The 288,358-nt window shown below is 45.9% G+C and overlaps 2 protein-coding genes across 8 annotated transcripts in view; both read left to right on the forward strand.

Moving 5' to 3' along the window:
* The first annotated feature begins 18,069 nt into the window (after positions 1-18,069).
* SEZ6L (seizure related 6 homolog like) lies at positions 18,070-237,896 on the forward strand. Of its 5 annotated transcripts, none has more exons than XM_039462528.2 (17): positions 18,070-18,431; positions 147,012-147,752; positions 148,898-149,031; positions 151,658-151,850; positions 154,119-154,304; positions 160,441-160,606; positions 165,174-165,340; positions 166,251-166,445; positions 168,605-168,743; positions 194,154-194,350; positions 201,396-201,590; positions 203,191-203,382; positions 219,315-219,509; positions 226,840-226,872; positions 229,338-229,452; positions 232,045-232,147; positions 234,562-237,896. In XM_039462528.2, exons 1-17 carry the CDS (start codon positions 18,338-18,340, stop codon positions 234,589-234,591), a joined length of 3,075 nt encoding a protein of 1,024 aa, XP_039318462.1. In that variant the 5' UTR covers positions 18,070-18,337; the 3' UTR covers positions 234,592-237,896. The 5 variants fall into 5 exon arrangements, with proteins under 5 accessions (XP_039318462.1, XP_039318463.1, XP_074247213.1 ...); XM_039462529.2 differs by having other exon boundaries at positions 229,341-229,452; XM_074391112.1 differs by having other exon boundaries at positions 229,344-229,452.
* A 40,531-nt stretch (positions 237,897-278,427) lies between these two features.
* The window catches only part of ASPHD2 (aspartate beta-hydroxylase domain containing 2), a 13,785-nt gene continuing 3,854 nt past the window's right edge, over positions 278,428-288,358 (forward strand). Inside the window, exons 1-4 of one of the 3 annotated variants that reach the window (XM_074390772.1) lie at positions 278,578-278,637; positions 279,181-279,366; positions 279,524-279,792; positions 282,215-283,323. In XM_074390772.1, coding sequence (XP_074246873.1) covers positions 279,791-279,792; positions 282,215-283,323 — 1,111 coding nt within the window. In that variant the 5' untranslated portion in view covers positions 278,578-278,637; positions 279,181-279,366; positions 279,524-279,790. Of the gene's footprint in view, positions 278,638-279,180; positions 279,367-279,523; positions 279,793-282,214; positions 283,324-288,358 lie in introns of all 3 variants that reach the window. The other 2 variants (XM_039462322.2, XM_039462323.2) reach the window with 2 other exon arrangements.

Raw genomic sequence — 288,358 nt, forward strand, 5'->3', positions numbered from 1 at the left:
TGGCACCTGTTTCCTTTACAGCCTCGGACTGTGGGGAAATCTGTCTGATATCAGAGAATTTCAAATGAGGCGCTTCCGAAAGTAAGTGTTGAGGTCTTTTCAGACCCACTGTTGTAATCCTCACACCTAGAGTCCATATCTCCGACTTGATTGAGGGATTCAGTCTCATTTCCATAGATGTGTGTAGTTTTAAGGAATAGATAATACTCCATAAGACTATAAATAAGCATTACTTATCTTCACATCTTGAGCTTCATACCTTAGCAAAATGTGGGGGGAAAAGAAGGCTCTTTGACCACATTCAGGGATTTTGGCTTGGGAAATATGGTCATTAGGCCTCATTTGGTTTCCTACCCTACCTTCTCTTGGTGTGTCTTTTTATTCATTTCGGATTCCCGGGAGCATGATGCTATCTCTTCACTTTGTCTTTATTTAAGGAGAGGTAGTGTACTCCTAAATTTTAAGAAAATGTGGACTCAAAACTTAGTTCTTCCACTTACTGTGTGACCTTGAGAAGATTACTTAACCTCTCTGAATCTGTTTTCTCATTTGGAAAATGCGAGCAACCAGAGTACTACCCCTTGGAGCTGTTGAAAGCGTGCACAGCTCTTAATATTGAGCCCACCCTAAGTGGACAACAAATATTTGTTACTCTTAGTACACGAACCCGATTTCAGAAGAGGGACTGAAGGTCAGATTCATCTTCTCACTCAGTGTTATAATGGTCACTCTCAATAGATGACCACCAAGACAGAGGGCTGCGTTTTCATATAGTCTGGTTACAGAAAATAGATTCTAACTGAGATTTTTGGCGTGATAAAATTGGGCTGCAGTAGAGGAAGGGCTGAGAGAAGGGCATTCCTATCTGGGACCAAACTGTATCCTGATCACAATGAGGACTACATGAGAGGCTCCTTAAAATCGGCATTTTTTTTGCTAAAACAGATTTAAAATGTCGTGTTTTAATAAATAAAAAATTTTTAAAAACTTGCATCTTGGAGCCAGATTCAGTGGTGCACGCCTGTAATCCCAGCTTCTCAGGAGGCTGAGGTAGGAGGATCACTTGAGCCCGGGAGTTCGAGACCAGCCTGGACAATACAGCAATATCCCGTCTCAAAGAAATAAACAAAAATAAACAAAACCAGCATCTCTGAGGGCCAGCCTGGGAATCCACATTTAAACAAACCCTTCAGACAATTCTTATTTCCAAGAAAGTGTCAGAATCCCAGTCTAAGGCCTATATATCAGAATATAATTTTTTTTCACTATCCCTTGCAATGACAATTCTTATATTTCTCTGTCCTCAATTTCTTTTTCTTACGTTTGTGTATGTTGGGCAGGGAAGGGGAATTGACTAAAATAAAATCCTTAATTACCTGAAAATTTTTTTTATTTTCTAATTTTGTTCTTTTCAGGATTTGTATAGCTGCATTTTGAAGAGTTGGCAGTAATGTACATGTGGACTTGTATATTCTGCCTCAGTTAACATTATGCCATATGTACTATCTCATCCTGATACATTTTTTTCTCAAACCTTCTCTTCCTCACCTCTTGCTTCTGCATTCAGGTAACTACTCAGTGTGGAAAGACAGATGCGTGCCTGTGTCCATGTTCATATCATCCTACTCAGAAACAGAGAGACTGCATTTTTGAAAATTTGACATATTTTGGTTTCTCTTGCGGTTATGTATTTTATAAGCATTCTGATGTATTTTTCCTGAAAGCTAAACGAATGAATAAACAAAACTAAAAAAGACATGGTTGGCCTATGCCCGTGCTTAAAGCTTCACATGAGATCTCTATCGTGGAGAAGGTTGCTTTACATTAATGAGGATCATATTTACTCTTTTAGTCTTACCTGCAATTAATGGGTGAACTCAGGTCTCTTTAGTTCATTACCCCATTAGTGCCTGTCAATAGCAGAGAATGTGCCTAAAATGCTCAAGTAGCTGGCAGCTCTGGAAGTCTCATCTCTTCTAGTGGAGGGCAGCTCTGGCTTGTGCAGTGGAGAGCTTGGATCCTGGTCCTGTGGGTCACTGCAACTCGGGTCTCTCCCTGAGCCTTCATTTCCCCATCTGTAAGAGATAGTCATCAGGCTACAGCAGTGTTTCTTTCAAAGTGCTTTGTGGACCATCTGCTTCAAAATCACTCACACCCGAGTTAAAATGCAGAACCCTGGAGCTCACTCTAGACCCACTGAGTCACAGTCTGGGGTGGGGCCCAGGAGCCTTCCTGCCTAACAAGTCTCACATGTGTTTCTCATGGATTATTACAGGCCGAGTCTCACAGTTTTGGGGTTAAAGATTCTGCGTGGTTGAACTCCAAACTCCTTTTTGTTCTTTGTCAGGCAGAAAGCAGTTAACCCAGGCTAGTTAGCCTGGTTCTCATCTCCATGCTCAGGAGCTACCCTAGGCTCCAGGGAGGGGATGTTACTGACACCTGGCTACTTGCCTAGCTGCTGTGGCCTCCCACAGGTCATGAACAGGAGCCAGAGCAACCACAGCTGGCCTGCCCCATAATAGCTCAGACCTCAGGAGGACAGTCCAGCCTTGGCTGGGCATCCAATCTGCAGAGGGGACACTGGGATCTGTTCAGCCTTCTCTTTTAGTCCCTAGGGGGACCTGCCTTGCTTCCCAGAGCCTGAGATTAAGGCTGAAATCCTAGGCGTCCATCTATCAGGAATCCACTGCAAGTTTAATGAATGAATACAGAATAGTGAGTGGTATACTCTGGGGTGGATAAAATAAAGATTGTGGAGTGGGAGCTTATGTGCAAGGCAGATAGTGGTGGCCAATAAATACTTGCTGAGCAAATGTATGTCACTAAGTGAAATTCAAATACCTGGTGCATAGCAGGTATTATAAATGCAGCTATAGTAAGTCCATTTAATATTTGCCCTTGCTCATCCCCCACATGCTTTCAGCCCTTAACACTGCAATGTGCTGACCCCTAAGGGTTATGTTTACATCTCTTTGACTGAAGGGTTTCACAACTGCCTGCAAGCATGGCTGCCCAAGAATCCTGGGGAATTAGCTCATGAGCTCCAGCAGTCCTGGAACCAAAGATTGATTGAAGTTCGCGTATAAATACCCCAGCTCCCACACTCCTCAGAAGGGTAACTCTGAAACAAACACACTATCCTGTCCGCAGGAGTCCTCCAGTGGAGTGAAGTCCCAGATGCTCATGGAGGCCATTTGCTTGATAACATGCCCTGTCTTTGGCTCCATTCCTATTTCCCTCTTGCGTCTTCACACCCCTACTGATATTTCCCAGGATCATCTCCCAAGTCAACCCCTTGCACTCAGATCCTTGCCTTAGGATCAGCTGCTGAGGGATCCCATGCTAGGATGACTGTTGAATTAATGAAGGACAAAACATTTAATGAACAGAGGTGGAAGGCTAGAATACTACAGGCTTAAAAGATAGGAAGCCTTTGTGGGAGGTTGCTGAATAAGTAGGATTCAACAAATGCATAGAGTTCAAGGTAGATCCCTATAAATCTGGTACTTGAATTTCTGGTACAAAAAAAAAAAAAAAAAATGTGTTTGGAAAAAGTGAATGAATGAATGAATGGTCATTGAAAGAGTCAAAGGCTAGAAATTTATGTTTTGGTACATAGTGTTCAATAAATGCTTTTTGTATGGATAGGGGAGAAAAAAAGGAGGGATGAAGGGGGGAAAGAAGGAAGGAAGGGAGGGAGGGAGGGAAGGAGGGAGAGAGGGAGAGAGAAAGGGAGCGAGGGAGGAAAGGGAGGAGGAAGGTGTCTCAGAGGCTTAGGGCTCCAAGTAGCCAGGCACTGAGCATTTATGAAGAGGCCCATAAAACCCTCCATGGTCTGGTCCTTACTCAGGCCACAGGCTCCCCCTGCACCACTCAATCCCTTGTCATAACACTTCACATCGGCCTCCTTTCAGCTCCAAATCTTTACGAATGCTGTTTCCTTGGTCAGGAATGATCTCCTTTTAAAGTGTGCCTCTTTACACTTAACTAAGTCTCAGCCAAGAATTTGCTTCCTCTATGAAGCCCTTCCGGAGTTCTCCATCACGTCACATGTACATATAACTATAATACCTCCCGTATCACCTGGTATTTCTCACTTACGTAATTAGCTGCTTAATGGCTGACTCTTCCCGGTAGAATGAAAACTATTCTGTATTCCCAGGGCTCATGATGGCACCTGGCATGTAGTAAGTGCCCAATAAATATTTGATGAAGGCTCAAGTGCGTGATGCAACCGTAATGCCTGGTGTAGCTTTAACCTTAGATCAAGGGCTTTCCTGGGAAGAGTCAGGTTTCCAGGAACTTCCATCTATAGGCATGCTGTTCCTACTCCCACAGCACCCCAAATCAGCCAAACTCAAAATGCACCTAAAATCTGGGAAAAGCCTTCAACAAATCATCTTCAAATAAGTTACAGCTTCTGTCCCAGCCAGCACTGTCACAGGCAGCTTAATTATGGTCACTAGGACCCACATTAAAACATGATTATAACATAAAGTTGGAATTAGCTGTATAACACATCCAAATTTTTCGGTATGCTTATTGATTTTCTTCCCCTGTTAATCAGAGGGCTACAGTAAATTCAGATAGACCTGGCATAATTAAAAGTGGGCCTGTACATCCTAGTGAGAACTCTAATTAACATCTGTCTTTTGTTAAGGACAGCGAGGTGGGAATGTATATTTTTACGGGAAACACAATCAGAGCGTTCATGTTTCATTCCTGGATCTTAGGTGGGACAGGCCCTTAAATTCCTTTTTAAAGAGGAATTTAAGATTGGTTTGAAAAAAAGACACAAGTCATAAAGACATCTAAGAAATGCCAAAATAAGAAGTGGTTGGTTAAAAGAAAAATGATTAGTTGAATCCGGTGACTGGAGGCACGCGGATGAGACAATCAATTGAGTTGTTATCTTTTCAGTATGGTGGCGTGGCTTTGAAATCAGACAACTTTGAGTTCAAGTCTGAACTCTGGTATTTACGACCTAGGTGATATTGAAAAAGTGTTGCTTTGCCTGGCTGAGCCTTGGTTTCCTCATCTGTGAAGTGGGGATAATGACAGAACCTACTCCATAGGGTGATTGGAAGGGTTAATGAGATTACAGCTTTTTCAGCTTGTAGTAAAATATTGATAATTAAGAGTTGCTATCATCTTCGTCATCATCACCACCATCATCCACTCCACTATTTACATCGTCACTATTTTCATTTAATAAAGAGAAAGCTCTTTCAATGCTTATCATGGCTCTGATGAGCTTCACGGTGTAGTGAAAACATGACTTTGAATTCAGATAATCTTCCAATCTGTGCCACTCATAAGCTATGTGACCTCATACAAGTCATTATATTTCTCTAGATGTGTTTTCTCATTTGTAAAATGAGCACAGCTTTCAAGAGGGTGTTGGAGAGGGAATGAGGAACGTTTACTATGCCTGGCATGGAGCAAGTCATTTAACCAACGTTGACTCCCCATCTCCCATATCCAGTCCTGTATCCTCGACAGACTGCTTTGGAGGTGGTATATCTCAGGCAAGCATAGAATCTAAAATGGTCTCTGGGTTTCTTTTTTTTATTGCATTTTAGGTTTTGGGGTACATGTGAGGAACATGCAAGATTGTTGCATAGGTACTCACATGGCAGTGTGGTTTGCTGCCTTCCTTCCCCTCACCTGTATCTGTCATTTCTCCCCATGCTGTCTCTTCCCACCTCCCCACCCCCCATCCCTCCCCCATTTCCCCTCAATGGACCCCAGTGTGTGATGCTCCCCTCCCTGTGTCCATGTGTTCTCATTGTTCAACACCCGCCTATGAGCGAGAACATGCGATATTTGATTTTCCACTCTTGTGTCAGTTTGCTGAGAATGATGGTTTCCAGGTTCATCCATGTCCCTACAAAGGACACGAACTCATCGTTTTTGATGGCTGCGTGTCTCTGGGTTTCTAATCACCGGACCTCACAAGAGGCAACCTGTTGGTTTTTCAGTACTGCCCCCTTCAAGGCCGGTCTTCCATCATCATGGCTTTAGTTGCTGGGGCATGTTCTATGATCACAGAAGGGATCGTAGAGCTCATTCCACATTCCACCTGCTCCCCTGAATTTCTCAGCTTTCTTTGTGGTTAGAGTGAGGCCATGCGACTACTTCTACCCGATAGACCATGAACTCAAACATGGCATTTCCATTTGGAGAGAGGAAAACAGCAGTGGTCAGAAAGCCAGCATTAGAGATAGCAAAACTGCAGGATGGGGGTGACTTGGATCATCAGGTCACTGCAGGGAAGACAGTGGTCCTGGAAAGCAGCTGACATCCCACAGGACTTTGGTGAGTGAAAACTAAACCATTGTTGCATTAAGCAATTCAAGTTTTGAAGTTTGTTACTGCGGCATACCCTAACCTATACTGATTAAACCAAGGATTGATCTCTGCAATCAAGTCCATGTATCTGCTTGTGGTTCTTGCTCTGAATGCATTAGTGGGTAGGTGGATACTGCCCTTTTACAGGCTGATGGACTTAGGTCCAGACCAGATTTTGGTTGGCATAGATGGAACCTGGAACTCCTGAGTCCAGAGACCTGCCCTGACGCTCACGCCCTTTTACACAAGCTGAAGCTCTTCCTTACAGTTCAGATGTCCCACATGGCTGAGAAGAAGGAACGTGGACAGCCCAAATCATCAGGGGCCTCAACTGGCTCCTTTACAGTCACATAGCCCCCTGCACACATTGGGGTGCCCAGTGGAATTAATATGTGGAATACCATGGGCATCTACTGTTTCTCCGACCAGAGTCCACGCTCACCTTTATTTTGATACCAGCACCTTAATTTTGTCTTGAAAACTATTCATTGGATGTAAGCTTGGTGAGCTTTTCAATCAAAAGGCTCCATCATCATTTTCCCAAAAGGAGGCTCACGGCTCAGCCTCAGGAGTGATTCATGCCAAATGCAGTCACCGTCAAGAGCTGGGGAGGGTCTCTGCTTCCTAGATCCTCAGAACTGCTTTTGTGCTCTCCCAGGCCTATTTTTTTTTTAACTCTCTTTGGTCTATGAGATACTCCTATCCTTCTAGCAAAGCCCTCCCACCCTTTTCTGGTTGAGTGTAGTGAGCATCGGCCCCTTTCCACTGCAGAGCCCTAAGGAATGGATCGTCGTGAATGTCATCTCACATCAACAAAGCCCCTATCATGCGCTGGTGACTTACTGCACTCTATTGTCTTATTATTCTAAACTTGGAACGTATTGTGTGTCTGATGTAAACATAATCATAAACAAAGTAAATATGACTCAGTAGATAAGGAAGATGCAGTTTTATGTATTCACTCAACAAACACACCATGAGTGCAAACTATCAGCAAATCCACTTCTAGGTACCGAGAATAAAGCAACAACAACAACAAAAAAACAGATTTAAAAAAACCACCACCCTCATGTGACTGACATTCTAATTGGAAGAAGCAGACATAAACAGCACAGATAACTAACAATATGATACTCAGATGCCGAGACGTGCTTTGGGGAAATAAAGCAGGACAGGCGGACAGGGAGACCATGGGACGGGAACCGGGGGCAGAGGAAGATGGGTTGCAATTTTAAATTCATTGTTCTGGGAAGACCTTGCAGAGATTTGAGCAAAACCTGGCTAACAGAGCTGTGTGTTCTCTTGGTCGTCTTTCCAAATTCCATTTTCCAGGTGATTCGGTTTATGGGGTTGTTGTGGGAACAGGATCTGACACTTAATAAGTACGCAATAAACTTCAGCTGGAGAACGAGCTCAAAGGAGCCACCATTCAGACGCCGAGCCAGCGCTGGGTGTGTGGGGAGTGCCAGCATTCACCCTCCAATCCCAAGCTGTCACCCTGAGGCTGCTGCCTCCCGGAGGCCCCAGACCGAGTCCCTTCTCCCTGAGGCCCTGGGAACTGCTAAGGCTGAGGCATCAGAGGGTGTTGGCCTTCGGATCACCAGACCCCCACCCAGACTGTTCTAATTAGGGATCTCCAGCACAGATGGGGGCAGAGGGGAAGAGAGAGAGGGGGAAAGGGAAAAGCGGGGAAGGGAAGAGAAAGAGGAAAGGAAAAGAGGAGAGGGAGAGGAAGAGGGAGTGGGGAGAGAAGAGAGAGGAGAGGAAGGAGAAAGAAGGAGAGAGAGAAAAAAAGAGGGTGGAGAGAGAAGAGAGAGAAAGAGGGGAGAAAGGAGAGAGAAAGACAAAGAAAGGGAGCGAGAAGTGAGAAAGAGAAAGAAAAGAGAGAGAAAGAAGACAGAGGAAAGAGGGAAGGAGGTAAGAGAGAGTGAGGGAAGAGAAGGGGGTGGTGGGGAGAGCGGGCAAAGAGAGTGAGAGAGAAAGAAGAAAGAGATAAGAGAGAAAGAGAGAGACGGAGAAAGAAAGGGGGAGATGGAGGGAGAAGGAGAGGAAGTAGAGATGAGGGAGGGAAAGGGAACGGAAACGCAGTGCTCTAGGAGGGAGAGGAGCGTGTGACCCTGGCTGGAGGGCGCAGGTACGGCAGCGGGCCCTCTGCAGGGGTTTGGTGCGCTTTGATCCAGGTGGCTAGGGTACGGTTCCTCTAACATCTCCAGCTCCTCCCAGCTGCCCTATCCTGCCTACATCCGAGAAATGGTTCGGGGCATGGATTTGGGATATAGGGAAACCTGGGTTCAAACCCCATCTCTATCACTGCCTGGACACGGGCACTTGGGCAATCTTTGACTCTTTGACTCTCAACTGAACAGTATCAACTTCGCAGGTTAAAGTGGGGATCATGATATGGTTCACGAAAGGCACATTGACATGTGCCAGGCACACAGTGGGTGCTTAGTCAACATCTGATGCTGCTGTTAACACTCTAACCAGATTCAGGGATCAGCTCAGTCCCGGCTCTGGGTCCTTGGACTCTGGGGTGAACTCAGCCCCTGGGGAGACCCCTGGTCTCTGCAACCTTAATGCAAAGCCATGGTCAGGGTCCTGAACAGGAACTTTCTGCACAGTGGCTCTTAGTCCCGCTGTGCACTCGAATTACCTAGGGGACTTTTAAAAAGCATAGATGCCTGGGCCCACACCCGGAGAATCTCATGTAATTAACTCAGGGTGCAACCTGGCATCTGAACTTCTAAAAGCTGCATGGATGATTCCAAGATACAGTCAAAGTTGAGAAGCCCTGTCCAGGGCTTTGATTTAATCTTCCATGTTTATTCCTAAAGAAGGAGGTATACTCACACACCATTTCCGTAGGTAGCCTCACAGGCCACCGGATTATTATAATTTTTTTAAAATTTGGTGTCACAAGCATTTGTTAAGCATCTACTATGTTTCTGGGACATGGTTAGACCCTGAATAAGCACCATGCCTGCCCTCAAGCAGCTTGGAGTCTGGGTGGCCATACAGTGAATAAACACAATGCTTGAGAAGACCGCAGGAGCAGTGAGGAGAGAAACATCACATCACCCAAATGCAGGAACGTGTGGGAAAGAAGGGGGTGCAGGGTCACACCTGAAGCACCACATGGAAAAAATGAGTAGCAGTTCTCTCTGGTAGAGAGGTGAGGGGAAGGTAGGTAGCCCAGGTTACCCTGAACAGCATGAACAAATGTGGGATGGTGAAAAACCCCACATTTAACAAAATGAGGAGGGAAATTGCCCATAGGCAGGGCTATATAGCAGAGACAGGAAAGGGCAGGAGAGGAAGTCAGGCAGTAGAGATCTTACAGCCAGGCTCAGATCCATGGCATTCACATTATGGGGAACATGGGAGCCATGGAAGGCTGTAGGGGGAAGCCTTTATCCTGTGCTTCAGACTTCAGGGTGTGGCTGCTGTTAAGCGCTGGGGTGTGGGGCATCTGAAGAAGAAAACGTCTGTGCTTGGCAATTTCCTCCCAAGTAATTTTATTCCATTCCCTTCCATCATGCAAAAACCTGAAGTTATCCTGAGAACAAACGTCACTGCCATGGAAACAGTAAGAGAAACAAACAATGTGTGCACTGTATAAAATGGTACATAAAGGCTGTTTATTTTTCATACCATTATCTTAATAGGTGGGGATGTCAGTGATGAGCTGGAGGAAGAGCAGGCTTTCATGGTGCCGGTAATGTTGTCTTTTCTTAAAATGACTTGAAATGCTCAAGGACATTCAGACATTGGCACTTAGATCATGTCTTTGGCTTGGAGCTCCCGCTGGTTTAGAATCTCACTGCCAGGAAGCATCACCTGTTCCTGGACCTGACAGGCAGTGTGGCCAAGTGGTTAGAGACTCAAGCCAGAGGTGAGACAGCCCTGGGTTCCACTTCTACTTCTGTCACACTTCCTGACTGGTGACTGTCGGCAAATTTCATCACCCCTCCGAGCCTCTGTTGACTCATCTGCAAAGTGTTTCCACTTTGTCATTCATTTATTCCTTCATGGGAAAGTTAACAAGAGTTCACTGAAAACTTGCTATGTGCTTTGTTCTCAGAAAGGTCCTGATATTCACTAAGCTTCAAGTCTAGTGGGAGAACAGAGATAATATACCTGCAAACACATAAATAAGAGAGATAATAATTGTAGATAGTGATATAGGCTGAGTAAGATTTAAAAGCAAGGTTGTCCTCTCTGATGAGACGCCAGTCTAGCTGGCCACGGAAAGAGGAGAAAGAGCCAGCCGCTTAGGTATCAGAAGGAAAGGCCTTCCAGGCAGGGGCATGGCAAGAGGAAAGTCCTAGACAGATCTAAGATTAGAATCCTTGCAGCTGGCGCTTTATAAAAGGAGGTACAAGATAAGGCCAAATGGGAAGGAGAGACCAGATCAGAAGGGTCCTATAGGATAGGGTAGGAGTTTGGGTTATAATAAAACTTACCTTCCAGAGTGGTTATAAGGATTAAAGGAAATATCGAGTGGTAAATTCTAAGCAGTTGCTTTAAAGAAAAAAAAAAAAAAGTCAGCTTTTACTTTCAACAAGATACCTGCGGTAGAACTCATCATCTCTTGGGTATAGTTGCTGACATCATAGAATTATTGAATTTCAGAACTGAGAGATCATTTTTCTTAATTATTCTACTTTTTCATATGGGCAAATGAATTAAGGAACAGAGAGGGCAAAGGACTTACGGACATCACACAGGAGTTAGTGGTGGAAGCTCTGGGCTTTTTAATTTTCACCCGCTGGCCATTGTGCTCTTGAACTCAAGCCCATGCTGTGATGTCTATGGGGAAATCCTTGATTTTTGTTTCTGCTGAGTGGTACTTCCTTCCAGGGGACAGTGTGGAAAACCGCACTGGAAAACCACAGACCTGGTGCTGTGAGTGTGTGGCTTCTCCCTGTGGGCCTCAGAGGGTCCACAGACATTAGCCCTTCGTCCCTCCTCCTGACACAGAGGCTGCGTCTGTCCTCCTGTGTCCTCCCTGGCACAGAGGCCGGGCTTTGGCTGGGAGCAGAGAGAAAGGACAGGATATTGATCAGCAGGGACCTTACCCAGCCTGGCCTTTTCAATATTCCATACTAGGAGAGCAGGGAGATTTGAGAGGAAGTCGAAGGGCTGAAGAATGTTCCTGTAATTGAACAGAACAATGCTGCCTTGGTTAATTTCAAGTGAGGAGGCTCACACAAAAAAATGGGTTAGATTGACCAAGCCCCTGATGGGTTTGGAAGTTTTACTTATTCTGCACCCTTAATCCCAGCTGGGCTTTCTTCTGGTTCTAGACATCCATAAATGCACGTAATAAACCCTATAAGATGGGAGATTTTTCTAGCATTTGGGTTCTGTTTTTCACTTACAATTTCTATAATGCATGATCATTGCTCCTGTTTATTGAGCACCTACTACAGGCTAGGCAATCAGTTCAGCACTGATCATGCATCCCCCTCTTTTACTTCCATAATAACCCTAGGAAGTAGTTACTAATATTCTTCACCTTATACAGACAAGGAAACCAATGTTTAAAAGTTACTCACCTAGGAGAGAGCTCTGACTTAAACTCAGATATGTCTGACTCCAAATAAACCTGCTTATTCCAGAGGACACAGGGACTCATAGGGTCCCCAAACACAAAAGTTTTAGAATAACCCATAGATGCGTGCTGCTATGCTGATGCAGGCTGTTCTTTATGAAGTGAAGAATGTATGTGTTACAGTTTATAATGCCAACAGAATGTGTAAATATACACGGTATCTTTAACTGATTTTTCTTCTCACCGTTGAGTCCCAAGAACATAACCCTTAGGCAGGAAAATCTCCTAGCTGGGTTTGCAGGAACTTGGCTGTGGGGGCCTGATCCAACCCGATGTGTCTGTCCCTCTCTTTCAGCCTCCTGCACGTTCCTGACGGTGCACTGATTTTCCTTCCTGTCTGGCCACACAAGCCTCCGGAGAATGCCCATCCATCTTACAGGCTCACTTTGCATTCTGTAAACTTCCAGTTTGAAAATAAATGCATTGCCTCCCTGTCAGATCTCTACCGTGCATGGGCATTTCTCAAGAGCCAGGGCGGATGGTACAGACAGACCAAGCATTTCCAAGGAAACCAAAGGGGCATAATTGCTTCTTTCCAGGTAATGGGGATGCACTGGATGGGGTCGGCTGCATCACAGTGGGTCATCTTCTTGTTAGCGTCTGGCCAGAGTGATGTGAGTACCACGGGCTTCCTGAATGACGCTGCATAGGCTCATCTGCAAGTGACACAGACCGAACTGAAAACAGAGCATGGAGTGGCCGGGCACCGTGGCTCAAGCCTGTAATCCCAGCACTTTGGGAGGCCAAGGCGGGTGGATCACGAGGTCAAGAGATCGAGACCATCCTGGTCAACATGGTGAAACCCCGTCCCTACTAAAAATACAAAAAATTAGCTGGGCATGGTGGCACGTGTCTGTAATCCCAGCTACTCAGGAGGCTGAGGCAGGAGAATTGCCTGAACCCAGGAGGTGGAGGTTGCGGGGAGTCGAGATCGTGCCATTGCACTCCAGCCTGGGTAACAAGAGCGAAACTCTGCCTCAAAAAAAAAAAAAGAAAGAAAGAAAGAAAGAAAGAAAAGAAAACAGAGCATGGAGACACCTAGCTGGATGCTCTGCGTTCCCTTCAAAGACCCATGGTGGGTTTGTCTCCTGAGACATACTATTGCTGAGACTTTTTTTTCTTTTCATTTTCTTCCTATCTTTTCAGATGTCTTTTTTTTTTTTTTTGTATTTCATTTTTAATCTAAGACAAGATATTTTTCTCTTTTTTTTCCTCTCAGCGATTAAAATCTTTCCATCAACGAGATATTCCTAAGGGAGATACATGATGCAAGATTTGGCAGGTTGGGGGTATGAGTAAGTGTGCATTGCTGGAGAGAATAGTCACTGAGTAGAGACCGTCTGATGACCTCAAAATCAAGCCCCTGATTAATCATGATCTGACTAGACAAATAAATGGGATCACAGACACATGATGACAATGACTTCCGTTAATTGCAACGACCCTGTTTTAGCCTCAGGACCTCGCACTGTGTTCTCCACCAGGAATGTACTGCGGTCTGCGCTTGGTGTCCCTCTCATCATTCCTTTCTCTGCTTAAATGTCTCCTATTCTAGAAGCCCATCCCTGATTGTTCAGAAAGAACTTACCTCTTTTATTCTCAATTCACCTTGTTTTATCTGCCTCATAGAGTTAGAGCTGTCTGAAATTCCTATTTGTGAATGACTCTATGGTCTATTTCTCATCTGTACATAATGAGCTGCAGAGAGCAAGAACTTTGTCTCGTTCAATGCTGTGTCATCAGTGCCCAGAACGGTGCCTGACATATGCACTATCCTCAGTGTTTTATGATGATGTGTCAATGATTCTTAAATGACAGCCTTTCATTGAAATGGTTTCTGGGAGGTTAATTTAGTTGTTCAAAATCACACCACTGTTAGTTAGCAGGAGCTAAGCCATTCAAATGGAGGCTTGTTGGGATTCAAAGCCCAGGCTTTAAACAACTCTGCTAAACTGCCTCCCCTGGCATACAGCATTAATCTTGGAAGTGGTTTGGGCCTTTGTGTTGCCAGACTTCACTAGAATGTGAGCCCTAGAGAGCCAGAGACGGAGTCTGTTGCATCCACAGCACCCAGCACTGTTTGCCACGTGATAGCCATTCAATGAACAGTAAATGCTCAAGCAGTATTTGTAGATAGATGGACAGATGGGTGAGTGGGTGGGTGGTTGAATGGATGGATGGGTGGATGAATGAATGAATAGAAGGAAGGGAGAAAAGAAGATAGAAAGGGAGGACAGAAGGAAGGGTAGGTAGAGGGATAGATGAATTGTTGGGTGGATGCATGGATTCATGAATATATGGATGAGTAGGTGGGTGTATGGATAGGTGGGTAGATGAATAGGGAAACAGAATCCCAGAGAGACTGGTGACTCACTTAATATCACACAGCAAGTCAGCAGAGGGAGGAGAAATCCAAACTCAGGGACCCTATCCTGGTGCTCACTCTCTCACAACACCAAATATTTGAGAATGAAATTGAGTGTTTTCCTTACAGTCTAGGTAGGTATGATAATGGCGATAATTGCTCCAACTGTGTAGCAAAAACTGGGCTAAATGCTTTAGTCCATCAGTTCATGGGATCTTCGCTGAACCCTAGGAAGTAAGTGCTGTAATAGCCCCTCATCCTCAAGGATATTATTATCCATTTATGTCAATCACTCCATGTGATAAGTGTTATTTTTATCCGTACTTCTCAGAAGAGGAAAATAAAGCTCAGAGAGGTTAAGTAACTTACCCTTGTCATCCTGGAAGGAAGAGGTGAGGCTAGGCTATAACCCTTTGCCACCACTGTACTAATTTTAACTACATAAGAGCTGATGCTCTGTTTATGGCATGGCAAAATACAAGGCGAAAAGAATTGTAGGCACACATCATCTAATCAGCAGAGAAGCTAAAATTATCTCCCCAGGCGGCATTTGGGTAGCAGGAAGCTCACCCTGACACCAGAATCTAGGCAGGAAGGGCCCTATTAGAAAAACCACAAGCCTGGGCAAAAGGTAAACCGAGTGTATGTTATCAAGCAAGTTACTTTGCCTCCCTGGACCTCAGTTTCTTCATCTGTAAAATGGCTATCAAAATGTGATGGATGAATATTTTTATCTGCAAGCTGTTCTAGTCCCTCTCAGAATTTTATTCCTATTATGCTATTCCTTCTTCCAAAAATAGTCTTCATATTTCTCCCAAATAATCACTTTGCATTCCCAACATCACAATCTCAGACAATCGGGTCTGTGTCCCATTTTCTTAAAATTTTCCTCTGTGCCTTGTTTTAGCCAGCAAACGGAATGAGTAAATCTCTGCCCATATGTTCAATGGGTTAATGGTTTACAGTGCCATTTCTTCCTCATAAGACACCTGCATGCAAGAAATGATCTAGGAGTTCAGTGTACTTACCAAAGGTAGTAACCCCATGGATGGACTTTTAGTGATTGCGACCCTTCCGGTTGTGAGGAGGGGTGAAGCTTCAGAAGGTAGCCACCAAATCGTAGCACAGAAGCAGCCACCAAATTTTTGGGAGGTAGCCTGTGAAAGTGAAATGGGTTCTGGCTCTGTACTCTGGCCTGGCCTTGAATCTGTCAAATCCCACTGCTTCCTGACTGAGTGACCTTGGCTGGCTTGGAATCTTCCACAAAAAAATCAGATACTTATCTGTCAGATGGTGAAAACCACACCTCATTATCAGGATGATTATGAAATTGATGAGAGACTGTGCCCGGTGGGACAGCACCTAGCAAGCAGTAGATTATTTAATAGTTTACTTTTCAGTTGGGTTTTTTTTTTCTTGTAAATGTGTTTAAATTCCTTATAGATGCTGGATATTAGGCCTTTGCAGATGCATAGTTTGCAAACATTTTCTTCCATTCTATAGGTTGTCTGACATGACTGGGTATATACCCAAAGGAATATAAATCGTTCTATTATAAAGACACATGCAGATGTATGTTAATTGCAGCACTATTCACAAGAGCAAAGACCATCCTAGTGCTGACTCTCTCACAACACCAAATATTTAAGAATGAAATTGAGTGTTTTCCTTACAGTAGAGGTAGGTATGATAATGGTGATAATTGCTCCAACTGTGCAGCAAAAACTGGGCTAAATGCTTTAGCCCATCAGTTCATGGGATCCTCTCTATAACCCTAGGAAATAAGTGCTCTTGAATTAGCACGTATATATGGTACACATACACCATGGAGCACTGTGCAGCCATCAAAAACAATGAGATCGTGTTCTTTGCAAAAACATGAACGGAGCTGGAGACCATAATCCTTAGCACACTAACACAGGAACAAAAAAACAAATATCACAAGTTCTCACTTATAGGTGGGAGCTGAATGATGAAAGCGTACAGACACATAGAGGGGAACAACACACACTGGGGTTTACCAGAGGGTGGAAAGTGGGAGGAGGGAGAGGATCAGAAAAAACTATTGCGTACTAGGCTTAAGACCTGGGTGATGAAATCGTCTGTACCACAAACTCTCATGACACAAGTTTGCATAAATAACAAACCTGCACATGTACCCCCAAACCTCAAAGTTAAGAATAGCTAAGCTATCTCTTTGTTTTTCTCTCTTTCACTTTTCCCTCTTCCTCCATCTTCCTTGCTTCTTTACATTTCCATTGAACAAGTCTTAAGAGTACTCACTGCACGCTGGCCCTATACTATGCAGAGCCGGAGTGTATAGCAGCGGACAGACAGGCAAGGTCCCTCCATGGAGAACTGGCAGCCTCTACAGCGAAGCGTGGAGTGCTTCACCTTCTCCAAAGGAGAAATCGGCCCTCCTGCACCCCTGCCTCAGCCACCTTCTTTATAAAAACCCGTTGGGTTTACTGCAAGAGTGGAAGTCTCTTGCAACCCAGGATAGGATTTTACAGGGGGCTCTCTGTCCCCCAAAGGCTGGGGCAGGTCTGGGCCTGCAGTGAGTGGCCTGTAAAAGAGCATTGTTTGAGTGAGTACGTGGTGAAGCTCTGGGTGTGGAGAGTCTTCTGAAACCCTGGGCCAGAGTGCTCCCTCTTCCCTCCTCCATCCAGTATTCACCTCCCCCACCCATTCTTTCTAGGGACTCCTGGCTCCACCACGCTGCTAAAGACATATTCCTCCCCCTGTTGCTGCCTGCAACCTTCTCTCCATCTGCTCCCTCCGCCTGTTCAGGCTGCAGTGTGTAGATAGTATGGCAAGGTGGGGTGGGGGGAGGAGGACAGCTTCTAAATTGGGGTGAGAGGCCTGTAAAGCCTGACCAGCCTGCCAAGACTAGGCAGGGAGAAAAGACAGTCAGTCTCCAGGACTGCGCACAAGCTTGTCCCCACCTAGTTCTCTGCCAATGTCTGTCCCCAAGTATCTGCTTGTCTCCCTCATCGCTTGTCCCTCACCACCTCTATTTGTGGAGAAAAGACACGTTGCTTGAGAATCAGCAGCAGAGGTGGGCCTTGTAGTCCTGCTCAGATGAGGAAGCGGGCACAGGAAGGGGCAAGGGGCTGACCTGAGAGGAAGCCTGCTAGCACCACTGCCCTGCCGGTAGTGGGACTGTGGGAGCCGGGGCTCCGATTAGAAAGTGGAGATGGATCTGAATTTCGAGTTTGTGATTGGGCTTCAAAGGGGTCCAGACCCCCTGGTGTTAGGTGCACAGTTTTGTGGCTGCGTGTAGTGCTCTGGAGAGATTCACAGCTCTCACCAGATCCGTAGAGTAAGAGACTTTCTGGGTTATGGGGACTCACTTTGGAAGCCGCGGGGCCCTGGCGGGGAAGCAGGCTGGCTGGATCCCAGAGGGCCCTGGAGAGAACTGGAACTGGGATGTATCCGGAAGGCTGGGCAGGCGATGGAAAGCTCCGGGCTGCTCGCAAGCTCGGTTTCCAGGCCTCCGTCTCTCCGTCTGGAAAATGGTCCGGGTGCTCTCCAGCTTGGCCTGGCCAGGCTGGGCTGCGGGGAGCGTCCGCAGAGAGAGGAAACGCTCGGCTCCCAGGACGCGAGGGGGCTTGGCGTTAAACTTTGCAGGGCAGACGGGCCGGCGGCCAGAGGAGGCGGCTGGCACCCCCGGCGCCGCCGCGGCCCCTCCAGCTCGCTGCCCGCTCGCCCGCCCCCTCCCTCCCCGCACTCGCTCGGCACAGACGCGGCCCCAGCCCCCTCCCTCCTCCCGCTCGCTCCACGCTCGTTCGCTCGCTCGCCGGCTCCTCCTCACTCGCCCGCCCGCGCCCGGCGCAGCTCGGCCAGAGCGAACGCGGGGCTGAGCGCGCGTCTGCCCGGGGGGCTCCGGAAGCTGCCCCGGCCCGCGGCCCCCTCCCTGGCTCCCGCCTCCCTGCCTCCTTCCCCGGCTCCCGCGCCGTCCGCCCGCCCGCCCCGCAGCCCGCGGCTCCGCGCCCCCCGCAGCCACGATGCCCGCGGCCCGGCCGCCCGCCGCGGGACTCGGCGGGATCTCGCTGCTCCTCGCTCTGCTCCTGGGAAGCCCGGCGGCAGCGCTGGAGCGAGGTAAGCGCCCCGAGGGGCGGAGCGGGCAGGGGGCGAAGTTGCCGGGAGAGCGGGGCGGCGGGGGGTCGGGGCTGAGCGGGGCGACGGAGGCACCACCCGCTGGGATGGGAAGCGGCGGTGGCTGCCCGAATTCGGGGCCAGGAACCGCGCGTCCCCTTGGCCCGGGCTGACGGGAGTGTGGAGGCGGGGATGTGCTGAAGGACTCGGGCGCTTCCCTGCTTCGGCTGCGGGCTCCCTTTCGGTCTTCCCCGGCTGCGGGGCTGACTCTCCTTTGCAGCCAGAGGATCCCCTTGGAGTGGGGTCGCCTCCAGACCCCAAATTCCCGGAGCTTCTCTGCAACCGCACCCAGGGCTGGGTGCCAGATAATTCTCTTCCTCTTGGGGAGAGGACAGGAAGGGGGGTGAGCAGCTGACCCACCCTGCAACTGAGGACTAAATTCAAACAGTGCATTTGCCGCTCCCCTCCCCCGGCACCTCCGAAACCCTTGACTCCGGTTCGGGCTGCCCCGAAGGGCTGAGTCCCTGGATCGATCTTAGCCAAGCGTCAGGATACCGGACTTGGGTGTGGCTTTTGCCAGAGGCCAGTGGGGGGTGGCGGGGGGGGGGGCGCTGAGGGCTCTGAGAACTTGGCAAGGGAGGGAGAAGAGATGTTAATTAGCAGCTGGGAACGTGAAGGGACTCCCCTCTACCCTCTCCCTGACAGCCTAGCATCTCTGATCACTGTTAGGAATGGGGGTGAAGGGGTGTTAATTTCACCTACCACGTGTTTGCTGAATGGGAAGAGGGGTCCAAGTTTAGCCGAGAATGGCAGCTCCTCCTTCTGAGATCTGGACCCATACCCTCTCTCCACTCCGGTAAGGTACCTTAGGAAAAGTTGTGGCATGGGGAGAGAGGGCCAGATAGAGAGAGGGGTGCAACGCCTAACTCACCCAAAACTAACCCTCAGAGCTTAGGGGGCTTGCTCGGGCACCTGGGAGACCCGAAGGTGAATGGGAGCGTTAGCTGACCACTGGACCCGGCCTTCCTGCGTGGTCTAACTGCGGTTCCCAGAAACGCGCTCCACGCGTGTAAAAAAAAAAAAAAAAAAAAAAAAAAAAAAAAAAAAACAGGCAACTGCAGGGTCTTCCCAGGCTGAAGACGAAGAGCAGGCACTGTGCTCAGCTGGGGCTCCGCCTCTGTCATTGGCACCGTCTTGACCCGAGTTGGGAGACAGGCGGTGTCCTTTCCTGGGAATTTCTGGACCCCCAGAGCAAACACCTGCTTTCAGCACCAAAGGCCCTGGACAGCTCTTAGTTCCGTGGGCCCTGGCTCTGGGTCCCTTTCCCTTCAACCCTTCCCGGTGGCCTGGAGTGCCCCCCTCAGCATAAATCAGGCATTTTATCCCTCATCTCCCCGTCTTTTTAAATGTCGAGCCCGGAGTGCAGAGCAAAGGAAATTATTCGTCATCTTTTGTTTAGCAAAGCATATCATTGAAGAATCCCCCCCCCCCCACCCCGACACACACTTTTGTTATGAGGCAGTAATAGCCACAATTTACACCAGGACTGGACAATTTCTCAGGGAAAGGTAGGGAAAGAGATTTGGTTTAAACAAATCGTTTCCACCACAGCATGGCCTTTCTTAATTAGCTGTCTCTTTCTAACAATGGCTTGGTGGCCTTGAACTGAATCCAGCTCTCCCTCCCCCACCCCCCTTTTGAATCTATGTTGTGACTAGCACACATACAAAAAGAACCCAAGGCTACCCAGCAGCGTACTGGATTTTCTAAAGCAGTTCTACCTCGGAGGAGTCCACTCTCCACCCTGCAGGAAAAAAAGAAAAATGTCTTATAGGCACGTATCGAATTGTCATCCAAGACAAGGATTTCCTGTTCTGTTTCCCTCGCTGGCTTCAAACACACTGTAAGGGCAGAGGGAGACATGTGTGTGTTTTAATTTTTAAGATATTTCATACTATTTTTCCAACTGCTCAACACTATGGCTAGCCAGAATTTTTTTTAATTAACTTCAGGTCACCACCAAATTAAAGTCAAGTGATGTGCTACTTCAGAAAGTTCATTAATAACTGTGGTTGTGACTCTGAGTCATAAGGAGGGAGTGAAATTGGCCAATGAGCGTTGCCAACTCTGGTGGTGCACTTGGAGACAATTGACCTTCCACAGTAAAATCTATTTTTAATATAGACCCCAACATCCACTAACATCACATGGAGAACAGTTCACCTAACTCAGTGTTGCAAACTAGTTCTTCTATTTGCCGTGGAGGGAGGGGATTTGTAAATACTCGAAAGAGACTTGTTGCTACATTCTTATGCAGGTCACGTGGTTCTCTGGGCCATTCCGCCGTAAGGCATGAATAAGTATAAAGTATAACTTGTTTTTGAAGAGGCTCCTTATTGTCTAAGATACGCACATGGGGAATAATTGTAACTACGTGCTAAGACTGCAGAGCCTGAGTATAATTTCTTTTCTTTTTCTCTTGAATTAATAAGGCAAATTCAGTATTGCTCGATAAGACTGAAATTTGCTGCTTCCCCAGTCTCTAACTGTGTGTTGTTGTTAGATTCACTTAAAGACTATTTTCATTATGGATTGGCATTATTTTCCATAGAGCTTTGCCCGTTCCTGCCAGGGGCCACCTTATCTAAGCTTGAGGGATTCTTCTCGTGTTCATATGGCTCAGTTGGGTATTACGAAAATAATGTTACATTCCTTTCCTTCCCCTTCCAAGGCAAAAGGATATTTTCTGATCAGAGTGACTTGTTTTCTTATTTTTGCTTACAAATCCATTCCTCTAAGCTGTTCAAATGGGCTCAATTTCCTGGCCTCCTCTTCTGTCCAGACAATTTCTGCAATACACCCACTGTGTATACCTCCACTAGGGGCGCTCCAAGCTATAGTTAGCGTCTAAGGGCAGAAGAGAGTGGAATTCTGACCTGTGGAACCACCAGGTGTGTGTAACGCCAAAGGTCAGCAGAATGGAGCTCCTCTCAGCCTGGAGACCTTGCCACCACCATCTCTCCTCTCCCTCTTTCTGCTTACTGCAATCGATTCCTGTTTCTCCAAGGAAAAGTATTGGTCACTCTTGATGCATGCAGTGAAAAAGAGAAAGAAAAGGTGAAAGGAAGCCAGGAGAGTGCTCCATGGAAAGTATTGCTCCAGCTGCCGTTTTGTTATATTTTGTAGTTTCCTTCATGAAGCCAAATTGCAAAACATCCAGTGGCGAGGCTGTTCCGGGGAGTGTGACTGAGCTGGGCCCTGGAATTTGATTTATAAAGTTCAGGAGAAAAGTGTAGCTCTATAATTAGAGTGACCTGGGTCCACAGGCCAGCTCCGCTGTTTACTAATGCATGGCCGTCAGCAGAACTGTCTTCTCTGAACTTCCACTTCGCCATCTGAGGAATGGGGGCAGGGGAAGGAGGACTGATGATACCAGCCTGGAAGGGTGGTTGCAGGGATTACATAATGCATGTAAAAGCAGGTGGCACAGAGTAGGTGCCAAAGGACAAACTGCTCCTATTAGTAGACACCAAGAAAACAAATCTCTGTGATTGGTGTAAATATTGGGATAATTCAGGCTAAAGTAGAAAGGGGTGGAAGGGGAATAGTGAGTAGCCCCAGTTACCTGTATTCTCACCTTTGGCAGATGAGAATTTGACACTCTCTGGTGCAGACACCCTTCCCTTCCAAACTGTCATGCTGTTTCTTTTTGAATCTCAATATTACCATCAGGAATCAGAGTTCAGTGGTGCTAGAGATCCAGCAGATGTAGGATAGCAGGTTAATGGTTGGAAAGAAGACATAAGAAGCAAGTCTTCCAGGAGAACACATTTTCCCTTTCATTCATTCATTGGGATTTACTGAGCACTTTCTAAGTGTCTTAGTTCAGCCTCTGTAACACAAATGCCTTAGATAGGGTGGCTTACACAACAGAAATTTATTTCTCACATTTCTGGAGGCTGGAAAGTCCAAGTTCAGGGTGCCAGCATACTCACTATCCGGTCAGTGTCCATCATCTCTCTTTCTGCTTTGCAGCCAGCCACTTTCCACCTGAATTGTCACATGGCCAAGAGGGACAGAGAGCCCTGGTCTCCTCATCTTAGAAGGGATCTATTCCTTTTCGTGGGGGACCCATCTTTATGACTTCATTTTAACCTAATTACTTCCCAAAGGCTCTGCCTCCAAATGTCATTACATTGGGGATAAGGCCTTCAACATATTGATTTAGGGGGGACATAGACATTCGATCTATACCCTATGCATGTGGTAGACCTTGTATTGGGTACTGGAGTACTATAATATGATAAAGCTCCTGCCCCAGTAATGGCAGCCTAGCAAAGATATCTGCAGACAAACTACTATCGTTCATGCCATGGGGTAAGTGCTTTGGTGGGGGGATATCAGAGATCTGTGGGACCTCACATGGATGTGTTTTAATTCTCACCAGGGGTGGTCAGTGAAGGCTTCCTGGAGCAGGTAGCATTTGAACTGGCCCTGAAGGGGATGTGACAGGTACCAGCAGCCAGAGGAGAAATTTTTACAGTAGGGTATGGAGAATCCTGAAGGCTTCACTCTCAGAACACATCACACCCCCGCGGAATTGGAGAGAGGAAACAGAGGAGCGAGTGGGAGGAGAAAGTAGGCAGGTGCACATGCTCACGCTCAAAAAAAAGATGATCTGTCGGACCTGCTTGTCCTCCCTGCTCTCCCCTGAACTTCCCGGGCTGGGTAGATGCGAGCTGGAACAAAGGACTGTGAGCCGCGGTGTTCGCTATTGTCCACTAGAGGTTGTGATGACACCAAAGGAATCTTCTCAGAAGGCAGCGAGGCCCAGCTGCAGAATATAGACAGCATCACACAGTCCTGGGTAAACACTGCTTTAGTGGATTTGCATGTTTGCATAATCCTCTGGTTACCAAAGTTCCTTAGAAGCAGCCCTTTGTTGGCTGTGACAATAGGGAGCAGGGAGGGAATAGGACTGCTTTGAAGAGAGGGCAGAAGGATGGTGAGTAGGGAGGAGGTCAGTGGACACACGAGGTATAATTTACTAGAACACGCCAGGGACTGAGTCTAAGCAATGCAAACAGCATTTATTGAGTGTTGATGTTGTTCCAAGCCTTATCACGAGTGGTTTATGTAGATGTGTGCAGAGAATCCGCATAAAAGGCCCGTGAGAGAGACGCAGTTGTTATCTCCATCGTATGGACTGAGGAAACTGAGGCACTGAGAGGTTAAGCAATGTGCCTGGCATCACGAAGCGAAGAAAGGGATTGAAGTCCAGCCTCAACCCCAGACTGGTGTCATAATCATAACATCAAGACCCACTACTGCCTTTTAGATCCTGCGTTCCCCCCAAGACCACGTGGAGATTCTGCTGGTTCATAGGAAGGTTTGATGTGTGCTTGCCAGATGCACACGGGATGTGTAGTCAATACCTGTCACAGTCCCTGGCACACACAGCAAGCGTTTAAGTAAAGCTGGTCAAACTGAAGTGAGTCATAAGGTAAAACAGGTTACAATTTTATGTATGGGCGATTAATTCACAATCAGTATAGTTAGTGAGCATTTACTGTATCTCAGGCACTTACATTGGTTATTTTAACTAATTATAGCAATATCATTTCATTTTATAGAAACCAAGGCCTAGAGAAGCTGAGCTAAGGTTTCAATCCAGGTCGCCTGACTGCTTAAACATGGTGCCTTCCAAACTAGGTCCTTCTGTATTTCTAAATGAAATGTGTGAGAAAGACCCTTTCACCATTAATGTGAAGTCAGTCTGGATGTGTGAGTGCACTAAACTCCAAAGACTGTCAGGACAGAGACCAAAACCAACCCTCAGCCATTACCAACAAAGATGAACCTAGGGATTATTCTTCCCAGTCAAGGAAAGGAGAAGACCTCATAAAAAAGAGTGAGCTAGACCGCTCACTCCCTTTTCACTGATTCATTGGTTGGCAATTGTTCGCAATTTCTCAAGTTTCCAGGTCACCCAACCATTAATAAATAACTCACGTTGTATAAAATTGGTTTCTGTAAGCCCCTAAATTCAGAACCTAAGCTAAATCATTTCCTGTCTATGAGCCTCAACTTTTCCTTCCATAAAATGGATCACAATAGTCACTACCACATTCATAAAGCTGTCCTAACAGGGCTAAGACAGGACAAGAGAGGTAAGATGCTTTGCACATACCAATAAATCAAGCCTTGGGGAAGTAAGTGCTGGCATGGAAGGCTGAAGATCTCAAACCCCTCCCTGTGCTTCTTCCTGGGCTTGTTGTAGCCAGTGTCACAGCAAATGTAACACTGCTATTTGCCATTTATTGTGGACCTACTCCGTGCCAGGGGGCTATCTTTGTGTTTATCCTGTATTCGCTTACTTGATCCTCATCTGATCCTATCAGGTGATATGATGAACTAGATTTTACAGATAAGGCAACTGAGTCAGAAAGGTACAAGCACTTGCTCAGGGTCTCATGGGCAATGAGCGGCAGAGTCAGGACTCAACCCCCGAACTTTTTGATTCCAAAGCCCAGGCTTGTTCTAGATATGAGGGCATGAAGATACAGGTATCACATGGCACAGAGCAAAGTGGAAATGGAGAGCTGATGCAAGCTTGGAAATCAGGGTGATTTGACAGGACTCCAGGAGGGGAGATTTCTCGTCCAGTGGCAAATGCCAGGTGTCCCAAGTCAGCTTGCCGAGATGGAAGACAGTTTCTCCCAGCCTCTTTCATACCCACTTTGATGGCTTCTGCGTGAGCCCTATTTTCATCTTACTCATGCTATTCCTGCAGACTGGACTGTCATCCTAGAGAATGACAACCATCCTAGCTGGCTGTATAGAGAGGACTAGATTAAATTCCCAACTGGCTGATTTTAACAATATGATCTCGAGCTATTTGCTTTAGTTCTCCAGACCTGTTTTGACCTGATATATAAAATGAGTTGGTGATATTTACATTGCAAGATGGTTAAGGCTTGTCAGTGTATGTGGATATGTGATAGGCCTAGCTCATTGCAAGCACTCAATAAATATTTGACATTATTGCTATACTGTTAACCTGGTGAACTTCCATTCATCCTTCAGAACCCAGTCTTTAATTCTCCTTTTCTTTGAAGTCTTCTCTTGCTTCTCTCCTCTCTATGCCAGTCGTGAATGATTCTCTTGGCTCCTTATCACATTTTATCTCTCTACTATGGATAATTCACACACTGATAATGGACGAGTTGCCAATTTACATCACTCCCTCCCCCAAATAATGAACTCTGAGAAAACCTCAACTAAATCTTGCTCTTTCATATGTCCTTTAGTCTGTATCTAATCCAGTATAAGTTCTCAACCCATTATGTTAAATTACTTTTCATCTTAATCTTAATTATGGGGAGATGAAGTTAGAGTCCGGATGCCTGAATTTAATTCCTGACTCTCCTATCTTGTGTCGTCTTAGGCAGCCTGTATAAGCCTTGATTTTTTTTATCTGAAAAATGGGAATAATAATAGTGTCCAACCTCATAGGGTTGCTGTGGAGGAAAATCAATGAGATAATAGATGTGAAATCACTAAGTAACTCTACGAAAAAGGAGGAAGAGAAAGAAAAATTAAAAGATGAAGGAGAGAAATACACCTTGTAAAAAGAAAAAAAAAAAACCTTTCTGCAAACACAAAAACCACAAGATAGGCCATTCATCGGGTACTCACTAAGCAATCTTTCTTTCCAAAGGAAATATTGGATGCAATTATTCACCCTGTGCCTAATCTCATTTCAAAGCAGAAACCTCCTGGACACCCTACTGCTTATTGTTGAATCTGCCTTCTCTTAGGTCTCTGGCAGCTGCATAAACAGCAAATGCCCAGCTGAAAACTGGGACAGTATAGCAAAGTGAATAAAAACCCAGGATCTAGAGTCGGAGCAATATGAATTTAAGTCTGTTGCTTCTTAATAGACGGGTATCCTTAGGCAAGTCACTTTGTCACCTTGGGCTGGCATTGGGCCTTGAATAGGAGTGAGGGTCTATGCTCTGCCTATCTCTCAGGGATAATATGATGTGGGAGAGAGGGTGGTATAGTTAGAATAAGCCTCCTTGGTGTCTGTAATATTAATCAAATTCTAGCAATTATTTAGAAATCTTATCTGCCTCAGTCTTGTCCCTGATATTTTCATTTTTATTGAAGAAAGAGACCCAGAGACAAGAAAGGAGTTACTCAAAGTCCCAACTATAAGTGGCAGAGCCAGGACTTGAACCCCTCACTCCTTTCGTCTGACTCCCATTCTAAAGTGACTTCCATTTACTTTTAAGGAAAATGGAATCCCTACCCCCCTCAAGCATATGTCCTGAGACTCAAGGAGTGTGGCAATGGAAGCTGTGAGAGTATCTGTTTTCGGTAAACCACTAGCATCTATTACCCACATGGGACATTACGTTGTGTGGCCATGGAAGACTGACTGTGGTCTTTTGGTTGATGTGGAAATCAAGCCATAGCTCCTTCCCCTGCTGACTTGGCACCTGAATCTTCAAGGCACCAGCAGATAAGCTTGCATCTGGGAATAGTGCCATCCAAACAGATGGCTTGGGTCAAGCAAGCAAGAGTTAAATAACGAGGCTCAAGGAGACCCAGGGCCCAGGCCAGGTACCTCTCCTAGGCTTCCTGACTCTCACCACGGGTCGTGGATGGTGGCTGATTGAGAAACCCACTGGGGACCAGTGGTGTGGAGAGCAGGGAAGGATTGAGTGAGGCATAACTAATGTAGCTGGTGCCAGCCTCAAGCAAGTCATAGACACCGGGGATGTTTTGGGGCTGGAGATTAGAACAAGGTAAGTGGATACAGTATAGTTCCTGAGGTCTGGACCTCAGGACAAGTCTTAGTGGGTGTAAGCCTCTGGGTGTCAGATTCCTCGTCTGGTCTCACCTATGCCCAGTTTAGCTTAGCATCATAAATTGGTGAGTTCACATTGCTAAAATGGAATGGGCTTTCTTGAAAGCCGTACACTATAATAAAAAACACAGACCAACATGATAAAACCCCGTCTCTACTAAAAATACAAAAAATTAGCTGGGCATGGTGGCAAGCACCTCTAATCCCAGATACTTGAGCGGCTGAGGCAGGAGAATCGCTTGAACCTGGGAAATGGAGGTTGCAGTGAGCCGAGATCGCGCCACTGCACTCCAGCCCGGGTGACAGTATGAGACTCCATCTCCAGGAAAAACAGACTCTGGAGTCCAAGAGATATGGGTTCCAACCTAATGGTGTGATCTTGAACAAGTCACTTAACTCTGAGAAGATGGGAGTGGGTGGTAGTGATGAGGATGAGGAGAATGATGAGTTACTGTTGTTATTGATGGACTGAGCTGATTTTCAGTTCAGTGATGGGTTTCAAGAGATGAAACAGTATATTCTAATGTGATTTTTGTGGTATAGTGCTATGATTGGAGTATTTGTGTCCCCTTCCCTGACACCAGTATATATCTTGAAATCCTAACCCCTCTGATGATGGTATTAGCAGATAGGGCTTTGGGGAAGTGATTAGGTCATAAAAGTAGAGGTCCCATGAATGGAATAAGTGCTGTTATAAAAGAGGCCTGAGGCCAGGTGTGGAGGCTTGTGCCTGTAACCCTGGCACTTTGAGAGGCTGAGTCAGGAGGAGCACTTGAGACCAGGAGCTCTAGACCAGCTTGGGCAACATAGCAAGACCCTACCTCTACAAAAAATTCTAAAAATCAGCCAGGCATGGTGGCATATGCCTATAGTCCCAGCTTCTCAGGAGGCTGAGATGGGGTGATCCACTGTAGCCCAGGAGTTCAAGACTGCAATGAGCTATGACTGCACCATTGCATGCCAGCCTGGGTGACAGAAAGACCCTGTATCTTTAAAAAAAAAAAAAAAACAAAAAAACAGGAAAGATACACCTCACCCCTTCCATCATGAGAAGTGGAGATGTGGAATCAAGAAGCTGTGATATATAAGAAACTGGCCCTCACCAGACCCTGAATCTGCCACTACATTGATCTTGGACTTCCCAGTCTCCGGAACTGTGACGAATAATGTCCTGTGTTTATAAACCACCCAGTTGATGGTATTTTGCTATAGAAGCCAAGAAGGGACTAAGGCATTTAGAACAAAGACTCATTCAAGAGAGCTGAAGAATAAGGTTTGCTCTAAGGATACTGCAAATGTTGAGCCAAGAACATTCCAGGACTCTCTCCACTTCTCTCTTGCATACATCTGCTTCTCCCCATGCAGCTGTTGGTTCTGGCTTCCTCTCTGGTGCCTAACTCCTTCTGCTCACTCACCACAGATCTCTTTCCTCACCTCCACTTACCCAATCACTATTATGGCTTCTCCAGCGTAAGCACTACATCAACACCACTTAATATGATAGCCATGAACTACATGTAGATATTTAAATTTAAATTAATTAAAATTACATTGAATCAAAAATCGAGTTCCTCCATCCCACTAGCCGTGTTTCAAGTACTCAGTAGCTATGTGTGGCTCATGGCCACCATATTGGACAGCACAGAGCGAGCACAAATGGTTTTTGCCCAGTCCTTTGCACTGGGCAACTGGACAATAGGTTGGTTCTTTATACTTAATCCAGTTATCTGTGACTGGTATGGGAAGCATGCCATGGGACACCAAACCATACCTTGGGGTAGAGCAATCACCATTGATGACATCTTACACACTTTCACTGCTGGCCTTGATAGTTGCCTCTCAACTCTTCTTCTTTCTCGGATGTGGTTCTGTGACCGTTTTGCTGGTAAGACACATATTTGTCAAGCTGTGGCCCCTCTGATAATCACATCCAAGAAAACTGGGAAGAATCCTATTGTCGTTGTAACGATCTGTTGACGTGTCTCTCTCTGTACTGTACAATGAGATTTTCGGGGTTAGGCGTTGACTCTTATTATCACTCTATTCATAGCTATTCTGTTGAATAAGTGAGTGAATGAATGAATCAATGAATGAATGACATGCAGTCTTCAGCTACGACCCAAAGTGTTTGGACGTAGAACGCAAACGCCTTTGCAAAAAATGAGCAGTCTTCGCGTTATTTGGGTAAGCTTGACTTAGGAAAAATTAATTCAGGGTAGGAGCTGGGAAGGAGAGAGAGCAGGAAGAAGGAACATCATAAACTGGTGTATTTAGGCATTTAAAGGTGATGCAACCTTTGAAAATCAGGTTGGAGTGGAAAATGAAGAGAAGCCTCAAGGTGGGGTTCCAGAAGCTCTCCTCTTTTCCCATGAGAGATTCATCTGGAATGATGACAGTCCATTTAAGAGCAGTAACAGAGGTCAATAGGAGCACAGAATGTGTTTTTCAATCATGAGTCTCCATGTACGGTTTTGGTAACCACTTTTCTACAAAGTTTAAATATTATGGAAACAGGGAAAGGAGGTGTTTAGGACAATGTACTCTGGGTGAGGATTCTGAATGGGGGGCTCAGCACAGGTCCTAATCTCAGGATTAGGACTGAGACAGGACTGACTCCGGATCCCAACTCTGCCCATTCTGTGTTGTGTCATGCTGGAGGAAGTCATTGAATCTCCTCGAGCCTCAGTTTCCACCTGCAAAATGAGACTAGAATTCTTCTCTTGCTTCTCTCTGCAGGATGGACAGAGAGAATGTAATGCATGTGGCTACCATCCTGCACAACTCCAGAGGGAGCTATTTATGCTGCAGTGTATGTGAATGGCACCCCCTGAAATTAAGCAGTGCACAACCTATGCTGCCATGTGTGGCCGCCCGGAATATGGAAGTGCACCACCGAACTATAAATCCATTTGCAGAGGAAGAAGGACAGAGCTCCCAAGACTTCTCATTCCCTAAGGACTTCTGATCAGGCTTCCACCTTCTATGCTCCCTTTAAAAGCAGGTTTAACAGAGTGGAAAGCTAATTTGGGGCCAATCACCTTGGAAATTAATGTAAAATATGTGGAATCAAGCCTAGTTTTCCAGGGCTTCAGGAAAGGAAATTTGCCTAATTTATGGCATAAATAAAAAATGATATGCTAGGTTAATTTGCATACATTAACTTCAGTTGGGGTTCAACGCGAAGCTTTTTTTCCTGCTATTCGTAGTTGTTGTTTTTCAAGAAACAACTTGTTAATCCAAATGCATCAGCTTGCGTGAGTTACTTAACCTCTCCAGGCCTCGAATTCCTCAACCGTCAAATGAAAATGGTAAATGGATTTACATCCCGGGTTTGTGGTGAGGACTTATGAGCTGACCCCATAAAACTTGTAGAATAGTGGCCAGAATGTAGCAGAAGCTCAATAATTATAGTACAATAGGTAATATATTATAACATGTATCATCGTCATTAAGTAAGCAATGTATCTAGTCTACTTGATATTACAAGAAATTCTAAAAGACACATATCATTGTGTACTCACATGAAGCTATTTTGAGCTGCAGACCTAGAATTGTGCTAGAACACAGCAAGAGCTCAGTCATGAGATGCATGGCTGCCTTACAATGAATGGATTGTAATCATAATTAATCACTGCCCCACAGGTGCATGTGTTTGAAAGCCTTTCTCCCCGCTAGACTGAGGTCCCTCCAAGTCAGGGACTGTTTTATCTCCCTGCCAATCCCCACTTCTCAACACTACATCTCCCAGATAGTGGAAACTGAGTAAGTGCAGACACGTTGAATGAATAAATGCTGAAGTGTCATTGTTCTTAATTCGTGTGCAAGAAATGCTTCTTATTAGTATGCATATGAATGAATGGCTGTCTTCCTCGCAGACTAGAAACTCCTCACGTCTAGGTCATCAACATTTGGCTCAGTGCATGGCATATCAGGTAGTCAGCACGTGCTTATTGGGTGTATGATGGTGGCCAAGACCTCAGAATTTAAGGTCCAAGCCTGAGTCGGCATCCCAGCTTTATCATCTACTGGCAGCATAACTTTGGGCAAGATATTTTTGCTTTACGGAAATAACACGTGCAAGGAAAATAACCGTACCTTTTTCATTGAGTTGACGTGAGGCAGAAATAAGGAATTTTCAATGAAGAGCTTAGCACAGTGCCTAATTTGACACACAAATTAGGTACTCAATTTAGATACTACTGCGAATAAATGAATGCGTGACCCTTCCCAAGTGTCTTGATACAGGAAAGTGGCCTTGTTCTGTGTATAATAACCAGCTAGAACAGAATTCACAGTTTTATGATCCCCACAGAGAAAACATTCCGTGAGAATTCAAAGAGGAGCATTGACTTTACGACAACCACATCTATGCACTCCTTCGCAATTTAAGGGATGTTATTATCTCATTTAATAAAATGGAGGTTTCAAGCAGAAGGCAGGGGGCCAAGTGAGTAAATCCATCATCCTCTGGCTGCTATTTATAATCAAGGTTTATCTCAAATCAGCCGCAGAACCCTGGAGGAGGTATTACATGGGTGTGGCCCATCTGACATGAGCCTTTCTGCCTGTGAATGAATGACATCAGGAGCAACTTCTTAGCAAGGGGCTTCCAGAGAGCAGCACCTGTGTCTCTACCAGATTCCTTCCCTGCTTCTAAAGAAAGCAGACCCCTGGGAAGGCTGAGAGGGAAGCAAACTCCTATAATACACTAGAATCCCACCCCTGGGAAGGCTGAGAGGGAAGCAAACTCCTATAATGCACTAGAATCCCTGTTAATGGCTTCATTTACAGAATCTTGCTTAATTATTACCAGAACCTTCAAAGGTGCCTGACAGCCATTTGATTATACATAAGGACGCTAAGGTCAGCTGGCTAAACAGTGCTGGAGTTATGATTCATTCATTCTTTCATCCAAGACCTACTTTCTCTTTATTTTAGACATTCTACTCTGTACCAAGCACTTGATAGGTACCAGGGATACAGAGAGACACGAAACATAACCTCGCCCTCAAGAACTTCTCTAACCATTTTTCAAACTCAGGTATGACTCACAGGTGCGAGTTCTTATCTTCTGTTCTCTCCTCACTTCTACATTGCCCTGATGACTTCCAGGCAGGAGGCAACTTTCTCCAAGGGACCAGGGTTAGGAGCCAGGAATTCCTGGGACCACTGCCTATAGCCCTAGTTGCTATCTAAACAAAGCAAGCTTGTTTGGTCTTCCCTAACTTCAACAAGAAAAAAAAAATCTAGTTGGATGTTCCTTTAATGGGTGAAATAAATGTGTCACTTTAAGAGAACCTCCAATCAGCATCCCAGACTTTACAGAGGCAGAGGAGAACGCCAACAGGGCCTGCTGAGAGCGACGTTACTGACTTCAATTATCGCAACAATATGTTAGCAGTTACTTCTTTTGTGAATGTGGGAAAATATATCCTAAGCAGAACTGCAGAGAATTATATAGATGCAGCTGAGTGTTTGTATAGATATAAATAATATGCATACTATTTCCATGAAGCATAAACTTGGACAATCAGTTAATGAGGTTTGGCCAAAACCAAATTAATTCCTCTGGGTCCTGGGGTAGTTTTATTCTAAGTAATAATAAAAATAAATAGTCATCTCTTATGCTTGGCACGTGGCAGAGGATACCCATTATTGCATTTGACTGTCAAAAACAACTCTGAGGACCTAGAACTATGGAAAATCAGTTCTATTTTTCAGCAAACTGAGGGTCAGAGAGACTGCACCACAGAACAGGGCCTTGGTTTTTATTTATCCTGACATTGACATTTTTGAAGAGCACAGACCCGTTATTTTATGGGATGATCCTCAATGAAAGCATATAGACTTTTGGTTCTTACAGAATGTCAGCATGCAGTCCGTATTGGACTGTAACTTGTATTTCTCCTTCTTGAGCCTCTTTGCCAAGAATGAAACAAGGCTTAGAATTTCCCCAAGTCAGGCTGTCTTCACTGATTCCCTCTACCCCAGTGTCTAGTACCAAGCAAGGGTGCCCCTGTACCCCATTCTGGGATCCCTAACTAGAACCCTGCCTCCCTCCCCGCCCCACTTCTCCTGCCACAATGCTTCCACAGCACCAGGCTGGAACTCTTTCTGTAGTAACAAGCGTGCTCTATTCTTACTACTTGTTTATGTATCTCTCTTTCCCACTTGGCCATGGGAAATTCAGAATCTGATTCACTGATTCAACCCCAAGAAGCAAATATTTAGTGAATGTCTACTTTGTAGGCTCTGCTGTAGGTCCTGGAACAGAACCTGACAGTACCAGCCCTCAAGAAATGTACGTTTCCTGTGATCTTTCATTCATTTACTGGCCCAAAACATTCATTCATTTATTCAGTAAATATCCATTAATATTTTGTGTGCGGGGCTGCATACCCCAAAGCGTGCAGATCATTCAGTGTTTGCATAATAGGGTAGAAATGATGGCTAGGCTTATTAATCTCTGATAGAGGCCAGGCACTGTGGCTCATGCCTGTAATCCCAGCACTTTGGGAGGCCAAGGCAAGTGGATCACCTGAAGTCAGGAGTTTGAGACCAGCCTGGACAACTTGGTGAAACTTCATCTCTACTAAAAATACAAAAATTAGCCAGTTGTGGAGACACACACCTGTAGTCCCAGCTACTTGGGAGGCTGAGGCAGGAGAATTGCTGGAACCTGGGAAATAGAGGCTGCAGTGAGCCAATATTGTGCCACTACACTCCAGACTGGGCAACAGAGCAAGATTCCATTCCCCCCCCCCAAAAAAAAAAGGAAAGGAAAGAAAATCTGTGATAGTAAACAATATTAAATACTTCCAATGAACTTCAGACATTCTAATGGACACTATGTATGCAAAGGGGTTAAAGAGAGCTGGGGGATTCTGAGTACATCTAGAACCTCAAAGAGACTGCCCTTGGGGGCACTAGCCACAGCCAGACATCTTGATCTGACATACAATTTCTTGGCATAAATTAGCAGAAAGACCACCCCGTAAGAGTCAGAGACTGAGTTCTGGAGATGATATGGTTGCCAAAAACATGCTGTGTGACCTTGGGCCCATTTCTGTCCCTCTCTGGTCCTTAGTTTCTCCATCTCTAAATTTAGTGGCCTGGGCTGAATCATAGTTTCCAAAATGGATTGTGAGTTAAAATCACATGAAGAGCATTTAAAGGCCCAGAAACCCAGCTACACCCCTGCCTACTGAGTCGGGCCCATGATTGAGCTGCACATGCTGCCTCCTAGATTTTTCTGAGGCCATCAGTAAACTTCACCTGGATGATTTGACCCCCAAGCCATGACCTTTTATGATTCCTCTGTTCGTGATAATTATGCCCACCATTTATATGCCAGGCATATGCTAAACCCTTTACTCACACGATCTCATTTAAACCACCTATGAGACCAGTGGGGTGGGGCCTGATATTTCCATTTTCCAGCAGGAGCCACCGAGGCTTGGAGAGATGAGGCAGTTCTCTCAAGGTCACACAGCGGGTAAGACCCTGAATGCATATCCACGTCTATGTGACTTTAAAAGAATTTGCAACCTCTCTGTAGTATGAATAGGGGTGGGAATCTACTCTTAGCCCACCATATTCCCTCCCCAGAGGTAACCCTGTTCTCCTGGCTCCTCTCTTCCCTGAAAATCTAGTTAACTCTTTTAATGAGCCAAATAAATGTGCCCTGTGAAGTGTGTGATCGATCACACCCCGGCTGCCCATGAACCAAGTACCGGTTTGCCACGCCCCAGGGACAGCCTCCCTGACATGAATTATCACTACCATCAGCCCTCCTTTGCGTTCTTGCAGTTGTAGGGGAGTGGCTGAGGCAGTGACCTGTGGGCACTCAGGACCCAACTCTGGGTTTGGCCAAAGATAAGTCCCTAGAGTTTGGGGCATTTGAAGAACTGACAAGAAGCCAGTGTGGCCAGAATACCCTGAACAGAGAAAGAAGTAGGCAAAATGAAGTTAAGAGAAGGGGTTAAAGAAAAACAATTATTCGGTGGTTATCCTTGTAAAGCATAATAAGGCAAATTTTATTCAGGGCCTACACACTGATGGGGACCACTGCAATGGGATTTTGCAGTGAAGGCGATTGGGCTAACTCCAAATACGAATGGGGAAGTTGGAACTGATAGCCAAGGTGCAGAGTAGGGGCGGGGAGACTAATGGTTGGAAAACTACTGAAAGGAAACATCAGGGTTGAGGGATATTCTCCTAAATCCACCTAACGGGATTCCTGCTGAAGGCATGCCAGCATGATCAGACATCACCTGGAGATGGTGGAGGATAAGGCAACTGATCAGATATGGAAGGTGATCAGATATCCAGAGTGTGAGCTTCTTGCTAAAGTGACTTAGCAGGGTTCTTTGCTAAAATTGGGTTTCACAAGGAAGTGTACAAATTGGCCTAGAAGAAGGTCCAGGACCCTGATTAAAGTTTGGTCAAGCAGAGAATCATTGTTAGCGGCCAGGCCCAGATCCTATAGGGCAGTTAGAACTTGCTGAGAGGTGTTGGGAGTTTACTGTCAGCTGTGCTTAGGAGCAGGGGAGGGGATGTTTGGGTTTGATAATGTCGTTGTCTATGAAGGGAAAATGAGAGCATTAAAGACAAAAGAAGAATCATTTAGGAGGTCCTGCAGATGGGATTGGAAGGAGTTTGTTCTACCGCACACCTCCCAGCTTAAGATACAGTCACCTCTTCTAGCCTCCCTGGCAACGTCAGGGACAATTTGTGTATTAGTTCGTTTTCATGCTGCTGTGTAGAACTGCCCCCGAGTGGTTAGATTATAAATGAAAGAGGTTTAATTGACTCATAGTTCTGCATGGCTGGGAAGGCCTCAGACAACCTACAATCATGGCAAAAGGGGAAGCAAACACGCCCTTCACATGGTGGCAGGAGAGAAGGGGTGCCAAGGGAAGGGGGAAAAGCCCCTTCTCAAATCTCGCCAGAACTCACTCACCATCACGAGAACAGCATGGGGGAACCGCCCCACGATCTCATCGCCTCCTGCGAGATGTGTCTCCCAACGTGGGAGGATTCTAATTCAGCTTCCAATTCAAGATGAGATTTGGGTGGGGACACAGAGCTAGACCGTCTAGATTGGAATGCCATGCCACCAAGCCCACCGCTCCCGGTGCAATTTCTCTTCCATTGCATTGGAAGGGAGGCTAATGCTCTTCACCTGCTAAAACGTCCACAGGATTCCCAGCCTTTGACCCTTTGGCTGTGTCTGAAACCTCCAAGTCATCTGCAGACCTGCCCTCTGAAACCTGGCTGGGTGCTTTGAAAGGTTTTCTTTGTTGCTGCCCCATAGTGTCTAGAATACAGAAAAAACAGCCGAGAGGAGAGGAAAAGAATACAAATTGGAGCAAATTATGATTAAATCCATCCCTCCCCACCTCTCCCAAACTCTGATCAGACTGTACAAAAAGAATATTTTATATATATATATATATATATATATATATATATATATATATATTATCACCGGCTCTCGGTTTAATGTAGGTCCAACATTGCTGGGTAAATTAAACGACATTTATAATACAGCTGAACTATAAAAATGTGCTTGGGGCAGAAATTAGACATACCAAGCCTTTTCCAGCAAAAGACGTTTTTACAAATGCATGAGAACCTGAACCAATTTGGAAGCCCTGTCATTTTGATTTAAAGCAGGGGCAGTGAGGCTGATCCCTAAAGAGGAGAAACAATTATCCAGGTGAGAGATTTTAAAATTCTGGTCCTCATCACTGACCTGCCTTGGACCCAAAACGCATCGTGTAGAGAAGAGGATTGACTCATAACTGAGAGCTGGGACCCTTCTTCACCTTCATAACCAACAAATATGATTTCTACATGTACCCTCTTCCAGGGAGCCTTCCCTGCCTCTCTAAGCTGAGCTAGGGGCATCACATTGGAGTACTCATATCCACTTTGTTTTAGTTAACTATTGTTGTATAACAAACCATCCCTGAAATTCCGTGGCTTAAAATAACAAATATGTATTTACTATCTCAGATGGTTCTTGTGGCTCGACTGATTTCAGCTTGGAGATTCTTCTGCTCGGCGTGGTGTTGAACAGAGCCAAATCATCTCCGAGCCTCCAAGGGGCTCACCCACATGTGTGGTAGCTTGAGTTGCTTGTCATGTGAGCATCTAAATTTGCCCTCATGTGACCTGGGCTTCTCCCAGCACAGCAGCTGGATTCCAAGAGGGAGTGTCCTAAGAGCAAAAGTGAAAGCTGAAGCTTTCTAAACATGACTTGGCAGCCACCTTTAACCTACCTCTCCGTTGTACTAAGTCATGATATAGCATCCCATGTGCTCAGCGGGTACTATGCTAGGCATTCACCACTCTGTACTCCATGGTTGGCTTATGTCTGTGTCTCCTTGCACAAGTGAACCCTTGTCTGATTCATTTCCACAACAAAGGAGGTACAGTTAGTTCAGGTTCAACAGAAAAGTCATGGCTCTAAGTGTTCACGCTCAGTGTGTTCACTCTTAACCCAGGAGATTATTGTGAGAGAATGCACGAATCTAAAAGCCAATATCAGTATTCTTTGATAGTACCAGCAGTAAAAATAATAGCAGTAATCATAATGATGATTAATAGTAGTGGGAAGTATTAACAATAGTATAATTTCTACTGCTTTAGCACTAATAAATGTAATTCTGCCTTACACTTAAGAGGCATTTGACCACTTATAAAATACCTTTTTTTTCCATTACCTTTCTTTGCTATTCAACAATTTTGTGAAATGGCTCAGGAGGATTTTTGTTATAAGTCATAGTTTATAAATGAGGAAACTGAGTCCAGGAAGGGATAAAAACTTGTCAACGTCAATTAAAGTGATATTATTTGTCAGAGATCTACTATTTGCACTTTACACCGATGTCTTAATTTCCTCCTTGGAGGAATGCTGTGAGGTAGATACCATTATTGCCACCATTTCACAGATGAGGAAACCAAAGCTCAGAGAGGTGAAGTCCTTGACACCTTGCCTTCTGCAGGAAAAAGCATGGAAAGTGTGCAGAAAAACGATCCTGGGATATGGCAAGACAGAGGCCTGTCAGTTTGTCAGTGAGTTATCATCACTGTAAAACATTATCCTATAAATATGTAGGATGTTTGAGCAATAGGTCTGTGCCAGGTCTTTCTAAGAGGCAAACATGTAAGCAACAACCTCTTGTTTAATGAAAATAAAGAAAATCTGCCATCCAGAAATACCCTTTTATCCAGCAATCCCATTACTGTGTATATATCCAAATGAATATAATAAATAGTCCTGTTATAAAGGTACATGCATGTGTATGTTCAATGCAGCACTATTCACAATAGCAAAGACATGGAATCAACCCAAATGTTCATCTGCGATAGACTGGACAAAGAAAATGTGGTACATATACATCGTGGAATACTATGCAGCCATAAAAATGAATGCAGTCGTGTCCTTTTCAGTGACATGGATGGAGCTGGAAGGCATTATCCTCAGCAAACTAATACAGGAACAGAAAACCAAATACTGCATGCTCTCACTTATAAGTGCGGGTTGAATTATGAGAACGCATGGACACCTGGTGGGTAACAACACACACTGGGGCCTGTTGGAGGGTTGGGGGTGGGAAGAGGGAAAGCATCAGGAAGAACAGTTAATAAATGCTGGGCTTAATATCTGGGTGACAGGATGATACATGCAGCAAACCACCATGACACACATTTAACTATGTAACAAACCTGCACATCTTGCACGTGTATCCCTGAACTTAAAATTAAAGTTGGAAACAAAAAAAATTCTGCCATCAACTAAGTCCTTTTCCTTCTGTGAGCCTCAGTTTCTTAATCTTCAAAATGAGCAAGTTGTACCATATGGTCTCACAGGACACTTCCCGTCCTTGTGTTTAAGTGACTGTGACTACATTTAAATGTCTTTAATAACAGCTTGGAAGTCAGAAGTCAGGGCACATCCACTAACTCACTGAGTGACCCTGAGCAAGTCACTCCATCCATCCATCATCCATCCATCTGTCCATCTGTCCATCCATTCATCTGTCCATATCCCCTGTCCATCCATTCATCAATGCATCCAGTTATCTGTCCATTAATCTACCCACCTCTTCATCCATCTGTACATACACCTGTCTGTTCATCCAATCACCTTTCCACTCATACTGCTATTAATGAATCTATCCATCCATCCATCCATCCATCCATCCATCCATCCACCTGTTCATCACATCCTGTCCATTCATTCATCAGTGCATCCTTTTATCTGTCCATCCATCCACCCACATGTTCATCCATCCTTATATACATCTGTCCACCCATCCATCCTTCCATCTCTCCATCAACCTGTCCATTCATCAACCCATCCTATGCAAAGCCATTTTAAGACCTTGGTTGGATCTAAGCAGTATTAGTTTGGAGTCCCACACTCACATGATAGCATATAAATTTAAAGCATTCTTATTGTAACATTTAAAAAGAAATATTAAAGTTATATTTTTGAAATTATATTGTTAACGATAACTCTCTCAATTTACATATATATGTCTACATATCTGTAATTTCTTGAAAATCATCAAGCATACTTAGGAATTCTTGTGAAATGAGACTCTAACTCATCAACTCTTTTTAAATATAATGAAACTTTTATGAAGAGTAAATTTGAAAAACACTGAGGTTGATGTAATGGTATGTTGTGGAGGCATTTAATTTAAGCCTTTATTAATTTTGCTCTTGCAGCTTTCTTTTACTATTTTGGAGCCAATATATTGTTTTCAGTTCTCAGGCATTTTCATGGGCTCTTAAAAAGCTTATGGGCCTCAGAGCCTAATGGGTAAAATGGGCCCGTGTCCAAAGTCTTTTAAGATCCCTCCTGCATCTTCCAGATCCTAACTGGATGAAGAGAGAGAGATTATGCGAAAGAGCTATCTGGTCCACCCAAGATAATAAAATAGATGTGTAAAGGAAACATCCATGAAGCATAAACATCACACTAAGGAGAAACCGTTTCACGTTTGCCCTCCACCCCTTTTGGCATTCCTGCCCTAAATAGAAACAATAATTCTGGACAGATGAGGAGAGAACATAAAGATTATTTCAAGGGCTCACCATAAATTGTAATGAGTACCTACTCTAGCAGGGAGTATTTTGATTACTTTTTGAAATGTGAAATCGCAGACTTATCTCCTGTGATCATGTCGGGAACATTTTTTTCCTGTATAAAAGAGGTTTCAAGAAGTGCTGAAAGGTTTAAGGTAATGAAGGCAAATTGCTCTTAAAACAGCAGGGAATTGTGAGGAGTTTGTGTGTCTTTGAACGTGGGAAAATAAAGGAATTCCCCAGGGAGAAAAACTCCCAGTTTGTCACTGGAAAAGAATTCATGTGAGACAAATATGGCTTAATGTCTGAAGCATGTATATGAATTGGAGCCATTGGTGAATATCCTAGTCTGTCTTCCTTATTTAATGATGAAGCTTGTTCAACACAGGGAGGGGAGGTTAACACCCAAGATCACAAAGCAAGTTTGTGCCTAGACCAATGGCTGACCCTGGCCTAACGGGTTCTGCTATCACATGGTGTACCTCGTCCTAACATAGTGGAAAATACATGAATGAGAAAGGTATTCTTTTTTACAGTTTAATTTTTTTTCTTCCTTAGACACTTTTGAACATTTGGGAGATGTGTTGAGAAAGGTAATTATCCCTTCCTCATCCCACTGCACCAAGGAATCCTCTGCTAACAGCCTGTGCAAATCTTTTCTTTCTTTTGTTACAATTTTGAAAAGCAATTTTCTCTTTATGTTTCTGTATGCTTCTTGAGCCTCCATGATATTCGGACTTTCCGTGGCATTCAATTCTGTTCAATTGTCTGTTGCTATTTGGGCCAGATTCTTCCAGGAGTAATTACCATACTGGAGTTCGTGGTGACATGTAGGCAGTATACTCATGTTGGGTATCTTCTGGCTGTCAGGAACTGTGCTAGTTAATGAAGGAAAGAAGCTAACAAGGATGGAATCACTGCCTGCAAGAGACTCAGAGGTTGGTGGGAGGTTGGGTGTATAAACAATTTTGACAAAAAGCAATGTGTCCTGTGATAGGGATAAGCCACAGAAGTCCAGGGATGCACCTGACCCAGACTTGAAGTCAAGGGAGGCTTCCTGGAGGAGATGATTCCTCCTGGATCCCAAAGGGTGAGTAAAACTTAGCAATGTAAAGATGGGAGAGAGAAAGGGACTGCATGCTCAGGAAAGAGCAAGCTCCAAGTTTGTAGGCAAGAACTTTGAGGCCAAAAGCAACCTTACGTGCCACCATACTCCCGTAAGTCCTATGTCACAGATGGGAAAACCAAGGTCTTTTTGAAGTCCTTGGTGCTATTACACAAGATAGCTCATTCTGTTGTTCTTTTTGGCCTTTACAAAAGCAAATGGTATTTGCAGTGGGATGCAAATGGAAGACAGTGGTATCATCTAGCATGATTATCCTGCAGATCTTCATTACAGGGCATCCTGAGGTTAAGGAGATGTGGATTAAATGTGGGCATGGAGTTCTAGCCTTACCCCTGAGTTCAGAAAGCCTGGCGCTATAGTCACTGGTTGGCAACATTGGATTGCACATCAACCGTTTGTGATTCACGGTAGCTTTAATCATGGCTAAGCTGATGACGTTTTGGAATCAGCAATGGATCAACCATTGGACGTGATATGCACTAGGATCTTAGAAAAGAGTCAAAAGATCATGGGGAGGAGGTGTTCCTGGTAGTGCAGGAAATAGAACCCAATTGTCAAGAGCTTGCACTCTGGACTTCCACCTACCTAGATTTGGATCCCAGCTCCTTCACTTAGAAACTGTGCTGTCTCCTCAACTGTCAAACAGGAGCAGGAATAGCTCCCACCCAGAGGGACTTTGTGTAGATACAACTGCATGTAAAGATCTCACTTCAGTGTTCAGCACATCCTAAGTGCCCAGCAAAGGATGCAGTTTGAATTTTCTTATTCTAATCCTAACCAAGTTTCCTCAGCCTCCAGAACTGGTTGGGGTCAGCTACATCCACTGACATATTCCTTTTAATAACAGTTTGTGCTGGACAGGACATAAAGAAATAGAAAGATGCTCCGTGCTACAAAGTCTCCCAGGCACAATTGGGAATGACTCAGTGTTGGGAGTTATTTTGGTTCACTCTTTGTCTGTTCTGCTCTGGTTGTTCAGATAACTGGACTTTGCCTGACTTTGCAAGACCAGCCAGACCAAGTTCACCTGAAGTGCCACCTCAAACTCTCAAGCTATCTTTGATACACTGCCAGTGAGGGGGTGTATCACACAATAAAACAAAGAGGGAGTGATAAAAGTGTTGTAAAATTCTTCAGGATATTAGGAATTACATAGTGACTTAAAAGCCCAGCTTGGAAAGCCGACGGAAGCTTAGTTCTAATTTCAGCCTCGCCACCACCTAGCTATGTGACCTTGATCTTATTCGGTGCCTCGTTCTTAATCTGGGTAGAGTCATTTCTAAAATGGGGGTACTCATGCCTATCTCATTGGGTTACCATGAAGATTAAAGGAGATCATAATATGTAAAGTGTTTGTGCTGTGTTTGGAACGTAGTACACACTCAATATATTCTAGCTATTTATTATGTCATATTTATTTACTTATTTAGCAAAAAGAAGTATGTAAAAATTAACACTGTATGCCAAGCCCTGGGGTGGAAGCCAATGATACAGTGACAAAATAGGCATGGTCTCCATGCTCAGTCTATCAGAGAAGAGAGACAATAAACAAGTTAAAACACTCACCATAATCGGAATTATTTATTTTCTTTTCTTGTTATTTATTTTTCACATATATATGTATATATATGTGTGTACGTGTGTGTGTGTGTGTGTGTGTGTGTGTAATTACAAATAGGGATAAATGCTGTGAAAGCATCAATAAGGGTGCTGAGATCAGGTGGTCATGGAAGGCTTCCATGAGGCATTGACCTTTAAATTAAGATCTGAATAGGAGGTTATCAGGCCAAGAACAAACGAAACACAGCATGTGCAAAGGGACAGAGGAAGGAATGAGTGATATGGTTTTGATCTGTGTCCCTGCCCAAATCTCATGTCAAATTGTAATCCCCAATGCTGGAGACTGAGTTGGTGGGAGGAGATTTGATCATGGGGGTGGTCCTTCACGAATAGTTTAGCACCATCTTCTTGGTGCTGTTCTCATGAGAGTGAGTTCTCATGAGATCCGGCTGTTTAAAAGTGTGTGGCACCTCCTCTTTCTCTTCTTGCTCTCGCTCCGGCCATGTAAGATGTGCCTGCTGCCCCTTCACCTTCCACCAGGATTGTAAGTTTCCTGAAGCCTCCCAAGAAGCAAAATGTTATGTTTCCTATATAGCCTGCAGAACCATGAGCCAGTTAAGCCTCTTTTCTTTATAAATTACCATTACAATGATCTTGCTCTGTCTGAGTGAGAACTAAGGTCAGTGTGGCTGGAGCATGGAAAATGAGGGCAAGCCTGGTCAGACATGGGGTGGAAGACAAAGTCAGGCTCCAGAACACGCACAGCCTTGCAGCAAGTATTTGGAGGCAACTTAAGAACAGTAGGAAGGGCCAGGCGTAGTGGCTGTAATCCCAGTGTTTTGGGAGGCTGAGGCAGGTGGATCAGGGGGCCGTGGGGTCAGGAGTTCAAGCTCTGCCTGGCCAACGTGGTTAAACCCCATCTCTACTGAAAAATACAAAAATCAGCCAAGTGTGGTGGTGGGTGCCTGTAATCCCAGCTACTCGGGAGGCTGAGGTGGGAGAATTGCTTGAACCCGGGAGGCAGAGGTTGCAGTGAGCCAGGATCATGCCACTGCAATCCAGCCTGGGCCTCCATCTCAAAAAAAAAAGAAAAAAAAAAAAGAAAACCAGTAAGAAGGAAGCCACTGACAGGTGTTAAGCAGAGGATTGTGTGATGGGGTCTGAGTTTTGGAAACTTAGTTATACTGCTGGGTGGAGAATGAATAGTAGGGAAAGACCAGGCAGAAAGTTGAACCCATCTCAGTGAGGCAGAATGGTGGCTTGGACTTGAGTGAACCCTATGTGGATAGGGAGAAGCAACAGGTTTAAGGTTTATTTTGAAGTTAAGGCCCGTAGACTTGCTGATAGATAAAATGTGGGGAAAGGGGAGAAAACAGACTCAAGGACGACTCTCCGGTTGCTGCTTGAGTGACTGGCTGGATCAGATGGTACCTTTTGCTGCAGTAGGAAACACTTCAGAGAGTAAACAAGATCAGCTCTAAGGCTCTCGCGACAGTAACATGGAATGGAAAATCCCTGTTGCCAACAACACAGTTCATACAGCATGTGGAGGCATCTTGTTTGCTGATACATTTTAGAGAGCTGCATGTGGATAGCTTTAGATATAGATACACCCGCTTCCACACAGACACTATTTCTATTACATCATCTTATTTTGTTTCCTTTGAAGCACTCACCACAATCAGAATTACTTATTTTCTTTTCTTGTTACTTGTTTCTTGTCATTCTATCTCCCCCACTGGAATGTAAGGTCCATGAGCGTGGGACACTGACTATCATGTTCCCTATTGATTTCCAGCACCTAAGCCTGGTACTGCACATAGTAGGCACCCCATAAATGCTCATTGAAAACATAATTTTTTTCACACGGCTACATGTACATTTACCTTCTGTTGCATGATGGGTGCTCGGTTTCACGTAACTAAAATGGCCAAATGAGTTTTCGCAGGCCGGGGAAAGCCTGCGGCTGGCCTTACTGGGTGAGTAAGTAACATTGTGCATACAATGTCATCCTCCCCAGGAGGAGAGAACTGCAATGCTGCTGAGGAGACAGACAGGAGGGGTCCTAGTGTAGCGACAAATGAAAGGCATGAGCTTTCTGTTATGGAAATGGAGTGGCTGGTGGCCTTCCAGGAAGACTCAACAATGTCGATTGACTGTAGGAAGAGTTAATAACTACTCCCAGCCCAGTCAACTGGGCTCAGTTGCTAAGCAACTGCCTCCCCGGGGTTATATAATATGTAAGAGAAACACTTTTTTTTTTTTGTTTTTTAATCCTAAATGGAATACGGGCCTCCTTCCTAGGTGACAGAGGCTTTTCACCTTGATCTTTCCAATCTCCAGTAGACTCGTGTGACTTAGACATGAGACGGTGGCCTTTGGGTTGCTTTCAAGCTGCCGTGACCAAAGAGAATGCCGCCATGCAATAAAGGGTGGATTTAGAGAAAGGGGTAAATGGGCAATCTGTGGAGTTTCCTTTACTTGCATGGAATTCCTAGGCAACTCTGGCATGGTCCAGTCTCTCTCTGTGCATTCTCCAGAGGGCTTTGCCGGCACCAGATCTCCCTGAAGATTTAACCAAACTTACAGATGGATTGGGGCAAAAGAAGCAGCTACCGGTCTACCTGGGGTTTTCTTAATTCATGTAACTATCCACCTCCTTGCTCTTTGAGACTACAAATGTGTACGAATCAGATACAACTGAGTTCAAATCTTGGCTTCCATTGGGCAAGTTATTTAACCGTGTTGAGCCTCAGATTTTGCATCTGTGAAATAGAGGTGATCAGAATGATGACAGTGACCATGAGGATGACAATAAGCTAGTCTTAAGGACTCTGCAAGATGCTGGCCAAGATCTAATGGAGAATACATGTAAAAGTATTTCAGAAAGTCCATGAAGCTATACACATGTTGATTGTCACTGAGATTATGCACAGACTGCAAACTTAGATTTGGGGACTCGTCTGAAAATCTGTGGTGTGGACGGTCATTGCAAGAGTACACATGTACGGAGAGACAATGGGGACGAAATAAAACAAGCAAATGTCTTGGTCAGTGGATGCTGTTGTAACAAAATACCACAGACTGGGTGATTCACAAATCATAGAAGTCTGCTTCTGGCAGTTCTAGATGCTGGCACTGGCAGGTTTGTTGTCTGGTGAGGGCTGTTCTCGGTTCCAAGATGGGACCTGCGGTTGCATCTTCCAGAGAGGATGGGCGCTGTGGCCTCCCGTAGCCGTAGGCAGAATGGCCAGCAGGGCCACTCTAGTTCCCTGGAGCCCTTTTATGAAGGCTCTGATTGCATTCGTGGGGGAAGAATCCTTGTGACATAGTCATATCCTGAAGGCCTCACCCCTTAATATGATAATATTGAGGTTTCCGTTTCAACATGGATTTTGGAGAGGACACAATTGACAAGTCCTAGATGGCCAGGACCACGAGGTAAGGGCAACTCATCATGAAGGAGCTACTGGTCTACCTAGGGTTTCATTGACTCATACACTCATCCATCTCCTTGCTCTTTGAGACTACAAACGTGTATGGAATAAATGACTAATTCAGCAATCACGGAGTAGAGAGGTTCAGGGTGGATAACAAGCTTGGACATGAGATACAACTTAGTTCAAATCTTGGCTTCCGTGGGGCAAATTATTGAATCGCTCTGAACCTCAGTTTGACATCTGTGAAATTCAAGTGGGAATTTGGTGGGAACAGAGCTCTGATGAAAGGACTCAGAAGGAAACCACTCTGAGCCTCAGTTTTGAAATCTGTATTTTCATGATAAGGTATGTTTTTGCATAATACACAGATCAGGAATTGATTTACAGAATGCCTTCTCACTAGAGTTTTTAAATTTAGTCAATTTTCAACTACTCAATTCAATTTTAAACTACTCCACTTTTGAAGATTATATTTGTTATTTCAACTACTCAAAAAACTGGGAAAGTTTTCAGTATACATATGCCCAGACCTTGCTCCAGACCAGTAGAGTCAGAATCTCTGCTAGGGGATTCTGAAACTTTTTTTTTGTACTTCCCAGGTAATTCCACTGAATATGTATAAAGAACTTTACTGCATGCCAGATGCCATGCTAAGGACATTTTATACATTATCTAAATTAATCTTCCCATGAATTCTGTGAGATGAATGTACCCACCTCCATTTATAAGTGAAGAAAACAGAGGCACAGAGAAGCTAAGTAACTTGCCAAAGCCACACAGCTAGCGATAGAACTAGGACTCAGTTCTAACTCCAAAATCCTACCCTTCTTGTCAAAATCCTACTGTTTCTCAGGTGCATTGAAAATGTGATTTCAGTAACAATAATTCCACTTCCTTACACATTTCCAGAATCGTATTATTATTATTACTTTGAGATGAGGCCTTGTTCTGCGGCTCAGGATGTAGGAGAGTGGTGTGATCACAGATCTCTGCAGCCTCAGCCTTCAGGGCTCAAGTGATCCTCCCAACTCAGCCTCCCAAGTAGCTGGGACTGCAGGCAAATGCCACCATACCGGACTAGTTTTTTGTTTATTTTGTTTTGTGAAGGCGGGATCTCCCTATGTTGCCCAGGTTGGTCCTAAACAAAGTGTTGAGATTACAGGCATGAGCCACTGTGCCCAGCAGAGAATCTTATTACTGAGCAAAGCAAGAATCACCTTTGCAGGGTGTATTTGTTAGTACATTGCAGCAACCACTGCAATAGAAAGACGAAAATATAAACATGGCTTAACCAAGACAGAAAGCTGTTTCTCCATCATGAGCTTCCAAGGCAGCTCTGGAATCACCAGAGGTCCGGGTTCCTCCCAACTCATTGCTCTGCCATCCTCACCATACAGCTTTTTTCACATCACCAAAGATAGTTGTTCTAGCTGCTGCCATCACATCTGCCTTCCAGCCAATGAGAAAGGGTAAAGAGAAAGTGATGGGCACATCTTTCTGAGAGTATGCACTTGGAATCACTTTCACTAGCTTCCCTTTGGCCAGAACACAGACACATGGCCACATCCAACCACAAGGGAGGCAGAGACTTGCAGTATATTTCAGGTGGCCACGTCTCCAACTAATATGAAGATTTCGTTATTCAAGGAAAGAGGAGGTGGGAAAGTCTACTGGGAGCAGTCTGAGCTTCACACATCCTGAAGGAATTGTTCCCAGTAACTTGGAGAGACAACGAGATAAGCAGAGTCACTGGGAACTTCATGACACATCTAGCTTACTGAGATCAAATCAGAGATTATCAGCTCTGGACAGGTCCCTAAAATAATCTTCTGCCCATTTAGAAGATGAGGAAATTGAGGCCTAGAGAATGGAAAAGGATGGTCCAAATCACTTGAAAAATTAGCAATGGAGAAAATTAGCCCATTACCCATCACCAATTAACCTTTTGCACCAATTATTGAGTTAAAGCCTGTGATGCAAAAATGGAGAAGAAGCACACCAGCTCTCAACCCTACGCCTGTTGCTTAGTAGGGACTGAACACAGCTCCCAACTTCCAGCTACAGTTTACCTTCTGGGCTCATCTTTAGTCTGTTCTTTTCAGAACAGAAAGCCTGGGAGGGAAGGGTTTTTCTGAGAACTGATTTAACTTGTGTCTATTCATCCGAGAGAAAACTCACAGTTTGATGACGTTGGGAGCTACTTTATACAAAATGACAACTTAAAGGAGAGGCAAAAGCAATCTCTTTAATTACATGGGTTCAATTTGTCTACCTGGTGCTTTTGGGGAGAGATTAACTTAATTGATTCTCTCATATGTGAAGTTCCATTACCTCTGGATGTTTCCAAAGCATATTTATGCCGCAAAACTTAAGCAAAGAGAAGTACATCCAGGACTAGAGGCGAGGATTCATTTCAGACTGTCAGTGCAGCTTTTTAGCAGTTTGGTGAATTCCCTTCTGCTAAGTTATACTCTCAGCAAATGGGTAGAGTCTTCTTTCGGCATGCCAAGATTGGAAGCTATAGCTTCAGCCTCCCTAGCCTTGAGACTGAACTACACATAGGAAGAGGAGGAGAGGAGCTGACAGCTCTAGAGCACCTCCCATGGCCAGTGAGTCTCCTATGTCGCCTATTCACCACCTTTCACCTGTGTTTACGAGTCAGGTATGAGGCTGAGCATTTCACATGGGTTGACCCCTTTAAATCTCACAACAGCCCTATCAACTTGGTACATTTATTTTACAGGTGAGACACTGAGACTGTGTCGTTAAGCTGCTTTGCAAAGATCACACCCATGGGAAGTGGTGGGGATGGGACTAGAATGTAGCACTGTTTCCCAAGCCTTCCTGAATTCCACTCCTTCCTTCTCCCTGCCTCAAATCACTTCCCCCTCCTAATCTATGTGGTTCCTTTTAACTTTCCTTCTTTCTTCCAGTATTGAACTTTGGAAGTATGTGTATGATGGTGTGTGCATGTGTTTGCGTGCATGTATGCATTTGCATGTATGTGTGTATGTGTGTTGTATGCATATGGTTCATCCTTTCAGTAAATTTTTTTTTTTTGAGATGGATTCTTGCTCTGTCACCCAGGCTGGAGTACAATGGTGTGATCTCAGTTCACTGCAACCTCCGCTTCCTGGGTTCAAGCAATTTTCTTGCCTCAGCCTCTCAAGTAGCTGGAACCACAGGCACCCACCACCATGCCTGGCTAATTTTTGTATTTTCAGTAGAGATGGAGTTTCACCATGTTGGTCAGGCTTGTCTCGAACTCCTGACTTTGTGGTCCACCCACCTCGGTGTTACAAAGTGCTGGGATTACAGGCGTGAACCTGGCCCTTTCGGTAATTTTTTTGAACACTGAATATGCACCAGGCTTGGTGGTTGGGGCTAGAGACATGGCTTCTGCCTTCAAGGGGCTCACAGGCTGACAGCAAGACCTTTCTTCAATCCCACCTCAAGTCAGTGGGCAGGGCTTCTGAAGTCCCCACCAGCCATCCTTCCCAGTGTCACCTTCCTGGACTGAGATCTCCTATTTCTGAACTACTGGAGCCCCTATTTGAGAAGGGGTGGAAGGAGCTGAGATCTCACTATTTCTAAACTACTGGAGCACCTATTTGAGAAAGGGTGGAAGGAGATGAGGAAAGCAGTGTGGTGCAGTGGGCATAGCCCAGCCTTTGATCGCAGTTAATGGGACTTTGAAGTCTAGCTTGGCCACTGCTCCCTGCATGCCATCAGCCCTCTCAGCCTCCAGCCAATTGCTGGATTTGTCATTTTCAAGGACGTCTCTCATCACGCCTATCCCCTGATTATAGACTCTTTGCTTCTGTCCAGTTCCAGCTTTCAGCTTGGGGTTTTGGGTAACACAACCAACCTCACTCTTACCATCACTCTCTCCTTGAACCACATGGGTGACTCACTATCTCCCAAACACGCTCCCCACCTCTCAGCCTTCGTTCAAACTGACCTTCCACCTGACTTACCTCCTCTAGTCAAAACCACTCCCAGAATCCCAGCCCAATCCAGACTCCTCCGGTTCCCCCAACCTGGCTGGTTCAAAACCTTATGGGTCCTTGAACTCTTTTTCCTATCTCATCTAGGTTTTGCTCCTCGGTGGACTTATCTTTTCTACCAGCTGAACTGTAAGCTCTCCCAGAGAGAGCATGTTTTATGCAGCTCAGAGCCCGAGCCTCTGGCAGAGCCTGGCATGCAGGAGACACTCAATAAAAGTTAGCATAATTGATTAAAATGTCTCTGGAGGCTGGCACAGTGGCTCACACCCGTAACCCCAGCACTTTGGGAGGCTGAGGCTGGTGGATCACTTGAGGTCAGGAGTCCAAGATCAGCCTGGCCAACATGGTGAAACCCTTCCTGTACCAAAAATTCAAAAAGAAATTTTAAAAGCTGGGTATGGTGGCTCATGCCTATAATCCCAGCTACTCTGGAGGCTGAGGCAGGAGAATTGCTTGAACCTGGGAGGCAGAGGTTGCAGTGAGCCAAGATTGTGCCACTGCACTCCAGCCTAGGAGGGAGAGCGAGACTCCATCTCAAAAATATAAAATAAAATAATGTCTCTGAAGGTGGTGGAAGGGTGGTATATTAAAAAGCATAGGCTTTAGCAATGACTACTTATATTTAAAGCCCATACTACCACTGTTTGTGACAATTGCCTTAATTTCCCTGAGCCTCAGTTTTCTCATCTTTAAAATGAGAAAAGTAATATCCGCCTTTCAGGGTAGTTGACATTGGTTAAATAAGCTAATACCTCCAAAAACGTTTTCGCAGCCCTGGCCCAGAGTAGAAGACCAATACACGGTAACTGATATTATTATTAATTATTATTATTAATTTGCTAAAAGGAAGACAACAGCTGAGTCAAATTTTTTATTTTGTCTCATACCTATGTCTGTCTCCACATGCATTCCTTTAAACAAATGGTTAAATCTCTGAATCATGTAAAAGCAGAATCTATTGCCAGATGATCCCATAGGAAAATGAAAAGGTCACCTCCCCATCCTCCTGAGCCACAGGAAGGTACAGCTGAAGCAGCACAAAGGTTCTCATGGGTCTCCATAAATTCATGATGGCACATTCTCTAATAGACAGTGAAGGAGGCATGGACTGCCTATGCAATGCTCCTAACCCTTGAGATTGATGGATGAGAGGTTACCCAGCTTCCTCCCTAAAACTCTCCCTTAGGGACACTTTCAAGCACAGAATCCTAAGCTAGAGGGACTGGAAGGTGACAGGGGTTAACTCTGATATTCTTTTTTCAGTAAACAATTCATCAATTTTATGTCTTACTTTTTTTCAGATGAGGTTAGTGGCAGAGGAGAGGGAGAATTTAATGATGGTGTGGGTGGAAGGGCAAATCTGCTATTCAATCACAACCACACGAAAATAGAGCAGACCTTTAGAAGAACGATCAGCCCCTGGGTGATTTAGAGTATTCTTCACTAACTGTAGTATCGAGCTTGCGTGGGACAAATCATTAGTCATCATTAACTAAAGTTCAAAAGAAATAATCTAATACCTTAACTTGAAGCTGCAATAATTTTTCCTGATTGTAATACTCAAAGAGCACTGTTTAGTTTTCAGATTTGTAACAAAGTTTCCATATATTGCAGACCACTTTTGTTTTTCTGCTTAAACCACTGAGGACTGACGATCACTGCAGCCCCCACTGGTGGAGCAATTTCTAGAGTTGCCTTGGTTAGAAGCAGCTCCACTACAAATCTGTGCCTGCAACCTAGAACTTCTGCCTTTGTGTTTCATTCATTAATCATCAAGGCATCAGTGTCTAGAACATCTCTCTAGGTCCTAGAACACTGTGGGATACATAAGTATGGTGACCACAGCATAAAATAAGGATGTAATGATCACAGGAACACTTACCAAGCAGGTACTATATGTCAGGCATCATCTTCTCATTTAAATCTTACAACAACTCTAGAATATGGACACTTTGTTACTCCATGCTACAGTTAAAAAGAACCTGAGGTTCAAAGAGGTATGGGACATGACCAGGGTCCCACAGCTAACCAGACTTGGAACCCTGGTATGTTTCACTCAGGAGCTCAAGACTTGAACCATCGCATGGACCTCCAAGTGAGGTACAGAGAGGGTTATTTTGATCAATGTAGACCCCTTACAAGTTTAAAAAGAATAGGAGCAGAGAGAGGGAGAGGATAAGGCAATGTTTCAACTTTTATTTCTGATCCTTTGCCCTGCATTGTCTGAGACAAGAGGGTTGTTACTGCCACGGCTTTGAATGGGGGAGAAAGCTTCCAAGGTGCTGCCTGGAGTGTTTCAAATCTCCAGGCACTCTAATTCTAGAGCCCATACTACAATTCTAGTACCTACTCCTCTGTGACCTCAGGAAAGTTCTCTTCCATCCCTACATCTCATCACTTCCCCATGTGTACCATGAAAATCTGATTAGATACTGCCATTCAATACATATTTATTGAGTATCTGCAGTGTGCCAGGTACTAGAGTCATAGCAAAGTACAATACAGACATGGTCTCTCTTGGAACTCTTAATCCACATCAGAAGTCAGACATGACACAGATGATCATACACATAATTACTAACTACTATTGTGATGGGTGCTTGAAAAGAACAGTATAGAAGGCTCTAAAATAATAGGCACACCACATATATAGCACTTACTATGTGCTAGTCATGGTTCTAGGCAATTTACGTGCATTAGCTCAATATATAATCACAATGAGTTATGAAACAGATATTACTAATATCACCCCATTTTACAGATGAGGAAATTGAGGCTAGAAAGGATCAAGGGGCTTTCCCAACATCACACAGTTGCTAAGTGGCATAACCTAAATCCAGGCAGTCTGATGCCAGAGGCTTTGTTCTTAACCACCAAGATCTATGTGAGAGTAATCCATGTCTAATCTAGTCTGGAGGTTTGGTAAGGCTTCCTTAAGGAAGAATCTTTTTTTGCTGAGAGCAGAAAGAGGTGAAGCAGTTTCCTAGGTGGAGAGCAGGTCAAAGAGTGTTCTGCCAAAGGGAACACTATATGGGAAGGCTCCAGGCAGGTTGGTGCTCATCACATTTGCCAAAGACAGGAGCAGATATGCTCTAATGAACTGGATCCATTTTCTGAACCTTCTGACAGCTTTTTCAAGAAACTTCACAGCAATCTGTGCTGTGGTTCTGTTCACTGCCCCTGCCCAGCTCTATTTCTCTTTCTGATAAAAGACCTCACTTCAAACCAATGTGACATGTGCCAGCCAGCAGCCCACTTGGTTTGTCATGTGAATAGAACCATGTCAGGTAACCAAGAGACAACTGAACCACCAAATCTGGTTCCCTGTTGTCCTGGTTTTCCCCTTCATTATTCCTTTCCAACGCTATAACTGGCAAATAAATCTCAATGTCAAATTTAAAGAGAAGAGGAACTCCATTTTTTTTTTTTTTGGCGGATTTCACTGCCTCCTCTTCGTTCAAGAATAGGGATGTCTGTTTTTGGTGCAGTCCATCAACTTAAACACTACCAATTACCAATGCTTTCCTGGCATTCAAGGCTCTTTCGAGGTCTGATGACTTTTTGCTCTCCAAGATATCTTCGGTGACTTCCATGTGTCAGGATGGTCTTCTCATTGCCAGTGAGTCGACACCAGTTGTTATTAGTGCTGAATTCCTCACCTAAAGTAAGTTCCCCACTCCTCTTCCCCTCCTTTGTGATTCAGCTCACAACTGACCTGCTTCCTGAGGTTTGCCTTAATTGCTTATCTCACAAAGCCTTGCTTCAATTCAGTTTTGCAAGGCTTTCTAACTACACCGTGCCTGTAACTCTTTTATCCTTAAACTGCAGTTTCTCTAAGTGGGAGTCCTGGACCACCTACATCAGAATCACCCAGGGCAGCTGTTAAAAATGTGGTTTCTGATTCTCCATCCTAGACTCCCTGCACCAGAATCTCAGTGATGGGGGATGGTGAAAGGGAGCGCCGGAACTGGCATTTTAGCAATTCCTCCAAACTGATCACACACTGCTCTAACTAAATTGCTTTATTCTTGAATTAACTGTAATTCTCCTGAGAGTCCCTTCAAGAATCAATTTAGCAGAATCTCTTCCTCCTCAAGAGAATGAATCTTTTTTTTTTCTTTTCAAGCATTTCCCAGTGACTAGCTAGTAGTCTACGTAGTGATTTGAGACATCACCTCTGCCCAGACCAGCATTCCCACTCCATGGGAACCATCCTGTCAGAACTTCCAGCCTCTCCAGGTGTCCAGTGTATGCTCTGGAATTCATCTTTCACCCTCCTGTTGCAGCAATATTCCCCCAAAAGAGTCTACAATGTGTCACTCTCAGCATCCCAGATCTTGGTGGCCTCTCCTATGGAATAAACGTGCAAACCTTTCACTCTATAAACATAACCCTTCACAACTCTGCCATAACGTAAATTTGCAGGCTTATTCCCCACCACTCTAGCCAATGCTTCACTACATGTCTTTTCAAATACAATTATTAGCACTGTCTGGACTAATCTCTTCATTCCACTCCCTTAGAAAATTACTGTTTGCCTTTGAGGGCCCAACCCCAATTGTCCCTTTCCTGAGAAAATATCCAAAACCACCTCCTTTACCGCCAGTTCCTACCCCAGAGCAGTGATAGCATCTCACCCCTCTGTGATCCGAGAGTTCTGCATAGTATATAATTTTTAAAACATTTAATTAAGTGCTTACTATATGCCACCAGCCACTTTGTTATGTCTTTTGCATGTATTATCTTATGTGCCTTTCAAAACTCCCATGCAATAGATACCACCCCCATTTTTGAAAATGAGGAAACTGAAACTCAGAAAAGGAAAACGCCCCGTCCAAGGTTACACAGCTAATAAGATGGAGTCAGTATTCAAAACCACAGCCCTCTGACGAACAATAAACGGCTGCCAATAACATGAGCGAACTCAAAATCCCAAAAAGCACAAACGCCCTTGTCGGTGCCGAAACAGCGAGATGGTCAAGCCATCCATATTGTATTGTCTCCAGGGTATCAACTGAGATCATCAAAGTATCCTAGGAAATAAAAAAACAGTACCCATTTGAGTTACTGTCACATAATCTAGAGAAACTTGTTTTAAACTAAATTATCAGAGAAAGTCAAATGAACTCAGAGAAAGTGAGCTCTCTCTTTCTGGACAGAAAATTCGAAATGGCTTTAGAGCATTGGACTCGAAGCCGATCTTCTAGGCTGATGAAGCCACGGTGATTTATTTTGAAAACTCCAGGGACAGTTTATTTCTAATGGAGATCTCTGGAATAAACCAATGTTTTGTGAACCTTGACAACCTTTATTTTCTTCTTATTGCATCTAAAATTTTGTTTAAAGCAAAAAGCATAAATTCAATAGTAGCTTTACTAGGGGTTGGCATATGGGGTCACTCTTGCCAAAGGTAGACATCGGGACACGTATTTTCTCTTATGGTGCTCTTTTTCTGTTTTTCGTTTGTTTGTTTCATTTTGTTTCCAAGTCTCTTGCACCCACTATAATTGTCGGGAGACAACTGGGGAGGAGAGGGGACCACAGTATTCCATTCATCTTGCTTTGATGCCCCAAGGCTTGGTAACCACCCTAGTTAGAGGCAGGATGTTATAAAATGATTATAAGCTTTGCAGTGAGACCTCATGTGCAGGTGGTATCAATTGTTGCTTCATCACCTGAAGCAAGACATTTAACTTCTCTGACCCTCAGTTTCTTCATCAATGAAATTGTATATTTATCTTACAAAGTTGTTACCAGGATCAGATGGAATACTTCACCTAAAGTACCTGGCACATCACTGAAGTCCTTAACTGGCTGGCTATCATCATCATAAGATTTAAGGTGTTTATTGATAGGAGTGGATTTAAAGCTTCCATCTTAGTATTTTTTTCTGTTTGTTATTCTGTAAGCTTACTCTCTATCCTATATTCCATATGTGTGAAGTTCAGAGATCAGATAAGGACGTGGGTGGTTAATGAATGGAATTGAGGTCTCCTTCTTTCCAACTATCTTCTTTTTTTTTTTTTTTTTTTTTTTGGAGACAGTCTTGCTATGTTGCATAGACTATAGAGTGCAGTGCCATGATCTCGACTCACTGTGACCCCTGCCTCCCGGGTTCCAGGGAATCTCCTGCCTCAGCCTCCCCAGTAGCAGGGATTACAGGTGCTTGCCTCCACACTCGGCCAATTTTTTGTATTTTAGTAGAGACGAGGGTTCACGGTGTTGCCCAGGCTGGTCTTGAACTCCTGAGCTCAGGCACTCCACACATCTCAGCCTCCCAAAGTGCTGGGGATTACAGGCGTGAGCCATCGCACCTGGCCTCTATCTCTTTTCAGGGATTTCCACCTATTTTCAGAACGTATGGCTGTCCCAAACTCTATGCTCTGTTTCTTCAGGCCAGATAGAACATGAGCTTTTCTTGGAGTTTAGCATCCCCAGACAGTACTGACTTCAGCCTGTTCTAATGTTAAATGCTACAGAAAAAGTAAGTCATCCCATGCCATTGATTTCTTCCAGGTTTTGCCTCTGACAAAGTCTGGATATTCTTGTTCACTTTCCACTGCCTTCAGAGTTTATAGTTGTTATTTGTGGGAGGGTCAGGTTCATCTATCATTGTATTTTTACATTTTTCAAAGACACTTATTCAATGATCTCTGAAGAAAGTCTTAGAATCTGATTTTGGTTTTACAGGATTTTAAAAAGTATACTGTACACCAAGCACAGTAGCTGTGTGTATGTGTGTGTGCACATGTGTTCCTGTGTGCACATACATGTTTGTGCATGTGTGTGTGTGTGTGTGTCTCATTTACAACCCACAATCTTTGGGGTGGGATTTTTTTTGTCTCTATTCAAATACGAATAAAGCCACCTGAACCGGAAATGTTGTTGAACTGAGTTCCAGCCTGATCTAGGACCAAAGTTTCTGAAAGAAAGCCTGTGAATTTTTTGCTATATTCATTTGGTCAGAGAAGGCCAAGTTAACATCCCACTTGTGCAGAAATGGTGACTGAAAGTGTTGTGGTGTTACATGCTGGGAAGATGGGAGTTAAGCTGTTTACCTCCTCAACTGACCAAATTATTGCTTCTGTTTGAATTGCTTTATTGGTGAGCCATTCCGCAGGATAACCCATATGGAGAAGTCACATCTTATATACATGGTAGAGACTCTAAAGTCAGCTCCTAAGGCAAAAAAATCACGTGTCAGGGAGCCATACCAAAGAACCACACACCTCCTCTCTATCAATCCAACAGAGCCAGATTTTAATACAATCTTATACCAGATTATCATTTCTTCATTTGGTGAAATTGCTGCTGTATTAGTAGGGTAAGTCATGCCAGCTGCTGTATCAAAGGAACCCCAAACCTCAGCAATGTTGAGCAATAATCATTTACCCCTTGCTCATAAAATGTCAATTTGCAGACATTCCAAGTCAATGAGCCACATTATTCATGATCATTGAGACTCACAGATTTCTTCTATCATGAAGCTCCACCATCCTGGGGCCTTAGAGTTCTTCAGTGCTCATCTGGAAGGCAAGGGAAGAAAGAATGTGGAGGTTCACATGGGAGCTTTTAATAGACAGGGCCTGGAAGTAGCACAGCCACACTGTCCTCATTCCACAGACAGAACTCAGTCAGTCCCTGCCTAGAAGGGAGGCTGGGGCATGCAGTCTAGTTTTGTGCCCAGGACGAAAAGGAAATGGCTTTTAGTGGAAACTCAGAAGCCTCTGCCATGCTTGTCTTATGTTGTAATCCAAAGCCACTTAGTGAAGCAAGATGCTCACACCTTGAAAGTTATGAAAAGACAGGCTAACTGGGCAAGTAGCAGGTACTCATGGCTTATTGCATGCTGGCTCCTGGTATATACTCACTTTGTAGACTGTTAAGTCAAATCGTTCAAACAAACATTCTTTCTCATGAGCTGGTATAGATGAATTTATACAACTTGGATATGCATCTGATGTGATTCAACTAGGTGCTTTTTACCCATTCTGCCTATCGCATAAAGAATGCTCGGTAAATGTTCAATGAATAAAGAAGTGGATGGGTGAAAACAAGAGGGAAGGAAGGAAGGAAGAGGGAAGGGAGAGAGGAAGATAGATATTTGGATGGATGGATGCATGGATGGATGGATGGATGGCACAGAGGAAGAAAGAAGGAAGGTAGGAAGGAAAAAGATGGATGTATGGATGGATAGATGGATGACATTTTGCCCATTCTGCCTGGTACATAAAGAATGCTCAGTTAATGTTTAATGAGTGCAGAAATGAATGGGTGAAAAACAGAAGTAAGGAAGAGGGAAGGGAGAGAGGAAGATAGATATATGGATGGAAGGATGGCAGAGAGGAAGGAGAAAAGCAAAGAGGAAAGAGGAAGGCAAGGAAAGAGGGAGGGAGGAGGAAGGAAGGGAGGAAGATGGATAGATGGCAGAAGGAAAGGAAAGAAGAAAGAGGGAGAAAGAAAGAAGGGAGGAAGGAAGAAGGAAGGGAGGAAGGAAGAAGATGGATATACAGATGGATAGATGGATGACAGGAAGGAAGGAAAAAAGCAAGAGAAAGGAGGAAGGGGAGGAAGGAAGGAGAGAGGAGAGAAGGAAGGAAGCAAGGGAGGAAGTGGGGAAGAAGGAAGAAGGAACAAAGATGAATAGATGGAAGGGTGGATGGAAGAAAGGAAAGAAGAGAGAGGAAGGAAGGAAGGTGGGAAGGAAGGAAGGATATATGAATGTCTGGATGGCAGGAAGGAAGGGAAGGGAAGGGAGGGAGGGAAGAACGAAGGGAAATAGATGGATAGATGGCAAGAAGAAAGGGAGAAAGGTGGGAAGGAAGGAAGGGCAGAAGGAAGGAAGGGTCAATGAGAAAAATATGTATTATGAAGCTGCAAATAGCGCGCACCTACGTTAGCAAAAAATATCATTTATTTGTGAACCAAGGTGAGGAACTGGGAGGGTGACACTCAGTCCACCCACCTGGGAAGCCTCTCAGTAGAGATGAACCGTGGCCTCAGGCCGGCGCCCATACCACATCTTCACATTGGTTCTGCTCTGCAACCACCAGGCGGACTTCCACTGGGGGGAAAAGACAAAGCAACAATAAAAGCAGAAGAAAACTTTTCAGGGAGCTCATCAAAAGCCTTAATCAATTCTGTTTCCTTCTCTGCCCCCAGAGAGGAGGGGAGGTTCACATTCACAATGAGCTCATTTTCCTGAGTGGGTTCTAATAAAGGGCAGAACATTAGGTTTTTCTCTTTAAGGGAACAGAACGCTCCTTTTAGAATGCATTGGGATATTTTGGAACACAAATAACAACAGTGGAAGGCACTCGTGTGGTGATAATTTAATGTAATCCCGATGTCAGCGACACGCCACGGTGGCCTAATCAGCTTCCCTGGGGGCGGTTTCTTTTGTGTTTTGCCTGGGAGAGTGGGTGCACGGACATTCATACGCCGGCCTGGCAGCCCCGTGCACATTTCCTCTTCTCTCATCTCCATTCTCAGAGTGGTTTTCTGATTATAATCCAAAGGACTCCTGGGGAGACAAAAGAAATTGGAGGTTTTTTCCAAACTCCTAATCAGAAGAGAGTCCGCAAGCCAAAACTAGCCCACATGCGTTTTCGGGTTTGGCCTGGAAATATTTTGTAACACTTCAAAGGATGATGTTCCAACATTTAAAATAGAAGACTTTGCATGGAAATTCCAATGTCAGGCATCCCTAGAAAAATCAGAAGAGTCGACAACATGTACGACCCGCCCTCCGACACTCCAACAGCTGGCTGGGGCAGAGGAGCAGCAGCCGGCCTCTTAGTCTGGCCCACTTTGTTCTCTTGCATACTATGGACCCACCAGCTCCACTTGGCTCATGTGCATTTTCTGCCAGCCCTCGTGGGCATCTGACCCTGCTTGAAGCTTTGGAAGCCTCAAGCCCTGGTCTTCTCCACGGACTTGCCTAGGTCTCCCTATTTCTTGGAGAAGAGAGCTCTGGGAGCCAACCAGGTCTGTACCATTGTGATGGAAATTTCCACCCAATGAAAGGAAGAACTAGTTCAAGATTTCCCTTCTTCCTTCCAAAGATTTTGCTACAGTACGCTCTCATTCCTGCCGTTTCGTTGATGCAGTTTGTTGGACTGACGCTAGGATGTTAATGGCATGGGCCAAACTCTTTGCCATTTCACTGAAGACCAGTGTCATCCAGAAGCAAGGCTATGGGAAAGAAGAAATCCAATCACCCCCCTCCAGGTCCCAGGCCCAAAACATAAAGACTAAAGGAAGGTAGACCCAGCTCTGCCCACCTTCCCACACTGCTGCTCCATTTTATAGGCACTGGAGCTGCAACCATAGCTCTATAGAGCATTAGGCTCAAAGGATACCTTACAAATAATTCAGTCCACAGGTTTTTTCCATCCGGAGCCAATAGAAATCAAGAAAGCGATGGTTAGGCCAGACAGCTTTAGAGCCGCCATCCCATTCAAGCATCATTGGATATTTATTAATAGCCTATTTTGTGGCCAGGTGTGCTGGCTCACACCTGTGATCCCAGCTACTCAGGAGGTGGGAGGATCACTTGAGGCCAGGAGTTTGAGACCAGCCTGGGCAACACAGAGAGACCTCATCTCAAAAAATAAATAAAAATAAATAAAAATAAAATTTAAAAAATTACAGAGACTGGCCGGGCGTGGTGGCTCAAGCCTGTAATCCCAGCACTTTGGGAGGCTGAGGCAGGTGGATCACGAGGTCAAGAGATCGAGACCATCCTGGTCAACATGGTGAAACCCCGTCTCTACTAAAAATACAAAAAATTAGCTGGGCATGGTGGTGTGTGTCTGTAATCCCAGCTACTCAGGAGACTGAGGCAGGAGAATCGCCTGAACCCAGGAGGCGGAGGTTGCGGTGAGCCGAGATCACGCCATTGCACTCCAGCCTGGGTAACAAGAGCGAAACTCTGCCTAAAAAAAAAAAAAAAAAAAAAAATTACAGAGACTGTTTGTGACAGGCAGAGTGGTAAGCAAAGGTAGACGAAATTCATGCCCACCCAAAATAAATCAACTATAAATGAGGAGAGAGGTATGGGGCTTTGTATTTGCATAACAAGGATTTCAGCCTAGGCTGGATGGCTCAGAGAGACTTCCCAGTGAAATAATAAAATGCGAAGGACAAGCGGAAGCTAACTAGGTGAAGGGGAGCAAGGGCGGGCTATTTCAAAGAGGACAGCAGATTCCAGGGGCCTAAGATGAGAGGGGACATGCAGAGTTTAAGGAATTAGAAGCAGGTCAGTGGGCGGAGATGAGACATGGGGAAGTTTCAGACCATACGTGGCCTTGCAGATCATGGCACGGGGCCTGGTGTTCGCCCTAAGCAGAATGTAAAGGTTTTATAGTCCCATGGAGTTTCAGCCAGGAAATTCCATTTTTATCTTCTTTCTTTGTTGAGATTCATGATACAATCTCACTGGATAAAAGATTCTATAGCTAAAACAAATTGGAAAACCCATTGCTTGAAGCAAGACTTAAGACAAAGGGCTTTTTTTTTTTTTTTTTTTTTTTTTCAGACAAGGTCTCACTCTTTCACCCAGGATAGAGTACAGTGGCACCATCATGGCTCACTGCTGCCTCAGCTTCCCAGGCTCATCTCCCACCTCAGCCTCCTGAGTAGCTGGGACCACAGGCATGCGCCACCATGCCCGCCTAACTTTCGTATTTTTTGTAGAGATGGGGTTTCACCATGTTGCCCAGGCTGGTCTCAAACTCCTGGGCTCCAAGGATCCTCCCACCTTGGCCTCATAACCTGCTGGGATTACAGGTGTGAGCCACCACACCTGGCCAAGATAAGGGTCTCGAAAGCAGACCCTTCCCCTTGAGACAGAAAGATGGCACAGTGGGGAGAAAGAGGGAGAAGCTGGAGAAGAGAGGAAAGGCCAAATGTGGTCCCAGAAGAGTAAGATCGCATCAGAGTGGGATTAGAGTGAGAGGACTGACCTCAGCCTTGGGGTCAGAACTCCCATGCTTGGGACAAGAATTGGCAAAAATAAAGTAGAATTCACATGGCATAGGCTGAAAGTCCAGGTGAAGACAGAAACCCTGTTATCAGAACCAATGCTAGATATTGGAGCATTCAGGAGGGCTGGGTCCTAAATCCTGGTAGATGGGCGGGCTTAGGCTCCCTAAATTCCTCCCACTAATAATGGTCATTATGAATTGTGTGGTTGGCTGAGACAGGGTTTAACTTAGCCCTATAACCTTCGCCCTGACCCCCCAGTTTTTTTCTTTTACTTTTATTTTTTATTTTTTTTAAAGACGGAGTTTCATCATGTTAGTCAGGCTGGTCTTGAACTCCCGACCTCAGGTGATCCACTTGCCTTGGCCTCCAAAGTGCTTGGATTATAGGTGTGAGCCACCACGCCTGGCCCCGTTTTTTTTTTTTTTTTTTTTTTTTTTCTTTTAAAGCAAAACAGCTGCTTCATCATGGAAATAGAGTCTTTGACTTAACATTGGACTATTACAATTCCAGATGAGATCATTAGAGACCTAATACAAGGAAGCAAGGAAGTGAATTCAGCTTCTGGCTCCAGGCACCGGCTGGGTAGTCCTGGACGTGAGCCGTCACCATCCTGGGCATTCGCTTTCCATCCTGCAGAGCAGAAATACTGATGCATTCACTCTAGCTTCAACTTTGCCTCTACTATGGAAGCCGTCCGAACACATACAATCTTTATCTGTTTAGAGGATTGAAATCAACTCAAAGCCACGGACACTGTCACCCCAAAATGCAGTTCGTTCACAGACCACACACCGCCAAGCCTATCCCTGAATGCTAAGTTAACAACCCCTGTGTTATTTTTGGTTTATTTATTTTCTTCCTTGAGGACAGAGATTAAACCTTCCCTTCTCTTCCTAACAACCAGCACACAGCTGCACTAGGCAAAATTCTTAAATTAGGATGTGGATTTTGAGAGGCCGAGGCAGGAAGATGGCTTGAGACCAGGAGTTTGAGACAAGCCTAGACAAGACCCTGTCTTTACAGAAAACACAAAAAGTTAGCCGGGTGTGGTACCGTGCACCTGTATTTGGGAAACTGATGTGGGAGGATTGCTTGAACTTAGGAAGTCTAGGCTGCTGTGAACTGTGATCGTGCCACTGCTGTCCAGTTTGCGCAATAAAATGAGACCCCATCTCCGAAAAAAAGACAGGCCTTGGGCAAGCATGGATTGGGCCCACGAGAAAATCCCAACGTTGTGCAAGGCCCAGAGGCAGGACAGGGACTTCCCAATAATGGCCTCTGTCCACACCTTGCTTCTTACCCAGTTGCATTCATAGTATTTCTAGAATTCAAAGAGGTCTGCCAACTGCAAGAGAAACTAATGACTTTGGAGATCAGTGACCTTCTAGAGCATCTTGGGAAGGAAAAAGCTATAAAGTCTGGTGGTTAAGAAAAAAGGCTTTGGGTGAAACTTTGTTTTAAACCTAGCTGTGTGTCCTTAGGCAACTCACTTCACCTCTCTGAGCCCGGTTTCTTCATCCGAGAAATGGAAGCAGGGATAGTGCCTCCCTCACAGAGCTGTCCTGAGGATTAAAGAATTGGATCCGCGTGAAGTATTTCCTGCAGGGCCCGGCGCACAGAAAAGAACCAACAAACGTCAGCTATTCTTAGCCACTTACGTCCTGGAGCCGTTTCCCCAGATAGAACATTTGCAGGAACATGGATTAAAGGTTATGGATTCCCTGATGGGGAAGAAGAGGGGGGAAGAACTTTAAAGTCCTGAAGGAGCCAGAACTATACAAAGCAGGAATATCATGTGGAGTATTATATATAAGAAATGCTGGTCGGATCTCCTGCGGAATTTCAGGAAGGAAGCAGCTCGCCCAGAGAAAAGGTGTGAACAGACAGACAGCAACACCTTGTTTTTTTCAGAAGCTTCAACAAAAGGATTTTGGAGCCAGTTGGCCCAGATTTGGAGGGGAGAAAGAATTGAGTGGGTAGCCTGCAGTCACAAAGAGACGGAAAGGAGAGGGGGAAACACAGAACTATGATTTGGGGACTAGACAGAGTTTGGAGGATTGTTTTTGGGTGGGTGGCAGGCATGGCATTGATCAAACTTATAACACTGATGAATAGAAGCATATAAATGACTACATAAAAGAATACATTTGGAGTGCTGGCATATGACCAAAAAATGCTCAATGTGCTTTCATTGGGCAGGCACTAAATAAATGTTTATGGAACTAAAGAAATAGAAAGTGGTACCTACTTTTGAAGGGAGGAGAACAGAATCGTTCCAAAAAAAATATTTCTCATCCCCGAACTTTTACTCACATGGGTGGTACTTGGTAAGACGCGAAGACTGAATTACATGTATTGGTAATTTTGTAATTTACTTAAATTTATTTTTTAATCATGAAGTTAAATCAGATCATTGCAGAGTTTATGTTTGGCCTAAGAGGTGCTTCTTCGTCATCCTCTTCTTCTGTTTTTTTGAGATAGAGTCTCACTCTGTCTCCAGGCTGGAGTGCAGTGGCAGTGGCATGATCTCGGCTCACTGCAACCTCTGCCTCCCAGGTTCAAGCGATTCTTCTGCGCCTCAGCCTCCCAAGTAGCTGGGTCTACAGGTACATGCCACCACCCCCAGTTAATTTTTCTTTTTCTTTTTCTTTTTTTCTTTTTTTTAGTAGATACAGGGTTTTGCCATGTTGTCCAGGATGGTCTCGATCTCTTGACCTCGTGATCCACCCACCTCAGTCTCCCAAAGTGCTAGGATTACAGGCGTGAGCCACCATGCCCAGCTCATGTACTTCTTTTTAAAAAAATTTTAGATTCACTAGGTACATGTGCTTGTTACACAGGTGTTAGATGCACAATGGTGTTATCACCCAAGTATTAAACATCTTACCCAGTAGGTAATTTTTCAACCCTCACCCCACTGCCCCCTCAGATAGACTTCTGCGTGTTTTTGGTGAGGTCCTGGTATTCCTTTTCTTTGCTTGGAACACTTGCATGATAGATGACTCTCGCCACCTTGAAATGGCAAACCAAAATGGGAAAGTCAATTCCTTTTGTTTCCGAAAGAAAACTGATCCCTCATGGAGGCTCAGGAAGAGACGAAAGGAAAAAAGAAAAGGCTCGATCCATATCAATCTGTAAGAACATTGGAGAGACAAGCTGTGTGAGGTCAAGAGAAGGAGAGCAGAAAGGGAAACCCATAAAGAAGTAAATGAATGAATGAAAAGAATTCGTCAGGCCTCCATATCATAGGCTGAAGGTTGTGCCCCCAGCCTGAGGTGGTTTGGGATCAAGTGCTGAATCCCGGTGACTTGTCAGGGACCCTTTCAGATGTGTTTGCCTCTGGGAAGACGGGCCATCAGCCTCGGGTGAGCAGGAATCTGCAGAAACGTTTAGGCCATCTTGACTGAGGAGCTGAGCCTTATCTACAGAGCAGTGTGAACAGCGTGATGTGATGAGCCCGCTTTGCAAGGCACTGAACCATCCCAACTTCTCGCTGACAGAAGCAGTGCAGAGGTCTCGGACGCTCCTTATCGCATGACGAGAGCACTTGGTGAAGCCACGGAAATTGGATTCGAGTGATTCCCATCTTCCTCTCTCCCTGCCCCCAAAGTAGAGCATTCTGACCATCCAGCAAGCTTAAAGGGACAGCCCCTGTCAGAAGTAAAGCCCAGAGAGGAAGAAACAGGAAACCAGGGAGAGCTGGGGCCTTGTACAGTCCCACACGGTCAGTTGGTGGAGGAGCTGGAAATGGAATCTAGCTCTTTCTGCTACCTCAGTCTTTCCTGTCTCAGAACTTTTCCTGAGAAATCACTTAATTCCTAAGGGGACAGCTGACCTGTCTCCAAGGTGGTGGATGTTTAGTTTACTGTCTTAAGAAATGATCCAGCAGGGGCCAGGCGCAGTGCCTCACCCCTATAATCTCAACACTTTGGGAGGTCAAGGCAGGTGGATCACTTGAGGTCAGAAGTTCGAGACAAGCCTGTCCAACATGGTGAAACCCCATCTCTACTAAAAGTACAAGAATTAGCCTGGCATGGTGATGTGCACCTGTAATCCCAGCTACTCAGGAGGCGAGGCAGGAGAATTGCTTGAACCTGGGAGGTCAAGGCGGCAGTGAGCTGAGATTGCACCATTGCACTATAGCCTGGGTGACAGAGTGAGACTCCATCTCAACCTGACTTCAAACTATACTACAAGACTACTGTAATCAAAACAGCATGGTACTGGTACCAAAACAGAGATATAGATCAATGGAACAGAACAGAGGCCTCAGAAAGAATGCCACACAACTACAACCGTCTGATCTTTGACAAACCTGACAAAAACAAGCAATGGGGAAAGGATTCCCTATTTAATAAGTGGTGTTGGGAAAACTGGCTAGCCATATGCAGAAAGCTGAAACTGGACCCCTTCCTTACACCGTCTATAAAAATTAACTCCAGATGGATTAAAGATTTAAACAGGAAGCTTAACACCATAAAAACTCTAGAAGAAAACTTAGGCAAAACCATTCAGGACATAAGCATTGGCAAGGACTTCATGACTCAAACACAGAAAGCAATGGTAACAAAAGCCAAAATAGACAAGTGAGATCTAATTAAACTTAAGAACTTCTGCACAGAAAACGAAACTATCAATAGAGTGAACCAGCAACCAACAGAATGGGAAAAAGTTTTTGCAATCTACCCATCAGACAAAGGGCTAATATCTGGAATCTATGGAGAACCTAAACAAACTTACAAGAAAAAAACAAAACAAACAAACCCATCAAAAAGTGGGCAAAGGATATGAACAGAGGATTTTCAAAAGAAGACATTTATGCAGCTAACAAAGATATGAAAAAAAACCTCATCATCACTGGTCATTAGAGAAATGCAAATCAAAACCACATTGAGATACCACCTCACGCCAGTTAGAGTGGTGATCATTAAAAAAATCAGGAGACAACAGATGCTGGAAAGGATGTGGAGAAATAGGAATGTTTTTACACTGTTGGTCGGAGTGTAAAGTAATTCAGCCATTGCAGAAGACAGTGTGGCAATTCCTCAAGGATCTAAAATAGAAATACCATTTGACCCAGCAATACCATTACTGGATATATAGCCAAAGGATTATAAATCATTCTATTATAAAGACACATGCACACGTATGTTTATTGCAGCACTGTTCACAATAGCAAAGACTTGGATCCAACCCAAATGCCCATCAATGATAGACCGGGTAAAGAAAATGTGGCACATATACAACATGGAATACTATGAAGCCATAAAAAAGGATGAGTCCATGTCCTTTGCAGGGACATGGATGAAACTGGAAACCATCATTCTCAGCAAACTGATACAAGAACAAAAAACCAAACACTGCATGTTCTCAACTCATGGGTGTTGAACAATGAGAACACATGAACACAAGGAGGGGAACATCACACACCAGGACCTGGTGGGTGGGGGGCTAGGGGAAGAATAGCAGGGTGTGAGGGGATTGGGGAAGAATAGTATTAGGAGAAATACCTAATGTAGATGACGGGGCAATGGATGCAGCAAACCACCATGTTGGCATGTGTCTACCTATGTAACAAACCCACACGATCTGCACAGGTATCCCAGAACTTAAAGTGTGATTTTACAAAAATGAAAAGAAAAGAAAAGAAGTGGTCCAGCAGATAAAGACAATGTCCCTATGTGAATAAAACAAATTTGTACATCATCATCATCATCATCATCACAGCCACAATTTTTCAGACACCATGATATTAATTTGTATTAAATCTATACAACCACCCCCCAAGTCATTCTCATTATTGTCCCAGTTTGCATAGGAAAAACCTAAGGCTTTGAGAGGGAAAGCCACTTTCTCAAGGCTACATAACTAGGAGGGAAGTGGTAGGATTCAGCCTGGACTGATGTCTGGTGTCCATCCCAGAGCTCTTAACCACTGGGCTCTCCTACCTCCCCAGAGGGTTAAATTGGAATAACTGGGATTTGAACCCATGACTCTTGACTCTTTAGTCCTATGCTCTTTTGACTAATGATAATAACAGTAGCTCATTAATTATCATCTCATTTATTCCACACAATAGCTTTAAGCACTGGTGTGGCAACTCTCATTCCTCCAGGATTACGCCACTAGCAGGTAGCAGAGCTGGGACTCGGGAATACCTCATTCTTCCCTTCCCACCACCGTAGTGACATTTCAAAACCCAGCATTGGTCATAACCCTCTGAATCTTAAAACCAAACCCAGACTCTTCTTTGGAACTTACAAGACATGCACAATGAGGTCCTGGCTATCTTCTCCTGAATCAGTGACATCGTCCCTTTTTTCTTTCAGCCATACTGATCTTCTTGTGGCTCCGCCCACCACAGGGCTTTTGCACCTGCTCTTTCCTCTGCCTGAACACATTTGTAAACCCCTTCCTGACTTTCCACCTAATTACCTTCTACTTCTCTTTCAGACCTCAGTGTAAGCGTCACTTGCAAAGATAGCTCTCTCTCTTCCTCTGGGGGATCCACCTATTTGTGGTTCCACATCACTGTGATTATTTATTAAGTACTTTTAAGTCCCTGCACATCCAATTTCTATTTGTGTGGGCTATGAGCAAGTCCCCAGCCCGGGGCCTCACTCTTCTGATCTATAAAATGGATAAAGAGGCCCCACGGTTCTTCCAAGATCAGCTTATATGGCCCCAAGTGGGCCTCACAGATACATCATGGTCTTCCGTGGGAATCCTCCTCCTCAGGGGATTCCCCCTCGGGTCCTCGTGTCAGCATTTTCTAAAATTCCCTTGCCACCTGCTGCGATGGAACGCGGAGTGCCTGGCTTTCTCTCATGAGCGGTGAATCGAATTCTGAACGTAGAAGACACTTCTGAGGCTGGCGTCGACAAGAAATGAACACAGACACGCGCTCCCCCTGCACACAGTTCCTGGAGACCCTTCTTTGTCCTGTCAATCTCCTGGGTGCTGGAGAGTGGAGGTAAATTAGACACAGTTCCTGCCTTTGATGAGCACACAGTTGGGTAGGCAAACAGATGCAGGAATATGAACAGCCATTAGATGGAAAAAGAGAAATAACAATGTCTCCCATTTACTGAGGGCATGCTTTGTGTCAGGCTAGCGCTGAGCACTTTATAAACATCCATTCATTATTTCTTTGCAACCCTAATCAAAGCCCTCTGAACTGCCAGTTTTTTGTTTGTTTGTTTTACTTTTAAGTTTTGGGGTACATGTGCAGAACATGCCGTTTTGTTACATGGGTATAATACATATACCGTGGTGGTTTGCTGTACCTATCAACGCTTGGTTTAGGTTTTATGCCTCACATTCATTAGGTATATGTCCTAATGCTCTCCCTCTCCTTGCTCCCCACTCCCCTGATAGGCCCTGGTGTGTGATGTTTCCCTCCCTGAGTCCATGTGTGTCTCATTTGAACTGCTAGTTTCATATACATATTACTGAGACTGAAAGAGGTGAAGTCGGCTGGGCGTGCTGGCCCATGCCTGTAATCTTAGCATTTCGGGAGACCGAGGTGGATCACTTGAGGTCAGGAGTTCCAAACCAGCCTGGCCAACATGCTGAAATCCTGTGTCTACTAAAAATACAAAAATCAGCTGGGCACAGTGGTGCCTACCTGTAATCCCAGCTACTTGGGAGGCTGAGGCAGGAGAATCACTTGAACCCAGGAAATGGAGGTTGCAGTGAGCCGAGATTGTGCCACTGCACTCCAGCATGCCGACAGAACGAGACTCCATCTCAAAAAAAAAAAAGAAAAGAAAAGAAAAGAAAGAGGTGAAGTAAGCACCTGGCCCCCCTGAAAAGTCGTGGGCTTTGTTCTATTTCTTTGCCTTTAGTCATTCCGCAGCCATAGCTAGAAAGTCCTGGGTTCGAGAGCTGCTTCTGCCCCTCATTGGCACATCATTTCTTTCAGCCTCAGTTCCCTCCCCTAGCAAAGTAGAAATAGCATCACCCTTTACTCACAGGGTGGTTGTAATGTTTACATAAAACAAATCTTGTAAATATTCACAGTTCTTCTTCATAGATGTTCAAGAAATCCCAGTGGTTTTTGCTCCTGGCAAACATCAATAGAAAAGCAGGTAGGATGAAAACATCCCCACAATGGAAACATGGATAAGATCGGCTAAGTCTGAACCCTCTTGGCTTTTTGGTTTGTTTTGTTTTTACAAAATCTGTTTTATATATAGGCAGTTTTAAAAATTAAGAAATTAGAAAGTTTCACTGAGCCCATTGCAGTACTTGCTTCTTTATTTTCCATATGGACCTCTTGCCTCAGACTTCGAGAACCTATTTGATGGGAATCCATCTCCTGAGCCCAGCAAATCTACACAAGCTGGGAAATTAGCCAGTTTCTAAAGGCATTTTAAAACATCTGAGGCCATGAGAAAAAAGAAAAAAGAAAACAATTAAGAGAAGTCCAAGGAGGATTATTAAGGTTCTGGCTTTGTGAATAGGACAGGCGTAACCTCGGCAACAAAGAGAATCATGCAACCCCTGGTGACAGTGATGGACGTAAAAAGAACAGTGTCGCGGAGAGGGGAACAGCACACGCCAGGGCCTGTCGAGGGAGAGGGGGAGGGAGAGCATCAGGATAAATAGTTAATGTCTGCGGGACCTAATACCTAGGCCAGGAGCTGACGGGAGCAGTAACCACACGTTTACATATTTAACAAGCCTGCACATCCTGCACATGGATCGTGGAACTTAAATACAGTAAAATTTTTAAAAAAGAACAGTGTCTGTCCAACAGCACACCAGGCGGGTGAAGACGCTTCTGGGGTGGGGATGCCAGTGAGCGCTGATGGTGGAAATAAGCCTCACAGAAGTGGAAAGACACAGATTCCGGGGTCTGATAGCTCCAGTTAGGACCTTAGGTCCACCACCTTCTCACTGTGAGACCCCAGCCAAGTGGCTCCTCCTTTCTGGGCCACAGATGCCATATCTGCAAAATGGACATCATCAGACATTGATCATTTGACAAATATTTGCCATGTACCAAGGGTCTGGGCTGCTATTCTGGGCCCTGGGGCCACATCAATGAACAAGACTGGCAACCCCCTGCCAGTGAAACTGACATGTGCACAGAATTGTAGGTCAGCAACACTAGGAACAATGAATCTGCCAGTGACCCTCTCCTCCTCAATTCCCCCCACATCCCTTTGAGGCAAGTAGAGCAGCTGCTGTGTCCCCATTGTGCAGATGAGAAGGCCGAGGCCTAGTCACATACTTAGCATTGGATTGCAGGGATCCTGGTTCTCCAATTAGTTGCCTGTCTGTCAGTTGCCTTGGGTGAAGCAGGTCTCATTGCCAAGTGAGAGGATGATGAAATAGGTACGACACAGGCTTCCCTCTCTGGCTGGAACTCACCCCTATGATGTCACCATATGTAGCGCCGACAGAACCTGTCACGGCCACTGTCATACGGCCCTGCAGTCCCTCTGCCTGTCCCTCCCCCATTAGATTATGAGCTCATCCCTGGCAGGGGCCACTGGGTATCCCCACAGCTTAGCATGGGGTCTAGCACCCAGTGAGCACTCAGGTATCACATGATGAATAAAAAAAATGCATGAATGAGAGAAAGAGAAAGGAAGGAAAGGGGAAAGGTGCTTACATCACAAATAAATACTGTATGAATGGATAGATGGATGGATGAGCAGATGATGGGCGCTTGGCTGGACGGAAGGAAAAAGGAAGGAAAGTGGGAGGGGAGGAGGGAAAGGTGCATGGATAAAAGAAGAAAAGAAAGAAAGAAAAGAAAAAGAGGAAGAGGAAAAGAATGGGGATGGAAAGAAGAAGTAGGTAAATTTCCTTTGGAAGAGTAAATGCCTGTTGAACAAATGAAGTATTAAATACAACTCAGATCCCTTCTTTTACCCGCTTACCTTACCCCCTGCCCTTGTTCATCTGACCCTCCCTTCATCCTTCAAGGTACAGTTCAATCTTACCCCTGTGGTCTGGCCCACAGAGACCAGTCTGGCCCACAGAGACCAGTCTGGCCCACAGAGACCAGTGTCTTTTATTCTAGTCTTGTAGTGTCCCTCCGATCTAATTACCAAATAACATCTTGGTTGCACACTCTGACTTGCCCTAATTGAAACCAACCGTAGCACTTGTTAGCACTGGGTAGGGGTTACCATCACAGGAGTGTGGGCTGGCAAAAGTTTGGCTCTGTCACTTTCTAGCAAACGGAGAAAGTCATTCCAACTCCCAGAGCCTCCATGGTCCCAGGTGTGAAATAGGCACACTGCCTGACGGAAGTATTAGGAAGACTTAGACCTTAAGAAAGTTTATGAGGAGCTTCACGTGAAGCCCGGAGCATAGCAAACACTCACCCGTGTCAATGCCTATCATTACTGCTGTTGTCTAATCTGGGACTGTCTCATCTACTCAACAATATTTTAAGGTTCTAAGAGAAAACACCATCACTCCTACCCGGTATGTGTGTGCCTGCACACACGTGCCTATGCGTGCGTGCGCGCGCACACACACACACACACACACACACTCCTTAGCACAGGACTGAATAACTAGAATGCTTACCAGTTGATTTCTGCTTGGACCGAAGTCAAGAAAGCTTCATTTCTAAAGATTTATCGTAGGTGAGAATCAATTCGGCAATGGTTTAATCCAGGCCAATCTTTTAGAAATGGCCCTGTTGCAGGAAACCAGAGACAAATGAAAAAGCAATTTGTGTGCATGTTTGCAACAAGCCTGTGGGGGTCTCTGATGCTGTTTCCCTGTTGACATATCAATAGGAGAGAAGACGGTTTCTCAAGGCATGGACCCAGTTCTCCCTGAACATGATCGCCTGGGGTGGCAGTGGGTGGCTGGTTAAAAAATGACAATTTCTGGGATCCAGTCCAGACTTACTAAATCAGAAACTCTAGAGTCATAGCCGGGGAATCTGCATTTTAGCCCACTCCTAAAGGATTCCTTTAGCCTGGGAATCTGCATGCTTAGGGAACCACTGCCATGCCCAGCCTCACAGGAGCCTAGAGTGCAGCACTTGGAGGTCCTTTGAGGGTTTCTAATCCAAATTCCTCACTTTACAGATGGAGCAAGTGAGGCACAGAGAGGTTAAGTGGCTTGTGCAAGGTCACACAGCGAGGCAGTGACAGGGCTGAGAGGCAAACCAAAGGCCTCACTGGCCAGCTGTCTTCACTCCATTGCATCACCCATCTCTTCCCTTGGAAGGAGTTATGCTGGCTCTGCAAGGGGAAGAGGTGACTAGCATTACTGAGCCTTTCTTGTGTTCTAGGCACTTGACACAGGACCTCGTAGCCATCCTAAAGTCTAGGTATTACCATGTCTATCATTCTGGAGAGAAACAGCTGAAGATTGGTGAGAAAGCATCATGCTTGCTGAACAACAAAATCCGCTGGTGTATAAGACAAATCCCAATATCATAGGGAAACACCGTTGGGGTGACCCCCACATACATGTGAAGTGATTTGAAAATGGGTTGCATAAACTTTTTTTTCTTTTAGGTAAACAGAGTATAATATATACTAGAAGCCAGTAAGAAATATCTGGCCCATGACTTCTTCTTGTTAGAATTTGATCCGTAGTCGTGATTCTCAACTGGGGCCATTTTTCCCACCAGGAGATGTCTGGTGATGTCTGGAGAGATTTCCGGTGTCACACCTGGGTGTTTGCTACTGGAATCAAACCTGAAGAGTCCAGAGAGGCTGGTCAACATACCACAGGGCATGGGACAGCCTCCCACAAAAAATTATTATCTGGTCCCAAATGTGAACAGCGCCTCGGTTGAGAATTCATGATCTACACGACGTGAGCTTTTGACTTTTGTTGTCACCTCCTCCACCAAAGGAGTTGCGGAAGCTCACCCCAGACGTATCACAGGGCTGTTAGATGATTTGAGCCGAGAAAGAGAGAAATAGGTTATATGTGAAACAAGTCTCCTGTCAGAGATAATGCAACTACCAAGAGGTAAAATTGGACCGAAAACCCAAGTATGTCTCATTCCAGAGCTCATGACATTTCAAGTTGTTGTTCTTGCCTCATGGATGAATCCTCCATATGCTGAGATTTTACAATATAAGCCACTAAACTTTCTTGCATTGAACACAATCTATTTTTAATTATATTGTAGAGTAAATTGGATTTCACAAGTTTAATTTCGAGCACAAATTGTGACTCCTCAGCCTCCCCTTCAGTGGTAAGAGATACTGCTTAGGAGCTAAGAATGTGGATTTATGATCCACTTGAGTTTGAATCTTGGCCCTGCTGGTTCTTAACTGTGTGACCTTAAAAACACACACAAAAAAAACTCTTCATTTCTCTGGAACTCAGTTTCCTTCTTCATAATGTGGAGATAACAATAGAACCCATGTAAAAGGATTATTGTGCATTTTAAATCAAATAATGCATATAAAACACTTAGTGTGGTGCCTGGTACATGAAATACCCTCAATAAATATCAACAATAATAATTATTATCATCATGGTTGTTGTCATTATAATTGTGATTATAATTAAGGCCCCAGGATAGGGAGAAGATGGTAAATTGAGACTTTGGAGAATATTAGGAGTTTGTGAAACAAAGCTCATACAGTCCGGATCTGATAATTCATCCCTTACTAAATTTGACCCACCATTTCTGCTTTTAATGAAAATGTATTCAATATTAGAATTAATTACTATTAAATTGGCCTCATTATTAAGCATCAAGGGATCAATGGCGGATTTAATTGGGTTATTATCATTGAGTAAAATGTTTCAAAGAGAAAAAAAAAGCTGAATTAATACACACTCCTGGAGCCAACTGAAAAATCCCCCAATAACACTGGCTGTTGCTGACAATTCTAGGGGTCTGTAGATCATGAAAGAGCTTTGAAGGCAGAGACCAAGCTAGAAGAAGAAATGATGAGGAATTCAACTTATGCAGGCTCTCTCAGAGGTTCTATAACCAAAGGGGAATTAGGGAGATTTGAGGAAACCTATTACTTCAACAAGGGATCATTCTATGGGGCAGAAGGAGACCTGAACTAGGAGTCAGCCTGGCAGGCCCTGGCTCAGCTCCTGTTGCCTATTATTGGATGCAGGGCAGAGTGGGAGAAAAATATGAGCTATCAGAGGAGTGGATAGGCACAGATCATCTAGTGTCTTTGAGCTCACAGCAAGGAATATGGGCTTATTCTATGAGTAATGGGAAGCCCAAATTGGGATTACAGCAGGGAGTGGCTTCAAAGCATTGTTTAAAACTCACTCTGGCCACTAGACTGCAGAAAGACAAAAGTGGGAAACTGGTAGGAAGTTACTGCAATTGTCCGGATAAGTGTCTACAGAGGTTTGACGTAGGATTAGGGTGGTGGCAATGGTGACGGAGAAGAGCGTACAGATACAGGATATGTTTTAGAAGTCAAGCTGGCAGGAAGCGATGATAGGTTGGCTGTGGAGAGTAAAGGAGAAGGTAGGTAATCAAGGATGCCTCCTTGATTAGAGCTTAAGTAGTTAGGTAGATGATGAGATCTGCATCAGTCAACTATTGCCACGATAATGCTGCATAACAAACTATGCCCAACTCAGAGACTTAGAACTGCAACCACATGACTCTGCAGTCATCTGCAGTTCAGCTGGGCTCAAATCAGAAAATCTGTTTTAAATGCACCAGAAGCTATTATTACAGAAAGCCTCTACAATGAACATCTTTTACTTTTGGACCTCAAACAAACAAACAAATAAGCTACTCTAAACAAATGAAAAAAAAAAAATCCATGTTTGAAGAATCTGTGGTGGTCTGATTCTAAAGTGACTTGAAAAGACTTGTCCCAGCTGTTCTACGACACAGGGCATCAGCAGAGAGGAGAACACTCCGATTTCTCCCAGGCTCAAGTAATTTCAGTTTTCTGATTAGCTTGGTGCAGCTCGCAGAAACTCTGTTGGGCAGATAGCTTGTCATACTAAACACAGGACGAGCTCATCACTGGTCAGGAAGCCAACTCAGTCAGAGAGATTGGCTGCCTCCCTCTAATCAATGCCATCCACATAACACTAAGAATCACAACCGCTGCCAAGCCAGCTCTTGCTCCTCCGTTGCTGGTTTTGAGCAGCGGGGATCACTCAGTCTATCAGAAGCTATTAGGCTCTGGTTGGCTGATTTTGAGAAGGAGGTGGGGGGAATGTTTTCAAGGACAAGCTGAACACATAGAAGGCAAAACACAGCGGCCCTGGCCCAGCATCCATGACGGAGGAATTAGATGACTCAAAGAAGGAAGGCAACCTACAGGATGATGTTTTTAGCCATGTTGGGATAATGCATTGTGATCCCCATTGAGAAAGAGGGATTAGGGATGGGCTTGAGGAAAATTGTTGCCATCTCAAATGGCAATTTGCAATCTGGACTGGAAGGAAGTAAATGGGGCTCCACGAGAAACCTGAAGCAGCTGCATTTAGGAGCAAACTGGGCTGACTGACTGACTGTGGCTGCCTGGAAGGCGAAGGACCTTGCAGAGAAAGAATGGCTTGTGGTTCCACCCAGCAGCAAACCTTCCCGTGGCTTTCACTCCTCGATTTAAGATTCCCCCATGCCCTGGATCTGGTTCTGTCTCTGCACTATTTGCTGGCTTAGTGAATGATGTCACCCTATGTGTGGTTGGGCAAAACAAAATCTTGGAAGTCATCCATTACTCCTTGCTCTGTCACTTCCCTTGTGCATGGATCTCCAAGTCCTGTTAATTTTGCCTCCTAAATATTTCTCAAAGTAGCTCGATTTTCTCCATCCCTGCCGCCACCACCCTGGTCTACGCCACCACCAGCTCTCACCTGGCCAACTGCAACCATCCCTCCCCGGGTCTTTGGCTTCCAGCTTGCCTTGCTTCCCGTCCATCCTTCACACTTGCTTGCCACAGAGATCTTTTCAAAACACACATCTGCCAGCTCCACCTTCCTGTTACAAAGCCCTTCTGTGGCTCCCCATTGCTTTCAGAATGAAGACCAAAATGATTAACATGACCCACCAATCCCAGAATGGTCTGGTTCCCTGCCCACCTCTCACCACTGCACAAGCTGTTCCCTGGGCTTGCAACATACTTCCCTCCAACTTTCACCAAGTTCACTTAGTGGCTTCTCAAATTCCAGCTCAAGCATCAGTTCTGGAGAGCGTCTCTCTGCTGCTCCCAAACACCCTCACATTTGAAATCAGAACCTTAAGCATCCTCAGAGAATCAAATTCTTTTCCTTCAGTGTCCTTATCTCAGCTAGTAAATGTACCTCTGTGTGTGTGTGTGTGTGTGTGTGTGTGTGTGTGTGTGTGTGTGTGTGATTATTCAGTTGAAATCAGTCTCATGGTGAACTCCATGCAGAAACTATGGATAAGTTTACCGAACACCCAACCCCTCCTGTCGTCTCTAGCCTTTCTCTACAATGGCTGAATTCCCAGCCTTCCTTGCACCCAGGAATGGCCATGTGACACCGTCTGGCCAATGAGATGTAAGCAGAAGGTGCTGACTGAGACTTGCGGGGAAAGTTTTGAAAAGAACAGACTCAACTTGGATGTCCTTTTGGCTTTTGCCTCTTCCCTTTGTTCCTCTCTGAAATAGAGAGACAAAGACCCCGTCCACCATGAAGAATGAAAGCACACAATAAAGGTGGGGGAGCAGGAAGAAGAGCTGGGGTCCTTGTTGTCACTGTTGGTGGTCCGGTCAGCTTTGGTCTACGTATCCCTGACCTCTTACAACCACTGGGTCAGGGTTTCCTGTTGCTGGCAGCTCAGTTCAATTTAAACTGATACAAGCTCCATGAGCATGTGCACTGTGTCTATTTTTGTTCCCCACGCATCCCCAGTGCAGTGTCTGGCACATGGTCTCTGCTCAGTGAACATCTGCTGAATGAGTGGCTGGAGAGAGCATCATCTTTGGAGTCCTGCAGATTCGGGCTCAGAATCTTGCTCTGCAGCTGAAGGCTGTGTGGCCGCTTCACCTCTCTGAGCCCCAATTTCCTTAAGTGTAAAAACTAGACAATAACATCCTCAAGGGATTATTCTGAGGGCCTAATGAGCTGATGTGTAGAAAGTGACAGACCTTGACTAGAAGCTCAGCTAACAGTGTTTGTTGGGTTTTATTTTTAGAATTGAGGTCTTGCTCTGTTGGCCAGGTTGGAGGGCAGTGGTGCGACCACAGATCTCTGTAGACTTGAACTCCTGGATTCAAGAGATCTCCCCACCTCAGGCTCCAGAGTAGCTGGGGCTACAGGCATGCGCCATCACGCCCAGCTAATTTTTAGTTTGTTTTTTTGTAGAGACTTGAACTCCTACCTTCAAGTGATCCTCTCACCTTGGCCTCCCAAAGCACTGGGATTAGAGGCAGAAGCCACCACGCCCAGCCTTTGTTCATAGTACGATTATGAGTGATTGGATCTGTCACCTCCAAATGTCACTTTGGGTGCTGACTGTGTCTGTGATAAACACTTGGGGTGCCAGGGAAGTCTGTAGAGTGGCCTCTGCCCTGCAGGACTGGGCAGCTCACTGAATAACAAAAGATTTGCACACGTGCATGGCGAACTTGCAGTACCTGTCTGTAAATATGTGCTAACGGCCACAGAAGGGACACAGACCCCATGGGCGTGGAGGAAGGTGCAAAATAATGTCCACTGATAAAATTGTCCCCGGAAACAGTGCAGGACAGGGAGCCTGCTTCCCCTTCATTCATTTAGTTAACAAACACTTATCAATCACCTTCCATGAAGCAGCTAAGTGCTAGGATAACGAAGGCACCTGCTAACAGAGGTGCAGAAATGATGAAATGAATATGCTTGCCTGCCTGAACAATGGATTAAACGAGCTAGTGCATGAACAAATGAACTTCTGAAGAAAAACAAACGAGCCAGAAAATGAAAAGAGGAGTTTTCAGGAAATAACCATGCTCTACCTGATGGGTAGGGGTGGCGGGGCGGGGGGTGGAGACAGCAAACCACCGTGACATGTATGTACCTATGCAACAATCCTGCAGGATGCAGGATGTGCACATGTACCCCGGAGCCCAAAGTGCAATTTTAAAAAAATAAATACATAACCATGTTCTAAAAAATGAGAGTCTGGGTGGACGAAGGACCAGGCTGCAGGCTTGTGACCCTAATCGGGGTGGGGACATGTGGTCGGGCGAGGTTAATGAAAGTGAGGAGTGAAGTTAGGAAGGGAAGATTAGTCTACAATACACACCCTACCCCCTGCCCCAATGTCCTGCACATGACACTATGCCATCTGTCATTCCACACGTTTTTACTGAAAGCCATGTGTACACCAGCATGGTGCTAGGCAATGGGAACCCAATGGAGAAGAGGAGAAAACCATTCAGCCCTGTGCACCTCCTCGCCCTTCCCAACCTTCCCTCCTTCCCAGTTCTGCTTCCTCCTCTCAGCCCCCTTGAGGATAGCAGAGATGATGGTGGATCTAATCTAATCTGAGTGACAGTGGCCACTGACTGGGGGCTTGCTTAGAACAAAGTGCTCTCCCAACATTTCCTTTAATGATCGCAGTAACACCATGGGTTAGGGAACCATTGCCATGAAGCAACTGAGGTTTTCCACGAGTTCCCACAGCTATTCAGTGGCTGCACCAGAATAGGAACCTGAGTCTGGCCTCTTTGTTACTGTGCTCGGCTGTGCTCGAGGTTTTACTCTGAGCTAGCGAGGCTCAAAGTTTAAGATGCATTGAAGGATGCTTTGGAGGGACTGCCTGTAACCACCACGTTGATTGTAGTAACGGTTTCATGGATGTATGTACGTCAGATTGTATTAAACTGTACTCCTTTTTTGTTTGTTTGTTTGTTTGTTTCTGAGACGAAGTCTTTCTCTGTCACCCAGGCTGGAGCGCAGTGGAGCGATTTCGGCTCACTGCAAACTCTGCCTCCCAGGTTCAAGCGATTCTTCTGCCTCAGCCTCTTGAGTGGCTGGAATTAGAGGCACGCACCACCATACCCGGGTAATTTTTGTATTTCTGGTAGAGTCAGGGTTTCACCATGTTGGCCAGGTTTGTCTGGAACTCCTGACCTCAGATGATCCACCTGCCTTGGCCTCCCAAAGTGCTGGGATTACAAGTGGGAGCCTCCGTGCCCTGCTTCCAAAGACATTTTAATCAGCTATGTTAACATTTATTGAATGTCTCCTACATGTCAGGCTCTGCCCCCAGCCTGAAACTGTACTCTTCAAATGTGTAATTTATTCTAGGTCAATAATATCTCCATACAGCTGTTTTTTTAAAAAAATAATAATAATCAAAATAATTAATATGCATAACAATCTCTCAGGCTGCATATTAAAAGACTCTCAGACTCCACCCACTGCCAATAGGGATTTTGATTCAGCAGCCCTGGGGTGAGGCCCAGCAATCTGACTTAAGAAACATCCTCTGGAGGATTCTGACTCTGCTGCCCCATTTGTGCATAGCCTGAGGTCCTTAACACAGCTGCACCTCAGCATCCCTTGGGGAATGTTTACAACACACCAAGCCCTAGGATTCCCTCCAGATCTGTTCAGACGGGATCTCTGGGAATGGGACCTGGAACCACCACGTGTTTTTCTGAAAATTCCCCTAGCTGGTTCAAATGTGTAGCCAGGACTGGAAACCCCCGCTGAGCTAAGAAGCATTTCATGACGCCAGGCTAGGGCTGTCCAAAGCCAGGTGCAGGTGGTAACAAATGCCCCCCTGCTCCGCCAGGAAAGGCAAGTCAGGTCCTGCAGATATTCCAGAAGAAATGGAAGGCCCAAATGCTCTTGCTAAAATAAGCCTTCTCTTTCTCGGCCCTGAAATTGTTCTTAATACATGCAGCATCATGTTCTTCAATAATCTCCTGGGCACAGCATCTGAGAAGCCAAGCACAGCGCCCGCAGCTGTGAAGACTTCTGCTGTGTAGGAGCTGAGGCTAAGCCGTGGTCCTGGCATCAGCATCCCCAGGAACAGGCCTCCCTCCAGCTCAGCTTACAGGCTGCAGAACTAAGGATGACTGAGACAAGCAGAATCTGCTGCTTCATGAAACCCAGAGGCAGAGCTAGCAGGGCCATGAGAACCATCTCACCAAGCCCCTCACTTTACAATTGAGGAAACTGAGGGAGAAAAGAAGGTAACCATTTGAGGATTGCTCTTTAACTATAAAGGTAAAAAAAAAAAAAAAAAGAAAGAAAAGAGTTTCTCCTCCATGCAGCCTGCCCTGATTGCACTGTTTCTCTCATGCTTTGGACCCTCGGTCAGGTCTTTCAGTCATTCAACAAATACTTCCTGAGCACTAACTCTGCACCAGGCCCAGAGCTGCATGCCGGGATAACAGCCAGGAGCGAGACGGACCAGGTTCCTGCCTTTGTCATTCTTCTGTTCTAATGGGATCAATCAGGTGATAAACAGTCAGCACACAGCTGGACAGGCAGAAAATGCTGCTGGAACAAGGAGTGAGAAAATCCTTCAGGGAAATGGACTGGAGACTGCCTGCCGTCACCACTGGCCAGAGTGGCCAGATGAGGCTTCAGTGAGGAGGGGATATATAAGCAGAAGCCTCAGTAAATGGAGGGAGGGAGCCCTGGGAAGAGCCAGGGAGAATGTTCTGGGGAGAACTGGGGAGAATGCATTCCAAGCTGTGAGTGCAAAGCTCCTAAGATTTTTGATGTGTCTAGGGGACCAAAAGGAAGCCAGTGCAGCTGAAGTAGAGTGAGCCCTGGAGAGGCTGATCGTTGATGAAGCCAGCACAGTGACCTAGGGACAAGTCTGCCCAAGGCCTTCCAGGCCAGGGTGGGAGTTAGTTTTCATGAAAGACGAGCGAGCCCCAAATTGGAGCTTAGCCCAGGAGGGTTCTTGGGTTTGCCAGGAAAGAATTCAAGGGGGAGCCAGTGGTGCTAAGCAGCAACTTTTATTGAAGCAGGGATGCCCAGCTACCCTGTAACCGTGTGCCCGGAGCAGCAGCTCAGAGGCAGTTAAGCACTCATATGTATACCCTCTTTTAATTACAGGCCAATGAAGCGTGGTTTATGCAGAAATTTCTAGGGCGAGGGTGGTAACTTCAGAGTTGTCTGGTCATTGCTATGGAAAGGGGCAGTAACTTCTGGGTGTCGCCGTGGCAGTGGGAACCTGCCGTGGAACTCTGGTGAGCATGTCTTATGGGGAGATCCTTCCACCCTGGGCCCGGATTAGTTAGTCCTCAATTTGCTTCAGTGTCTGAGCCCTGCCTCCAGAATCTAGTCCTGCCTCCTACCTCAGTTTGATTCTCAATATGCCGGGAAGGCTCTGTGGAGTTTTCTGTTTGTAAGGGACGCCTCTTACCTGTACTGTAAGGAGACCGGCCGTCATTGTCCAGTGGGATTTTGCAGTAGGGGATGTGGTTTCCACTACGTTGAATAAAGGCCCTAGAAGTAGACTTGTTGCCCACATTGGTTCTGTTCTTCCTTTGGGGCTGTCTTCAAGCTAACAGGTCTGTGCCGAGGCCCAAGGGAAAGGTCATTCGTCACCTGCCCCGCCTTGGTGTCTGGCGCTTCACAACTTGGCAGAGACAGAAAGCATTCTGAGCTCCCTTGCCTGGCCCCCGTGATGCAGGGCCCCCAGCCCTCTGTGGCTAAGGAAGTAACCACTGGTCAAAATCAATTCCAACGCAAGCTTGGCCCTTAGCTGTCACCTGATTAGAGACCAACTGCAACTGTCACGGCTGTGGTCCCTGGAAAGCCAGTTCGTCATCCTGTGACATGAGGGACATGCACATGGAGGGGAAGCCTACCTGCTTGGGGTCCCCAGACGGCGCTCCATGGAGCACTGCAACAGACCTGGGTTTGAATCCAAGCTCCGACTTTCTCCATCACGCTGAGCAGTGACTTCGCTTCTCTAAGCCTCAGTTTCCTTGGGTGTGAAATGGGGCTCACGGGGTAAACAAGGAAAAAAATGTAAAGGCTTAACACAGTTCCCGGCACCTAGAGAGCACCCATCCCATCAGAATTCTCACTCTCCTTCTGGTTCCAGAGCAGCTACAGGACCAGGAAAAGTCCTTACCCAAAGGGAGCCTCAGTTTCCCCATCTATGAAGGAAGTAACAATATTAGCCGAACTCTGAGGACCCTCTTTCCCTGAAAGTCATTAAGTCTCTCTCTCTCTCTTTCTCTCTGTCTCTGTCTCTGTCTCTCTCTCTCTCTCTCTCTCTCTCTCTCTCACACACACACACACACACACACGCACACACACACACACACGCACACAGACACACACACAGGCTAAGGGCCGGAACTCTGGAAACAGACAGACATGAGTTCAAATGTCAACCTTTCCTGCCCTGACTATGTGACTTTGTACAAAATACAGTCATGGCCCACATAGTGACATTTCAGCCAAGACCGAGCACATATACAATGGCGGTCCCATCACGTTAGGATACTGTATTTTCGCTGCACCTTTTTCATGCTTCAATACACAAATACTTACCATTGCATGACAGTTGCCTGCAGTATGCAGTGCAGTCACATGCTGTTCAGGTTTGCAGCCCGGAGCCACAGGCTGCACCGCCCAGCCTAGGCGTGTAGTAGGCTGTCCCAGCTAGGTTGTGCAAGTGTACGCTATGGTGGTCATACAACCACACAACCACCTGATTACACATTTCTTAGAACATATCCCTGTCATGAAGTGACACATGACTGTATTTAACCTCTCGAGCCTCAGTCTCCTTATCTGTAAAACAGGGCCATGTCGGAAGGTGGTCTGGGGACCATGTCGGAAGGTGGTCTGGGGCTTCAGAAGGGCCCGGCAGGTAAGCACATAGCCCAGGGGGTTTAGAAACACTGTGCAAATGTCGGCTATTAGACTGTCCTCCCCTGACACGCACACCCGAGTGTACTCAGCGGCGCTCCGCCATGGGTTAATCTAAGATCGAGGCAGAGACACAAATTTTCCATTCAAAACCCGAAGACCATTTTTGTTCAGTAATAGATTTAAACGAGGTTTTCTCTCACAGCAATCGTCCCTAATCTCCGATTGTTCCCTTTTTGGAGATGCAGTGTCTTTTGGCATTGCTTAGAGAATACAAATTAGATATTGTCTGAAACCTTCCCCTGTCTCCATCCGAGCCACTTCCTCGAACTGCCTTCATCCTGTCACGCATGGCGTGATTCTCCCCGGCACATCTTTGCAGGGGGAAGGTGGTTGTTTGTCCAGGATTGGGGGCTGAAGACCCTGAAGGAGCCTCCTCCAAGTCCTCGGTCCTTTAGTCATTCAACAAATAACTTATTGAGACTAACTCTGCACCAGGCACAGAGCTGAGCGCGGGGATGACAGCCGTGAGCAGGACGGACAAGATTCCTGCTTTTGTGATCCTTTTATTCTAGTGCAAGAAATCAGATAATAAACATTCAGCTCACAGCTGGATAAACAGAAAAGGTTTACCTTCGTGCGACTGGAAGCCGCGGCATGGGCTCCAAGTCCTCACTGTCCACCTTCCCACCCAGGGAGGAAATAATAGGGAACGAGGAAGCCTATGCTGTGTTCACAGCACCCCGTGCCTCCTCGCGCCACCATGAGAAAGGGAAGTCTGTTACGCTCATTTTACAGATGAGGACGCTGAGGCTTGGAGATGTGGAACACGTTGGACCAACGTCCCATACCTTTGCTCCAGTCCCTGATTCTCCAAGCTTAGGGAAAATGTGCCAGATCAGAACTTCCATTCCCTCATTCCACAGGTATTTATTGAGCACTTACTACATGCAAGCCTCTGGTCTGAACATGGAACACAGATGACAAACAAACCCACAAATAAGCAAGGTAATTTGTTATTGTGATCCCTGCTATGCAGAAAGTGTCATAATGAGTGTTGCGGAATGGGGGAAGGGGGGGTAAATGTGGTTCCTTAGAAAGGTAGTCCCCTGCAGAAGGTGACATTTGAGCTGGGACCTGGGTGATGAGGAGGAGCCAGCCAGGTGGAGACCTGGGATAAGATGGTTCCAGGCAGGAGCAAGCACCAGACGGAGGACCAGGCTCACGCAGCCTGGCTGGGCATTGGGAAGAAAGACAGGAATGCAGGAAGTGAGGCTGGGAAGCCAGGAGGAGTCAGTTCACATGGGGTTCTGATGTCAATGTAGGAGTTTGATCTTTTTCTTAGTGCAATTGGAAGCCGTGGCATGGGGGATGTGAATCGGCCGCTTGACACTCTAGGGGACCCTCTGACCACCTTGTGGAGACAGAAGTGTCAGCATCCAAGGGGAGGGGGAGGGAAGTCATTCCTGAAACATCAGGTTGGCTCCTTGCTGCAGCTGGGGAAGTTCCCAGGAAAGACAGATTGGCCCGAATTGGAACCCAGGTTTGTGTGATCCCAAAGCCCACGCTTGCTTGGCTCCAGCTAGGCTGGACCTTGGAGGAAGGAAATAATGGGGCCAGCAGAGAGAGGGGAACTTAAGCCAAAGAAATGTTCCATCTGAAAGCCGGTGCATTCCCTCCCTAGCAGCTGCGAGTAAAAAATAGAGTGGGTCGGAATTAGCAGACCTTTTTTTTTCCCTCTCTAATTTATAGCTCGTTGGTTGACGTTGCTCCTTGAGAGAACGTCTTGCTCTCTGGCTTGGCAGCAAAGTCAATGACAAAGTACTGACAGCCCAGAACAGCCTTGCTCCACTGTGTGAGGTCACGAATAAGGCTGGGGGCTCATCTCTATGCCTGGGCATCTCAGCAGAAGGTGGGGAAACCCAACTGCTGGCTTGATGGCCATCATAGGCCTATTTCTGATGTTCATTTCCCCCAACAATTAGTAAACCTGTATACTGTGCTCTGGGCACCAGAGAAATAAAGGCAAATAGAGCACAGCACTTGTCCTCAGTCTGGAAGGGAGACAGCCACGTATACAAATAATTACAGGAAAATGCAAGGAAAGCTGCAGTAACAGAGAGAAGGGACAGATTGGGTCTGGGTTCGGGCATCAGGGAAGGCTACCTGGAAGAGGTGATTTTTTTTTTTTTTTTGAGACAGAGTCTCACTCTGTTGCCCCGGCTGGAGTACAGTGGTGCGATCTTGGCTCACTGCAACCTCGACCTCCCGAGTTCAAGCAATTCTCCTGCCTCAGCCTCCCGAGTAGCTGGGATTACAGGCGTGTGTCACCATGCCCGGCCAATTTTTTGTACTTTTAGTAGAGACAGGATTTCACCGTGTTGGTCAGGCTGGTCTCAATCTCCTGACCTCAAGATCCGTGCACCTCAGGCTCCCAAAGCGCTGGGATTACAGGTGCGAGCCACTGTGCCCAGCCCCAAGAGGTGCTATTTAAGCTAAGTCTTGCAGGATGAGTAGGAGTCCAACAGGGTCAAGATACCCCCAATGCCTGATACTAGGGGGAATCCAATAAACGTCAGTGTCTTATTCTGTTTCCTGGTGCTCTCTCGGATATTGCTCTTGGGTGTCTCACCATATTGCATGTTCGCTGGAGGCGAGAAACATGCCTTTCCTTTCTCTTCCATCCCCTTCAGTAGTGAACGTAGGACCTCGTCATAGAGCTGAGTCTCTCAAAGTTTTGGCACTGTTGCCATTTGGGGTTGGATATTCCGTGGTTTGGGACAGGAGGGTGGAGAAGGGAAGCCCATCCAGTGCATGGTATGGGATTTAATAGCACCTCTGGCCTCCTCTCATTGGATGCCAGTAGCACCTCCTTCTCCACATCCCCAAACAAACACGTCCCCCTGCGGCCAAAATCACTCTTGGCTGAGAACCACCGTTATAGAACATCCATGAATGTATTCATTTACTTGATTTTTATTCACGAACCCCACAGACGTGTACTGAATATTTAGCATGGGCCGGACACATTGCTAGGCACTGGGAACGCAGTGATGTGTGAGATGCAGCCACTGCCAATGCCCTTTGAGAGTGGCCTGGCTGGAGGGGCAAAACCAAGGCTGTGGTGGGAAGCACCGTGGCTGCGGGAGCATGTGGGGTGAGGGCAGTGGAGAGATGAACGTATACCAGGAAGGCTCCCCGGATGAGGTGATAAATCGAAAATAGCCAGGTGAAAGAGAGGGAAGCCATTCTAGGCCAAGGCAGAAAGAAAAGACATTCTAAGCCAAGAAAATGACAGGCAAAAGGCTTAGGGGCTTGAATTAACCAACCCTTTTGGGGAAATATAGCAGCCCATACCTGGAGCACGGATCTCCAAGGAGGTGAGAAGGATAGGATGGAGAAGAGTATGCTTCATCCAGAGGGCCGTGGGGTAGCCACTGGAGAATTCCAAGCAAAGAAAGAGGGAATATGATCAGATCAAGTAAGAAAAACTCTGGCTAAAAAGTGGCAGAGAGGTTTTGTGAAGCTGCGTGAGTCCCTGGGCTTTTGGCCTTGGAAGATGCTTTCGTTACATCAGAGGCACCTCCTGGCCTTGGCCTGGTCTCGGCTCTGCCCTCCAGGTTGGAGATCACCCACCTGTCTCCGGCAACTCAAAATCTGCCTGTCAGGCTGCTGCCCCCACAAAAGCCTCCTTCCCTCCCGCCAGTTTCCCAGCCGCAGCAGTCTCTCCAGGTGGAGGCAGGAAAGTGTTTTATCGCCCCGTGCCATTAAACTTGCCACGGAGCCCCAAGTGCCTTTGGAGTTTGAGGGCAGATGGGGGTGCCACATGGGGCTCCGCTCTGGAGAGTCGGCATGGCCAGCCCATTCATTCTCCCAGAGCTGAACGGAAGAGGACCGACCCTCTAATTGCTTGAGAACTTCGGTGTTATTGAAACTCCCTCATGCCTGAATGATGTATGACTCTCACAGTGTGGCTCGGCCATTCCCAGTGGCTCTCCAAAACAGACACTGTCTTATTTTTTATTCCATTTATGTATGCATTTGGTTGATCTCTCTGGGAAGGAAAGGTTTTTAAATATTGGGTATGGGAACGGGAGATAGTCAAACTTTCCGAACCTGTGGACTTGATCGATTGAGGTTGTGACATTTATTTCCAAAGCACCCTTTAAAAAGTTGGTTGTAGACGAAACAACCAGCTTGAATAGTCCTTGAAAGGAGTGATGGGCAAGAGGTGGGGGGTGCTGAGAGAGAAACTAGAGGTTTTGAAAACTCTAATGGAGATTCTACTTAGCAAAACTAAGGCTGAATGCGCTAGCAATAATGATCAGGTTTTTCTAGCTTAGAATCTTTCAGTAATACCTGCAGGCATCCTGACCCTGGCCTCTGGGCCTCAGCTTGGTGTGGCCACCCTCAGCCTCTCCTCTGTCCTCTGGCCACGCAGAAGCCCCCATACACCACAGCCTCATTCACGTCCAGAACCCTCTACCAGAACCTATCTCCGCTCCCCGTTTCACTCTCTGCCTCACCCAGGACCCTTCTCAGTCTCCCCACTCCCAGAAGCTGCCACTGACCATCCGGGCTGGGCTAGCTGCCAGGGGGTCTCTAGGTGGTGGGATGTTGAGTCACAGAGGGATGGGTTCAAATCCAGACTCAGCTGCTCAACTCGAGGTGTGACTTCCCCACTTCCCCTCCCCGAGCCTCAGTTTCCCTGTGTGTCAAACAAGGACAACCGAGTTTCTACCTCATATGGTTGTCGTGAGAACTATTACTGTAAAGGTTCATAGCACTGACTCGTGCTGAGTAAGCTCTGATGATAACCGCAGCTTCATTCCTTCCATTGACGCCTGTTTCCCACAGTGAGCAGGGACCAGGTCTTCTGTCTGTTCTCAGATTCTGGTGCAACATCTCACAAATAGGAAAACTCCCAATAAAATGTCTTCAGGGGTCAGGCGCGGTGGCTCACTCCTGTAATCCCAGCACTTTGGGAGGCCGAGGCGCGCAGATCATGAGGACAAGAGTTCAAGACCATCCTGGCCAACGTGGTAAAACCCTGTCTCTAATAGAAATACAAAAATTAGCTAGACATGGCGGTGTGTGCCTGTAATCCCAGCTACTCAGGAGGCCGAGGCAGGAGAATCACTTGAAAGTGGGAGGCAGAAGTTGGAGTGAGCTGAGATTGCACCACTGCACTCCAGCCTGGCCACAGAACAAGTCTCTGTTTCAATCAATCAATCAATCAATCAATTAATAAAATGTTTGCATGAAGGGATCCAAAGACGTCACAGTGGGAGTCGGAGCCCCTTATACAGTAGATAAACCTGGCAAGTTATTTCACCTCTCTGTTCCTCAGTTTCTTCATCTGTAAGATGGGTATACTAATGGTACCTACCTGCAGGGTTGCTCGGAGGATGAAGTGAGTTCATCCAGGCAAAGTGCTTGAAACAAAGTAACCATTACACGAGTGTTGCTCTTATTATTTAAGTACTAAAGCCAAGGAACTAAGTGACTTATTACTTCACCAATAGGATGTGGAAGACAAAACACATTTTATTGTGTACAATGCATGGTGGGTGGATGGATATTAATGATGAAATGTTTAGGGCTGCTGAGGCAGCCCCATCTGCCACCCACCCCATCCCCTCTGCTCCCAGGCCTCCAAGCCTGTGAGGGTGGGGAATCATAATTTGGACTTTTTTTTTGATCAGCACAGAACGAGTGGTCTATTTCACATGCCGGCTGCTGACGTGTACACCTAGTTACAGCTGACTGCCTTGGATGATTGGTTGAGAGGGCTGAGTCTCCGTTTGTCCCCAATCAATCTGGAAACTGAAAAGCAGCCAAAATATTCATTTTCCACCACGAGGCCTGCATCCCAGGATGATTGTGGATAGAGGAGCTGTGGAACCCAAGTTCCCGGGGGGAGGGGGAAGAGTAAATATCTTCCCGATATCTCAGGGCAGTGGATGAGCAGAGGTTGGGACTTGAGCAAATCATGTCCCCATTATTAATTAAAGGGGCAGGGCTTTGGCCAAAGCAGGCAGAAGGGGAAAGGGCCAGGGAGTAGCTCTGGGCCCCATGCAGCTGATGTCAAGCTTGTGTCCTGGAAGGGTTTAGCAGGGCTAAACCTAGTGGGACACACTCTGAAGGGCCGTGCAGGCAGGCGTTCCGGCTGGTGTTTTGTAGGGACCCACTGTGAGCAGCCACGGGGCAAAGCACTCAGAAGGAGACACAGAAGGACGTGCAAGAACTAAAAATAGGCATTCCATCTGGAAGAAGACAAAAGTTGAGGGACTGTGTTTATAAAGATGGCCTTGTGACAAGATGGCATTCATTCAACCACTCCTTCATCCACTTCAGAACTGTTTATTAGCACCTTCGATGAGCCAGGCACAGTTCTGATCCCCTGCGGATGTCAAATAGGAGTGAAATGCAGGCACTGCTTCCTAGGAGGCAGCCACGTAAGTGGTCAGATAAAGAACCTACATAAATAACAACAGCAACAACAATAATAGCAAAAATAGTAACACCCGCTGTTTACTGGGCGCCACCAATGAGCCAGGCTTCCCGTAAGATATTTCATTTTCTCCGTTGCTCAATGAGACGATAGGCCCTATTTTTACCCTGAGTTTGCAGATTGTAAGGCTGAGCCATGGAAAGGGTGACTTGCTTGACTGAGGTTCACGCAGTTAGGAAGGAACCATGATTCAAACCAGTTCCTTCCAACTCAAACCCCTGCTGGTGACCACCAGGCTCCTCTGCCTCTCACAATAACTGGAACACCATGTTGTGACTGCTGGGTTGAAGCTACAGAACCTCTAGAAATGGGATTGGGCCTCTGTGTAGTGGCTCAAGCCTGTAATCTCAATGCTTTGGGAGACCAAGGCAAGAGACCAGCCTGGGCAATATAGCAAGACCCCATCTCTAAAAAAAAAAAAAAAAACTTTAAAAATCACTGGGCATGGTGTCATGGTAGTCCCAGCTACTTGGGAGGCTGAGGCGGGAGGATTGCATGAATCCAGGGATCCGATGATGCAGTCAGTCATGATTGGGTCCCTGCTCTCCAGCCTGGGTGACAGAGTGAAATCCTGTCTCAAAAAAAAAAAAAAAGATTTGGGGAGCGTCCAGACAGCTGAGGGGACAGATGGCTTTAGGTCCTCTATCCCTAGCACATGCCTTAGCGTTTCCTCATAGTAGGTGATCAAGAAGCAGTCAGCTAACCAGCAGGTTCATTCGAAGCCTTCTCAAGCACCATCAGACAGGTTCTGCACCCTCTTGTTTAATGCTATTCACAAAGCATCATTTTATCCATTGAGACCATGAACAGAGATTGCGGGAATCTTCATTTTGTACAGAAGGAACTGAAGCTAGCGAGAAGAACCCACACCTGAATCCAAGCCTCCAGTGCTCTGAAACCAAAGTCCTTTCCGTCAGCCTTGGAGCCCCTGGGAGGACTGATTCAAGACGAGATCCCAGACCCCTGACTCCAACCCCAAATCCTTCTAACTCCACCTGCTGCCTCTTCCTCAGATCCGAGGGGCAATCTATCTCCCTCTGGTTTCTTATCCGCGTGGAACGGCTGTGGTTTTCTGACTCGCAGAACCACTGAGGTTGTAAAACATTCTCTTTTCACTTTCCATGCTGGCCAAATGCATCCTGACCCTGCTGGCGTGACCTTCTGCTGCTGCGTGCAGACCCAAGCACAAAGCAATCCATTGCGCATTCATTCTCTCCCATCCCCAGGCCCCTCCCCCCTCACCCCCTCCACCGCACACAGCCCGCTCTGTCCTCACCTTCATCTTACCCTTGACTTAACTCAGAGAATTCAACTTCCCTCAACAAGGCTGGGGCAGGGGCTTCTTAAGCTGCAAATAACGACTACATTGTGGAGTGCTTTTTACTCTTTCTTTTGTTATCCACTGGAGTTTCTTGGGAGTTACTCTCCTCCACCCCCTCTCCAATGCAAGGAAGGAGCTTTTGTATAGCCTTCCAACACGCGCGCGCGCGCACACAGACACACACACACGCACACACGCACAAACACACACAACCATTGCATCTTTCCTTACCTTGGCTTGGGCACATAGAGGATGCACGAGAAATACATCTGGTAGACCCCACACCTTTGCTCAAACCATTCCCTCTGTCTCATATACCCTCTCTCCTCTTGTGTTTGACTTTTTTTTTTTTTTTCAGTGACTGAAACCAAACAACTTCTCCTCCTTGATGGAAGGAGAGTCCCATTCATCAGATGCCTCCCACATTCAGGCACCCACTTCCCAAAAGAGGACTTGAGACTCCGGCTTAGGTGTGATGCTGAATCAGCCCCCCTATTCCTTGTCAGCTGTGCGAATGCGGACTGTCACTCCACCTCCCTGAGCCTCTGTCAAATGGGCCTGATAATAGTACCTGCCTTACACTTGGTTGTTGGGAGGACTGAGTTGGTAGCTAATGGCATCTGGTCCCATCCAGGCCTGACAGACAGTGGACATGTAATTGCTTGAGGCAATGTAATAATAATTAAATAATAATAAATTAAATAATAAATGATACGCTATCATTATTGAGCGACTACTGGGTTGTGGGAACCGGACTCAGCCTTCCACATGCATCATTCATTCAGCCTTAGTGGAACACCTACTGTGCAGGTACTGTTCTAGGCATTTCAGAGTCATCAGCGGAAGAGGAAGGCCATAAATCCTTGCCCTCATGGAGCTTACGTTCTAATAAGGAGAGAGAGAGAGAGGGTGAGAAACGAACAAACAAAAATATGTGAGTTACACAGTCAAGGATAAAGCAGGCAACAGGGCAGTCTAGAAAGGCCTAGGAAGATAGTAACATTTGACCTCCATGTTCACCAACCCCTAGCACAAAGCATTTGCCAGAGGCAGACCGAGGAGGGTAACACACAGTAGCTATCCACGCACCCAAGTGAGGGAGAGGGACCTGTAGACCCTTTAGAAAAGAGCATCCAGGCAGGGGAACAGCCCTGTTCATTCATCATTTCATCTTCATGAGATGTGTTGTGTGTCATCCCCATTCAAAAGGTGATGAAGCTCAGACTCAAGAGAGGTTAAAGGCACATGAGAGGGCCACAGAGCTGGCAAGGGACAGCCCTGGATGGTGGCAAGTCCAAGCTAAATATAAGACCTTGTCATGACCCAGGGCTTGGTGTGCCTCATGGTGAAGATTATAAGAAGGATCGTCCTCTTCCTCTGTGGGCTACCCCGGCTGGTTTCAAGAGCTCCCCTCAGCTCTGCCTCCAGGAATCTAGCACTGAGTGTGTCTCATGTGGCCTTGCCTCATGCCCTCCAAAGGACCCAGCACTGGACAGAGGTGAAAGAAAGGGAAGTGTCACCTTCTCCTTCAGGGCTTGGCTCTTCCGTCTTGGAAAGTGAGTCTCAGAACATCTGTTAGACCGAGCCCCAGCATATTAAACAGCCACTGAAAATGTATTGTTGCCTCGTTCAATACATAGCAATTACATGGCGTGTTTTGCTCATTAGTGGGAAATTGACATAGAGGCAATCCTGCTTTTTAAATTACCACTAATCTCGCTGCACCTGTTTGGGAAGAAGGCAGGAGAAGAAAGGAAAGAAGTTGATAATAACCATTTCATTATATTTTAAAAACAAACACGTCTAAAATTCCCTTAAATATAGCGTTTGGGCTTTCAGACTCCCGTCTTATTTTAAGAGGATACTCTTTGTCTCATGCCACAGGCTGGAGTAACTCTCTATTAATGTTACAGGCTTAATGGCACGCGAGTCTGGGCACCAAGGAGGTGCGGAGGACAAGCTAGGCTCCCTCAAGGTTTATTAAAAGTGAGATGTTGTGATTCACTACGGTGAAGGGATTTGGTGCATATGGAGAAGAGTCGTCATACCTCAGAGGCTCATGGAAAACTAATGACTTCCTTGGTGGGTGGGCAGGTGTGAGGGGGTGGATGCAGACGACTCTACAGGTGTCCCTAGAGCTCAAAGAGAGGGTATCACTTGACCAAATCAAACAGCTCTCAGTGAAGCTGGCATTCAGAGCTTGCTGCCCAGGAAGGTTGTTGGAATCATGGTGCCTCAGTTTCCCATTTCTGTCTCAGTCCACGGGGTTGCATGCCATGCCCAGCACAGAGGCTGACTGCACACAGTCACTCAATAAATGCTTCCTAACCCTACCCCGGGGATGCTTCCTGAGACACTCCTTCACTGATACCCTGCAGGCCATGGGGCCAGTCTCATTCTGTATAAGGCAGACTGCGCTGGGCTCAGGCCCCTCCCTGGCTGGGTGATCTTGGACAAATCTCTGTCCCTCTCTGAGTCTCGGCTTCCTTATTTGTAAAATTGGGACGATGATGGTAAGTCCAGCTCGAGCTCTTTGATTGGTGGCTTGTTGGTGAGGGTCGTGTGTGATCATAAGAATTAAAAAGCTTGAGAAACTGGAAAAATGGTTTAAGAACCACGGCTATTGATAGCTGTGGAAATGGAGAGAAAAAAGAAAAATGACAACAATATAAAAAAGAACAATGATTATTATTCTAGAGTTGGTTGCTCCTTGGACGAGGAGATGCTGCGGCCTCGGATTAACATCAAACTTATCAGAACTTAACACAGTACTGGGCACAGAGTTGTTCTTGATGACTTTCAAAATGAATTCTTTTATTTATCTAAAAAAATGTTGATAGAGTGTCTTCTCTTGCCAGGCAGTGGTCTAGATGGCAAGGATTCAGCAGGAAACATGCTCCCTGTCCTCCTGGAGATGATTAGTGTCCTAGGGCCGCCATGACAAAATGTCACAAACCAAGCAGCTGAAAACAACCGGCTGGGTGCAATGGCTCATGCCTGTAGTCTCAGCACTTTGGGAGGCTGAGGAGGGTGGATGACAAGGTCAGGAGTTCAAGACCAGGCTGGCCAGGATGGTGAAACCCCGTCTCTACTAAAAATACAAAAATCAGCTGGGCGTGGTGGCCGGTGCCTGTAATCCCAGCTACTCAGAAGGCGGAGGCAGAGAATTGCTTGAACCCAGGAGGCGGAGGTTGCGGTGAGCCGAGATCGCGCCACTGCACTCCAGCCTGGGCAACAGAGTGAGACTTTGTCTTAAAAAACAAACAAACAAAAAACAGATATGAATCCTGTCACGCTTCTAGAGGCCAGAAGTCTGAAACCAAACCCACAGCAAGGTTGTTTTCTTCTGGAGGTTCTGAGGGGGAATCTGCTCCCTGTCTTTGCTTCTGCTCTTCTCTGCTTAGAGATGCATCACTCTGCCTCTGTCTCACGTGACCTTCTCCTCTTTGTCTCTATGGCTAAATTTCCCTCCGCTTATAAGGACACCAGCCATTGGATCAAGGCCCAGTCATCCTGAATGATCTCATCTTAACTTGATTATATCTGCAATGACTCAATTTCCGAAAAGGTTACATTCACAGGTACCGGGGGTTCGGATTTGAACATTGTCTTTGAGAGAGACAATCTGACCCACCACAAGGATATCAAGGATAAACAAATATACACTGAATTTATCAGAGGGTGCCATGAAGAAAGCGAAGCAGGATTCAGGAGGATTTCAGATAATGAATAAGCAGGAAACGCCTCTTCGAGGAGACAGCATTGAGCAGAGAGAGCTGAGTAAATAAAGACACGAGCCATGCAGATAACTGGGGGCACAGCACTTGGACAGAGCATGTGCAAAGGCCCTGAGGCAGGGCTGCACTGGGGATGTGTGGGAAACAGCAAAAAGTCCAGGGTGCTGGATCAGAGTAGGTGAGGGAAGGGCAGAGACAGAGCAGAACAATAATCTTAGAGACTGAGGATCGCTTATAGAGAGGGGAAGCCACTGGAGGGTTTCCAGCCATGGAAGGACCTTGTTGTGATTTACGTTTTATAAGGATCAGTCTAGCTGATGTGTGGGGACACAGGGAGGGGAGCATCACACACTGGGGTCTGTGGGGGAGAAATAGGGGAGGGACAGTGGGGAGTGGGGAGTCGGGGAGGGATAGCATGGGGAGAAATGCCAGATATAGGTGAGGGGGAGGAAGGCAGCAAACCACACTGCCACGTGTGTGCCTGTGCAACAATCTTGCATGTTCTTCCCATGTGCCCCAAACCTAAAATGCAATTAAAAAAGAGGCCGAGGATGACAGTAGGGCCACTAAAAGAAGAGAAGGAGGAAAGAGAACTGAAGTTCATCACAAAACTTGGTCTGGTCATTTGATTTAACCCATTAAGCCCCAGAGAAGAAAACTGAGCAGGGAGGCCTGGCATGGTGGCTCACACCAGTAACGCCGGCATCTTGGGTAGCTGATGGATCACTTGAGCTCGGGAGTTTGAGACCAGCCTGGGCAACATTGTGAAACTCTGTGTCTACTAAAACTGCAAAAATTAGCTGGGCGTTTTGTCACATACCTATAGTCCTAGCTGCATAGGGGGCTGACAGAGGAGGATCACTTGAACCTGGAAGGTTGAGGCTGCAGTAAGCTGAGATCACATCACTGCATGCCAGCCTGGCTAATGAAACGAAACCCTATCTCAAAAAAAAAGAAAGAAAGAAAAAAGAAAAGAACAAGCAGGGTGACCCATCACCCAAGTTGCATGTACACTGAAGAGAATGAGCTCAGTTGAGAAGCCCTGAAATCATGGAAAATCACAATGCCCTTTGATGTGAACAACTTCAAAACTTGCTTGCTTCCATTTGTTTCCTGAGCACACTTTGGTGTTCATTCCTGGCCACTGGAGAGAGGGAACACACAGGAATGGGGAATGCAGCGTTTCTACATTCAAAGGGCTTCCCAAGGAGAGAGAAAGGTGCTCTGTGCACACGTAGCTCAGCCACAGGCAGCTCTAGAACAGAGAGCCACTTGTTCTAAATAGTGTATCTAGGAAGCCTTCCTGGAGGAAGTGGCATCTGCATTGAGCTTTCTAAGGATAGGGAGAATTTGGCAGAAAGGTAGAATTTGGGGTGTGCACCTGCTTGGTCTTGGAGGAGGCATCTTGAGGAAGGGATGTCAAACTCCAATTTGTCTCACAGGAAACTGAAGCAAAGCCTATGTTGAGGGTAGAAGTTGGCATTTTTTATTCCTTTCTTCTTTTTCATTTTTCTCCCCTTCCCAAGTGCCTACTCTGCACCAGGAGTTATGCTAGGCTCTGGGAAACAACAGTGAACAACGCTGTTGGGATCACAGACTGATGGGATTTTAGTGCAGCTGAGTTGGAGGGAAGAGAGAGAGAGAAGGAGGGAGGGAGGGAGAGAGAGAGAGAGAGAGAGAGAGAGAGAGAGAGAGAGAGAGAGAGACTTAAATAGCAGAACAAAGGGTTATGCTTGCTCCCTCAGCAATGGGGAGCCATGGAGGGCCTTGAGCAGGGAAATGACATGATTTAAACTGGACAAGTAATAATTATTTGGGCAGCATGCAAAGATGGATTTGAAGGGGACCAGAGACAAGGAGAACAGCTCGCATCAAAAGATAACCGTTAAGTGCACCTGCCTTTGTTGGGGCTCTCTGGTTTCCCCTGCCCCTTTGTGGTGGGGACGTGGAGGACGGAGCATCAGGAGAGGGAGTACAGGCTGCAGGTCTGAGAAGGGATGAAGGGTTTCCATGGCAACCTTTTGCTTGCCTGTAGCCAAGGTAGCTATGCAAATTCCCGAGGCACCATTCCTGTGGACCTTAAAGCCAGCATTCCCGACTGCTGAGATCCTGACTTTAGAAAGATTGAGATGCAGTAAAATTGGTCAACAGAGACTAGAGACAAAGATGTTGGGATGGAACAGGGGTGCAGGCTCCCAGGCAGCCCTTGAACTCCCTTTTACCCGTTCTGCAGACTGCTTCTCCCTCCTCCAGGGAGGGACTCCTCTCCCAAGCTCATCCTTCCCCACTTGGTGTGCATTTTATACCAGCAGGACTTGGGCCATCTGGAAAATGGGTTGACCTGACAGTGGTGCCTCCTTTCAGCTTCTGTGATGACTTGCAATACTGTTTGCCAAGCTCCCTGCACAACAGCTAGGTGAGGGTAGGCAGGTCAGAACGCTAGCAGTCATTCTTATTTGGCATTATGATTAAAGAATGCTGTCTCTTGGAACACCGGGTCCTCCTCTGAGACTGGCCACTGATTGGTGTGTGACCTTGAGAGAGTCACTTCCCTTCTCTTTAATCTTCCTGTCCTTACGTGTCAGGTGGGGATGCTGCTGGCTCCACAGTCTCTTTATTCCCATTTTGTTGTTGTTTGCTGCTGCTGCTGCTGTCACCATTCTTATTAGGATTGTCATTATCATAGTTATTATTATAACACCTATACTGCTCATCCCTGCTACAAATGGCAAAGAGGATGCCTGTAAATACTCCACGTAGTTAGAATGGGAAACTATATACCAAAGCAAACAAGGCAAAAATGTGTTTCTGAGAAATCGTTACATGAAGAGTTCATGAAAATGAAGAACTATATTCTACACATATCAAGACAGGATTGCTTGTGGGTGTTGAAACTTATTAGGCTAGTAGTCCTTAGACATGCACTTGTCTTAGTCTTAAAAATTGACCAAATCTCTCTCCCTAAGTTCTCACACTAGGTATGGGTTCCATGTCCATTTCCATTCTAGGTGAGCCTAAATTCAATTGAGAATCCTGAGTTCAGACCCTTGTAAGACACAGCCTCTTCCCTTGTAGAAAAGCACCTTCCTTTGTCTAATGCAGATTTAGTCCACATTGTATCACTAACCCTAACCCAACCTGAGTATTTAGCATGTAATACACATTCGTATTTGTTGGAAGGAAGAAAAGAAAGAAAGAAATAGAAGGAAGATAATGGGGAATACTGCTTTCTAGTCCTGAGACCTTCTAGTCATTGATCTAGAGAAGAAGGTAGAAGCAGACCCTCTCATATTTGTCTCAGTGGAAAAGCCAATTTTTTCCCCTTTAACTCTAGACTTTCTCTTCTTTTTTGCTCATCAATGCCCAAAGGGAAAAAAAAAAATTCCAAGTATGAAAGTATCAAAGTTTCAAACGTGCCAGTGTTCCTTCTCACAACAGAGTCAATTAATCCCACAACATTTCTCCTGGGTGTTTGCCGTTAATTGAATTAAATGAGATAATATTTGTTGAGTATGTAGCACTGCGCCTGGAAATGTTTATTGCCTGGAATTGAATCTGTAATGGGTAGAGACTATTAGTGTTGTTGTTGCTGCTCTTAATTAGAGTTATTAATAACTCCCTTCATTAGCACAGTACTTTGGAACTTCCAACCCATCTTCTAATGCATTTCCTCACGGCACCATCTGAGTCTCAATTTTTCCATCAGATAAATGGGGGTGACAATTTGAACTATGTGAAATTCCCGAGAGGCCATTTTCACAGTGCTGTGTGCAAACGTGCTTTGCAGACTCTAGAAGGTTTTGCAGATATCAAGGGTGTGCTGTTTTATGGTTGTCTGAATTGAGAGGTAGAGACAGACTCTGTTATATGAACAGAAAGACAACAGACTCTCATCCCATGATGTGAAATGTCTGCCTAGCTGTGTTCTTTTTGCCCACGCTGGGCACACTCAGCATCCAAGTAAACAAAGGGCATTTGCAGGGCAGATCGGTCCCAATGATGTTATTAGGAAAATCACTAAAAAGGCGTGGACTTGGGCTTTACAGAATCTGGGTTCGACACTGAACTCTCCTACTTCTTCCGGCAAGTCATTCCTCCTCTGTTCTACGTTGAATAGTGTCTCCACCCTCCCCAAATTCATCTCTACCAAAAAGCTCAGGATGTGACCTCATTTTGAAATAAGGTCTCTGCAGATGCAGTTAGTTAGATGGGGTCATCTTGGATTGGGGTGGGTCTTAAGTCCAATGACTGGCGTCTTCCTAAGAAGGTCATGTGAAGAGGCAGAGAGACACACTCAGAGAAGAATGCCATGTGACAATGTGAGCAGACAGAGTGATGTAAGTGCAAGCCAAGGAACAATAAGGATTGCCAGGGGCCACCAGTATTGAAAGACACAAGGAAGGATTCTCCCCTGGAGCCCTCAGAAAAGGCATAGCCCTTCTGACACCATGACCTTGGACTTCTGGCCTCCAGAACTGTGGGAGAATACATTTCTGTTATTCTAAACCACCTAGGTGGTGGTAATTTGTTGTGTTAGCTCTCAGAAACTAATATACCCTCTCCAGGCTTTGGGTTTTTTTTTTTTTTTTTTTTTTTTTACAATGGTGATGATACAGTAGAAATCTCACATCTCACTAGAAAGATTCTGTGAGATGATTCATGCAAATCTTGTAGAACCGTGCCAGGCATTTAAATGGTCTCCAGATGATCACACTGACTGACATCATCGTTAGGGCCCACACTGACCTGGGCTCTCCCATTGATGTCCTTGCCTACCCTCAGTCTCCAGAGAGTGTCCTGGTAGTCACCTGACTGTAACTGAGAGAGTTACGTCTGTGTCTCCAGCACAGACAGACAGCTTGGACAAAAAGCATTCAGAATACATTTGGAGGATTGCAGGGCAGGGACAAGGAAAACTTCCAGTAGCTGAACAAGGCTCTGATGACTGCCCAGCAGTATGTCAGGTGTGGAAACCTGTGTGCCAGGTACTTCATAGAAGTCACACCACATATTCAGAGTGCCTCCAGTGTGGACCTCATTGTACTACCCCCCTAGACCACAATGTCTTCATCTATAAAAAGTGAATGGTGCCATTCCTACCTCATAGTGTTTTAATGAGATTAAGGAAGCATAATGACTTGCACCTAAGTGTTTAATAAGAAGGAACTACTACTGGTATCTTTTTTTGTTTAGAGAGAGACAGGGTCTCACTCTTGTGCTTCAGCTTGAGTGCAGAGGCACAATCATAGCTCATTGTAACGTCGAACTCCTGGGCTCAAGGGATCCTCCCACTTCAGCCTCCCACGTACCTGGAACCACCATGCTCAACTAGTTTTTGTATTTTGATTATTGTAACGATCTCTTTTCCACAGTTGAGGAAATGAGGTGCAGAGATCTCTTTTTCACAGTTGAGGAAATGAGGTGCAGAGAGGTAAAATAACTGTCACAAGGTTGCCCAGTCATGAATCATTTGATCCAGGATTTGGACGTATAATTCTGACTCTGACCTCATGCACGAAGATCCTGTCGTGTCAACATGCCTTCTGTTTCCAGCAAGGAGATGGGATGGTTGAGTTGTGAATGGCATTTTCAACTCTCAAAGGTTAGGTTGACCTTGCATAACAGACCAACTCCATTTTCCTTGGAAAGGAATCTGGTTTTAAGGCAAGAAATTTCATGGGGTGGATTCTACTGCAAAGCTGGTACAGACAACCCAGTGGTGGCAGCTGGTATGCAAGACTGCCTTCCTAGGGGACCCTGCCCATGTCCCATGCATTTCTTTTTTTCTCCTGATGAGAAGTGTTGTTCAATATTTTGTCATTGTAAAGATAAAGTCATGAGATTCAAAAAGAGCTATCTTCTGGCTGCACTATAACTTTCTCTTTTATAAGTATTTTTTAATTGACATAGAATAAGCTTACATATTTCTTGGGTACAGTGTGATATTTCAATATGTGTACACAAATGATCAAATCAGGATAATCAGCATATCCATCACCTCAAACATTTATTATTACTTTGTCTTGAGAACATTCAAAGCTCACTTTTCCAGCTATTTGAATATATGCAATCAATTGTTGATCATAGTCACCTGCTAGTGCTATCAAACATTAGAACTTATTCCTCTAATTTAGCTGTAAGTTTGTATCAATTAACCAACCTCTCCATCTCCTCTCTCCCTAGCCTTCTCAGACTCTGGTAACCACTACTGTACTCTCTACTTCCATAAGGTCAACCTTTTTAGCTTCAACAGTTGAATGAGAACATGTGGTATTTCTCTTTCTGTGCCTGACTTACTTCACTTAATGCAATGACCTCCAAGCTTATCCTTGTTACCTCCAAGACAGGTTTATTTATTTATGGGTGAAGTGTGTGTGTGTGTGTGTGTGTGTGTGTGGTGTGTGTGTGTGTGTGTCCATTTCTTGGATTTTGTTTATCCATTCATGCACTGATAGATATTTAGGTTGATTCCTTCTTTTGGCTATTGTGAATAGAGCTGCAATAAGCATTGGAGGGCAGATATCTCTTCAACATACTGATGTGCTTTCCTTTGGATATATATCCAGAGGTGGGATTGCTGGACCATATGGTGGTAGTCCTACTTTTAGTTTTCTGAGGGACCTTGATACTGTTTTCCATAATGGCTATACTAATTTATGTTCCCACCAACCATGTATAAGGGTTCTTTCCATACATCCTCACCAGCATGTTATTTTTTAGTTTTTTTTTTTTTTTTTTTGGTAATAACCACTCTGAGATGAGATAATATCTCATTGTAATTTTGATTTGTATTTCCCTGACGTAGAAGGGACTTTGAACATTTTTTCATACACCCATTGACCATTTACATGTCTACTTTTGGGAGATGTTTATTCAGCTCATTGTCACGTTTTTAATCAGATTATTTGTTTTGCCACTGTTAAATTTCTTGTATATTTTGTATATTAATCCCTTCTTGAATGAATAGTTTGCAAATATTTTCTCCCATTCTGCAGGTCGTCTCTTCACTCTGTTGATTGTTTCATTTATGTATAGAAGCTTTTTAATTTGATATAATTCCCTTCATCTATTTTCACTTCTGTTGCCTGTGTTTTGAGGTCTTACCCAAAAAAATCTTTGCCCAGACCAATGACCCGAGGTGTTTCCCCTATGCTTTCATCTAGTAGATTCATAGTTTCAGGTATTACATTTAAGTTTTTATCCATTTTGAGTTGATTTTTGGGTATGGTAAGAGGTAGGGGTCTACTTTCATTCTTCTGCATGTGGATATCCAGTTTTCCCAGCACCATTAATAAGAGATTTTCCATTCCCCCAGTGAATGTTGTTGTTGCCTTTATCAAAAGTCAGTTGGCTGTAAATACATGGATTCATTTCTGGGTTTACTATTCTGTTCCATAGGTCTATGTATCTGTTTTTATGCCAGTATCATGCTGTTTTATGTACTATAGCTTTGTAGTATATTTTGAAGCCAGGTAGTATGATACCTCTAGCTTTGTTTTTTGTGCTCAGGATTGCTTTAGCTATTTGGGATCTTTTGTGCTTTCATAGGAATTTTTAAAAAAATTTTTTTATCTCTGTGAAGAATGTCATTGGTATTTTATAAGGATTGGGTTGAATCTGTAGATCACTTTGGTAATATAATCATTTTCACAATATTCTTTTAATTCATGAATATGGGATGTCTTTTCATTTTTTGTGTCCTCTTCGATTTCTTTTATTGGTGTTTCATAGTCTTCCTTACAGATTTATTTCACCTCTTTGGCTAAACTTATTCCTTTTATATATATATAGGTAGCTATTGTAAATGGGATTTTCTTGATTGCTTTTCTCAGCTAGTTTGTTGTTGATGTATAGAAATGCTACTGATTTTTGTATGTTGATTTCATATCCTGCAACTTTACTGAATTTGTTGATCAGTTCTGAGTTTTTTGGTGGAGTCTTTAGGTTTTTCTAAATAAAAGATCATGTAATCTGCAAATAGAGACAATTTGACTTCCTCCTTTACATTTTTGATGTTCTTTCTTTTGCCCAGTTGCTCTGACTAGGGTTTCCAGCACTGTGTTTCACAGGATGGTGAGAGTAGGCAGCCTTGTCTTGTTCCAGTTCTTAGAGGAAAAGTTTTTTGCTTTTATCCATTCGTTATGATGTAAGCTGTGGATCTTCCGTATATGGGCTTTATTGTGTTGAGGTATGTTCCTTTTACACCTAATTTGTTGAAAGTTTTAATCATGAAGGGATGCTGAATTTTATCTAATGCTTTTTCTGCAACTCTTGAAATAATCACATGGTTTTTGTCTTTGATTCTTTTGGTGAAGTGTATCACATTTATTGATTTGCAGATATTAAACCATCAGTGTGCACTGCATGCCCCAGAAGCTATTTTAGGGCCTGTAAAGACTGAAGGGGAGCTGGGGAAAGTCCAGCATCTTGGGTTTGTGTCTTTGGGATGGTAGGAGGAGGCTTGGAGTCAGTTTTGCATTCAAATCCCATTTTGGTTAGCTTAGGGCTGCTAGGAGCATCCTTGCTAAGGCAGCAAAATGCCTGCACAGACTCAGCACCCCCTGAAAAGGGGATGCCATTATGGAAACTGCTCAGTGGTGTTCGTGAAATGGAGGTGTCACACTCTGGGGCCAGGTACACTCGCAGCCCCTGAGCCAGGGTGAACAACTGTCTCCCAACACACGTTCAGGTCTTGCCTGATAGAGCAAAGGAGTGGGCCTGTGTGTGGCCACTTACCCCTTGGCAGTAAGTGGGGGTGTCCTGCCCACTCCCCCCTCCTCCCCATGCATCTCCCTGGATGCCTCCAGAGTCCTGAGATCACTCCCACCCCACCCCATTTAAACTCATTGGGGCAAAATAACTTCAAGGGTGCTTTGTGAACAGCAGCAGCAGCAGTAGCAGCAGCAGCAGCACCTGGGAGCTAGTTAGAAACGCAGATTCTTGGATTCCATCCCAGACCTACCCAGTCAGAATCTACATTTTAACAAGATCCCCGGGTGTCTTATGTGCACATTCAAATTTAAGAAGCTGGACCGTAGAATGAAAAAAGGAAATGGTTGGGCTAAGAAAAGGGTAACCTAACCCTAGAAAGGAAGTAATTCAGTTTTTCAGTGATTTATGCTTATTTTTAGTTATCTATCTGAAGTTCACAGTCTACCCAAGATCCTTAAAAAACCTCTTTGCGGAATCATTCCTTATCCTCAAATATTTGATGGCATACAGATGAGGTTTTCAAAATTTACTAAGAAACCTGTGTGTGTGTGTGTGTCTGTGTGTGTGTATATATATACACACACACACATATATAACTATTTCAGCTTTTATTTTAGATTCATTGGGTACATGGACAGGTTTGTTACATGGGTATATTACGTGATGCTGAGGTTTGGATTATGACTGATCTCATCACCCAAGTACTGAGCATATTACCCAATCTTTAGTTTTTCAGTCTTGCTCCCCTACCTCACTGCTCCTTCTACTAGTCCCCAGTATCTATTGTGGCCATCTTAACGTACATGTGTGTTCAATGTTGAGCTTCCACTTAGAAGTGAGAACATGCAGTATTTGGCTTAAGTTAAGTCACTTAGGATAATGGCACCCAGCTGCATCCATGTTGCTGCTAGGGACACTATTTTCTTCTTTGTTTATGGCTGCATAGTATTTCACAGTGTATATGTACCACAGTTTAATTTATCCAGTCCATCACTGATGGGTACCTAGGTTGGTTCCATGTCTTTGCTATGGTGAATAACACTGTAATAAACATGCAAGTGCATGTGTCATTTAAGTAGAATGATTTATTTTCTTTTGGATATAGGCCAGTAACAGGATTTCTAGGTCAAAGGGTAGTTCTGCTTTAAGCTCAACAGAGACTAATATGAATAATGATAGCAAACTGTCTTTGGGCACTACCTCTGGGCCAGGCATTGGGCTAAGACTTGAGAGCGAATTATTCCATTTAATCCTCACAGCTCCCTAGAGGGGTAGGTATTATTATTCTCCTCCATTTTATAGATTTGGAATCCGACATGATGTGGCAGGCCCAGAGTCACAGTGTAAGTAAATTACACATCTGGCTTTGAACCAGGTCGTTCTGCGCCTAGACCCCTCTTTGACCACCAGGATACCCTTTCTTACGCAGCAGAAGGGCATCGCCAGCATAGCCTTCGGCTTCAGCTCTCTTCCCTGCCTCTCACATCCTTTATTGCCGTTGGTGCTGATGCTGATGATGATGATGTGGGGTCGGTTTTTTTTGTTGTTGTTACTGACCCTAGACCCCTATTTAGGCTGTCCTTTTTACTCCACATTTGCAATGTCCTTTTGCAACTTTTTCACCTATTTACATCGAAAGTCTAGAAGAAAAGATAACAGGGCTCTTGATTTATTTACTTATTTATTTATTTTTTGAGAAGGAGTCTCATGCTGTTGCCAGGCTGGAGTGCAGTGGCTCAATCTCAGCTCTCTGCAACCTCCACCTCCAGGTTCAAGCAATTCTTCTGCCTCAGCCTCCCGAGTAGTTGGGACCACAGCCATGTGCCACCACACCCAGCTGATTTTTGTATTTTTAGCATAGACAGTGTTTTACCATGTTGGCCAGGATGGTCTTGATCTCTTGTCCTCTTGATCCGCCCGCCTTGGCCTCCCAAAGTCGGGGGATAACAGGCGTGAGCCATCTCGCCTGGCCTTGGTTTCATTTTTCAAACCCACAGTGACGAGTTCATTGCTTGTACATAACAGACACCCAGAAAATGTTTGTTGAAGTTAGTTTATTTATTTAGTTCAATTATTATTTGGTTCTTTATGATTGGTGCATTATTATTTAGTTGAACTATTTAGTTAAATTTAGTTTACTGTATACATTCTCAATGAGGACAATATTGCCCCCAAAGGGATGAAAATTGGTTCTTAGGTTCCTATGTATTTATAAAACACCAATCCACAGTGGTATATAAATAAGTTTACAGTATATCTGCAGTATTAAATTTTCATGGAAAAATCATCTTAAAAGGCTCCTGGGACATGTAATAATGAGGAAAAAAGATTTTATAAACATGAGTTTATAATATAATTCATTCAAAGTTTGAATCTTAAAAATCTGGACCACAAAACACAAATAGACGGAGTGTATAATTAAATAACTCACCAAGGATGAAACACAAGTGGAAAACTCACGGGAAATGCTCATCCTTCATAGAGGTCAAGTAAATGCACCTGAAAGTACCCTGGAGGGACCATATTATACCACTAAATTAGCTTAGAAGGTTTAAACCAGTAACACTTGGTTCTGGCAAGGTTAGAACATTGGTAAGCTCAGGTGCTTTGTAATTTGAAAGACCCCTTAGGAAAGCAATATGACAATTCTGTTCAGCTAGAGCAGTAAAATGTTTCATGCCCTTTGACCAAAGGATTTCATTTCAGGGAATTTCTGCTTCAAGATAGATTCCACTGTAGCGAAAGTTGTATACACAAAGTTGCTCATTAACTATAGCTAGCACTGAAAAAAAAAAGGTGGAGAGGAGAAGTGAGGAGAAAGGGAAGCAGGAAGGAAGAGAAGGAGGGAGGAAAGGAGAAATGTCAAATAAAATGAACAAATGTAGGCCAGATGCAGTGGCCCATGCCTGCAATCCCAGTACTTTAGGAGGCCATGGAGGGAGGACTACTTGAGCCCAGGAATTTGAGGCTGCAGTAAGCTATGATTGTGACATTGCACTCCAGACTGGGTTAAAAAGTGAGACCCTGTCTTTAAAAATAAATAAATGACTCATGTAAAACACCCAACAGAGTGCTGAGCGTTTAGTGGGTGCTCTAGAGACAGCAATGTTGCCATTCATTCTTCCTTTCTACTAGCAGGAAAACCAGAGGAATTGAGCGTCTGCCCTGCTGGAGGGCTTCAGAAGGAGGGTGAGTGTCAGGGGTCCTAATGAGAAGGGTCTAGATTACAACCCCAGCAAGCTAAGATAGTGGACAGCTACCGAGAGAGTGGATAGGGAGATAGCCTACGCAGCTCTTTCTGTTAAGGAGGGGGTGTCTCCAGGCATGAATCTGGGGGCTGTTTCCTGTCCTCAGAATTCTATCACTTGGTCCTTGCTCGTTGCTGATGAGGAAGCCACTGTTTTCAGTTTCCAGGGTTAACTTGCCTTGGATAAAGGAGCCTCGAATGGGACCAACCTGGGATACATTGTGCAGACCAGTCTGAAGAATAATTTAGAATTCCCTCTTGTTAAAACCGCTTTACTGAGAAATAAACCACATACAAAAATAACAACAAAAAAAAAACCACTTTACTGAGGGATAAATGTGCATACCAAAATGTGTAGACATTTGTTACATGCAATTTGATGAATTTGGAGACAAGTACACACCCGTGAAAACATCAGTGCAAGCCTCCACCTCCCATTTTTCTCTGACCCAAGGCTATGAAGGCATCTTAAAACTTATCCCTCTAAGGCCCAGGCACCTGCATTTACAAACTTGCCCTTTGCTTCCCTTGGGAGCTGGAAGGAGGCCTAGGATAAACCACACACACACAGCGTTCCAATCTGGGTGGCCTTGATAGAGAAGGAGAATCCCCTCTGCTGTATAAACATTAGAGTCCAGGTGTCCCCAAACTACAGCCCGCGGGCCACAAGCGGCCCCCTGAGGCCATTTATCCGGCCCCCCGCCGCACTTCAGAAAGGGGCACCTCTTTCATTGGTGGTCAGTGAGAGGAGCACAGTATGTGGCGGCCCTCCAGCGGTCTGAGGGACAGTGAACTGGCCCCCTGTGTAAAAAGTTTGGGGACGCCTGTGTTAGACAATTTGAGATTTCAAAGTGGTGTCTCCAAACAAAAAAGATGGCTAACAGAAGCCTCCCTTGCCCACAAAGAGAAGGACTTTCTGTGGGATTTGTGAGCCTGAATCAAAATGCCAGCACTTGAGGCTACCCTGAGAAATCCTTCATGACTCCTGAGTATAATTTTTGCCGAGACAGTGGGAATTAGGCCTGTTCCCATCTCTATTAGGGAATCTCAGAACTCGTCTCAGCTCACAGTTGCTGGGGAAAGAGTCTTGGGGCTGTCACCTTCATGTCTACCTTCTTCAGCATAGCAAAAGCATCCCCAGAGGCAGCAGGAGAGGGTAACATGCAGCAGGTGTCTATTTGACCTTGCAGTGTTGAGCACCTGCTCAGGGAAGGCTTGATGCTCATCACTGGGAAACCAATAAAAGTGAAATAAATAGGGCCCCTGCCTTCGTGGAGCAAGCAGCCATTGCCCCATTTGAAATCATTGTAAACTTACATCTGTGAGATCTTTAGTGTTGGAAGAGTACATGAGTGGGGTGTAGGCTGGCCTGGGAGATCAAGGGAGTGATGGTTAAGCAGAAGTTCAAAGGAAGATTGTAAACGGAAAGCAGGAAGAGGAAGAGAGTTCTATGTGCAAAGACCTGTTGTCTTATTCATCCTTCTCTGCCCTCTCTGCTCACAAAAGGAGAAATAAATGAGCAAAGATAAAAAATGGGAAGGAGCATGAGCAAATAGTGGGAGAAGTAAGGAAACGCATAAGAGAACGGTGAAGAATGAAAGGCGGATAAGCTAGAGGCATATTCAGGGATGCCAGGGACATGTGCATAAAAAAATAAAAAACAAAGGGATATGGGGACAAGGAGATAAGCTAACAAATGAACAAAGGAAGAAGATAAGAGGCCACTGGAGTGAGGAGGAAACCAGCACATGAATGAAAAGCAGGATTCCTCCATTCCAGTATTTCCCCATGTGTCAAAATGGTCAAAGGGCTCTTTGTGAATGCACACAGAATGTCGAAAACATAGTAGAGACTCATGGCTTGGTGTGTGCCATAGTACAGAAGTTCTCATCCTTGTCTGAAACACTGGAATCACCTGGACAGCTTTAAAGGGCAGGATGCCACAGTGCCAACACAAAGGGCCTGATGCAGTGGGCTGGGGTGTTGCCCAGGCGTAAGGGTTGTTAAAAATTCTCCAGGTGACTCTTACAGACCCCCAGGGGCTGGGAACCACTGCCATAAGGCACTGGTTTCATGGCCTCATTCTGGGACCAGCAGCATCAGCATCACCTGCAACCTTGTTAAAAATACAAAATCTCAGACCCTTCCCCAGACCCACTGAGTCAGAAACTCTGGGGGCAGGGCCTGGCATCTGTGCTTTAACAAGCCCTCCCTGGGGTTCTGATGCTCACTCAAGTCTGACATCTACTGCCATGGAGGGAGTTTGTCTTCTGCTGAGATTCCTTCAAGAAGAAACCCACTCCTGTTGCAGCAGAGAAAGTTCAGGTTAGATTCAAAGCAGGACCAAGTGTAGATTCCTGAGCATGATCATCAGAGCCACCATGGTCTGGGCCAGTGGTTTTCAACAGCGGTGGGGAACAATTTTGCTCTCCAAGGGACACATGGAAAGGTCTGGAGATGTTTTTGATGGTCACAACTGAGGTGGGATGGGGTGACTGCTGACATCTAGAGGGTTGAAATTGGAGATGCTATTAAACACCCTGCAGTGCACATGACAGTCTCCTATCATAAAGAATTATCCAGCCCAAATTTCAATAGTGTTGAAGTTAACAAACCTTAATCTAAGTAAATGCATGTAGACAAGCTATAGTCTTCAAAGAGAAACACTCAATACAAAATACTTTTATCTCAATCTCACTCCTATTCGTTCACAGATGATGGATCTGGGGGGAAAAAACTACAAAATCCCATTTAACTTCTCATTTTACAGGAGAGGAAACAAGCCATAGAAAGGAAATTGTTTTCTAGTGTCTCACAACACTCCTAATTCTTATTAATTTGCTCTATAAATATTTGTTGAAAACTTGCTAAGTGCGAGGTACTGTGTTGATAAGAAGAATGCAATGGCAGATCAGATGGATGATTCCTGCCATCAGGGAGCTCCCAGTCATCAGAGGCATCAGTAAAATTATAAGGACTTCTTAATCTAAGGTGGCAAGAGAAGGCATTTCTGAGGAGGTGGCATTTATGCTGAGGTCTGAGGACTAAGGAGGGACAGCCATACAGAGAGAGAACAGGTGGTGCAGAGGCTTTCCTCTCTCCATTACTCCAGCCTGCAAGGACAACCTGGCTTTTCCCTGCAGCCAGGTGTCTGCTGCTCACTGATCTGGAGGGAGTTGCCGGAGCTTGGAGGAGAACAGGCATTTAACTCCAGACAGCATTCAGAGTCTTATAGAAACCCCAGGGATTTTATCACATCTAAGACCCTGATAGCATCTGTATTAGGAATGAGAATCCGACCAGACTGCTTATGAAAGATTAGCTTTAATTCTTTCAGAAGGATAAATGGCTTATACCAACTCTGGCCCGCTTTATCTGCATGCTCCTGCCAGCCAGCCGCCCTTTCCCTCTATCAAGATGCCCACGAGAGGACTTCTAGAATGAGTCTGTCATTTCCAATTCATTCTAACTAAACAGTCTTTTGTGAGCATCCACCCTGCCCAGATCTGGGTGGAGAGCTATGGAGGCACAGTCTCCACCTTTGAAATACACAAAGACACATAGGAGAGTAAGTTTCTTAAATATCCATTCATTCAACAGGTGCTCTCTGAGGTTAAACCCCACATCAGCCACTGCAGCAGGCACTGAGGATGAAGAAAGGAAAGACACACCACTCCTACTCACATAGCAGGTGTCAGACATGTGAATGGTTACAGGACAGTGTAAGAAGTGAGTTGGGAGTCACCACCCCAGCCTCAGAATCCAAAGAGGCTTCCTGGAGGAGGCAATGCCTGAATTGAGAGTTGAAGACGAGCTAGCAATTAACCAGATGCAAAAAAGGGGGCAAAAGCCCCAGCATGAACCAAGGTCAGAGAACACAGAACATTTGATGATAACTAAAATGGTACCATTTGAGACCTCTCATGAATCATCCCATCAATCTACTGTATTTTTTCTGTGACTAAACGAGGAAATTTCGGTACAAGGATATTACATACAGCTAGTAAATTGCAGTATTTATTGCAGTCTGACTGTTGGACCTGTATTTCTAATCACTATGCCGTATACCATATCTATCTTAAAAAATGATACATAATTCTCTGTAACTGAATTATAAAGGATCTGGGGTAAGAAGAGGAATGAAGGAGTTGAGGCTACAAATGCAGGCCTGGGTAGACTTGAAGGGCCTTATACACAATGTTTGAAAAGGTCAGACCTTATTCTGAGGGAGAAAATCTGAAAGATTTTCAGCTGAGAATAATATGATGCTGTTTGAATTTTAGAAAAATCACCATGAAAGGAGGATCTTTTGGAGAGAGAGCTTAGAGTCAGGGCAACTAGTGAAGAGACTGCTGTAATCATCTAAGGAAGAGATGATATTAGCTTGGGCCAATGGACATGGCCCAGCAGAGGCAAAGGAAATAATAAAGTTAAAGAATGAACAAAACTTTGTGATTGACTGGATATAGAGAGGGCAGAAATGGGAGATTTTCAGATTTCTGGCTTGAGCTAGGACTACCACAATAGCTGAAATGAGAAGAAAAATATTTTTTCATCCCAAATGAGAGAAACCAAAGAGCTTTGGGGTATGGTTGGGTGAGAAGGTGAGGATAAAATGGTCAGCACCAAGAGAGGTAGGATAAAACTTACTGACATCTCTCTCTATCCTTGACAATTTTGGAAAGAATTGAGGCAAAAATAGCCCATATACCTATAGTAATGATTTCAAAATAGAGTTTAGCCTTGAAGAGCAATCTGAGGAGGAGAGAAAGGTGAGGAACCCGTGTAATTGCAGCTGGAAGGCTACTCTGCTTCAACTAGCTTTCCTTTTCAACTCAGCCTATCAAGAAAAAGAAAAAGCACAGATTCAACAAGATACGTTGTTGTGCAAAAACTGAGTACAAATACTGAAACAGCAGGAAAGAGCACTGTAGAATAAAGGGGTCAGGAGGGCAGAAAGGAGACTCAACTTATAGAGATACCCTGAGGCTTCTTAACACAGATGTCGGAGCCTTTAAGGGCATGATCTGCTGAGGTCGCCATCCACCACATGAATAGCTAAAGTATTTAAAGGAGGCGCCTGCGCAGGATGGTGTCCGCTGTGCTGAAATGCCATTGTGTTCTAGGCTGCTTGCAGGACCACCTTCTAACTCTGGAATGCCAATCATGTCTCTCACATCTCCCAGAGCTCACAGTTTCTTCTGATTTATTGGTGAAAAGCTTGTGATTTATGTGCTGTTAAAAAAAAAAATAAGCCACGATCTAGGTGTGACTGTGTAGAGATCTAATTTTATGAGCATTTGATTATGTTTCCAATAATTACAAAATGATTTTCCCTCTGGGAACTTGAGTGGGGAAATCATTACAACTCCCGCCTCCCATATCCTGATTTGGCATGCTTAAGGTTATTATTAATCTAATAGAGGAATAAATTATACACAATTCAAAGATAAACATCAGTTTGAGGCATGCATTTGATGAGTATATCCAACAAACATTTATCTTAAAACATTATTTTATTTGCATAGGTTTTGGGGGAATAGGTGGTGTTTGATTACATGAGTAAGTTTTTCGGTGGCTATTTGTGAGATTTTAGTGCACCTATCACTTGAGCAGTGTACCCTGAGCACAATTTGTACTCTTTCATCCCTCATCCCCTCCTACTGTTTCCCAAGTCCCCAGAGTCCATTGTATCATTTTTATGCCTTTGCATCCTCATAGCTTAGCTCCCACCTATGAGTAAGAACATGTGATGTTTGGTTTGCCATTCCTGAGTTATTGAGCTTAGAATAATAGTCTTCAGTTCCATCCAGGTTGCTGCAAGTGCCATTAATTTGTTGCTTTTTATGGCTGAGTAGTATTCCATCATATATACATATGACAATTTTGGAAAGATTGAGGCAGTTCTTTTGGAAAGAATTGATATTTTATATATATTAATTAATATAATATATTGATATATATTAATATACATTATATATTATATATTAATATAATATATTGATATCTATTTATATATCAATATATTATATAAGTTATTATTATATATTATTTATTATTAATAATATTAATATTATATATATATACATTTCTTTATCTACTTGTTAATTGATGGGCATTTGAGTTGGTTCCATAGTTTTGCAACAGCAAATTGTGCTGCTATAAACATGCATGTGCAAGTATCTTTTTCGTATAAGGACTTCTTTTTCTCTGGGTAGATACCCAGTAGTGGGATTGCTGAAACAAATGGTAGGTCTACTTTTAGTTCTGTAAGGAATCTCCACACTGTCTTCCTTAGTGGTTGTACTAGTTTACCTTCCCACCAGTAGTGTAGAAGTGTTCCCTGATCACCGCATCCATGCCAACATCTACTTTTTTTTTTTTTTATGGTCATTCTTGCAACAGTAAGATGGTATTGCATTGTGGTTTTGATTTTCATTTCCCTGATCATTAGTGATGTTGAGCATTTTTTCCTATGTTTATCGGCCATTTGTATATCTTCTTTTGAGAATTATCTATTCATGTGCTTAGCCCACTTTTTGATGGGATTGTTTGTTTTTTTTTCTTGCTAATTTATTTGAGTTCATTGTAGATTCTGGCTATTAGTCCTTTGTTGGATGTATAGATTGCAAAGATTTTCTCACAGTCTGTGGGTTGTCTGTTTACTCTCCTGACTGCTCCTTTTGCTGAGCAGAAGCTCTTCAGTGTAATTAAATCTCCCTATTTATCGTTACTTTTGTCACGTTTGCTTTTGGGCTCCTGGTCATCAAGTCTTTGCCTAAGCCAACGTCTAGGAGGGTTATCTGATGTATTTTCTAAGATTTTTTATAGTTTCAGGTCTTAGATTTAAGTCCTTGATCAATCTTGAGTTGAGTTTTGTATAAAGTAAGAGACAAGGATTCAGTTTCATTCTCCTACATATGGCTTGCCAATTATCCCAACACCATTTGTTGTATGGGGTGTCCTCTCCCCACTTTATGTTTTTGTTGGCTTCAACAAACATTTACTGACCACTTCTATACTGCATGGATTCAGGAAACAAAGGTTAATAGATGAGTCATAGCCCCTGACCTTGTAAAATTTACAATCTAATGAGGAAGACAGACTCTGAACAAGGAGTTATAGAAGAAATGTTTGTTATACAGAGGAGACAAATAGCGTGTACCTCCTAAGCATAAGGTACAGGTGCTGTAAGAAGACAAAGCTGGCCAAGACAAGGTGTCTCCTTTGAAAGAATAGAGTTGGGAGGGAAGATATACATGAACAAAATAAGGATAAAATACTAAAAAGTGTGGTTCAGACAAACTGGATATGAGTATTTCAGGGAAGTCAGATTGTACTGAGATGATTGGAGGTAGCTTTAAGGAGGAGGTGAGATTGGTCAAGGAGGAGCAACAGAGGAGACCAGTGGATTTCAGCTGAGTGATCATCCAGAAGTGAGGAAGAGTTAGCTTACGTGTTTGGGAATCAGAGGGAAATAAGATTGCAGGGGTTTGTTTGACCCAGCCCTAGAGGGTCTTCAGAGCTTAGTCAAACCGTTTGGGTTTTCTCTTGTTTCCAGGGTAGCAACTGAGTTTTATTAGATAAAAGAATTCTGGAAATAATCTGGTAATAATATATATATATATAATTATGGAAATAATATATATGTATATTTAATATATTGATATATAAACAAATATATAAATATATATTTATATTGATATGTAAAAGATATATATGCATCTTTTATATATTGATATATTTTCTATCCATCTATCTATCTATCTATCTATCTTTTAAAAAGAAATACATGACCCTTCTAGTGAGAAGAAGAACATGTATGGTAGGTGTGAGACTTGGCTGCAGCACCTCTCCTCAATCTGCAGAAATATTTGAGGGGAAAAAAGGGAAAGTTATGAATGCAGATGTGTTTAGGAACCAGGATGTAACACATGAACTCATTCATTCATTCTTTGATTCGAGTATTTAGTACACAGCCTTTTCTATGTGCCCGTATTGCAGCTGCTGGTGCTAGTTTTGTAAACGCAGGTACATTCCCACGATCAAGCTTCTTTTCTAATGTGAAGGACAGATGTAAGTGTTACCACCGCAGGAAGCTCAGGGAGCTCGTGATGGGTAATAGAACTAGTCTAGAAAGCCAGGGAGGTGATGTTTAAGCAGAGAACCTGAAATCCAGGCAAGAAAGACTAGCCAGAGGGGACAAGGAGGACCAGCATGTGCATAAGTTGATGGGGAGCTTCTGAAAGCCCAGGATGTGAAGCTCAAATTCTTTATCAAGAGAAATCTTAGTCCCTAAAGGGAGACCAATATGAGTTCACTAGACTTTCAAAGCAAATGACAAGGGTGAGGAAATGGTTTGAGCACAGGACTGAGAACTTTGATTTCTTTTCAATTCACAAAATTACTAAGCTCATATTTTTGAGCAGCTACATCCGCTTTCCCTTCTTTCCATGGTATTGCCCTGCTATATGGACTACTATTCAGTCTCAGAATTAATGCCGTCTCCATACAGAAGCCCCCATGGGGACTTAGCCCTGGTTCCCCTAAACTCCCAGGGAAAGGACTCTTGGTATCACTCAACACTTTCATGCTTCCCATGGTCTACTGGGTACCACACGCCACATTAGCTGTTCCCCTGGACTCATTTCCAGACCACCCAGGAGAGGGGTGCTATTACCTGCAGAGTCCTCAGTCCTGCATTTCAAACCCAATTTCACTGCTTCCTGTGTAATCTGGGGCAAGTATATATACTTCTCTGAGCCTTCTTGTTCTCATCTGTAAAACAAGCCTGGCAGAAGTAGCCCCTACCTGTCAGGGTGCATGTGAAGGCTAATGGAGTTACGCAGGTGCGCTTAGCACTGTGCCTGAGACATCAAGACTCAGATAAGTCAAATAAGGCATCTGAGGTGACTTTGCGTGTCGGTGGCAGATGCTGGATTTGAACGAAAAGTTCTGTGACTCCAAAACCCACATTCTTTCCATCCTACCATAATGCCTTTGTTGACTTCCTTTTATCTTCTCAAATCGTGCATTTAAGGGACACAGACTATATGCTCAGCTCTGCACAAATGTTGCCCCACTTAACCTTTCCAGCAATCATCTGAGATAGACAGTTTCCCCTTTCTGCAGTGACCTGTAGGGCAAATCGGATCTTCCGCAAACTGGTTCTTACTCAGCATTTACAGTTCAGCGATGTCTCCACTCTCCACCTGGTTGTTCAGGCAGGAGCCTGGGCATCCTCCTCAACCCTCTCCTTCTCTCAGCCATCTCCCCTCTCTATCCAACTCAATCCCAAGACCTCTTAACTCTAAACAGATCTATGCTAAATCTTGTTCACCTTTCACAGTTAAGCCATGCCTCATCATCTGTCACCTCGACTGATCTTTTTGCTTCCACCCTTAATCCCTCTCCAAGCTCCAGCCAGAAAGTAGAGTGAGTGATCTTTGCCATTCCAGTGATGTCCCCTCTACCTTCATGTGTGAAACTCCCCATTGCTTTTGAGAGAGCCTCTAAACCCTACAACATGGGCAAGTAAGATTATCTTTGGCCTTCTCTCAGATTAAGAATTCCAGTCACAAAGCTTGATGTTAGCAACACAAAGAATAAACTCAGGGTCATTCCAATTCTGGATTCTTGGCAGACTCTGAGGCTGCATTTGTTAGAGCAAGCACTTCACGGGAGGATGTGAATATTTGGTAACTATGAGGGTTCTGAGGTTGACGACAGAGCACAGTCTTTGTCAGGGCTCTCTCTGGGAGGAGGCACAGGGAGCAGGAAAAGCTTGTGAGGCTTGGACTCAGGCCCCTGGGCTTGTGTCCTGATCTTGTCACTTTGCAGCTGTGTGACCTTGGGCAAATCACTTAACCTATCTGAGCTTCAGTTCTATTTACTATGCAGATACAAATGAGGAAGATGGATGAAACAAGCTGTATGACTTCCAGGATTTAATGCCAAAATGGGACATTAGATACAACTCATGAAATTACCAAGATTTGACCTTTTTAAAGTTTACCTCTTAAAATAGATGACCATATCATGTTTATACTTCTCTAACGGGACAGATATTTGCCAGCAGTTGGCAAACTTTTTCTCTAAAGGGTCAAATAGTAAATATTTTAGGCTTTGATGGTTATTTAGTCTCTGGGACATCTATTCAACTCTGCATGAAAGCATCCATAGACAGTACATTTAAAAAAAAAGCATGACCATGTTCCAATGAAACTTGATTTATAAAAACAGGCAGAAAACCAAATGTGGCCAATGGGCTATAGTTGGCCAACTCTTGCCTTAATCCCATGGATTTTCTCTTGTCACAAGGAAAGGGAAATGATCGGGATGTGAAGTTCGGAGTTTTCATGGAGTTTCTGCAAGTGCTTAGCAGAGTGCCTGGCAAGCAGCAAACAGGAGTTCATTTTCTCCCTTCCTTGTGTCTTCTTCTGGGAAAAGCAACTTCGAGACAATACAAGGGGGATCTTCTGCAGGCTATGATGCATTCATATTGCACTAGATGTGCTTTAGGGATCGAGGAAGTTTACAGGCAGGACCACCTATCACTGATCTCCCCTCGTCTTAGCCCTCACTCTTAATGGCATTATGAACAATACAGCAGGATCCTATATTCCCGACTCTCTGGAAGCTCCTCCCTATAGCTGAGCATCGTGAAAACTTACCCTGGGGGGAGCTAAGGACGGCATAGCTGGGGCACGTTTCCTCACACCGCCCTGTGCACCTCTCCTGCTGACCTGAATTACCTTAGCCTGTGCTCTGTCGTCTTCTGGTAACCCGGAAAAGTCCTCTGAGCCTGACAGGAATTCAGATCGGCCTTGTGTGAACAGAATCTCCCGCACCCAAGTTCTGAGCTGAGAAGGAAATGAATGCTTCCATCAAATTAGGCCAAGTAATACCCGTCTACTCTAGGGGGAAATTATTTAAATAGCATCAAAATCAATTTCCATGCCATTAAATATTCTGGTCTGTGTTTTAATTGAGACGATTACATATTCCCCAAAAAGAGAAGAGCTATTTGAAGAATCGTGTCTTTTCTCTCTCCCTCTCACTGGAAATGATAAGGAACGCACCTCAGAGAGCTGCAGACTGCCTGTTAGCTTGCCTTCATTCCTATCCATCTTCTCTAGAGCTAACCTGGTTTATTATTTTTCTTTAAGAAATTAAAAAAAAAAAATGGAGCTCTGAGAGGCACCCAGGGCACTGGGAACTCTGAGTTCTTCAAATAGAATAAACCAGGTCACTCTCTCTTCTCCTCCTTAAAGGCTCAGATTTGTGGTTGGAGGCAAGAGGCAGACACTGCCTTTGATGTCCCAGTAAGCTGGTAGGTATGTTTGGTTAAGGGAGCCAGGGAGATGCGGGTCATTCCCAACCTCTGCTGCTCCCAGACCTTCTTCCTATTCAGTAAATATTTCAGGTGCATCTTCCATGGCCCAGCAACTCACTCTGGCTCCCTGGAGGAGCTCCCAGTCTGGTGGGGAGATGTTCCTGAAAACAGGTCATGATAATGCAACGTACCAGGCTCTCCATCTGACCACTGCCTCACTGCCGCTATGGACATAAGCTGTGTGCAGACTACCAAGCTAGTGAAGGCCACCAAGGTGCAAGGCAGGACCAGCTCACAAGGACAGTGCACACAGGTGTGTGTGGAATTTATGATGAGTCAGAGCAAGAGGCTCAGAGGCGGCCGTGGGGCACTCAATTGCTGGGTCCTTGACGGCCGAGCTGAATGCTTGGCTCACAGAGATGATCTGCGACTATTAAATGAAGCATTTGTGTTGTGTGTTAAAGACATTAAAATAAAAAGCAGCATATTAGGAGCAAGAATAGAAACTAAGGCCCTGGTAAGTGTCCCCATAGCTCTCATGCTGGTTGCAGCTCATTATCTTTGCCATGCATTATTCGAGTGTGACTTGCTTTCTAGACTTAGGGCAGAGACCAGGTCAGTGCTGTTTCCACTGTGTTCCCAGTGCCTATAAAGTGGCATGCAAAGTAGAGGCTTGATCAAAATTAAATGCATAAGTCAATCAATGAATGAATGATTGCAAGGTGAAAGCAATGAGTGGCTGAATGCAAAGCGTTGCTGGAGGAGGAAGAAGCCCCTATCTCTATCAAAGGGATGTGAAGAAGGCTTTGCAAAGAAATAACGTTGGAGCTGAGATGAGTAAAGGCTTATCCTCACCAGATGGTCAATGAGAGGGAAAGTATTTTGAGCAGAGGAAATCCTGTGTACGGAGTCATAACAATATAATCAAACCAAGAGCTAACATTTAGTATTTACTTTTAGGCTCTTTACACTCATCTGCTCATTTAATTCTCATGACTACCATATAAGGTGGTGCTCTCACATCCATTTCACTTCCATTTCACAGATGAGGAGACTGATGGTCACGATTGTTAACTCTCTAAGCTCGCACTGCTGGGAAATGGCAGAAATGTGCCTCAGTGGCTCTACTAATCCTGTGATACCAGGCTTGGATGTAACCACTAGGTGATCCTGCCTGCCTTTCCAAAACATGAGTTTTCAAAACAGGGGGAAGTATCAAGGGGCTTGATATGGCTGTAAAATGAGTGCTGGAAAGTGGAACATGAGGCTGGTGATATAATCAAGGATCTTTCTGTGGAGAGCCTTGAATGCTAGGCTCAAGATTTTATAGTTCCACTTATAGGTCAACATTTCCCAAACTGGGATTCTGCAAAACACTATTTTACAAGATCTAAATAAGTGAGCTCTGGATAAAGAGGGCGTGAGAGGGAAATTCATTAAGCAAATTATTTGGCAACATAGCTTCAACCAAGCTGAACCCGTTTTATTTTTGCTGCAGGACTTGTCAGAACCTCTATCATAAAAGTGGGCGTTTTAACTGTCCAAGAGACAGAAAAAGTACTTCCAGCTTAACTTCTGAGGCGTATTTCTCAATAACCCACAGAGTAGTGAATTTGGGAATTGCTGGCATAGATGATGTAGATTTATAGAGGGAATTTAAGGACTTAAGGTCAGATGAGAGGGCTCACTGGGACTGCAGGGAAAGTGACTGAAAAGAATGAGGCAGGAGTTAGAGGGTTTGCTGAATTCAAGACCCTCCCAGTCAGGATATGCCGAGGACCATCAGGAAGAGGAAGTCTGGCTGCATCTGGCCCGTTGGCACCAAAGAGAGGCTTCTACTCACAGTGGGTCCAGTGGGGGAAGAAACTGAATTCATACACATGGCACTATCCAAACAAAGCCGTGTTGCCTCTCTGTAGAACAATGAGCTGGCTTTTCAGGGCAATTTAATGACTGTGGCAAATCGCCCAGGCCATCAATTAAATTCGAATCCAATTTCCTTCTAATGCATTCTCTGTCTTGGGAGTTCCTTTTTAACGTGGAACAAATCTGGCTGATGAGGTGGGAAGATGGATTGGCCAACATGCACAATGACTTCGTCTTCCACAAGGGCCAGCCTCCCAGATCACTCCACTCCTTCCGAAGGAGGTCACCAGGTATGAACAGAAAATTAGAATTAGATCGCAGGACATTTTTAAAGCGATAAGAGACATCTTGTTTAGCCTAGCCCCTCCACCCCTGCTTTACCTGAGGGGAGACTGGCTCAGCAGGGAGAGGCCACATAACCAAGGTCATGCAACCGTTAAATTAGCTTCCTAAACGGGTCTCCCAGTTTGACCCTTTCTCCAGCCCAGTACGCTCCCCTTCAGTAGGGAGGGGGATCTAGCACCTTAATCTGATCATATGACCCCTTAAGCCAAAAACTCCCCAGAGCCATCCCAGTGAATTCAGAATAAAACCCGATGGGATGCAACAGAGGGCACATGGACCAGGGTCTCTCCATCCTGGCAGAACTGACATTCGGGCTGTTTGATTCTCTGCTGTGGGAAAGGTGTCTGTCCTGTGCATTGTGGGACATTTAGCAGCACCCTTGGCCTCTGCCCACTATACACCAGTAGCACCCACTGCCCTAGTTGTGACAATTAAATTTTTCTCCCGACATTGCCAAATGTCCTCTGGGGAGCAGAATTATCCTCGGTTGAGATTCAGTGGCCTATGGAAAATTTCAGAAAGCAAGATGTGTCTGAAGAAGGGTTAGAGAATAAATACTGTCTGGTTTATTTACCCGATGTGAGGGCTTTTGCCCAGCCCTTTACTCTCTAAGGCTCTCTCTGAGTGTCAGGGTTTTTTTTAATCTGTAAGATGGGAAAGCTAATTTCTCTCCTGCAAGGTTTTTGCTCTAGGAGCGAACGGGACAATGGATGTGACTGTGCACTTTACATGAAACAGTGCTTAAAATGTCACATGATTAACTAGGATGCTGTTCAATGCTGTGCTCGCATAACGGCATGGCTGGGGGGCGTTATGGGATGTAATTTTCTCCATGCCCAGAACTCCTGAAGGCAATGGTTCTTAAATGTTAATAGGCTTGTGACTCACCTGGAGTTTTTGGTAAAAGTGCAAACACCTTGCTCCCACCTACATCCGTGGGTATAGCCTAGAAATCTGCCGCTTAAAAATCAGCCCCGGAGATTCAGCTGTGAGTGGTCTCTTACTTGTGTAGGGGAAGGCTCCCTCAGAGGTTGAACTAACAATACCCACTGCTCTCTGGCAGGGGGTCAGGCACTTAAAGGGACGCATAAACCCAGAGCAGGAGGAGGAGAAACTGTTGCTAACACCGCCCCAGGTCCACATTGGAACACTAGCCTCGTTGCTTGCTGATCTGAGCATTTATTGCACTTTCTGTGTCCCTTTGCAAATTTGACATTAATCCCAATCTTCGACGCACCAGCTCCCGCCCTTGCCTTTATTTTTCATTTGCTCTTTATGCAGCGTGACGGCCTCCCAAACACATTTCGCTGCTCACATCACCCAGTCTCTGATCAAAAATTGTGGTAAAACATCGTCTTGTCATGAGGCTAATAAAGCATGGTATCCTGCCTGTCACAGAAGCTGTTTGTTATCCACCAGGGTCTGGCATTAATCTCCCTTCCACTCAGCTACAAGGAATAGAGTCTACCGTGAGAAGATCAATATTGTATTATCTCAGCCACCAGGGTTGTTCCAGCCACGGCCAATGAGTTTTCATCCTCATGTTACAAGCTGAGTGCACAAAAGAAAAGGACCAGAAAAAGAGGGAAGAGAAGCCGGCCCAGAAGGGACAAGAAGGACACTGTCAGGCAAAAGAACCCAGGAGAAAGAGTCAGAGGGGGAAGGACAGGAAAAGTGGTGAAGGCCACTTGCCCCGGCCTTGGACAGGCCCGGGGACACTGCTAAGCCTGCCTTTAGAAGGCTTCACGATGACAGTTTCATTTTTCTGAGCCTCAGTTTTCCTATCTATAAAATGGACCTCCCAAAAGGAAAATCTGGCACAGACGGATTGAATAAGACGATGCATGGTAGACTATTTTGCCCAGTTCATGGCACATAGGGAGGCCTCAGAGATTATCACAGAGATGTTATTCTTGTGGTTCTTCTTCTCATCTTTATTACTTCCTGGGTAACACTGGACACGCCACCTTTCCTCCCCGGGCCTCGATTTCCCCAACTCTAAAATAAGAATTCCTTTGCTTCAATAAAACTAAAACAAAACACCAAACAGGAGGCTTCACTTGAAATAGAATTATCAGGGATTTTGGAAACAGAGATGTTAGCACTGACAATTGTGAGGGGTGTGTGTGTGTGTGTGTGTGTGTGTGTGTGTGTGGTGTGTGCGTGTGTGTGTGTAGCACTCCTGGAGGAGGAAACAGCATAAGCAAAGATATCGTGGCCAAAAAGCAAGAGACAAATTTATGGAATAGATGCCTTCAGTGGTCTGCAAGGAGAGGACGTGGATTCAGATCCTTTAGTAATTTACATTTTGGATTGTTGCAGACTTTATCTTTATACCCCTTCTTTATCTCTTCCTCATCGAGACGGGGTCAGGTGGAATAGCGGAGGAGGCATTGCCTCAGGCTTAAAGCCTGGTTGCCTAAGGCTGGCCATCCTGGAAAAGCCCATCCTGGTGTCTGCTAGGACACTCATCCTTCCTCCTCCTCCCTGGACAACCTGCTCCCTGGCCTTGAGCTTCCAACCCCCATGTTCGGGCAGCCACCTTGAAACTTCATAAAAGATGAGCCCGGCCCCCTGCATTCATTTCATGCTTAGTTAAAGAGGAAGCTGTGAGAAACAATCCCCATTCGAGGGCGTAATGAGATGTCCACTAATGATCCAGATACCAAAATAAGGATGAGGCGTGGCCAGTCAACCCTCAGAAGATGGCAATTGGTATTAGAGTAATAATGCCTGATCGGCCTCTTTGGGTGCACATGTGTCTGGGTTTTTATTCAAACCATTCTTTTGGTGTTTAGCATATCCCTTCATTCCCAAGTCCTTGAAGGATAGGAACCATCGAAGAGCAATAAAATAGTAATTGTTAGTAGTATTTATGTAAACAACATTAGATTTCTGTTGCTCTGTGAGTTACTGCTTCGTAGGAAAGCAGCTGTCTAGATTCTTCATCAAAATCAGAACATTTGCACTAAATCTTTGTTAGTATCTATTAAATACTAAAGTGCCATATCCCGCGACCAGCATGCTGTCAGGAATATTCCTAACTGAAATGAATATACACATACACCAAAAATATGGAATGGAATTGATATTGTTTGGTTATGCGTTCCCTCCAAATCTCATGTTGAAATGTGATGCCCGTGTTGGAGGTGGGGCCTGGTGGGAGGTGTTGGATCATGGGAGCGGATACCCGCCCCCCACTACAATCACAGATGGCTTAGCATCTTTACCTTGGTGGTGAATGAGTTCTCACTCGGTCAGTTCCTGCCAGATCTGGTTGTTTACGGGAGTCTGGGACGTCCCCATTCTCTCTCTCATTTCTGTTCTTGCTGTGTGACGTCCTTGCTCCTGCTTCATCCTCTGCCATGAGTGAAAGCTCCTGACGACTCCCCAGAAGCCCAGCAGATACTGGCACTGTGCTTTTTGTACAGTCTGTGGATCTGTGAGCTATTTAAACCTCTTTTATTTCTTTTTTCTTTTCTTTTTTTTTGAGACAGAGTTTCGCTCTTGTTACCCAGGCTGGAGTGCAATGGCACAATCTCGGCTCACCGCAACCTCCGCCTCCCGGGTTCAGGCAATTCTCCTGCCTCAGCCTCCTGAGTAGCTGGGATTACAGGCACGCGCCACCATGGCCAGCTAATTTTTTGTATTTTTAGTAGAGACGGGGTTTCACCATGTTGACCAGGATGGTCTCGATCTCTTGACCTCTTGATCCACCCGCCTCAGCCTCCCAAAGTGCTGGGATTACAGGCATGAAACCTCTTTTATTTCTAAACTACCTAGCCTCAGCACTTCATGGCAGGGCAAGAGCAGACTAACAGAGGCGTGTCCACAGTTGTACTACTCATGGAAGTAACCATGAAGCAACTCAAAGGCCCATCAGCTGTGAAATGGATACACTGTGATGTAGACAGATGAATAAATTGTGGTGTTGGCATAAAATGGAATACCATACAGCGATAAACAAGGAATGAACTACATGTAGCAACACAGACAAATCTGGCAAATATAATATCGACTGAAAGAAACCAGATACAAAACAGAACACATTGCACAATTAGCCAGTGAATTCATAAGTACTCAGAACTTGCCCTCAGCAATAGAAGTCAAAATAGAGGTAACCCCCAAAGATCGCAAACCAAAAAATTCAGAATGTGCTGGCAATGTTTTGCATATTGATCTGGTTGCTATTTATCCAGGTCTCACTGAAGGAATTTCATCAAGCTGTCTTCTTACAACTGGGGAGACTTTTTTATGTGTGACTTACAATCAGTAAAAGTTTATGAAAAACATGAAAAGGTATTCTTAGGTCCATTTGATTCTAAATAGAATCGACGTGACATCCTCCGCTTTGGATGCTGGACCCCAAACACGTGGTTTGTGTTTAGGCCACAGAAAAACTGAATCTTTTCCCAGTGTTCTCATCACTGGGCCATGTTGCATCTGGTCATCTTATGCCCAGTGGAAAACCCAGACTGTGCAGGCAGGGGTGAAGGATAAACTTTGGGGTGGCCCTTGCCCCTGGTTCCACAGCCTCAGACAGTTGTGGGTGCCTTAGAGAGGAAAATGCAAGGACTCTGGAGTATTTTATATTTCCTTCTGTATCCCTGAGCAAAGCACATGGCAGCCACTGGGTTTATAGTGAGTGTTTGTTGAATGACTACATGAGGGTATGGATGAATGAATCAATCAACTCATGAATGAACTAATTTTATTGTGAAAATTAAATATTGTATTTAGAAGGCTCTTAACATCACCTACGACAACATAGAGGTAGTAGTTAATGGGGCTTATATCAAACAGGCCCGAGTTTGAATCCCAGACTCATCAGCCTCTCCCAGTGTGTTTGTGGCTGTGTGTACTTCTGTCTCTGAGCCTCAATTTCCCCATCTGCAAAATGTAGAAAGCAATAGTCCCCACATGACAGAGTAGTTCTGAGGATTAAATGAGACAACGCATGTAAACACTTAGCACATTATACGGTTTTAAAAGTGGTAGCCACATTTGTGATCATGAAAGAGCTGCTATCATAATGTGAATGAAGTTGGAGCTATCGCTCATAGGAAAGGGAAACTGGTGTGTTTCCTTCTCCATCTCGCTGCCTCTCCCTCCCTCTCTTTCTCTGTGTCACAAGCCCCACGTGCGCTTAGCCAATCTTGGCAGGGTTGCTGCTGAGTGAATAAAAGGGCATCTTTTCCCCACCCCAGGAAAATGGCCTAGCGCCACAGCACACAGGCACCGTGCCTGTGAAGGGGGCCAGGTGGGTTTCAGGGCACTGAGGCCCTCTGTGTAGCCCCTGCCGGGTGGGGAGCTGACAATGGCCACTCTGAGGACCATCAGATCTGCCTCCTCCTGTGCTTCCCCAAGCCCCACACCCAGCACCTGCCCACTGGACAGGCCTGCAAGTGAAGGGAGGCTCTGTGCACCGCCTCGGCCTCAGGCCCACACACATCTGAGGCATTGTTCTTTTTGGCTGTGAGAGCTCGTTAGGCTCTGGGTAGAGGTTGGCTGGACTCCAGGAGGCAGACATCAAGGCCCACGACTCAAAGAATGGAGGAGCCTGGGGCTTGGCATTAGATGATGCCAGCCCACTGTCCCTCATGCACTGGGGCTCCAGTGCCCCGTGGCTTGACTCTAGAGGCAGAGGGTAGAGATGATGTGCTGTGTATCTCTGTGTCCCCCCTGCACAAAGCAGTGCTCAATACAGGATTACAGAATGACTGGGAGCTGGGCTGCCGTGGGGTGAGACGGTGCAGGATAGGATAGATTGGAGTGGGTAGAGTGGGATGGAATAGAATGGAATAGAATACTTTGGATGTTTTCTTCTTTTGTTTGAGACTCAAGTTCTTCCTGAAGTTGACCAAGAAGTCAGCAGGTGTAGACCTGGCATGGACACAGTCACCTAAGAGAGCAGGGGGATAAGCAGAAACTATTTCTCCCTCCAAGTCCTGCAATTCTCAGCCATCGCCCCAAAATAGAAATTGTACCTTAAAGTCGCCTATCCATAAAACATGAAATCCAGAAGGGCTATTAGTGATCATTCTGTCCAGTGCTTTTCAGATTGTGTTCGAATCCCAGCATGACCACCTACAACCTTATGTTGCTTTGAGCAAGTGATTAAACTGATCTAAGCCTCTGTTTCCTCATTTTTAATATGTGAGTAATAACATTATTTACCTCCCAGGGATGTTGAGAGGAACCAATGAAATGATCCCTAAGTTTAAGAGCATGAATATAGGACCTCGAATATAGAATCATGGCTATAGGTCTTTGGATATAAGCACTTATTACCATTGACCTTCATCATCACCATCATGATCATCAAAGATGATAAGAGTAAGGGGAAAACTTAGAGAGTTGCTCTCAGATTCCTGTCCCCACTCCTGATTAAACCCACAGGCTCCTATTTTTACTTATTATTTGGGTTCAGTGGTCCCCTGGACTACCTCAGCTTCAATAATTCACTGGAAGGACTCAGAACTCATAAAAGCCATCATACCCAGGACCATCATGTTTATTACAGGGAAAGGACACAGACTACAATCAACAAAGGGAAGAAGTGCAGGAGGCAGAGTCCAAGAAACCAGGCACGGCTTCTAGCTTTCCTCTCCGTGTGGGGTCCTGTGGGCAGCCACGATGTTGTGGGAACCCCCACAGAGCACTGAAAACTAGGGAAATTCACCTGACCCACGGCACCCAGGGTTTTATCTGGGGTTGGTCTCACAGGCATGACTGACCACTCATGTGGCTAGTCTTAGTCTCCAGCCTCTCCAGAGGTCAAGCTGATGCCAAGACCGAGGCCCCGACCGTCAACCACAATGTTAGCATGAAGTATCTTGCTAACATCGGCATTGCCCAAGGCCCCCGGGTACACAAAGACTCTAATCAGGCAGGATATTCCAAGGACTAAGGGGTTACCTCTCTGGAGCCAAGCTCAGGGACCAAACTTTCTTCAGACTGTGCAGGGTGTACACAACCCAGACCTGCTGAGTTAATCCTTTGCTGCACAACAGTATACAGACGGTCCCTGATTTATGATGGTTTGACATATATATATATTTATTTATTTATTATTATTATTTTTATTTTTTTAATTGCATTTTAGGTTTTGGGGTACATGTGAAGAACATGCAAGATTGTTGCATAGGTACACACATGGCAGTGTGATTTGCTGCCTTCCTCCCCTTCACCTATATCTGTCATTTCTCCCCATGCTATCTCTTCCCACATCCCCAGCCCCTCATCCCTCCCCCATTTCCTCTCAACAGACCCCAGAGTGTAGTGCTCCCCTCCCCGTGTCCATGTGTTCTCATTGTTCAATATCCACCTATGAGGGAGAACATGCAGTGTTTGATTTTCTGCTCTTGTGTCAGTTTGCTGAGAATGATAGTTTCCAGGTTCATCCATGTCCCTACAAAGGACACGAACTCATCGTTTTTGATGGCTGCATAATATTCCATGGTGTATATGTACCACATTTTCCCTGTCCAGTCTATCATCGATGGGCATTTGGGTTGGTTCCAGATCTTTGCTATTGTAAACAGTGCTGCAATGAACATTCTTGTGCATGGGTCCTTATAGTAGAACAATTTATAATCCTTTGGATATATACCCAGTAATGGGATTGCTGGATCAAATGGGATTTCTATTTCTAGGTCATTGAGGAATCGCCACACTGTCTTCCACAATGGTTGAACTAATTTACACTCCCACCAACAGTGTAAAAGTGTTCCTATTTCACCACATCCTTGCAGTCTACCCATCTGACAAGGGGCTGATATCCAGAATGTACAAAGAACTAAAACAGATCTACAAGAAAAAAACAAACAAGCCCATTCAAAAGTGGGCAAAGGATATGAACAGACACTTTACAAAAGAAGACATACAGGAGGCCAACAAACATGAAAAAACGCTCATCAGCACCGGTCATTAGAGAAATGCAAATCAAAACTACATTGAGATACCATCTCATGCCAGTTCGAATGGTGATCATTAAAAAATCTGGAGACTTAAATTTTTTTTGAATTTATGATGGTGCAAAAGAGATACGTATTCAGTACCTCTAACTTTGAATTTTGGGTCAAAATTGTTTATAGTAACTGCATTATAAAATAGGCTTTATGCTAGATGATTGTGTCTAACTCTGGACCTAGGTAAGTGTTCTGAGCATGTTTAAGGTCGGCTAGGCTAAGCTATGATGTTCAGTAGGTGAGGGGTATTAAATGCATTTTCAACTTAGGGTATTTTTCATTTACGGTGGGTTAATCAGGATGTAATCCCATCCTAAGTCAAAGAGCACCCATACTGTCATTCCTCTTAGAGTTGTGTTTGAAAGAAAGATTCCATTATACGGAGGGTAAGTTGAGGCCCAGAAATGACAATGGACTTGCCAAAGGCCACAGATTGAGTTAATGAGACTTTCTGACTGTCCTAACCCAGAGCTTTTTCTGTCATACTACAGGCCTCAGTTTGCCCATCTGTAAAATGCGGGTGCTAGGCCAGCACCCCCACCTCCTAGGTGCCTTTTGGTGCTGCTGCCTTTACAGCAGTTATTCTACCATCTTTTTTGGCAGTCTAGTTGTCTTTGGAGCATCTGGCTGTCAGCTTCTTGACAGTATTTTCCTTCATCCCCAGGACTGAAAGGTCACTGGGTACCTTTTAGCCAGAGCAGATCCCCTGCGGGTTTGTTTGTAGTACGTGGTGCTCACCCTGGACACAGCCAGGTCAGGATTCGGAGGCTGGCTGGAGTAGAGACACGGAGCAAATACAGCCCCTTCCCTCGCCTCACCAGGGCATAGGTGTGTGGGTCAGCCAGCCCTGCTGCAAATCCTGGCCTTGCCACTTACCAGCTGTGGTGAGCGGGGCTCTCTCAGAGCCGCAGGTTTCTTACCATTGAAAATAAGTTGACAGTAACAAAGCCACTGTTGTCCCTTTTATGTCTAAAGAGAGTACAGTTCCCGTCTCTTAAATGAGACCAATTAAGCCTTGCATTTGTAAAACTGCTTTCAACGTCTAAAACCCAACCCTTGCCTTACCCCAGTGTTTCTTTAAGGTTAACCACTGAAAGATGATTGTCCAAAGTTTACAAAGCAGGACACTTGAGGTTTTGAGAGATGGAATTTGCTCAAGGTCACATGGCAACTTGAGAGCAAAACCAGTGCTGGAACCCAAGTCTCCTAATTTCCCAGATCTTCTCTTTTTTCGTTGCTTGTTTGTTTCTGAGAAGGAGTTTCTCTCTTACGCCCAGGCTGGAGTGAAGTGGCACCATCTCTGCTCACTGCAGCCCCTACCTCTGGGTTCAAGTAATTCTCCTACCTCAGCCTCCAGAGTAGCTGGGATGAGAGGTGCCCACCACCACGCCTGGCTAATTTTTGTATTTTTAGTAGAGATGGGTGTTTGTCATGTTGGCCAAGCTGGTCTCGAACTCCTGATCTCAGGCGATCCACCCACCTTGGCCTCCCAAATTGCTGGGATTACAGGTGTGAGCCACTGTGCCTGGCCATTTTCCCAGATATATATATATATTTTTTTACCTCTGAGCACATCCTTATAAGTATCCGGGAAGGCCATGCTGCTCTTTATTCTTGTCTGGAAATCGGAGCAAACAGGTAGAGAGAAATTGTTAACTTACTCATGATGGCTTTTAAGCTCACTTTGCAAACTGTCTGGATTCATTCCCAAGTATTATATTTCTCTACATAGGTAATTGAAGTATAGTATATAGGTAATTGAATCCAGATAGATTTCCCACCCTGAGCTCCCTCTCTGTGCTGTCTGGTGTGTCTGTCTCCCTCCCTCGATGACTCACCGATTTTTCTGTGTGTACACACATAAATCACACTGCATTCCTCTCCCCCTCACTGGCTACCTGCAAGAAATCACAAAGCTGTACCATGAGACCCAAAAGGAGTCGGGGTGGGTGGGGTACGAGGGGAGGTGGGGGTAGAGGAGGCAAGAAAGAGGAATGTTTTTAAATGCTAATCAGTTGGCATTGAGGTCAACCACAGTTAATCAGATGGCTAAAGGGCAAGATCGTGCTCCTGTGCCAGCCTCTCTGGGCTGGTTCACAGGGAAGATGGATGCCGGGCCCAGCCAACGCTCTAATGAGATGTAACTGGACGTAAAAGAATGTTCAAGGCTTTCTGAACCCAACATGAATTACAAAGGAAGCCCATTTGTAGGGGAGAAGCCAGCTCACAGAAGACAATTATCCGATAATTACTCTTGTAGCTGAAACACTGAGTCTTTTTTTTTTTTTAAATGTAGCCTCTCTGTTACCCAGGCTGGAGTACAGTGGCATGATCACGTCTCACTGCAGCCTCTAACTCCCGGGCTCAAGCAATCCTCCCACCTTGGTCTCCCAAAGTACTAGGATCATGGGGCTGAACCACTGCACCCAGGCTGAAAGAATTTTTTCTGACCTGCACAAGCCTTCCCACCTAACACCTGCTGCAAGCCCCCCAAAGCCCCCCAGGTTTCTGCAGCAGACTCAGGAGGTATCCAGGGTGTGAGTTCACGTGTGCAGTTTGGTGTGCCATTCGGGGTGGCAAAAGTCTCCGCTCCATCTGTGTGACCGTGGCATATTCCAGGAAGTGAAGAGAACAGAAGGAAATGAATCAGTTAGGCTTCTGTTTGACCTCCTAATGCTGAAGCAAACCATACGAGTTATGCGGATGAGCTGCCTTCATGTGCTCTGCTTGTAAGTCAAATCAGGTTTATCTGGGATCAAGTTTACTAAGGATTAACCTTTGTGATAACCAATAGCATAAACCATGTACATATCTACACTTCATCACTTAAAGAGGTTGACTGTGTCATACACGCCAAGTCTTATTCTCAGCACTGCAGACACATTCATGATTCATTCCGTAGATACTGACTGAGGGCCTACTATGTGTCAGGACCATGGCCACAGAACGGGGTCTGGGGAGACAGTGATGAATAGGAGAGACATGATCTCTGTCCTCCAGAAACTTCCTCCCCGTAGGGAAGACAGGTAGGAAGCCAGGTAATTATGAGTGTGATTAATGCCTTGGCTTACTTCTTTGGTGGTGTTAAAAAGTGAGAGAAGGAGAGTAAAACCAAGTAAAGATAACAGCAAATGAAAATGCTGGCTGTCTTACAAGAGAGGGAACAAGAGATTGATCGATTGAACTCAGGCGAACTGAAATAATTTAGTTGCCATGAGGCCGGCAGTGAGAAATGAGGATGGGAAAATTTGCTGGGACAGATCACCGGGAACCCTCCAGGGAAAGGTAAGGAGTTTGAGGCTTACAGGCAGGCCCACCGGCCAGGGAAGGGGGTGGTTTAGAACGATCTCTCTGGCTGCCGTGGAGGCCAGCAAGGAGTTCATGGAGTGAAGTCCAAGCAGGAAGCAGGGCTTTTCCTAACAATTGCTCTGGGAATAATAGCATATCTAAAAATGTTTAAAATGTGATTCTAGATTCAGGGTGTCCATGTGCAGTGCCTTACATGAACACGTTGCATAACGATGAGGTCTGGGCTTCTAGCGTACCCGTTACCAAACTAGTGAACCTGGTGCCTGATGGGTAAGTTTTCAACCCTCAGCCCTCTTCCACCCTCCCTGCCTTTGGAGTCTCCAGTGTCTACTATCTCCATCTTTATGGCCACGAGTGACCATTGTTTAGCTTCCGATTCTAGGTGAGGACATGCGGTATTTGGTTTTCTGTTCGCAGTTAGTTCACTTAGGATATGCCTCCAGTTCCATTCATGTTGCTGCAAGGGACATGATTTCATTCCTAAAAATGTCTTTTTAAGAGACAGCTTGCTTTCCTGCTTTCTCTTGTGGTGGGACCCAGGTTCTTTGGTGTAATGTGACAATGAAATGGGTTTCATTCGCTAAAAAGAATGAGTGTTTGAAAAAAGAAAGAGAGAAAGAAAAACAGAAAGGGAGGGAGGGAGGAAGAGAAAGAGAAAGAAAGGGAAGGAAGGAAATAAGGAAGGAAGGAAGAAAGAGGGAGAGGGAGAGAGAAAGAAGGAAAGAAAGAAAGAGAGAGAAAGAAAGAGAGACAGAGAGGAAGGAAGGAAGAAGGGAAGGGAGGGAGGGAGAAATAAAGATAAAGAAAAGGAAGGAAGGAAGAAAGAGAAAAAAGGAAGTGGAAGGGAAGGAAGGGGGAGAGAGAAAGAAGGAAAGAAAGAAAAAGAAAGAAAAAGAGAGACAGAGAGGAAGGAAGGGAGGGAAGAAGGAAGGAAGGAGGGAGGGAGGGAAGGAAGGAAGGAGGGAGGGAAGGAGGGAGGGAGGGGCAGAAGGGGGGAGGGAGGGAAAGAAGGAAGGAGGGAGGGAGGGAGGGAGGGAAGGAAGGAAGGAAGGAAGGAAAAAAATGAAAAGTGGAGCTCATGCAACATCCCACCCAACCGTGTTGAATGACTCCCCAGTGCCTCGACTTCCCATGGACAGTCACCTATTTCCCTGGGCGTTTCCCATGCTCCGTCTGTGACTGCACAACACCACTGCAAGTAATTGCCTTAGGCGACTTTTTTCAGAGTGTTGAGCAGAACCTAAGGAATGGCCATTAGATGGTCTCCTGGTTTAGACAGACCCAGTATTGAGATTTTCTTAGTCTCTCCTCCCACGGAGGGTGAACTGCCTGTGGGAGAATGTGTTGGGGCTTTGCTTCCAGCCTCACTTTCCCATCCAGCCACTGACTCTGAGAGGAAGAGGAAGGCTGGGGGTCTCGGGGTTTCCCTGTGCCATGACATTGGAGGTGTTGAATCAAGGAGAGTCCATGCATGATCCCAGCCTCCTTCTCTTCTTTCTTGCCTCTCATCTCTCTCACTTTAGCCAGTAAATGCATCTCCGGGTTGAGGAAGAATCTGGAGTAGAGATCTGTCCATGTTCGTCCTGAGGACAACACTGGCGAACAGACCAGGCGCAGTGGCTCACGCCTGTAATCCCAGCACTGTGGGAGGCCAAGACGGGTGGATCACTTGAGGTCAGGAGTTTGAGATCGGCCTGACCAACAGGGTGAAACCTGTTTCTACTAAAAATACAAAGTTAGCTGGGCATAGTGGTGGGCGTCTGTAATCTCAGCTACTTGAGAAGCTGAGGCACGAGAATCACTTCAACGTGGGAGGCGGAGGTTGTAGTGAGCTGGGATTGTACCATTGCACTCCAGCCTGGGCAACAAGAGCAAAATTTTGTCTCAAAAAAAAAAAAAAAAAAAAAAAAAAAAAGAGAAAGAAAGAAAGAAAAGGAAAGGAAATTGGGTGAAAAGAAAGGAAGTTAGAACAACTGATCTTTGAGAATGCTGAGGACCAGGCTGTGGCAGTTTCCGTCAGGCGGGGCCCAGGCACTTGCTCCTGTGTAAGTAGTGTCTACGCCCTGCTCCCTGCCACCCATGCACAGCTGCGTTCAGAACTGTAGAATTTCTGGAAATGTCATCAGCTCCTCAGCATTTGCTAAGTGCCCCCCAAACACCCCTCCTCCACCTTCTCCTTCAGTATTCACGGGATGTTAAGCACTGCGATGGATGACGTGTCTCCGGTTCTGACCTCCTTCCTTCCTCCCTCCTCATCCCACCATTCCTCCTCTTCTCTCTCTCTTGCCTTTCTTCTCTGATGAATTCAACAAATATTCATTGCATTTCATACACTATGGAAGACACTGTCGTAGGTGCTAGGCGATTTAACAGGAATCCAAATGAATGAAGTATATACACATTTTCTTTTCACTCAGTCCTCCCTTAACTTCGCTTTCATGGAAGATACGGGGCAGAGCACATGTTGGCATGCCGGACAACAGCATAGAGGGCTTGGGAGGTTCCCAGACAGCTCCTAGATATCCCAACCATTCTGCACCCAGGACACACGTGGTCTTGAGAGGTGAAACTGCGTGAGTGTGGACCATCTCACGGCCACTGACACCGAGTGAGGAAACAAGTCAGTAGGATTAATTCAGATTGCAATCAGGTCTCTGAAGGGAATGAGATAGAAAATCTAAGGGTGATCTTGGAGTTGAGCTGAGACTGGAAGGATCGGATGGAGCCAGCCCAGCAAAGATGTCCAGGAAGCTAGGCCCAGGCAATGGGAGCAGCGTGTACACACCCAAAGGTGCAGCATGAATCTAGAAGGTTTAAGGAGCAAGAAAATAATGAGTGTGGCCATACTGCCAAGAGAAAGGAAAAAGCGGTAAGGGACGATGTTGGAGAGAGATGTCCAAGGCCAGACACAAAAGGCTCCCAACTCATTGCCAGGAATTTCTATCTTACTCTCAGTATGATGGAAGTCACTGGTGGGTTCTAAGCAAAGAGGTCCTATGATCTGATGTATGTCTTAAAAGAACTACTCCGCAGCACTTTGGGAGGCTGAGGTGGGCAAATCAGGAGGTCGGAAGTTCGAGACCAGCCTGATCAACATGGTGAAACCCCATCTCTACTAAAAATACAAAAATTAGCTGGATGTGGTGGCGGGTGCCTATAGTCCCAGCTACTCAGGAGACTGAGGCAGGAGAATTGCTTGAACCCAGAAGGTGGAGTCTGCAGTGAGCTGAGATCATGCCATCGCACTCCAGCCTGGGCGACAGAGTGAGACATGGTCTCAAAAAAAAGAAAGAAAGGAAAAGAAAGAAAGAAACAGAGAGAGAGAGAGATAAGGAAGGAAGGAAGGAAGGAAGGAAGGAAGGAAGGAAGGAAGGAAGGAAGTACTCATTCACCCCTGATTTTTTTTTCCAACTTAAAACACAAAGTCCTAACATTTGATCATGTCCAAGGGCTCATCTGGTATAAATCTGGACTGAGGATCAGTTGTGGAGACCTGGTGGGAAATCTGTAGTACCTGGTATCCTGTCTACATATGAAGAGTCCCATCTGCCCTGGCACAGGTGGAAGACCATCAGAGGCCATGTGACAGAACCGCAAAATCGGGGCTCCCAGGAAGAACATGCTAGGTGAAGGCCAGGTCACTTGTGCTTCATCCAATAATAAACAAGACAATGAGACCTGTTTAGGAGGTTCTCCTGAGACTCTGGGCTGTTGGTCAGCTTGGAGGGGAGTGGGGGAAGGCTTGTAACTCACCACCCTGATCCTCACCCCTGATTTTAACCAACTGAAAATAGGCATGAAGAACCGGACAAAATCAGCTTCGTTGCTAGTGACTCAAAGGTGCAGATCACTGCCGGACAGCTCAACTGCGTCCTTTTCAAATGACTTGATTTGGGTACCCAGGCAAAAGTAGAGAAGCCTGGGAGCAGAAAAAGAGAGAGACAGAGAGAGAGTGAGAGAGAGAACCATACTTCTTCCAACCTTTCAATCCAGTGACTCGGCCCTGGAAATAGTAACTGGATTTGATGGATACCAGTGACTTCTTAACACCTCCAATCAGATAATCCCTCCTTTCTCTGGCCAAGGGAGGGGAGGATGGAGAGATAGAGCCCAAGTGTCTTTTGTTGGGGACTCCCTGCAGGGAAGGGGGTGGGAGCCAATTTCCCTGCTCTCCACGGAGCTGTGGAGCTGGAGACCAGTTAGGAAACCTGAGAAGGTGGGGGTTTGTTCTCTGCCCTCCTATGAAATTGAAGTGACAAAAGGGAGTTCGTTATTTCTTCTTTAATCATTGCTATAAAAATAGCATGTGTGTGGCAAAACAATCGAACTGTACAAAATGATACGCAATAAAAAATGATTCTCTCTTTGAGCCCAAACCTCAGTTCTACTCTGCTGAGGCAAAGCCCATTACCTGGTTGAAATGTACACGCGTGAGAGCTGGGATGCCCACCAGCCTCGCTCGATCGTTCTCGCTTCACACAGAATGGTGTTGACACACCGCTATGCCATTCTTTTTATTATTTTTCAATTTGTTACACAGTTTTTGAATAAGTAATCGTCTCCCTCTAAATACATGCATACATTTCTACACATACATATACATACATATGCATGTAAGGAAAGGTCTATAGTGAAAATTCTTCTTTCCACCTTATTCCTCATCATTCTATTTCCAATCTCCCACCTCCCCTATAACCAGCGTAGTACGTTTCTTGTGTATTCTTTCAAAGCTTCTTTCTGCACAGGTAAGCGAATGCAAATATACGTAGGCTTATTGTCTCTCCGTTTTGTCACGAAAGGTAGCACACTCTGCACACCATTCTGCATTTTGGTTCTGTGTTCTTTTTAGAAAGAAGAAGGCTTCTTTGTCGCAGGTGGGACTAAACAGCCAATTTGTCTATATAGTCTGAAAACATTCGTAAAACTGCACCTTACACCTCCTCCTCTCCCCACGCCACCCTTGTGAACAAAGAACTGTCATCACCGATTAATTCTGAGCCTTTCACCTTCCCTGCAACTATGACATAGGGTTGAACCCAAGGGAAGCCTGGTGTTCAGAGAACTCATTTTTCAAAATTTGTCTATTTTTAATTGACAAATAAAATGGTATGTATTTATCACAAACAGCATGATGTTTTGAAATATGCAGACACTGTGGAGTGGCTAAGTCAAGCTAATTTACACATGACCTGCTTCACACGCTGATGAGTTTTGGTGGTAAGAACACTTACAATCTATTCCCCTTAGCAATTTTTAAGGGTACGATATTTGCCATTCACTGTAATCATCGTGTCATGCCATAGATCCCTTGAACTTATCCTGCCTGTGCTTCGGCTTAAATTATTGTCCCTTCTAAGACTCCTGTTGAAATTTAATCCCCAGTGTGTCAGTACTGAGAGGTGAGGCCTTTAAGAGGCTATTGGATCATGAGGGCTCTCCCCTCACGAATGGATTAACCACTCCTGAATTATTGGATTAATGGATTAATGGGTTATCATGGGAGTACAATTGCGGCTTTATAAGAAGCAGGAGAGAGAGAGAAGAGCATGTTAGCATGCTTCGCCCTGCAGCCGCGTGATGTTCTGTGCCACTTTGAGACTCTGTAGAGAGTCTCCACAAGGAAGAAGGCCCTCACCAGATGGCAAGCCATGGACTTCTCAGCCTCCAGAACTGTAAGAAATACTTTTCTCTTCTTTACAAATTACCCAGTTGCGGTGTTTTGTGATAAGCAGTAAACTAAGAAATCCTAACTGAAACTGCGTATCCTCTGACCAACATCTCCCTTACCCCTACCTGCCTCTGCCCACAGCCCTGGTAAGCACCATTCTACCCTCCACTTCCATCAGTTCAATTTTTTAGATTTCACTGCATCTTACTTTTTAGCCTGACAGAATCCTTGGCCATCTCTCTTCGGTCCATAGGTAGCTTTATCATTCTCTTCTCTCAGCTGCATGGCATTCTACCTGGATGTTCTGTAATTGATTTAACCTTATTGATGTATACTTGATTTATCCTCTAGTCTTTCGCTACTACAATTAGGGCTGTATTGTTGAACCTGTCTGCATATCATTTTGCACATGAACAAACAGCTCTCTGTAGGATAAATTCCCAGAAGCAGACTCATGAGTCAAAGGGAAGACATACAATTTTGAAAGCTCTTGCCATTTATACTCTGTGTTAATCACCAGTGACTTCATCTCATTCCTTTAAACCTTGCAGATATTTTAATGTGTTTCTACAATCATGAAACTAGTCCCCTATAGATGCAGATGTATGTTGTTTCCAGATTTTTGCTACTATAAACAGTGCTTTGTATTGTGAATACTTTGCAACACCCTGATACAACTACCTTTGGGACATGACCAGGTAGCCCGTTCACCTAAAAATTAATGCCTCTTTTGTTCTCAAGCCATTGAACCCACACTCTCTTCCTAGCCCTCATTTACCATAGATCTGCAGTATGAACTGTTACATAAACTCGGGTTGATGTGGAGCACGTTTGCAAAGCCCCCTAGAATAGGCTCCCTGGATGCTCTTAAGAAAAAAGTGTGGTGAGGCAGGTGAAAGGTTGGGACCAACTGTCAGCACAGCTCCAGGTAGAAATCAGCCTCCGGAGAAAGCTAGAGACTACCTCAAAAATCATCAAGGGGGCTTTTTAGAAGCGTACCGTGCCAGTATCCAGCTGCCCCAGATTCCAATTTAGACCGTCTTGTTAAAATCATCAGAAATGAAATGCTGACTTCACTGCTGAAGAGCGGCAGCACTCTTGAGCAGAGTTGGCGGGGGCGTAAATAAGTTCAGATTATTCTGGAAGGTGATTTTTTTTTCTACATCAGTCAAAATTTTAAATGTGTAAATCTTTTGGCTGAGCAATGCAACTTCTAGGACGCTCTCCTTAAGGAATTACGTGAATGTGTTCACCAAAAACACATATTAACGGCAGTACTGATTGAAGGAAGGGAGGGGAATGGCAATAATTTGAATATTAATCGATAGGAGACTGGTTTGATGACATATATGTTTATATTTTAATGTAATTATTTAAAAAGAGTGACGTGACTATGTAAATTGTAGCACGAAAGCCCATGGGTTCTAAGTACGAAGTTGGTGGTAGAATACTAATGTAATAGAATACCACAGCAACAAAAAGTGAATCCATCACAGCTACACTTATCAACACGGATGAATTCCACAAAGCATTGAACAACAGCAACAAAAACAGGGGGGAAAAGCAGTTTTCAGAAGAATTCCTATGGTATGACAGCATTTATATACTATTTTTCAATGTACCACACCCAATAAATGCATATGATAAATAATAGCTGTAAAATAAGAACAAGTGTACATAATAAATAAGAATGCTAAATGACACATTCAGGACAGTAGTTCATTCTGGAGGGTGGAGAAGGAGATGGAGAATATCGTGGGGGACGAAAGGCAGCAGGTTCGACTGTATCAGGAGTATTCGATTCCTTAAGATGAAGGCGCACATATGTGGGTTTTTGCTGCGTTAGCCTTAAACTCTTTTTGATTGACTGAAATATTCCAAAATGTGTTACTCAGTAAGTGACATACAATATAAGCCATATAATAACTTTGTAAATGTTCAGACAGATAGAAAATGACATCTCTGTTCATGACGGCTGGCAGGCTGCTGTGTGAGCTCTGCATTTTACTGGGATGATTTCCTTTTACTCTCTGATAACTCCAGAAGTCAAGGCTGGGGAAACCCCACCTTACAGATGAGAAAGGTGAGCCCCAGAAGAGGGGAGTGACTGTCCATGGTCTTACTGAGAGTAACAAGGAGCTGAATCCAGAACACAAAGAGTTCTGACTCCCAGTCGCACAGTCCTAGGTAATATTTTGCCTCTTGTAAAAGTAAAAATATGGAACCGTTTTTCCTAGCTACTCCAGAGACTGAGGTAGGAGAATCGCTTGAACCCAGGAGATGGAGGTTGCAATGAGCTGAGATTGTGCCACTGCACTCCAGCCTGGATAACAGAGCAACACTCCATCTCAAAAAAAAAAAAGAAAAGAAAGAAAAGAACCCTAATAACAGTTTCAACAAGATGACAATCAACATTGATACCCTGTAGAAGGCAGGATTGGTGAACAGAGCAGGGGGAGGGCAGTGCTTGTACTTTTGATTTCTTACCTCTCAGGTATTCTTGAATTTTTTGAATAAACAGTTTCACAGGAAATAATTATTTGAAGATGTGGGAAAGAAGAAAAATGCACAGGAAACAATGTCAGAAGGTGTCTAACTGTACCCCAGTTTTCTCTCTATGATCTTGAACAAGTCACTTTTTTTTTCACCTGTAAAATGGGAAAAACAAAATGTCAACTTTACAGTATTGTTTGGAGGTCAGAATGAGATTGTAAGAGGGAGTGAACTCTGTGGAGTATAAATCACCATTTGCATATTAGTATTGTTAGCATGGACATACAGGCAGAGAGTTGCAGCTGACTGATAGGGAAGACCCCTGCTGTCCCCAAGGCCACCACCCTCTCGCTTTTGTTCCAGAAGGTCTTCTTAAAGTCCAAATGGGATCAACACTATGACTCTATCTCAGGTGGACCTCTGGGTGCCAGTAGCTATTGCCTGGCCCAGTGACAAGCATGTAATAAGTGTTGAATGAATGAATGAATGATAAATGGCTGAATGAAGTGGTGATCAAATGTGCCTGAGACAGGGAAACTCAGCCCTCACCAAATCCAACTTCTTTATCTATAAAGTAGAGATTAAATGAAGCCCTTCTCCAGCTCTAAAATTCAATGATACAAGCAACACAAAGCTGATCATTTCCAGGAATTGGGAAGGAAGACTTTCTCCGTCCTGAGGGCAGTATCAGGTCACCCTTGTGTCTTGTTCACTGTGGCTAACCCAGTGGGCTTTAACCAGAGGCAATCGTGCCACGCAGGAAACATCTGGCACTGTTTGGAATCATTTTTGGTTGTCACAACTTGAGGGGGGATGAGGGCAGGGTACGCAGGCTGGGGGAGGTTGGCTTCTGGCATCGAGTGGGTAGAAGCTGGGGATGCTGCTCAGCCTTCTACAGTGCACGGAGCAGCCCCTTGTCACCCAGCAAAAACCATCCAGGCTACATGTAGAAGGCATAAAAGTAACTGGGAAATAGAGGCGGGACAGTGGGGGGTGGGGAGTTGGGGAGAGATAGCATGGGGAGAAATTTCAGATGTAGGTGATGGGGAGGAAGGCAGCAAATCACACTGCCATGTGTGTACCTATGCAACAATCTTGCATGTCCTTCACATGTACCCCAAAACCTAAAATACAATTTGAAAAAAAGTAACTGGGAATAGAGTTAATAATATGCCCTCATCTATCCAGACGTTCCCGGCTTTGTTTTGAGTTTTGTTTGACGTGCTCTGCTGTGGTTTTTCAAGCCTCGAACAGCCTCGTCTTTCACTTCTACTGATGCGCTGTGTTGACTCTGGATAACCACTTCCCCTCTTGGAACCTCGCACTCCTTTGCTGGGCAGTTTGTAACCATGATCTCCAGGAGATCTTTTGATCTTTAAGATGTGATATCTATTTTCGGTTTTGTGCTCGTTGGGGCCAAAAAAACTACCAAGGCATGTTGGGCGAGACTTTATTGTGGAGTCTGAGGTATAATAAATCACCATTGGCTTGGATATTAATGAGGATTCGAAGAGTGGCTAACATTTTTGCAGTACCTTTTACCAAAAATACATCCGTTGACTCACCTGCCAGTCCGGCCTCTTAAACAGAATCACTGTAAATCGGGCCATGAAGGGATAATTATTATCATCTCTACTAGGAAAGTGCATTCCGAAGGGGCTCAGTGACTCAGTCAGTGAAGTGCTTCTGTGATTACAAATATGTGTGTGTGTGTGTGTGTGTGTGTGTGTGTGTGTGTGTGCGCATTCCTAGACCTCTCAACAGCCAGGGGCTAGAGACAGCATCCTGAAGTCAGCTCGTTCTGCAAATATTCATTTCATTTAAGAAAGCCTTAAGTACTTATTATTCGTATTTTGGAAAATGCCAAAAAAATAGGAAGGAGAAAATACATCACTAAAAACAGTCCCACCACCCAGAGGCCACCGGGGCCTCAGTCTTAGTGCTGTTCTTAAGTCAAAACACGGTTCTCTGCATTGCAATTTGTCTTACTTGGCTGCTTCTAGTCATTTTCATACATACCACAGAATTTTGTATCTTGCTCTTTTTACTGAACGTTATAGCAGCAGCACCTCCCAGGTCTCATTTCCTCACTCACATCACCTTGAGCCTGCATGATGAAATGTTAATGCTGCAACTTGGAATTCCATGCCCCTCCCAGTATTCTGCTGTGGCTGGGCATTTAAGATGCAAATCTTCAGCTTCAGAGCTTGTGCTTTTTTTTTTTTTTTTTTTTTTTCTCTCTCTCTTTGAGGTGGAGTTTTTGCTCTGTTGCCCAAGCTGGAGTGCAGTGGCACGATCTCGGCTCACTGCCACCTCCGCCTCCTGGGTTCAAGCGATTCTCCTGCCTCAGCCTTCCAAGTACCTGAGATTACAGGCATCCACCATCACGCCTAGCTAATTTTTGTATTTTTAGTAGAGACGGGGTTTCACCATGTTGGCCAGGCTGGTCTCCAACTCCTGACCTCAGATGATCCCCCTCTCCTTGGCCTCCCAAAGTGCTGGGATTACAGATGTGAGCCACCGTGCCCCGCCCAGCTTGTGCCTTTTCGTTTTTCACTTTAATGGGATGTTCCCAGTCGAATCTCCCATCTTCCCATCAAAGTGAGAAAAATGGGAGAGAAAGAGAGAGACGCTGCCTCCCCAACTCAGATGGCAGAACAAATGTTCAGTTGCCTTCTGCGTGGCACAGCTCTGTCCCTGCAGGGAAGAGCAACATCACCGTGCGTTTAAGGAAAGCTCCATCTCTTCTGTTTGATCTCTGTCGTTGATTATCGGTGTGTGTCTGTTTCCCTAACTCCTTGAGGGCAGGGGCCATATCTTAGAGCGTTCACTCACTTGCACTGAGTGTCAACGGTAGGAGAAAGTAAACACCCAACACTTCAATTGATTGACCGCATTTAAGCAGAGCACTGAATGTACATGACAAAGGAATAATCAGATAAATGTGACGGTCATGATTTAAAATTGTAAATATTCTGAAAAAAAAAAAGTGTTAATGTAACTCAGCGGTCACTGGGCACGAAGAAAAGCAGGGGTATTGGAGCAAGTTATAAAGTTGCTCAGTAAGGAGTTTCGTCCCCATGATGTAATTCTTCTCTCTCTTGCCATCATCATGAGGATATTCTGATTGCTCCAGTGGGACTGGGTTTTGCATGGCAGTCATCTGGCCAACAACCTGGCTAAGAAGGTGTGCATCATCTGTGTTGGCCCCAGCCTTAAGTTTGGAGCCAGCTAACAAGATCCCAGCTTGGGTATGATTAAGGAGGAGGGGACGGTAGGTCCTGAGAGATGAATTTATCTGGTGGATACAAAACTCTTGACGGTCAGGTTTTCGGTGGGAAAGAGCTGACTCTGAACCCAGCTGCGTTTCCTTCCCAAAGTGCTTTATAGCTGCTGTGGTTAGCACCCTTGTACCCTCGGGGACCCAGAGAGTAAGAACAGCAGCTGAGAAGAGGAAGCCAATTAAGGAAGCTGTTTTCTTGCACTTTTTTTTCTGTTCCTTTGACTGTTTTGGGGTCTCAGAGGACTGGGATTGCTAGGGGAGATCACAAGCCTTGGAAAGAACCAAAGAGTCAATACCTGCTGCACAAATCCAAACTTTGTTTCTGCTACCTGCATCCTCAGGCGCTTGGAAGACAAAACAGGCTGCTGAACTTCAGGAAGGTACAAGAACTTGCCCAGCAACTCACTCAGCTCGAAACTGTGGCAGGCAGGATTTGAACCCAGTCTAACTCTGTAGCCTCACTACTCCCCACCCTGGACTAGGAAATCTGCCTGGTGCCTGAATGACCTTGAACTGCCCTCACACCGTACACTCATGCCGCTCCCAGGCACCCACTCCTGCCCCAGCATCACCCGCGGCCTGGAAGGAAGACTGGCTGGTAATCAATGTTACACAACAGGAACATTTGTTGACGCCAGTTGCAAACTGTTGCAGTCTATATAGATGAAGCCACTGCCGCCAACTCCATGAAAGTAAATGAGCCTCTCCAACAACTGCTGAAATAAATTTAAATGACAGCGCTGGAGGGCCTGGAGACTGTCACTGAGCGAGTGTCTCTCTGCAGAAAATCGACAAGGACAGCTATCCGTCTGAGAGCCTTTGTCTCTGTGCTGTAATTCCTCTCTATCCAGACAGCATCTCGGGGATGTCCTGATGGCTCTAGTTTCCTGCTGAGGGGCTGTGATTGCAATGACAAGAGTAAAAACCATGACGGCAGCTGGCGTTTTGCTAAGCACTCACTATGGGTGAGACACTGTCCTAAGTGCTTTGAGTCCATCAACTCACCGAATGACGGCAACCCCAGGAAGGAGGAAATCATAGCCCCATTTGACAGTGGAGGGGACTGAGGCTCGGAGAGTGAAATCATTAACCAGCAATGTGCAGAACTGGGTCTTTAAAAAGCAAACAAAGCTGGTTTCCAGCATCATTCTGCCAGACGGCTGCCTGGGCTGACCCTTCTTTCAAACGACGAAACGGTTTTACCTTAAAGACAAAAACAAATCGCAAGGATGGGGACCGAGGTGGGAGGATCACTTGATCCCAGGAGTTTACAACCAGCCATAGTGAGATCCCTGTCTCAAGAAAAAACAAAATGAATTACAAGAAGTTAGCAAGCTATACAAGGCTCTCCAGGGCCAGGCCCCTGCCCCACTCCCTCACCAGCTTTATCCCCTGTACCCTCCACTTGTGCTCCAAACCTCTTGCAATTCCTCTTTTGTGCCCACCTCTGCCCAGCCTCCAAACCTCTGTGGGTCTCCACACAGGCCTCTGTTCTGAATCTGCCTTGTGATTCTGAATCCTAAAACATTTCTGTGTTTCCCACAAACTCACCCATATTCTTTCAGTTTAAAATGTACTGCCAACCCCCAACCCTGCTTTTACACTGTTGGTGGGAATGTAAGCTAATTCAACCCTTGTGGAAGACGGTGTGGAGATTCCTCAAAGATCTAGAACCAGAAAGACCATTTGACTCAGAAATCCCATTACTGGGTATATAGCCAAAGGAAGATACATGTATGTGCATGCTCATTGCTGCACTAGTCACAATAGCAAAGACATGGAATCCACCCAATGCCATTGATGATAGACTGTATTAAGAACATGTGGTACACGTATGCCATGGAATACTATGCAGCCATAAAAAGGAAGAAGATCATGTCCTTTGCAGGGACATGGATGGAGCTGGAAGCCATCATCCTCAGCAAACTAAGGCAAGAACAGAAAACCAAACACCACGTGTTCTCACTTATAAGTGGGAGCTGAACAATTAGAACACATGGACACAAGGAGGGGAATAGCACACACTGGGGCCTGTTAGGGGTGGGGTGGGGGGAAGGAGAGCATTAGGAAAAATGGCTAATACATGCTGGGCTTAATACCTAGGTGATGGGTTGATAGGTGCAGCAAACCACCATGGCACATATTTACCTATGGAACAAACGGGCACACCCTGCACATGAGCCCCAGAACTTAAAATTAAAACTTAAATTAAAAAAAAAATAAAGAGTCTACCCCCGATAAGCCCTGCCAGAGCACACAGCTGGGAAAAGAGAGTGTGGCCTGGGGTCCATCCCCACTCATCCTCTTAGCTGGACGTTTTTGTACAGGGAACAATCTGTCCGACTGTACATGGCAGACCTGTCCTGCAGACAGGGCTAGGGGCCCGTCCTCTCTGTCCTTTCAGCACAAAAGCTTTTCTCTTTCCATGCATTCATCGTAGCAAATATGACTGTGTCTACTTTCCCATCTCCCTTCCCAGGACATGTACAGCCAGACAGTGAGCTCCCTGGGCTGTTTGCTCCTATACTGCTAATGCTTGGCTCAGTTCTGGCATGATCAAGCCCAGGAAAAGGAAGGAAGGAAGGAAGGAAGGAAGGAAGGAAGGAGGGGAGGGTGGGAGGAAGGGAGGGAAGGAGGGAAATGAAGAAGGAAAGAAGAAGAAATGGAAGGGGAAAGAGAAAGAAAAGAAAGAAAGAAAGAAAGAAAGAAAGAAAGAAAGAGGAGGGAGGGAAGGAAGGAAAGGGAAAGAAGGCAGGAGAGAGAAAAAGGGAGAAAAGAAAGAAAGAAGAGAAAGAGGGAGAGAGAGGAGGAGAAAAAAGAAAGGGAGGGAGGGAGAAAGGAGGAGCTGATTTAAAGGCACCACCCTTAGGTGGGCCACCCTCAGTCTGACAGCAGGTGAAGGTCCTAAATCTCCCCAAACTAACTGTCTTTTTTCCTCTTCCAAGACGCTCTTCCCGAGGGAGACGCTGGCCCTTTGGGTCCTTACCTCCTGCCCTCAGGAGCCCTGGAGGGAGGCAGTCCAGGCAAAGAGCACCCCGAAGAGAGAGTGGTGACGGCGCCTCCCAGTTCCTCGCAGTCAGAGGAAGTGCTGAGCGAGCTGGAGATGGACGGGACCACACCCTCTGCACATCCCGACACCCCAGCCCTGTCACCACTGCTTCCAGAGGACGCCCGCCCCAAGCACACCTTGCCCCCCAAGAAGAAACTGCCTTCATTCAAGCAGGTGAACTCCGCCAGGAAGCAGCTGAGGCCCAAGGGCGCCTCCGCAGCCGCTGTCCAGAGGGCGGGATCCCAGCCAGCATCCCAGGGTCTGGGTCTCCTCTCTTCCTCCACGGAGAAGCCTGGCCCACCAGGGGACCCAGACCCCATCGTGGCCTCCGAGGAGGCATCAGAGGTGCCCCTCTGGCTGGACCGAAAGGAGAGTGCGATCCCCACAACGCCTGCACCCCTTCAAATCTCCCCCTTCACTTCGCAGCCCTATGTGGCCCACACACTCCCCCAGAGGTCAGAACCCGGGGATCCTGGGCCTGACATGGCCCAGCAGGTCACCCAAGAGGACGCCAGCCCCATGACCCTGATGGACAAAGGTGAGAACGAGCTGACTGGGTCAGCCTCAGAGGAGAGCCAGGAGACCACTACCTCCACCATCATCACCACCACCGTCATCACCACCGAGCAGGCACCAGGTATGCAGCCCCCAACTCCTGAAGCCTCCTGAAATGGCCACGAGGCGCTCACTTTGCGCAGGGCTTGGGGGTAGAGGAGTCCCCGGAAGCCCAGGCCCCACCATCAGTTACCGTCTGTTGAGAACCATGAGCTTGGCCCTGTGGCTCAGAATTAATAGCCTCACTTCATTCGTTTGTTGTTGTTTCAGAGGGTTGTTTTAGCAACAGAGTCTTGATTTGTCGTCCAGGCTGGAGTGCCGTGTCTTGATCATAGCTCACTGCAGCCTCAAACTCCAGGGCTCAAGTGATCCTCTTGCCTCAGCCTCTTGAGTAGCTGGGACTACAAGCAGGCACCATGATGTCCAGCCATTTTTGTTTGTTTTAGAGAGGGGGTCTTGCTTGTTGTCCAGGATGGGGGACTCCAGGGCTCAAGCAATCCTCCCACCTCAGCCTCCCAAAGTACTGGGATTACAGGCCTGAGCCAGGACACTCAGCCAACATCCCCAATTTAAAGACGAGGCAACTGAAATCCTGAAACCCAAGCAACCTGCCCAAGGTCACGCAGCTAATGAGCAAGATTCAAAACCTTTTTATCTTAGAATGGAATTCTTCATTTAACCTGCTTTGAAGCCAGTAGGCGTTTCAAAGTACATTTACTTTTAGCATTACATGTGTTCTCTAGACTCTAGAATGCTCTTCTGTGTTCCAGTCTTTCTTCTTCTATCTTCTCTACCATCTTTAAATGTGAGAGAGGGACCCCCCCCACCGCCACTTGTCAAGCATGCATGGATTTTGTGAAAATGCAACGTGGCCACCCTTTAAGGCATGTGAGCTCTGGGTCCAAACCCTGCTTGCTGTTTGAGCTCAGCCCCTCTCTGAGCTTGTGGTTACTTAGCTCTAAAATGAGGATGAATTATCAGCCCCTGTGAGAACGGATGGGGTCACCCCTGTTGACTGGCCGGCAGGATAAAGTAAGTGATCATTCCATGTCAATTACTGTTATTTTTATTATCATGTTGATTCCGGAGCTGAAGAATTAACAGTAGGAGGACAGATGGGAAGAACAAAACGCAGGTTCCGCTAGAGCCCTCATTCCTCCCCACAGCCCGTGGTTGAGCTTCTGTCTGGGTTGTATTCGGTGTCCTCATTGACGTCCTTCCCTCCAGCTCTCTGCAGTGTGAGCTTCTCCAATCCTGAGGGGTACATTGACTCCAGCGACTACCCGCCTCTGCCCCTCAACAACTTTCTGGAGTGCACATACAACGTGACAGTCTACACCGGCTACGGGGTGGAGCTCCAGGTAACCCCAGGAGGGTACCTCGCAGAGGCTGCCTCTTCTAGAGGATGGTCTGAGTCAGGCTTACTCTTATGCTAACCAGTTAAGTTCTGTCTTTGCTCAGTCAGGGCAACTTTAGCTGGGTTTTGGCGAATGAGTAGGAGTTTTTAACTCAAGGCCCCACTAACATAGCTTGGAAGGGACAGAGGGTACATGTTGACAAATTACGAGACATTTCCCAGAATGAAATCCCTTGATCATCTCTCTCTCTCTCTCTCTCTCTCTCTCTCTCTCTCACACACACACACACACACACACACACACGCATGCACATGAGCAGCACACATGGAAGCCCCACCTGGCTCATTTGATTCTTTCCTTTCTTTCTTTCTTTCTTCTTCTTTTTTTTTTTTTTTTTTTTTTTTTTTTTTTTGAGACGGAGTTTCGCTCTTGTTACCAGGCTGGATTGCAATGGCGCGATCTCGGCTCACCGCAACCTCCGCCTCCCGGGTTCAGGCAATTCTCCTGCCTCAGCCTCCTGAGTAGCTGGGATTACAGGCACGCGCCACCATGCCCAGCTAATTTTTTGTATTTTTAGGAGAGACGGGGTTTCACCATGTTGACCAGGATGGTCTCGATCTCTTGACCTTGTGAGCCACCCGCCTCGGCCTCCCAAAGTGCTGGGATTACAGGCTTGAGCCACCGCGCCCGGCCTCTTTCTTTCTCTCTTTCTTTCTTTCTTTCTCTCTCTCTTTCCCTCCTTCCTTCCTTCCTTTCTTCTTTCTTTCTCTCCTTCATTTTCTGGTGATGAGAACATTTGATTCTTAAACTTTGGCCCATATCATAAGAAAGAAAAAGCAGGGTGGCATAATGCTCAGACATCTGGGTTTTAAGTCCTAGCCCTTCCAGTTAAAACTGTGTGACTTTGAGCAAGGAACTTCACCTCTCTGAGCCTCAGTTTCCCCATCAATAAATAGGAATAATGTTAGTGCTTTATATATTTTGGGGGAGCAGTAAATGTGACAATGCAGAGAGCATTTGACCAGCAGAGAGAGAGAAAGAGGTCATTTGGTCAGAGCCAGCAGAAATCAAAGGTAGGCAGTGCATGCTACCACTTATCCTCAGCATGTTAATCACCCTGAATATGTTTCTTTTTCTCATGGGAACTAAAAAGCCATTAAAAGTTTCTGAGCTGGATCAGGTATATGACCTTACCTTAGGAAGGTTTTTCTTTTTTACTTGTATAAGAGAAACAAAAGATAAGTCCCTTCGTAGTAGAACCTGTAGTCTTTGCATTCACCAGGGCTTTGCACAGTGTGTGGCACATTGTGGGAGCTTAATAATTGCTCATAGAATTAAAACAAACTGGAGAAAAATAGTGGTCTAGATGATTCTAGTGCTTAATGAACCCTTTCCTCCACGTCATGAGAACTCACTGTGTGTCCAGTACCGTGTGGAGCCTTTTACCAGGCACAGTAGATTTCATTCATTGAGCACCTACTATGCACCAGACAAAGCTGTTGACACAGGAGAATATATTGATGTAAAAAACTGGTGCAATGCCTGCCTTAAAACACAAATACATAGGATGCCATTTACTAGGGACTCTAATCGGTGTTTATGGAGGATGTTGTAGAATCACAGCAAAGGGACAAGCAAACTCCTTGGCAATCAGGGAAGATCTCACAGAAGAGGGCAATTTTCGTGGGGCTTTGGTGGATGAGTAGGAGTTCATCAAAGAGAAAGGAGGATAAGATATATGGCCTGAAGGAAGAAGGGCTTGCGGGTAAGGCTTGCCCTGTTTAGAGGAGAGGCAGAGAAACTTAAAGTCCAAGCCCTATTTATAAAAGCGTAAGTCTTCAAATTGGGCATTGAGACCTGTCTAAAGTCTCCCCTACACACACATGCACGCATACACACACCGTTTGTTCAGTATCCCTCCACACAACTAAAGTATCTCTCTTCTTTCTTCTCAAATCCCACAGAGTGTAAATGGCAGAGCAAATGCCTGAATCTTTGAGGTAGGGGTTGGTTGCCCTGCAGTGGTAGCACCATTGGGAGCATAAGAGAGTGGGCCAGACAGTGCCCTAGAAATGAGGCCCCCACCCCTCACTTACCAATTTATGCAGAAAATGGAAGAATACATTCCATCCTTTGTAAAATATTCACTGAGCAGTTAATATGTGCTCCAGGTACTATTCTAGGCACTGGAAATATTGAACAGCATCTAGAAATCCCTACCCTGGGTGGAATGCCTCTCCCGGCTCCCTGGAGACTGGACCCCAAGCACAAGCTGATCCAACTGGCACCTCCATTCACCAGCTCCAGGATAATTTGTCCCAGCCGCTAGTTTTCCAGGCCTCTGTCCAAGGCCCCTCTTTCAGGACACAGCAATGCGGGCCTTACATTGCAAGTTCCTTGCAAAGCCTCTGCCTTGCAGTTTGATTTCACTCTATCCCCTTGGCTTTTGGGGACATCAGAGGGACCTTGATATTCCCAGTGCTTCTGCGGGTTGGGCATGGGGCCCAGGGGTCCCAGTGACCAGGGGCTGGCAGTGCCTGGGCCCCTTTTCATGGACATTTTTGCAACCTTAGAGGGCTCTGTCTCAAACACAACTCAGTTCCTCTCTGTCCGTCTCTGCTTGTCCCAGGTGAAGAGTGTGAACCTGTCTGAGGGGGAACTGCTCTCCATCCGCGGGGTGGACGGCCCCACCCTCACCGTCCTGGCCAACCAGACACTCCTAGTGGAGGGGCAGGTAATCCGAAGCCCCACCAACACCATCTCCGTCTACTTCCGGACCTTCCAGGACGACGGCCTTGGGACCTTCCAGCTGCACTACCAGGGTAGGGTCGGGCCAAGGCTGATGAAACGTAGGCATGTGCCTCAGTTTCCCTCTGGAGACAAGGATTTTTAAACTTTTTGTGCCGGGGACCTCTCTGACAGTTTGGGAAAACCTACAAACCCCTTCTCAGAATAATGTTTCTAAAAGCATAAAATATATACAGTTTTAAAGAAGACAGTATTACTGAATTGCAGTTATCAAAATGCTGTTATAATCTAGGATACCTTAATCAATATGCTTTTTATTAATTCATTAAACAATATCTCCTAGTAGTTCTTATCATTGCTGACACTTCAAAGTACTAAGGAGCGTAAGAAATGTGTTAAGATGTCCCTTATGAGATGAAGAATAGCTGTGATTTCTCTTAATGTCAAAGTCACAGTTCCTGCTACTATGTTGCAGTTTGTTGCCAGGAACCAGCACAGTTCAGGTAGAGGCAATGAAAACAAGCAAGCCACCTCCCCTCACTCAAGTTCACAGCCCCTGAATTCCATACGTGGATGCCCTGTGCATCCACAGATTCCTGATAAAGAGCCTTAACAGGGGTCTCTCTTTTCTTCTTCCTCTACGGTTTTTCCTTCTTTCCTTCTTGTCTGTTCCTTCCTCTCTTCTCTCACTTTCTTTCTCCTTCCTTCTCCTTCCTCCCTCTTTTCTTGCTTGCTTGAATTCTTCATTTCTTCCTCTCTTTCTTTTCCTTTCCACCCTCCATTTCCCCTCCCTTCTCTCTCTCTCTCTCTCTCTCTCTCTCTCTCTCTCTCTCTCTCTCTCTCTCCTTTCCTAGTCCCTCTTTTCCTCCCCTCTCCCTCCATCCCACTTCCTCCCGGGCAGCTTCCACGATCTCAGGTCTTCTTTGCCTTACCCAGAGACTTTCCCTTGGATTCTTGCCAACTGCTGAAACATCTGGGTGGAAAGTGCATTCGTGAACCACGCCACCAGATACTGAGAGCCATCATACTTTAGATCAGATTGTCCAGACATTTGAAAACAACAACAACAATTCATTTTCAACTTTTCTCTCACCTGTTTCTAAAACAGGTGGATGGCTGTGTAGCGGAGTATACACTTCATCACGACTTTTCTATACGGATACTACCCCTTGCTATTGCTGTGAACTTAAAAGCAGCAACAGAAGAAAAGAATTGGAACTGTGAAGTTGATTGTATTCCTCCTAATCAGTAGTGAGGTCAGACTATGGTCTAGAGTGAAGAAGTTGGGATGAACCTGACATTCTCTTATGTAAACTGAGGGATTCAATATGGCCCCACGCATCCTTTTACTGCCCCCATCTACTGACTGTGAAGGAGGCTTTTTCTCTGCATTATCTCATTGAATCCCCACCACCACCTGTAAGTTGTAGGCACTAAGTCCTTGTCTCAAGGTGACATCAGTTCTAATTGATAGAGTAAGAACGTAAACTCACATTGGATTTCCCTCCACAGCTCACGCTCTTGTCTCCTGGGTCAGTAGTTCTTAAGCTTTCATATTCTTGGGCTTTTCCCAAAGAGCTGATTCAAGCCTCTGCATTTTTTCTGGGGTGGGGGTGGGGAGGGGATGGAATCTCACTCTGTCGCCCAGGCTGGAGTGCAGTGGCGAGATCTTGACTCACTGCAAGTGTGCCTATAGTCCCAGCTACTCGGGAGGCTGAGGCAGAAGAATTGCTTGAAACACCTCCCAGTTTCAAGTGATTCTTCTGCCTCAGCCTCCCGAGTAGCTGGGACTATAGGCACACGCCACCACACCTGGCTGATTTTTTTGTATTTTTAGTAGAGACAAGATTTTGCCATGTTGGCCAGGCTGGTCTCAAACTCCTGACTTCAGGTGATCCGCCCACCTCAGCCTCCTAAAGGGCTGGGATTACAGGCATGAGCCACCGCGCCCAGCTGCATCTGCATTTTTAATAAGCACCCGGTATGCACATGCAGGTGGAACTAAACTTTCTGGGTGGTCTTGCTCCTCCTAGTCCCAGAGAGAAGGCTATTCTGTGTCCATGTCAAAACAGGCTCAAAGGAGGTATGGGAACTCATTTTTCACCCCAAACCTGCTGTCTCTGGTTAGGCAGGGTGGCGATTTTTAAGCCCCAAGAAAGTGCTAACCTGGCAGCTTCAGCACGATATGATCAAAAAGAGTCGGAAAAATACCATCCTTGGGAGCTCTGAAATCCCCAGGGGCCTCATCTCTCCCCAGCACAAATTGGCTCTCAGGATGTGGGTCAGGTTCCTGATCTCCCGCTCCGAGTGATGACTGAGCCTGCCTCTGTATTTCTTCCCAGCCTTCATGCTGAGCTGCAACTTTCCCCGCCGGCCTGACTCTGGGGATGTCACGGTGATGGACCTGCACTCCGGTGGGGTGGCCCACTTCCACTGCCACCTGGGCTATGAGCTCCAGGGCGCTAAGATGCTGACATGCATCAATGCCTCCAAGCCGCACTGGAGCAGCCAGGAGCCCATCTGCTCAGGTACGCTCCAGCTTCAGCGGGACCAAACCCAGTGGTTCAACTAAGAGGGGAAAGATCAACCCGGAAGATGTCATGGGTGACCTCAGGGAATGGCTTTGAACCCAGGGGAAGAGACTGCTAAATATAGATGACTATTGCCATTTTTTTTTTATTGGAGCAAAATACACGCAAACATGAAATTTGCCGTTGGAGACATTTTAGTATGTTCACACTATTGTGCAACCATCACCACTGCCTAGCTCTGAAATAAACACCCCAAATGGAAACCCTATCCCTGAAAGGAGTCATTCGCCACCCATTCTCCCCACGCTCCTTGGCAACCATCAGTCTGCGTTCTGACTCTATGGATTTTTCCATTGTGGATATTTTATATAAATGGAGGCATATACTATGTGACTTTTATGTCTGACTTCTTTCACTGAGCACTTAGCACAGTGTCAAGGTTCATGCATGTTGTGGCACGTATCAGTACTTCATTTCCTTTTATGGCTGAATAGTATTCCACTGTATGGATGTGCCACATTTTGCTGATCTATTTATTCATTAGTAGACATTTGAGTTCTTCCTACTTTTCAGCTATTGGGAACAGTGCTGCTGCGGACATTTGTATGCAAGTCTTTTGTGTGGGTATGGCTTTCATTTCTCTTAGATATATACTCCAGAGTGGAATTGCTGGGTCATATGGTAATTGTATGTATGACTTTTCTTGGAACCATCAAACTATTTTTCACAGCAGCTGCACCATTTTGCTTTCCCACCAGCAATGTGAGGGCACCAGTTTCCCCACATCCTTGCCAGCTCTTGCTCTTCTCCAGGTTGTTGCTTCCATGACATCCATCCTTGTGGGTATGAAGGTACCTTGTGGTTTTCATTTCCATTTCCCTGATAACGAGTGATGTCAAGCACCTCTTCATGTGTGTGTTGGCCATTTGTAGATCTTCTTGGAGAAATGTCTAGTCGAGGCCTTTGCCCATTTTTTAATTGGGTTGTTGGTCTTTTTGTTGTTGAGTTGCAAGCATTCATTATATATTCTGATCACTAGACCCTTGTCAGATTAAGTGGTTTGCAAATATTTTCTTCCATTTCATGGGCTGTCGTTTGACTTCTCGACAGTGCTATTTGATGCAGAAAGCTTTCCCATTTGGCAAAATTAAATCTTTTTTTTTTCCCTTTATTTCTTGTGCTTTGAGCGTAACTACTACTGTTGCTCAAGCCCAGCCCATATGGCTTACGCGCCATGCCAGGGACTGCAATTAATCCTCACAGCAATCCCATATAATGGGAGCCATTATCCCCACTTTACAGATGAGGCTCATGGAGGCGAAGCTGCTTACTCAAAGTCACCCATAGTAATTGTTGCAGGTAGCCCACTGACACAGTCTGATGCCCTCTAAATAAACAGAAGTAGGCCTCCTAAGCCAGCAGATAGACTCTGAGACTTCACAGACAGAAGGAATTGTAAGCACATGTTGGGCGTTGTTTATCATCCAGAACATTTCCTATCTATGTACTCATTCAATAAACACCCATGAAGCACCCACTGTGGGGTAGGCATTTTTCCTGTTGCTATAGCATTGCAGGGCCCCTGACCCAGTTCCGGCTCTCACAGAATTTCCAGTCAAGTTGAGGATGTAGGGTGCAAATGAGTACACAAGGTTGCAAACATGTTGGTAGCAGGTTCTGTTAAGGACCAGGAAAGAAACGCACAGGGTGATGATGCAGAATGAGGACAGAGAAGACATCGATCACCGTCGTGAGAGGCGTTGCAGTGGAGAAGCAGATGCAGGAGGAAGATGTGAGAGAGGACCTCACCTGGGGAGGATGACAGGCAGTGATGAGTGAAGGGTCAGGGAAGGATTACCTCATGACACTGCAAGATTTGGAAGTTGAGTAAGAAATAGACTGAGGGTGGAAAGTTGGGGGGAAGAAACATTCCAGGCAGATGCACGAGCATATGCTAAAGTTCAGAGGTGGGAAGGAACTCAATGAATTTGAGAAAGTAAATAAATAAGATCAATCTGGCTAAACCACAGAGAAAAATACCCGGAGAGGAGGCTGGGGCAGTGGTCAGCAACTGTATCATTCAAGGTCGTGAGAAGACAGGTGGACTGGGCAAGGGATATCTGCAAAAATTTAAGCATAAGGATGATCGTCCTGACTTCAATGTGGCAAAAATTATTGAAGGTGGTCAGACTGGATTCATGGAAATCAGTATGGACAATACCCAATATTTCACTTGAACTCAGGGAGATAAGATTACCACTTTCATAGGCAAAGAGAATGAGGCTGAGAGAGATGAAGTAACATACTCGAGGTGGCAGAACTTAGTCCAGAACCCTTCTCTCCTGAGCTCTTCCTCTTAGATCTTCATTACTCAGTGTGGCCCTCAGACTAGCGAAATTATTAGCAATACACAATCCTGAGCTCCATGCAAAACGACATGCATGAAAATTTTCATTTGAACATGCCTCTTGGGTGATCACGTGGACATGGCAGTTGGAGAAGCTCGGGTCTGTACCGCACTGTCCCCGCACCAGTGGGCTCAGCCTTGGCCACCTTCACCTATCAAGAGAGCAAAACCCTTTTAGGATTCTCCAAAGTCCTGATGATGGTTGAGAGAGCACAGGCTGCCCATATTAACTGAGCACCTACTCTGTGCCAAGCTATGAGCCGTGTATAAAGAGAATATTGGAAATAATAATACATAATTCCTGCCCACCAGTTACCCACAGTCAAGTGGAACTCAAAAAGCAAATGAGACTGATGATGAATTCTGAGATTTAATTGTTACAGTATTATTCCCCCAAGGCCCTTCGGATATTTTCTTTTTAAAAAAAAAAAAACAAAGATAAATATCCAAACCGTTGGGCAGTTGGTCTCTATGCCTCTCTCACATTAATTTTTATCTATGTGTGAAATCAGGGAAGAATTAAGCTTCAATTTGTGCTAAGAAAGATGGATGGGGGAGCCACGGCTGGCAAATTGAAGCCAAACAGAGCCATCAGTCGGCTTAATCAGGCAAAGAAGGGAAGCAGAGAAGCTGCAAATGATCAGCAGCTCGGGAGGACAGATGGCCAGGGCCCCCCACCGGGGACAGTGCCCTCCATCTCTCAGCTCCTGAGCCACAGGGCAATAGAGCTGGCTATGTTTTGAGTACCTACTCTGTGCCAAAGATGGCACTAAGCTCTCATTGATTTCTCACTACTGTCCTATAAGGAGGGTGAACTTATCACCATTTTACCGTGGGCAAACTCACGTGACCTGTCTTAGATCCACAGTTGATAACTGGCAAGGTTTGAGCCTAGGGATGGCTTATTTCACAGGACAGTCTCTCCACTCTAAGACAGAAGGGCAGCCTGGAGAGAGAAATGAACCTAGTTTTCTGTCTGTGGTCCTGAAAGAAGTATGGAGCTTCTTGGCAATATCTTCGCTACAGGTCACAGCAGAGTCTGGAGCAGAGAGGAGAGCTATGCACCCTTCTCTGCTACTGCAGGCCCCATTCAGTCATAGTGTCATTCAACAAACATTTCATGGGTACCTGCTATCTATCAAGCTTTGAGTTGATATGAGAGATACAAAAAGGAAAAAACACTCATTCTTTTATTCAACAAACATTTTGTAAGGCACGCACTGTATTCCATTACCTTTCTGGATTAACAGGTTATCACCATAAATAAGACAGAGAGTAGAGTAGTGGCTTCAACAGAGATTCTCGAGTGAGGGAGTCTGAACGTGAGTCTCAACTGCTCCACTTAATATGTGTACATCCTTGAGAAAGTGGCGCAACACCTTCCAACTTCTTTTTTCCTGTTTTGCAAAATTAATGGTAGTTACTTATTCGACAAATATTTACTGAGCACATTCTACATACCAGGAGCTCTTCTGTACTGGTAGTACTGATAGCTCTCTTGCTGGTAGTAACGATGAAACCAAACAAACTAAAAGGAGTCCCAGTTTCCATGGAACCTACAAACTCCTTAGCCATCTGTGAGATGGTTCCAAATAACCTGTCCCACTTCTGCTTCCTGTCCTATTTCTCTGAAAATGAAAGGGTAACCAAGGGTCCTGTGCTTGGGAAGGAAATATTTTCCAATCTCCTTTGATCCTCCTAAAAGGTAGAAATGACTCCCAGGACTGGACACCCTGGCCGTGGTGTAGGGCTTTACCCAACCATGGCTCTAGGCTATACTTCACACATCCTCCTCTTGGACTGACTGCCATGCTCTGTGAGAGGTGTCTGCTACCCACCAGCTCTCCTGAGGCTTAGAAAATTCAAAACTGCTCTCCACAATAGTACGTGAGAAAACAATTTCCTAAGAACCAACTATCTCCTAAGAATTAGAGTAAGAATAAGAATACCTCCTTGTTTGCAAGCTGGAAAGTGTTCTTTCCAGTGCACAAATAACTTTTTAATATTTTTCATTAGATTTTTATGATAAAAGTAATAGATGATTCTGGTAAGAATTTTTCAAGAAATAGTGAAGTGGAGGAGATAGGAGCAAATCACTTTTATATTCACGGTCTCAAGTGATCCTTGCAAATAGCTTATTAAACTAGGCATGGCACACTATTTTTTAATTTCTTTTTTTTTTTTTCACTTAAAAAATAGTGAGCATCTTCCTATATGCTGAAGTATTCTTTAAGAACATGTATTTAATTTTGAAATGGGTGGAGTGTATTTACAGTTATGCATCACTTAATAATGGGGATATGTTCTAGGAAATGCATCTTTAGGTGATATCATCATTGTGTGAACATCATAAACTGTATGTACACGAACTTGGCTGGTGTAGCCTACTACACACCTAGACTATAAGGTATACCCTATTGCTCCTCAGGCACAAACCTGAACAGCATGTTACTGTGCTGAATATTGTAGGCAATCGTCACACAATGGTATTTGTTTATCTAAACATAGAAAAGATAAGATAAAATTACGGGACCACTGTCAGGTATGCATTCTGTCATAAATAGAAACACAGTTACGTGGCACACGATGTATTTCACTAAATATCTGTGAGTGGACATTCATCTTGTTTTTTTTATTTTTCATTCTTAGAAACAAGATAGCCATGAATATCCTCATTCCTAACTCTGTGCAAATCTCTAAATCTTTTTTTTTTTAAGTTTTTTTTAAATGAATGCCAGGTTCTCATGTTGCCCAGTCCGGCCTCAAACTCATAGCCTCACCTCCTTCAGCACTGGACAACTGGCCTGAGCCACTGCGGCTCCCAAATCTTTTCTTATTGCAATTATCCAGAACCTTATTTGCCAGGTCAAAGCGTTTGAGCATTTTTTCCTAGGCTTTTCGCTAAATTGCCCTCCTGAAAGGTCATAACAGTTTGCATTCTAACCAGTCATGATGAGAGTGAACATTTCCCCTCACTCTTACCATCTCCAGATTTTATGGCTACTTTTTATCTTGGTCGATCAGGTGGATGAAAGGAGAATACAGTTTAGATTTGCATTTCATTTATTATTAGTGAGGCTGAATTTTTTAGTGCTTACTAAGTACTAGAAATATATTTCTTCTTTTGTGAACTGCCTGTTTATATCCTTCTTGATTGCCTTTTTGTAATTAAAAGTCAGGGCACAGCCAGCACCATAGAACTGTCATTAAATTGAAGTCATTCCCTACCATGAAATACACAGGTTGATGGCTCCAATTGTGGAGTGAAATCCCCGGTCAAACAGTAGGATTCTCTCCCAGGAGGACAAGTACCTTCCAACCTTTCTCTCCCTGCCCTGTTTCCTCCCATTCCAGGTCTCTGATGTTTCACCCTAGGCAAGGGGCAGGGGTGGGGATCAGGGAAGAATGACACTCACTTCCACTCTCTCTGTCTCTCTCCCCCTCCCCCTCTCCCCTTCCCCTCCCCTCCCTCTCCCTCTCTTCCTCCCCCCTCCCCCTGAATGACACTCACTTCCACTCTCTCTGTCTCTCTCCCCCTCCCCCTCTCCCTTTCCCCCTACCCCTCCTCCCCCTCCCCCTCCCCCTCTCCCCCTGAATGACACTCACTTCCACTCTCTCTGTCTCTCTCCCCTTCCCCCTCTCTCCCTCCCCATCCCATCTCCTCCTCTCCCTCCCCCTCCCCCTCTCTTCTCTCCCTCATTGCCCACCACCCCTTTCTTGATCCAGCTCCTTGTGGAGGGGCAGTGCACAATGCCACCATCGGCCGCGTCCTCTCCCCAAGTTACCCTGGAAACACCAATGGGAGCCAGTTCTGTGTCTGGACGATTGAAGCTCCAGAGGGCCAGAAACTGCACCTGCACTTTGAGAGGCTGTCGCTGCATGACAAGGACAGGTAAAGCTCTGAAGGGCCACACCCAGCCTTGTCCCCTCCCAGAATGTTAGAAAGCGGCTTGGGGGCTTGGAGTCTTGAAATGGCTGAAGCTTTGACTCATGGAATTCAGGAAAGGAAGAGCTGAGGTGAATGGCAAAGATCTTAGACACCATCAGCTTCAATCTCTTCCTTTTACAGATGAGGAAACCAGGGCATCCAGAAGGACCTGCCCCAGGTCACACAGCAGAATAGGGGAAGAGGCAAAAACGGAGCCTGGGCTCCTCGCATTGCACTACCCTGTTTTTTCTCTTGCACACGCCTTTTTGCAATTGAACAAACGAGGAGTATGTACTGCTCATCTGCTCAGTTCCCAGCCATATATTAGGCTCCATTGGACAAAAGGAAAGTAGAAAATATTAGTTTCTGGCATGACAGGAAATAGAGATGGAAAAACTAGATATGTACACATGAAAGGACCAGGGAGAAGTTACCAGGCGATATCTAAGCAAGAGTGTGTCTGTAGACTCTTAATAATATGCATAGAATCCATAAGTATAAAATTTTAATATTCTGGGATCTTATTCTAGACTATTTGGGGGTCTTATTCTAGAAATTCTGTGGTCTGATTCTAGAATGTTCTGAAATACTCTGGGATCTTATTCTGGGATATTCTAGGGTCTTATTCTAGAATATCCTGGGGTCTTGTTCTAGAATATTCTGGATTATTCTAGGATCTTATTCCCAAAAGGTTTAGAAAACTATGACTTTAGCTGCGGTGGTGTGCTGTCATGAGTTGGAATTGGGTTTCCTTGGAATCAGACGTGGTGATAAGGATGTAAGAGGAAGTCGCTCACTGGGGAGCTGATCCTATAAAGCACTGAGAGGTCCAATTGGAAAGTGAGATGGGGAATGTCAGCTGCATTAATAAGCAGGTGACTGCTGGGAAAACTGGGATTCTGTCCACTGGGGACCTCTGGGCAATGGTGTTGAGCATACCCCAGAGTGGTCCTGTTAGAAGGGTGAGGGAGCTGGGGTATTTATGCACCAGCTCCCATTCACCACTGCATGAGAGATGCTCCGAGGAGCACTAACTATCCCCAATATCAGCTGCCACTCTTTGGGTTGGTTGAGATGACTGATTCTCAGAGAGTTGGGGTCAGAAACCAGAAGAACATGTGGGAGTAGTTGACTGCTGAGGTGTGGGAGAGGACAGGGCACTGGCAGCGTTTACTATACTTCCAGAATACCCCCACCTTAGAATTTGGGAGTCCAAGAAACTTTTATCTAAGAATTCTAGTGTTTTGGCTTCTTTGATGGGTCAAACCGAGACTTTCAGGTCTTTAGGTTGGAAAGACTTAAAAAAAAAAAAAAAAAAAAGACAACTGAATAATTTTACCATACCTTTGAGTTCACTTTTCTCCAAGCAGTCGGCTTTATCCAGAACAACTCTATATTGATAAATCACTGCTTTAAAGTATAAGGTATCAAACAAGAGCTCCCAAACATGGCTTTTCAGCAGCACCAGAATAATAAGCTGCGGAACTCTAAAAATCAGATTCCCTATGCTTTCTTCTGGAGACTGAAAATCCAGGCACGGGAACCCTTGGTGAAGGACTCTTTCCAAATCTGGGACCTCAGATCTGCCTCTTCTGAGGGGTGCTTGAGCCAAGCCAAGCTTAAGCTGATGCTAAACAAGAATTAGCAGAGACAAAAGAATGCATTGAATGAGTATTTTCTGCAAGTGATTGAAATCCTGACAAATGAGTACTCAACTGGCACTGGTCACTAGAAGTTTCTCTGGGGTCCTGTAAGGATCTGCATGAGCTGACACTCACTAGGAAAAAGCTAGCTTTCAAGTGTGTCAGTAGGGAGAGAAGTTTGTAGAGTTCATCAGGGTTAAAGGTCACCACACACACACAAATGATTAAGACACTACTCTCTGGGCCAAGAAGAAAAGAGAATTCAATTATGTCTGTCCCATGTACCTTGCTGAGGGGGAAACGGCTAAAATACCACTCCTTTGTCCTAAACCTTGAAAGGAGATTGGATAATGGATCAAAAAAATACAGAGAGGGGGGAGTATTCCAAGCATGGAGAATTGGGGGATGAACACAAAAATGTAGAGGAAAGAATTAGCAAGTTTGCTGGGAGGCTGCAGCACAAGCTCTCATGGGAACAGGAGAAAAGATCCTAATATGTTCTAGCTAACAAAGGCACTGATAAGTCCTGCACTGATTTTTTTTTTAAGTTTAATTTTTATTTAATTCAACATTTTGCAAACCCATTTGACCATTGACTATATAAGAATTTGAGAGAAAAGACATTACTCTTGCAGACATTCTGGAGAATATGGTTAGAAAATTGCTGGTTTTAAAAGATTAATAGACTACAGAGATTTTGAGATCTTGAGGCTTTCTTCTAGAGCAACCCTCTTTCCCAAAGGCTTCTGTTCTTGGAAAGAGGTGTCCCAACACACAGCCCCTAAGATACGACAGAGTCATCAGGGATCAGAAGACTATGTAGATGCCCCTTCCCACTCTTGGGGTGCCCCCTAGCCTCCACCAACAGCCCCCATTCTTGCCTCGGCTGTGCTGGACACATGGCAAAATAAACAAACTGTGACTCCAACATTTATAGCCCTTAGTGACATTGGAAATGCATCTGGGCAACATAAAATAAACTATTTTTATGAGTCAGTAAAAACCTCGAAGGCTTAAAAACGTGTGATTATGACTCCATAAAAAAATCTCATTTGTGTACCATTTTCTTCACCACTTTTGCATAATTTCTTTAAAAAACCAAAGCTAGGAAGGAGTCAAGTTCAAATAGCTTTAATAACAATAAAAATAAATACCCACCATTTTGCTTACCACATTTTATTTTTCAGGGCACTTTTTACTTTGAAGTATTCTCAAAGCCCTCCTGTAAGATGGGTCAGAAAGACATTATGGTGGGGTCCCTCCTTTCACAGTTGAGGACACTGAGACTGAAAGATGTTTTAAGACTTAATGTAAATCCAGATGGGGAATTGGGAAATGGGAATTATGACTCCTCACTTCCCAAACAGTGCTCTTAGAAAATGGAGATTAGTCTCCCATCCAAGTACTAACCATGCTTGACCCTGCTTAGCTTCTGAGATCGGACAAGATCGGGTGTGTTCAGGGTGGTGTGGCTGTAGACCCAGCACTTTGGGAGACCAAGGTGGGTGGATCACCTGAGGTCGGGAGTTCGAGACCAGGCTGACCAACATGGAGAAACCCTGCCTCTACTAAAAAACAAAATTAGCTGGGCATGGTGGTGCATGCCTGTAATTCCAAGCTACTCGGGAGGCTGAGGCAGGAGAATCACTTGAACCTGGGAGGTAGAGATTGTGATGAGCTGAGATCATGCCATTGCATTCCAGCCTGGGCAACAAGAGTGAAACTCTGTCTCAAAAAAAAGAAAAAAAACAACAACAACCAAAAAAACAAAGAAAGAAAGAAAAAGGAAAATGAAGATTAGAGACAGAGACTGGTAGGGGTCAAATGCTTAATAAATAAAACTTACCTACTCTGTACTGTTAACTTTTTTTTAAGATAGAGTCATGCTCTGTCACCCAGGCTGGAGTACAGTGAGTGATCTTGGCTCACTGTAATCTCCGCCTCCCAGGTTAAGCGATTCTCCTGCCTAAGCCTGCAGAGTAGGAGGGACTACAGGCATGCACCACCATACCCGACTAATTTTTTTTATTTTTAGTAGAGACGGGATTTCACTCACCTTGATCTCTCAAAGTGCTGAGATTATAGCCGTCAGCACCACAGCCCACACACTGATGTAGGTGCAATTGTATCCATTTTACAGATGAGAAAACAGAGGTTCAGAGAGGTGACGTATTCTTGTCCAAAGCCACACAGCTCAGCAGTGATGAAGTGAGTCTGCCTGACTACATAAACCACCATTTTGGTGATGAGATTAGTTCATTAATTCCAATTTCTCAGTTAATAGTAATAGTCAACATCAATTTGTTAGTTCATTGTTTTATCACTTTATATACATTACTCTCCCTACGACCTCGGAATAAATTCGTAAGAAAGCCAAACAGGCATTTAGTCCCTTTGTACAGAAGAGGAAACAGGTTCAGTGAGATGATACTTGTCTGAGCACATAAGAGGCAAGAGTCAGGACTGGGCGCGGTGGCTCACGCCTGTAATCCCAGCACTTTGGGAGGCCAAGGCGAGTGAATCACCTGAGGTCAGGAGTTCGAGACCAGCCTGGCTAACTTGGTGAAACCCCATGTCTACTAAAAACACGAAATTTAGCTAGGTGTGGCGGTGCACGCCTATAATCCCAGCTACTCAAGAGGCTGAGGCAGGAGAATCACTTGAACCGGGGAGGCAGAGGTTGCGGTGAGCCAAGAACCTATCATTGAACTCCAGCCTGGGCAACAAGAGCAAACTCCATCTCAAAAAAAAAAAAAAAAAAGCAGAGTTAGGTTTGGGATTGGGGAATGAGGCCTCCGGAGGTGGCAGCTGTAGTGTACCCCTTCCCCCGCCCTGTCAGTGACCCGGGAAGATCTCTCAGTGTTCCTCCTCTCTGCTTCCACTGCCAGGATGACAGTTCACAGCGGGCAGACCAACAAGTCAGCTCTTCTCTACGACTCCCTTCAAACTGAGAGTGTCCCTTTCGAGGGCCTGCTGAGTGAAGGCAACACCATCCGCATCGAGTTTACATCCGACCAGGCCCGGGCAGCCTCCACCTTCAACATCCGATTTGAGGGTGAGGGTCCCTGGGGGCCTCCCCTTCTCTTGTGGGGCTGTGGGTAGCCAGGGAGCAGGGTTGCTGCTGGTGTCGAGAAAATTACAAGGGGAGGTAGAAGTCTGGGCTGCTAAGGATGTGGGAGATCCTGCGGCTATAGGGATCCTTTGGTTTCCAAAGACAGACCCTTGGAAGTCTGCCTGGATTTGCCCTGTCTGCCCAGATTTCAGATCCTGCATCTTGTTTGATCCTCATTGCATTGAAACTGTTGTTAGAACTGTTATTGTATCTGATTTTCAGTGAGGAAACCGAGGTTTAAGAAAGTTCGGTGACCTCCCCAAGACCACCAGTGAACAAGAATGGCATTCAGATGTCTGTTCATCCTGTACTGGGGAGCCCCGAAGCTCTGCTCCACTCCACCTGGTCGATCTCTTAGAGTCCAGCCATCTCTTCCTCCAGGAAGAATTTAGCAAGAGCCTCTCCCGCTGAGACCCTGACTCTTGAAGAGGGGGTTCTCTGGGCATTTTATGCACGTTGGGGGACTTTCTGTTCTGGCTTCTCCAAGGAAAGTTGGCTTTAATACAGACAAACTTACAGTTTCCAGTGGCAAAATATCAGGACTCTGAAGTTACAGGCTATGGGAAGGATCCATATGGGGTATGGAAAGGCATTAAAACACAATCACTCCACAGGGTGGAGAAGACAGAGATCCTTATTCCTCTTTTAGATCTTGTAAATGAGGTCCCAGGGAGTCGACTGGGTGGCCCCAGGGTTCTCGGCATGTCAGGTGGAACCAGGACACCTGAGCTGGTAGTCATTTTCTTCAGGGCTTTTCTAAACAGCAGCAGGGGACCCATCTTCTGAGACACAGCACCGTGGGGTAGTCCCTGCCTCATCTGAACGGCTGCCTCTCTTTGTATCCCTACCTCAGCGTTTGAGAAAGGCCACTGCTACGAGCCCTACATCCAGAATGGGAACTTCACCACCTCCGACCCAACCTATAACATTGGGACTATAGTGGAGTTCACCTGCGACCCCGGCCACTCCCTGGAGCAGGGCCCGGCCATCATCGAATGTATCAATGTGCGGGACCCATACTGGAATGACACAGAGCCCCTGTGCAGAGGTGAGCAGACCCACGATGCTCTTCCCAGGGTACCCCAGGGACCTCCACCCTTTGGATGAGAAGACCAAGGCCCCAGGTTAGAGGCCTGTCCCCAGTTTTCATGTCAACTTTAGGATTAGGACCCTTTCCAGGGTTCACCGTCCTTTGGTTCAGGGTTGCTGCTGGTCTTGAGAAAATTACAAAATGGGGAAATTTTAAAAGGTGCCCCTTCCACCAGGCATAGATCCCACAAGGCACAGCTTGGTGAGCTGAATACTGCACGGATTTCAGCTCCTAAATACTCCCTCTGATACGCATGCTTGTGCAGTGCACAACCAACCCAACAACCCAGGGCAGCCCTGAATCTCATTAATAAGAATAGTAATAGTTCTTTTTTTTTTTTTTTTTTTTTTTTTTTTTTGAGACGGAGTTTCGCTCTTGTTACCCAGGCTGGAGTGCAATGGCGCGATCTCGGCTCACCACAACCTCCGCCTCCTGGGTTCAGGCAATTCTCCTGCCTCAGCCTCCTGAGTAGCTGGGATTACAGGCACGTGCCACCATGCCCAGCTAATTTTTTGTATTTTTAGTAGAGACGGGGTTTCACCATGTTGACCAGGTTGGTCTCGATCTCTCGACCTTGTGATCCACCCGCCTCAGCCTCCCAAAGTGCTGGGATTACAGGCTTGAGCCACCGCGCCCGGCAATAGTTCTTAATTGATGTGTAATAATTATGCTACCAGCACTCTGCTAAGCGTGTACGTGCATGATCTGATTTCACCCTCACCATAGCCTTATAAAATCGATTCTGTTAGCCCCATTTGCAGATGAGAAAACTAATGTTGTGAAATGACCTGCCTAAGAACACATGGAGGGGAATTGACGGGGGCAGGAATGGAACTCACGTCTCTCTGTTCTCAGAGCACTGTGCTCTGAGCCCCCCTGGATGGTGTCGGCTGCATAGAGCCCTCATCTACACAGACTCCACTGGACTGCCCCGCCTGTTTCCCCACATTCTTTTTGTTGTGGTTGAGACGGAGTGTCACTCAGCTCACTGCAGCCTCCACCTCCCAGGTTCAAGTGATTCTCCTGTCTCAGCCACCCGAGTAGCTGGGACTACAGGTGTGTGCCACCACACCCGGCTAATTTTGTATTTTTAGTAGAGACAGGGTTTCACCATATTGGCCAGGCTGGTCGCAAACTCCTGACCACAGCTGATCCACCCACCTTGGCCGCCCAAAGTGCTGGGATTAAAGCATGAGCCATCATGCCTGGCTCGTTTTCCCTTATTCAAGGCTGCCGAGCCACCCTGCACCTGAGTCTCCTGGCAGCATGTGGAATAATGAAGGGCACCCTCACTCTGGCAGCCACCGCCTTGGTGGCAGTTGGCGTGAAATCACAGCCTTGCCATGGTGAGGGATTGATCCCTGTATTAAATGTGCTGGTTTAACAGAGCGGAATTTATTGGTGCTTTGGCCTCTGCCGTGTTGAGAACTTTCCAAAGTGGTAAACACAGGATGGAATTTAAAGGGCACCTGCCGCAGCCACATCTCTGCTTCCAGTTCAGGGCCGGGACCGGTCATAGCAACATTATCTAAGTTATGGAGCAGCCACCACGTGCCAGGCGCTGTGCCGCGTGTTTGGCATTCAGGAGCTCAAGCCTCAAAATAACCCAATGAGGTTGGCAGGGGTATAGCCCCCATTTATGGAGAAAAGAAGCTGAGGCTCTGGGAAATTACATACCTCCTCCTAGAAGCTGTTAGCGGCAGAGACCAGATTGGAACCCCGGGACCACCTAACTTGAGTGGAGGATCTCTTAGCCACTACCCACCCTGCAAAAGAGCAGAGGCTATTGAGTGACTCATTCTGACCGCTGAGCTCTGTCCTTGGTCCTGAAAGACCAAGCGCACCCCCAGTCCAACTCTTACCAACCCTCAGCTGCAGAGCAGGCTGGTAGGTAGCCAGCTCTCATTTAATCACACACACACACACACACACACACACACACACACACACACACACACACACCACACACGCTGGCTGCTGGCTGCCCGAGGTGAAGGCACCTGTCCACAGCACACAGAGATTCACGGCTGTCTGACTTCATAGCCCGCATGCTCAAGCCACTGTGCCACACTGATCTCTTTACAAATGAAGTCCATCTGCCTGTCTGTCTTTTACAGCCATGTGTGGTGGGGAGCTCTCTGCTGTGGCTGGAGTGGTATTGTCCCCAAACTGGCCGGAGCCCTACGTGGAAGGTGAAGATTGTATCTGGAAGATCCACGTGGGAGAAGAGAAACGGATCTTCTTAGATATACAGTTGTGAGTGTTGATAATGGGTGGTCCTCTAATTCGGCAAAATTTGGGAGATTGGGGAAGAAATTGCTCCTGCTTTATTCGTTCAACCAATATTAACTAAGCATCTACTATGTGCCAGGGACTGTGCAGAGAATGGGCATCCCCATAGTGAGACCAGCAACAGCAGCACACACATACACACACACACAGAGAGAGAGAGAGAGAGAGAGAGAGATGGGGAGGAGAAAGAGAGAGAGTCCCTATCTATGGGAAATTCAGTCTAAGGAAACAAATATGAAATGAGGACATACACAAATAATTGCATACTGTAACTTCAATAAGTGATGTAAGGAAAGAGTAATGGTGCTGTGAGATTTCTATAATGGAAATTTGATATAAAGAGGAAAGCCAGAAAAGTCTTCCCTGAGGATGTGATATTAAAGCTTAGAACTAAAAGGTGACTTGGAGTGATGCATCCCAAATGAACAGAATGTGCAAAGGTCCTGTGGCAAGAACAAGCTTCTCATTTTCAAAGGACCAAATGGCCAATGTGGCCAGGAAGAAGGGGAAACCATACCATCTCTTTACTGGACTATGGTAGTTTCTTTTCTTGTTTGTCTCCCTCAACTAAACCACAAGGTTCTGTCCATCGGGGCTTGATCTAAATACCCTCTGTTTCCAGAATCGAACACAGAGCCTGATACACAGTAGATGCTCAGGAAATGATTGCTGAATGAAAAAATATGTTTTTAATGAACAGACATACTTGGCTGTGCTGTGTTTTCTGTACTTACAAGGAGTAGCCATTAGATACCCCATCCAGAACGTTCCCGGCTAGCTCCCCAGGAGATTGACAGTTAACAGGGAAGCCGCTACTCTGGGCTAGATGCAAAAGTGACTGCTCTAAGTATGTCTATCTTAGGTAATTCTCACAGAGAACCCTGCCTGGAAGGTCGTTATCCCCACCGTCTGAGAAGGCAGCAGAGTACAGGGAGGTCACCCAGAAAGCCAGCAAATAGCAGGGCTGAAATCCAGGCTTTTGTGGCTTCTTTTCCACTGCCCCTTCTGAGATGGGGGTGAGAGGTGGACAAAGACAGATGGTGGTGTCTGGAGAAAGCAGAATAAAAAGAATTCCCAGCAGACCCAGGTGGCAGACGGGAGGGTGGCTGGAGGAGGAGAGAGTGCTGAAACTCAGCACGCTGGGGAAGCAGGACTCAGGACTGCCTGACTCTGCAGAGCAACCTTGCAAGAGAAAGAAAAATTATTTGCAAATTATTGGTGACTGGCTTTTGAGGCTGTTCTTCAGATGCAGCAAAAGTGTCCTTAGGCTAGGTGCAGGTTCATGCCAGTAACCCCAACACTTTGGGAGGTTGAGGCAGGAGGATTGCTTGAGACCGGGAGTTTGAGACCAGTCCCAACAACATATAGGGATCCTGTCTCTTTTTTAAAAAAATCAAAAATTAGCTGGGTGTGGTGGCACATGCCTGTGGTACCAGCTACTTAGGAGGCTGAGGCGGGAGGATTGCTTGAACCTGGGAAATTGAGGCTGCAGAGAGAGCTATGATCATGCCACTGCACCCCAGCCTGGGTGACAGAGTAAGAGTCTGTCTCAAAAAAAATATCCCCAGAGGCTGTCCCAGATCCTCCTTTTCCAGCAGAGTCAGAAACTTACATAGCTTGAACAGCTGCCCTTTTGGACTTGGGGCCAAGCCAGTCTAAGAAAGAATTTCCTCTCCTTCCCATGTGATTTTGGTCTGGGCTCACCTGTTGTCACCTCTCTCTGGGCCTCAGTTTCTCTATCCTGTAATGGGGGTCTTGGAACATCGATGCTTTGTGGCTGCTAGAGGCAGATTTTACTCACTCCTTCCCTATTGCCTCACTCCTCCATAAAGCTCATCCTCGTCTGGGTGTGGTGGCTCACGCCTGTAATCTCAGCACTTTGGGAGGCTGAGGTAGGAGGATCAATTGGGACCAGGAGTTCAAGACCAGCCTAAGCAACATAGTGAGGCCCCATCTTTACAAGCAATTTAAAAAACTAACTGGCATGGTGGCACCTGTAGTCCCAGCTGCTTGGGAGGCTCAGGTGGGAGGATTACTTGAGCCCTGGAGTTCGAGGCTGCAGTGAGCCATGATCACACCACTGCACTTCAGCCTGGGAAACAGAGTAAGACTCTGTCTCTTAAAAAAAAATTAAAATTAAAATGAATTTATATAGACCTCACCCTCTTTCCCACTTTCCTTTCTCTCTGACTTCTAAGGCATGGAATAAGATGCTTATTCATTCATTCAAAACGAATTGCTTGCGTCTACTATAAGCCGAGCACAATTTTCAGTGCCAGAAAGGTTCTTGACGGTTGTTCCTTCAGTGGCAAAGTTCATATTGAAAAGAATGGAATGGATTGTCTCTCTTAGCTCTAGGGGAAAAAATTACTGTGTACCTACTGTGTACCAGCAGTAGGGTTGGCACTAATGATACAGTGGTGAGAAAAGCAGGGCAGTCTTCATTCTGCATGTCTAGCAGGTGAGGCAACAAGAAATTAAATGCAGTGTGAAAGGAGCAGTGACAGGCAGGTGAGGGCACCTCAGTAAAATTAGGAGGGCTTCCAGGAGGAAGCGACTTCTTTAATTGCATAAAAGAGAAGGTAGGCAGGTGATGAGGGGAAAAGAAGAATGTCCTGGTCAGGCGCGGTGGCTCATGTCTGTAATCCCAGCACTTTGGGCAGCCGAAGTGGGTGGATCATTTGAGGTCAGGAGTTGGACACAAGCCCGGCCAACATGATGAAACCTGCCACTACTAAAAAAAAAAAAAAAAAAAAAAAAAAAAAAAAAAAAAAAAAAATTAGCCAGGCGTGGTGGTGGGCGCCTGTAATCTCAGCTATTAGGGAGGCTGAAGCAAGAGAATCACTTGACCCCAGGAGGTGGATGTTACAGTGAGCCAAGATCATACCACTACACTCCAGCCTGGGTGACAGAGTGAGAGTTTGTCTGAAAAAACAAAAACAAAAACAAAAACAGGTGTGACGGCTCACACCTGTAATCCTAGCACTTTGGGAGGCCGAGGTGGGCGGATCACAGGGTCAGGAGTTCAGGACCATCCTGGTCAACATGATGAAACTCTATCTCTACTAAAAATACAAAAATTTGCTAGTCATGGTGGCACATGCCTGTAATCCCAGCTACTCGAGAGGCTGAGGCAGGAGAATGGTTTGAACCCGGGAGGCGGAGTTTCCAGTGAGCTGAGATTGTGTGCCACTGCACTCTAACTTGGCAACAGAATGAGACTCTGTATCAAAAACAAAAAAGAAAAGGAAAGAACAGAAAAGAAAAGAAGGAGGAGGAGGAAGAGGAGGAGGAGGAGGAGGAGGTCCTACCTACATGGTGAGGACAGCGTCTGCAAAGCCTGGAAATGAGAGAGTGTGACCCACTTAATGACATAAAGTTTAATGCGGCTGGAGCAAAGCATGGCAGGCAGGTAGGGGCTACGGAAGGAATGGATCAAAGCAAAGCTCTAGGGTCTTCTTAGCTGAAGCTTCAAATAGAAAACTTTATTCTAACGCTGCCTCCCTTAAGAAGGCTTCTGTGTCACCCCCTTGTTCTTGTCCATAAATATAAATTTATGGTCCCAGCTTATGAATCCCCCCCCCCCAGAAGTTACCAAGAAAACCACCTGTCTTCAGCCAAGAGAAGGTACGGCCAAATCCTGAGTTCTCAGCTTCTCTGGCAGAAGATCCCACCCGGCCCCAGGCCCCGTGAAATCAACTATAATCCCCTCTTTTCTGCTTGGCTCACCTGTTCCCACCTCACAGGGAGCCTCCTGGGTGGGTGATTTTGCTTAAATAAGACTGGCCCACATCTCCCTTTGGTGCCAGAGGTCTGGAGGAGGAAGCAAGAAAATGGGAATCCTTACTTTCATCATCTCTAGGCATCAAATATTCAATTAACCTTCAGCCTGACACTAGGTTGGGTTTTATTTCCACCTCTAAGCATGTCTGTGATGGAGCAGCCCATCCGGGACCCTCAAGCAATTAAAGCTTCCCCAAAGCCAGGTCACCGACATTAGTATCAGGAAGAGAACCCTTGCAGGGGACAGGCTTTCTCTCTTTTGAACGTTTTCACAGTCGTACATTGAGCAATGACCAGGCGAGAGGACCTCCAGTTTCCTTCCTCCCTGCCCTGACACTCGATGCCCTCAGCCACCCTGGACCCAGCACCTAGCCTCTCTGGGGTTCAGATTCCTCCTCTGCAAAATGATGGGCTGGCTTGAATCAAGGGTAGGTGCAAACTCAAAATCATGAAGGGCCAGGCAACATAAATACAGGAATTAGAGCCAGTGTGAGATTATAAGGAGAGGAGGGCTCTGTGATGAATTAGGAAGTATCTACTCCATCTAAAATCATTTAAATTCTATTTTTATTTTATTTTGTTTTGTTTTGTTTTTTGAGACAGAGTCTTGCTCCGTCACCCAGGCTGGAGTGCAATGGTGTGATCTCTGCTCACTGCAGCCTCCACCTCCTGGGTTCAAACAATTCTCCTGCCTCGGCCTCCTGAGTAGCGGGGATTACAAGCATGTGTCACCATGCCTGGCTAATTTTTGTGTTTTTAATGGAGATGGAGTTTCACCAGGTTGGCCAGGCTGGTCCCAAATTCCTGACCTCAAGTGATCCGCCCACCTCGGCCTCCCAAAGTACTAGGATTACAGGCATGAACCACCACGGCCTGCCATAAATTCAGTTTTTAAAAATAACATCTCCTCTTTCAAAAAAAAAAAAAATGTCTACTGGTTGAATCCAAACTGAGGACCACCAGTTTCCAGCCCCTGCAAATGATTAAGTTGATTGAGGTCCTTTCTCATTGCAGTGATGAAGAAATTCATGTTTTTAATCACGTACTATTATCAAGGTCTTTACTAGCATTAATTTTTACTTTTTATAAGTTAAAAATAAATTGTAGCCGGGCGCGGTGACTCACGCCTGTAATCCTAGCACTTTGGGAGGCCGAGGTGGGTGGATCACCTGAGGTCAGGAGTTCAAGACCAACCTGGCCAGCATGGTGAAACCCCATCTTTAAAAAAAATTAATAAATTTAAAAATAAATAAATAAATAGTATTGTTTGTTCTTTGGATTAATCCCATGAAGTAGGTGCAACTATTACATGTAATCATATTCTCTTGCTCCCTCACCACTTCACCTGGATGTCTAAGAGGCATCTCAAATAAAACGTATTCAAAGTCAAACTCCTGATTCTCCCTCCCTGTCTATTTATAGGGAGATTGTTATTTATCTATTTATCTATTATACCTATTTTATCCCATTTTTTCCCATACACGTAAAGTATGATTTATTCCACCAGCCATTTGGAAAAAAAAAAAAAAAAGTCAAAAAAGCAACAAGAAAAACAGAAACCTTGGAGTTATTCTGGCCCAGAGGAGTGCTGGCTTTCTTAGAAGTTGGGGGCACAGTGGGACATGCTTTGATTTGCAGCATCTGTCAGTTTCCATGGTGTAAATACTCCCACCATGATCCATTTCCAGTTACTAACCTATGACAACAGGCTCTCCAAATGCCTGGACATTTAACCATTAGCTCTTGCAAGCCAGTATGAGCTGCCCCCAGCCCAGCACACTCACTGTGAACTGGACCTTTCTCTTTCTCCCATACCCTGTCTCCAAATCCTCAGGAAATCCGGTTGCTTCAACTCAAAAGTCAAAGTCCTCCCAGTGCCCGAGCACTTCTGACCCCTCCACTGCCCCCTGCAGGGTCCTAGCCACCACCATGTCTTCCCAGGATTATTGCAATAGCCTTTGAGGTCTCCTTGCTCCCAATTTTGCCCCCTTTGGGCTCTTTTTAACCAACACTGAGTGATCCTGTTACAACCTAAGTCATATCACCCATGCTCTGCTCACCTAAAGCTCTACAATAGCTCCATGCTGTCTTTGAAAGTAAAGCCAGTGTCTTACAAAAGGCCCTATTGGATATAGTTCTGGTTACGTCTCAGGCATCACTTTATTCCTCTCTTCTCCTTTCTGTATTGTATATTTAACCACACTAGCCTTCTTACCATTTCACACACATACCTCAGGGCCTTTGCACTGCTGTCTCCTCTGCAACTGGGATGCTCTGCCCCAAATATCTATACAGCGCGCTCCCCATCTCTCCATCCTCTGACTTTGCTTCACCTCCACAGGCTTCACCACCACCTAACGCAACACATTGCAGTGTACCTTTAAGTATTTCAACTCCCACCACCTCCACCGACAATGTCACCTCCATGAGAAGAGCAGGAGTTTATTTTCTGTTTTATTCACTGCTGTAACCCCAACATATAGACCAGTGCATAACCCATAGTAGGTGCTTAATAAATAAAAGCTAATGGAATAAAGGTAGCTTGTCACGATCATGCAGACATGAGGCTTCAAAGCAAGAATTTGAACCCAAATTTATGTCCAGCTGGCTATGATACACATGGAGGGGAAAAGGGGATCAGAAAAATATGAGGAGACCTTCTGGGGACACGATCTCTATTTTTTTTTTTTTTTTTTGAGATGAAGTCTCTCACTTTGTTGCCCAGGCTGGAGTGCAGTGGCACGATCCCGGCTCACTGCAACCTCCGCTTCCCTGGTTCAAGTGATTCTCCTTCCTCAGCCTCCTGAGTAGCTGGAATTACAGGCATGTGTCACCATATCTGGCTAATTTTTGTATTTTTACTAGAGACAGGGTTTCACTATGTTGGCCAGACTGACCTCGAACTCCTGACCTCATGATCTACCCGCCTCAGCCTCCCAAGGGGCTGGGATTACAGGTGTAAGCCACCATGCCTGGCCTCCGTTTTTAAATAAATACAGGTTTATTACATGACAAGGAACCTGGTTGATAAGAAATAACATGGGTTAAAAATTACCAGATAAAGTATTAAATAATAGAAGTAGGAGGACTCCCCAGGAGAACATTTTATAGGATTATAGTATCAAAGGATGTGTCATCATGGACCTTAGAATCAGAATATCTAGTGGTAGGGGGGCTTCAGGGTCCCCCAATCCAGTGATGCTGAGATATGCTGGTAGACTTCAGGGACAAAGTGTAGTGGGGCTTGGGGAGCCTATATCATTCTCCTGGATGGTTCTGAGCACTGGACACCAAGCCAAGCAGTAAGTGATGGTGGAACTACAGGCAGGCTAGAATGGGGCCAATAAGGGGGGGCACCACCTTCCCCAGGGCAGCTGTCATGCATTGCACAAGGACAAGCAGCCAGCGTCATCCCGGAGCCTTAGGATTTGCAGTGACATCAAAATCGATTCAGTCCCAGTTTTAATCATCATGAACATGTGAGGACTGTCTTTTTTGTCACTGAGCAAGTTTCATTCGCTCCCACACATATTTATTGAGCATCCACTATGTAGCGGGCATTGAGCCTGGGCCCTGGCAGTGAGCAAGACAGATGCAGTCCTGGCCTTGGGGAGACATGTGGTAGGTCGACACAGCACCAGCAAGAGGAAACCCAGCACCCTGGGGTCCCAGATCGAGGGAAGGTGAGCCTGGCTGAGAACACGAGGGAGGAGCTTCATGAGAACATAAGAGTCTAAGTCAGTTGTTCTCAACCTGAGGCCATCTTGCCCCAGGGGACACTTGCCAACGTCTGGAGGCATTTCTGGTTGAGACCGTTGGAGGGTGGGGTGGAGGGCACCCCCAGCATTTAGTGGGGACAGGCCAGGGCTGCTGCTACACATCCTACAATGCACAGGACAGTCCCCACCACAAAGAATGAGCTGACCCAAAATATCAAGGGTGTTGAAGCAGAGAAACCCTGATCTACGCTAAGACCTGAAAGACAGAGAGAAGGTGGGCAGAGATGGAAGGGAACAGTGTTCCAGTCAAAAGGAACAGCATGTGCTAATAGAGGCAGGAAAGCACAGCTTCCTTCTTAATTGTCCATGATATTTAATATTTGCTGAACACTTAGGACATCCCAAGCATTTACATCCTGGACATCTTCACAACAAGCACATGCCTTGGTTTCTGTTATTATCTCCATTTTCCAGATGAGTAAACTGAGGCTCAGGGCGGTGGGAGAGTGCCTATGGTTGCACAGCTAGAAGCTGGCAGAGCCTAGACTTTAACCCCACTTGCCATGTCTCCAGAACCCTGCATGTCTAGAGTTCAAGGATGCATCCATGAGGCAGGACAGCCTGGCAGTGAGTGTGCAACTCAGCAGCGCCTTGAAGGCCGCATTAGGGAGTCCGGGCTTCCCCAAATTGGGCAGCAGGAAGAGAGTTTTAAGCACTTAAAGAGATTAAAGCTTTGCAGAAGGGAGCTGAGTCCTCTGGTCACCAGCCTGAGGCTCACGCCGACAAGCTTGGCACACGCTTGGCAGAGTGGCATCTGGACTTGGCACCTCCTCCCTCCCACAGAGGAAGTGAAAATAGCATCTCAACAGCCAGGGTTACGTGAGGCCCAAGAGCTGCTGGGTTTAATTTATCTTGCTTGGTTTTCCACTGACAGTTTTAGTAAACCAATTTGGGTTTGATAGTAAAAATAATTCCATCCTCCGGGCCCCTCAGCACTCCTAAGTGTTTGCAATTGTTATTTATCACATCGACGAGGGGGAGGGAGTTTGCGCTGCAGACCGAGCTGGGTAGGTGGCCCATAGTAGGCGCAGACTTAGCTGTCTGCTGAGTCATGAATGAGGACATAAGCCACATGTGCCAGGCGAGAGGGGATCTCTCTCCCTCTTTGTCTACTGGGCAGTCCGTTGATACCGTGGGCATGATGGTTCTAGTTAGTTACCATTTACTTAAAAACCTACTATGTGCTAGGTAGGCCCTAAGCTGCATCGTTTAGGTCTGTGAGCAATAATAAATGTGAACATTATTATGCAGAGATAATAATTACACAAATTAGAGCTAATGTGGGTAGAGATAATTACAGAAGTGTAATTACCCAAATTAGAGCTAATGTATGCCAAGCACATTGCATGGTATCTGGCACGTAGTTGGTGCTTCATAAATGGAGACTACTATTATCAGGAATCCTCAGATATGGCAGATATTATCATTACCACTTTATGGATTGGGTAATGACAGCACAGAGAGGTTATGTGGCTTCCTTGGGTCACACAGCTATAAAGATGGAGCACACCCCACAGCCTCCACTTCCACTGACTTGAACAGCTTTGGGGGCACCAGCTATGTGTCTCAGCAATGCAGCAATAATGCAGGAAAGCTCCCAGGCCTGTAGGGACTCAAAGTTCAGGAAGGGCCAGGGCACAGTGGCTCAGGCCTGTAAATCCAGCACTTTGGGAGGCCGAGGCAAGCAGGGCAGGAGGTCAGGAGTTCGAGACCAGCCTGGCCAACATGGTGAAACCCCATCTCTACTAAAAATACAAAAATTAGCCGGACATGGTGGCAGGCATCTGTAATACCAGCTACTTGGGAGGCTGAGGCAAGAGAATTGCTTCAACTCGGGGGGCAGAGGTTGCAGTGAGCCAAGATCGCACCACTGCAGTCCAGCCTGGGTGACAGAGTGAGACTCCATCTCAGGGGAAAAAAAAAAAAAGTTCAGGAAGGCACATAGACCCATAAACAGACAACCTGGCAAAATGTAAGCCAAGTGCTGTGTCTTGGAGGGTGGGCTGGGGAGGTAGAGGGGAACTAGGTTTATCTCCGTGAGCTATGGAAATGTCCCTGAAAAGGTGGCATCCAGGCAGACTCTTGAGGGGTGTCAGTTGCCCAGAGTTAATGAGAAAAGTGTTGTGAGCAAAGGATTCAAGCAGTGACAACAGTGACCCCTAGGCATGGAACGAACACGCTGAACCTCAGCAACAATTAGTACCATCTGCCCTGCACGGCTGGTGTCAGAGGAAAGAAGCTTGCATCAACCTGAGAGTCAGGAGCCCTCAGGCTAAACCTCCTTCACACCCCAAATGCCTCCCTCACCCACCATGTAGCCCTCCCAGCTCCATCAGAAATCTGCCTCTTACCCTAAAAACACAAGTGAACAGAAACGTTTAAATCCTAAGGGATTTCTCTTCTGTCTCTCACTCGTTCTCTGCCCCCCACACCCTCCCCAACTCTCAAAATAAATTATGGGAAGGAGAATGAGGGAACTCACACTGGCGAAGGCATTGTAGAATAGGAGGGGCCCCAGGTGGAGAGTAACTTAGCAAGTGTCACACAGCAAGAGAGGACCAGAAAGACAACCTGCATGTGGCCTCAGGAGCTCAGCTCAAGGGCCACCACCCTGAAGACACCCTGTGGCCAAGGAGACATAAAAGCATCTGGAGTCAAAAAAAAAGAGGCATGGAAGTCCTGATCCTGATGTTCAGCAGCTCTGTGGCCTCAGGCAGGTCGTTAAAGGTGGTGGTGCCTGCCCCACAGTGGGATAGTTTGTACACTCCATTCCCAGTGGCTGGCACAAAGTGCTTGATAAATATCTTTGAGTGAATGAGACAGTAAGGCTGGGCACAGTGGCTCATGCGTGTAATCCCAGCACTCTTGGAAGCTAAGGTGGGAGGATCGCTTGAGCTCAGGAGTTCAAGATCAGCCTGGGCAACAAAGCAAGACCCCGTCTCTACAAATAATTTTAAAAATAGCCAGGTGTAACATGGTGAAACCCTGTCTCTACTAAAAAAAACTAAACAAAACAAAAACACACACAAAAAACAACAACAACAAAAAATACTTAGCCGAGCATGGTGGCATGTGCCTGTAGTCCCAGCTACTCGGGAGGCTGAGGCAGGAGAATCACTCGAACCTGGGAGGCGGAGGTTGCAGTGAGCTGAGACGGCGCCACTGTACTCCAGCCTGGGAGACAGAGTGAGACTCCGTCTCAAAAAAAAAAAAAAAAAAAAAAAGAAAGAAAGAAAGAAAAATCAGCCAGGCATGTGGCATGCAGCTGTGCTGCCAGCTACTTGAGAGGCTGAGGTGGGAGGATCACCTGAGCTCAGGTGTTGAAACCAGCCGGGGCAACATAGTAAGACCCTGTTTCTAAAAAGAGAGAGAGACACACGTACAGAGAGAGAGAGAAAAAGAGAGAGAGAGAGAGAGAGAGAGAGAGAGAGACATAGAGAGAGAAAGAGAGAGAGAAGGTGGGTGGTAAATTAATTAAATAATGTAAAAATTAAAATAACATAAGGTCTCTGACACAGGGCAGGCAGATAGCCATAACTAATGCTCTTTTTACCCCTCCTGTGTGCCAGACATTATGCTAAATACTGGCACACATTATCTCATTGGTGATGATGTTGATGATGAAGACCAACATCTGACATGCATTGAATGCTTATACTATGCCAATCTTTAAGTGCTTTCTTCACTGATATTAACTCAAGACCAAAGCCAGTTTTTAACCACACAATAAATAGTAGCGAGTGCTCCACATGGGAGAAATTCCCAGCTCCATCTTACAGAAGAAGAAATTGAGGCTCAAAGAGCTCCTGGCTCCCTGTTTCCTGGGCTTCTACTGCAAACATACATCTATCTCTGGAGGAAAGAAGTCTCAACCAGGCTGCAGCGTGCCTTGCTTTGCTCCTCTGCAGAGTTCCCACCATTGCTCCCTGTTTATGAGCCCCAGCGCGGTTCTCTAACCAGAAAATAAAAGGACCTAATAACAAACCCAGATAACCATATGATTGATAGCTGCAGAAGAGTTCTCTTCGGCTGCTGCCAACCTGTTCTGTGCTAAGTTCAATCCAAGCCCTAAAAATTAAGTACCTTGTCCAGAGACACTTCAGTTCTTCAAACAGAGCTATAGCTGCTTTGGACTGTTAAGAATCCTTCCTGAGAGCGAGGCAAGGAGGAGGGAGATGCAAGAGTTGAGGACAACGTTAGCCCTGGGAGAGTAGATTTCCAGATATCAGCAAAAATCATGGGAGAAGTGACCACGACAAAAATAAAACTGGCTGAGCTCAGATCTTCTGGCCCATTAGCAAGAGGAGACAGGATTTCCCTGGAGCCAAAAGTCTGAAGGAATTAGAGAAGGAACAGAAAAGATCATACAGCTCAAATTCCATCATGTTGCAGAGGAGGAAATTGAGCCCAGAGATGGGAAGAGATTGCCCCAAGACCACTCTTCTCAGTCAGCTATTGCTGTATAACAAACCAGCCCAAACTCACTGGCATGAGACAGCAAGCGTACATTGCTGTTCATGAGTCAGCAGGTCAGCATGGTGCTTCCGGTCTCTGCTGGGCTTGCAGATGGGTCTATGGGCAGCCACAGGCCTTCTTCACGTATTTGGGGGTGGGTTGGCTGTTATGGTCTAGGTGGGCGTAGACTGGGATAGACGTAGACACAGCTCTCTGCTCCACGTGCCTCTCATCCTCCAATTGCTAGCTTGGGCTTTTTCCCATGGTGACTGGCCAGGGTTTCAGAAAAGGCAGGAGAAATATTCAAGGTCTCCTGAGCCCAGACTAGGAGGTGGCACAGCAGCACATCTGCCATATCCTATGGCCAGCCACAAAGCAAGGGCCACCCCAGAGGTATGGTACGGATACAGAGAGGGGCCGAGCTTTGGGACCACGTTTGCCCTCAAGCTACCACTACCACAGAAGAGTGGAGATTAGAACTCAGGTCTCCTGGTTCCAGCCCAAAGCTCCAAATGATATCACTGTGTACAATGATCCTATGAGATCTGAGCATCATTATCCCCATTTTACAGATGAGGAAACCAAGGCTCAGAGAGTCGAAGGAACTTGTGTAAAAGCCCACAGTTAGGAAGAATAAGAGACAAGATTTGCACCTAGGGCTTGGTGCCTGGCATATAGTAGGCTCAGAAAACGTTTCTTTCCCTACACGATGCTTTCAGCATGTGGGAGACACTCTGGAAAGATCTTAAATTCCTTCAGGGATAGGAAAAAGCCTTTGCCTACAGTAAGAGGTTTTGCGTTCTAGTCCCATTCTTTCATTTAGAAGCTGTGTGACCTTGGATAAAGTCATCCCACTTCTCTGGTCTTCTTTCATCTTTCAAATGAAGATAACAATGGTACCCAACTCTTCAAGCTCCTGAGGTGATGAAATGATACCATGTGCAGAAGCACTTGGCAAGGACTTGGTACATTACACATACTCGACAATTTAATTGGCAGCTGTGATGATGATTAAGCCCTTCCATGGCCCATGGTCCTGTGTACAAACTGAGCTCCTTTGCATAATCTCTCTCTCTCACACACACACACACACACTCTCTCTCTCTCACACACACACACACTCTCACACACCCTCTTACACATACTTCTCACATACACGCACACTCTCTTACACACTCATACACATGTGTGCGTGTGCACACACTCACACACTCACACATTCTCTCACACACTCACTCACACACGCACACACACTCATACACACGCACACACACTGTCTCTCACACACACACACACACACACACACACACACTGATTCCTCTGAGCTTGCAGTTTGAGTGTTACAGTAGGAATGAAGAGAATTCATTCACCGGTCCTACCCAGGTATCCTGCCTGACTGATTACCTTCCTCTTCCCCGCAATTTGCAGGGGATTGTGGTGGTAACTTGGAAACACAAGCACCAGGGGTAGGTCTCCCGCCGATACCTGCCTGTTTTCTGCCCCTCGGCCACACCACGCTCTTTTCACCTTCCTGATTGCAGGAGCCTACTTGGGAGGGGTCCTGCTCTCTACCTGGGCTGGGACATTGCCTTACCAGTGCACATGTATAAGCTCAAGGCATTCGAATGCAATTAGACCTGACATCTTAGGGAGACATGCCTGCTTGTTTTACAAGTCCCTGACATGCACTGTCCTCCCGCACTTAGTATTCAACACGTGTTCTTTGTAGGCACATCATGTGGCCAGAGTTGCATCCAATTATCAGAGGTCTGGAGATGACAGTCATCACTCACATGATTACTGTAGTGCCAAATACTCACGTGCCCTTACCCTGGTGCCAGGCTGTGTTCTGAGCACATTACCTCTCAGTTCACTCTCAAAGCAACCTAGGAGAGTCACACGTTTTGTTCTCCATGTTATAGATGAGGACGGGGACCCTCCTCTGAGGGGTAAAATGGCTCACCACTTAGACCCAGGAGTGCCCGCCTCACACCTCTCGTCACCCCTCAACCCTGCTTCACAGAATAGAACCGATTTCATCCTGGGCAGCCAGCCTCCCTTTGAGCAGGCAAGCAGTGTAGTCAGACCTGCCATGCAGACAGCACTCCCTGGAAGGCAGAGGCAGGTGGAGGTGGCAGGAAGCCAGGCCGGAGGCAGAGGGGTGGCAGCATTGACCTAGCATGGTCCAAGACCTGGGGAAGCCTGTGCACGCCCCTCTGGGGCCTTCCAGGGAGAGGCTGGGACAAGCCCTCCAAGTTTCAAAGGGTTCGTTTCTCCTGGAGGAGTTCCCACACCAGAGGGGGGTGGCTCCTGAGTGGAGTTTCCCAGGGGCATTCTGGCCGCCGGGATTGGCCACACCAAGGCTTTCTCCAGCAGAGGCCTTCAGGAATATGTGCCAGATGTGGGTGTGGAATGGCAGGAGGCGGCGACCCCAGCCACTGCCAGCTTCTGCTGGGAGAAGCTCTGTCACCTCTTCCTCCAGCAATGCAGAGCCCTGGCCCAACCGACCTGTGCCCATGTGCGGGTGTGTGTGTGTGGCAGCACACAGCACACACCCTAACACACACAGCACACACTACACAGACCACATGACACTGCACACAGCACACACCCCCACTCACACACCACACGCACCCCATGACCTACACACACCGCACACCCCCACTCACACACCACACACACACCACATGACCTAACCACACCACACACCCCCACTCACACAGCACACACCCTCCACACACACACCACACACACACCACATGACGCTACACACACCACACACCCCCATTCATACACCACACACACACCACACTACACACACCACATGACCTACACACACCACATACCCCCACTCACACAGCACACACCCTCCACACACACAACACACACCCCCCACTCACACACCACACACACGCTACACACACACACCACATGACACTAAACACACCACACACCACACATTACACACACCACACATCCCCACACACACACCACAACCCACACACCACACATGCCACACACATCACACAACTGTACACCCGCCACACACTACATCACACACACCACACACACAGATACATACCACACAGCACACACTGCCACACGCACACCACACATGCCACTGTACAGAACACACCCAAGCACCACACACCACACTGCCACACACACAGATCCGACCTCACCAGCTGATCACGCTTCCCTCAGGGTCGGCTCTCACACCCTGATGTAGACATCCCAAAATGTAGAGGGCCCTGGGCTCCACTCCATGTTTTATAAATTTGGAGAAGCCGAAGAAGCAATGTGGACAGAGCCACAGAGGAAATTCATGGAAGAGCCACAGATGCCATCTGGGGTCACCCCTAGGTCTGGAAAACTCAGGCCTCAGCAACCTATTTCTAAAGCCTTGTATCCCAGCATCAAGCCCTTACTTGCTGTTGAATGGGGCAATGGGGCAAGTGTGTGGATCCAGCCTTCTCAGCAGGGGAAAGGCCGGCAGTGGCTTGCTCATGGCCGTTGTTAACGGACTTTTTTACCATTTGTGGATTCTGAGATTTTCATCTCGGGAAACTGAGGCCCAGGCTGGGAAGTGACTTGTCCAGTCACAGGTCAGAAAGGTGGCAGCATGAGTGCCCCTTCCTGAGGTCTCGTCACCCCAGGATTTGTTCCCATGCTGCCCTTGCCCCTCAGTAGGGTGCACAGTACCTTCTAAATCGTTTTTGTAATAGAGAAAAAATCCTCTTGTAGCGGAACTCCTGGCACTCACTGTCCTTTACATCTCTCAACAAGATTATTCCCATTTCACAGGTGGGAACACTGAGGCTCAGAGAGGTTAAGCTGCTTCCTCGAGGCCCCCCAGCTAGAATTTGAACCTATTCTCTTAATGCTGCCTCCTGAGCTGCAGGTGAAACACCAGGTGAAACGCCGTCTTGGTAGGCAAAGCAGCCGGGAGCTGTTGGGTTTTCCAGGTCATGGCGCTGGGTGTAAAATGCCATCAGTGACCTTGCCAGAGCCTCTCCTGCTGCCCTCTGAGATGGCTCAGTCCAGGGACGTGGAAATGAGAAACCGCGTGAGCTACCGGTGGAGCCAGCCAAGAGGGAATCTCTTTCCTACTCTGTATCTCTTCGGGGATAAGAAGGAAATTGAGAAAAGAGAGAGAGGAGGAGGAGATGGAGAAAAGGAAGGAAAGAAGAAAGGTGGTGGAAACTGGGATCACCGCTGAAGTTAGGGCTGAGTCTCATTCAGGCTGAAAACTCCCCATCTGCAGCTCTCAGTCCCGGCTGCCCCGGGGAGCCCCTGGGAATGGGGGTTTTAATGGACACTGGTGCCCAGTCTCCACCCCTAGATGGCCTGATCGGTCTGGGGTGTAGACTGGAATCAGGAGTTTTTAAACCTCCCCAGGGATTCTGATGTGCAGGCAGGAATGAGAACCGCAGGGTAGTGGGTTCAAAGCTGGAGTGGACAAGCAATTTGGTGGATATTTTCGGAGAGAGAAAGGTGGGAAGAGAGGGTGGAAGGAAAGAAAGAAAAAAGAAGAGAATAAGAAAACTCCGGCCAGACAGGGTGGCTCATGTCTGTAATCCCAGCACTTTGGGAGGCCAAGGTGGGTGGATCACCTGAGGTCAGGAGTTCAAGACCAGCCTGGTCAACATGGTGAAACCCTGTCTCTACTAAAACTACTGAAATTAGCCAAGTGTGGTGTCAAATGCCTGTAGACCCAGCTACTTGGGAGGCTAAGGCAGGGCAATGGCCTGAACTGGGGAGGTGGAGGTTGCAGTGAGCCAAGATCGCACCTTTGCACTCCAGCCTGGATGACAGAGCGAAACACCGTCTCAAAAAAAAAAAAAAAGAAAGAAAGAAAGAAAACATATCAGTTGTTTGTGTTTTAAGGTGTCCTACTAGGGAGCCAAAGATACTAGTTTTCTATGTCATCCCTGGAGCTGACATGGTTTCTTGTCCTGTCTGCTATTTTATCAAATTAAATTGAAACCAAATTTCATTGGGTTTCACTGGGCCAAGGGCCCCTCGGAGATTACTTGGTGCTAAGAAGTTTCTGGCAAGGTTGTGTTGCATCTGAAAGGAGCAGAGAGGCCTTAGGATCTGGGCCTTTGGGGCTCAGTTTACTCCTCTGTAAAATGGGATTCATAATGTTTTTTTCTCTGACCACTTGACTGTGTGGGTGAGGGGATCAGAGGAGAAAATAGATATACAAGAACTTTAAGCATGTCCCTTCTAAGGCCTTCAGAATAAACTATAAATATTTTATCAAAGTTTTATTGCATACAACTGCATTTACGGCTTTTGATTCTCGTTTTTCCTTTATGTGGATCCTGTGATTTATTTCATCACTATCTCCACTGTTCCATAAAGCTCTTGACTGAAGGGCAAGATAGTGTTTTCTTAGAAAAGTCATTTAATGCCCTGGAGCCTCAGTTTCCTCACCTGGAAAATGGACATAAATTCACCATCATTCCATCATTTAAACGACCTTTATTTCACCTGTGCCAAGCCCCGTGTGGGCTCCATGTGCCTTCAGGGAGCCGACACAGGCAGATGAAGGTTGGGGATTTGTTGCTCGGGCTTCTGTTGAGATTCTGGCCCTGCTGTATAACCAGCTGCCTGAGCTTGAGCGTGCTTCCTCACCTGCGGGTGCTTCTGTTGGGTTATCTGTGAAATGGGTGTGAATAGTCGTACTTACAGGGTTAGTCTGAGGATAAAATGAAATGCTGCATGTAAAATGCTTTGAAAAGCATTTGAAGGCCGGGCGTGGTGGCTCACGACTGTAATCCCAGCACTTTGGGAGGCCAAGGCAGGTGGATCACGAGGTCGAGAGTCAAGACCGTCCTGGTCAACAAGGTGAAACTAAAAATACAGTTTTAGATGTCTCTACTAAAAATACAAAAATTAGCTGGGCATGGTGGCGCGTGCCTGTAATCCCAGCACTTTGGGAGGCCGAGGCGGGTGGATCACGAGGTCGAGAGATCGAGACCATCCTGGTCAACATGGTGAAACCCCGTCTCTATTAAAAATACAAAAAAAAAAAAAAATTAGCTGGGCATGGTGGCTCGTGCCTGTAATCCCAGCTCCTCAGGAGGCTGAGGCAGGAGAATTGCCTGAACCCAGGAGGCGGAGGTTGCGGTGAGCCGAGATCGCGCCATTGCACTCCAGCCTGGGTAACAAGAGCGAAACTCTGTCTTAAAAAAAAAAAAAAGGAAAGCACTTGAAAACCTTAGCTAATGATTACATACCTGTAAATACAGAAGGCACAGAAGGATCACGAGGAATAGTAAGGTGTAGTCCAGCAGAGAAGAGAGAAGAGGGCTTTCCAGGTAGAGAGACTGGCATGAGCTAAGGCATCAAAAATGGAGGCTTTGAAGGGTCTAGCGACTGCAAGAGGCTTAGTGTACTGGATGTTAGAGACAGCAAGAGATGGGCTGAGACCCACCTGTGGATTTCTGGGAGGTGACGCTGAGAAGCTGGGCTTTAGTCTGTGGGCTAATTTTTGCAGTTTCCACAATCCAGTTCTGTGACCAGCCACTTCTTTCTGTTGCCGTTTCGTTTTCGTGAAACTGCCATGTAAATTGGCTTGCCTTTTTCACTTGCTTTTATTTGCCAACCAAAATAATGTTCGCGAAATTAGAAGCTTGATGCGCAAACCATGTATGTATATATTTTTCTAATTTGTATAATTTTTCCAATCTGCATTTAAAGAAATGCATAAACAGTAGACATTGTAAAGTAGGTTTGCCTACCTAAAATCGTCCTGTGAATGAGGCTCGAAAAAGCCTTTTAAAGGCAAGATTTCTAAGCCAAGGGTCAAACGTTTGTTTAGAAAGGAATAAGGAAAAGAAAGGTGGCTTGCTCACCATGTCTTTCTACGCCCTCTCTGGAATATTGACTGTAGCTCAATGGTTACCAACCTCACCTTCCACCATCTCCCCACATCCAGGCTCCTGACTGGTTGGGGTAAGACGGGCACCTGCCGGGGAAGTCAGCCCAGTCCATGCTTAGGCATACACTGTCCTCTGCTGGTGAGGAGCAGGATTACATAACCAGAGAGGGGTTCGCTGATCTGTGTCAGATTCCCATTTGCATTCAGTCCTCACCTCTTCCACTCTCTAGACCCCAGTGAAACCAAGGATGGTCCCTTAGGCTGTTTTTATCCTTTTTGAACAGATACTACATTCACATGATTCAAAATTCAAAGGTACCAAAAAGGACTGCTGTGAAAATTGAGTTTCCCGTCCTCCCACAGCAAACAGCCCCGTCTCTGGCTCTCCTCCCTAAGGGCAATTACTTTCTTATGTATCTTATGTATCTTTCTGCAGATCTTTCTAAATATTTCAAAAACTATCACAGAAACCTCTTATCTATCAAAATTAAGCCACCCAGACTAAGGAATCAGATTAACGCTGATTTTATTGCAAACTCTTGTTATACCTGATGAATAATAACCATGAACAAAACACAAAGAACACTGGTTACCGATAAATGTAAAATGTTGGGGAGACAAAATCTTTTTAAAACAAGAAGTCTGGGCTCAAGCCTGTATCCCAGCTCTTTGGGAGACCAAGGTGGGCAGATCACCTGAGGTCAGAAGTTCGATCAATATAGTGAAACCCTGTCTCCACTAAAAACACAAAAATTAGCCAGGCATGGTGGCGCATGCCTTCAATCCCAGCTATTTGGGAGGCTGAGGCAGGAGAATCACTTGAACCCAAGGGACAGAGGTAGCAGTGAGCTGAGATCGCACCATTGCACTCCAGCTTGGGCAACAGAGCAAGACTCCGTCTCAAAAAAAAAAAAAAAAAAAAGTCTGTAATACAAAATCACAGCTAGATAGGAGGAATAAGTTCTAGTGTTCTATAATACCGTAGGGTTACAATAGTTAACAATAATTTGTTGTATATTTTCAGAGAGCTGGAAGAGAGGAATTTCAAGGTTCCCAACACAAAGAAATGATTGTCTGAGGTGATCGATTTGCTAACTACCCTAAATGGATTAGTACACATTTTGCACATGTAAGAAGATAGTACTTTGTACTCCATAAATGTATACAAGTTTGTGTTAATTAAAAACTAATAATAAATAAATTGGAAGCATTTTTTAATAAAGGAAAAAATAGGAAGCTCATAGAAAGAAGAAAGATTACCTTGCTTGGGGAAAAAAGTTGGAAATCACAGGTTTAATAAAACAAACATTAGCAATCATGTCATAAGAACCCAACAAGCACGCCAGGATTGGAGAGACAGAAAGGGATGTTCTCATTCCACATATCTTTTTTTCTTTATTTTTTGAGACAGCCCAGGCTGGAGTGCATGATCTCGGCTCTCTGCAACCTCTGTTTCCCAGGTTCAAGCAATTCTCCTGCCTCAGCCTCCCAAGTACCTGGGACTACAGGCGCACGCCACCACACCCAGCTTATTTTTGTATTTTTTGTAGAGATGGAGTTTCACCATGTTGGCCAAGCTGGTCTTGAACTCCTGACCTCAGGTGATCCACCTACCTCAGCCTCCCAAAGTGCTGGGGTTACAGGCGTGAGCCACCACACCCAGTGCCTATATGTATATATTTTTGAGACAACATCTCACTCTGTTACCCATGCTGGAGTACAGTGGTGCAATCAAAGCTCACTGCAGCCTTGACCTCCAGGGCTCAAGTGATCTTCCCACCTCAGCCTCCCGAGTAGCTGGGACCACAGATATGTGCCACCATGCCCTGCTAACGTTTTTATTTTTTATAGAGATGGGGGTCTCACTATGTTGCCCAGACTGGTCTTGAACTCTTGAACTCAAGTGATCCTCCTGCCTTGGCCCCCCAAAGCGCTGGGATTACAAGCATGAACCACCACGCCCAGCTATTCTGAAGATTTTATTTGTGATTTCTTAATCATGTTTTCCGATACAAGACTCATTTGGGACACACTTCTTGAAAATGTGTATATGTGGCTTTCATGAGATGTTGTACAAAATAGTGGTTCAGATCTCAACCTTTGGTTTGAGTCTTGATCTTCTGGGTTGAGCCTGTTTTCTTATCTGTAAAATGGAGTGTCTTACTTTGTGAGGTCGTTTGAATGCTTGATATTTGGCAGACAGCACTGTTGTTATTCAAAAGCTAAATGTGGCTCCTGGGAAATCCTTTCGCAGCCATCCAATGGGACCGGTGTTTTCACTGCCCCGAGAAAGGGAGGAGTTAAAGGAAGTAGCCAGAAGCGGGAACGCTGAATGGCGTCTCCACAAATGGCTGCTCAGGCCCATGAAGGGGCTGCAGAATGTGCCCAGAGCAGGGTCGAGGTGGGGGCGGAGAGGAAGCTAGACAAGCGGGACAAGCCAGCGGGTTTGGCTTTGGAGTGGCCTCTCAGGCATGCAGGGGTGTCAGGTGGCATTGGACTTGATTCTGGTGACCGAAACATCCCAGAAGGATAAAAGGCATGGCCAACAAGGAGCCCTAGAGGCAGGCAGGGCAGAAATCCCTTAGCGCAGCCTCCGTGTGATGCCAAAGTTGTTTTCAACTTAACCCCTAGGGAGCAAGTGCTGAAAGCAGCCAGGTGCTGGCTGATAGAGTCCCCTTCCCGAGGCTGGCGCAGGGAAGAGTCAGAGCCTTGAAACTAGGGTTAAAAGTCTGCACTCCAAGCCATGGAATACTTTTCACCGTGTACCCATAATGGCTTCCTACTGCAAACCCCGTCCACCTGTTCAGCCTCGTTCTGATGCCACCTGGGCGGGTCGGAAGTGCTGGGGACTCAACACATCCGGTAGCAGCCCTCAGTCATAAAGGATGGAAACTGGAGGATAAATGCCCCAGCTCCTTCTCCCTATAGGTGCGTTCTGCACCATCCCTAAAGTTCCTGCAGGACTGAACCCAAAACGCACAGTGAAACCATCTCACCAATGCACGCTTCATTGAGTCCTTCCTTTGCTGATGTCTCATTTCCCCACCAGTGCTGCCTGGGATGGCCTCCCAGACAAACTAGACTTCAAAAGTCACTCGTATCTTTGCTTGATCTCTGCACCTGGAGAATCCAAATGCAATCAACAGCCGAGCATCTCTCTCTAGAAAGTGGGAACGTATCGAACCATTGTCTCGTTCTCAGCTTAGGGGGGCATGGCTAAAATTTCAGGACAACAGGGAAAATTGCGTTTATAGTTTGTGGCACGCCATTTACAGTGGGCATTCATATCAGTCGTGGTTTCTCAAGCTTCGTCCTACTGACGTTTTGGACTAGATACTTCTTTGGGGTGAGGGGATCTCTTGTGCACTGTAGTATGCTTAACAGCGTCCCTGGTCTCCACTCACTTGTGGTTCCCAGCTCATTAGGAAAAATATGTTTCCAGACACTGCCAAATGCCACCTGGGGGGGAAACTGCCCCTAGTTGACAACCACTGACATAAATCATCTGACGTCATTTGGGCATAGATAGAAATCCAAAGGATGATGGCGGCGCTGGTGATGATGACCACAGTGATGATGGCAACAGTGACGATGGTGTACCAACAATGAAAGTGGAATGTAACAACATAACATTCAAGCGACATCACCACCCTTGCTCAGGTGCTCACGGTGAACCTGGAATTTGAATCCTGGAATCTTTCTGCCTGCCTCACCTCATCCTCAGAGCTCATGACGTAGACGAGGAGTATTAAGCCTGATTCGCAGACAAGAAATTTCAGAAAAACCACATGCCCTCCATGGAAGTGGCAAAGCTGAGAATCAAACCCAGGCCTTCTGATTTCCAAGCCAGTGTGCTCTTCCCGACACACCGCTTCATTCCATCTTACGGAAGACAAAGCGTTGTGGTGTGGTTTTAAAATGAAAGTTATTTGTACCTTTGAAGATGCTGCTTCTGCATTTTGGTCATTGAAGTGAAAGATAGACTAACGCCAAGATGCACCTTGTCTGTAAACTACTGTTACCCGCAGATCGGCTGTGAAGTCGGCTTAAGGAATCTATCTGCCATCTACCACATTTCACACTGGTCTAATCCAGCACTTTCTTGAACAATTGATGTTTTCATGGTCCTTAGAGCTAAAGAGGCCCTTCCCTACCATAGATCCAAAGCTGACATCAGTCCCACTATTTTTGCTGTCAAGTAGACTCTCTGGTGGGCTCTTTCATACCTTAGCATTTATTGAGCACCTACTGTGTGCAAGAAAAGGTGGCAACTCCAGAATTTCAATATAGCAGGGGTCTAGAGGCTTCAATCTAGTTAAAAACTGGGAGTAGGAGGAGTCTGGGAGTTTCATCTTGAAGCTATGTGGGCAAAACAAGCAGATAGCTTTTCTTTGAAGAAGATGTGTTGAGAGTGGCAAAGAGGAAACTAATGAAAATCGTGGGGGCAATCAAAATCTCCCTAAGCCACCCCTTGGAGCAACTTTACACGAGGAACTGTGAGAGGCATGATGGAAGATATTGGGGTGAATAAAAATACAATCCCTGCCTCCCAGAAGCAAACTTTCAACACTTTTCTTTGTGTTTCTGTGGTTTTGTCCTGACCACCTGAAACACCAACGTAGGTTCATAGCCAACTCGCCTCCCTACTCCCAGACTAGCAGCGAACACTGACCACTGTTGGCCATTGGATGAAGCTATCAGCAGGGAGGGCCGCTGTCAGTCTGCGTCAGTTTCAGGAACTCTGCTCAGGGCCGTTTCCTGGAATACTGCTCCTCCAGCATTGAATTGCTCAGTCATGCAGTTCCTGTATAAAAGCCGTCAGTGTCTCCCGATCGCCTGCAGGATGATGTCCAAATGTCTAAGTTTGGCTCTTTAAGCCCTTCCTGGTCTAATCCCTGCAGAGCTCTGCGGCTCCTATGACTATCCCCATGCCCCAGGCACACTGACCACTGGGCAAATTCCTTCAGGAACCACGGCCCTCCCCCTTTCCTCCCTCTGCCTTCTCCCCACCATTTATTGTTTTGTTTTGTGAAACGGGTTCTCGCTCTGTTGTCCAGGCTGGAGTACAGTGGCACAATCATAGCTTACTATAGCCTCAGACTCCTGGGCTCAAGCGATCCTCCTGCCTCAGCCTCCCAAGAAGCTAGGACTATAGAGGTACACCGCCATGCTGGAATCATCGTTTTTCATTCTTTTGTCTCTCTTTGTTGCCCAGAATGCTGTTGAACTCCTGACCTCAAGCTGGCCTCCCACCTCAGCCTCCAAAAGTGCTGGGATTACAGGTTTAAGCCACTGCAACTGAGCCCATACTCTCTGTTTATCTGCCTCGAGGTCCCCTACTTTTTCTTGAGGTTTCAGACCAAGAAGCATGACCTACTCCAGGAAGGCTTCCATGATGTCCCCAATCTGAATTTGTCTTACTCTTTCTGTCCTTGCTTTGATCGTAACTCCTGCCACAATCCCTGGCTTACAAATCTAGATAGATCACTACCCTGGGACGCTTCTGAGTGCAGCACAGTGCCTGGCTCACAGTAGATGCTTAAAAAAAAAGTTGGGAAGGAGACAAGAAAATGAGAAAGACGAAAGAGAGAGAGAGAGAGAGAGAGAGAGAGAGAGAGAGAGAGAGAGAGAGAGAGAAGACAGAGAGGGAAAGAAAAAGAAAGAAAAGAAAAGAATGTGCATTTATATCTGTCCATGATCGATGAAGCCAAAGGTGAATTATCTGGCATTCTTTCAATCAGAAATCAATTTTATCTGGCATGTCTAAGAGGGCACACGTTTCTGTGGTATATTAAAGTGATTTCTGTATTATTGACTGTCCATTGTGGTTTAATTATTTAGTGTCAAGGTACTTTCTTGCACTGCAGTCTTTGAAAATGTGTCATCCTTTAATGATCTGAATGGTGATAGGTTTGAGCATATCTCATAAATAAGGTGCCTCCATCCCACCCTCTGTCCTACCCCTTAAACACCATGGATAACTCGGTTGACTTTGAGAAATTTGCCCCATGATAAATGGAAAGATCACTTCACCTTATATGAAAATGTAAGTTGTAATTAGCAAGCTGTCAGCATGTTCAGCATTGAAGAATGAAAGACATCGGTCACAGCCCCGGCCTGCAGCCTGGTGCTACACAGTGTTGTCACCTAAGAAATGGTTGCTGATAATGGGAGTTCTGAAGGTGATTCTTCTTACAACGCAGCGTTTGACTTTGCAATGAGTCCCGTGCAAGCAGGACCATTGCATCAATGTGTCTTCAAAAACCCAGTTCACTTACAAACCTCTGTGTCACGTTTGCAGTCTATGCACCAATCTTACCTCCAGCCTGGGGGTAAGACACATAGTCTGGGGCCTGACACATAGTCTGCCTTAAGAAACTGTGGATTGCCTGAAAAAGTTAATCAAGGGTTTATTGAATACCCGTAGTCTGTTTCACATGACTCTCCCTCTTCTCTCTGCCCTCCAAGCCTGAATCTGAGCAACAGTGACATCTTAACCATCTACGATGGTGACGAAGTCATGCCCCACATCTTGGGACAGTACCTTGGGAACAGTGGCCCCCAGAAGCTGTACTCCTCCACGCCAGACCTGACCATCCAGTTCCACTCGGACCCTGCTGGCCTCATCTTTGGAAAGGGCCAGGGATTTATCATGAACTACATAGGTAGGTGTCTCATCTGGTCCATTTATTTTTTCTTTGTGTTTAGATGCATGCTAAGGTGGTTTCCTCTAGGAGGTTTGAAGGTTTCGTTCTACACTGATTTTTCATATATATATATATATATATATATATATATATATATATATATATTGCATTTATGTTTTGGGGTACATGTGAACATGCAAGATTGTTGCATAGGTACACACATGGCGGTGTGATTTGCTGCCGAGGAAGCAAATCCTTCACCTATATCTGACATTTCTCCCCATGCTATCTCTCCCCACCTCCCCACCCTCCCATCCCTCCCCCATTTTCCCCCAACGGACCCCAGTGTGTAGTGCTCCCCTCCCTGTGTCCATGTGTTCTCATTGTTCAACACCCACCTATGAGTGAGAACATGCGGTGTTTGATTTTCTGTTCTTGTGTCAGTTTGCTGAGAATAATGGTTTCCAGGTTCATCCATGTCCCTACAAAGGACATGAACTCATCATTTTTGATGGCTGCATAATATTCCATGGTGTATATGTACCACATTTTCCCTGTCCAGTCTATCATCCATGGGCATTTGGGTTGGTTTCAGGTCTTTGCTATTGTAAACAGTGCTGCTATGAACATTCGTGCGCATGCTACACTGATTTTTCATTGTATTGGCACAGTCGTGTTTAAGAGCCTGGGATCTCTCGACAGAAGGACCGGGGTTTGAGCCCTAGCACTGTCAGCGAATGTCTGTGTGGCTTTGGGAAAGTTACAGAACCTCTCTGAGCCTTCCTTTTGTCATCTGTAAAATGGGAATAGCGATGCTATTCCACAAGGTTGATATCAGGATTTAGCAAGCAATGCCTCATAACTTACAAAAGTCCTCATGCTTCATTTGTAATCCGCTGAGATCCTGTTGTCATCTTTCATGTGTGGTCAGCTGAGATCTTACATCGACACACTTCCCAATTTGTGAAACTTTTCAAACATTGCCTTCGCCTTCTGCCTGAACTGAAGCTCAGCTCTCCTCTAAGGCCTTCCCGTAGCCGCATTGAACAAGAACACTCTTCCTCTCCCACTTCATGCACTCCAGGAGCTATAGATGCAAGAGATGTCTTTTCTGATCCTCAATGTGGCTGCCGAACCATGTTTCTCCTGCTCATCCTAAGACAAATAAAACAAAAAAACCACCTGCTATCAAATTCAAGCTAAGCTCACACACTCCCATAACCTCTCCTCTTCCCTTCTCATTCCCCACCCTGTAACTCTCTCTCATTCATGATTCGCTCCACCACCCGCCACTGTTCAACCTTTAAACACTAGAGGGTCCCAGGGTCTGTCCTGGACTGTATCCTTTCTTCCAGCTAGACTGATTTCCTCCATGCCGTGGTCTGATCCCATGGTTTTAAACAATACTGATATCCATGGACCGGTTCGTACTTACAACCTTGACTTTAAACTCCAAATCCATCTATCTAACTCCCTGCCAACTCCTCCCTTCCCGCCATCCAGGAGACATCTCAGATTTAACGTGGCCAAACAGAATTTCTTTCCCTACCTGCCACCACCACTACTCAATTGCACCACCTGCTACCTGCCAGTTCTAGGAAATGAGACAACTCTCCTGGTTTATCTGGCTGCTCCCTCTCTCCTTGCCCCCATATCCAATCCATCGTCTCAACTCCACTTTTACAATATGCCTCAAATCCAAGCACGTGTCCCCATCTTTCTCTGGCCACCACTCTAGCCTTAACTACCAACATTCCCAGATATCAGACAACTGGGACACCATGAAGTCCCACTGATCCCAGCCCCAAGCAAGAGACTTGCACCAACAGACAAACTGGTCCAGCCCTGTCGTGTCCCAGCAGAAGAAACCCTGGACAAGCAAGGATGAAGCGTTGATCATCAGGGACAGAGCTGAGCTCCCATCCACGCTTCCTCATCCCCAGCTCCAAAGCTTCCTCCACCCCCAATGTTTTGAGCAGCAGTGGAGAACTTGAGAGACACAAGAGGGTCATTGAGACCCAACATCCTTTGACATCCAGAAGAATGGGTGGTTGCACCCCAAGAATTTCAATGAGTAGGATTCGGCCGGTGATTAGGGAACATGTTTGCACTTCCCAGGAATTAGATTCACATCTTGATCTCCGGGGTGGAGCAGAGAAAAGGAGAATTTCTCCTACCTGGCCCTCTGCCGCCACCACTACCACTGAAGACCCTGTAGTTGGAGCAAGATTCTATGTCTTTGGTCATTTCTTCCCGTTCGCTTAAAGAATTGTCCATCTCTAACTAAGTTGATGGAGAAATAATTACAGATTTGGGAATTTTAATTTGCAAACACCACAATTACTTCTGTGCCATCCTAATAATATGAATTGTCCTCTCCGTACCAGCGCTTGCACCTAAAAACACAAGCGACCCCCTTGACCATGGACGGTCTGAAGAAGCCTCATACATACAAACACACATTCCTCGTTTTTTTATTTCCAGATGGTGAACATTTTTCATCCCCGCCTGCTACGTGTCCACCTCTCAGAGAGGCTAACACAAGTATTGATCTTCTTTTTTATGTTTCTCAGGGGCCTTTTTACCTTTGATTGTGCTGCTAAATATTTTCAGAGTGTTATTGCTACAATTTCTTGTGGGTTCCCGGCTCTTTTCTGGGCGGTACCCTGGGCTTCAGGGGATAACTCATGTTGGCTGTCCAGGCAATGGACCCTCCAGGCTCAGCTGCCGTTGGAGGACGTCTCTGCTGTCCCGGTTTCTGCCTCTCTCCTTAGACGTCTTCTCCATCTCCACTGGAAGATAAGGTCATGGTTTTGCTCCTTTATCTTCTCTGGTGCCCAAGTCAGTATTCTAAGCCTGCATTCAGCTTGATGGCATGATGGCAAAAAAAAAAAAAAAAAAAAAAAAAATCTGACTCTATCCAAGGCTGATCAAGCTTCATCAGAAAGTCTGGCCAATGTTCAGTTTGGCGACATCTTGAAGAAGAAGTGTTCTTGTTAATTGAAGTTGAGAGTTTGTGTGATTTGTGTGACAACTTACAGTTGGCAAGCACTTTAACATACATTATTTTATTTCATCTTCAAATGCATTATCTCCATTTTCCAGAGGATTTGGTTCATAAAAAAAATCCCTTGACACCTCCTATATATGCTAGGCTTTGCAAACCAGAACATAGAGATCAATAGAATATTCCCCCTACCCTTAAGGTATTCGTGGAAATGAGAAAGGCAGTCCCATTAATAGACAATATCAGGATCACAAGCTGAGGCTGTGGGAGAAACAAGCAAAGGAGCACAGAGAATGTTTTTCATACACAGCTTGGCTAATTTGGGTAACAAAAAAGAGAGAACAGTTCCTGATTGTTATTTCTCTTAAAGAAACACACAGTCCATTTTACAAGAATGGCAAATAGACCACCCTAGCTAATTGTGATGCCAGTCAATTGCTCACTATTTATGTTGAAGACCGTGTTGCAGAAAAACTCCAAGAAGGTCATCCCTAAAGACAATGGCAAAGAATGTCATGATCGATTAGTGATGCCTGCCATGGGCATGGGAAAGGTATTTGCTATTCTGGGTCTAGATTTTACCATATACAGATGCAACTCCCATTCAGTGGATACATCAGATGGTAGGGTCAGGGGTTTCTGTGGTCACTAGAGAATTCTGAAGCTCTTACATTGACCTAAATGCCTAAGCCCAGCTCTGGAAGATGGTCAAAGTCGATCTGCTATGATTGCAATTAGAACCTTCCACAGGAAGACTCTGGGCATACATGGTTCTAGAATGTGAATTCTACCTCCCAGAATTCACATTTGAACAGAGAGATGTAAAGGCCCATTCTCTTCACTGTTTCCTGTTCTTTGCCCACTGCCTATGGCCAAATGCATGGGAGGGAAGGGATTAAAAAACAGAGATGAGTAAGCAGTATTTTATCAGAAGACAGTGGTTGGTTGCTGTGTGTTTATTTCTTCTAAGATAATAATTAAGCTCCATATTGTAAGTCAACTCCAATTAAATGACAGTGGCTCCCTGGAGTGCTGTTTGGAGGACTGGGGGGTTTCAGCTCAATTCAGACAGAGAGGGCTGTGCTTGATTAGTGATGTCTGCCACGAGCATGACATGGTAGATGGTGGTATGTATTCCGTGCATTTGTGCATTTCTGTTGCACAAAAATTGACCACGAGACTGAAACCATGACTTCAGATCCCTGTATTCTTAGTGTTTAATAAGGTGCTCATAATATCTCAGTCAAACACACAAATGAATCTATCTAACTCATCTTAGTGTTTACACAGCACTGTCATATCCTGCATGTTATTTAACTTTCACATTGCCCTTTGGGGCAGACAGTGTCGTAATTCTTGGCTCCACTCTGCAGAGGAGAGCAATGAGGCTTAGAGCAGTTCATTAGCGTGACCGGAGTCACACCACTTCTTTAAAAAAGAAAGAAGAGTAGAAAAGAAGTCTTCCAACTTCTAGGGCAGTTTTCTAATTCTTACCAAAGTTAACAAGGGCTCATGGGGCCAGAACATTCCAGAAACCTCTACTTAAGGTGCTTGGTAAAAATGTTATGTTCCTGAATCAGGGTCCCTGGGGTACAGGCCCTCGAATCTGAAGAACAGGAAGGTTAAGTGACTTAGCCAAGGCCACCCAGTTAATAAAGAGTGGGGACAAGATTCAAGCCAAGCTTCTTCTCCATCATGGCAACAACTGAGAAATTACAAACGCAGAGAGTGCCATCATGGAGACAGGAGGTCCCACGGGAGGGTGCAGCCATGGCGGCCCACATTGAAAAGTCAGACAAGCAAGCCTTTCTCTGTCTCAAAGCATTTGGCTCAAGGCAGACCACATTTCTGGTGTCTGCTCCCATTTCTCCCCTTTCATCCACCGTCTGAGCATTTACAGCTGTGTCCCAAATCCAGGGCTTGGCTGATTTTTCAGAGACCTAAAAATAGAGGCTCCTGTCCCCCCACCAAGCAATTCTCGAAGCTATTTTCTTACCCTTCTTGTTGCAGACACCCATGAGATCTCCTTTCCCCAAATAAAATCATGATGAAATCCCGGGAAAAGCCATTGCTTGGTTCTCAGAATGACTTTCCTGCAGACAGCGGAGGTGCTCCGCTTTCCCCAGAAGCACATAAGAACTGCAAATTAATTATACAACATAATTAGCTCGCTCCTCCAAATCTGTGCAGTGGGCACTTGGAAGCAAGAATAGTCATAGTTTGCCATGCATTGCTACCTTAGTAACAGGAGTTTGTAGGAGAAAAACAGAACAATTACAGAGAAAGACACAGTAATAAGCTGTTGGTAGCATTTTCTGGAGTATGCTTCATGTTCACTGATGATATACAATTGGATTTGAAGAATATACCAACAGCTATTTTTATTTGCTTTTGTTTAATTTTTTTATTCTTTCAGACAGGATCTCACTCTGTCACCCAGCCTGGAGTGCAGTGATGCAATCATAGCTCACTGCAGCCTCAAACTCCCGGACTCAAGCAATCTTCCCACTTCAGCCTCCTGAGTAGCTGGGACTACAGACACGTGCCACCATGCCTGGCTCATGTTTTTAGTTTTGTTGTTGTTATTGTTGTTTCAGAGATGGTCGCAGGGGGGTATCCCTATATTATCCAAGCTGATCTCAAACTCCTAGGCTCAAGCAATTCTCCTGCCTTGGCTTCCCAAAGTGCTGAGATTATAGGCATGAGCCACAGTGCCCAGCTTATTTTTATTTTGATAGCTAATTACTTCTCTTAATGCATATTACAAATGCATATATTACTTATTCACTAAACTCATGGATTTGTAGATATTCTTAGGGTGAAACAGAGCATATTAGTGACCTATTGCCATAGATTATACTCCAAGTTAGCAGTAAGCATTTATCATCTCACAGTTTCTCTGGGTGAGAAAATCAGGAGCAGCATGAATTGGATGGCTTTATCCTGGGGTCTCTCATGAGGCTGCAGTCAAGATGCCAGCCAGAGCTGCAGTCATCGAAGGCTTGATGGGCACTGGATGATGAACTTCCAAATGGCTCACACATGTGGCTGCCAAGTCAATGCCAACTGTTGGCAGGAGACCTCAGTTTCTCTTCATGTGGGTCTCTCTGCGAGGCTGCTTGAGCATCCTCACAGTATGGTAGCTGCTTCCTCCAAAGCCAGTGATTCAACAAAGAGCAAGGAGAGTCCTTTAAGGTTATGACCTAACCTCAAAAGCCACCCAGGGCCATTTTTACAATCTCCTGTTCAGTGTTGGTGTGGACTCCACTAGAGTGTAAATTCTCCCAGGCAAGGCAGCTCATGCCTGTAATCTCAACATTTTGGGAGGCCCAGGTGGTAGAATTGCCTGAGCCCAAAATTTCAAGACTAGCCAGGTGACATAGCAAGACCTCATCTCTACAGAAAAAAAAAAAAAAAAATAGCCAGGCCATGGTGGTGAATGCTTGTGGTCCCAGCTACTTGGGAGGCCGAGGTGAGAGGATCACTTGAGCCCAGGAGTTTGAGGCTGTGAAGAGCTGTGATCACACCCTCACACTCCAGCCTGAGCAACAGAGACCCTGTCTGTGAAAATAATAATAACAGTAATAAATTAGAAACAAAAATAAAATAAAAAATTTAAAAAAATTTTAAAGCATGTAAACTCTCAGAGGTGAGAGTCAAGTGATGTCTGATAAGCAGCTGCCACAGTGAGGCAGGTACCGTTAGAATTATTATTCCCTCACGAAAGGTCAAGAAATCTGAGTTGCAGAATTGAGAAGTGATTGTCTCCCAGTCACACTGTCAGTAAGGGGCAGAGCTAGGATTCTGTTTGACTCGAAATCCTAAACTAGTTTCACCAAACCAGGAGAATGTTCAGTAAGTTCAGCGGCCCACAGAGAGCGGGGACCATAAAGTGTCACCGTAGAGGAGCCCTTGACAGTGATGCGATTTTGGAAGCGTGTTGCTCATTTCTAGAGCCTTTTTCTTCTCTTCGCTCATTTCCTCAAGCCTTCATAAAAGGCGGCCCCGATAGCAAGACCGCATCCCCCATCTAAGGCTGATGTTTCTCTTTTGAAGAGGTGTCAAGGAATGACTCTTGCTCGGATTTACCGGAGATCCAGAATGGCTGGAAAACCACGTCTCACACGGAGCTGGTGCGGGGAGCCAGAATCACCTACCAGTGTGACCCTGGCTATGACATCGTGGGGAGCGACACCCTCACCTGCCAGTGGGACCTCAGCTGGAGCAGTGACCCCCCATTTTGTGAGAAAAGTAAGAGTGGTCTTGTTTCCTTCCTCTAGGTCCCTGGGTGGCCAATCCCCTGTAGGGGTCTTTTTTGGGCTGGTGCAGTGCAGCTGTTTCATGTAGAATCTGGACTCCACCTCCCCCACCAAATCATGGGCATTGCCCACAAATGTTGTTTCACAGCCCTCGGTGGGATCTCAGACTCAGGTGCCTTCAGAAACCTGGCCCTTAATGTAAATGAGCGAGATAAGCTGGGGGTGAGACATGAGAGACTGCTGTGAACTGTAGTGAATGGGAATGTATGTAGCCTGGTGAAAAGGAAAATTTGGCTTGGTGCAGTGGCTCATGCCTGTAATCCTAGTGCTTTGGGAGGCTGAGGCAGGAGGATCACTTGAGCCCATGAGTTTGAGACCAGCCTGGGCAATGCAGTGAGACCCCATCTCTTAAAAAAAATAATAATAAACAACATAAAAATTAGCTGGGTGTGGTGGCACAGACCTCTACTCCTAGTTACTCAGGAGGCTGAGACAGGAGGATTGCTGGAGCTCAGGAGTCTGAGCCTATGCCCTTTAGTCTAGGTGACAGAGCAAAACCCTGTTGAGAGGCGGAGTGGGGAAAGAGAGAAAGAAAGAAAGAGGGAGGGAGGGAAGGAGAGAGGGAGGGAGGGAAAAAGAGAAGGAAAGAGGGGGAAAAGGAGGGAAGAAGGAAAAAGAAGGAAAGAGGGAAGGAAGGAAGGAAGAAGGAGGCGGATCCATTTTTACAAACTTCCTGCACCCGCTTTTTTTCAGCTCAGAAATGTGGATGTCTTTTCATATCGTTCACGTTGTCCACTTTATTCTCTTTTGGTTGGTTTGTTTTCCTTTTATCTGTATTGATTCTTTAATGTGAAAAGTAATGAATGCTTATTTTACTATATTCCAGCACCCCAGAGAGCGCAGTGAAGTCTCCCCTCACTTTGTTCTCTTTAGCTCGGAATTTCACAGGATGGCTGTTCCATTATGTGCAACTCTTCCCCCATTAAACTATTTGCAATGTTACCTTTTTAAAAAATATATTACAATTAATAGTGCAATGTACAACCTTATGCATAGGTCTTTGAACCCTGATGAAAATTATTTGGCAAATTCATATACACACAGAGAGAGACAAGGTCTCATTCTGTTGCCCTGGCTGGAGTACTGTGGGGCCATCATGGCTCACTGCAGCCTTGACCTCCCGGGCTCAAGCAATCCTCTCACCTCAGTCTCCTGAGTAGATGGAGCAACAGATATATGCCATCATGACCCATTAATTTTTGTATCTTCTGTAGAAACCGGATCTCGTTATGTTGCCCAGGCTGGTCTCGAACTCCTGAGCTCAAGCGATTCATCCACCTCAGTCTTGCCTTTCAAGTCCTGGGATTACAGGCATGAGCCACTGCTCCCCACCTCTTTGGGAAAATTCTTAAAAGAGGATTTAAATTCAAGGCTATTTTATCCTGGCCACCTTTAACAAACAAAAGATACATTATTTTCCAAAAAGGGAAAGAAATGAGTTAGGAAACTTTCTAGATCATTCTGTAATTCTCAGCAAACCCATGGTCATCCAGAGGTCTGACGTCTACTTGGTCTGGTTCCATCCTGTGTAGTTATGTACTGCACCGACCCCGGAGAGGTGGATCACTCGACCCGCTTAATTTCGGATCCTGTGCTGCTGGTGGGGACCACTATCCAATACACCTGCAACCCCGGTTTTGTGCTTGAAGGGAGTTCTCTTCTGACCTGCTACAGCCGTGAAACAGGGACTCCCATCTGGACATCTCGCCTGCCCCACTGCGTCTGTGAGTCTTGTTTATTGAATGGGGCCCTCAGTAGGTAGAAGCAGATTCACTTCCTGTTGTTCACGATGGAAGGCTGGGCTGCTAGGAGGAGGCATTCTACTTTGGGGCAGGAGCTTTTATTATTATTACTAGGACACAACAGTACCTAACACTGATTGGGAGTACATATACTGTGACATTTACGGTAAATGTATCAGGCATTGCTCTAAGTCTTCTGCCAAATTTCACTCTTTCTTCCTCAAGTAGCCCTGGGAGCATGATATCATGGGGGGTTTTTTTGTTTGTTTGTTTGTTTGTTTGTTTTGTTTTGTTTCGTTTTTGAGATGGAGTCTCACTATGTCACCCAGGCTGGAGTGTGGTGGCACCACCTTGGCTCACTGCAACCCTTGCCCACCCCCACCCCGGGTTCAAGCGATTCTCCTGCCTCAGCCTCCCAAGTAGCTGGAATTACAGGTGTGCACCACCACGCCCAGCTAATTTTTGTGTTTTTAGTAGAGAGAGGATTTAACCATGTTGGCCAGGCTGGTCTTGAACTCCTGACCTTTAATGACCCACCTGCCTCGGCCTCCCAAAGTGCTGGCATTACAGGTGTGAGCCACAACACCCAGCCTCATTGGTTTCATTTTAAGAAGAGGATACTGTTCTGGGTGTGGTGGCTCACATCTGTAATCCCAGCACTTGGGAGGTCAAGGCAGGCAAATCACTTGAGACCAGCCTGGAGGCTGAGGTGGGAGGATTGCTTGAACCAAGAGGTCAAGGCTATAGTGAGCTGTGATTGTGTCACTGCACTCTAGCCTGGGTGGCACAGCAAGACCCTGCCTGAAGAAAAAAAAAGAAGAAAAAGATACTATTTCAAAGCTCTCCAGGGATTCTGGTGTACAATGAGCATTCTCAGTCACTGCATAAGGAAAGCATAAAGTTATATGGAAGGAACAGAGCCTTACACGGTATTTGGGGGGTTGGAAACTGTCCGCTGCACTAATATTTTAAATTATTGTGTTATGAACAACTCCATTAGGAGTATAGCCAGCTCAAACTCCAGAAGCCACAGTGAGGTCTGGACAGTGTTAAAGAACCAAGAATTTAACTCTGGGGGTCGGGGTTGAAGAAAAGAAAAACTAGAATTCCTGTAAGTTGATTACAAATTCCCCTACATCTGATGTGAGTAACACTGTGTACAATTTATAGACTTGGCCATCTCCTAGAGTGGCTGTGTTTTGTGACTTCTCACGACTACCTAAAACAGGCTTCACAAATCTTGCTGACCACGCTAACAGGGAACTTGGCAATTTACATGGGCAAAAGCTATCACCGCAGAAAGGCAACCAGAGAGCAGGGAAGTCCTTCTCTGCTTTCACTGGCTAGGCTGATACTTACTGAGCACGCCATCATTCTAAGAATGGTTCATGCATTAACTCTTTTATTCCTGGCAGGAAAATAAAAATGGAGATATCTGTCACTTGTCATTGAAGACAGAGCACAGCCAAATTCAGACTCACAAGAGACCTTCCTCTCTGCTCTATTCATCAACCAGCCAAAGCCAGGTTCCCAGTTGCTAGTTCATAAATTCAACTTCCTCAGCCCACAGAAGGGCTTTACTCTACAGACCCCAAAAGAATGAAGATTTTTAGGCCCACAGCACTTGCTTCATAGATTTCCCTTACCATCTGATCCTATTCTTGTGAGAGGAAGATTTCTATTTCTGTGTTCTTAGTTTCTCTTCTCAAAAAGGGAGACTTTATTATTCTGTTTCCACCAGTAACAGGGATTCTTGAACCACACAGCCCTGTGTCTCCATCTGTCTCTCTTATTTATTTATTTATTATTTTTTACAGTCTCATTCTGTCGCCAGGCTGGAGTGCAATGGTGTGATCTCAGCTCACTGCAACCTCCGCCTCCCAGGTCCAAGTGATTCTCCTGCCTCAGCCTCCCCAGTAGCTGGGATCACAGGCACACGCCACCACACACAGCCAATTTTTGTATTTTTAGTAGACACAGGGTTTCACCATGTTGGCCAGGATGATCTTGATCTCTTGACCTCGTGATCCGCCCACCTCAGCCTCCCAAAGTGCTGGGATGACAGGCGTGAGCCACCGCACCCGGCCTCTCCTTCTGTCTCTTCAGTCAGAGTTCCAGAATTTCAGAGCTGAAGGGAATCTGAGAGATAAAATATAAGTGCAGGGTGACTTAAACATAAAATGCAACTCTCCCCATTATACAGATAATAACAATAGTTACTTATTGGATGTATAAGACACATTGCTAAGCACACTATACGTATCTATAAACATGTGTTTTGTGTATGTATATGCACATATATAATGTGTGTACATATGTCTATATATGCATATATATAGTGTGTATTTATATGTATATATACTATATATGGCATGTATACATATGTGTTTATATACACATATATTAAGGAAACTGATGTTCAGAGGGAAGTACAGATAACAAGCATTATCACTCACTGAATGTGTAAGACACGTTTTTAGACACATTTTATATATATGTGTGTGTGTGTGTGTGTGTGTGTATTTATACATGTGCTAACCCTAGCCCCTTCGCCACAGCCACACTTTGTCCCCAAACCCCAGAACCATGGACCAAGTACACATTGGTTGGTTCCTGTTACCTATCCCCAAAAAGATATGTCAAAGTCGGAACCCATGGTATCTGTGACTGTGACCTTGACTGGATATAGCAACTTCAAAGTCCTGACCCACAGTACCTGTAACTGCAACCTTGATTGGACACAGCGTCTTCAGTGTCCTAACCCACGATATCTGAAACTGTGACCTTGATTGGAAATGAGGTCTTTGAACTCCTAACCCACAGTATCTGTAACTGTGGCTTTGATTACAAGCAATGGGGAAAGGATTCCCTATTTAATAAATGGTGCTGGGAAAACTGGCTAGCCATATGCAGAAAACTGAAACTGGATCCCTTCCTTACACCTTATATAAAAATTAACTCTAGATGGATTAAAGATTTAAACATGAGACCTAACACCATAAAAACTCTAGAAGAAAATCTAGGCAGTACTGTTCAGGACATAGGCACAGGCGGGGACTTCATGACTAAAACACCAAAAGCAATGGCAACAAAAGCCAAAATTGACAAATGGGATCTAATTAAACTAAAGAGCTTCTGCGCAGCAAAAGAAACTATCAATAGAGTGAACCGGCAACCAACAGAATGCGAAAAAATGTTTGCCATCTACCCGTCTGACAAAAGGAGTGGACATAGTGCCTTAAAGTCCTAACCCACAGTATCTGTAAGTGAACTGGATTGCAAATAGAATACTTGCAGATGTGATCAAATTGAGGACATAGTTAGGATGGGTGTTGATCCAATGATCGGTGTCCTTGTAAGAAGAGAGAAATCTGGACACAGACGGGACGTGGATACAGAGAAGGCCACGGAGTGATGGGGGGAGAGCAGGGTGGTGCAACTGTAAGCCAGGCCACATGAAGGAAGGCTCCTCCCTGAAGCTTTCAGAGGGAGCGTGGCCTTGCTGACACCTTGATTTTGGACTTCCAGCCTCACAGAACTGCGAGCCAATAAGTTTCTGCTGTCCTAAGACCCCAACTTGTGGTCCTTTGTCAAGGGCAGTACCAGGACATGAGTGCCATTTCCCCTTTCCCTCGAGGGACTGCAAGAGCGATCAGAAGCAGCCACGTTAGTTCACTCCAGCTGCAGAGACCCAGAGACGAAAAGCTTCAAACAAAAGCTTATATTAAAATACCGAAAAGTGGAGGCATCGTTTCTTAAAAAGGAAAAGCTCTTCGCCAATGAGACCCAGTCTCTAAAGACCCTCTGGGCGGCCACAGCTGCTCCTGGATTTCCAACATGCAAGTCTCCCTCCCTCCGGGGACGCCCTTCCCCGAAATCTCAGCGTTGGATCTGCAGTGCCGAGTAGAGACGGCTTCCCTGACACCCATGCTAATGAGTTCACGAGCCACGCAGGGTGTCAGGAGACACGCGGTACGCCCAAAAGCCTGAAGAAGAGCCCGGCGCATGGTGGCAGCGACGTGATGAGCAGGCGAGGCTGATGGGAGATAACACCCGAGGCGAGAGATGGTCAGATTCTGGCAGCGCAGCTCCCGAGTGAGAGGGAGGGTGCAGTCTGGGTTCTGAAGGCATTTTTCAGGTTGAGGTTGTCGGACACTAAACGGCTTTGAAACGTTTCGTCAATAGCCGGGCACAGTGGCTCACGCCTGTAATCCCAGCACTTGGAGGCCCAGGTGGGCGGATCACGAGGTCAGGAGTTCGAGACCAGCCCGGACAATATGGTGAAATCCCATCTCTGCTAAAAATACAAAAATTATCTGGACATGGTAGCACACACCTGTAGTCCCAACTATGGGAGGCTGAGGCAGGAGAATCGCTTGAACCCCGGAGGTGGAGGTTGCGGTGAGCCGAGATCACGCCACTGCACTCCAGCCTGGGTGATAGAGCAAGACTCCGTATCAAAAAAAAAAAAGAAAGAAAGAAAGAAAGAAAAGAAAAGAAACGTTTCGTTGACTGAACAAAGGGAACAGTACCCGTTTGATGAGCTCTTCAGTATGCTGAGCCCTTCCCCCACAATAACACTCTTGGCCTTCACAGAAAATTGCAGAGGTGAAGAAGGACGGGACAGGGTGAACAGCTTTCCCAAGGTCACATGACAGAAAGGAAGACCAGGATTCTAACCCAGCCCTCACGAAACCCAAAAGCGTCTTCCCAACCTCATCACTCTGCCGTTCAGCTTTTGGGCAAACCTCTGGTGCTTTAGAGCAGACAAAGATCTTCCACCAAGAAGCTCATGACGAAGACGGAAAACTGAATAAGCTGCCGGGCCCCGGGGGGCGCTGGCTTACGCCTGTAATCCCAGCACTTGTGGGAGGCCGAGGCAGGAGGATCGCTTGAGATCAGGAGTTCGAGACCAGCCTGACCAACATGGTGAAACCCCCGTCTCTACTAAAACTACGAAAATTAGCCAGGTGTGGTGGCAGGCACCTGTAATCCGAGCTACTCAGGAGGCTGAGGCAGGAGAATCCCTTGAGCCCAGGAGATGGAGGTTGCAGTGAGCTGAGACCATGCCACTGCACTCCAGCCTGGGTGACAGAGGGAGACCCTGTCAGAAAGAAAAGAAAGAGAGAGAGAGAGAGAGAGAGAGAGAGAGAGAGAGAGAAGGAGGAAGGAAGGAAGGAAGGAAGGAAAAGGGGAAGGGGAAGGGGAGAAAAGACAAGAAAGAGAGAAAAGAAAAGAAGAAAAAGAAAAGAAAACCGCATAAGCTCTGGTTGTCGACAGCCTCTTACCCAGGCACTTGCCCAAAGCCATAGTTTGGTCCCCTGGGACTCAAAGCCATGTCTTTTTCATCCTAGTCCATTTACCGCAGGGCACTTCAAGAGCAGACAGATCAGGCAGAGATAAAGGGAAGAGTCTGGGTATCAAAATCAGACATACCCTCCAGCTCTGCTGAGTGATCGTGGGCAAGTAACCTGCCCTCTCTGGGCCTCAGAGCCTTCATCTGTGAAAGAAAATAATACCCTTTACCAAGAAGGATTGTTGGGAGCAACTCACTGGGTCATTCAGCTCACTCAGTCATTCAACTCACTCTGTCGTTCAACTCACTCAGTCATTCAGCTCACTCAGTCATTCAACTCACTCGGTCATTCAACTCACTCAGTCATTCAACTCACTCGGTCATTCAACTCAGTCAGTCATTCAGCTCACTCGGCCATTCAACTCACTCGGTCCTAAACTCACTCAGTCATTCAGCTCACTCGGTCATTCAACTCACTCTGTCGTTCAACTCACTCAGTCATTCAACTCACTCGGTCATTCAACTCAGTCAGTCATTCAGCTCACTCGGTCATTCAACTCACTCAGTCGTTCAACTCACTCAGTCCTTCATGCCTCCTATATGCAGGCACATGCTAGAGCAGAGGTTCCTAAACTTTCTGAGCTCACGACACCATTGATATCTCAGGAATTCTTTCACAGATTTCCTAGGCCAAAATACCCAACAATTCCATTTATTAAACAGTTAGGTACAAACAACTGAATGAATAGTTAACTCTTCACAACATAGCACCCATTAGAAAAATTAATGCATTTTTCTTTAATAAAGAAAAATGGTTTTATTTCATTATTAAATAATGACAATTGCTGGCCAGGTGTGGTGCCTCACACCTGTAATCCTAGCAATTTGGAAGGCCAAGGCAGGTGGATCACCTGAGGTCAGGAGTTCAAGACCAGCCTGGCCAACATAGTGAAACCCCATCTCTACTAAAAATACAAAAATTAGCTGGGCGTGGTGGCATGTGCCTGTAATCCCAGCTACTCGGGAGGCTGAGGCAGGAGAATCACTGGAACTCAGGATGCAGAGATTGCAGTGAGCTGAGCACACCACTGCACTCCAGCCTGGGCGACAGAGCAAGACTCTGTCTCAATAATAATGATGATGATAATAATAATAATAATAATAATAATAATGGCAATTGCTGCTACAGGGATGTGTATACCCTTTGGGCTGTGCAAAACTTCTCAAACGCTGGGATCCAATGGGACTTGGCCAGCCTAATTTCCTGTTCCACATTGATTTTGTCACAGTTTTTGATTTTTAGCACGAGCATCACAAAAAAATCCAGCTTCGCAGTGATGGGCTATCATTGAAAAGGAAGGTGGTGCGATCTAAAGTTGAAGCAGTGAACTTTCTCGAGCTGGGAGTTCACAAGGGAGCACACATTGTGTGTTTCGCCGGAACTTTTAAAACTCCCACAGCACCCCTGTGAGTTCCTGGTGGCATCCTGGGTCACCTCGGCGCACAGTTTGGGAACGCTGTCACTAACTCCTGGAAAAACAGTAACATATAAACAGATATGACCCATATTCTCATGGAGCCTGGGGTCTACTTGGAAAGGAGAGACTCCACAGAGACAGGTCTGTAAAGGAAAGAGCGACGAATCGTCAGCATCACCTCCTCCAGGAAGCCCTCCCTGGTTCCTTAGGCTGGGTTGTGTTTCTCTCCTCAGAGTTCCCATGGAACCTACAGTGACATCTGTCACCACAGCTGCTGCTGTTTATTGAAATGAACTGTTTATATGTTTGTGGAATCACATTCCTTAGAGTAAGGAAGGGAAAGAATTTTTTAAAACATACGGAATCGAACGCATAACTCACTTGCTAGGATTGTCTCCATTTGATCCTTGAATCCCGCAGGCTCAGGAGGCTCAACAAATGATGTGACTGTCATTGATATTGTCAGCAAAATGAATGCGGTCTTTATCGCACCCCTGCTTGCTTGCGACTTCTCCTCTTTGATAGGGACATGGTGGGTGACCCCTGAGGGACCCAGCCCAAAGACCCACCAAAAGTAACGGGAGTTTGACAAAATCCGGTGAGGGTTTTACGGGTGGCTCTCCAGGAGTCACTTAGATTGCTTAAGAGACGGCGATTCCCGGGGAGGCCCTGGTTCATCACGGCCCTGAGCCCAGAACACCCGGGATACAAGACGTCAGGATTTCCCAGCCTGGACAGACCCCACGGGTGCTGCGGCCAGACTGTGGCTGCCGTAGGAGCTTCCACTGAGGAGCCATCTCCTGTGGTCACAAGTTGGCCAGCACGTCCAGCGCTGGCTGAGTGCCTGTCCTCATTTGGAAACCTCTGCCTCTGGGCCAGCAGTCTTTCAGAGAAATCTGTAATAACCCTGGGGGATTTGGGTAAAAGAAGGACCTTTTATTATAGCAGAACCACTAAATGCACAGCACTCAAAGCACGGCATGTCCAGGTTCGTACCCCAGCTCTGCCTCCTACCGACACCGTGACTTTTTTTTTTTTTTTTTTTTTTTTGAGACGGAGTCTTGCTCTGTCACGCAGGCTGGAGTGTAGTGAAGCAATCCCGGCTCACCGCAGCCTCTGCCCCCTGTGTTCAAGCAATTCTCCTGTCTCAGCCTCCCGAGTAGCTGGGACTACAGGCGCCCGCCACCACACCCAGCTAATTTTTTCGTATTTTTCGTAGAGACAGGGTGTCACCGTGTTAGCCAGGATGGTCTTGATCTTCTGACCTCGTGATCCACCCACCTCGGCCTCCCAGAGTGCTAGGATTACAGGCGTGAGCCACCTTGCCCGGCCTCAGCACTGTGACTTTGTACAGGCCAGCTTTCTCATTAAAAAGATTGAAAAATGAACACACCAATCATAAATATAAAGGATTTTCATAAAGGGTGTGCCTGGCACCTAGCAGATCTTCAGTGTACATTGGCTGTTGTTAATCACCACTCCCTTTCGGCATTGTTGCAGGGTATATTGCAAACCATGTGTAACTATTACCGGGGGACCTGATTTCAAGCATTTTGTTCAAATGTGCTCCAAAAATGTACATTTTCTCCCATGGTTAAAGAGAGAGGAAACGGAAAAAGAAAATAGAAATTAGGGCAGGTTTGTGATTAGATCTATAAGGCCATCCGTCCAGTTCATTTGCATTCCAGGGAGAGAACGGCTGGAGTTACACCAGTGGCGATCCAAAGAGTTTAAAACATTCCACCAGTGGTTTCCAACCAGAGGCGATTTTGCTTCCTAGGGGATGTTTGTCAATACAATTTCTAGAGAAATTATGAGTTGTCACAACTTGTCAGGGAAGAGGGGTGCTAGCGGCTTCGAGCAGTCGGGGCCAGGGATGCTGATCAATATCCTGCAGTACCTAGGACAGCTCCCACCACGGAGAATGATCCATTCCAAATGTAAATCCTGTCTAAGTGGAGAAAACCTGCCTTAGATGACCTAATTTCAAAGTGTGACTACGTGTCACTGCCCAGCCACGTCTCGGCTATGGTTCAGCCTGTTTATGGGCAGGAAAAATGGAGTTGAGAGGCATATGCAACTCACTCAAGGTAGCACAGCAGACACAGGCCTCCAGTTTCAAATTCAAGTCCCTATTCGTGTCAGTCTTCTGCCATCTTCTAGGGGCTGGAGAGACCCACGACCTGCCTTCCAAGAGCTGGTGCCCGCTGGGGGGAAATTCCATATGACATTCTTTTCAAACTCTTATTGAGGATTGAATCAAAATCGAATCAGGCTGACTTGAAAGCCAGAGAATCCTCAGCTCGAATCGCAGCTCAGCCACTTTCTGCTTGAGGGGACTTTTCACAAGTGAGTTCCACCTGAGTCTCAGTTTCTTCATCTGTAAAATGGTGCGTGGTGCAGTGGTTAAGACCAGACTTGGATCATCTGGATTTGAATCTTATTTCTACCACTAACTAGTCTGTGACCGTTGACCTGTTACTCAACACTTCTGCCCTCCATTCACCTTGGATATAAAATGGAGATGATGACCAGGCATGATGGCTCATGCCTGTAATCTCAGGACTTTGAAAGAAAAAGACAGAAGGATTGCTTGGGGCTAGGAGTTCAAGACCAGCCTGGGTAACATCAGAGTACTCAGGGCCTGTCTTCATAAAATATTTTAAAATTAGCCAGGCATGGTGGTGTAGTGTACACCTGTGGTCCCAGCTACTCAGGAGGCCAGGGCAGGAGGATCTGGGAGCAGGAGGTCAAGGCTGAAGTGAGCTGTGTTCATGCACTGCAGCCTGGGTGACAGAGTGAGACCCTGTCTCCAACATAAAAATAAAATAAAGTGGAAATGAAGATATGATATCTGTCTTAGGGTTGTAGTCATAATTAAATGAGTTCATAGATATAAAGCACTCAGAACCACACCTAGCTCAAAGAATGCGCTCAGTAAACGTTCGCTGTTTTGGTCATGATTGTTACTACCCTCAAGGACTTTGGGGAAGGATTAGAAATACTACATGGAAATTATCTAATACAGAATGGTTGCTCAAATATTTTGGAAATTAATTAAATTATAAGTTAATGTGTTAGCCATGCCAGGACACCAAAGCAGTGGTTCTGAGCCCTTGCTGAACTTTAAAATCACCTGGAGAGTTTTAAAAGGAATACTCTGGGCCGGGCACAGTGGCTCACGCCTGTAATCTCAGCACTTTGGGAGGCCGAGGTGGGTGGATCATTTTGGGTCAGTAGTTCAAGACCAACCTGGCCAACATGGCAAAACCCCACCTCTACTAAAAATACAAAAATTAGATGGGTGTGGTGGCATGCACCTGTAATCCCAGTTACTCGGGAGGCTGAAACAGGAGAATTGCTTGAGCCTGGGAGGCGGAGGTTGCTGCGAGCTGAGATCCAGCCACTGCACTCCAGCCTGGGTGACAAAGCAAGGCTCCATTTCAAAAAAACAAACAAAAAAAAAGGAATACTCTGGTGTCTAATTAAATTTAAATAGCATAGTGGGCAGAGCCAGGGCACAGATAACCCAAGGCCATTCTAGTACTTAGCCCGGGGGCCCTGCTCCCAGATCTGCTGTCAATATCCTCCTTTACACCCAGGTCTAATGATTTATATGCCATCCGCGTTCTACCTTCACAGGGCCAGGATAGTGTTTAGCACAGGTTCAGCACCAGGAGGAAACTGTGGAATACAGACAGGACGGAATTGGTGTCAAGTTACGTGAAGGCAGGGACCATGTCCGCCTTGCTCATCATTGTATGCCAGGAACGTACAATGCCTGGCACACAGAAGGTGCCCAATAAATATTTGTTGTATTAATTAATCTGTTAATTGATGAAAGAAAATTTCCAGGGAAAGGTTCCTAGGGAAATTTTTTGTGCCTCCACTGCCACCTGCTGGTCATTTTTCTGCACTGCAGGTAATACAGCAAGGTTTTGTGTTCTCTGAAAGGTGCCACCAATGTCAACAAGAAAAAGCCTCCCCAATCAGGGGAGGGAAAGTGAGGTTTCTCCTCGGTGCTTCTCCCAGCACGACTGAGGTCACACTGGGTTGCAGTGACCCGATAATTGCTCTCTGTTCCCCCACTCGACTGAGTTCTGGGAGACACCCAGCTCCTACACAGGGCTGGAACGTTGAAGGAGTGGAGTCTACAGGCTGAAAACAAAGAAAAGAAAAGGAGAAAAATCAAAACTGACATTCGAAACCTCTGATTATAAGACTATTTTTATTTAGAGTGAGGCTAAATTATACAGCGCAATCTAAATGGAAAAACAAGTCAATAGAAATTATATATATATATATATATATAAAGTAGGCTGGGCGTGGTGGCTCATGCCTGTAATCCTAGCACTTTGGGAGGCCGAGTCAGGTGGATCATTTGAGGTCAGGAGTTCGAGACCAGCCAGGCCAACACGGTGGAACCCTGACTCTACTAAAAATCCAAAAAAAAAAAAAAAAAAAACTTCTCTAGGGGTGGTGGCATGTGCCTGTAGTCCCAGCTACTCGGGAGGCTGAAGCAGGACAATCGCTCGAACGCAGGAGGCAGAGGCTGCAGTGAGCTGAGATCACGCCACTGCACTCCAGCTTGGGTGACAGAGTGAGACTCTGTCTCAAAAATATATACATATATACATATATATACTAAGTAAACAACAGTATAGTTGGTATGAAAGTATGATAAGCATTATAGAAGCCATAAAAAGAATCAGTGCATATTGGATGCTCACTATATGCTGCACATCTCACATGCATGAGCTTGTTTAATTCTCCTAACAATGCCATGAGGTAGCCTGTTTTAAAAATGAGGAAATTGAGGCTCAGAGAGGCCAGTGGTGCTCACAGACGTACAACTAAGATCTGAATTCTGAGCCCTGGGATGCTTGAGCCCAACCACTCCTTCTCTGCAGTTTGCCTTTAAGTGAAATGATGTGAGGTCTTTCAAGAAACATTTATTGGGCACCTATGCTGTACCAGGCTGTCAAGGATGCCGGTAAGCTCAGCTTGGCTGAGGACCAAAGACTTTCTCAGGATGTTTTCAGAGGAATCATTAGCGTATGATTGGCACTGGGTCCTGTTCATTACACCGTCTGTAGAGTAGAGTCAGGGTTTTGAGTAGAGTCAGGGTTCCACCGTGTTTCTTGTGAAATAATGCAAGCCTGTCCTGCATCAAAAAAACAATACCTCAAAGCACACGCTGTAAAAATAAAAATAAAATTCTCCTTTCCTACAACCCATCCCCAAGGCACTCTCTGCAGGGTTAATGATTCCTCGCCAGCCTTTTTAGGCCTCGTTCATGAACACATAATAGAGGCTGCCTTGGAGGGAGCCCCGTGATTGATTTAAGCAAGGCTTTGTGATTTGATTCTGGGCTCAGACACAGAAGCGTTGGCTGCATATCCATCCTGCTCTGGAATGCCAGGGGGTAAACTTCAAGTATACAGATGACCTTCAATTAGTGGAAGGATTCGCCTTGGCCAAGTATCAGCTAAACCACTTACTGCCTCATATCTGGGAGTCTTGTGGAAAGGGAACTACATTCAACATCGCTGCCTCTCTCACTCAATTATTCCAACAGCCCCTTCCCTTGGCTACATCAGGGCTCTTCTCCAGCCACCCGGGGTCTTCTGAGTTTCTCTCTCCTATGGCACCTGCCATTTTTAATTAAATTCTCCATTTACACATTTGCTTGGCCCCTTAAAGCACGCAGACTGTGAGCTCTGGAAGGCAGGAGTGATGTCTGGTTCACCTCCTCATCCCGTTGCTGGGGCATTGCTGAGCTTGAAGGAGGCACTCATGAGATATCTTCTGAATAAACGCATCAGCGCCCGCCAGAGCATACCTATGGTGTCATGCGAGATGCAACTCCAGCTGCACAGTGACCTGGAAAGCCTCTTTCCACAGGCTGACTTCTGGGCTAGATTTCAAGGGTGGGAAGGAAACTGTTTATAACTCCCGATGAAGACCGCTATGGACATATACACGAAAACCCTTCAACCTCAAGAGCAGAAGCCAGATTCCTACCCGTCCACCCACTGGAGGAGATTAAAGCCCAGATTCTTCATGCACGGTGATTACTATGACTAAAACGTACTCATCGATTGATTCGTTCATCTTTTCTTCGGAAAAGTGATACATTAAAATGCCTGCTAGACCAGGCAAGGACCACGTGAAAGACAATAGGGAGTGGCAGAGACTGTGGCTAAAGTAAAGAGTATGCCTTGTCTAACCAGGAGAGCCATGACTCAACTCCAGCCAATTATTTCCATGTGACTTTGTGAACCCAGTATTGTCCAATCTTTTAATGTTTCAGAAGAAGCCAGAAATCTAAATTATTGTATGAAATCTAATTTGTGAAAGCTCAGTAACTACTGTTTTAGTTGACATTGCGTAAGCTAAGTGGGGCCCACATGTAAGTCATGTTCACAGAGAAAAAGGTTCTTGCCGGCACCTAAATTGCACCGTGTGCCTTGAACTGCAAGTACCATGGGACCAGTACCATGGGATCATATCTGTTTTATTCTCCTCTATGCCCTCAGTGCTTCTTAGGTTATTGGCACATAATAATTGCTCAATAAACATTATTTGTGTAAATAAAGGAATGCTTCCTGTGAACTGGGCATTGTGCTGGGTATGAGCATAATATAAATCTTAAGCCTGGGAAAGTAGTGCCATGAAAGATTCTGAAGCTCTGATGGAGGTTTGTGCATCAAGGCAGAGTTCCAAGGACAGAGGAGTTCATGACATTGGGAAGCGATCTCGGTCTTGAAGGGATGCTTGAGGTTCATCTCGCAAAATAAGATGCTTCGAGCAACACATATTTATCCTCTCACAGTTTCTGTGGGTCAGGAGTCTGGGCATAGCTGAACATACACACCCATGCCCATAGCAGTATGTTTCAAAGTAGCCAAGAGGCAAAGCGACCCAGGTGTCCATCGACGGACGCTACGAAAAACAAAATGTAGCACCTGCCTACAATGGACGATTAGTCTGAAAAGGAAGAAAATGTTTGACACAACTTCCAACATGAATGAACCTTGAGGACATCATGCTAAGTTAAAGAACCCAGTCGCAGAAGGAAAATACTATTTGAGTCCACTTACATGCAGTCACTGGAGCTGTCAACTCCGTAGAGACAGAAAGTAGGATGGTGGGTCCCAGGGGCTGGGGATAAGTTGTTTAATGCACCTAGAGTTTAAGATTTGCAAGATGAAAAGAGTTCTGGACATTAGCTGCCCAATTAGTCCACTAACCTACTGGACCGTACATTTAAAACAGATAAGATGGTCAATTTTATGTTATGTATATTTTACCACAATTTAAAATTTTTTAAATAATCAAGTTTATAATGTTTCAGGATTTGTAGTCCTGTGTGCGAAGCGGTTTGCTGGCTGTCCATTCCATAAAGGTGCTGAAAAAGGATTAGGTCTCACATTGGGCCTGAAATGGGTTAAACCTGCAGGTTCAACTCTCCGATAAAAGCCGTGATCCCACACCTTGGGAGGCTGAGGCAAGAGGATTGCTTGAACCCAGGAGTTTGAGACCAGCCTGGGAAGCATAGCAAGACCCTGTCCCTACTTTAAAAAAAAAAAAAAAAAAAAAAAGCTGAGGCTGAACACAATGGCTCACGCCTGTAATCCCAGCACTTTGGGAGGCTGAGGTGGGCAGATCACGAGGTCAGGAGATGGAGACCATCTTGGCTAACATGGTGAAACCCCGTCTCTATTAAAAATACAAAAAAAAACTAGCTGGGTGTGGTAGTGGGCACCTATAGTCCCAGCTACTAGGGAGTCTGAGGCAGGAGAATTGCTTGAACCCGGGAGGCCGAGGTGGCAGATTGCACCATTGCACTCCAGCCTGGGTGACAAAGTAAGACTCCATCTCAAAAAAAAAAAAAAAAAAAAAAAAAAAAAACCCAAGTGTGGTGGGACGCCCCTGTAGTCCCAGCTACTCAGGAGGCTTAAGCAGGAGAATTGCTTGACCCTGGGAGGTCATGGCGACAGTGAGCCACGGTGGCACACTGCACTCCAGTGTGCGTCTTAGGCTACCGGGGCCTCGTGTTGGCAGCTGAAGAGAGCAGCCGCCAGATGGCACTGTGGACTGATTTTTAATCATTGGATCCTTTTGCTGCATTCCTACTGAATCCCAGGCCCTGAGGATAAGCGTCTTTAAACAGGCTCATCTCCAGTGAGGGAAATAGATAAATAATTCAGTACAATGCAGTGCTGAACAGCGGAAAAACTAAGAGGACTGATGATTCCGTTGCTGGTAGAAGGCATCAAGGAAGGCTTCCTGGAGAAGGAGAAATGAAGACCAAGTGTTGAAAGATAAGATCTAGTCACCACGATGCGCAGGTTAGGTGTCAGGTGAAAAGCAAGATTTCATAATTAAACACCAACACCACCCTCCATCATTTACTAAGCACCCATGACATGCCAGAAACATCCTAAGCATTTTCTTATTTATCTATTTTAGTCCTCCAAATTCCTATGAGATAGATACCACTGGCTGGGTACGGTGGCTCACACCTGTCACCCCAGCACTTTGGGAGACTGAGGCAGGTGGATCACGAGGTCAAGAGATCAAGACCATCCTGGCTAACACGATGAAACCCCTTGTCTCTACTATAAATACAAAAATTAGCTGGGTATGGTGGCATACGCTTGCAATCCCAGCTACTCGGGAGGCTGAGGCAGGAGAATTGCTTGAACCCAGGAGGCAGAGGTTGCAGTGAGCCAAGATCATGCCACTGCACTCCAGCCTGGTGACAGAGCAAGCCTCTATCTCAAAAAATAAAAACAGAGATAGATACCACTTTGATTGTCATTATGCTAGGGAGGAAACAAAGGATCACAAAGGTTATGCCGTTTGCTGGCAATCACACAGCTAATAAGTAACAGAACTCGTATTTGAACCTTGCTTCCACAGCCAACTTCCTTCTCTCATGCCTATATGTAATCTGTGCCCAGAGTGGAAGACAGAAAGCAGAGCTTGAGAAGTAGAAAACAGTCTGATGCACGGTGGGGGTGCAGAGGGAGGAAGCTGGAGAGGCTGACCAAAGCTAGATCACACAGGTGCTGAGCAGGACTCCCCAAAGATTTGCATCGTCTCATCAGAGCCCCTTCTGGCTTGCATTTCAGCGGAGGAGTCCCTGGCATGTGACAACCCAGGGCTGCCTGAAAACGGATACCAGATCCTGTACAAGCGACTCTACCTGCCAGGAGAGTCCCTCACCTTCATGTGCTACGAAGGCTTCGAGCTCATGGGCGAAGTGACCATCCGCTGCATCCTGGGGCAGCCGTCCCACTGGAACGGGCCCCTGCCTGTGTGCAAAGGTAAAGAACCCTACTCACCACACAGGGTCCCCAGGGCCCGGAGATGTCAGGATTGGCTCACAGGAGTTACAAACTCGCTCTAAAAAGCTGGACTAGGAATTCAAGGCCAGCCTAGACCACACAGGGAGACCCCCCCCCCCATCTCTACAAAAAAACAATTAGTTGAGCATGGAGGTACACACCTGTAGTCCCAGCTACTTGGGAGGCTGAGATGGGAGGATCGCCTGAGCCTCGGAGGTCAAGGTTGCAGTGAGCCATGATCATACCACTGCACTCCAGCCTGGACAGAGCACGACTCTATCTCAAAAAAATTAAATTATTAAATTTTAAAATAATAAAAAGCTGAGCTACTGTACTTCATTAAAACCTAAGATATCACCGTTACTTTATGCACCACTAAAAAAGAAAAAAAAAATGCTGCCACTTATACTATGACACAAGGTCTTCCAGCTTAGCATTTTTACTTTTACTTACTAAAGGATCTTCTGGCCAGCCGCAATGGCTCATGCCTGTAATCCCAACACTTTGGGAAGCTGAGGCAGATGGATCACTTGAGGTCAGGAGTTCAAGACCAGCCTGGCCAACATGGTGAAACCCTGTCTCTACTAAAAATACAAAAAAAAAAAAAAAAAAAAAAAATTAGCTTGATGTGGTGGTGCTGGCCAGAAGTCCCAGCTACTTGGAAGTCTGAGGCAGGAGAATCACTGGAGCCCAAAAGGCGGAGATTGCCATAAGCCAAGGTGGTGCCATTGCACTCCAGCCTGGGTGACACAGCGAGATTCTATCTCAAAAAGAAAAACCTATCTAAGCTTTTTATCATATATCACAATTATGAAAATAGAAGCAAACCAGGCCCAGTGGCTCATACCTGTAATCCCAGCATTTTGGGAAGCTGAGGTGGGTGGATCACTTGAGCCCAAGAGTTTGAGACCAGCCTGGGTAACATGGTGAAACCCTGTCCCTACAAAAAAAAAAAAATTCAAAAATTAACCATACGTGGTGGTGTGTGCCTGCAGTCCCAGCTACTTGGGAGACTAAGTTGGAAGGGTCACTCGAGCACAGGAGACAGAGGTTACAGTGAGGCAACCTCTGGGTGACAGAGAGACTCTGTCTCAAACAAACAAAGAAAGCACAAGCAAAATAAACTGGCTCCAGTGTATTTAAAACTACCCCACCTTCAAAGTCTGGTACTTTTGATTTTCTAAATTATTACTACATTTTTTTTGTAAAGACAGGGTCTTGCTATGTTGCCCAGGCTGGCCTAGAACTCCTGACCTCAAGCGGTCCTCCCTCCTGTGCCTCTGAGTAGCTGGGATTGCAGGTGTGAGCTGCCACACCGAGCTCTAAGATCATTTCTTACTCCAAGTCTTCAACATCCTGTTTTTCCACTCAATATTGCTCCTGTCGAATGTCATTCTGTACTCAAATATATATACATTTACATACACACATGTGTATGTCTACATATATATATACATACATACATAGCTCCTGTCCCATTAAAGCCTCAGGGTTGCAAAATTCGTTAGGAACATCCACAACGAACTAAAGTCTTTGATACTAGGGCTTTGCAGTTACATTGACACAGGGCTGGGACGAGGTTGAAGCCAGAGAGGTGCCTGAGGTTAAAATGTAAGGAGGTGACCAAGGGTCCCATAGATCAGCCTCAAAAAAGAGTCTCCGTACACGTCTCGCCCCAGACGCCTCTCCCCTTGCCCTGGTCCCAGCCTTGTGAGCCAGCCTGGTTTTTGTTTGTTTCTTTGTTTGTTTGTTTTTGTTGGTTCGTTTGTTTGTTTGGAGACAGGGTCTTGCTGTGATGCTCAGGCCGGAGTGCGGTGGCGTGATCATGGCTCACTGCAGCCTCAACCTCCTGGGCTCAAGCGATCCTGCCACTTCAGCCTCCCGAGCAGCTGGGACCACAAGTGCATGCCACCATGCCTAGCTAAGTTATTTTTATTTTTGTAGAGATAGGAGTCTCGCTATGTTGCCCAGGCTGGTCTCTACTCCTGGCTTCAACCGATCCTCCTACCTCGGCCTCCCAAAGTGCTGGGATTACCGGGGCCGATCTCAGCCTGCTTTGGACCCCTGCTTAGAGAACATGGCTTAATTGTTTCCCACCTCCTGCACCGCCTTCTCACAACCACGTAGTTCCCATGGGTCAGGAGTGCTCCCCGACTACGCACGGGGTGGTCCCCCAGGGCGCTGCCTGGCATTCTGCAGACGCTGATACCCTTATGGCCCACATTTGTGCACACGGGGAATCGTGACCGCCACCTGGTGGCAGCTACTATTACACACTATGGCTTTAAGCCTCGCCCCCATCTCCCACATGGCGAAGTGAGAAAGTTGCACCTTACAGTCAATTGAACACGCATCACTAAAACTAAGTTGTAGCACACTAAGTAAAATTTGGATTCGTTTATCTGGACCTTTGAAGTGCACCATCAGTAATAGTAATAGAAATACGTTCAGTGCTTTAAGCCAGTGGATCTTAACCTTTATGCCCCTTTGAGAATCAGGCAAAACACGCTGAGTTTGCGAAACGGAAGCATGACGTGTTCTCTCTCTACTTGAGAACCCATAACTTCAGTGGATCCCCAAGTGCCTTATGCATGCACCCCATTTCTGAGGCTTAAAACTACTTGGCCAGCTAGTTTGCCCACTCCTAAGTGTATTTCCAAAAGAAGTGAAAACAGGTATTCAGACAAACACTGTCCAAGCATGTGCATAGCAGCATTATTCACAATATTCACAAGATGGAAACAACCCAAATGCCCATCAACTGATGCCCATCAACTGATAAACAAAAGTGTGGCATGCTCAAAAGAATATTATTAAGAATATTCTTAAGCCAGAAAAAAAGAACGAAGTACTGATACATGCCACAACATGGCTGAATCTCAAAAACATCAGGCTATGTGAAGGAAGCCAGAGCCAAAAGGTCACACGTTTTAGGGTGCCGTTCATAGGAAACATCTAGAATAGGTAAATCCATAGAGACAGAAAGCAGAGTCGTGGCTGCCTGGGAGCAGCTTAATGTGTATGGGGCTTGTTTTGCAGATGATGAACATGTTTTAGAACTAGACAGTGATCATGGCTGCATCACGTTGTGAATGAGCTAAATGCCACTGAGTTGTAATGCTTTAAAAATGGTTGATGTTATGTTATATGAATTTTACCACCTAAAAAAAGGAAAAAATTCCCCTGAATCACCTCATTTAGGTCATATGACCACTGTCTAAGATAGGTGAGCCATCTGACCTGTTTAACAGATGTAAAAGGAGAAGCTCAGAGACGTGAGTGACTTTCCCAAAGCCACACAGCTAGTATAAGACAATGCTAGGACCTGAATCCACATCTCATGACTGTGAATGTCCTGCCTTCAGGGCTATTAAAAAAGACCCCAACCAGCCGATCACCACAGTATGGAAAGCTAAGCGTCTTCACACATACCAGAATCTACCCCAGATTTCCCAAATTAGAATCATTGAGAGGTGGGCCTGGGATAAACCTTCTAACAAGCTCTCAAATGCACTGGAGTTTGAGAACCATTGAAGGCCGTGATTGCCAAACATTTGGTGCAAACATAAACAGAGTCCTGAGCCCTTTCCACGGAGATTCTGACTCGCTGAGTCTAAAGCAGGACCCAGGGACCCATTTAACTAACCACACAGGTGAATTGTATCATCAACCAAGTATGAGAAACACTAGCATAAGGAATGCAATTTAATCTTACCAGGTATCACGCAGGGGCTCGTCACATGAATGACAGTGACTTACATAAGCAGTTCTTGCTAAGAGAACAAGGGGTCCTTTTGAAGAGCAGCAAACAGTAAGAAAGCCACAATTAGCATTCAAAACAGCTGCCTTCCCTCATTCCCCCATAATTTTCACTAAGTCCAGCCCTGTGTTTGAATTTATTTTATTTATTTATTTTTAATAGAGATGGGGTTTTGTCATGTTGCTCAGGCTGGTCTTGAACTCCTGAGCTCAAAGAATCAGCCCACCTCAGCCTCCCAAAGTGCTAGGATGACAGGTGTGAGCCGCCGTACCCAGCCTGAATTTATTTTTGATAGCGCAGGAAACCCGCTTTGTAGAGTTTAAGCGCTGGGAAGTTCCTGAGAAAAGAACCCCTGTAAACCCTCTGTCACATGGACATTAATAGAAATTAATCTGACATTGTTGATGAGTTTTCTGCAGGGGAGAAAAATTAGCAGGATTTGTTTTTTAAGAAACCCGTACAAACCACAGCGCTTCCATTGTTCATGTTAAAAATTTTTTTAAAAAAATTTTTTTAAGAAACCTAAATAAGAAAACCATGAAAAGAGCTACTTTGGCCGGCACTATGTGATTTTATCTGGCGTAGTGGCTTTTTAAATTCTTCTTGGATTAATTGCAAAGGTATCTCATGGAACAAGTAGAAGAAATCAGAGTTGCAAATGAAAGGAGCAGAGTCTCCCCCTCTTCCTCCATCCCTTTCTTCTCTGGAAGCCAATGCTCATCTGCTGAACTTCCAGTGTCACCCCTTCCCCTAGGCTTATACAAACAGATATACTTGGAAAGAGAGGGGGATGTTTGTTTTTCTTTTACAAAAAAAAAAAAAAACATAAATCTGGGTATAGTGGCTTCCACCTGTTACACCTGCAATCCCAGCACTTTGGGAGGCCGAGGTGGGAAGATCACTTGAGCCCAGGACTTCGAGAGCAGCCTAGGCAAAAAAGTGAGGCCTAATCTCTACAAAAACATCCAGAAAATGAGCTGGGCATGGTGACACGCTCCTGTAGTCCCAACTACTTGGGAAGTTGAGGCAGGAGTATGCCTTGAGCCCAGGAGGTTGAGGCTGCAGTGAGCCATGATTACACCACTGCACTCCAGCCAGGAGACAGAGCAAGAACCTGTCTCAAAAAAAGGGGGGGGGGGTGGTCACATCATGCTGTACTCTGTGTTTTCCTGTTTACAAATGTAGCACCATCTTATTTTTTAAATTGCCACCCGTCATTCCATGCTTTACCTGTTCTCCAGTGCATTCAGCCATTCCTCTGTGGATGAAGACACCCGTTCTCTCCTGGTTTTTTTGTTTTGTTTTGAAAAAAAAAAAAAAAAAAAAAAAAAAAAAAAAAAAAAAAAAAAATCTTCCCCATGAATCCTTGGATGCTGGCACATTTCATCCTGCAGGACAAATTCATCAAAGCAGGATTCATAGTGCAGGCAAAGATCTGTGGATCTCAAGTCATCCTGGATGTCGCCAAATCGTTTCCACAACTGGAGCAATCCACGCTCACCAGCCATGTGTGATAATGTCCATTCCTCCACATCCTCTCCAGCACCGTATGTTTTCCATTGTTTTTAAATGCTGCCAAACTGATAGGAAAATAAAACTACCATCGGAATAGGCAAAAATGTAGCTGGGTGTGGTGGTGCACACCTGTTATCCCAGCTATTTGGAGGCTCAAGTAGGAGAATCGTTTTAACCCGGGAGGCGGAGGTTGCAGTGAGCCAAGATGGCACCACTGTACTCCAGCGTGGGTGACAGAGCAAGACTCAGTCTCAAAAAAAAAAAAAAAATGATAAAAAGAGGCTCCCTTTGGCACATGATCCCCGAAACCTCTCTTTTCTGTGGGCTAGTGTTCCTAGAAGCCCCACAAGGTGAATCAGCTCACTGCGCTCTCTCACAACGGTGATGGAATTGCTGGGAGGAAAGGCTCTCGGGAGACCCCTGCAGCGTTCTTCCTTCTCCATGGCCACTCCTGAGATCTGTCCCACCACCGTCTCTGTAAGGAAACGATAAATCACTTCCTCTTCCGAAAAGAATCTCGGAGGCATGACATTGTGGCCTGCAGCAGGGGAAGGAAATCAGTGTCAATGTGAGGCCACCTAGCTGGGACCTGGAGGCCCCAAGCTGCAGCCCGGTTCTGCTGTTGACCCCCTATGTGACCTTGATTGAGACGCCCTCCCTCTCTGACCCGTTTTGGGAAATAACTGGGCGAGTCCACATCAGAGTGTCTGAAGAAGAGTCAGACGGCCCACCGGATGCATCAGAACAGCTGGGGAATTGGTGAGACCTGCAGAAGTCCGCTTCTGAGGACACCGACCTGGCCAAGTCCCAGGAATGGCCCAGGAATCTGCATTTCATATGCCCTCCCCCTCCCCGCCCCGGGGTCTATGAGCACAGGGCTGCAAGGGACACATGATTCAATGCCTCCTCCCAGTTATAAGATTCCAGGACACTCACACACTCCCACCAGAATGCGACTCACATCTTGGACGGGACCATCTGCTTCAATCTTTCCATTTTCTTGATGCCAAAGCCGCAGAGATGTCTGCACTTTAGCCAGCCCACTAGCTTTCCAGCTGGTTTTGTTGTCATGGTGTGATGATGGCACAAACTAGAGAGTGATTTTAACCAAGGCATGCATTAGAATGTCTTGGGATTGGGGAGACAGGGACAGCTAAACCTTTGGCGGCCACTCCCTCCTATCCCCTAACGCTGCAGTTTTTTCATTGAAGTCCCTCATGGTGGGATTTTGCATTCCTGGAATAAACATCCATCCTAGTTGGTATATTTTTGTGCTTAGCTACCATGATGATGGATGGCGAAGGTGGGCACCACTCCCCGCCATCTTGAACTTCCAGAGAGGTTTTACAGAAAACATAAATGACTAAAAATAGTTTCACATGGGACACAAAGCCTCGTCAAATAAAAAGGGAATTAAAATGAGATGAGAAAGGTTTACACAGATAAACACGTCAACATGGGAAAACGGTTCCACCTCTGGCTGGATTTTGAATGAAGGTCTTGAGCCTCACACTCCGTTGTGTTTTACCCCACAAGGAAATGATGAAAAGACCCTCACCACATAATTGAGAGCAGAAACCAGAGGCATTGAGCAGCCCTGATTTAAATCCTGCCTCCATCACTGAGAAGCTGTGTCATGTCAGAGAAGTCACTTCACTTCTCTGAACCTCTGTTTGCTCATCTGTAAAATGGGGGTGAAAATAGCATTGACCTAACAAGACCACTGTGAGGGCTAAGTAAGCAAATGTATACAGGGTTCCTGGCAGAAGTTTGGACACGCGGTGCGCGTTCAGTAATTGTTCCCCATCACTGTGGTTCATCTTGGGTCTTACCTATCTCATCTTCTCTTGGGAACTTAGGAAGTGAATAGTCCAGCCACGTTCACTGATTGTAGCGGCCCAAGCTAAGTAAGAACATAACACTACCATCAGCAAAGCATGGCATGGGCTTTTGCATCTAATTTTTTGGCCTCATTTCATGCAAATGAAGTGAATTCACTTTACATTGACCAATGCTTCCTGATTTCTCTTTCAGTTAATCAAGACAGTTTTGAACATGCTTTAGAAGGTGAGTTCCAGAATGAAAAGAAAAAAAAAAGTTCAATAAATCAAACTAATAGCACAAAACAAGGCCAGGTCTTTGAATATCTTTATGTAGATGCTTAAAAAAATAAATAAATTCTGCCTTCACACTGCCATAGATAATTTTAAAATAATACTGTAAGGGAAAAAAGTATGGGATTTGCAAGGGAGGATCCTAACTATAACCCGAAAGGGATTTGACAGCAAAAGAGAAGGAAAGCTTGGAGCCCATAAGCCTGAGAAAGGCATAACCACATTGTGAAACTTGCCACGATGCCATTCGAGAACTAAATCTAGCGACGTGCCACCTTCTATGCTGAGAATCCTCCTGGTCTCCAGAGGGAGCAGTTCGCCCCAGAAGTGTTCGATGGTCCAATTTCCTGAGTCTTTTTCCCCCCAACTTACCCACCCCTTCACCCCTCTCTCCTTACTTCAGCTGTGCTTGTATTAGAGATTCCCAAGTGAGGCTTATTTATGAGGAGCAGATGCTAAAATCTATCCGGGATTTTATTTTGGTTTTGTTTTCATTTTGTGGTTCCTTTGCTTCCCAACCCCTCCCATGTGTAAAATGTCCAGCGTTCTATGTCACCAGTATTGAATTTGGTCCGAAACCACTCACCTGGGCTGTGACGTAAGATAGATGCTGTAAATATTACTGTCTATTTACTGTATATGTGTAAATAGACAGTATATTATAGTGTATATATTTTTAATTATATACTGTAATATATTGTTTTATTTTTTAATGTTTTTACCCAATCAAGCAGTGTTCATTATTCCTGGAGCCATCTTTAGCTTTCTGACAATAATGAGTTCACGTAGAATCTGGAGCTATGTAAATTACATTTCACTAGTGGCTGTTCCTTGGAACAGATGACTCTTGAATCCAAGCAGGTGGAACCAGGGCTCACATGCAAGTGAAGGAGCATGAATTAGCCTCTCCACTTGGCAAATAGAGGGCACTTTCTCTTATCCTCCATTCAGAGTATCCTTGTTCTGCCTTTTGCCAACCAATGAACCATGAGAACGTCTCAAAGGGCTGGGGTTGCCCAAAGCTTGTGAGAGCCACTGTACCATTTTGTACTCGTGCATTTATTGTGGGTATTACGATTGATTTTTCAGACCCCATAAAATGGTGGTTAATGGATTATAGATTGGTGTACGGCTAAGCTCTATGAGATGTGACCCTGGAGAATGGCAGAGAAAACCTGGAGGCCAAGTTTCTGGAAGGGATGTGGGATCCCCCTTCAAGCAATAGCTGTTACTGTTCTTGCAATTGCCACAGACAATGGGAGGTTGAGAGAGCAGCCCAGGAATGTGCAGGGGGAGCGTCTGGGAATCTAAACCAGGCCTTCACAGTTGGGGTGTCATTGGGGTGTACAGGACAGAGAGCTGTCCCCAGTGCTCAGAGCCCACTCCTGGACTGTAGAGTGTGACTCAAACTGTCTAGGAGGGGCCTGTCAGTCTGGGTGCAACAAGCTCCCCACGCCACAGGGGAGCACCAGGTCTGGGAATCCCTTAGAAACCTTGTGGCTGGAGCCGGGCATGGTGGCTCACGCCTGTAATCCCAGCTCTTTGGGAGGCCGAGGCGGGTGGATCACGAGGTCCGGAGTTCAAGACCAGCCTGACCAACATGGTGAAACCCCGTCTCTACTAAAAATACAAAAACTAGCTGGGCCTGGTGGCGCGTGCCTGTAATCCCAGCCACTCGGGAGGCTGAGGCAGGAGAATCGCTTGAACCTGGGAGACGGAGGTTGTGGTGAGCCAAGAGTGAGCCATTGCACTCCAGCCTGGGAGAGAGAGAGCGAGACTCCGTCTCAACAAAAAGAGAGAGAGAGAGAGAGGAAGGAAGGAAGGAAGGAAGGAAGGAAGGAAGGAGGGAGGGAGAGAGGGAGGGAGGGAGGGAAGGAGGGAGGGAGGGAGGGAAGGAAGGAAGGAGGGAGGGAAGGAAAGAAGGAGGGAAGGAAGCAAAGGAAGGAAGGAAGGAGGGAGGGAGGGAAGGAGGGAAGGAAGGAGCCTTGTGGCTGGCCACCAGCACCATTCAACTCACGGACACACACAGAGCCCAGATTCGCCCACCAGTTCTGTATCTCAGGTCCAGACCTATTCCTATTTCTCTTCTCCACTCTATGAAATGTCCAGCAAATCCGCTTTCCCAGTTACTGAATTTGGGATTTTCTCCAAGACTTCCTGTGAATTGGACTTTAACCAGACCTGAACTGTAGCCCCCCTCCAAAATGAGAATGGTACAACTGAGTTTCAAACAGTGTCATTCTCTGTAGCTCCTATGGCCAGCCCACCCAAGGATGAGTGTGGGTCCTTGCAAAGGACCGGCACCATTTCCTTTAGTCTTTGGAGAGCCATCTCCGAAGGGTGGAGAACTGGGCAGGTGGGCACTCCCCTGGGAGCCAGGTACCTGGGAGCGAGGACCTCACTGGCTCCTGTGTTCAGTAGCAGAAGCGGCAGCAGAGACGTCGCTGGAAGGGGGGAACATGGCCCTGGCTATCTTCATCCCGGTCCTCATCATCTCCTTACTGCTGGGAGGAGCCTACATTTACATCACAAGGTAGGGAGCTGATCGGGGAGAGGACTGCCCAGCAGCACTCGGAGGGACTAGGCGGTTCACCTCTGAGTCTCAGGGTCTCCACCTGTAGCTTGGGCAGAGTGGCCTTTGTGTAACCAGAGATGGCCAGATTCGATCCACCTCTGTGGGATAAATATTTACATTGGGCACTTATGAAGCCTTCAAGCAAGACAAATACTATTCCTGACCTCGGGGAGGTTATGGTTTAGTGGGGGACATAGACATGACTCCATCACTCACTCACTCACTCACTCATTCACTCATTTATTCAAGTATGTATTGACACTCTGCTGTGTATCAGACGTTGTATCAAGTGTTGAGGGTCATAGAAATTTGCATTTGGGGCCAGGCGCGGTGGCTCACGCCTGCAATCCCAGCACTTTGGGAGGTCGAGGCCGGTGGATCACGAGGTCAGAAGTTCGAGACCAGCCTGATCGATATGGTGAAACCCCATCTCTACTAAAAATGCAAAAAAAAAAATTAGCTGGACGTGGTGGTATGCGCCTGTAATCTCAGCTACTCAGGAGGCTAAGGCAGGAGAATCGCTTGAACCTGGGAGGCAGAGGTTGCCGTGAGCCGAGAATGCACCACTGCACTCCAGCCTGGGCGACAGAGCGAGACTCCATCTCAAAAAAGACAAAACAAAACAAAACAAACTTGCATGTGATGCAGAAGGAAGATATTAAACCATGCCCTAGGATAGTCACTCATTCTTTCTCATTCACGGTTGTTGAGCACCTACTAGGTGTCAGGCAGTTTTCTGGTTCTAGAAACATTATTTGTGAAAAAAAAAAAAAATAGAAGGAAATATATGGGGTCCAGGTTCCAACAAGGAAAGACAGACAACAAGCCAAGTATATAAGAAGGCAGCAAACCACACTGCCATGTGTGTACCTATGCAACAATCTTGCATGTTCTTCACATGTACCCCAAAACCTAAAATGCAATTAAAAAAAAAAAGAAAAAGAAAATATGTAGTATGTTACAAGCTGATGAGTGCGTAAGAGAAGGCTGGGGGGAGGGAAAGAATTCTGGAATAAAAGTGGTAGTTCGGCCAGGTGCAGTGGCTCATGCCTGTAATCCCGGCGCTTTGGGAGGCCCAGGTGAGCAGATCGCAAGATCAAGAGTTCAAGACCAGCCTGATCAACATGGTGAAACCCCATCTCTACTAAAAAGATACAAAAATTAGCCAGGCATGATGGTGCATGCCTGTAGTCCCAGCTATTCAGGAGGCTGAGGCAGGAGAATCACTTGAACCAGGGAGATTCAATCACTTGAATCACTTGAATCCTGGAGGCGGAGGTTATGGTGAGCCAAGATTGTGCCATTGGACTCCAGCCTGGGCGACAGAGTGAGACTCTGTCTCAATAAAAATGAATAAATAAAATCAAAATTTAAAAAATTAGCAGCCCGGCACAGTGGCTCATGCCTGTAATCCCAGCACTTTGGGAGGTCAAGGCAGTTGGATCATGAGGTCAGGAGATTGAGATCATCCTGGCCAACGTGGTGAGATCCCGTCTCTGCTGAAAATACAAAACTTCACTGGGCATGTTGGCATATGCCTGTAATCCCAGCTACTCGGGAAGCTGAGGCAGAAGAATCACTTGAACCAGGGAGGTGGAGGTTGCAGTGAGCTGAGATTGCACCACTATACTCCAGCCAGGCAACAGAGTGAGACTCCATGTCAAAAAAAAAAAAAAAAAAAAAAAATTAGCCAAGTGTGGTGACGCATGCAAGTATGAGGATCACTTGAGCCCAGGAAGCAGAGGTGGCCATGAGCCAAGATGACACCACTACATTCCAAGCTGAGTGACAGAGCAAGACCCTGTCTCAAAATAAATAAGTAAATAGCTGGTCAAGGAAGTCTGATCTAAGGCAATATGGCATAGAGTAGGTGCTCAATAAATGCTCGTCATTGTTCTTTTCGCCCTTCGCATTCAAGAGGGACTTGAGGCCGGGCGCGGTGGCTCACGCCTGTAATCCCAGTACTTTGGGAGACCAAGGCGGGTGGATCACGAAGTCGAGAGATCGAGACCATCCCGGTCAACATAGTGAAACCCCGTCTCTACTAAAAATACAAAAAATTAGCTGGGCGTGGTGGCACGTGCCTGTAATCCCAGCTACTCGGGAGGCTGAGGCAGGAGAATTGCCTGAACCCAGGGGGCGGAGGTTGCGGTGAGCCGAGATCGCGCCATTGCACTCCAGCCTGGGTAACAAGAGCGAAACTCTGTCTTTAAAAAAATAAAAATAAAAATTAAAAAATTAAAAAATAAATAAAATAAAGAGGGACTTGAATGACCTTCTAGGAGAAAACAAATTAAGCTCCGCCCCCTCTTTAGCAAGGGGAAATCACAGGCTTTAGTTCTCGCTGCCTGAGTTGCAAGTTGAGAGCAATTATGATTTCTGCTTTCACCTCACTAGGATTCTCGCCTGCAAAAGGCTGTTTGCCCACATCCTCGTTGTCATTCACAGAGGTGCCGCTGCTCAGGAAGTGGCACCAACTGTTCCCGTTCAATATTGTAATGTGTCTCCTCGCCGGGGAGAAGTAACTTCTCTCTCCTTTCTCTCCTCCAGATGTCGCTACTATTCCAACCTCCGCCTGCCTCTGATGTACTCCCACCCCTACAGCCAGATCACCGTGGAAACCGAGTTTGACAACCCCATTTATGAGACAGGGGTGAGTTGGTCTCTCTCATCTCTTCCCAGTTCCCTCCTCTTGGCTCTGAATTCGCCAACAATAAGATGAGACGTTTCATTTTCTACTACTCACAAGAGGCACAGCCAGTGGTCCTGTCTTATTCCCACAAAGACCCCTAAAGAGGTAACTGCTGGGAGAACTCACACGTGATTGGTGCTGAAGATGAACCCGGGAGGCTGATTACTGTCAGCAGAACACCCATAGAAAGTAAAGGCTGCACCCAAGACCCACAGAAAGCAGACCACCGGTGGTCTGGTGTCAACGTGCAGCATTCCCATACATCCCACTGGGCTCCCCACTTCATTCAATGGCAGTATGAAACATCCCCATGCTAGGAAGACAGTCATGAACCCAAACAGACACAGATTCCACCATGAATGAGCTTGCAGTCTGGTGAACGATTATTAACAATAATACACGCCATGTGCTGGGCGCTTTAAATGCATAATCTCTTTGAATCCTTGCAGCTGTCTGCAGTAGGCTACACAGTTATCTCTAATGGATTGATGAAGACATTGAGGTCCAGAGAGAGAAAAGAATAATTTGGCCAAGGTGGCGCACAGCCAGGATGCACAGCCCGAAGCGAGGATGCAAATTCAACCTGACACTCTTAATCATGATGCTATTCCGCCTCCCTTGAACCTGACAATCCAGTGTGCCCAGGAATATTTCTATTACAACAAATTCTACTTTTTGAGGACTATGAAAAAATTGAATAGGGTGCTAGGAGAATGTATAATGGGGATATTTAAAGGGGGTTGGGGAAGCCATCGTTGAGAAAGTGAGAGTAAAACTGAGACATGGGAAGTGGATAGAACTCGAATTGTGGGCTGAAGACGATCCCAGACAGAAGGGAGAGCATGTGCAAAGGTCCAGCACACATACGAGGAAGCAAAAGGCTGGTCGTGACTTTATAAAACCACCATCCTTCAAATGCACTGGGTAACGATGTACAGCCACCTCCCAAAGTTTGTGAGAATAAGCCTGACTTGTTTCTTGTCCTGCCAACCTTCCTTCACCTCCACTTCCTCTGATCTCCTGTGTTGGTTATCTCTTGTTGTGTAACAATGTTACTGCACCTTAGGGGCCTAAAACAGCACACATTTGTTAGCTCATAGTTTCTGTAAGTCAGGAATCCAGGCACTGCCTAGCTAGACCCTCTGCTTCATGGCTCACAGGCTACAAACAAGGCAGCAACTGGGCTGCAGTCTCATCTGAGGCTCAACCAGGGAAGGATCCACATCTGGACTCATGTGGTTGTTGACAGCATTCAGTTCCTTGCAGGTTGTTAGAATGAGGGCCTCAATTTCTTGCAGGCTGTTACCTAGGGTCCACCCTTAGTTTTTTGGGTGTGGGTCTCTCCATAGAGAAGCTGATGGCATGACAGTTGGCTTCTTCAAAGCCAGCAAGAGAGAGTCATCTTGCAAGAGACAAGTCACAATAGTGTGTCATGTAAACACAGAAGTGACATCCTAGCACCTTTGTATTCTGGTTAGAATCAAGTCACAGTCTCTACCTACCCTTAAAAGGAGGGGGCCACACAAGGGCATGAGCTCCAGGAGGTGGGGATCATGGGGACCACTTGGAGCCTGCCCACCACACTCCCATCTACCGTGAAGCATAGATGTGATTGTATATCTGTGTTAGACAAACAGGAGCTGGAGACTCCATTAAAGCCTACAACGGTGACAACTTCCAGGGCTGACCCTGTGACTTCTTCTATCTCCTTGCTCCTTGTCCCTGGGGCTTGGAATACATGATTCACACTCCATAAATATTGAAGGAATAAAACTACCCACTGTTGTAGTCATTTCAGATGGCAATGGTAGATCAGGGCATATGTTATATTGCATTCTATGTAGTTTGAAATAATGAGAAAAGGTCAGACTGATATAAAGGAGAATTTTGGAGACTAGATATTATGAATACTTATTAGTAAAGTGTCTCAGTGACCTAGAGCTATATGCTGAGTAACAAACATCTCCAAACTCGATGGCTTCATGCAACAAGCATTCATTTGCTCATTAGTCTCCAGGGCAGTGTTTTGGGCTCATCTTAGCTGGGTGGTAATCCTGGTACTGGCTGGTTAGTGGTTGGCTGACTCAGTTCTGCTCATTTTCCTGCAGGGACTGAAGTCCAGCAGGGCATGCCTTGCTCATGGTGATGACAGATGGGCAGGTTGTAAGCAGAAACACACAAGCATGTTTTGAGCAGCTGTTGTACACCATTTCCTTACAACCCATTGGCCATAGCAAGTCAGGGTCAGAGAGGGAGGGCACTGCAAGGTCATGACCAAGACCATGGGCATAGGGAGGTGCCAAGAACTGCATCTCCCTGCGTATGTCACTCTACCACGCAAAGGTTTGACAAATCTCTGCTTCTCTCTCTTGCAGGAAACCAGAGAGTATGAGGTTTCTATCTAAAGAGAGCTACACTTGAGAAGGGGACTTGCAGATGTGAACTCAACCACAATCTCCTCGAGACATTCATCCAGAGACCATGTGGCATTTGATTGAAACCCCAGAGTGTCGACAGTCTTTTCGTTAGACTCTTTATTGAAGGTTTACTGTTTTCTTCCCTGTATTTATTATATTTAAAAGTGAAATAGGTGTGGGTTTGGATGTTTTGCGGCCTCAGCCAAATTCACGTGACAGCCTCCGTTCTGAAGACTTGCAAAATGGCAAACAGCGGCAGCAAAAACATAAAACAACAGATGGAGTTTCTCCCATCAGCAATGCCATGCTAAGGCTGCATCGAATTGCATGCGTCTTTGGGATCCATGCCCGTGGTGTTTTCAGTACAAATCTAAGTCCCAAGATTAGGTTGGAAAGGGTACTTCTTGTTGGCTTAGCTTGGGTTGGAATTTAGCATGGGTGCTTAAACCCAAGTGGGAAGCTGTGCTCTGAAACAGATTCTGTGCCCTCTCCTCCCATTTAACCCGCTTCTGGAGGGTTTCCCAGAGCCCCTCCCTCTCAAGGTTCTTCTGAAGGCAGCGTGGGCGTTATGTAAACATTGTCTTACCCCTCTGGCCTCGCTGGACAATGACAAAATAAGAAAATGTTTTCTCTCTAAAAAGGTGATAAATGACCAAAGGGAATTTTTCAGAGAAAATGAGAGATTTGAGAGTCCCAGTGAAGAATTGGGTAAGGGAGATCATTGGGTGAGGGAATTGGGTTAATAAAATGTTCTTTTCTTTGACACTCTTTCAAGGATGAAAGAGCACGTAATTTAAGCTACAAGTGCCAGAATTGATCCTCATGTTCAACAAGCCACTCTCAAGCTGTGGTAATAAACACACAGGCTTGGGAGGCTCTGGCGGCCCCACTCACATAGTGACAAGGATTTGTGATGGGAAAAAGGAGGTGCCATGTTTGGAAATCCAGGAGTGAGCTCTGTTTTCTCCTGGGGTTCTGGAATATCTCAGCCCTCGAAATAGAGGAGACTCAAGTGCACTGTTTCTAAAAGGTGTCATCTTCAGAACACACTTGCCATCAAGGATTTCAGGGGGTGGGAGGATCCTAGGAGAAGAAACTACTTTTCTATTCTCTGAAGCTCTGTCTGGATGTTGGAGGGTGGTGTGAATGCTGACAGGGGAGGTACAGGGAACAGGGGCAGGGGGTTTTAAATCACAGCAAATCATCCAGTGGAATCCTGCATCATCTGACCAGAACATCAATGAAGACAGAGAGAGGAATTTCATCCAGAAGGGATTCCATAGCCCCACATCTAATCACACAGGCATTCCTCCTGTTTTATCAGGGTGTGTTTTCCCCAACCCAGTGAAATTGATAAGTGTGTGACTCTTTGGAAGATTCTTTTCTAAATACAGGAATAAAGAGAAGGTGGAGGGTACAGGTGCATGGAAGAAATACTATGTGTGAAGCAGAGTCACCTCCCTGGGACCGGTGACATGGTGGTGACAGCCAATGGCTTGGAGAGGCACACAGGCTCAGTGGCATGTGGATTCCTCTTTGGTGCCCTCCCAGTCTCACTGGAAGTGATTCAAGTCTGGTTTTCAAACAAGAAAAGCCCTTTCTGGCTGTAGGGAGAATGGCGGGGAGTCTCTGTTTTGGTGGTTACATTGGAAATACCTTAAGCAAGATAGGGCAAGTCGGTTTTATGCACACGCATACCCTCCCTGCCAGCAGGAATTTAGACCTCGATCTTGGGGGTCAAAGACCAGAATATTTTCCTTCTTCCAGAAAAGAATCTTGCATATATACTCCTGAAGGCATGCATTTGTGGTCCATGGCAAGAAATCGCTAAAGGCTACTTTTCAGGACCCAAAGCCCACCCCCATTTAATGCAAGAACCAGAGAAGTGTGCCAGGTCATTAGTGAACAATGTCATGTTTAGAGAAAGATAACAACACAAATAGTGTCGCCTTTCCATAAAAGGCAGAGCCCAGTATGTTTTATTTGATGCTTATTCTAACCCCAATCCTCGGTCACCTGGGATGAAAACACTATTAATAATATTCCATTTTAGAACATATTGTGGTTGTGTAAAAACTAAACATTTACCTCTTATAAAGACTTACAAAATATAAATCTTAATTTTAACCCTGCTCCCTAAAACTAGTCAGGCCACATCCTAAGTATTCTTACTGGCTATTGGAGAGATAGAAAAGGCATTGGGTTTTTTTGTTTTTTAGTTTTTTTTTTTTTTTTCCAGGAGACAAGTGTCTCAGTTCTTCTGTCTTAGTAGTACCACACCTGTAACCATGTTTTAAAAGTTTGTTTTAGCCTAGAGATGGATCATATGAGTTCAACGCTGTACAGTGATTGAAAAGACAGGTTGGTGTCTATTTTTTCTTTTTAAAATATCTGAATGTGTATTTGTAACATGTAAAGGTAAAAAAAAAAATAGTGCCAAAAATGTGCAAGGCATCTCATTACGGTTCTTATATGTCTGTTTTTATAAGATCCATATGAAAACCCATTGGGATTAAATATTTTTGAATAGGATACACTCTTGAGAAACTCGAGAATGGACTGAGCCTTCCTACAAGCCACTCTTTGTTTTTAAAACAGTGGGGAAATACGTTTACAGAGATTGTGAGCTTCAGAGAATGCATGTGATGGCGTGTATTACATGCTAATTCATATAAGCTGTATCTGTCAGCTACCACCCTGTGCTTTAAAAATGCACACACTCGATCCTCTTTAGCTTGGAGCTCAGCTTTTTGCTTTTTTTTTTTTTTTTTTTTTTTTTTCTGTAGAACTATTTAGCTAACATAAGTATTCTGATCGCCACCTGATGGCCATTCTTACCTAGTTTCATAGATGTGCTTTAACTATGATCTTTTGAAGCTCGCCCCTTGGAGAGCCTACAGAACCTCAGGCTGAGAGCTTCGAAAAGCTGCCAAACAGTCCAGAAGGAAGCAAAGTGTCTACATAATCAGGAGGGTTGTATAAGAAGTAGTGATTTGGCAAATATGTGGGTAGCTTTAGGCTGAGACATGACCCTCAGGCAAAAATGCCCTTAGAGTAACTCAGAAAGGTATGACCCTCCTATGTCCTTGACTAGGCATGATGGGTCATTTGGGGTCAGATATTGTTTGAGTTGTTCAGCGCCCCCAAAGGTAGGCTTTCTCCTGGGAAATTTTCATTTCCATTTTATTGCCAAACAGAATAAAAAGCAAAACAAACTTTCTAAGCTAGAATAATGAAATTAAGTCATTTTCCATTTTGTATATATTGATGCTAATAAAACAGATGAAAAAAGAGTCCAGTGTATGGGATTTTTGTTACAGACACTTCAGGAGTTTCGCCCAAAACTGGAAACATTGGGCTGGGGTAACACCTACTGAGACTTTGAACGCTAAGACAGGACTTCCCACTCTGGAATGGTTCTGGGACCTTCAAGGGATGTTTGGGACAAGGTGGGTTTGAGGGCATTGCCATCATCAGATGTTCCACCATCCCCCCTGTCTTCACTCAGCCTGCCACAAGAAAACATCACAGATGAGACGGACTAAACAACAGAAACGTATTTCTCGAAGCCCTAGAGGCTGAGAAGTCCAAGATCAGGGTACAAGCCAATTCAGTTCCTGGTGAGAGTTCTCTTCCTGACTTACAGATGATGTTATTGCTGTGTCTCCACACAGTAGAGGGAAGGGAAAAGGCAGGGAGGAGGGGCAGAGAGGGAGAGAAAAAGGGAGAGGCAGATCTGTCTTAACAAATAAGGTCCAACCCTTATGATCTTATTTAGCCTTAATTACCTGCTAACGGCCTTATCTCCAACTACAGTCACACTGAGGGTTAGAGCTTCAACATGTGAATTTTGGAGGGACACAGCTGTCCACAGCATTGCACCCCTGGCGCCCCCAAAATGTATGTCCTTCTTGTATGCAAAATACATTACCTCCACTCCCACAGCCTCCAAAGTCTTAACTTACAACACCATCAACTCACCTAAAGTCTCATTTAAGTATCATTTAAATCGGGTATGACTGAGACTCAAGGTGTGATTTATCTCAAGGCAAACTGCTCTCTATCTGTAAATCTATGAACCCACACAAGACAGGTGCTTCCAAAACACGATGGTGGGACAGGGATGGGATAGACATTGACGTACCGAAAGGGAGAAATAAGGAGGAAAGGGGTGTCGGCTTTCAGGCAACTGCAAAACCTAGCAAGGCAAATGCCATTAGATCTCAAGACTTGAGAATAAGCTTCTTTGGTTTGATGCTCTGCCCTGAAGGCCCACCAGGGTGGCAGCATCACCTCCTAGGCTCTCTCAAGCTGCCCTGTCCACACAGCTTTCTTCAGAGGGCAGCCTGCCCCTGAGCCACTGGATGGGATTGTCCTGGCTGAAACTGGAGACACAGCCCTGCCCTTGAAAACAGAAGAGGAAAGAAACACTTTGGTTCGGGACCTGTGGGGCGGTGGCACCCCTGATGATCCCTTAATCACCTTCTGGTTCATTCTTAGCACACATTTGCAGCTGAGCTCTGTGGTTTGGCCCTGTAGACTCCTAGAAGGCTGAGTGTTACTTTTCATTCTGTCCTGCTTTCTCCACCCCCTTTAGTTCAAACTGGCAGCGTCTTCACTGGTATCATTACATTCCTGGGTTCTCCCAAGATGCTGATGAAGTCCATGAGTTTTACTCATGATATCTATTATTTATTTATTTATTTATTTATTTATTTATATTTTTACAGGGACAGGGTCTCGCTCTGTTGCCTAGGCTGATCTTGAACTCATGGGCTCAAGAGACCCCAAAGTGCTGGGATTACAGGCATGAGCCTAGAGATCTCTTCACCATATGGTTGTGTAAACACATCCTCGGTGTTCTTTTCAGAACAAGCTTTCTCATTTTTCGCTATACGGATAGGCTGAGATTTTTCCCAGATCTTCAAGTTCTGCTTCCTTTTTCTTAATTGTTTTTTCCCCACAACCAAAATGAGTGATGGAGACAGGTGTCCCAATCAATCAAGGTTTATAGAACCAGCTGGAGGGTGCGCCCAGGAAAAACGTGAGTCACAGACACATCTGTGGCTGTGTTTTCCGGAGAGGTTCTCAAGAGGTTTAGTAATTCCACATTTTCCTTAAAAGGGAGGAGGGACAATGAGGTTAAATAATTACGTAGTTATGAGAGACTTCAGTTAGTGCCCGACAAATTTACATTTTACATAAGATAAGATGAATGTTTGAAGAAAAACAGAATGGAGGAAGCAGAAATCTCAGGGAGGGGTGAAGGAATGATTCATCTCATCTTGTCTTTTCTCTGTACCTGGGAAAATAAGCTAGTTATCTACATGATCAGTGTAGAGTTTTTTGAAAGCGCTGGTTTCTGTTTGGCCCTTAGAAAGACTGATGGTGATTATTGAGGGCGAGGGGATAATGAGATGTGTCTGACCCCTCCATCATGGCCGGAAACTCAGCTTCAGTTTCTCTGGGGCCTCCTTGGCCAAGAGGAGGTTCATTCTGTCAGTTGGGAGCTGAGAATTCTATTGTTATTTCTCTTTTTTTTTTTTTTTTTTTTTTTTTTTGAGACGGAGTTTCGCTCTTGTTACCCAGGCTGGAGTGCAATGGCGCGATCTCGGCTCACCGCAACCTCCGCCTCCTGGGTTCAGGCAATTCTCCTGCCTCAGCCTCCTGAGTAGCTGGGATTACAGGCACGTGCCACCATGCCCAGCTAATTTTTTTTTTTTTTTGTATTTTTAGTAGAGACGGGGTTTCACCATGTTGACCAGGATGGTCTCGATCTCTTGACCTCATGATCCACCCACCTCAGCCTCCCAAAGTGCTGGGATTACAGGTGTGAGCCACCGGGCCCGGCCTTCTCTTCTTTTTTTTTTTTTTTTGGAGACACAGTCTCCCTTGTCACCCAGGCTGGAGGGCAGTGACACAATCTCAGCTCACTGCAGCCTCTGTCACCCAGGTTCAAGCAATTCTCTTGCCTCGGCCTCACGAGTAGCTGGGATTACAGGCACCCACCACCGCACCCAGCTAATTTTTGTGTTTTTAGTAGAGATGGAGTTTCTCCATGTTGGCCAGGCTGGTCTCGAACTCCTGACATCAGGTGATCCTTCCACCTCCGCCTCCCAAAGTGCTGCGATTACAGGCGTGAGCCACTGAGCCCAGCTCAATGTTTTCATCTCAGTAATATTTGAGATGAAAAAAAATATTTCCACATCAGCAATGTGTGTGTGGTTGGTTTTGTTTTGTTTTGTTTTGTTTTGTTTTGTTTTGTTTTGTTTTGTTTTGTTTTTTTAGACAGAGTCTTGCTCTGTTGCCCAGGCTGGAGTGCAGTGGCAGGATCTCGGCTCACCGCAACCTCCACCTCTGGGTTCAAGCAATTTTCTGCCTCAGCCTCCAGAGTAGCTGGGATTACAAGCAGCCGCCACCATGCCCAGCTAATTTTTGTATTTTTAGTAGAGACAGGTTTTCACCATCTTGGCCAGGCTGGTCTCAAGCTCCTGACCTCGTGATGCACCCATTCCGGCTTCCCAAAATGTTGGGATTACAGGCATAAGCCACCACTCCTGGCAGTAATGTGTGTTTTTAAGAGCTTGGATCTTTGCTCAATAACAAAAAATTCAAGTGACAAAATTCTGCTTAGTTTTCCTTTCAAGATTCATTATATCACCTGTAATACTAATGGGACCAAAAATGTTATCCAGGAAGAAATTGTAAGAGGATGAAAATGGAGATATTAGAGAGCGGGGGGAAAAAAATGGATGAAAGATCTCAACAAAAGGGAATGACATTCTTCAGTCTTGTTGAGGTTAAATTTTGTCTTTGTCTTCTATAAATGCTTACCCTTAAAATAGGCAAAATAGGCATGTTAAGAAGGAAAGAGGTGGGTGTGGTGGCTCATGCCTGCAATCCTAGCACTTTGGGAGGCTCAGGTGGGCAGATTAGGAGATTAGGTTTCAGACCGGCCTGGCCAACATGGTGAAACCCTGTCTCTACTGAAAATACAAAAATTAGCCAGGTGTAGCCTGTAATTCTAGCTACTGGGGAGGCTGAAGCAGGAGAATTGCTCAAACCAAGGAGGCAGAGGTTGCAAGGTTGTAGTGAGCCGAGATCACACCATTGCACTGTAGCCTGGGCAACAAGATTCCTCTAAAAAAAATTAAAAAAAAAAAAAAAAAAAAAAACTGAAGGAAAGAAATTGATAGTATACTAATACCAAACACTTTGGAACATGACATGGTGAAACAGTGGTCATTGGTGAGGTCAGCAAGGAGAAAAGATAGAATTACAATGATTTTAATTGTGCTTAAAATTGTTTTGATTAGGTCGGGCATGGTGGCTCATGCCTGTAATCCCAGCACTTTGGGAGGCTGAGGCAGGTGGATCACCTGAGGTCAGGCGTTTGAGACCAGCCTGGCCAACATGGTGAAACCCCATCTCTAGTAAAAATAAAAAATTAGCCTGGCATGGTGACACACAGCCCGTCCCAGCTACCCAGGAGGCTGAGGCAGAAGAAACTGCTTGAACCCAGGAGATGGCGGTTGCAGTGAGCCGAGATTGTGCCACTGCACTCCAGCCTGGGCAACAGAGTGAGACTCTGTCTTTAAAAAAGAAAAAAAAAAATTTTTAATTAAACCACTTCTACTCTGGGCAGAGACTGTCTATGCTGGGCACTTTTTTTTTTTTTTTTTTTTTTTTTGAGACAAGGTCTCACTCTTTCACCCAAGCAGGAATGCAGTGGCGAAATCTCGGTTCACTGCAACCTCTGCCTCCCAAGTTCAAGCAATTCTCCTGCCTCAGTGGCGAAATCTCGGTTCACTGCAACCTCTGCCTCCCAAGTTCAAGCAATTCTCCTGCCTCAGTGGCGAAATCTCGGTTCACTGCAACCTCTGCCTCCTAAGTTCAAGCAATTCTCCTGCCTCAGCCTCCTGAGTAGCTGGACTCCACCACCTACCATCCCCAGCTCAGCCAATTGTTGGTTTTTGGGGGTTTTGTTGTTGTTTGTTTTGTAGAGATAGGGTTTTACCATGTTGCCCAGGCTAATCTTGAACTCCTGAGCTCAAGTGATCCACATGCCTCGGCCTCCCAAAGTGCTGGGGTTACAGGCATAAGCCACTGCACCTGGCCACTTCTTTCTCTTACAGCTTTCTGTAGGATAGCGAGTTTTTTAAACGAGGGTTTGTAGGTAACCTAAGAGTTTTGTGACTGTTTCTTGATCTACCCTTCATAAGTTGGAAGCCTATTTATTAAAATGACAGACACAGATTTGCAGTGTAAGATAAGTGTGTGTGGTTTTGTTTTTTCAAAAGCCTACAGCACCTGTAGGCTTTTCTATTCCCGGGCATCTCCCATCCAAGATACTAAGCAGGTCCGATCCTGCTTAGCTTCCAAGATAGACAAGCTCGGACACATTTAGAGTGGCAAGACCCTATGGACAACATATGCTTTCATGCAATATTCCTGAACGAGAATTCATTCATCATTGTTTGCTGCCTCATAGACTGTTTCCTAAATCTACAAAAAAATATAATAATAATAAAGACCATCCTGGTCAACATGGTGAAACCCCGTCTCTACTAAAAATACAAAAAATTAGCTGGGCATGGTGGCGCGTGCCTGTAATCCCAGCTACTCAGGAGGCTGAGGCAGGAGAATGGCCTGAACCCAGGGGGCGGAGGTTGCGGTGAGCCGAGATCACGTCATTGAACTCCAGCCTGGGTAACAAGAGCGAAACTCCGTCTCAAAAAAATACATAAATAAAATAAAATAATTGAATTGACAGTATAAAACAAGGCTTTGATTACAGCTGTATCCACCACTATCCTTAAGAACAGAGAAAATGCCTTTTGGGCCACTTTCTTTGTCCTTAATATACCCAAGTATCATCAAATGTTGCCTGTACATTACATAGGATTTAAAGTCAGCCATCCAAAATAGCATATTACAGCATTTCCAGAAAGTGATGTGAAGAGGGCAAAACTGATGTCTTTGTCGTCAGTGTTTTCTCCCAGGCCTGTATCCATTTGACAAACCAATTCTCCCGATGATGCCTAGAAGAAAGGACAGAAGAAAAATGTTGATGGGAATTAGAGCAACAGAGCCAAAAGCACACAATTTGGCCAAGCAGTGGCACCAAAATTGCTGTTCTTAAATCCTTCAAGTTCAATCTGTTCTCCAGCAATTGGGCAGAGGGCCAAGGGGTGAGAAATAAGAAAGACAGTTCCATCTACAGTCTTTCCTCTGGCGTGAAATGCCACAAAATATTCAGCACACACGCACATACACAAAGAGTAGAAAAACTAGCTGTGATGTTTTGTGACTGTATTGGTTATGAAATGGAAATCAGCAAAAATATCAACATCTCTCTCTTGAGGGGGTCTTAATCGTATTTATTCATTCAAAACTTGTTTATTGGACATTGACTTCTGGTTGCAACACAAAAAGCTCAAGAAATCATTGCTTCCACCCAATTCTGAGAACAAGCTAGTTATGCTTTAAAAAAAGTTTTTTAAAACCCCAAAGCCTTCAGAGATCTGGGGACACAAATACACCCAAATTACTTAAATCCCAGAAAGAGGTGAGCCCTTCTCGAGAGACAAGAATTTCCATGACTGTCCTAATCTCTGGAGGCACTACAAAGAGCTAACTTTTTTCAAATTTGTTTGTTTGTTTTGTTTTGAGACAGAGTTTCACTCTTGTTGCCCAGGCTAGAGTGCAATGGTGTGATCTTGGCTCACTGCAACCTCTATCTCCCAGGTTCAAGCAATTCTCCTGTCTCAACCTCCCAAGTAGCTGGTATTACAGGCACCTGCCACCACACCTGGCTAATTTTTGTATTTGTTGTAGAGATAGGGTTTCACCATATTGATCGAGCTAGTCTTGAACTCCTGACCTCAGGTGATCCACCCACTTCAGCCTCCCAAAGTGCTGGAATTACAGGTATGGGCCACCTCGCCTGGCTGGCTTCTTTGAAGACCACCTAGGATTGCATGGATTCTGATTTGCCCTATGGTGACTGTGCCTTCCTGGCTACAGATGGCATCTCTCCCAGCTCTCCTGTCCTGCTCCGAGCTTCAGGCATGGCCAGTATGTTCAATGGGAGCACTGTGGGATACAGTTGGAGGATGGCCACTGACCCCCTTTATGGCTGGGGCTTCTTGGAATTCCTAAGTGGCCATTAAATATTTTTTAAAAGGCCAGGCATGGTGGCTCATGCCTATAATCCCAGCACTTTGGGAGGCTGAGGCGGGTGGATCGCCTGAGGTCGGGAATTTGAGAGCAGCCCGGCCAACAAGGTGAAACCCCATCTCTACTATAAATACAAAAGGTAGCCAGGCATGGCAGTGGTCACCTGTAGTCCCAGCTACTCAGGAGGCTGCGGAAGGAGAATTACTTGAACCCAGGAGGTGGAGGTTGCAGTGAGCCAAGATGGCGCCATTGTACTCCAGCCTGGGCAGCAGAGCAAGTCTCCATCTCAAAAAAAAAAAAAAAAAAAAAAAGAACAGGGATTCCAAGGAAGGACAAATAAAGACGGAAAGGTCAGAGCGTGCCCCGATGCCTCAGAAACCCAGATCCTGTGTCCCAGGCCTGGCTGTCCTCCACGATTAGAATAATAGTGAAGAGACAGAGCTTCTCCTGAGATCAGAAAGCCCCTCACTAGTAGATGTGCTTCTGACAAACCAAACAAGACAGAGACCTGGGCCAGGAGAGAGAAGAGACCCCAAAAGGTGACCAAAGCGATCCCTGTCAGGATGGCACAGTGACAACAATAATAATTGCTGGCATTTGTTGACCGCTAGCTAGCTCTTTTTTGTTGCTGTTGCTTGCTGGTTGTTTGTTGGTTTTTCCTTTTTTGAGATGGAGTCTCGCTCTGTCGACCAGGCTGGAGTGCAGTGGTGCGATCTTGGCTCACTACAACCTCCACCTCCCGGGTTCAAGCAATTCTCCTACCTCAGCCTCCCCAGTAGCTGGGATTACAGGCACCCGCCACCATGCCCTGCTAATTTCTGCATTTTTAGTAAAGACAGGGTTTCACCATGTTGACCAGGCTGGTCTCAAACTCCTGACCTCAAGTAGCCCACCTGCCTTGGCTTTCCAAAGTGCTGGGATGACAGACGTGAGCCACTGAGCCCAGCTTGTTTTGTTTCGTTCGTATTTTATTTTATTTATGTATTTATTTTAGAGACAGGGGCTGGTTCTGTAGCCCAGGGTGGAGAGCAGCGGTGCAATCACAAGCTCCGCGCAACCTCGAACTCCCCTACTCATGCAATCCTCCCACCTCAGCCTCCCACAGTGTTGGGATTTCGAGTGTGACCCACCACACCTGGCTGTTTTTTGCATTTTAAATACACTTTTTAAATTCTAGAATACTTTTTAGATTTTCTAGCCGTTCGATGCACTTTAATCTCTCGTTTACTTTTGTCGGTAAAGAAACAAGCCCGTCTTCTTTGACAGAGGCAGCGTCTGATGTGCAAATAGGCGAAGTCTCTTATCCACAGCTGCTACATGAGGGCACAGTACCCAGGAGGTCTGGCTCCCCGCAGATGGGAGCGTAGACATGACTCAAAGCCAGCCTTCAGAGAGCAGAGCTACCTCCTCCCAGGGTGCTCAGAACAAAGCAAGGCTCTTTCAGCCTGGGGATGTCCTGAATGAAGGAACTCAGCCTTTTTTGGCTCCTGTTCCAGGAGGTGTTAGGGATGGATTAAACAGTGGCTAAGAGCTGAAACTCTGGGTTTGAATCTCCACTCCATCCATGAGTAGCAGCTTAGTGGGTTGAGGGACCCTGGAGGGGGGCGATTTCTTCCTGGATCATTGTGGGACTCCCCAAGAGGGGGTTTCTACTTCCCCGTGTAAAAGAAAGATAAAAAGTTGGCCAGGGTCGCTTGAGCTCAGGAGGATAAGGCTGCAGTGAGCTATGGCTGCACAACAGCACGCCAGCCTGGGCAACAGAGTGAGACACTGTTTCAAAAAAAATTGAAAAAGGGCCAAGAGCAGTGGTTCACACCTGTAGTCCCAGCACTTTGGGAGGCTGAGGTGGGCAGATCACAAGGTCAAGAGATCGAGACCATCCTGGCCAACATGGTGAAACCCCCTTCTCTACCAAAAAAATACAAAAATTAGCCAGGCGTGGTGGCGGACGCCTATAGTCCCAGCTACTTGGGAGGCTGAGGCAGGAGAATCGCTTGAACCCAGGAGGCGGAGGTTGCAGTGAGCTGAGATCACACCACTGCACTCCAGCCTGGAGACAGAGCAATACTCCATCTCAAAAAAAAAAAAAAAAAAAGAAACGAAAAAGAGAAAAGTTTTATAGTAACTGTCATAGAACATTGGGAACGTTGGGGCAGACACTCAAAAGTATCCAGCCGTTATCTGTTTCACTTCCCTTTGGTAACACAATCCCAATTTTGTTCAGAGCAACAATGAACCAGGCCACAGGCAATGGATCATGGTTGGTTTTCCTTGGGATAATCCTGTCACTCCTTCTTTTCAACCCTCCCCGACTGCTGGGGTTGATCCTCTTCACTCCTTTTCGCCAATGAGCCTCAGCAGAAATTGGCTTGGGGCAGAGGGGCTGTTCTCAGAAAGTATCGTCCTTCCCGATCACAGGGGGCAGACAGACACATGCCCTGTCTTCCTACCCTGAACCCCGTCATGACGTGTCATGACTTCCACAGCCATCTCAGAATGGAAGTGATCAGCTTGAAGACGAAAGCAATATATGAAGAAGGACGAGGTGGATAAGCAGAAAACCCTGGGTCTCAGGAATCCTAATACTGGCGAGACCATCCTGGTCAACATGGTGAAGCCCCGTCGGGCGCAGTGGCTCACGCCTGTAATCCCAGCACTTTGGGAGGCTGAGGCGGGTGGATCACGAGGTCAAGAGATCGAGACCATCCTGGTCAACATGATGAAACCCCGTCTCTACTAAAAATACACACAAAAAAATTAGCTGGGGATGGTGGCACGTGCCTGTAATCCCAGCTACTCAGGAGGCTGAGGCAGAAGAATTGTCTGAACCCAGGAAGCGGAGGTTGTGGTGAGCCGAGATCGCGCCATTGCGCTTCAGCCTGGGTAACAAGAGCGAAACTCCGTCTCAAAAAAAAAGAAAAGAAAAGAAAAGAAAAGAAATGATTGCATCAGAAAGACACGTGCACCTGTACATTTATCACAGTACCATCCACAATAGCAAGTTGTGGAATCGACCCAAGCGTCCATCCGTAGATGACTGGATAAAGAATATGTGATACATACGCCCCTCACAGAATACTACGAAGCCATTAAAAAGCATAAAATCAAGTCTTTTTGCAACGTATGCCCCACGGAATACCATGCAGCCATTAAAAAGCATAAAATCATGTCTTTTGCAGCAATATGGATGGCACTCAGGCCACTATTCTAAGTGAAATGACTCAAAAGCAGAAAATCAAATACCAAACATTCTCACTTATCAATGGGAGCTAAACAATGACTACTCATGGACATAAAGATGGAAATAATGGGTACTGGGGACTCCAAAAGGGAGAAACGGTGGGAGTGGAAAGGGGGTAAGGAATGAAAAGTCACCTGTTCGCAATAGGTACAGTGGTACCATGCTCACCATATGGGTTATGTGTGGCATAATTGGTATGATGCTCACTATTTGGGTGATGGATACCCTGGAAGCCCAGACGTCATCATGACACAATATAACCATGCAACAAACCCGTACAAGTACCCCACGTCTCTGAAATTTAAAAAACATATTTTAAGGCAAAAAGAGAAATTTCTGGGTTTCTGGGGGTGCCAACATCATGCCACCTGAGAGAAGCATAAAACAGAATTCGTGAAATTCGCTATGGACATCGTGAAATTGAAGCGATGGCTCTACATCTTCTGCAAAGTATAAACCGAGAAAACCATTCATCCAGGTGAAATCTAAAAACACAGATAAGGTAGAAATGCCATTTTCTGGAAAATTCTACCTACTTTTCAGACCTTGTGCCCCCACTAACTTCCCTTGCCCGGTTTCTCCGTCTCTTCTCTCCTCTCCCTCCCCCTCTCTCTTTCTCTCTCCGTATTGTATCACTGTTCAACATTAACTCATCTTTTGCACTGAAAGATGATATGGCATAGTGAAACACAGTTTCAACATCAATTTCCCAGCTCAAATTTTTAAAGACCTAGCTTTTATTTTCTTATACTCCTAGTCTAATATGTTATTTGCACTGAACTAAGAAATTACAGGTATACCTTGGAAATCATGCAGATTCCATTCCAGACCACTACAATAAAGCTGATAACTCAATAAAGTGAATCTCACATATTTTTTGGTTTTCCAGTGCATACAAAAGTTATGTGGGCACCATACTGTAGTCTATTAAAGTGTGCAATAGCATAATGTCTAAAAAACAGTGTACATACCTTAATTTAAAAATACTTTATTGCTGGCCAGGTGCCGTGGCTCATGCCTGTAATCTCAGCACTTTGGGAGGCCGAGGCGGGCAGATCAACTGAGGTCAAGAGTTCAAGACCAGCCTGAGCAATACGATGAAACCCTGTCTCTACTAACAATACAAAAATTAACTGGGTGTAGTGGCATGCGCCTGTAATCCCAACTACTCGGTGGGTGCTGAGATAGGAGACTCGCTTGAACCCAGGAAGTAAGAGGTTGTAGTGAGCCGAGATTGAGCCATTGCACTCCAGCCTGGGCAACAAGAGCAAGACTCCATCTCAAAAAAAAAAATAAAAGCTTTATTGCTAAAAATGCTAATGATCATGAGCCTTCAGCAGGTCATAATCTTTTTGCTGGTGGAGGACCTTGCCTTGATACTGATGGTTGCCGTCTAATCAGGGTGGTGGTTGGGTGACTAAAAATGTCTTAAAATAAGACAACAGTAAAATGTGTCACAGACTTGTGAAGTTTGACTCTTCCTTTCATGAAAGATTTTTCTGAAGCATAGATTGTTATTTGACAGCATTTTACCCACAGTAGAACTTCCTTCAAAATTGCAGTCGATCCTCTCAAATCCTGCTGCTGCTTTATGAGCTCAATGTATGTAACGTTCTAAATCCACTGCTGTCATTTTAACAATGTTCACAGCATCTTCACCAGGATTAGAGTCCATCTCAAGAGACCACTTTCTTTTCACATCTATAAGAAGAAGCTTCTCATCAGGAAGTTTTATCATGAGATTACAGCAATTCAGTTACGTCTTCAGGTTCCACTTCTCATTCTAGTTGTCTTGCTGTTTCTACCACAACTGAATTACTTTCTCCACTGAAGTCTTGAACCCCTCAAAGTCATCCATGAAGGTTAGAATCCACTTCTTCCAAACTCTTAAGGTTGATATTCTGATCTCCTCCCATGAAGCACAGATGTTATCAATGGCACCTAGAATGGTGAATTCTTTCCAGAAGGTTTCCAAGTTACTTTGCCCAATCCATCAGAGGAGTCACTATTTATGTATTTCTTAAATAAGACTTAAAATTACTCCTTGATCCATGGCCTGCAGAATGGATTTTATGTCAGTAGCAATGAAAACAGTAGTCATCTCCTTGTATATCACCATCAAAGTTCATGGGTGACCAGGTTCATTGTCAATGAGCAATAATATTTTGAACAGAATCTTTTCCTGAGTGGTAGGTCTCAACAATGGGTTTAAAATATTGAGTAAACTATGCCATAGACGTATGCTGTCATACAGCCTTTGATACTTCACTTATGGAGCACAGGCAGGGTAGAAGATTTTGCATAATTTTTTTTCTTTTCTTTTTCTTTTTCTTTTTTTTTTTTCTTTTTTTCTTTTTTTTTTTTTTTTGAGATGGAGTCTCACTGTCACCCAGGCTGGAGTGCAATGGCATGATCCTGGCTCACTGCAACCTCTGCCTCCCAGGTGCAAGTGATTCTCCTGTCTCAGCCTCCTGTAGCTGGGATTGCAGGCACACACCAACACACCTGACTAATTTTTGTATTTTTAGTAAAGATAAGGTTTCACCATGTTGGTCAGGCTGGTGTCGAACTCCTGACCTTGTGATCCACCCACCTCAGCCTCCCAAAGTGCTGGGATTACAGGCGTAAGCCACTGTGCCTGGCCTGATTTTGCATAATTCTTTTAAGGGCCCTGGAATTTTTGAAATAGTAAATAGGCATTGGCTTCAACTTAGAGTCACCAACTTCATTAGCCCCTAACAAGAGCGTCAGCCTGTTCTTTGAAGCTTGAAAGCCAGGCATTGACTTCTGAGCTTCAGAAATCCTAGAAGGCATCTTCTTCAAATAGAAGGCTGTTTCATCCACACTGAAAATCGATTATTTAGTGTAGCTACCTTCCTCAGTGATCTTAACTAGATCTTCTGGATAATTTGATCAGTTTCTACATCAGCACCTTCCACTTCACCTTGCACTTCAATGTTATAGAGACAGTTTTTTTCCTTCAGCCTCATGAACCAACCTCTGCTAGCTTCAACATTTTCTTCTGCAGCTTCCTCACTTCTCTCAGCCTTCGCAGAATTGAAGAGAGGTAGGGCCTTGCTCTTAATTAGGCTCTAGCTTAAGGAAAGGTGGTGGCTGGTTTGATCTTCTATCGAGACCTTTACACTGTCTCCGTACCAACAGTAAGCCTGTTCTGCTTTCTTTTCATTTGCGTGTTGACAAATGGAGTGGCACTTCCAGTTTTCTCTAGTAACGTTTCCTTTACGTTCACAACTTGGCTAAGTTGCAAAAGAGGCCTAGGAATTGGCCAGTCTCGGCTTCCAACATACCTACTTCATTAAGCTTAATCATTTCTACCTTTTGATTTAAAGTGAGAGAGGTGCAACTCTTCCTTTCGCTTGAACATGCAGAGGCCATTGTAGGGTTATTAACGGGACTAACTTCAATATTTTTGTTTCTTAAGGAACAGAGAGGGCCGAAGATTGGAAGAGGGATGGGGAAATAGCCATTCTGTGCAGAAGTCAGAACACAGAGCGCATTTATGGAATAAGTTTGCCATCTTCTATGCATGCAGTTCATGGTACCCCAAAACAATTACCGTAATAACATCAAAGATTACCCATCATAAATCACTGTAATAGACATAATAATAATTAAAAAGCTAAAATACTGTGAGAATTAACAAAACATGACACAGATCACTATAATAGACATAATAATAATTAAAAAGCTAAAATACTGTGAGAATTAACAAAACATGACACAGATCACTGTAATAATAGACATAATAATAATTAAAAAGCTAAAATAGACATAATAATAATTAAAAAGCTAAAATACTGTGAGAATTAACAAAACATGACACAGATCACTGTAATAGACATAATAATAATTAAAAAGCTAAAATACTGTGAGAATTAACAAAACATGACACAGATCACTGTAATAGACATAATAATAATTAAAAAGCTAAAATACTGTGAGAATTAACAAAACATGACACAGATCACTGTAATAGACATAATAATAATTAAAAAGCTAAAATACCATGAGAATTCACAAAACATGACACAGAGACATAAAGTGAGCACATGCTGTTGGGAAATTGGCGCCAGAAGACTTGTTCCATGCAGGGTTGCTTCAAACCTTCCATCTGTTAAAAAAAAAAAAAAAAAAAAAAAAAAAAAAAAAAAAAAAACTCAGTATTAAGGCTGGGAGCTGTGGCTCACACCTGTAATCCCAGCACTTTGGGAGGCCCAGGCAGGCAGACCACGAGGTCGGGAGATCAAGACCATCCTGGCTAACACACTAAAACCCCGTCTCTACAAAAAATACAAAAAATTAGCCGGGCGTGGTGGCACGTGCCTGTAATCCCAGCTACTGGGGAGGCTGAAGCAGAAGAATCGCTTGAACCCAGGAGGCGGAGGTTGCAGTGAGCCGAGATCACACCACTGCACTCCAGCCTGGGTGACAGAGCGAGACTCCGTCTCAAAAAAAAAAAAAAAAACCTCAGTATCTGCAAAGTGCAATAAAGCAAAGCCCAATGGAACAAGGTATGCGCACTATTCTAAAACTAGGTCATTCATACTCTTGGTGGTGGTGCTGTCACGGTGCCCAGCACAGAGCAGGCCCTCAAACATTTGGTGAAGAAATGACTATCAGCCAACAGAGAAGCCCAAAGCAGGGCCAGTGTCACTGGAAAGCTGGGTCCCTTTAAACCACCAGATGGCATCCTCAGCCTGAGATTCTTCAGGAAGGCCTTGAGAATCCTACAGACACTGAATCACACTTCGGTTTCCTCACAACGGTTCCTTTCTTTGGACAAAGATGTCTGATGAAATGGATTCTTTCCGGTAAAACAAAATGTGACTTGGAGAATCAGCAGGCTGCCCTTCATTCTTGGCAGTAAAAGAAACCAGCATCACGGTTACTCATCCTTGCCCAGGCTGCATGTTATGGATCAAAAATGGGGTGGCCTGGGAACCAGGGCTCATACAAGGCTGCCCCCAACCAGAGGACCACACAGAAGACTTTCAAGGACTCTAACTTGTACTGATGTTCTCTAGAAGGGACTGAGTGGGACGTATATTACCAGGCACGTCACACGGAAAAACTTCTTTAAAATCCTCTGTACCCATTTCTGTCCCCACGAGTCTCAACATTCCTGGAAATCTACTCACATCTCTCTCCTTCCCCAAACTCAGGAATTATCCCACCCCCACCCATCTGGCTTTCTTCCACGTAAGGTTACCAAATGTACGAAATAAAAATGCAAGACACCCAATTAAATTTGAAAATCAAATAAATCTGTAGTATTAATAATAAAGTTCTGACTCTGGGAAACCTGACCGTGGTCTGGCCAATCAGAGGCTCCATGATTAGTGGAAAGATGGTCACATGAGCCAAGTTGGGCCAATGGGAAAGTGTAATATTTGGGACATATTTATACCAAAAAAAAAAAAAAAGCGTTGTTTATCTGAAATTCAAATTTAACGAGGATCCTGCATTTTCTCTAGAACCCTGCCACCACATCCTTCTTACATAAAAACAATGCAGAAGATCAAATAATTCTACGGTACTTGCTGCACACTTAAAAATCTGTTCAGGACCAGGTGCGACGGCTCATGCCAGTAATCCTAGCACTTTGGGAGGCCAAGTTTTCAAACCATCTGAGGTCGGGAGTTTGCTGAGGCAGGAGATCACCTGAGCCCAGGAGGTCAGTGCTACAGCAAGCCATGATCGTGCCGCTGTTCTCCAGCCCGAGCAACAGAGCAAGACCTTGTCCCCCCAAAAAAAGAAAAAGAAAATACATCCTGTCTTCCCACCCCAACTTCACATATACCGAAAGCTATTAAGAATTCAGTCAGAAAGCCGGGCGCGGTGGCTCAAGCCTGTAATCCCAGCACTTTGGGAGGCCGAGGTGGGTGGATCACAAGGTCGAGAGATCGAGACCAACCTGGTCAACATGGTGAAACCCCGTCTCTCCTAAAAATACAAAAAATTGGCTGGGCATGGTGGCGCGTGCCTGTAATCCCAGCTACTCAGGAGGCTGAGGCAGGAGAATTGCCTGAACCCAGGAGACGGAGGTGGCGGTGAGCCGAGATCGCGCCATTGCACTCCAGCCTGGGTAACAAGAGCGAAACTCCGTCTCAAAAAAAAAAAAAAAGAATTCAGTCAGAGTGGCTGGGTGTGGTGGCTCAACTCCCGTAATCCTAGCACTTTGGGAGGCCAAGGCAGGCAGATTACAAGGTTAAGAGATCGAGACCATCCTGGTCAAAAAAAAAAAAAAAAAATTAGCTGGGTGTGGTGGCAGGTGCTTATAGTTCCAGTTACTCGGGAGGCTGAGGCAGGAGAATCGCTTGAACCCGGGAGGCAGAGGTTGCAGTGAGCTGAGATCCCACCACTACACGCCAGCCTGGGCAACAGAGTGAGACTCTGTCTCAAAAAAAAAAAAAAAAAAAAAGAATTTGGTCATACTCACAAAACACGTATACGTCATCTGGAAAATTATATTAATGTCATGTACAATTTTCCTTCCTCTAACAATAAGTCTGAGAACCTAAGGATTCGAGACCCACAGATAAGAATCACATACTCTATGTTGGTGGCTCCTAAGGCATCTGGAAGTGCCAGAGAGATAGAGCTGGGAGCGGACGTTGGCTGAAGAGGGATGCGGTTGGGGGGTAAACACACAGCTCCCCCTTCCCTTGGGAGGGTCACCTCTGAAGCACGCTCTGCGCCGTCCCCAGGGTTTCCAGGGAGACCAGGACCTCGTTGTTCACAGCACTCAATAACACGCCTTCTCCTGGTCTTCTTCCTTTCCCAGCCTCACCTCTCTGTTCCTTTTCTGGTGCATCCTGGTATCACCTCCAAATGAACCACTTCTAGAGGAATCCTTGACTCAGGGTCTGCTTCCAGGGAATCCAAACTCAGGAGCCTCCCAACAAACCGGAGTCCACCCACATCCTCAGACGAAAAACCCCTGTTCTAGGGGACTCGACACACCCAGCCAGCGGTGCTCACAGCAGAGCAACCTGACGTGGTGAGTCAGCGCCTTCTTTAAAAAAGAAGCAAATTCCCAAGACCCTGTCACTCCTCGCCCCTGATGTTCTCATTGCCATCGGTTTGTGAATTTTTGAACCCTTCTAATCCTTGTGCTTTTTGGGGGATGATTTATTGTTCCCTGTCAATTCTGCCCGTTCCTCCGCTGTGCTAAAAACCCTACGTTTATGCGGAACAGCCTTCTTACTGCTTTAATTCAGCTCCCTGTGATCTCCCTGCCTACAAGAAGAATTCCTGAAGCAGATGCTCCTTCCCTACCCGCTGAGCCTCCCTCACTTTCTATCTCATTTAGAAGAGCAATAGTGGGGGCTGGGCGCTATGGCTCATGCCTGTAATCCCAGCACTTTGGGAACCAAGACGGGTGGATCACCTGAGGTGAGGAGTTTGAGACCAGCCTGGCCAACATGGCAAAATGCCATCTCTACTAAAAATTAAAAAAAAGTTAGCTGGGCATGTAGTGAGTGCCTGCTGTAATCCCAACTACTTGGGAGGCTGAGGCAGGAGAATCGATTGAACGTGGGAGGCAGAGGTTGCAGGGAGCCGAGATCACACCGTTGCACTCCAGTGTGAGTGACAGAGTGAGACTCTGTCTCAGAAAAAAAAAAAAAAAAAAAAAAAAGGAAGCAGAAGAGCAGAGCAATAGTGTTGGGGATGGCCTAACGGCACCGTGGGCGATCTCGGCCCGCAGGCCTGGCTCCATCACCGAATACCCCTGGGACATTGGCCAGAGGTGTGAGTCTCCCAGTCTGTAAAATGGAGTATAATAATGATAACTAGGCTATATAGTTACTAGTGAGAACGAAAGAAGATAATACAGTAAAATGCTTCGCACCGTACCTGGCATGTAGAAAATGTTTGTGGCATGGAGGCCTTCATTGCCACTCAAGCCTAGCAGTCTTAAATATTTCTTGAATGAATGAAGTCAACAGAGAAGGCCACGCTGTGGGCAGTGCCTTTGGTTAAGTCTCAGAAGACCTGAGGTCCTGCCTCTTACGGCCATTCTCTCCTGATTCTCTGTCTCTTTTTCTTTCTGTCTCTGTCTCTTATAGTTCCATCTCTGCCTCTCTCTGTGTGTTTCTCTTCTCCTATTCTCTTTTCATGTGGTCTATTTCTCTCTCTCTCTCTCCTCTCTCTCTCTCTCTCTCTCTCTCTCTCTCTCTCTCTCTCTCTGTGTGTGTGTGTGTGTGTGTGTGTGTGTGTTTCTATGTGGTTCTGTTTCTTTCTCTCTGTCTCTTTCTCTTTCCGTTTCTCTCCTGGTCTCTGTCTGTATCCAGCCCCCGCCACATCACCCCCACACCAACCTCCTCTCGCAGGGACCAAGTTGTCAGGCTGCTCACGTCGTGGGCTGCCTTGAAACCTGCACGCACGTTCTCATAGCTAGATTTCTCCTGCATCCACCTTAGCTTAAAAAAAAAAAAATCTTTTGACCTTTGAGATTCAAATAAAAAGGGCATAGAATAGCCTCAGGAAATAGCAGTGTCTGGAAAAAACAAACCTCATTCCTACACGTTGTGATCATTTTTTCTTTTCTTTCTATCTCTGCTGCCTGAAGCAGGATAAACTTGGTGTTTTTGAAAGACACATAGCACAAGGGTGTGGGGATCCCTGGAAGTCCTCCATCGAAGTTGCCCCACAGCCAATCCTCCAAGTGAAGCGCTCCTCACTACCCCAGTCCCCACCATGAACACCAAGGTGAGCTGAGCTGATAATTGTGTTTTCTGGAATCCGTCAACATGCACACAGATGTGCCCAGCAGTTGCCTCCTAATCCTGCTGAGCCATTAGCCACAAATTCCTCTTTTGTTACAATTTAGCTGTGAGCTTCAGAGACTGACAAGAGTCAGGGGAAGGGAGAAGAGGGTAAGGCTGTGAAAAGATCCCGAAGAGGTGTTAAGAGCTCAGCGGTTGAGCCAGACATCCCTGGGTTCAAGCCTGGCCAGAACACTTAAGGGCTGGCTAACCTTGGGCAGAGCGACAGCTAACAAGTGTTCAGTACTTGTAATGTGCATGGCATTGTGATAAGCTCCGTAAAGATGATCTCATTTAATCCTCCCTGCAACCCTGTGAATGACAGACCGGCTGTGGCCCAGAGAGGCTGGCTAACTCATCAAGTGTCACACAGCGAAGTGGTCACTCTTTGAACAGTCCACTTCCTCAGCCCAATCCCTGGAGACTTTGAGTGGGGGGAATGCTGGTTCCCGGTACTCTCCACCCCCACTCTGAGTGTCCTAACCCCACTCCCAGTGGAATTTTCACCCATCATAGAGCTGCCCGGGAAGCTGTGTAACTGCTTTTAGTGCTGGCCCCTCACTAGAGTGGAGTCCATGTAGTTCTACAAATTCAAAGAAGCGTAACACTCTGGTTGTCAAAGCAGATGCGTAAGTGAGTATAGGGCATTTTCAGCAACCCTTGGGGGGACTCGGTCTGCTTCTTGAGCATCCAGAGCTCTAGCCGGTAGCCCCCCAATGCATGACTGTGGGCCACTGGAGGAGGAGCAGGAGGGTGTGGAGGGCTAACCAGTAAGCTGAGCATGGTGACAGGTGCCTGTAGCCTGTAGTCCTAGCTACGTGGGAGGCTGAAGTGGTAGAATCACTTGAGGCTAGGAGTGTGAGCCTGAGTGTGCCATGTCTGAGCTTGTGAACAGCCACTGCATTCTAGCCTGGGCAACATAGAGACCTCACCTCTTAAAAAAAAAAAAAAAAAAAAAAACAACTTTGGGAGGCCAAGGCAGGCAAATCACGAGGTCAGGAGTTCGAGACCAGCCTGACCAACATGGTGACACCCCGTCTCTTCTAAAAATACAAAAATTAGCCAGGCATGGTGGCATGCGCCTGTAATCCCAGCTACTCAGGAGGCTGACACAGGAGAATCGCTTGAACCCAGGAGGTGGAGACTGCAGTGAGCCAAGATTATGCCACTGCACTCCAGCCTGGGTGACAGAGCAAGACTCCATCAAAAAATAAATAAATAAATAGAGAAACACTGCTCTTCAGATACACTCTCCTCTGGGGAAAGCAATCTATGATAGTTTCCTTTCACATATGAACATTTCTGAAATTAGGATATATCTTACAATTAATGCTATTTTGTAACTACTTGGTAGCACCGTCTTCAGCATATGTAAAAGAACAGTGAGTCCTACAAAGATATACTTTCTATTCAGTGATCTGCGGTAGGTCAGGGGCTGGCTCTTATTGGCCCAACTTGGATCACATGCCCCTCCCTGGCCAATCACAACATCTCTAGTTGTAACACCTTAGTCACATGCACCTCTGGGACTGGAGGTTGAGGTCTGCCCGATTTGAGCAGGTGGTTCCACAAACGATGAGTGACTTCCAGGAGGAAAATCAAAATGCCATTACCAGGAGAAAGAGAACTGTGGATTCTAGGGAGGTAGAAGTAACACTGCATCCTCTACCCAGAGTCATTACGAGTTTCCATGAGAACATCTGTGTCAGACAACTCGCCCATAGAAGAGGCTCAGCACTAAAGATGCCGAGTTTAAATGTTTTATCTGAACCTCTTCAGGCCTCTACACAAAACTTCTAGTTTGCAGGAAATGCCCAATTAGAAGTGGACAGTATACACAGGAGTGTTTTTTTTTTTAAAAAAAAAAAAAAAAAAAAAAAAAAAAAAAAAAAAAAACTTCTCAATGTGTTTGGAGTTTTTCAAAATAAAAACAGATTAGTAAGAAAGATGCTTAGGCTGAGTGTGGCAGCCCACACCTATAATCCCAGCACTTTGAGAGGCCAAGGCAGGAAGCTCACTTGAACCCAGGAGTTTGAGACAAGCCTGGGAAACATAATGAGAACTTGTCTCTACCCAAAAAAAAAAAAAAAAAAAAAAAATTTAAATTAGCTAGGTGTGGTGGTGCATGCCTGTAATCCCAGCTACTTAGGCGGCTGAGGCAGAAGGATCATTTGAGCCCAGGAGTTTGAGGCTGCAGTGAGCTATGGTCATGTGCACTTAGAGCAAGATTCTGTCTATGAAAAAGAAAACAAGATGTTTGTCATAACTAATAATTAGAGAAATGCAAACAGAAACAGAGATTACCACTTCATACCCACTAGTATGCCATAATGGCAAGTATTGGCAAAGATGTGGAGAAATTGCAATCATTGTATAGCTGCTATGGAAACAGTTGGTCAATTCTTCAAGAAGTTAATGGAATTACCAGATGATGCTACAATTCCACTTCTTTTTTTTTTTTTTTTTTTTTTTTGAGACAGAGTTTCGCTCTTGTTACCCAGGCTGGAGGGCTGGAGTGCAATGGCGCGATCTCGGCTCACCGCAACCTCCGCCTCCCGGTTTCAGGCAATTCTCCTGCCTCAGCCTCCTGAGTAGCTGGGACGACAAGCACACGCCACCATGTCCAGCTAATTTATTTATTTTCATTTATTTATTTGTTTATTTATTTTGAGATGGAGTCTCACTCTGTTGCCCAGGCTGGAGCGCAGTGTTGAAATCTTGGCTCACTGAAACTTCCACCTCCCAGGTTCAAGCGATTCTCCTGCCTCAGCCTCTCAAGTAGCTGGGACTATAGACACACGTCACCATGCCCAGCTAATTTTTTGTATTTTTTAGTAGAGATGGGGTTTCACCAGGCTGGTCTCGAACTCTTGAGCTCAGGTAATCCGCCCACCTTGGCCTCTCAAAGTACTAGGATTATAGGCATGAGCCACCATGCCTGGCCTTATTTATTTATTTATTTATTTATTTATTTATTTTTATAGAGACAGGGTTTTTTGTTTGTTTGCTTGTTTCTTTTTCTTTCTTAGATGGCATCTTGCTCTGTCACCCAGACTGGAGTACAGTGTCATGATCTCGACTCACTGCAACCTCCACCTCCTGGGTTCAAGCAATTCCCCTGCCTCAGCCTCCTGAGTAGCTGGGACTACAGGGATGCACCACCATGCCCAGCTAATTTTCGTATTTTAGTAGGGACAGAGTTTCACCACATTGGCCAGGATGGTCTCTATCTCCTGACCTTGTGGTCCGCCCGCCTCGACCTCCCAAAGTGCTGGGATTACAGGCTTGAGCCACCGCGCCCAGCCCAGACAGGGTTTTGCTGTGCTGCCCAGGCTGGTTTCAAACTCCTGTGTTTAAGTAATCCACTCTCCTCAGCCTCCCAAAGCACTGAGATTACCAGCATGAGCCACCACACCCACCTCGCATATTTTTTCCTCATAAAAACATATCATTACCAGCTCATTGGGAATCTGGAGTGGAAGGTCAGCACTGCTCTCCTGTTGACAGTGCCCCATGCCTGGCCTACAGGTAATTGGACTTTTGCCGGTGAGTCACACCTCCACGGATCAACCAGGAAGGTCTCCCCAGATCCAGAAGAATCCCAGGCTTTGTGAAAAATGCATGTTCCACTCTCCCCTACACATGCAAATATGTGAAAATCATGAATTCTTAAAGCAGCTGCCCCAACCTGAAATTTACTAGTAAGAAAAGCTAGGGCTCCTGGGAATGAATCCCATAAGCAAGGAAATGCCAGCCAATGGAAAAGCAGCCTCCCCTTGCCAGAGTCCTCTCCCTAGCACTGTGAACACGAGATTCACACAGGCGTCAGTCACCGCATCTGCCCCACTGGTGGCTTAAAAGTGGGAGTGCTGTAGACTACTTGGAACAATGACATGGTGACGTAGAGAGGAACAGTGTACAGGCTTGAAATTCTCCCCGGGGGAAAACAACTTCGTCTTCATCATTCTGCTTGTCTTTCTTTGGAAGGTCTAGTCGGGTGTGCCGGAGAAAGCCCCGGAACTGTGACTGTTTTGCCATTGACTTGAACCGCTAGACCGGCGTGCACTCCCCATGGTAGCACCGATGTGCTCAACCTGTCACCGCCTCTTCAAAACATTGTTAGTTTCCATGGAGACGAAAAAGCACTTGCTAGAAGAGCTGCTGGAAATTTCAAGCCAAGATGTCCAGAACTACCCTGCCATGTATTTTCTAAGACCCGATTTGAAAGAGAAACAATAGCACAACTTTGCAAAGAGGACAAAGGAAAACAAACCATCCTGAGAATGGCTTGACACCGTTTCTCGATCTCAACATCCTGTCTGGGTTTTTTCTGTTCTTTTAAAAACAAGCTCCAGGGAGCTGTCGGGTGAAGCAGATCTTCCGATCTGCAGGCTCCTGACTTCAGACATGATTTTCTTATGGCCGAGAAACCAGTGTACTCTTCTCAGAGTTTAAATCTTGACAGGTCAATGCAACAACATGACTGTGAATATGCTTACAAAACGAACCCAGCATCTCTCCCATGCCAATCTGCCTCCCACTCTCAAGGCTAAAAAAGAGCTCCTCAACTTCTGTGATTATACAGTATAGCTATTTTTTAAGTCTATTCTGTAAGGCAGTAATGCGGAATGAAAGATAATAGCGTCTTCTAACAGCTGTCAGATTAACATACCATAAGACGAAATTTTAAAAGAGAACTTCTAAAGAGGACACTCAGTTTATTTTTAAAAAATAGATTCAAAAAAATAGAGAAGCTAACATTTTTGTTTCTCTATTATGATATAAAAACTTAGCTATTCTGACAAAGGTCCCATTTTGGCCTTTATTTTTCTAGTAAACTTCATTTGGGCCATTAGAAAACTGTGGCCTTAACCTTTTGGCTTTTAATCCATGATTCCAGCAGTTAATGGAAAACGTCCGACTTCTCCATTTCAGATGCTGGAATCGCTATTCTTCCTCCAGTTGCCCAAGGTAGAAAGCTGGGACTCACCCAGGATTCCTTCTTCTTCCTAACCCCCACATCCATCAGTCACCAAATTTATCTCCTAAATGTTTCTCAAGTTCTCTTGCTCCGTTTCATTGCCACTATCATTGTCCCAGTTGAGATACTTGCTAAGACTATTGCAGTAGCATCCTAACTAATGTCTCTGCTCTTGAGCTTTTCCTCCTCAAATCCACCCTCCAGGAAGCAGCCCTGTTTTCCAAAAATTGAGGCCAGATATTGTAGCATGAATGCTGGATATCATGAAAAGGAATAAGTATAGCTGGGGTTTCCAGGGTGGACTGTATCAGTCACAATTGATGCTCCCCTTCTTGAAAAGCCCAGACACCATTAATGCATGCTCCTCTCTCCCCTACACATGCAAATATGTGAAAATCATGAATTCTTAAAGCAACTGCCCCAACCTGAAATTTGCTAGTAAGAAAAGCTAGGGCTCCTGGGAGCCAAGCCTCCATTGCCCCAGTGCTGACTTTCTTGCCTTCCCTGAGATAAAGTTGGGTTCGGACACAATCTTCATCACGTTAACCATGGCAGAAGCTATAGCAGCTGGACATCCAAGTTCCTGACAACGTCAGCCTCGTGGAGACTTGACCCTGCTCATCATGTCTAGATTTAGATGAAGCACTATGCAACAGAGCCTGAGACCTGGCCTTCCCAGCAGCTTCCCAGAAATGCTAGTTTAAGTGGGGAGACTTAATGCTCCGTGGGATAAACCTTAAATAACGAGAGTCAAAGTCAAAAGGAGACAAGGGAAAAATTCAACTCTCTTCCTCTCTTCGATGAACTGTTCCAAGGCACAGTGTTTCTCTTTTGTTTTCATTGCATTTTAGGTTTTGGGGTACATATGAAGAACATGCAAGATTGTCGCATAGGTACACACGTGGCAGTGTGATGTGCTGCCTTCCTCCCCTTCACCTATATCTGGCATTTCTCCCCGTGCTGTCTCTCCCCAACTCCCTACCCTCCGCTGTCCCTCCCCTATTTTCCCCCAACAGACCCCAGTGTATGATGCTCCCCTCCCTGTGTCCATGTGTTCTCATTGTTCAACACCCGCCTATGAGTGAGAACATGCGGTGTTTGATCTTCTGCTCTGGCACGGTGTTTCTCTACAGCCTGCTCAGAGAGGTCCCATGCGACTGAGCAATTGGCTGTGCCTCTTTGTGGAGCCGTGGCTTGCTCAGTATCTCACCCCGTTATGTTGTTCCATCCCCATCTTTGGCTTCTGCCTTGCCCTGCAATCTTCACCTAACTTTTCTCACCCCGTAAGACTCAGCCCACGTGTCAACTTCCCCATCCTCCTACCATTTCCATCCCACAAAAATGTCTAAGCCAGGTACACCTTCTCTGTACTCCCACAGACATCTGAATCCTCGGAACTATCAGCTTTCTTGAATTATCTGCTCTTCTGTCCCTCTTCCCCATCAGGCTGTGAACTCCTCCAAGAGCAGGGACCATGCTTTATCTATTTGTCTTCCGTAGCAGCTAGCACTGTACCTAAAATACTCAGTAAAGATTGGCTAAACCAAAGGGCTGATTTATAGGTCCTTCATGAGGCTTCAAATAGTGAAAAAGATTTTTACAGGCAAACAATACTAAAGGAAGACATTCCTGGGCATAGACACAGCCTGAGCAAACACCTAAAGCAGGAAAATGTCAGCGTATAGTGGATAGGCTTAGCCAGATAGGGGCTTCCTTGTGGAAGGTCTTGACAACCAGGCCGATGAGTTTGTGTGTCTTTTCCGTGGGTTATTGAGAGCCATTGAAACCAAGTTGTTGATTAGGAAGCTTAAACCATCAATGATATGTCGGATGAATGGGGAAGAGGGTACAGATCGGGGAACTGTGCAGATTGGAATTACCATGGTAGCAAAGAGAATGGGAAAGAGATGCTTGTGAGGAAGACAGGGGAGGTAGAATCTACCGGATTGTAACAAGCACCCACAAGTGAAAGGAATGGAAATTGGCTTCTAGTAGTCAAAACAAGGGCTCTTGGAGAATGGCAGAAAAGGAAAAGATGGGAAGATTTCTGATTTAGATTCTGAAGAATCAGCAGAAGCATTTCAATCAAAGATGAATCTACTGCAGCATAGATACACAGATACACATTATCATGACCACCACCACCACCAGCCAGCTTAGGAGTCCTGGCTTTCATTCTTCCACCACTGCTTTTTTTTTTTTTTTTGAGATGGAGTTTCACTCTTGTCACCCAGGTTGGAGTGCAATGGTGTCATCTCGGCTCACTGCAACCTCCACCTGCCAGGTTCAAGCGATTCTCCTACCTCAGCCACCCGAGTAGCTGGGACTACAGGCACCCACCAGTGAGCCCAGCTAATTTTTTGTATTTTTAGTAGGGATGGGGTTTCACCATGTTGGCCGGCCTGGTTTCGAACACTTGACCTCTGGTGATCCACCCTCCTCGGCCTCCCAAAGTGCTGCGATTACAGGCATGAGCCCTGTACTGACCCCACTACTGCTTTTTTCATCACTGATAGGCACAGGAGTAAAATAACATTTCCACAAATGCAGAAGGCAAGAACCATCAATCCTACCAACATATGCCTCTTTATTAATTTTTTTTTTACAGAGTTTTGCTCTGTCATCCAGGCTGTAGTACCGTGGTATGATTATGGCTCACTGCAGCCTGGAACTCCCAGACGTAAGCCATCCTTGCTTCTCAGTCTCCTGAGCAGCAGGATGACAGGTACACACCACCATGCCTGGCTAATTTTTCTATTTTTTGTACAGACAGGATCTTCCTACCTTGCTCAGGCTGATCTTGAACTTCTGGGCTCAAGCAGTCCTCCCACTTCAGCTTCCCAAAGTGCTGGGATTACAGGCATGAGCCACAATTTATGCTTTAAAGATAAGGTGAGTCAGCAACAGCGAAATTGTGAGCACCCCCTTCTGTTCATCCTGCAAAGTCCCATCTCTCTGTGTTAACCTAGAAATCCATACTGTGAGCATATACTTCTTGAGTCTACATGAATAATTTCTTTTAGAGCCAGATAGTGTTGATGGGTTAGAAAAGGAAGCAAAAGAATCGGGAAGAAAAGGCGAAAGTTACATAGCAATAGAAAAATTGCTTTGTTGCCAGGCAGTGACTCACGCGTGTAATTCAAGTACTTTGGGAGGCTGAAGTGAGAGGATAACTTCAGGCCAGGAGTTTGAAACCAGCCTGGGTGACATAGTGGCACCCCATGTCTACAAAAAATATAAAACTTAGCCAGGCGTTGTGGCATGTGCCTGTATTTCCAGAGACTTAGGAGGCTGAGGCAGGAGGCTCACTTGAGCCCAGGAGTTCAAGGCTGCAGGGAGCCATGATCGTGCCACTGACTCCAGCCTGGGTGGAGACTCCGTCTCAAAAAAAAGAAAAGGTAAATTCCTCTTTTCTTACATTAAGTCATTGGTGTTACATATGTTTTTTGTTTGTTTGTTTTGTTTTGTTTTGTTTTGTTTGAGACGGAGTTTCACTCTTATTACCCAGGCTGGAGTGCAATGGTGCTATCTCGGCTCACCGCAACCTCTGCCTCCTGGGTTCAGGCAATTCTCCTGCCTCAGCCTCCTGAGTAGCTGGGACTACAGGCACGCACCACCATGCCCAGCTAATTTTTTGTATTTTTAGGAGAGACAGGGTTTCACCATGTTGACCAGGATGGTCTCGATCTCTTGACCTCGTGATCCACCAACCTCGGCCTCCCAAAGTGCTGGGATTACAGGCTTGAGCCACCGCGCCCGGCCTGTTTTGTTTTGTTTTTGTTTTTTTTTTTTTGAGATGTAGTCTTGCTCTGTTGCCCAGGCTGGAGTGCAGTTGCGTGATCTCGGCTCACTGCAACCTCTGCCTCAGAGGTTAAAGCGATTCTCCAGCCTCAGACTCCCAAGTACCTGGGACTACAGGCGTGTGCCACCACGCCCAGCTAATTTTTGTAGTTTTCATACAGATGGGGTTTCACCATGTGAGCCAGGATGGTCTTGATTTCCTGATCTCATGATCCACCCGCCTTGGCCTCCCAGAGTGCTAGGATTACAGGCGTGAGCCCCCACGCCCGGCGTCATTAGTGTTATGGAAAGGGAGAAACTTGAAAGCTGTTATTTCCAACAAGCTGTTATTATTACTATTGCATTGTCATCATTCTCATGTTTCAAGCCCTTACTCAGTGCCCTGCTGTGGCTGTTAATTGGTTAAGGAGTTAAGAGCATTAAGTGAATATCCTCTTGAACAGCTGGCTCCAAGAGAAGACAGAAAATAGAAGTTGCCATCCTCCTTCTTTGAGGTTACTCTCCAAAATAAGCAACTCAGACACAAAGGATCATTTAGAAATAAGAGACCAGAGACTATTCTTAGATAATGGACACTCACAGACTAAAAGTAAAAATAAAGAGATAAGTATTTTTATCATGTGAGAGTAACTGGGGGTGTGCTGGTCGACCCGGAGCACCGTTTTTGAGTGGAGTGGTTCGGAGAAATCTGTCTCTTCCTTTTCATCAAATTATTCTGGGTGGCCTTCATCAAGGCCATCTATAAAACCTTGCAGATCTATTAGATCGGGTGCCTGGGCGTCGCAAAGTGATCTGGAAATAGGTGGAGAGGAAAAGTCTACTCTAGAAGGGAGATCTATTGTTGGGGGGAATCTGTCCGTTTCTATGAAGCAAGTGTTTCTCAGTGTGGTCCTCAAAATATGTGCATTCGAACTACCAGAACAGCTGATAAATGCAGGCCTTCTGATTCAACTTGTGATTGAGTAGGTCAGGAGTTTGAACCCAGCCACAGGTGAGTCTCAGGCAACTGACGTTTGAGAAGCATGGCAAGTCTTCCTCCCAGGCCCTCTCGTCCCTGCCCACCTCTATAATAGCTCTCGTGTCTGCAGTCATGTATTTAAATACACTTACTAAAGGTTGGGCATGGTGGCTCACGCCTATAAGCCTAGCACTCTGGGAGGACAAGATGGGTGGATTGCTTGAGCCCAGGAGTTCAAGATCAGCCTGGGCAACATGGTGAAACCCCATCTCTACAAAAATTTGCCTTGCTAATGTGTGTGTGTGTGTGTGTGTGTGTGTGTGTATGTATGTGTGTGTTTTGTTTTGAGACAGAATCTCACTCTGTTGACCAGGCTAAAGAGCAGTGGCACAATCTCTCGGGTTGCTGCAACCTCCACCTCCTAGGTTCAAGTGATTCTCCTGCCTCAGCCTCCTGAGTAGCTGGGACTGCAGGCGTGTACCACCATGCCTGGCTGGGTTTTTTTTTTTTTTTTTTTTTGTACTTTTTAGTAGTGATGGGGTTTCGCTGTGGTAGCCAGGCTGGTCTCGAACTCCTGACCTCAGGTGATTCACCTCCCTCAGCCTCCCAAAGTGCTGGGATTACAGGCATGAGCCACTGTGCCTGGCCTGCTAATTTTTTTTATTAGCTGGGATGCCAAGCAGCCTTCCAGCTACTCAGGAGGTTGAGGAAGGAGGATCATTTGAGCCCAGGGAGATAGAGGCTGCAGTAAGCCATGAGCATATCACTGCACTCTAGCCTGGGTTACAGAGTCAGACCCTGTCTCAAAGCAAACAAACAAACTTACTGAGTCTCTGTGCCAAGCTTTGCTCTAGTCACTTAAGATACAGGAGAGACTCAAAGAGACCACATTTCTGCCCTCATAGGGCTTACATGCTAGTGAATAAGACAAAGAATATACAAATAAGTGTATAATAAATATGCAATATGACCAGGCGCAGTGGCTCACACCTGTAATTCTAACACTTTGGGAGGCCGAGGCAGGTTGGTCACCTAAGGTCAGGAGTTCGAGAGCAGCCTGGCCAACATGGCAAAACCCTGTCTTTACTAAAAATACAAAAATTAACCAGTCATGGTGGCGTACACCTGTAGTCCCAGCTACTTGAGAGGCTGAGGCAGGAGAATCACTTGAACCTAGGAGGTAGCAGTTGCAGTGAGCCAAGATTGCGCCATTGGACTCCAGTCCCAACAACACAGTGAGACTCTGTCTCAAGAATAAATAAATAAATATTGAATATGATGATAAACACTGTGGGCAGGCTGATGGAGTGCCATTGCACGTGTCAAAGAGAGTTCTCTGACAAGAGGCATTTGAGCAGGAACTCAATTCTTCTAAGTTCCCTGAGACCACCAGTGGTTTGCCCATTCACCCAATCTCCAAATGTATTCATTCACCAATATTAATTGAGGGCGTCTTGTGTGCCAGGCAAATCTGTCCAATATCCCCTACGTGGCCCCATGAGGGAGGCTTAAATTTCATTCTCTGGAGTTCTCAGGAGTTCCTCAGTTTGTCACAGCCCCTCTCTATTCCCCTGGTCCCTTACACACCCTTATGTTCTATGACTCCTGCCCACCCACCTCCTGCGCTTTAGCTCACTGCTCTGAATCTGTCACTTCCCAATCAACAAGGTGCATCGAACTTCACACTCTTCATATGACACAGCCTAACAGAAGGTTTGGTGAGGGTTCTTTGTTGCCGGGGTCAAGGGAGCTACAAGGAGTAGTGAAAACTGTGAACAGTGATGTATTTCGTCATGTCCATGCTAGCTCTTCCTGTGGTTAAGCAAGATCCTGGAGTCAGTAACTCAAATAAAAAATGATTAAAATGTGTGTGCTTTGGTGGATGAAGAGGCTGAGCACAGGAGGAAACTAAAATTGCTGACAACCCCTAAGTCAGACTGTGTGTAAGTGGTTTGCTTATATCGTCTCATTTAATTGCTACGACAATACTGTGAAGTTGGTAATAAGCCCATTGTCACAGATGGACAGCTGAGGCTCAGAGAGCTTCAGTACTGCATGCCTAAGGCTGCATAGCCAGTGATACGTAAAATGAGGATTCAAACCTACGTTTGAGCCTGAAGCTCCTTGTTTTCTTCCACCCAGTGAATTGAGAGTTTGTAAAGGCAAAAATTCTAAACAGTACATCTTGGGTTGACAGAAATCATGATGACTTTGCCAGCAAAAGACTTGGAAGAACACTGAGTACACAGCCTCTCAGTTCTAGGTAGGTCATATGTGTCAGCCAGTAGGTTGAGTTTATCACCGTCACATCGTGACCTGAACACCCTCCCACTCCACTGCTGAGCTACCTAGATAGAATCTGGCAGGGTTGATATGTAACTGCCTTAGACAGGTGTAAGGGAGGGCAAAATGACAAAAAGACAACACAAAGCAAGCTTGCAAGGAAAACAAAAAACTGAACTCACCCCTAATGCATCTGATTCAGGCTTCTGCAAAACTACCAGACGCATGCAGACCAAACTCATTATTAAGAAACGCAAGGAATCGGATGCTGTCTTAGGCTGAAACAACAACAAAACAAAAAAGAAATGCAAAGAAAACTTAGCTCTGTGGAGCTGTCCTAAATTCATTTACCATGCTCAAGCTTGTAACACTGATCCAAGTGACTCCCAGTAGTGTTCTATTGGTGCTCATCTTGTTCTCTCTAGGTATGTGCCAGGCGATGAGAAGATACATTGTCTAGGTTCTTCAGACAGGCTTATTTCTCCCTGGAACCCAGAAAATTCCGACTACCTGCAGTGTGCAAAAGGCAGCTGGCCAGAGAAGGATGCTGGTGCCAGGTCCCGGGGCCCCTCCCTGGAGGGAAAAAATACCTCTCGGATTGCAGCTGCAGAAAGCGAGAGGAGAATGGGGGAATGGGATGGTGGCTGCAGAGGCAGTGGTTTGGACAGCGACCGGGTGACTCATGCCCCAGGCAGCTTTTTACAGGAGTTGCAAATTCCAGTAATAGCAGATCAGGAACATCTCTCGAGGGACATCCTACCAATCGAAGGTGCCTCTTGCACCATCTTGTCAGCCCTGAGTTGGCATCTGAACAGCTTATCTATTCGGATCCTTTGCCGAATCCCAAAGATTTTCCTTGCTTCGGCTCCTGGGCTTCCTGAAACTGGGAGGTTTGCTGCCCTGAAGTTGGAGGAACTGGGTAATATTTAATGTCTACAGACACCACACCTGAGTCTCATCCCTGCTACTCCAAATAGGGGTGCTATTTCCTTGTCCTGTGTCCTGGATGGTGAATAGAGTATCTTGTGTCCTTCCAAAAGACACTCTATAGCCACCTCCTCTCTGTCCTAGGCTTCTGGAGGTGACTGTATAGACCCCATCAATGAATGCTCTCTCTCTAGCCTGTAACTCAAAGTTGGGTATACCCTACAAGCAGCCCTGGCAGGAAATAAAAAGTCGGGAGGAGAGTGAGGCCGTTTCTCCTGGCTTTTTCCTTGTGGAGTCACTGCATGCTGACTGTGCCTCTTATGAGAATAATCCAGCCCTCTGTAAACAATATGGGTCTCTCCAGATTCTGGTAGCCTTCCTTTGTCCATTCAGGCCCAAGGTGATAACATCTCCCCTGTTCCTAGTCTCCCCCTGTTATTAGTCTGTTACTATTCTGTTACTAGTCTGGGGAAAGTATCCACATCCTTCTTGGAGTTTTCTTCAACCCTGCTCAAGCTCTTTATTAAACCTTCTTCAGGCTGGGTGCGGTGGCTCATGCCTGTAATCCCAACACTTTGGGAGGACAGGCAGGAGGATCGCTTAAGGCTAGCAGTTCAAGACCAGCCTGGGCAACACAGTAAGACTCCATCTCTACAAAAAAATTTTAAAAATTAGCCCTGCATGATAGCCCACACCTGTGGTCCCAGCTACTCAGGAGGCTGAGGCTGAAGAATCACTTGAGCCCAGGAGTTGAAGGCTGCAGTGAGCCATAATTGCAGCACTGCATTCTAGCCTGGGTAGCAGAGCGAGATCTACCTCAAAAAATAAATGAAAAAAATAGCAAGCCGTCTTCAAAGGACCCAATGTGGAAGCATATCATCACCCCACTGCTGGACACCAGAGTGATACTAATGGTTTAGGTAGATGCCAACCTCACCTGCCTCTCCTCTCTCCTGCTATTGCTGTTACCGTAGCTATGTGAAGCAACAAGATCCAATCCTCGTTAAGGATCATTTGGAGGAGTGAGCAGACTCTATGCTATGCCACTTAGAATAAAACCCAGGTTCCTTACCATGGCTTAAAAGGTCTGAGCTGTCCCTCCAAATTCCTGACCCTCCACACACTCCCCGTGGTCTGGCGCAGCCACAACGGGCATTTTGCCCGTTGTTCAAGCTTGTTCACACATATAAGCCTTTGCACTTGAAGTTCCTTCCTTCCCTCTGCTTACTACCAGGGCTCCTGGGTGAGGGATTCTCATAGGTTGTCAAGGTTGTTTTTTGTTTTTTTTTTTTTTTCGAGACGGAGTTTCGCTCTTGTTACCCAGGCTGGAGTGCAATGGCGCGATCTCGGCTCACCGCAACCTCCGCCTCCTGGGTTCAAACAACTCTCCTGACTCAGCCTCCCAAGTAGCTGGGATTACAGGCACTCGCCAGCATGCCCAGCTAATTTCTGTATTTTTAGTAGAGACGGGGTTTCACCATGTTGACCAGGATGGTCTCGATCTCTTGACCTCGTGATCCACCCGCCTCGGCCTCCCAAAGTGCTGGGATTATAGGCGTGAGCCAGGTTGTATAATCCTTCCTCCTGCAAACTTGAGTCGGACTCTCTCTCTTTTTTTTTTTTTTTTTTTTTTTTTTTTTTTTGGCATCATTGTGTTCCAGGAGCTGCAAAACTCAAGTGTCTTTGGAACATGACAGGTAACAGAAGCACGAGAAGGAGCCAAGACTAATAAAAATCATTCAGCCCTCTTGATCTGGCTTTTGTTTTTCCCCTTTTGACAGAGACGTGGAAGCAGAGAAATATTTCCTTACCATAAACGCTCACACACACGTGCACGTGCGCACATTCTCATACACAGACTTACACGCAGTGCAAAGATGAAAAGAGTACCAAGGGACAATTGTCACTGAAGCTGCAGAGCAGCAGGGACCGGGTGAGCGCTGCGGCAAACCACACACCAGCCAATGTGCTGTTTTACAGAAATCTGACCCAAGGTGGCCAGATACTGCTGTTTTCCAAGAGACACTGATAATCTAGATTTTTATATGGTGTCTCCTAATTTTTAAATGTTGGCAATTTTGAAAACCCTGTGCAGGCCACACTAAACATATCTTTGTGCTGGATTTAATGCAGAGGCTGCCAGCATATAATCACTGCTATATGTTCAGTGGGCTTAGCATAGTGTATGCTCAATAATTACGTGTTGAATAAATGAATAGTCTTCCCAGTTGACTTCTCAGCATTTAGAAGTAGCTGACAGGTAGTTCAACTCCCCTCTGTTTGGATCATTTTTAAAAAGTAGATTCAGAACGGGAGGAAGCTTCTTCATGATCGCTGGAAGCTTTAAGGTATATCTGCTCCTGGACTCAGACACAACCCTTCAGAAATTTCTTGAAGATGTGATTTCTGTATCACTCAGACTGGAGCTAGCCTATGAATCAGTAAGCATTGACATGGCCATGTCTGTTTTTTATAGCCAGCATCCGTTCTGATGGTCGGCACCATGGTGTACAGATTGTTAAGTAATTTTAATATCACCCCCAACTGGGTGTAGAAATGGAAACGTATTACTGGTCATAGTCTGTTACCACCAAGAAAGCCTCATGGAGGTGGGAAATGACACACATTGTCAAAACAAGATTTAGTTCACTTAGGTGTTGAATTCTATTCCAGGTTTTATAAAGGGCTGATTCTCTCCAATATCTTATTGGAACCTGGCCATGCTTCTCATTTCTGTTTTCCCATCTGGGAGACATACAGACTCTCACACCTAGTTTCCGTGCCTAGCCAAAGCTATTCCAAAGCTCCTAGAGAACATGGAAGGACGAGACATCCTGATAAAGGTAATAAGCTGGAACAAATGCAGGGTGACCCGGAGGAAGGCAGAGGTGGAAACAGGTGATGGCTTTGGGAAGAGGTTCTAATTAATCCACTTTCCCTGGTGTATAAAAGCAAGCTTTCCCCCAGGCTTCACAAACAGCAGGCTCCTGTCTAGCTCTACCTCCTTGCACGGTAAGCAGGAAGTTCATCGTCTGTTCAAATGCTAAATAGATGTTAGCAGCACTTTATTGGATCGGCTCAAGGTGATTTCGATTTGTTCTTGGAACACATTCATCATCTTACAACACGTGTGTGTGGCTCTGCTTTCTGGACAGATAGGATTACTCATGTGCATGTGCCAACCAACCAAATTAAATCATCCAATGTGATCAACCCATTCGGAGGGCTATTCACTAGAATTTATTCTAGGCAAACTTATTCCCTAGAATTTGTGACTCCGTTTTAACTTCATGTTTCTCAGAGCAAAGCTTCCCAACTTTTATCGGGGGTAGCCTAGAGCAGTGGTTTACAAACTTATTTTAGTCCTAGGATCTTTCATAATAGCTCCCAAATACAGAGGCCAATATATAAAGCTGAGAAAGGTCAAACAGATCAGAGGGAAGAACTGGGAAACCTGTCTGCTTCTCTCTCTTGTTGCCCAGGCACGAGGACTTCCAGGAACCTCTTGAAACACACTTGAAACAGCTGCACTTGTAAATCTCCAAACAGCTCCAGTTGTGGTGGAAACTCACAACTCCAACTTTCAAAAACAAAGGGTTAATTTTACGGTGTCAAATTGCCTTCTTATAATTTATAATGTTATAGTATTTCAAACATTCCTGAAGAAAAATAGAACAAATATTTATGTACCCGTCACTCAATTTTATCAAATCTAAACATTTTTCTGTGGTTAGTTTTAAGGGAGTAAAATATTACAATATTGTTGAAGCCCCTTTATATGCTCCTCCCAAATCTCATTCTCCTTTCCTTCTTCCTTCCTCCTCAGAAATAACCACTACACTGAATTCGTATTGATCATCCGAATGAAAGATTTTTCCTATAAACACATATTAATATATACATTTTCCCCTAGTGAGAATATATGTATATGTGTATATATATATATATATATATATATATATATATATATATACACACACACACACACACACACACACACACACACACACAGCCAGATGCAGTGGCTCATGCCTATAATCCCAACACTTTGGGAGGCAGAGACAGGAGGATGACTTGAATCCAGGAGTTTAAGGCCAGCCTGAGCAACATAGTAAGAACCCTTCTCTACAAATGATAAAAAAAAAAAAAAAATTAGTCATATATGGTGGCACATGCCTGTAGTTCCAGCTACTCAGGAGGCTGAGGTGAGCCCAGAAGGGTGAGGCTGCAATGAGCCAAGATCATGCCACTGCACTCCAGCCTAGGCAACAAAGCAAGACTCTATCACCAAAAAAAAAAAAAAAAAGACCAAAAAAAGTTAATGTTACAAATATCAATGTGCAATTTCCTCTTCTAGCTCAACATTGTGTTTTGGAGATTTATCCATCTTGATGCATGTAGCTCTGGCCCATACACTTTACTACACCAAATTGTGTTGTATAAATTTGCGTGTGAAATTGTTCACAGAATGTTGTAACGAACATTCTTCTGTGTATCTACTCTGAAAACTTCTCTAGGACCGAGCGTAACACACACACACACACACGCACACACACGCAAAGTAAAACAAAAGTTTCACAAAACAATTGTCTGACTACACTTTCCGAAACATCCTCATAATGTATATGGTAGGTTTTTTTGAAATCAGGTTGACATTTCCATTCCTAGTGTGCTGAGAGTTGGTCATCATGAATCGGCACTGAATTTTGTGAAAAAAGAAGAATTCTTTTTTCACAAATCAGACTTTTTATTTGCCATTTATTGTAAGTCTGAACTTTAAACAGATTCTTGGACTGGTGGTTCAGATCCATCCGCTTGTTCATCTTTATCACCCATTTTGCCCTCAGTGGCTTTTCCAGACCTGCTTCCTCCACTATGAAGCTCCATGAGTTTTCCCAATTCAAACCTGGGCTTCTTCCGCATTTGAAAATATTAAATCAAAACCTTACAAAAAATGCTGAAGTTTCCCTTGGCAACTGCTCCCAGTTCCTTGTTCCTCCTTGGTCCCCCCGAAGCTGTAACTCTGATGAAGTTGGTGTGCTTCCTCTGAGGGATAGTCTGCATTTACAAACATGTAATATTTTGTATTTTAGATAGAAGAACATACTAGTATATTCTTCTAGTGCTGTCCCTGCCTTTATATAAATACATGTGTATACCCACATGGATATGCGTGTGTTATGTATATAAAATCACACCACAATCATAATTCTGCTTTTTTTTTTTTTTTGCCCTATTATTTGTCTAGGAGCTTTATCCACGTTGCTATATATACATTGAGCTCCTTCTTTTAATAGCTTCACAGTATTATGTAATATGAAAGGACAACTATTCTTTTATCTTAGAATTCCTCTAAGGTAGACACAGCATAGTGAAATTGCTGGTTTCAGTGTATATACGTTTGTTGTTGTTTTAACAAATACTGCCGAATTGTTCTCTGAAGTGACCATACCAGTTTCTTAATGCAGCCAACAGCCAAGCAAGCATTTCTTTCTTTCTTCCTTTCTTTTCCTTTCTTTCTTTTGTTCTCCTTCCTTCCTTCCTTTCTCCCCCTTCCTTCTCCTCCTTCTTTCTTTCTCTCTCTTCCTTTCTTTTCCGTTTTTTCTTTCTCCTTCCCTCCTTTCTCCTCCTTCCTTCCTTCTCCTCCTCCGCCCTCTTTCTTTCTTTTTCTTTTTTTCTTTTCCCTTCCTTCCTTCCTTTCTTTCTTTCCATTCTTTTTCTTTCTACAGAGTTTTGCTCTGTCGCCCAGGCTAAAGCGCAACAGCGCGATCTCAGCTCACTGCCACCTCTGCCTCCTGGTTTCAATCAATTCTCCTGTCTCAGCCTCCAGAGTAGCTGGGACTACAGGCGTGCACCGCCACACCTGGCTAATTTTTGTATTTTTAGTAGAGATGGGGTTTCACCATGTTGACCAGGCTGGTCTAGGACTCCTGATCTCGGGTGATCCGCCTGCATCAGGTTCCCAAAGTCTTGGGATTACAGGAGTGAGCCACCATGCCTGGCCACAAGCACATTTTCCACGGACTTGCTGTGACCTTGATCGAGCAAGGCATGTTTTCTCTCTGGGCCCCTATCTGTAGGAGGAGGGAGCTGGGTGGACCCCGTGAGTGCATGAGACAGGGTAATGATAGGTTGTGCAATCTCAGAGTGGGTAGGATGACTGCCCTAAAGAAGGCGTCAAGAGCAGGAGGATGCAGGTGGCAGCCGAGCTGAAGGCAGGCAATTCAGATGCCCTTGGTCCTCCTCCCAGCCCCTCCATGAGCACAGCGTCAATTTATCTGGAGCTCTCACCCGAAATCCACCTCTGAAAGACCCAGATACCCTTTTCTGCAGAACCCACCTACTAGGGTCTCCCAGGGGTTGACAGAGGCCCAGGTCATTTTCATTTACTGAGATTCCCAGCAAATTAAAAAGATGAAGAAATGGTAAGCAGGGTTGACAACACTACGTGTATGGTAATATCGCCATGGAACAAATAAATATTCCTAACAAATGCATAGCAGGAGTCTACAGATATATAATTGCACTGGTCAGAGGCCGGGCGGGGTGGCTCAAGCCTGTAATCCCAGCATTTTGGGAGGCCGAGGCGGGTGGATTACGAGGTCAAGACATCGAGACCATCCTGGTCAACATGGTGAAACCCCGTCTCTACTAAAAATACAAAACATTAGCTGGGCATGGTGGCACGTGCCTGTAATCCCAGCTACTCAGGAGGCTGAGGCAGGAGAATTGCCTGAACCCAGGAGGCGGAGGTTGCGGTGAGCTGAGATCACGCCGTTGCACTCCAGCCTGGGTAACAAGAGCGAAACTTCCGTCTCAAAAAAAAAAAAAAAAAAAATCTATAATTGCACTGGTCAAAGACAACTATAGGATTAATAGACAATATTAATTCATAACACAGTACAGATAATTGGTGCAGGAATGGAATACACATTTATAATATACAAATATCTTCTTTTTTTCAAACCTGCCAGGATACTGCTGTGACTGAATGCATGAGTGCCTTTGGAGAACTCTAAGTTTGAGCAACTTTCTGAATGTGAGACGAGTCAAATGTCCCCCCGCCCACCCATTGTCCGCACCCCATCCAGGCTCAACTCCTCTTAGGCTGACAGTGAAGAGAGACATTCCGTTTAATGTTTCTAAATCTGTTGCCGGTGTTGATTGTCCACACTTTGAGGAGATCTGTGCATATTATGGTTTCCCAATGTATGTGTGTTGGTTTATGTCAGTAGAATAAAAGGGAAAAAAAGTTCATCCTCTTTTGGAGTTAAGGAAAGGGGTGACATGACAGAGATGAAGCAGAGTGTAAGACACGGAAGAGGCGTATTCGCGGAAGAGGTGTATTCTGAAGCATGGAAGAACTGGGTTCTGGGACAGGGAGGAGGTGGGTTCTAGGCCATCACAGTAGAGGTAGATTCTTAGGCACCAGGTGGATTTTGGGACAGAGATGAGAGGTGGATCTGGGACGTGGAAGAGTTGGGTCCCGGGACAGGGAGGAAGTGGGTCCCGGGACAGGGTGGAGGTGGGTCCCGGGACAGGGTGGAGATGGGTCCCGGGGCAGGGAGGACGTGGGTCCTGGAACAGGGAGGAGGTGGGTCCCGGGACAGGGAGGAGGTGGGTCCCGTGACAGGGTGGAGGTGGGTCCTGGGACAGGGAGGAGGTGGGTCCTGGGACAGGGACCAAGTGGGTTCTGGGATAAGGATGAGAGATTGATTCTGGGACAGACGTGAGGTGGCTTCTGGGCCATGATAGAGAGAAATTCTGGGACACAGGAGAGGTGGATCTGGGACAGAGACAGATGGATTGTGGGCGGGCCATCCCACTCTTGGCTCCCAGAACCCACCCATGCAGTTTCCTTGGCGTTCCTATCACATCCCATAGCCACAGTTAGCTTGTCTCCCCAGGTCTTAGCTCAAATGTCACCTCCTCCAAGCAGCCTCCTTGGGGCCTCCATGCCCGGCTCATCAGGCCGCTGGACAGACAACCGTCCTGCCTGTGCTTCCCCTCCTGAACCCTCCCAGGGGGTGATGGTCCCCTCTGGTTAGACTGTGGCTCTCTGAGGGCAGGGCGGGCCTGAGCGCTCACCGCGCACGCTCAGCGCAGCAGACAGGGCCGGGGACCCAGGCTGGCCCATCCTCACTGTACTGAGCGAATGAGTTTCCCAAGAGACTAAGAATCCAGTTTGATTTGCGGTTTCATTCCAAGTGCCTGAGGGCTTCAGAAGTGTGTGTTGAGTCCATCAATAAAGGAAAGAAGGCGTCAGGACCAGAGGAAGTGAGGGGGGTAAGTGAAAGAGAAAGAAAAGGAGGAAATGGAGCCGAAGGCGACTCAGCCAGGAACAGAGACAGAGGGAGGGAGAAGAGGGACACAGAGCGAGAAACGAAAGCGCGAAGGAAGCGCCGCGAGTCCTTCTTAATGAATGAGCACGCCCGCCGCCGCCTGCGCGCACCCTCGGACTGGGGGGCGCTGCGTCTCGGGGCGCAGTGCCAGGACCCTCCGGAGCGGCTGCGCCCCCGGACTCGGGTCGCCTCCCGCACGGCGAGCGCAGGTGCCGGGTGCAGGGGGTGGTCCCGGCCCCGCCCCCGCCCTCAGGCCCCGCCCCTCAGGCCCCGCCCCCCGGGCGGCCCGGCGCGCGCGGCATTGTGGGAGTTGTGGTCTCGGCGGCCCCGCGGAGCGCAGCGCGGCGTCGGCACCGGCGGGGGCACCAGCGCGGCTCGGGTTCGGGCTCCGGCTCCGGCTCCGGCTCGGGCTCCCGCGGCGTGGGCTGGGCAGCGGCCGGGCGGTGGCTCCGCGGCGTCGGGCAGGGGGCGTCCGCAGATCCGCGCCCTCGGGCGGCGGCGTCTCCGGGGTCCCGGCAGCCGCCCGGGCGCAGGTAAGCTTCGTCTCCGGAGGCTGCCCGGGCGGGAGGGCGGCGCGGCCGGGCAGGGGTTGGAGGCGGGAGCCGGGCGGCTGCGGGCCCGCGGCCCTCCCTTCCCGGTGCTGCCCCCGCCCCCGCCCTCGCCGAGGATGCTCCGGGACCCGGGCGCCCGCATCCCGGCCCGGCCGAGGCCAACGCTCGTGCGTGCTGAGCACCGCCGCCTCGGAGCCGGGCATCACCCTCCCTGGACCTCCCGCTTCTCCTCCTCCTCCTCCTCTCTGCCCTGTCGTGGCCCCTTCATCTCCCTCCTCCCCTGTGACCCCTCTTTCCCCGCCTCCTCTCCTCCTCCCGCAGCCCTCAGCGTCACCCACTTCCCATATTTCACGTGGTGACCCTCCTCTCCTGTCCCACGAATTATCAGGCGCCATCAACCTCCTTCCACAATCTTGATCTGATCGCCCACTTTTCCATCGTCCCATCCCCCTCCTGCCCTGACCTCCTGGTGGTCACCATCTGTGGTAACCCATCTTCAGCCCTCCCCTCTTTCCCACTCTGCAGGGCAGGTGGGTGCTGAAAAGCTAGCCAAGAGAGGAGGAGGGAAGGTCCGCAGGTCTGCGCCTGGGAAGGGCTGGCCCCAGGGCAGCTCTTTGGCTCCTGAGTGGAGAGGGTGACAGGCATCCCACACTTTGCCCAGGGCTGTGCTGCTCACTGGGTCTTCCAGCGTGACTTGGCTTCATCCTGACGGTGAGCAGACACTCTTTGGCATTGGGCAGCCTCTGGGAATGAACACGTGCACTAGGTTGACCCGGTCAGGCCCGAGACCGGCTCTCCCAGGTGTTCATGGTGTCAGAAGATCGGACTTGCTCACCAACTGGCCATGGATTTGTCTTCAATCCCCCAGAGCCAACTGAGCTGGAAGATCTGGAGTTACATATGATTAAAGTGCAGAGCTGCCGTGAGATGTCCCATCCCTGATGAGGACAGAAATAACAGATGACAATGAACAGATGCGTGAAGGAAGGTGGAAGCCACTGCCGTCACTGGGGCGGAGAGCTGTAGGGGGAGAGAATCTCCCTCCCCCCTCCACTGGGGAGATGGGAGTTCACTGGCTAGCTGTGAGGATTCAGTGTTTGGAGCAGTGCTTAATAAACTGCCAGTCACTCTACAAATGTAAGCGTTTCTTTTGTTGTCACAGTTGAGCTTTGAGCTTGTAAATCCACCTCCGGGTGCAGGGGCCTATTGGCATATTTTGACTAAAAGTGACTGACAGCTATGAAAAGTCCTAACCTCAGCTCTCAGTGCTATTTATACTCTCGGGAGGAGGGTCGGAAGCTGGGGTTCAGGATCGTTTACATCTTCCTTTTGCTTACAGCTCAGCGGTAGGGAGGGCTCATGGCTGGGTAAGGGCTGGGGTGTTCGTGGAGCGTTTCTCCATCATCCGCCCTGTTTTCTGTGTCTGCATTTTGCTTGACTTAAACTTAAGTGATTAGCAGGGCTGATGGGAACTAATGCTTTATGGGTACTTTTTAAATTATCACCGGTCTCATTCTTAGAACATTTAAGGAAAACCTTTCCTCCTGGCAGACCCCGTTGAAAAGTTCCAGTTAGGGATTTAGCTCAGGAATGGGGGAAATCCTTTTGGTAAAAGTGCTTGGTATCACAGAGATGATTATATCACACTGAATTTCAGGAACTCTGAGGTTCTGATTGGGAGGTGGCTTGCAAACAAACATCCTGCATCTAGATTTTCTTTCCTTTTCTTAAAGGGGTAACAGCTGCCAGTTTATGGTCTAACTAGGAGAGAAACAGGGCTGGAGGGGGTTTCTTAACCTCCAGTAAATCAGAGCTTTTTCCTCTTCTCCTGAAGCTGAGAAATTGAAAATGTGTGAGAAAGAAAAAAAGAAAAAAGAAAAAAAAAAAACCTTAGCTTCTAACCTCCCTACTCTTGTATTTTTCCTAGAAACATAAAAAATTTCCATGAATATTCAGCATGTGTGTTTTTTACTTACTAAACATTATAGTCAAGTGATTATTCAACCGAAACTGCTAAGTAGCAAGTAGGCAGTTAATGAGCACCTCAGGCTTCCCTTTCATTTTTAGCTTAGCAAGTCTGGGGACCAAAAAACCACCTGACATATGAGGCAACAAGGGTGTCCAGGATTTACCTTTAGCTGTTGGAAATCTGAGTCTTGGGAGACCTTTCTCCCAGGCCCCACCTTAGGAATGCTGGCTACTCATTATGGGATGCCATCCATCGTCACCATCACCTGCACATATTGGGTGCTCATCGTGATGTGATCTCGAGTACTGTCCGTCCACCATCATGCATCTTCATCAAGTGAGATGAGCTTCAACCCATTTCACGGATAAAGAAACTGAGGCTGAGGAGAAGTGATCTCCCCAAGGTTGGGATGAAGACTCGTGGGGCCCATCTCTAGTTAGGGCTTTTTTCTCTGCTGTGCTGCAAGAATTTTCAGGCCTCATTTAGTCCCCAGGGAAAAGGGAGGGCACAACTTTTCCATTTTGTAAGCTGCCCTCCCATATTCCTGAGAGAGAAGGGAGAGGGTAGAGTACGAAGGAATATTCTAAGTGATGCTCCCTGAGTATCAGACTTGTAGAACCACAGACCAGTTTTCATCGTATTAGAAGCAGCAGGATGAACAGAGGGTTTTGGAAAATGCTGGGAAACACGGCTGGGGTTTTAGAGACTTGGGCAGCATGACATTCAGGCCCTGGTCATATTAGGATATTAAGACAATGAGGGTCCCAGGCCCTGGCCCTAACCCCTGGCTAGGTAAGTAGCAAAGTACTTCTGGCTATTTTGGAGATGCTCTTGGCTGTGGAAAACTGAGGCAGGGGCCTGGCAGGGCTTTTATTTTCATTCTACCTCCCTCGTTTTCCTTTCATGACCTCATGGGTGAGGCCAGTAGGAAGTCTCCACGTGAGTAGACAGAAAATGCCCTTTGTCTGCCACAGGCATAACTCCAGAGTGCCCACTTCCTCTTACAACTTGCTATTAGCCCAGCCTCTGTCAGAAGGGCACCAGGGATGAAATAAGGGTGAAGAAATGCTTGCAAACAGAAAGCGAAATGGAGAACAGGCAGTTGTTAAGTCCCTTTGCCATTTTTAAGATGCTGTTGAATCCAGGATTCTTTTGAATAAAAGGTCCAACGATTACAGGAGTATAAGCATTGGTTACATACCTGTGATGACATAGCACAGCAAAATGGATAGACGTGGGCCTTGAGGTCAGATAGGGTTTGTTTCCCTGCCCTGGTTGTATAACTCTCGTGAGTTATGTAAGTACTCTGGGCCTCAGTTTTCTCATCTGTAAAATGGGGATAATAGCACCTCCTACAGAAGGAATAAAGATGGGGCCACTGTAATTACAAGCAATACTTGATGCAGGTAGAATGCTACTGGCCTTTTGGGGAAATGAGGGGTGACAGTAGAATGGGGAGAGAATACACAGGATCGCAAAGTGTGACCTCCACCACCTAGGATCCTGCAGAATGACCTAACAGGTTACATTTCAGTTGAGGACTTTTCCAGGTGTAAAATTGATGCTGATTTTTTTTTTTTTCCATCCCAGGTTTGGTCTTTCTAAAAAATTCCTTTCACAGGGACCAGCGGCACTTGATGATGTGACAAAACCCAGCCTCTTCAACCCCACTGCAGTGACTTTTGCCGGAAGCGGAGCGGTGGGCCCGGCCGACCTCATCGTTCATCAATGCCACCCCTGGCAGGATCTGAGCATCGGTGGCCGCCATGCCCCCCCCTGCCCCAGCCGCTCCTTCCCCCCCACGCTAACCTGCAAGGTGTGGGCGCCCTTGGGACCCCTGAGGACTGATTGTCTGAACTTGCTTCACACCCCCAGTAAGGACTCCCCCAACATGTCGCTCGAGTGGCTGGTGGCCTGGAGCTGGTCGCTGGATGGCCTGAGGGACTGCATCGCCACCGGCATCCAGTCGGTGCGAGACTGCGACACCACGGCCGTCATCACCGTGGCCTGCCTCCTGGTCCTGTTCGTGTGGTACTGTTACCACGTGGGCAGGGAGCAGCCCCGGCCCTACGTCTCCGTCAACTCCCTCATGCAGGCTGCCGACGCCAACGGGCTGCAAAACGGCTACGTGTACTGCCAGTCCCCCGAGTGCGTGCGCTGCACCCACCATGAGGGCCTCAACCAGAAGCTGTACCACAATCTGCAGGAGTATGCCAAGCGCTACTCCTGGTCCGGCATGGGCCGCATCCACAAGGGCATCCGCGAGCAGGGCCGGTACCTCAACAGCCGACCCTCCATCCAGAAGCCTGAGGTCTTCTTCCTGCCCGACCTCCCCACCATGCCCTATTTCTCCCGGGACGCACAGAAACACGACGTGGAGGTGCTGGAACGGAACTTCCAGACCATCCTGTGCGAGTTCGAGACCCTCTACAAAGCTTTCTCAAACTGCAGTCTCCCACAAGGATGGAAAATGAACAGCACCCCCAGCGGGGAGTGGTTCACCTTTTACTTGGTCAATCAGGGGGTCTGTGTTCCCAGGAACTGCAGGAAGTGCCCACGGACGTACCGCTTGCTGGGAAGCCTTCGGACCTGTATTGGGAACAATGTTTTTGGGAACGCGTGCATCTCTGTGCTGAGCCCTGGGACCGTGATAACGGAGCACTATGGACCCACCAACATCCGCATCCGATGCCATTTAGGTATGTTGCAGGGAACGGGGGTCTCCTGGCATGCACATCTGTGAGCTCAGCCCCTATAAAACATCGCGAAAGCGCCAATGGCCAGAATCGTGTCTTTTCACATCCTTCGCTGCACTTTTAGCAAAAACTGATGAGTTGCATGCAAACCATTTTGACAGCAGAGATCGAGTCAAAAAGAAATCCTGTGATCACTGCAAACCTAATTTCTGACAGCAGCTCTGTGCAAAGAACTTTCTGCAGTGACCAAAATATTCTCCATCGTCATTGTCCAACATGGCAGCCACTAGACACGTGTGACTAATTAAGTGCTTGAAACATGGTTCCTGTAACTGAGGAACTAACTTGCTGATTTAAATAGCAGTGACACACACGGCTAGTGGCTACATATGGGACAGTGTCGTTCTAGAGCCAAAGACTTGTTAAAATGATTGCCCAGGTTGGTAATGATGTCCAGGAGGCTGGGAAAGATATTTAAGTGCCTTTGCAGTCATCAAGGCTGACATGATCCTTGGTGCTAAGCTTGTTTTACTCCAATTCTGAGAAACTTGGTCGTATGTGTACTGTGTGGTGGTGGTTTTGCAAACAAAGCCTGGAGTTAGACTGCCTTTGTTTGCATCTTGGACCCACCATGAGCTGTGTTACTTTAGGCAAGTCACTTCACCTCTCTGAGCCTCAATTTCATCATTTGGGAAGTGGAGGTAAAGAGCTCTTCCCCGAAAGAGTTATCCCGAGGATTGAATCAGATAACGTGTATTGTAAAGTATGTATGCACACAGAGCCTAAAATAGAGCAAGTATTCAATAAAAGCAGGCTTAAAACAACTTGGGGCTGGGCGCGGTGACTCACGCCTGGAATCCCAGCACTTTGGGAGGCTGAGGCGGGCAGATCACAAGGTTAGGAGTTCAAGACCCACCTGAGCAACCTGGTGGTGAAACCTGGCCTCTACTAAAAATACAAAAATTAGCCAGTTGTGGTGGCACATGCCTGTAATTCCAGCTACTTGGGAGGCTGAGGCAGGAGAATCACTTGAACCCGGGAGGCGGAGGTTGCAGTGAGTTGAGATCGCACCACTGCACTGCAACCTGGGCAACAGAGTGAGACCCTGTCTTAAAAAACAAACAGACAAAAAAAAAAAAAAAAAAAAAAAAAAACTTGGTCATGGAGATGGTTCCCCAGAATGCCTTATTCCTGGTGAGTGGCAATAAAACGCTGGTCTCTGGGTTGGTGGCATTTAGCATCCCGGTGACGGTCAGCATCCCAGACTAGAGGGTGCAGAGATAGCCTCGGCAGCGTCCAGGTTTAGGAAGTTCTTGAAGCTGCCTCAGCTTCAGAAGGGAGGAAGGAAGAACAGCAGGAGGAAGCCGGTGCACGGGTTGGAGCAGGAGTTTCATAACCATGTTCTGCAGAGGAGCTTCAGGGCTGCCTGGGAAGGAGCTTGAGCTGGGGGCCCGAGCCCTCTTCACCCTCAGCAGCGCTGCTTCTCCTGCTGTCTGTGTGGTTTGGATGGAGGATGTCACTGCATTAAAAGAAGAAGAAAGAAAGAAAGAGATATAACTGAATTTGAGCAATTGACATGCTTAGGAACTTCAAGAGTAAAAGCAGGACCGAGTGGAGGCTCAGAGGGAGGTGGCCTGAATTCCCGGTCAGCCGTGAGACTTCGAGCAGGTCCCTGAGTCTCTCTCTGCCTCAGTTCTTTATCTGTAAAATGGGGAGATGGGCCTTAGGTCACAGGATTGTCGAGAGGATTAAATAAGTGGCATCTTACATGGCCACTTGGCAGAGTGCCTGGCACGTGGTGGCATTTGATGAATGGGAGCTAGTAGTTGTTATCAAGGACGGTGTTGGACCATGTGAAAAATGATCCCTAAGACATGGTCCCTGCCCCCAGGAAACAGTGGGAAATGAACAGGCTTTGGAAGCAAACAGATCTGGACTCAGGTCCTGGCTTCGCCCCGTGTACCGAGTGACCTTGGGCAGGGCTCTGAACCTTCTTGAGCCTCCGTCTTCTCCTCTCTAAAACAGAGATAACGATTCCCATTTGCGGGCTATTTTGAGGAGTGGGAAGTAACGTGTAAAATGCTTGGTAGGTAGAGGGCAGTGGACAGTGAGCTAATCTAAGTGACAGGATGATCATCAAAGTGGACAGCGAGCTCATCTAAGTGATAGTCATTAGCAGAACTGCTGTGTGAGGCCCCAAGCCTCACTCGGCTGCAGACAGGGTGCCCTGGGGAGGTGGGTCCGATACCAGAGGATCCCCACACAGAAATCAGGTGCCGCCAGGGTGGAACGAGGGAGCAGAGTCTTCCCCTGGGGCTTGGCGTAGCCAGGTCTAGGCTTGCTGGGGAGGCCCATAGTGTGAGCTGAGGTTAGACAGGTCAGATGGGAGCAAACCTCAGAGGGCCTTGATGCCAGGCTTGGAAATGGAGGCTGCGGGCAATGGGGAGGGATGCTTTTCTTTGGAAAGGTTTGCCTTTATGTATTGTTTTAAAGCTTCAGAGTGACATGCAAGGAAGGGCATTTGAGGAGTGATGTGGTAGAATTCCAAACAGGTGTGTTGAGTAGGAAGCGATGGTAGCAAGGAAAATCTAGGGCTTGCTTCCTGTAGATTAAGGCTTGTTGTTCATCTGTACGACATGCATGCATGAGGGGTGTGTGTGTGTGTGTGTGTGCGTGTGTGTGTGTAAAACATGCCCATGCTGTGGCCTGTCATTCCCTTCTCAGCCCAGCTAGGTACCTACCAGAAAACGTAGGCCCTCCAGATTCCCATAGACGGCAGGAAACCTTGGAAGATGTCCCACTGTGGTGTGGCTTGTTCTCCACAGCCAGGGCGAGCTCCCTGGTCGGGTTTTCCCAGCATTTCCTTCTTTCCACTGTCACGCCCACATTCATATTCACCAGGAAGGAAACAAAGGTGGGTCAGATTTACAAGACCTGGTATGTTGACAGAGAATGAGGTCAGAAGCAGGATAAGCCTGGTGTGTAACTGGTGGCCACACCTCCGCTGGGTACCTGGCCGAAGGTGGAGGCAGCCGCAGTTCCAGAACTGTGCTCTTGAAATGCTAGTGCTTTTTCTCCTATTCTGCCTTCTGCCTGAGCTGTGACTGACAGAGTTGTCCCTGCGGACCGCTGAAGTCCCAGCCACTGTTCCTCATGAACACAGCCCATTTGTCCGAGACATATTTGCTAAGCCCTGCTGTGAGCTACTTCTAGAGGCGGCATCACCCAGTCCCGACTTCATACGGGTCCACAGCACAACCCCAGGCCCACCCCTCACTCAGCATCGTACACAATGCTGGGATATTCCAACTGCATTGCTGTAAACGGACAGAAAACCACCTCTGAAAGTCACCAGGCAGATGTTACAGGGAGGCAGAGAGACTCCATGAAAATGCATGAGTATCATCAGCAAACTCCAGCTAAAGCAGCACAATTAGACTCTTGTGTTTCTTTTCTGCATGTCATCAGATTTCTAGGGGGTCTAGCCGGGTGGTAACAGTGGATCAGCTCATGTTCCCCTTGCCCACCCTGAGTGCCTGGTTGCCAGCCACCTGAAGTGGGGCCACTGGTGGACAGAGCCCTTTCTCTACCCTCTTCCTGCCTCCTTCAGGGCTCAGTAGGGACAGAGCAGCAAACCTTGAGGCATAGAGGAGCACATGGGTGTCAAGCCAGCAGGCCAGGCCATTTTTCTGTTGTACCAGGGTGCATGGTGATGAATCATTTAGTGGCCCAGAGAAAGGGGAGCTTCTTTCTGAAACCCCTGGGTGGCTGTCCCTGCAGAGAATTGCCCATTCCTAAAGGCCTTCACCACCTGAACCAGCCAGTAGGGGCACACACAAAAGGAGACGTAGCCTGTGGGGCCGTCCATCTGAGCGCCTTTACAACCCTGACTCCCCAGCGGCTGTTCACCAGAGCGGGAAATCCTGGATCCTGTCAGGATGGGCAGTCTCAGCTTAGGTAATGAAATGTACTATTGACAGTTGAAATGTATTATATTAGGGTTCTCTTAGAGGGGCAGAACTAATAGGAGACATATGTATATAAAGGGGAGTTTATTAAGTATTAACTTACACGATCACAAGGTCCCACGATAGGCTGAGGAGCAAGGAAAGCCGGTCCCACTCCCACAACCGAAGAACCTGGAGTATGACATGTGAAGGCAGGAAGCATCTAGAACTGGAGAAAGATGGAGGCTGGGAGGCGGGTTCAGTCCTGCCTTTTTATGTTTTTCTGCCGGCTTCATATGCGCTGGAAGCTGATTAGATTGTGCCTACCAGGCGATGGCTGGATCTGCCTTCCCCAGCCCTGACTCGAATGTTACTCTCTTTTGGCAACGCCCACATAGACAAATCCAGGATTAATACTTTGTATCCCTCAATCCAATCAAGTTGACACTTAGTATTAACCATCACACATATTAACTACAAGCAAATCAGCAGTCATGCCAAGCACAGTGGCTCATGCCTGTAATCCCAGCACTTTGGGAGGCAGAGGGAGGTGGATCTCTTGAGCCCAGAAGTTCGACACCACCTTGGTCAACATGGCGAAACCCCATCTCTACTAAAAATACAAAAATTAGCCAGACACGGAGGTGCCCACCTGTACTCCCAGCTACTTGAGAGGCTGAGGCAGGAGAATCACTTGAACCCTAGAGGCGGAGGCTGCAGTGAGCCAAGATCACGCCACTCCACTCCAGCCTGGCCAACACGGTGAGACTTCATCTCAGAAAAAAGAAGGAGAAGGAGAAGGAGAAGGAAGGAGAAAAAAATGAAAAATGCACAATCATTTTAATTCCTCCGTTGGTAGTATAACAGCTAGCATTTACATCATGTCCAGTTTTATAACAGCTTGCTCTTTGGAGCCAGGCAGACCCAGCAGTGCTAAATGGTAACTTTTTAGCAGGTCATTTAACTTCTCAGTTACCCCATCTGGAAAGTGGGTGAAGTGATGCCTGTAAAGTGTTCATTTAGCACAAAGCTGAGTAGGAAGACACAGTAGGCCTTCAGCTATTGGTAACAAGGATAAAAGTCCCATAGCA

The sequence above is a fragment of the Saimiri boliviensis genome, chromosome 21, assembly GCF_048565385.1.
Source record: "Saimiri boliviensis isolate mSaiBol1 chromosome 21, mSaiBol1.pri, whole genome shotgun sequence".
NCBI classification, from domain to species: Eukaryota; Metazoa; Chordata; class Mammalia; order Primates; family Cebidae; genus Saimiri; species Saimiri boliviensis.

Coding starts and splice junctions, on each gene's coding strand:
- SEZ6L (XM_039462528.2), top strand. CDS start 18,338: ATGCCCGCGGCCCGGCCGCCCGCCGCGGGACTCGGCGGGATCTCGCTG. Junction 154,305..160,440: donor CCAGGAGCCCATCTGCTCAG/GTACGCTCCAGC, acceptor TTCTTGATCCAG/CTCCTTGTGGAGGGGCAGTG. Junction 229,453..232,044: donor GCCTACATTTACATCACAAG/GTAGGGAGCTGA, acceptor TCTCTCCTCCAG/ATGTCGCTACTATTCCAACC.